The sequence below is a fragment of the Narcine bancroftii genome, chromosome 2 (assembly GCF_036971445.1).
Source record: "Narcine bancroftii isolate sNarBan1 chromosome 2, sNarBan1.hap1, whole genome shotgun sequence".
Classification (NCBI taxonomy): Eukaryota; Metazoa; Chordata; class Chondrichthyes; order Torpediniformes; family Narcinidae; genus Narcine; species Narcine bancroftii.
This window is the reverse complement of record NC_091470.1, coordinates 76,973,783-77,217,575: the sequence shown is the minus strand read 5'-3', so window position 1 is coordinate 77,217,575 and position 243,793 is coordinate 76,973,783. Positions and strand designations below refer to the sequence as shown.

General features: G+C 42.2%; 1 protein-coding gene across 2 annotated transcripts; it reads left to right on the top strand.

Annotated features, from left to right (window-relative positions):
* Nucleotides 1-210: 210 nt before the first annotated feature.
* rpap1 (RNA polymerase II associated protein 1) lies at nt 211-130,290 on the top strand. 2 transcript variants are annotated; one of them, XM_069917153.1, is made up of 25 exons: nt 211-250; nt 7,635-7,844; nt 14,815-14,963; nt 20,226-20,318; nt 25,122-25,302; nt 26,409-26,564; nt 28,738-28,911; nt 40,559-40,674; nt 41,625-41,723; nt 54,521-54,622; nt 67,000-67,167; nt 68,992-69,183; nt 80,863-80,997; nt 82,212-82,391; nt 84,085-84,242; nt 84,455-84,637; nt 90,187-90,385; nt 95,721-95,830; nt 96,965-97,160; nt 103,270-103,416; nt 106,110-106,252; nt 106,418-107,207; nt 111,586-111,762; nt 124,057-124,113; nt 129,690-130,290. In XM_069917153.1, exons 2-25 carry the CDS (start codon nt 7,658-7,660, stop codon nt 129,840-129,842), a joined length of 4,245 nt encoding a protein of 1,414 aa, XP_069773254.1. In that variant the 5' UTR covers nt 211-250; nt 7,635-7,657; the 3' UTR covers nt 129,843-130,290. The 2 variants fall into 2 exon arrangements, with proteins under 2 accessions (XP_069773254.1, XP_069773253.1); XM_069917152.1 differs by lacking the exon at nt 211-250 and adding an exon at nt 307-486.
* Nucleotides 130,291-243,793: the final 113,503 nt, after the last annotated feature.

Sequence of the window (243,793 nt, the reverse complement as noted above, 5' to 3'; positions counted from 1 at the left end):
TACTTCCCTCTGCTTTTTTGTTTGGCCAGACTTGGAAAGAGGATGGGGGGTGGTTCTGGGCGGCAGAGGGGAGGATCGATTTTGCTGCGCCATTTTGGTCACTTGCTTCCGGAAGTTCAGGGGACAAAGTTAGTGACGGACAGCTGAGAATAGGGTGTATGCACAGCGCGTGGACGGACTATTGTTAGTGTGACGCAGAGCGGAAGTGATTGTTGGTGTGCGTTGCAGGTGGTGATCGGACAGAGCCAGAGTAAGTGACGACGGCCGCGAGGGAGGGTTGACGGGGACGCAGAAGGAGGATGGGGAGGGGGCTGGAGACATGGAAGGAGGATAGAGAAAACACCGAAATGCTGGAGGGACTCAGCCGGTCTTTTCAGCATCTATAGGCGACGAAGAAATATTGCTGACAGAAGCAAAAGGCAGAAGCAGGATATATCAGAAGGTCTCATGTCAAACAAGGGAGCAGGAATCCAGGCCATCAAAAAGGTGTTAATTGGATGTGATAAGGGACAAGCTGGAATTTATCATGTCTGTGCAAAAGGAGACAGGGAAAGGAGAGATGGGGGCTGGGCTGGGGTGGGGGGAGCAGGGGTGGGTGAGGTGGGGGCTTTAATGAAAGACAGATCGATATTTATGGGTGCCTAGTCGGAAGATGAGGTGTTGTTCCTCCAATTTACAGGTGGTCTCAGTCTTGTAGCACGAGACCATGGACAGACATGTCGACAAGGGTTGGAGAATTGAAATGGGAGTTCCATACTGTTGCAGCGGACAGAGCTGAGGTGCTCAACAAGGCGATCTCTCAGTCTGCATCCAGTCTCTCTGATGTAGAGACCACAGCGGAAGCACCAGATGCAGTAGATGACCCCCCCCCCACCCCCAGCAGATTCACGGGAAATGTGGCTTCACTTGGAAGGACTGTTTGGGGCCCGGAATGGTGGTGAGGGGAGGGGATAGGGGTGCAAGTAGACCATCTCCTGTGGTTTCTGGAGTAGGTCCCAAGGGGATAGATTGGTGGGGAGTGGGGCATGGTCGAGTCACAGGGGGAGCAGTCCTTGCGGAAGGGAGAAAGGGGAGGAGAGGGAAATGTATTTCTCGTGGTGGGATCACATAGTAGGTAGCAGAAATGGGAGAGGAGGATGTGGAGGCTGGTGGGGTTGTAGGTGAGGACGAGTGGAATCTTGTCCTTGTTGCATATGGGGGCAGAGGGGGCTTGAGCAAGTCATCAGCAGCCTACATGGGTTCTCTTCTAGTCACCAACAGCCCCCCACCTGTGTGTTCCTCAGCATCAGAACCCTTCACTGGTCTGCTGAGGGACACCATCCCATGGGAGTTCTCCTCTGCTTCTTGTTCTCAGATAGGGGGTGCGCTCCCCATTCCTGGGAGTCTGCAACTTCTTGTGGTGGCTGCCAATCATAAGTGCCTCCATCTTGGGCACAGACCCTGTGGGTCACTGGATTTTAAATAAAACCACCGCCTGCTCCTTTAACAGGCCGTTCAAAGTCTGTACGGCGCTGATGGCAGTTGGACTGGGCAGATGGATCCTGCAGAAGCACTATGTCTCCACTCCCTACTTTCCCCAGGTCTGCACCAATGGCAGCTCTGCCGTAAAGCAGTTCCCGCAGCACTGTCACTTTTTTTGGGGTGGGGGGAAATCTTGGGATGAAAGGCAGAGTCAGAGAAATAGAGAAGATTCATGGAAAGAAGCAAGAATGAGGGAATGGGGCCTGATGCATCCTGGGCCTGGGTGAAAAGTGAGGTTCTGTTCCTTTCTAGCTGAAAAATTGACCAAATTTGGACTCTGTTCTCAGTTGTGAGGAACAGACTGCATCCCAATTCAGTAATTTCCAAATGAATTGGTTCCTCAAAGATTGTTTTATTATGAAAAGCTATGTGATAATGGCAAGGTGATTATTGTTGCGTATGGGTACTTGCATGGGGCAACAGGTGTTTCAGGCTGAGCCATTATTGTCAACAAATAGAACAACCTGTCAGCTGTAGCTCAGCAGGTACTGTATAATTTTAATTTGGACTCAAAATGTCACAAATTCAAGTGCTACTCCTAAGACTACTGCACATAATTTGGGCTGATGCTAAAGTGCAGCAGAGGGAGGGCAATCAGAAGAAGACAAGGTCGTTTAGCTTGTTTTGCCTTTCACTGTGTAATGATGCTGATTGGTGACCTGATCCACACTCTTGCATTTTGCTCCTTTTTCTTTTATTCTTCATCATCAACATTCATACCAAGAAAGCTGATGAAAGAAAGGCTGTGGATGTTGTCTGTGTGGACTTTAATAAGGCCTCTGATAACATCCCACATGGGAAGTTAGTCAGGAATGTTCAGATGTTAGGTATTCATGGTGAAGTAGTGAACTGGATTTGATAATGGCTGGACAGGAGAAGCCAGAGAGTAGTGGTGGATGATTGCTTCTCAGACTGGAGGCCTATAACTAGTGGTGTGCCTCAGGGTTCAGTGCTGGGACTGTTGTTGTTTGTCATCTATATCAGTGAATTAGATGATAATGTGGTAAATTGGATCAGCAAGTTTGCAGATGATACTAAAATTGGAGGCATTGTGGACAGCGAAGAAAGTTTTCAAAGCTTGCAGAGGGATTTGGACCAGTTAGAAAAGTGGGCTGAAAAATGGCAGAGAGAATTTAATGCAGACCAGTGTGAGGTGTTGCATTTTGGAAGGACAGACCAAGAAAGGACATGCATGTTAAATGGTAGGACACTGAGGAATGCGAAGGAACAGAGGGATCTGGGAATACAGATACATAATTCCCTGAAAGTGGCATGGGACAGTAAAGAGAGCTTTTGCCATATTGGCCTTCATAAATCAAAGTATTGAATGCAGGAGCTGAGATGTTCTGGTAAAGTTGTATAAAATGTGGTGAGGCCTTAACTACAGGAAAGATATCAATAAGATAGAAAGAGTGCAGAGAAGGTTTATTAGGATGTTACCTGGACTACAGGAACTGAGTTACATGGAAAGGTTAAACAGGTTAGGACTTTATTCCTTGGAGAGTAGAGGAATGAAGGGAGATTTGATCGAGGTATTTAAAATTATGAGGGGGATAGAGTAAATGTAGATAGGCTTCTACTGAGGGGAAGTGAGACACAAACCAGAGGACATGGGTTAAGAGTGAAAGGGGAAAAGTTTAGGGGGAGCATGAGGGGGAACTTCATCACACAGAGTGGTGGAACGAGCTGCCAGCTGAAGCTGAATGTGGGCTCAATTTTAGCATTTAAGAATTTGGACAGGTACATGGATGAGAGAGGTATGGAGGGCTATGGACTAGGTGCATGTCAGTGGTACTAGAAAAAAGGGCCAACACAGACTAGAAGGGGCGAAGAGGCCTGTTTCTGTGCTGTAGTGTTTTATAGCTCTAATGCTGCCTTTAAGAATGACAATTGACCTGGTATCATTGCCACTAATTAAAGTGGTTTTAATCTTTTATTACATTTGCTTGTAAGAGGGGGTTTTCTAACTTCTGAAAGGATGGTTGTAATTTTTGGTTAATGATCCATTGAACAGAAATCTTTTTTTCGTTTTCTAGTCTTTCAACTTAAGGTCTTGAAAACAATATCAAATTAATACTAATGAAGAATTTATTGTCAAAAGAGATGATAAATATAAAAGATAAATAATAATAATTCATAGTTACAATTGGTGCAAGAAAAAGTGGAGCTTCAAAAGTGCAGATAGGACTTTTTGAGATGCAGGGGTAGTTTATGATTTGGGAGAAAAGGGGGGTTCAAAAGCTGTTGGAAAAAAAATCTTGAACTTGGAGGTGCTGGACTCAAATCAACAATGAGCTCCTTGGTCTTGATGATGTTGAGGGATAGGTTGCTGCTCTCGCACCTCCCAACCAGATACGCAGTCTAATCCTGCTTTGTGATTTTGTGATCTGACATATCGGCGAATTGATGGATTGCATTGGAGCCAAACTTGGCATTCAGTCATGAGTGTGCAGGAAATTGAGCAAGGAACTAAACCCTCAGCCTTGAGGTGCCTTAAGTTGATGGTCAGTGAGCAGGAGGTGATGTTGTTGATCTGCACTGTTAGGGTCTGCTGTGATCAATGAACCACAGACTGATATAGGTTGACATGTTGTGACAATAGGTGATTTGAAGTGGGCCCAGGTCCTTTCTGCGATAAGTTAATGCACAAAAGTGCTAGAGAATCTCAGCAGGTCCATAGGAAGTAAAAATGTCGAGCTGTTTCAGGTCCGAGTCCTTCTTCAAGGTATAATGGAATGCAGTGGATTTTTTAAAAACTAAATGATTTGCTTGACATTTTAGGTTTTTGTTCTGCTCTTTAATTTGCACACAAAATGTCTACAATTGCAAATGTGGTGTTTGTGCCTTGGCTCACTGTTTCTGACAATTTCAGTGCTATTTAGCTACTGAGCGAACTTGATTATTTCATTATTGCTGAACTCTAATGAAACCCATAAAAGTAAATGCTTGTCAAACAAGTAACTTTGGAAAATGGGAGGTCACACGACAAAATCTTTGATGAAGGGCTCGGGCCCGAAACATTGGTTACCTTTTGCTTCCCATAGATGCTGTGAGGCCTGCTGAATTTCTCCAGCACTTTTGTGTATTGCACAAGATCTTTGAGGGTATTGTTTTGCAAGCTTGGCAGATATCATTCATTTTAAAATCCAGGTGGTATAGTGGTATGCAAAAGTTTGGGCACCCCTTGTCAAAATTTCTGTTACTGTGAATAGCTAAGCGAGTAAAAGATGACCTGATTTCCAAAAAGCATAAAATTGAAGATGACACATTTCTTTAATATTTCAAGCAAGATTACTTTATTTAATTTCCATCTATTACAATTTCAAAATCACAAGAAAGGAAAAGTTCGTGCACCCTGCATGGTCAGTACTTAGTAACGCCCCCTTTGTCAAGTCGCGCAGCTTGCAAATGCTTTCTGTAGCTAAGAGCCTTTCAATTCTTGTTTGGGGGAATTTGCCCATTCTTCCTTGGGCCATCTTGCATACATTGCTCTTTTAAGGTCTGTCGACAGATTTTTGATGATATTTAGATTGGGGGACAGTGAGAGTCATGGCAAAACCTTCAGCTTGTGCCTCTTGAGGTGGTCCATTGTGGATTTTGAGGTATACTTCGGATCATTATCCTGTTGTAAAAACCATCCTCTTTTCACCTTTTCTACAGATGGTGTGATGCTTGCTTCCAGAATTTGCTGGTATTTAATTAAATTCATTCTTCCCTCTCCCAGTGAAATGTTCCCCATGCCACTGGCTGCAACATAAGCCCAAGGCATGGTCAATCCACCCCTGTGCTTAACAGTTGGAGATGTGTTGTTTTCATTAAATTCTGCACCCTTTTTTCTCTAACCGTACCTTTGCTCATTGCGGCTTAAAAGTTCTATTTTAACTTCATCAGTCCACAGGACTGGTTTCCAAAATGCATCAGACTTGTTTAGATGTACCTTTGCATACTTCTGACGCTCAATTTTGTGATGAGGACGCAGGAAAGGTTTTCTTCTGATGACTTTTCCGTGAAGGTCGTATTTGTGCAGGTGTTGCTACACAGTAGAACAGTGAGTGTGCCACCTCTCCAGAGTCTCCTCAGTCTTCCTGAAGGTCTTTTGCAGTCAAACATGGGTTTTGATTTGCTTTTCTAGCAATCCTACAAGCAGTTCTCTCGGAAAATTTTCCTGGTCTTCCAGACCTCGACCTCCACCGTTCCTGTTAACTGCCATTTCTTAATTACATTACGAGCTGAGGAAAAACCACCTAAAAGCACTTTGCTTTCTCCTGCTTTGTGGGCATAATTTATTTTAATTTTTAGAGTGCAAGGGCAGCTGCTTAAAGGAGCCCATGGCGACTGATTGTTGGGACAAGATTTGAGGAATCAAGGTATTTATTAAGTTTTGAAATTTGCATTACCTGACCTTTCCTAATGATGACTGTGAACAAGCTATAGCTCTAACAAGCTAAGGCCATGGTAAAAGTTATCTGAGAGCTCAACTCAGCTCTGGATCAGCTCGAAAACAGCAATTCATACATATGGCTGCTCTTCATCAACTACAACTCAGCCTCAGTGTTGGTCAAGAAGCAACAAACACTAGGCCTCTGCACCCCATACTGCAACTCGATTCATGACTTTCTCATTGGAAGACCACTGTCAGTAGAAATTGGAAACCACATCGTCTCCTCACAGATTATCAATAGAGGCACTTCAAGGATGTGTGCTTAGCCCACTGCTCTACTCATTATACACCCATGTCTGTGTAGCCAGGCACAGTTCCAATTCCATCGACAAGTTTGTTGATGACACCACAGTTGTTGGCAGAATCACAGACAGCAAAGAGGAAGCGTACAGGAGGGAGATAGATCTTCTTGTTGAATGGTCTGATGACAACAACCTTGCGTTCAAGGTCAGCAAAACCAAGGAGATGATTGTGGACTTCAGAAGGAAGTTAAGGGAATGTGACCCAGTCCTCATTAAGGGCTCAGTAGTGGAGAGGGTCAAGAACTTCAAATTTCTGGGTGTCAACATCTTCAAGGATCTGTCCTGGAGCCTTCACGTTGATGCAATCACAAGGAAGGCTTGCCAGTGGCGATACTTTGTGAGGTGTATGACGAGGTTCAGTATGTCACAGAAGATTCTTGTAAACTTCTACAGGTATACCATGGAGAGCATTTTGGCTGGTTGCATCACTGCCTGGTATGGAGGTGCCAACTCTCAGGACAAAAATAAACTCGGCCTGCAACATCACAGGCACCAGATTTCACTCCATTCAGGACATCTACAAGAGGCAGTGTCTTAAAAAAACAGCCTCTTATCCTCAGATCACCACCACCCAGGCTATGCTCTCTTCACTCTGCTACCATCAGGAAAAAGATGGAAGAGCCTAAAGACGAGCACCCAATGGCACAAGGACCGCTTCTTCCCCGTTGCCATCAGATTCCTGAATAATTAATAAACAAATACACTGCCTTACTTTCCGTGCATTATTTTTTTAATATGGTAATATTGTAAGATGGTTATAATATGAATGTTTACATTATAATGCTGCCGCAAAACACCAAATTTCATGACTTGTTCGTGACAATATATCCTGATTCAGAAATGCCTTGGAGTGCCCAAACTTCTTCATGGTCCTCCTTTTCTTTTTTCATTCTAAAATTGTACAAAACAAAAATAATACACTAATCTTGCTTAAAATGTTGAAAAGAATGTGTCATCTTTAACTTTACGACTTTTGGAGATCAGTTCATCATCTATTCACTTAATTATTCACGGTAACAGAAATTTTGACCGGGGTGCCCAAACTTTTGTATGCCACAATTTATTATGTGTAGTGGTGATAGAGCAGTGGTGTGGGACCAATTGGATAGCACTTTTAAGTGAAGAGACAAAAGTCACAGTTTGAGAATTGGCCCCTTATGATATGTGATTCCAACATGTGATGCCAGCAAGACGGGAAATGAGGGACTATTGATGGTTTTTCTGCTTTGCTTACAACACATGGAAAGGGAAAGAGTTCAGAGGTTTGCAGTTAATTGGATAGCTGGTTACCCATGAGCTAGTGTATGTACAATAAGGCAAGCAGCTTCCTGTGCATCCATAATCTTGGATATTTTCTTTGTCTGTTTCAGAGTCCCATCACAGTCAAAGGAAAATGCTGGGTAGACCAAAACCTGGAGAATCTGAGGATGATCTCCTAAGATTCCAGCAAAACTTCCTAGCCACAGGAATGCTTCCAGCTGCGAAAGTCATAAAGAAGGCAGACAAGAGGAAAGTGGAGCCGAAAAGTCCTGATGGATGTCATTCCTGCGAAGATTTAAAGGATATGGTTACTTTGGAAGGTTTGAATTGGATTTTACCATGAGATGTTGCTGTAAGAATGCATGGTCTTATGTGAGGGATGTAATGTAAATGAGAACGATGTACCCTATTTCTGGACTCTGTGTGGTACTAACTAGGGCATTGTTGAATGCTTTTAGTTTACCATTTCACATAATCTATGGATAAGAACATTAGAAAATATCTCTCATCATCCAATCATATTTCTCCATATCCCTGAATCCTTTTACACTCTGTAAATTTAGCCACTGTCGTCGTTGTGTCATCCTCGAGGTCGTGGATGATGGACTTTGTTCTGTTGATCTATTTATGTGGCTTATGGGTCCAGTCTTGACCAGTAGTTCCAATGGCAGATCGGGCTTTGGTTGTTTCTGCCTCTCTTTCCATTTACTTCTCTTTTCTTCTAGTTCTGCATATCTGTTGGCTTTGAAAGTAGCTGTTCGTACTCAGATGATGGTTTGCCAGAGTTTCCTGTCCTTGGCATTAGCTTCCCAATTATTGATCTCAGTGTTTCTTCATGTTGGATTTTAAGACATCTCTGAATCTCTTCTGTTGTCCACCGCTTTTACATTTGCCTTCTTTAAGGTGGGAGTGGAAGATTTGTTTTGGCAGACATTCGTCTTCCATCTGAACAACATGACTGCCCCATCTCAGTTGGTTCTTAATGAAGGAGGTTTCAATGCTTGTTATTATTTTTGCTTCATTTCGCACAAATTTAGCCATATTCATCCTGAAACCCGTCTGACAAACCATGAGCATTAAGGGGAGAGAAGTTTCTACTGCCTTTCGAAGAAAGATCTTCCTTTTTCTCCTGGAGGCATGTACTGATCCAAGTCCTCCTCATCAGCTTCCTTCCACTTTATTTTCTTCATCTTCATCCAAACTGCTTTTTAAAAAAAAAAAATCATGTAGGTTTGATGTTAATGAAAATAAGGTGCATAAGATAATCTTGTATATGGGAAGGTTCCATTGAGCAATGCCGAATGCCCCCAATTAATAGGGAGCATTGTAAAAACACAGCAATGCTGGAGGAACTCGGCTGGTTTCACAGCATCCACAGGAGGTAAAGATCTGTAATGGACATTTTCTTCAAGGTATAAGTAGAAAGCAGGCAGGTGCCTGAATTAAAAGGTTGAGGAGAAGGAAAGAAAGGGCAGGGGGAGGAATACAGACTAACAGATAAAAGGAGATAATTGGACATGGGCAGGAGGAAAGGAGAGGAAAGGTAAGAAATGAATAGGGAAGGGGTGAAACTGTGAATGCACAGCTGGATGAAAGGAGACAGAAAAGGAAAGTGAGAGAGACAGCTAGAGGAAAGGAGAAATAGAAATAGATGGTGGAGGGGGGGGTACACATTGAGGGCTAATGGGAACTGGAGAAGTTGATGTTAATGCCATCTGATTGGAGGGGGCCCAGACAAAATACGAGGTGTTTCTCCAATTTGCAGTTGGTCTCAGTCTGACAGTGCATGAGACCATGGACAGACATGTTGACAAGGGAAAGGGGCAGGGAATTGAAATTGATTATCACTGGGAGATCCATGCTATTGCGATGGTCAGAGCCAAATTGCTCAATGAAATGATCTCCCAGTCTGCGTCTAGTCTCTCTGATGATAAAGGAGACCACAATGGGATGACTGGGTGCAGAGGATGAGCCCTGCAGATTCAAAAGTGAAGTTCTGCTTCACTTGGAAAGACTGTGGTCTCGAATGGTGAGGGAAGAGATGTGGGTGCAGGGAGTATTGACACATTTCAATTCACCTGGAGTTTAATCATATGCATGGAGTCATATAGCCTGGATAGAGGCCCTTTGGCCCAACTTGCCCGTGCTGACCAACATGTCCCACCCACAATAGTCCAACCTGCTTGTGTTTGGCCCATACACCTTCAAACTTATCCTATTCATGCATCTGTCTAAGGTACTTTCCTCAACCACTCCTTCAGTGGCTTGTTCCATACACCCTCCATCCTCTGTGTAATTAAAAAAAATGTTACCCCTCAAGTTCCTATTAAATTTCTCTCCCCTCATCTTAAACTAATGTCCTCTGGTTCTGAATTCCCCTACTCTGGCCAAAAGCGATCACCTGATCTATTTCTCTCAGATTTAGTACACTTCTATTAGATCACCTCTGTATTCTAAGGAATAAAGTCCTAGCCTGCTCAACCTTTCCCTGTAGCCCAGACCTGCTACTCCTGGCAATGTCCTGTAATTCTTCTCTGTACCCTTTCCAGCTTGACAACATTTTTCCTGTCTCATGGTGACCAAAACCGAGCACTATAGTCCAAATGGTGCCTCACCAATGTCTTATACAGCAATAACATGCTCAATAGACTGACGAAAATGAAGGTCAAAGTGCTGAAAGAATTTTTGACCACCTTATCGTCCAGTGATTGCAATTTCAAGGCACTATGTACCTGAACTCCAAGATCCCTCTGCTCTACAACACTCCTCAGATTCGACCCATTCATTTTGCAGGTCTGACCATTCATTTTGCAGGTCTGACCATTCATTTTGCAGGTCTGACCATTCATTTTGCAGGTCTGACCATTCATTTTGCAGGTCTGACCATTCATTTTGCAGGTCTGACCATTCATTTTGCAGGTCCATCCATTCATTTTGCAGGTTCTACCATTCATTTTGCAGGTCCTACCATATTAGACTTCCCAACATGCAACACTTGACATTTCCCTGTATTAAAGTCCATCAACCATTCATCTGCAAATCTGTCCAGCTGATCAAGATCCTGCTGCAGGTTTTTGGCAACTGTTTTCTCCATCTACAATATCAGACACTTTAGTGTCATCCACAAATTTGCTAATCACGTCAAATATGTTTTCATTAAATAATAGATATAGGAGACAAAAAGCATTGGGCCCAGCAGTAATCACAAGCCTCTATCTGAAAACAATCTTCCATTATTACCTTCAGCTTTCTTCCATTCAGCTATATCACGTTGAATCCCATGTGACCTAACCTTCCAAAGCAGCCTACTGTGTGGGACTTTATCAAATGCCTTGCTGAAATCCATATATACAACATCCACAGCCATGCTTTTATCAACCTTTGTGATTAGATCTTCAAAAAACTCTAACAGATTTGTGCGACGTAACCTCCCACTTAGAAAGCTGTGCTGAATATTCCTAATTAGCTGTTGTCCATCCAAGTGCATGTATACCTTCTCCCTCAGAATACTCTCAAGTAACTTAACAATCATAGAGGTTAGGCTCACTGGCCTGTAGTTCCCTGGCTTTTCCCCTCTTGAACAGAGACACACCATTTGCCACCCTCTGATCTTTTGGCATGTGCACTTGATATCTCAAAAATCTCAGACAGGGGACCTGCAATTTTCTCTCTAGCTTCCCACAGTTGGATATATCTGATCAAGTCCAGGAGATTGGTCCACTTTCATATGCATTATGACCTTCAGCACCTCCTCAACCATAATACTGACTGTTCTCAAGACACTACCATTGACTACTCCAAGTTCCCCAGTCCTCAGTACTCACTGAGGTCCTTGTCCATCTCCTGTGGTTCAAAACAGAGTTGACTTCATCGATACCTGATGGTCCTATTTTTATTCTTTGGCTATCTTTTTTTTCCTCAATGTACTTATAAAACGTTGGGATTATCCTTAATGTTATCTACCACAGCAATCTCATGTCCTCATCAGGCCCGAAATGTCAGTAATCTACTTTTACCTCAGAGTCCACTGTTCCTCCAGCCTTTGTGTGTTTTTGCTACAGTCACAGTGTCCTCATTTCCCCAATTCCCTCCAGCTATATACTTGATTCCAACTGCTTATACCTGTCCCCAAGCCTCCTTCCTAATCGTGACCAATGCCTCATTTTCTCTCATCATTCTTAGCTTGTCTACACTTACATGTTTGACCCTTCACTTGAACAGGAACGTATGTGTCCTGGACTATTATCAACACATTTAAAAAAAATTGTCCTGGGTAAACTTGTACCTCTCACTTTGCTCTTTTTAGATTGGTCACAGTGTTTGAGCTACCGAAAGAAAACAGAGACACACGCCGAGAGCACTTCAGTTTATACAAACCTTTATTACAAAATCTTAAGCTGATTTCAAACTACAATATGCAAGCCCTTCCCAATTATACTTATCAATGCCTGGACTGGTCCCAACTGCTGAAGCGAGGCCACAACTGCACACTTGTAGTAGGTTGTTGGGGCGCCAGTAGCAGCTTCTCCACCTCCCCCGACCGGGACGTTGGTTGGACTCTAGAAGTTCTTCTTGCTGAGAGATGTTTCCACCCCTCAGAGAGTCTGAAACTTCAGCAGCGGGACCATGGCTTATATTACCCAAAAATTGCTTACCCAAGCACCTATTCCCTGCGCAAAACAAAAGATAATCGAGCACGCCCAGGCTTCTATCAAATTCCACAACTTTCTAGCTTATCATTTTGAATACAATGGTTTACTTAGCTTCAAGGTCTCGCCTGACAGTCTGCGACCAACAATCCCATCAATCTCAAAATTCAGCAACCGGCTAACAAGCAGGAAGATTAAACGTTCTTGGCACCAGATGTCTTTTTGTCAGATAACTGCATCTCTGGGCCTCTTGGTGGAATTTAGCTATGTCTGCTAATTCTTACATTATTCTCAAATTAGGTTATTGATACTCAGCCTTGCATAAGCAAAAGCATGGTCTAAATCCTCCATAACAGACCCTTCACTTGAACAGGAATGTATGTGTCCTGGACTATTATCAACACATTTTTAAAAATACCCCATTTTCCTAATGTTTCTCTTTCTTCAAACAGCTTGTTCCAATCAACTTGAATGAGTTCCTTCAAAGTTAGTCTTGCCCCAAATTTCTCTCTCTCTCGAGCGTGTCATGAACCCTCGTCCATTTCCCTTTCCCAATTTCTCAGAACTGGATGAAGCATTGCTCTCTTCCTTGTTGGAGCCTCTACATATTGCCGGGGGAAACTTTCCTAAACAAATTCTACCCTGTCTATAACTTTCACACTGTGACCTTCCTATTCAATATTTGGAAAGTTGAAATCTATTATTATGACAACTTTATTTGACCTACAGCTGGCAGCAAACTCCTGGTATGTTTGCTCCTCTAATTCCTGTTGCCTATTTGGAGACCTGTAGTACACTTTTATAATGTTACCTCTGACCACTGCTGTAACATCCTCCTTAAATAATAATGTGAGATCCTCTCCTTTTTTTCCTCAATATGTCTTTCTTGATGCACCTCTACCCTAGAATATTCAGCTGCCATTTCTGCTCCTTTGTTAATCAGTTTTCTATAATGGCTATCATGTCGCAGTCGCATGTGTTTATTGAGGCCCTAAGTTCTTCAGCTTTCTGTGACAAGCCTCTAGCATTAAAATAGGCACAATTCAAATTACAGACCTTCCTTGCTCTCAGCCTTTCTTCTGCCCAGTAAACTTTCCATCATCACTCTTCATACTAACCTCACTTGCATCTGTCCTGCTTCGGATTCCACCCCATGCCTATCTATTTTTAACTCATCCATGTAGCATGAGTGAACCTGCCTGCCAGGATATCCTCTCTAGTGGAAGAGTAGCCTGTCCCTTTTGCTTCTCCCCAGCAAAGATCCAAAACCTGAATCCAGCTCCTCAGTCAGGAATTCATCTGGCTTATCCTCCTATTTCTGAGCTCACCAGCACATGGCACCGGGAGTAATCTGGAGATTACTGCCTTTGCAGTCCTGCTTCTTAACTAACTGCCTATGCTCATTGTGCAGGACCTCATCCTGTACTGATACCATTTTTTTTTTACCATGTTCAACAACTTGTGGCTGTTCACCCTCCCCCTTGGGAAAGTTCTGCAATGACTCCAAGACATCTTTGACCCTGACAACTGTGGCATCTTTCCTGCGGCTACAAACCTCATGTCTGTCTCCTTCACTATTATCCATCCTCAAAACTGATCCCAATGTGATTGGGTGCCGCTGCTAGCTCTTAGTAGATCATTCCCCCCATCCCCCTGTTGTATCGAAAGTGGTTTATGAGGGGAACGGCCAAAGGAGAACTCTGTCCACCAACACCCCTTGCCTCTCCTGGGGATCACCCATCCATCTGCTGGCTGCTCCATAAGTGTGACCATCTCCATTAAAGTCTCATCAGTGGTGCTCTCGGCATCTCGGATGATCTGAAGGGCATCCCAAAGCAGCTCCTTGATCCTGTTTGCCAGGAGCTACAGCGGGATACACTTCTCACAGATGCAGTCAGCAGTTAGAGCACAGTGATCCTTGACTTCTCACATCCTGCAAGAGAAACATTCCATTGCCCTGACTGCCATCTGCCCACAACGAGTCAAGTCACTAAGGTTTAAGATCCTATGGCCAATCTCCTTGCTGAAGCCTCTTGATCCAAAGCCTCAAAGTCCCACTCTCACATTTGTCAATCTGACAATGGACGCATCACAGTGACAAGTTGTTTTTTTTTTTATTGGCTTTAGGGGCATCTCACCTCCTTTATATCTCTCACCTCCAGTTATGAGTGCTGTCTCCAATTGGCTCACATGAACAACAAGCTCCTGAGGCTTTATTTCTCAGCTTCTATCTTTTCTCCTTCAATCGTCCTTTATGATGCCCCTGAAAACCAATCACTTTTCCAGAGCCGTTGGTCACCTGCACGAGACTCTCCATCTTTGGGTTGGTACAAGTTTGCTTTCGAGTTGCATCTTTCTTTCCTTTTGAACATAAGAAATGTTTTACATGTCACTTATCATCTCATAAATTTGTGGGATAAATTCCTCATCCGGGGACTTGAGAACATGGTACATTGGTACAATACCTTAACATAGTTAAAGCTTGGTTGAATGCTCATGGCACTATTCAAAGAAGAGAAAAGACATCTTTCGAGCCAGGCCCATTATTTGACTTTCAACCAATATCAAGATAAAACTTTTGTTACATTGTCATAGTGGGATCTTGCTGTTAAAAACCACCCATTCATCTCTTGTGTTTTAGCTCTTCCCGACCTTCCTCCATCGTTAATGCCGGTCCAACCCAAGAAGTCCAAGGTTAAATCAGAAAGAGTCAGATTCCAAGAGGGTGATATTGAAGAGCAGATGGATCTACAGGACAGACACATCACAGCTGTCCTTTCGAAGATTATTGTAAGTTGCAGCACATTATACAGAACATCGAACATAACAATACGTTGCAGGCCATTCGGCCCATGATATTGTGCTGACCTATATAAACCTACTCAACAAACAAACCTCTACCTCGTACCCATAACCCTCTATTTTTCCTGCATCCATCTGCCAGTCTAAGAGTCTTTTAAATATCCCTATTGTGCCAGCCTTCACCATCATCCCTGACAATGCATTCCAGGCACCCACTGCACTCTGTCCCTCTGTTCTTCCACACTGTCAAGAATCCTGCCATTACATGGTTAATGACAGAATTATACACAGAAATACTCTGATAATCTGCTGTCCAATATTTAGGAAATCCCAGTCCAACTCACTGGTTGGTGTTTGCTTTGTCCTCTAAAATTAACATTGTAGCACAAAAAACAGGCCGTTTGGCCCTTCTAGTCTGCGCTAAAACATCATTCCACAAGTCCCATTGACCGGCACCGTCCATAACCCTCCAGACCTCTCCCACCCATGTATCTATCCAATTTATTCTTAAAACTTAAGAGTGAGCCGGTTTTTACCCTGTCAGATGGCAGTTCATTCCACACTCCCACCACTCTCTGAGTGAAGAAGTTTCCTCTAACCCGTTTCACCCTAAAGCCATGTCCTCTTATATTTATCCCTCCTAATCTAAGTGGAAAAAGCTTATTCACATTTACTCTGTCTATACCTCTCATAATTTTGTAAACCTCTATCAAATCTCCACTCATTCTTCTGCACTCCAAGGAATAAGGTCCTAACTTGTTTAATATTTCCCTGTAACTCAACTCCAGAAGACCCAACACCATCTTAGTAAATCTTCTCTGCACTCTTTCAATCTTACTGATATCCTTCTGGTAGTTAGGCAACCAGAACTGCACACAGTACTTCAAATTTGGCCTCCCCATTGTCTTATGCAACCTTATCATACCATCTCAACTCCTATACTCAATACTTTGATTTGTGAAGGCCAGGATGCCAAAAGCTTTCTTTACAACCCATCTACCTGTGACACCACTTTCAGGGAATTATGTGTCTGTATTCCCAGATCTCTTTGCTCCTCTGCGCTCCTCCGTGCCCTACCATTTAGTATGTATGTCCTACTTGGGTTGTCCTTCCAAAATCCAATACCTTACACTTGTTGCATTAAATTCCAACTGCCATTTTCTGGCCCATTTTTCCAATTGGTCCAGATCCCTCTGCAAGCTTCGAAAGCCTTCCTTGCTGTCCACAACACCTCTAATATTAGTGTCATCTGCAAACTTGCTGATCCAATTTACCACATTATCATCCAGATCATTGATATAGATGACAAACCACAATGGTCCCACCATTGATCCCTGAGGCACTCCACTAATTACAGGCCTCCAATCTGAGAAGCAATCATTGACTACCACTCTTTGTCTTCTCCCATTCAGCCAATTTTGAATGCAGTTTACAACCTCTCCATCGATACCTAGTGTCTGAACCATCCTGACTAACCTCCCATATGCGACCTTGTCAAAGACCTTTAGTGGATTTTGTCCACATGGACTTTAGTAACATTCACAGCCTTTCCTTCATCTAGTTTCTTGATAAATTCTTCATTAAACATGACCTACCACGCGCAAAGCCATGCTGACTGTCCTTAATCAGCCTTTGATTGTCCCAATACTTGTATATCCGATCTCTCAGAACACCCTCCAGTAATATACCCAACGACTGACTTTAGACTCACCTGCCTCTAATCTCCTGGTTTACTTTTGGACCATTTTTTAAACAACGGAACAACATAAGCTACCCTCCAATCCTCTGGCAGCTCATTCGTGGTTAAGGACTTTTTAAATGTTTCTGCCAGGGCCCCTGCAATTTCTATACTAGTCTCCCTCAAGGTCCGTGGGAATATCATATTAGACCTGGGGGATTTATCTACCTTTATTTGCTGTAAGGCAGTAAGCACCTCTTCTTTAATCTCTATATGTTCCATGACTCTACTGCTGTTTCGTTTCCTTTCCTTCCTTCTACACTATGCCAATTTTCTGAGTAAATACTGTTTAAGATCTCCCCATCTCGTGAGGCTCCATACATATAAGGCCTCTCTGATTTTCTAGGGGACCAATTTTGTCCCTTACTATACTTTTACTCTTAATATACTTGTAGAAACCCTTTGAGTTTACATCACATTATCTGCCAAAGTGACCTTTTTGCCTTCCTGATTTGCTCCTATTTTCTTACATTTTTTTAATACTCTTTTGTTACCTCATTTGCTCCTTGTTGCTTATACCTGCTATACACCTCTCTCTTTTTAACCAGATCACCACAATCTCTTGTAAACCAAGGTTCCCTATACCGGTTATTTTGCCTTTAACCCTGACAGGAGCATGCAAACTCTGCTTTCTCAAAATTTTGCCTTTGAAGGCCTTCCACCCTATTGAACACATCCTTGTCAGAAAACAACTTGTCTCAATCCACTCGTTCTAGATCCTTTCTCATTTCCACAATGTTGGCCTTTCTTCAATTTAGAATCACAACTCTAGGACCAGACGTATTCTTATCCACAAGTAACTTGAACCTAATGACATTATAGTCACTGGACCCAAAATGTTCGCCTTCACATACTTCTGTAGCCTGACCTGTCTGATTCCAAAATAGGAGATCACGTGTTGCATCCTTTCTCATTGGTACTTCTATATATTGATTTAGAAAACTTTCCTGAACGTATTTGACAAGGCATCCAGTCCTTTTACAGTATGGGAGTCCCAGTCAATATGTGGAAAGTTAAAATCTACTATCACAACTTTCTGTTTTTTTTACATTGGTCAGCTATCTCTCTACAGATTTGCTCCTCCAATTCTTCTCTATAATACAATCCTATCAGTGTGATCACACCTTTCTCGTTCCTCAGCTCCACCCATATGGCCTCTGTAGCGAGCCCTCTGGGCTGTCTTGTCTAAGCACAGCTGTGATATTTTCCCTGACTAGCATTGCCACTCCTCCCCTTTTCATCCCTCCCCCCTATCACGTCTGAAACAACAGAACCCCAGAACATTGAGCTGTCAGTTCTTCCCCTCCTGCAACCATGTCTCACTAATAGCAATAATGTCATAATCCCTGTCATAAGCTCTTCTCTCTTTCCAACAATACTCCTTGCATTAAAATAAATAGACCTGGGAACATTTCTGTCACGTACAAACCTTTGATTTCTGTCTATACATCCTCGCATGACCTTTATCCTCCTCCACCTCACTATCTGCTCTAACATTCTGATGCAAACCATCTCATCAGAACAGGTCCCCCTTTCCCTGGAACATAGCCCAATGGTCCATAAACATGAAGCCCCCCCACCCCCCCCCCCCGCACCATCTCTTCAGCCACGTATTGAGCTGCATTAGCTTCCCATTTCTAAATCTTCGCACGTGGCACGGGTAGCATTTCTGAGATTGCAAACCTGGAGGTCCTGTCTTTCAACTTCGCACCTAACCCCCTAAACTCTCTTTGCAGGACCTTCTCATCCTTCCTACCTAAGTCATTGGTCCCTATGTGGACAACGACATCTGGCTGCTCACCGTCCCTCCTGAGAATACCGGGAACTCGATCCGAGATATCACGGATCCTGGCACCAGGGAGGCAACAGACCATCTGGGATTTTTGATCTTTCCAAAAGGACTTTTGATCTGTTCCCCTAACTATCAAATTCCCTATTAAAACTGCTCCCTTTTCTCTCTTTCCTTTCTGAGCTGAGAGTCCAGTCTTGCTGCCAGAGATGTGACCACTTGTCCCTGGTAGATCGTCCCCACCAACATTATCTAAAACGGTATACTTATTGTTTATGGGAACACCCACAGGGGTGCTCTGGTCTTTTTGTCTATTCCCCTTCTCTCTTCTGTCAGTCATCCAGCTACTTTCCCCCTGATATTTGGGGGGTGACTGTCTCCCTGAAGCTCCTCTTTATCACCCTCTCTGCCTCTCAAGTGATCCAGAGTTCATGCAGCTCCAGTTCCTTAACTCGATGTCAGGAGCTGCAGCTGGATGTACCTTTTGCAGATGTAATCATCAGGGATAATTGTGTTGTCCCAGGTTTCCCACATCCCGCAAATGGAACAATGCATTGCCCTTCCTGACTCCATTATTTATTCCCAATTTAATTAAAGGATCTTGCCTGGCCTTAACACACTGGAAGCAAGTTCATCAAAGCCTCTCAAGTCAAAGTCTCAAAGATCCACTTCTCCACTGGCTACTCCTCTTCAGCTTCCCCTCCTTTTATTTGTTCATGCCAATTATTTCAAGTACTCACTCCCACAAATCAACATTCGGTATAACCCTTCAGTTGCCCGCCACGCCCTTTTTAAATCTCACTCACCTTGGCTGGTTCCCTACACTCACTGCTCTCCTGAGTCCTTTGCTCCTCCTCTTTCTGTGACAGTCCCAAGATCGCAATGGCCCAAGCCCCTGCTCCTCGCTCTTTTTTAAAATCTCACTCACCCAGGCTGGTTCCCTACACTTACTGCTCTCCCGAGTCCTTCGCTACTCCTCTTGCTGGGATGGTCCCGAGTTTACCAGAAGACACATTTCAAATGCTGAAAGGCCTGGACAGAGTAGATGTGACAAAATTGTTTCCCATGGGAAAGGCATGAGGCCACAATTTCAGGGTAAAATGCTGTCAATTCAAAACAGAAATGTGGAGAAATTTATTTAATTAGAGAGTTGTGAATCTGTGGAACTTGTTGCCACAAGCAGCAGTGAAAGCGAGATTGTTGGGTATATTTAAGGCAGAGATTGGCAGATATTTGATTAGTCAGGACATCAAGGGTTACAGGGAGAAGGCTGGGGAGTGGGGCAGAGTGATAAGGATCAGCTCAAGATCTAACGGCAGAGCAGGCCTATTTCTGCTCTTATTGCTTGTGATCTCTTCACTACTGATCTATGAATGTGTAGTGGAGGTTTATAGTGGTGCAACATTATCTCTCAAAGTTATCAAAATAATACTCCATCGGAAAATCTGTCAAGATGGCACCATCAAAACCAGATTATTGGAGTTTTATTCTCATTCTCTTTTGCTGCAGTACTTGTATCTCTCATTGTATATCTAATGGTTTTGGGCCGGCTTTGGAACAATAATGCTCATTGTTGGTTTGTAGTCACACCTGGTTTGTAAGTTCTTGGTACCCTGTTAAACATTTGTGCCTATAGGTTGGAGGACCAACTTTTGATCTGTAAGAAAATATAAAGGTTGGATATTAAGGTTTCAACAATTTCTTCCATGTTATTTTCCTACAGGAGAGAGATACATCAGCAAGTCCTATAAGCCTTCCGATATCAACAGGGCTTGCCTTTCCAAAGGTCTTTCACAGGTCGGAGATACAGAATGAGGTAAATGAATGTTGAACTTTATTGTTATGTGGATAAAACCATGTTAGCACAAGGATCTAAGATGGTAAAAAAAATCATAAAATGCTGGAAGTATTCAGGTAGTTTGGTTGCATGTGTATGGAGAGATTCAAAATTAATAGTCTGGGTCAATAGCCTTTGAGTGAATTTAAAATTAAATATTTAACTTATGCAGGTTAAAAGGCACGGAAAGGATTGGGGAGGAATGGAAAAAAAATGGGAAGAGTATAAGTACTGAAAATGCTTAACAGATCAGTAAGCTTTCATTAGAACAAAATTATTGTCAGGATGGAAGGCAGATAAAATTAAGTCATAAAAGAGATGATCGAGTAAGGCAAGGGAATGGTAAATGGCAAGAAGTAAATGATGCAAGATCGGCAGAAAAGGTTCCAGGGTTAACCAGGAAGAACATAAAATCAATCTATTTGCTGATGATGTTCTGATATATCTGACAGACCCAGTGAGTTATTGCAGTCTAAATTGGAATTTTACGGGACCTTCTCAAGCTAGAAAGTTAATTGGGGTAAAAGCGAATTTATACCACTTATGTTTGGTAATTATGATCATGTTAAAGGAGACTCTCAATTTAAGTGGCTGCTTAATAGGATAAAATATTTAGGTGTTAAGATAGACAATAACTTACAGAATTTATATACATTGAATTATCTTCCCTTGCTTTGGAAAATTGATTTAAATAAATGAACAACTCTTCCAATGACTTTGATTAGAAGGGTCAATTGTATAAAAATGAATATATTGCCGAAATTCTGCTGAAATTCTAAGTTGCTGTTTCTCTGGTTGGTGAACAGTCATATGTTGCATCTCAAGAGCATGTTGACAGGGCGCTCAGCCTTTCCCTGTTCCAGTTCTGCCATTAATGCTCTATCCCTCCTTCATTTCGTCTTTGACTCCACTAACATAACATTTGCCTTCATCCTGGTGGAATGTAAATGCTAGCTGAGATGTTCGGTTGATGGGTATGTTTTCTGTGCAGTGCCTTTTTGTGTAATTGTTAATAATTTCATTTGACTCATTAAAAGTAGAATGTAGCAATACTGAAGCTGCAGCTCTAATGGTGCATGGATTGTTTAAAGAATGTATTTCAGCAGTTGCAGGTTCAGTTTGTTGTGCATTTAGGTCCACAATCTTAAAATCATTCCAATTTAGCTGAATAATCTCCACCACTTATTCTATATCCATGCAATTAATTAGAAGATATAATGTTGGAAGCAGAGAAAACTGATCAGAGTGGAGTTGAATGCAAAAATATCAGACAACTGTTGCAGTTGTGGACAGAAGTGTTTCGGAAGCCTGCCACCTCGTTGCAATTCATTATCTACTTATCTGTTTACTTGTCACTTTTCCCTGTGACATCACACCCCAATCCAAATAGTTCAGATGAAGAATCCCAGATCTGAACCAGTGACTGCTTATCTTTCAAAAGAAGCCCCCTGAAACTTTCCAAAGGATCTTGGAGTGTTTCCAGGTGTTTTCTGTCTTCCATTCGAGAGACTTGAATTCTAGATTTGGTACTGTGAGAGAGCTCACTATTGGAGCTGTTGAATTTTGAATAGCATGAACTTATTTCCTTTCTACATTATTGGATGAACGTAAAAAGTTCAAACAGGATTGTTCTTGATGCAAAGGCAAGTACAATGGTTGACATGGACATGGTGTGCAGAATAGCCTGTTTCTGTGCTATATGAGTCCTGGTCAGGTGAGGAATTGTCCCTCAGGTAACACATGAAAAGTATTCTGGAGGTAATTCTGATGAGAGATGGCTATGCACAAATTGACAACCAATATTGAACAGGAGAGCATTGAATGCAGTATGATAGCTGTGGTTCATTCACTGAAAAGTGGCTTGGGGCATTCTGAATCTTCCTTGCAATGTAGTCTAAGGTGCAGCTTGCTCTCCACACTAATGAGCCTTCAATGAGATCAGCTGATTTTCTTTTTTCCGGGCATAAAATCTTTCATCATAGAGTTAAAGTTATTGGAAAGATATTACACAGAAAGGTCCTTCAGCCCCAACCCCAAACATTCATTTTTACACCAATCCTACCATAATCTGTTATTCTCCCCACATTCTCAACTCTATCGAAATTTTACCATCACCTACGCTCTTGGGACAATTTATCAGTTAACCTACTAATTTGTGCATCTTTGGAATGTGGGAGGAAACGGAAACAACCGGAGTAAGCCTATGTTGTCACTTGGAGAATGTGCAAGCTCCACACAGACAACACCAGTGGTTGGCATGGAACCTGGATCATTGGAGCTGTGGGGCAGCAACTTGACCAGCTATGTCATTATTCTGCCACTGTTGACTGAGTTGGCTACACTCTTGCAATAAATATATTCTGACGTGCTTCTAGAATAATTAGGGTGATCAATCAATGGAATGGACTTAGTAATATACTGTCCCATAATGTTTGGGACAAAGACATTTTTTCCTTTATTTGCCCGCATGCTCCACAGTTTTAAATTTGTAATCAAACAATTTATGTGATTAAAGTGCACATTCTAGATTTTATTTAAGGTTATTTGTAGACGTTTTGGTTTGACCATGTAGAAATTACAGCACTTTTCATACATAGTCCGTTCATTTCAGGGCACCATAATGTTTGGGACATTTGGCTTCACAGGAGTTTGTGATGACTCAGTTATGTTTAATTGGTGCAGGAATAAGAGAGCTAGGCTTGCTTCTAAGCTTTTGATCACCTTTGGAGTCTGTAGTTGCTGTTTTTCATCATGAGGACCAGACATGCCAAAGAAAGTCAAAGAAGCCATTATGAGGCTGAAAAGCAAGAATAAAACAGTAAGAGACATCGACCAAACCTTAGGATAACCAAAATCAACACTTTGGAACATCATTAAGAAGAAAGAGTGTACTGGTGAGCTCTGTAATCACAAAGGGAATCATAGGCCAAGGAAGACCCTGCACTACTGATGACAGAAAAATTCTCATCACATTGAATAAAAATCCCCAAATACCCTTCGAACAGATCTGAAACACTCTTCAGGAGGCAGGTGTGGATATGTCAATGACTACTGTCTGTAGTAGACTTCATTAACAGAAATAGTGAGGTTACACTGCAAGATGGAAACCACTAGTTGGCCACAGAAACAGAATGGCCAGATGACAGTTTACCCAGAAGTATTTAAAAGAGACTGCAGAATTTGGAAAAAGGTCTTGTGGACAGGTGAGACCATGATTAATCTGTATCAGAGTGATGGCAAGAACGAAGCATGAAGGTGTAAAGGAACTGCGCAAGATCCAAAGTATACCACCTCATCTGTGAAACATGGTGGTGGGGATGTTATGGCCTGGGCATGTGTGGTTGCCACAGGTACTGACGCACTTATCTTCATTGATGATGGAACTGCTGATGGCAGCAGCAAAATGAATTCTGAGGTGTATAGAAACAACTTATCTGTTCAGGTTTGCGCAAATGCCTCCAAACTCATTGGACGGCAATAATCTCGAACATACTGCGAAAGCAACAAAAGAGTTTTTTCAAAGCTAAAAACTGGAAAATTCTTGAATGACCAAGTCAGTCACCCGATCTAAATCCATTTGAGCATACCTTACATATGCTGAAGAGAAAACGTTTGGGAACAAGCCCCTGAAACAAGCAGGAGCTGAAGATGGCTGCAGAAGAGGCCTGGCAGAGCATCATCTGAGAAGATGCTCAGCACCTGGTGATGTCAATGAATCACAGACTTCAGGCAGTCTGCATTGAATATGCAACAAAGTACTAAACAAGACTACTTTAATCAGCTGCTCCTCCACTGATGATGGGGTTACATTCTGATAAACCCATTGTAAGTGGAAAAATCATTAGTTGAAAAGAATACTGCACCTACTGAACATCATAGCCTAGCCTACCTTAAACATGCTCAGAACACATACTGTAGCCTGCAGTTGGGCAAAATCATTGTGTTCAGTTGTATGGGAACTCACCATTAACATACACAGCTGAAAGCACATGATGGGTTGCGAAAACACAGAATAAAAAACCGCTTTCAACACATATTGGCCCAGCATCGTGAAAGAGTAGAATACCACATATCGCAAGCGCGGGAACCGGTTCAAATTCAAAATTCGAAGAACGGATTCTACCAAATGCATATCACTATCGAACCATCATAACTTAAAAAAATCACAAATTGAACCATCGTAAGTAGAGGAGCATCTGTAAGTACCATTGCTGTGTCTCAAATATTATGCTGCCTTGAAATGAGGTGACTTTGTTTAAAAATGAGGGGACTATAAACACACTAACCATCCAAGACTCTCATATTCATGAAGCAATATTTATTAATTTGTATAGATGAAATATTTGTCCTGTGTATGTATTGTTTGTATGTGTGTTCTGTCTGGTTGTGTGTCTGCATGTTTTTGCACCAAGGACCGGAGAATACTGTTTCATTGGGTTGTACTTGTACCATCAGATGACAATAAATTTGACATGACTTGAAAAAGTGCTATAATTTCTACATGGTTAAACCAAAATGTAGACAAGTAACCGTGAAAAAAATCTGGAATATGCATTTTAGTCACATGTGAATTTTTGATTACAAATTTAAAACTGTGGAGCACAGGGGCAAACAAAGGATGTAAGTGTTTTTGTCCCAAACATTATGGAGGGCACTGTATATTAGTGAGAGCAACTCTGAAATTCTTCAAGAAACAATTACATATATTTTTTTGTCTAAGGAAGTTAGTTTCATTTTTACATTGCCTTTCAACCACGCACTGATGTTTTTTTCTTTTTGCAGTTGGAGCCAATTTCCAGGAAGAAAAGCATCTTTGCCCAGAAACTTGAGGCAAAAAGAGCAGCCGAGGCACGTCAGATGGAGTCTTTGCAGTCTGGAATCTGCCCATTGATCACAAGCTCAGGAGCACAAAGATCAGCTTTATCTCGGACTGTAGAAACATCGGAAAGGATCCACTTGACAGGTGCATTACCGCTTTTGTAACTTGAGGGCTTTGCCTCCCAATGCCTTGGCAAACAGCTATTGTACTAAAGGATGCATCCCATTCTGACCATACCCTCTTCTCCTTCCTCCTATTGAAAGAGTGCAAAATCACACATCACCAGATTCAAGGGCAGTTCTTCCCTGCTGAACTAACCTCACACCAGTAATGTTTCCTTTCCGCCGTTTGAATTGCTCTTATTGTAATCCTATTCTCTGTATTGCTTTGTAGTCTGCTGTACTTGTGTATGGACAGACTTGCTGGATAGAATACAAAACCAATCTCTTCACTGTACCTAGGCAATAAGTGTAGACCTGATCTTGCATTTTTTTCTTCCCTTATCACCATGTTTATCATGTCCTGTTGCTGGATTAACAGGATGGTGAGTGCAGCTTCCGTTGTACTACTGCAGCTGCATGGTAACCTGGCCTCTATAAATCCACATGTCTTCCTCCAGCCTGCTCCTTCCATATGTCTGTTACAGGCATACCTTGAGCGATTATTTAAAAAAAAAATAAAAAAAAAAATTGCTGGAGCTGTAGTAACGGCAGCACTGTCACTGGTGTGGACCTGGGGAGAGCGGGGAGTGGAGACCGACTGCTCCCCACAGGGTCCAACTGCCCAGTCCGACTGCTTTCGGCTCCAGAACTTTTGTTTATTGTCTCTGATTGCTGTTGAGTCAACAATATAATTGGTAATGGGCATAGAAACCGAAAATGCTGGAACACTTAACAAGTTGGGCAGCATCTGTGGTAAAGAATCAATGATTGAATCCTTTGTCAGAGCTGAAATTTTGGTCTTTAATATGAAACCTTAATTCTCTTTCTCTTTCCCCAGATGCTGCCTGACCTGCTGAGTATTTTTAGCACTTTCTGTTAAAATTTCAGATTTCCAACATCAATAATTAAAAAAAATTAAATTAGGGGCAGCTGATCTCGCGAGTAATTCCCCTGTTTAAAAATTGGAATCACTCATTGTCCATGACTAGTGGACTAGAGTCTGCTGTTTCTATTATTCTGCCAAGATTTGTTTGCTAAATTTCATGTCATACACACCCAAAATTTTTATTTCACCTGATTTATACACAGCTAAAGGTGATGGGGAACAGTCTTCAGGAAAAGAACTGGGTAGGGAAGTGGACCCTCAAGAAGCAAAGAGGATTCATGAAGAGAATCTATCCAGACTGCAGGCCATGTCTGAAGAAGAGATTGAGGAAGAGCGCAATAATCTCATGGCCCGATTAGGTGAGTGGATGTATCACTACTGTCTGCATTTAGCAGCTGGTATCTGGCTTTCTTTAACTCCGTTTCCTCCTCCAGCTCTTGCTTTTCCTTCAGAAAGGGTCAATAATGCAGGTTGACGAGTCACACCCTTGAGGATTACAGTGAAACCCAGTCTTGCCTTCACTCTGATATCTGAGCATGGATCACATACAGGTGATCAAAAGCAAGGCTCTCTTCTGGAGCATTGTCCTCTTCCATTCTGCCCTCAGGCAGTTAAGAGAAGGCACCTGCTAACAGTGAACAATGTAAAGTGCATCATGTCAAACCAATATCATGAAATGTAGAAAGTCATTGCCTTTTTGCTGTTTATAAAACCTTGAGCATAATGATTGCTGATCTTTTATTAATATGACAATGCTGTCAAATGCTGGAAATACTCAGCAGTTTTGAGGAATGGTTATTGACAGGCAACATTAATTTAGTTTCCCTCTCCAAGATGTTTCCTGACCTGAATATTTTCATCACTCACTGCTTTCATTTTGGTTCTCAAGCATCAGCAGTTTTTTGGCTTTTCAAGGAATTTATTATCAACAAAGTGCTTTCAGGCATTCCAGAACATGGTGAATTTGTTCACAATGTTCATATGCACCAACATTCTGACTTGATACAGCCACACAGATGTTCCAGATACACCAACAATAGTATAAATGAAATTACCACAAAAGTGATGTTTCAAGAGTGCAGATTATTGATTTTGATAATCCTGAGGTTTGGGTGATGTCCCTTACTGTTTTATTCTTGTTTTTTTGGCCTCATAATGGCTTCTTTGACTTGTTGGCACAACTATGGTCCTAGTGTTGAAAAATGGCAACTGCAGACTCCAAAGGTGATCGAAAGCTTCGAAGCAAGCCAAGCTCTCTTATACCTGTATCAATGAAGCAATTAAACATAACTGAGTAATCACAAACATTATGGTACCCTGAAATGAGGGGACTGTGTATAAAAAGTCCTGTCAATTCTACATGGTCAAACCAAAATGTATACAATTAACCTGGAATAATATCTGGAATATGCACTTTAATTACATGTGAATTGTTTGTGCCCTCCATAATGTTTGGGATCAAAGACATTTTTCCTTTATTTGCCCTTATTTTGATTAAATTTGTAATCAAAACAATTCACATGTAATTAAAGTGCATATTCCAGATTTTATTTCAGGTTATTTGTAAACATTTTGGTTTGACCATGTAGAATTGACAGTACTTTTTATACACAGTCCCCTCATTTCAGGGACCATAATGTTTGTGATTACTCAGTTATGTTTAATTGCTTCAAAAATGTTCCAGAGACAGTGATGACATTGAAATAAGATTTGTTTTTATGCACGCAGGCTCGATTTAGAGGTAAGGCTGCTGCACCAGACAGACACTCAATCTGTTCCTCTTGTAGAAGCTTGCTTATTCAGTGATAGCCTTAGTGATAGCTGATCACATCTGGTTAAATGCCTCTGTCCATTACTTTTGGACCTAACATTTGGAGTTCACCCATGTTATTCTACAAATAAGGGCATCATGTTGGATGTGGTTCAAATATCTTAGAGTTGGAGATTTCAGCTTGAGTTGTTTTGTAAAAGCAGACTGTCGCCTAGAGCCGGAGAAGGAAAAGTTTAGACTGCTCGGGATGAGTTGTCAAATCATGAGACCTCTGTTTTCAGGCATCTATTGACAAAATATCAAACCAGTAGAAGTTAAAATACATTTGTATTAAATTGAGTAATGCTCCTGTTCATTGATGGATTCCAGAATCTTAAAATGGGTGTGCAGCATTGATGCTGTTCGTCATTGGGTTGTGTTATGTTGGTGTGAACAGTTCCAGTGATGGTCAATGCAGGTGGTATGATTCAGTCAGGAATGGGGATTATCATTATTGGTGCATTGTGTTGATTGTTCATTTGATATCAGATGCATTTTGCAGGCTAGTGCATTTTAGCAATACATCTTCTCTGTTGATGAGCTGCTATTGATGAACTTTAGAACAATGTTAAAGACTTCAGAGTGATGTATCAATTTTATATTATATTTTGGTTGATGCATTCATAAAATATAAGAATGATTTGTTTTCCCTCCAAACACATTAACACTTATTCTTTCTGCCAACCTTGCCTCAACCCCTTTCCAATTTCCTATTTAAATAGACACAAGTATGATTGCTTTTATAAAATCAAGAAAATTGGGAAAAGGTTCCATTGAAGTTTCCAGCAATAAATCTAAGGCAACAGGAGCGGACATCAGGGACAAGGATTCTCACTTCGAAACCAAATTGCAGTCCAGTTCATCCAAAGGTGATCCAATGGACCAAGAAACTACAGGTAAAAAGCTCAGTGTGGGAAATTTTAGTCATGATCAAAATTACAAGAGTTCTTTTTTTATAGACTGAAAATGAAGAAATTATGTTCACTGGCGAGTAGCTTCAAGGTGATTGGCGCTGGAGCTGAAATTATAAGAATTCCTTCTGAAGGAAGTTAATTTGATCAATGATGCACTTCCTGAAAGGGTGGAATAAGCAAATTCATTAAAAAAAATCTGGCAATTGCTCTTCTATAAGGAAAGAAATGGTGAATTTGCTCAAACACGCGCTGCCCTGGATTTGAAGGTCTGTTTAGTGTCATTCTGAGTGGAAAGATTTGCAGCAAAAGACAATCCCCTCAAAGAGCCTCTGCTGAACCACCTGTTTAACAACCTAATCACAAAGTTCTCTTGCTTTTTGTCTCTGTCTTGATGAACACTTCTTCATTTTTACCCTTGGAACATAGATCAGTACAGCACAAAAACAGGTCCTTTGGTTCACAATGCCAAATTAAGCTAAATCTCTTCTTCCTGAACTTGATCTCTATCCCTTCATTCCCTTCATATTCTTCTGTCTATTTAAAGGCTCTTTGGTGCTACCGTTATATTTGCTTCCACCACTATTGGATGCAGCATAGCATAGAACTTAGGTTAGATTGATATTCCACCCCCTCCCTTCTCAGTTTGCCACTCAGTTTAATCCTTCTCTGAAATGTATCCGAGTCTCTTTCTACTCATGGCTGTCCCTGGATTGCACCTCAAGTCTCTTTCCTCATTCCCATCTCTTCATAATGGCTTTAATTATTTAAAAATCTGTTCATCTTGCCCTTAAATACAGTCAATCACTGAACTGACAATTCCAAAGATTCTCTGTGCAAAGAATTTTCACCTTCTATCTGAAATCCCTGACTTCTTATCTTGAGAAAATGCTCCCTAGTTCTAAACTCTTTTAATCCCTCTCAAGTTCATGAAAACCTTGTGATACTGCTCCTTATCTCATTTGCTGGTTACACCTTGAAAAAGTATCTATTAGGTTTGTCAATTTTACAGTTAAATTGCAGGATTACAGGGAACTAAAAAGAATAATAGGACCAATGCTGTCAGTATGGATCTGCTGGGCTAAATGGCTTACAAATAAGTAAATAATTTCATGTAAAAATTGGAATTTTTGCAATCTGCTTTTTGTACTTTTTGCCAATTCCTTTTCATAACCCATTTTCTCCATTTTTAATCTCCATTTGTTGCTGTATCCTAACATTCTCCCAATCGACAGAGTTTGCTTTTTTTTGCAAATTATGAACATCGTCTTTTGATGTCAAATTTTCTTTGAAAAACTTAGAAGATGGCGGCGCTGCTGTAATGGTAGTGCACGGACCCATGGAGAGAGAGGGAGTGGACCTAGTTGACTGCACACGGGCTTTGAACGGCCTGCTGAGGGAGCTGAAAGTGGTTTTAGTTGAAATCCCGCGATCATGGGTCTGCACCCAAGATGGTCATGTCTATTAATCGGCAGCAGCCACAAGGGGCTGTAGACTCTGGGGAAGCGGAGGACTGGAGCAGGACACCAGAGGATGGGAAGATCATGCACCGTCTGAGAGGGAGAAGTGAAGGAGATGACACGCTGGGGCAATGACTACGGCAGTGAACCAGTGAGGGGGCTCTGCGGCTGAGGGACCAGTTCATGGAGCAAGCTGCTGGCGACTCAAGGTGAGGAACCCGTGGGCTGCTGGAGACCGCTGTCGGGAGACTCACGCTGGGCTGCAAACAGCTGGAGACTGGCTGGAAAGTTACCAGGTATCGGAACCGGGATGTGAAGAGGTGCTGGGGGCGCTGGAGGGTTCTTGGCCGTGTCGAAGGTTCAGAACTAGAGCTAGGGTTACCAATGATTTGGACTAGAGTCTGAGGCTGCAGAGTACTGGAGACGCATCTACGGACTCTTGGTGTCTATGGGGGACACACTCTCTTTTCCTTCTCTCTGACTGTAAAAGCTTAGGCAATTCCTGCCAGTGGTGAATCTGTCTGCCTTGCAGCAGGCTGAAAGAGATTTCATGTAATATTACACTGTTTTATAAATTAAATCTTGAATCCTAAATCTCTTTCATTAGCCACTGTTAGATCACTTGACATGTGGAATTGTTATTTCTCAATAGAAAACATGATCAAGGTCTGAAACTATTACTTTTTAGTGTGCTACAAAATGTTTTCCTTTGTATATCTCCCTCAAGAGCATGGAATTTAAAGAGTATTTTTTGAAATCCAGTTGTCAAACCTTTTAATATCTTTATCTCGGTCTATACGAGCCTTATTTTTACATGATTTATTTGTTCTATCAGAGTTATCATTTTCCCTTTTGAACTGCATATGAAATTTAACTATATTGTGATTAATATCACCAGAGAATCTTGTTGTAAGGTTTTAGGAAGCCTGTCCCCTTAGTTCCTTGATTTATTGCTTTTGAAAACTATCCTAGGTGCATTCTATGAACCCATCCAGTAAATAACTCCTGGCCTTCATTTCGTGATAATATTTCTATGATCATGTCAATTTTTACTATTAACCTTGCCTTTTCATACAAATGTCTATTCTGAATAGATTAATGTAGTGGTTAACACAAAGCCTTTACAGTGCCAACGATTGGGACCGGATCGGGGTTCGAATCCCGCACTGTTTGTAAAGAGTTTGTACATTCTCCCTGTATCTGCATGGGTTTTACCCAGGGGCCCTGGTTTCCTCCCACTGTTCAAAACATACTGAGGGTGTAGATTAATGGGGTGTAAATTGGGCAGTATAGACTCGTGGGCCAAAATGGCCTATTACCGTGGTGTATGTCTATATGTAAAAATTTTTAAAAAAATACCAATTGAAAGCTGAGAAATGTTTATCCCTTGCTTTTATGAAGAAAATGGGTTCCATCTGACAACCCATTTTATTTATAATTTTGTGGCGGTCCTTCGCAGCTCCCCCATGGGGCCCCACAAAATGAAGGACGAACGCGACGATCCAGCAGGCTAACAAGACCTGCAGCGCTGCCCTCCAATTGGCCACAACCAAAAGAGCTTAACTGGCCTATCAGGGAAAGCGGATCACAAACACACCAATCAGTGCTGAGAGGGTTTTGACCACGCCCCTCAGCTTGAGAATAAAAGCAGGACTGTGAACCCAATAAAGCTCAGTGTTAACTCCACTCAACTGGGGTTTATGTCGTTCTTTCTGGGAACAGAGTGTTCTTTTTGAGCTAACCTGCATGCCGCTAAAACCTCTCCTGCACTATAGGCTCTGCAGAGCCATAGCTTGTAGCAGCTAGCTACAATTTTAAGCTTTTTTTTTTCATGTAGCAAACCAAATAGCTTCTAAGTCGAATCATCATTCAAAACCAAACATTAGAAAGGGTTAATCTCCATAAAAAAATCATCTTAAAATTATAAAAAAATGGGTTATTAGATGAAATCTGATTTTTATAATGATTCAGCTTTGAAGTTATTTGTTGGATGTGTTTTTCTAGGATACAGTTGGGACAGTTTTCAGAGGACAATATTAGTCCTACAGTGATTAGAACAAGGTTGCACAGGGAAGATAAGATTTAAATGAAGAAGAAACTCTTGACCAGTTGGATCATTCTCTTTTTAGTGATACCACCTTCTGCCCTTACTGTGGTCTTGCACGTAATATCCCAAGCCTGCAAGTAATTTTGAAAGCTTTCATGTGAGATGCAAAGAAAACTACTGTGCTTTGCTAGCATTCTGTATAATAATGATAAGGAGTTTATTGTCATATACATTGTACAAGATGCATGTGGCAAGATTCATGCTGCAGTTGAACGGGTGCTTTGTTTAAAAAAAGATGAAAACCCTACAATAATATACTAAATTGAATTAAAAAGAGACAAATTAAAACAAAATAGACAATAAATATTGAGTTATCCTCATGGAAGAAAAAAAAGGTGACAAGGGGAGGATCAAGAGCCTGATAGTCATCAGAATGAAATTTTATGAAGCCAGAGGTGCTGTCCTTCAGGCTTTTGTACCTTCTGCTCGAAGGTAGCCATGAAAAGAGGTTGTGACCAAGATGATGGGAAGTCTTTTATGATTTTTGCTGGCTTTTTGAGGCACTGAAATGTAATGGGTTTATTTGATGCCTTCTGAAGTCTTTTGCGTTCCTAGGCATTTGAATTCCCAAACTAGATTATGATGCAACCAGTCAGTATGCTTTTCGCAGTGTACCTTTTAGAAGTTTAATAGAATATTCAAAGACATGCCAAGTCTCCTCAGACTCTAGAAAGCTGAGATGTTGGTGTGCCTTCTTCACGGTTGCCTTGATGTGCTGAGTCCAATCATATCTGTGAAAAGAAAAACATTTGTATTTGCACAAAAGATCCTTGATGAAAAATGATACTGATTGAAATAACTAATCTTGGAATGTTAATCCATCTTTTCTCATATTTACAAAACCTACTTTATATGTAGTCCCACTCAGATGATTTTGTTGAAGTTCCATTAATTTGTATGAAACTCTGTGTAAAACTCACTGTCATTACACTAATTCCTATCTCATTCATCCATTGTTCAGCAGACCTGTGCATTAACCTTGGATTTAAATTTTTCAACGTTGTGCTCAGATTCTTCCGTGTTTCACCCCTTCAAATCTCCAACTCTTCTTTGGATTTGGGCCTCTTGCACCATCAATTTTAATTGTGCCTCGTGGCTCCCACCTCTGACCTTGCAACTTGCTTCCACTGCCATCTGTGTCTCGTGGCTTCCAGCTCCGATACCAGACTCAATTTTCATTGCTTCTTTGCTGCGATCACATGTCCCACTTCACCCATTTTCAAGTTCGAGTTTATTATCATCTGATTCCAGACAGAACAGCATTTTTCTCAACCCCAGGGTCACACATGCCCTCACAATGTATAGGATGTAATAATCACATACATAAAGATACAATATAAAATAAATATTTTTGAATAATTTGTTCAGTTACAGGACACCGTTCAATCTCACAGCCTGTGGGAAGAAGACTTATCCCTTATCCTTTCTTACCTCCTTATTAACACTTCTACTTTTTTTTAGCTTTTTTAATTTCTCCCTATCTTTCTTCCCTCTCACCCACTCTCCCCTACCCATTTCCATAATGATCTGAGACACTAAGAAGGTTGGAACTGGCATATTTGCCAGAATGAAGGAACGAAAGAACCTGTACTTAAATTGTGGCTTTCAAGTCCTTGAGTGGTTCCAAGGTGCTTTGCAGCCAATGTATTATTTAAAGTGTAATGAATGTTGTAATGTTGGGATGTAGAGAACACAATAGTCAATTTGAATGTTGCAGGTTGCCACGAACGGAACCGAAATTATGACCAGATGATCTGTCTTGGTAACGTTGTTAATAATTTTTGATTAAAGCACCGGGGAATTTTTCCGTGCTGCTCTAAATAGTGAGACAGAACTTTCACATCCATCAGTTTAATATATCTAAAAGATGGGACCTTCAACACTGCACCTCTTCCTCAGTAATACCAAAGATTATAGCAGCAGCGATAGCCATTGGACCATTTACTCAGAGATAACATGGATCATCTTAACCTCAGCATCACCAATTTCTTGATCTCCTGATTCTGCTAATATCTCAACTCCATTATATATTTATTGAGTGCAATGAACCTCCATAGCCCACTGGAGTGGTAGAGAGGCCATAGTATGATTGGAAAAGGAGGATGGGGATTTGGAAATCAAGGTATTATGTTTCTGGGAGCACTAGGGGCCAAGCACAGGTGGAGGGTGAACTAGATGGTGATTGAAGTTATTTGAGTACAGCTTTTGATGAGTTCATGTTGATGGCTCATCTGGAAATGAGAACTTGAGTGTAATTTACCTTTCTGAAGTAGTTCTTTGTTATTGCTGAAAGATTGAATGTGAATAAAACCACTTTAATTCAGGGCTTCTCCATTGCACAATATTTGTTCTTCAGCTGCATGCTGAGAAAATGGTTGGAATCCTATCTGAATCATTGTCCACTGTATTGAGTAGAACCAGCACCAGTATCAGCAAATGACTTGTTTTCCAGCATCTGATTGAGACCATGATGACAGCAGCCCTGATGCTTATGTGTGACATGGGACAGGTAGATGCTCCTGAGAAAATAATATGAGACAGGAAGGTGAAAGAATGTGAGTGTTGAGAGTTCCAATCTTCCACTATCCTTAGGTCATGTGTGCTGGACATGTTGGGGAGTTAGGTCAATAAGTGAACTATCTTGTATCACAGAGTATGAGACATGACAAGATAAGTGGGCTTTGAAGAATCTTGAGCAGAAACAGTGGGCAGAGTGGTTAGCGCAATGCTGTTACAGCCCCAGCAATCGGGACCAGGGTTTGAATTCCACGCTGTCTGTAAGGAGTTTATACATTATCCCCAAGTCTGCGTCAGTTTCTTCTGGGATCTCTGGTTTTCTCCCACCGGGGTTTCAAGTTAGTTGGATGGCATGGGCCCATGGGCCGAATTGGCCTGTTACCGTCCTGTATGTCTGTAAAGAACTGTGAACATGCCCTCCTCACTGTCCTCTGTTTTCACCTCACCTCTGGGCATACAAGAGCTACAAAAATATTGTTATAACATACCGCGCCTCACAACCTTGGGCCACCTCAAAATAGATGGATTTGTTTTTAACCACTTTGGCAATGGAAATAAGAGAGCCATTTTGTGGTCAAGAAGATCTGATGGATTGCTTGATGATTTTGACCAGGCAACTTACTTTAATGAGGCTGGTTAAGAAATTGTATTGGAAAGAGCAGCAGGTGAATTAATCTGTAATAAACAAATTAATGCTTTGCAATCCACCTGCTTGGATGAATGTCTCATCTAACTTCCAGTAGTGCTGCCTAAAGTCTGGGGTTACTCAGGCAAGTGTGCCACCAACAAACTTGCAGGCAATTTCCTGGGACAAGTTCTTGATATGGGCCAGCATGCACAGACACATATGCTCGTAGACAAAGACGCACAATTTTGCCTGCCTCTTTCATCTTCACTGATTGTTCCTTGTATCTGTGCAACTTGACTAAACCATTAAACATAGTCAATAATCTTATTAAAAATAAATTCACGAGAGAAGAGAAGTTGAAAAGATCGGAACCCACACTACATGCTAATGAAGAGCTGGTCACTTCCAGCATGAACACGTTACTTGAAAGGCCCAAGGAAATCTCTAGTTTACACATACTAAAGTATTTCATCTTAAGTCACAGAAATCACACACAGGGGGTTTCTTTGACCTTTAATTGATGGAGGCTGATGTAGGTTCTCACTGGCGTGGCACATATAGTGTTTGTTCAGAAATGCTGGTTTTGGGGCTCTCTGTGGTTTCTTTCCTACATGACTGCAAGCAACTCTTCCTGCACTGGAATGAAATACTGTCCTGAAATGAATCTATCTTTCCTACCTCCTGCCTTGTTTGCTCAGGTCTGTCTGTATTCAGTAAATTTATCAGTGGCCTTCCTTCTATAATTGGGTTGTTTGTGGATGATTGCAGAATGTTCTATTCCATTCACAGCTCCTTAGCAAATGAAGCAGCTTGACATGGAGTAGCTTTGATAAGTTCTCCGCCATCAATATCGATGGGGGGGGGGGGTGGTTGCGGATTCATTGTCAAGTAGGAACTGAACTGGGCACAGTGGGTGAGAGATCAGGTCAGAGGCTGGGTATTTTGAAGTGAGTAATGTCTTTTCTAACATCCCAAGGTTTTTTCTGTCATATGTAAAGTGCATGTCTGGAGAATGTCTGGGATCCTCTCTACTTGCCTGAATCCAACAATCTTAAGAAACTTTACACCTTCTAGAGCAACTTATCAACTGGCTGAACATTTGTTCTCTCCTCCACCGGTGCACAGTGGATGAAGTGTGTACCATCTGCAACTACTCACCCAGGCTATGCTCAACAGAGCCTGTGAATCCTGCAGCCTTTCCCTATCCCACAGTAAGGACAGGTGCATGGGAATACCTTCACCTGAGGGTTCCTTTCTAACTTGTGTGCCACCCTGATTTGGAAATGTATTGCTCATCTTTCATTGCCACTGGGTGTAAACCCTGGAACTTCCTCCCCAACAGCACAGAGGGAGCACTTTCTCCAGTGCCTTCCTGAGAGATAGGTAATAAATGTTGGCTTTGTCTGTGATACCCTGATCCTGAAAACAATGTCTCAGTTTAAACAAACTAACTATTCAAAAGTATCAGTGACATGCAGTATTTTGCAGCAAGATTAATTAGTTTGTAGCTGGAAGACTAAATTGAGGTTAAACTTGGGGGAGAACAGTTTTAATGGTTCAGTTCAGGCTGGACTGTGCTGTGGAAAGTCCGCTGGTGTCTTGTTTGATATTTTTAGTCTTTGGCACTCAAGCCAGTTTCTTTTGCCAATTTTGTCCCAACAATTCCCTTTCTCCTACAGGGGAAGCCTTCTTCATCAGACTCCAGACATAGGCCAGACACTGAAACCAATGAGATTCACTCAATAGTTTCGCCGAATGGCATTGTGGAACAGCACGAGAAAACCTGTCAGTTTCTCTTATGATATTAGATACTCTAAAGGAAAGGTGATACCAGCATTAATTTTGCAATTTCCTGACCACAGAATCCCCCAAAGCATATTGGAACCAATGAAATAGCTCCAAAGGGCACTTGCTGAAGCAATGTGGGAAACAACAATCAGCCACTGTGAAGAGAAATTAAATAAATAGTTTGTTAATGTATGTTGGCAGTCCTGATTGAGGCATGAGTATTGACCAGGAGCCTGGATAAGCTCCTGTCAGTGCCGAGGGTTCTGTTACATGACTGAAAGATGACTCTTCTGACCATTCAATGTTGAAGTCTTTTCAGCATTGAACAGATGCAATCTCCATGAAATAAACAGCAAGCTTATGCAAACAATCTGCATAATTTACTGCAGAGTCCCAGATGTTGTAAAAGGTGACTATACTGACATGCCAGTACAATGCCAGCTCTAATTTACAAGGCAAATCCAGCTTGAACAGTCAGTCAAGTGTTGCCAACGTTTAGAATTAACTTTGGCAACATCTGTGTCAGATGAAAGTTTTGAAATTATCTGATTGTCCAGAAGAACAAGCACGATTGAGCCAGTTGCTACTCAATTGACATTACAAAGGGTAATGGGATTATTCAAAGGGAGTGATGCATGACATGTGTGGTTCCTTCATCATTTTTTTGAGTATTGACCCTCCACTCTAATTTCCATTGGAATGAATACCATTCAAGATGGCACAGTGGTGCAGCAAGTGGAGTTTCTGCATCACAGTTCTGACCTGGTTTCAATACTGACCTCTGGTGTTTATCCAGGTTCTGTATAGTGCGGGCTTCGTCCCAGTTCATAAAAACATTCAGGTTGGACGATAAATTGCCCTTTGCATTCAGGTCAGTGGTAGAACCTGAGGAGAGTTCATGAGAATGTGAGAGGAAAAAGTAAATATATATGAGTGGTTGATAGTCAGCAAGAACTTGGTGGGTCAGTGGGCCTGTTTGTATGATGTTATGACTTTTCAAAAGTCAGGTCAAGTTGGTCCAAGGTAGAGGCACCAATTTCAGTGAAGAAGAGATGATTGAAGCCTCTTTCATTATTGGAAAGCGAGTTGAGTATTGCAATGTAATCCTTCACAGTTCCAAATCTTGTGCTTTGGTCAGGCAGCAGCACATTCTGCTGATGGTATTGATTGATTTGGAGCTGTGCAGTAGTGGCACTGTGCCATCAGCTGTTTGGTACTCCCCAAAGGTTTTGGGATTTACAGTGGCGTCACAGCTGTAACGTTGCTGCAGGCTGGAACAGAAGCTGAACATTCAAATTTTAACAGCAGCTGCTCAGTGTCATGATTCACTCTGTCACAGTATTGCACTGTGACTAGTTCTTGTAATGTAATATCTCAAATCTTTTCCTGTCCTTGAGCAACTTGCTCTGCACCAAAGTCACTCGTCCCTCGCCTTGGACAAAAACAGCATCTTCCAGCCTGGTCTTCTTCCACGGTACGTTAGTGTGGCTCTATGCTAATGCAGCACAGGGTCACTCCAGTGCAATCAGCCCACTCCTCAGCTTAGTTGCTTTCATTGTAATTGAAGGTTATAGAAGGTCTTTGACATTCTCATGTAATCTAAATCATTTGGGACCTGTTAAAATTGCACTTCCAGCAAATGACTTATTAAAAATGAAATGATATTAAACACAGTTAAAAATATTGCAACAAAACACCATCCTTTCCTTTCTAGCAGCAGCTGATGTCTCTCAATCAGTTTAATGTGATCGGTGACCTGGTGCATGCTATGAGGGACAGAATTCTGAGCCACATAACTGGGCAAGCCAGAAAGTTGCAGTCAGCCCAGTTGTGGCTTGTTTGAACATAAGTATGTAAGAAATAGAAGTACATTTTAAATTTAAAATTTTTAATTTATACATACAGCACGGTCACAGGCCATTTTGGCCCATGAGCCTTTGCCGCCCAGTTACACCAAATTGGTGCATTTTTGAATGGTGGGAAGAAATTGGAACATCTGGGGAAAACCCATGCAGACTCAGGGAGAACATACAAACTCCTTACAGACAGCTTGGGATTCAAACCTTGGTTGCTGGCACTGTAACAGCATTGCGCTAACTGCTACACTAACCATGTTGCCCTACTACACTAACTGTGCCACTCAGTATCTCATAGCTATTCCACCATTCAGTGTACTCATTGCTGATCTTTTATCTCAGTGCCACCTTCCTGCACTAACCCCATGTCCCTCGATTCCACAGTATCTAAAATATCTTTCAGTGTCTGCCTGGAACATCATCAGTAACTGAGTCCGCTGTGTACGTGAATTCCAAATATTTGCTGACCACTGCAGAGCTATCTCCCCATCCCAGTCTTGGAGGATTGGGAGACTAGTTGAGAATAGGCAAATAGTTATAGGCTTATCTGCTGGCAGATTCAGCTTGTTTTCTTCTGTTGGGAATATTAGAGTGAAGGAACACTTGCATGATGTGTAATGGAGGATGGTCGTTCCTGGTCCTCCTGATGTCTACAATCATCTCCTTCATCTTGTCTACGGTGAGACTCTGGTTGTTACCCTTGCACCAGATCATGAAATTTTCCACCTCTTCTCTGTCGTGCACTCATCGTTGTTACTGTTGAGGCCGATGACTGTGGTGTCATCTGCAGACTTCATGATACTGTTGGAGCTGGATCTGTTAATGTAGTCATGTGTCAGTAGCATGAACATGGCAGATCAACATTGGTATCAACTCCTCTTTTGTGCCCAGTGCCTCGTGGTTCTCAAATCTTTCAAAAGTTGATCTACTTTCACCCTAAATGTTAGCTATCACAACTCTCCAGGGTAGAGAATTCTAAATATTCACCATCCTTTATATAAAAAAAAATTCTACCGCTCCATTTTAAATGACTGGCCACTTGTAATTCTGTCTCGTCATTCAAGCAAGCATCCACATCTTGTTTGAAATTTACCATTGAACTTGTTTCCAAAAGGTTCAGGCAGATGTATTATAGATGGCAAGAACTCTTGGCTTTTTGAGGAAGAAGTTGCTTGAGTGTTTTTAACATCTATTAAATCTGAACCTTTTGGTTGCCAATCCCACTGCTACTAGGGGACATGTTTATAAAAAAAACCTCTCCTTATAATCTCTACAGAACCTGATATTCCATTGAGACCTGAGAAAGGGTGGGTCCACATGGATGTGCTGGAGTGTGAGAAGCTGGAATGGATGAAAGATCTGCCCAAACCTAGAAGACGGAAAACCAACAAGGTGACCCGTGGTAATGCGTATACTGCAACTGGGCCTTCCTAAAGTTGATACTCTGGGTAGCTTTTGTGGAGCAATGAGAGACTGCAGTTGGGTGGGCCTGTCATGTGGAGTGGTTGGAATCTAAGGGGCTCAAGTGTAGGAATGAATGTTCCTGGCGTGGAGTTGTAGGATTTGAGAGACCGTGTCAGAGCACTGAATATACCTGTAACATAAAAGTCTGTCTGAGGAGCCCTCTACAAAAAAAACACACAGAATCTGGATCAAACAGTCCTGAATGGATGAGGGAGGGAGAGAAGGTATTTGAGCTGTATCAAGGAACAAAGAGTGAGATTGTGGGATTGAGTGGTACTGAGATGGTCTTAAATTTGGGAAGTTTATAAATGAACAAGGAGAGCACAGAACTGAACAAGTTATGGAATGGAAAAGGACTGGAACTGAATGGATGGGTCAGTGGTCATTCTGGAGTAGATGGGTCAAAGGGCCTGGGTATCTCCATGACTCGATGAATGGTCCTGGCATGAAGCAGACAGACCGTGGGGTTGTGTTAGTCCAATTGTGGAGTTATAGAGAGGGAAGAAACTGAGTATTTCTTTCAAAGAGCAGTGAGCAAATTCATGGACAGGGAGAAACTGAGATGAGGTGCCTCTTTCATGATCCAAGGGGACTGAGTGATACATTATGGAATATTGAGGAGTTGGGACTCTCACAGGATAGAGCGAGAGAGAGAGAGACTGTGAGACTGAGTTGACTTGTTCAACTGACAGGTCTTTGTCTTAAAGAGAAAATTGTTGACCTGAAACTGAAGGAGTATTTAGTTGTAATTTTAGCACAATTTTACAAATATTTCTACACAGTAAATCAGGCAGAAGGGGAAACTATTTTGTATGCTGAATGAAAATGTGATCCCTCCCTTTTGCAATGATGTTTCATGCTTTCTTTTACACATTTAGGAGATGCAAGCAAGATTCAGTTTTCATGGTGACTTAATCCCCCCTGGGGCCGATGTTCCAACCCATCTGGGATTGCACCATCATGGAGAGCAGCCAGAGGTTTGACTTATTTACATTTCCTCCAACATCAAAAGACTTTTAAGCTGCTGTTCCACTTTTTTTTAAAGTGGGCTTTAATATAAAGTGATGGAGGTTAAGTTCCAGCTACACAACTTTGGTTAAACCCCATACTGTGCAGATCTGTGCACCTGATCTCAGTCCACTGGATTTAAAGGATGTGCATTATCAGTTTTGGTTAAACTGTTAGAACATAGAAATCGACAGCACAGTCCAAGCTCTTCATCCCAGTGTTGTGCCAACTGAATTAACCTTCCCAATGCCTTTCTTTAAAAGGAAAGATTGAGGAAATAACTTTGATGCTCAATTATCACCCTCCACACACCACCAAATATTTTTTCTGTTTCTTCTTTGTTTTGTTGTTCTCAGTAATTAATGCTTAGAATTTCTCTATTTCATAACCTTCCATTTTTCTCACTTCCATGTAGTCTCTTAAAAGATCCTGTTGTACCTGCATCCACCACTGTTGCTGGAAGCACATTCCATGCACCCACCATTCTCTGTATAAGAAACTTTCCTCTTACATATTATCCCCCCCACCCAGAAAAGAAAACTTACTCCCAAGTATCTTAAAAAAATTCCCCTCATGTTAGACATTTTAGCCCTGGAAAAAAATCCTCTGGCTGTCTGCACTTCTGTCAGGTCACCCCTCATCCTCCATCGCTCGTAGGAGAAAGGGCTGAGTTCACTCAGTCTATTATTGGAAGTCATACCATTCAATCCAGGTCGCGTCCTTATAAATCTCTGCATCCTTTTAAATTTTATTTTTGATTTTACAGTCTCATGCTTTATGAACAATATTGGAGATCAATCTTACCCTTTTTCAGAGCCTTTATATCAAGTCTTCTTTTTCCCCCTCTTCCCTCTTCTACCCCCCCATACTCCATTCTGCTTCCCACCCCAAATTAACAAAAACAAGCATACATTAATTACTGAGAACAAAACAAAGAAGAGACAGAAAAAATATTTGATGGGGTGTGGAGGGTGATAACTGAGCATCAAAGTTATTTCCTCAATCTTTCCTTTTAAAGAAAGGCATTGGGAAGGTTAATTACACCTGTGTTCCAATGTACCGCAAGTATGGTTGCCACACCTCAACAAACGTGACGTACTTCCTCATCAGATAATAGGTGGTTTTCTCCGTGGAATACAGCTCTGCATCTCCGTGTTCCATTGTGCGGTGCACAGCTGGGTGTCAGATTTCCAAGTAACTGCTATACAGTTCCTGGCCACTGCCAAGGCAAATTTTACAAATTGAATTTGGTATTTGGACAATCTCAGATTCACGTTCATAATATCTCCCAACAGGAACAACGCTGTATCCTGTGGATATTCCTCCCCTGTAATTTTCTCCAGAATGTGCCCTAGTTCTACCAAAAGGGTCTCACCTTGGTGCAAAGCCAGGTTGACTGTACAAAGGTTTCTGTTTCCACGCCACATCGAAAGCCATAATTCTGAAAGCTCTGACATTTCCTTGTGCAGTTTTTGTAGCATGAGGTATAGCTGGTGCAGGAAATGAAATTGCACCAGCCTATAATCTGACATTAATGACTGTTGACATGCTGTCCTGACACAAGTCGAACCAGCACCACTGGGTTGCTGTTCCTAAATCTGACTCCCATCTTTACCTTGATTTATGGAGGCCTGGTTTTGGGCCCTTATTTTGAAACAGGAGATGCATAGCAGAAGGGAATCTATGTGTGATCCCCTTTTGAATTCGGGCCTCCATGTCACTACACATCGACAGGTCCAGAGATAGGCCTAAAATGCCTCTCAAAAAAGATCTTAATAGAAGATAGCAAAAGAAGGTCTTTTTGACAGATCAATTTTATTTTTTAATTACTCAATTGACATGAGCTGCCCTCCTCTCATAACAGTTCGTGATACACCTGATCCCTTTCTGGCATGAGGTGTCCAGGGTTTTATTACCCTTGGTCATAGGAATCAATTTATTCTGGGTTAGGACGATTTTGGGGACAACCCTTCTTTTAACCCAATAATCTGGTTTATCTTTTTCCATGTGTGAACTATATACTTTAATGTGATTGTCTATTTTTTCCGTTATGAATTTAGTATCCCATGTATATATAATATCTCCTTCTATCTTCCCTACTGCATGTAGATCAATTTGTGCCAAAGAGAGTATACCACCCTCCTCAAATAATAAGGCAATAAACCTTTATTGGGCTGCCCAATAATATTTTTTGAAGTCTGGGAGTCTCATTCCTCCCACACTATAATCCCAAGTCAATTTCTACATGGAGACTCTAGTCACCTTACCCCTCCAAAGAAACTACCTAACATGTTCGCTGAGTGTCTTAAAGAAACTGGGGCAATGGCATGGATTGAAAAAGATATTGTAGCTTGGCACCATGTTCATTTTAATGCAGTTAACTCTGCCCATCAATGCTATGGGCAGATTTATCCATCTATGCAGGTCCTCCTCAATCTTTCTAAGCAGAGGGAGATAATTCAATTTATATAAATTTATCTCCTTTTGTAGCCACTTCAACTTATTTTCCCAATGAAACTCTTCATAATCCCCTTTTGAAAATTGCATTATTTCACTCTTATCGTAATTGAATTTGTATCTTGAGATTTTACCGTAATCTTCCAGTATAGTCTGTAGCCTGGCCAATGACCCTGCTTTAAAATATATCAACACATCATCCGCAATAAATTGATTTTATTCTTCCTGGCCCACTTTAAATCCTTTAATACCTGGATCTCAGTTAATGGCTTCTGCCAGCGGTTCAATAGCTAATATGAAAAGAGCTGGGGACAGCAGACAATCCTGTCTACTAGATCTGGTCAGTGGGAAAACTGGAGATATTTGCTTGTTAGTAACAACTTTGGCCCTGGGTTATGATATAATCCTTTAACCTAATATATGAGTGATTGTCCCAACCTAAAGTTTTCCAACACTTTGACCAAGAAATCACACTCCAGTCTATCAAAGGCTTTTTACGCGTCTAGGGGTGTGGCTATGCTGGGATTTGCCATTGACTGCGCCAGATGTATTATATTAAGTAGTTTACTTGTATTGTCTGCTGATTGCCTTTTCTGTACGAACCCTACCTTATCTGGGTTTATTAACTTTGGTAAATATCGAAGCAATCTGTTTGCCAGAACTTTGGCTATTATTTTATAGTCCATCTTCAGAAGTGAGATTAGTCTATAAGAAGACAACTTCATTGGATCCTTATCCTTTTTTGGGAATCACTGTAATTATTGCCATCGAGAAGGGCTCTGGGAGTGTATGGGTCTTAGCCATCTGTTCCACCGCATCCATGAACAGTGGCATCAAAAGGTCCTTGAACTCTTTGTAAAATTCAGGAGGGAAACCATCCTCCCCCAGAGATTTTTTAGTTTGTAGTGAGCTCAGTGCTTTTACTATTTCTTCCTCAGAGAAGGGAGTGTCCAATCCTTCCCACTCCTCGGGCTCTAAATTTGATAATTCCAAATTATACAAGAATGCTACCATTTTCTCAAAGTCACCAGTTGACTCAGATTTATACAATTGAATGTAAAAGTGCCTAAATGCTTTGTTTATTTCCTTTGTTTGTATGAAATCCTACCTGTTTCTTTTTGAATTACATTATATGTCCTTGTGGTTTCCTCCACCCTCAACTGCCAAGACAGTACCTTATGGGCTCTTCCCCGCCCCCCCCTCCCCCCCCCAGCTTGTTGTACCTTTGCTTAGATCATAATATCACTTTTTTCCATCTTGTAATTTTACAGTTCCTTTCCAATTGAGTTATCTCTTGTTTCAATTCATTAACCTCCTTCATATTCTTTCTAATGCCTTTAGTATATCCAATTTTCTGACCTCTCAAGTAGGCTTTTAATGTATCCAATTATCAGAAATTTGTTGGCAGTAGAGGTACAGTTTGTCTTGCAAAATATTTCTATTTGAGATCTAATGTAATTACAAAATTCCTGTTTTCTCAATAACAATGGGTTAAGGTGCCACCTGTACGCTGTAGCTTGTCTTGACTGACATGACAATAGTTAAAGTCAAAGGTGAATGATCTGATCATAACCTTTCATTATACTCAGTTTACACAATCCTACCCTCTGGGCTGAGGCCAGAAATAAATCAGTTCTGGTGTAAGAATCATGTTGCTTCAAGTAGAAGGAATAATCCCTCTCTCTTGGGTTCCACTGTCTCCAGGTGTCCACCAGATATGGCTCCTTCATGAGGGCCAGAGTTGTTTTTGCTGCCCTGGCCCTTGTCAATCTTCGCTGACTGTCCAATACCAGATCCAGGCAAAAATTAAAATCTCCTCCAATTAAGACATTTTCCCACTCTTCTGCCAGACACTTTGTATACATTTTTCATCCTAAAATTGAGGGTGTTTATATTCATTAGTGTCCAGGATTCCGAATATATTTGACAGTGTACCATTACAATTCTTCTCGCTGGGTCTATGACCATGTCTTCCACCTTCACTGGAACATTTCTCCCTACTTAAATAGTTACTCTCCAGCCTTGGATTTGGAGGACACTAGATGCTCACAACTTGTAAGATGGGTCTCTTATTTAAAAAAAAATGTCACATCCACCTGGATTTTTTAACATGTGCCAAGATACTCTTCTTCTTCATCATACTGTTTTAAACCATTAACATTTAAAACTTAAAAATTTAATTGTTTCGTCCATCATTCCAGAGCTCTTCTCCCAGGTTCCTTCCCTTTACCTTTCTGCCAAAATGTTTACCATTCACACTGTGTGTATTGCATGACTTTTTAGCTTGGCCGACCATATTCAAAATAAATTCTGGAAAATACAAAAAGTAAAAAAAAACAAATCAAATAACATACTGTAGCAACTGCTACACAGAATGAAACACACCACTAACACGATGGGGGTTTCAAATGAACAGTTTATTCAAACTTTGCGCATTCCCTTTAAGGGCAGCATGAGCTCTGTCCTCGCGTCGGCAGTGATGCCATCACGTTCACCCGAGGCGCGCGCTTTGGCCTAAGTCACGAGGCACGGAGGTCCCCCGACGGCGCCATCTTCTTGTGACTGCCCTGCCAGTGCGACGATGCAAGCAGGGCCGGTTTGTCACAAGTGATGTGCACCACCACACAAACCCACCTCCACCACCAGAACCGGTTTACGCGTCTCGCCACTTAGGTGGCCAACCTTGCCATTTCAGTCGGGCCATCAGTACTGGCTGGCTACGGTCCAGGTGTGTTGACTGTGAATATCTCCTCCCTGCCCCCAATGTCCAAAGTGAATGTCTTGCTTGAGCGCTTCAGGACTTTGTAGGGGCCCTCATAGGGGTGTGGGGTGTGGGCCTTGCTGGATGAAAACAAAGTCAGTCGCGACCAGTTCTTTGGGGATGCAGGACGGGCGGCTGCCGTGGTGGGTTGGTGGTGGGTGCACTAGTGAGGTGAGCTTACCTCGCAAGTCTGCCAGCAAGGTCTGATTCTCGGTCTCAGAACCAATGCTTGGGCCGAAGAACTCCCTGGGTAGCGACAACGGTGTGCCATAGACCAACTCCACGGACTATACCTGTAGGACTTGTTTTAGAGCCGTTCTGATGCCGAGCAGGACCCAGGGCAATTCATCTGTCCATTTGGGGCCGGTGAGGTGAGCCATGAGAGCTTACTTAAGGGGCCAGTGGAAGCGCTCCATTAGACCATTAGCTTGATCCCCAAGAGGTTTGCCAGCTGTGACCAGAGGGCAGATGTGAACTGGGAGCCCTTGTCGCTTGTCATGTGTGCCGGGGCTCCGAACCTGGTGATCTAGTAGGCGAGTAGGTTCCTGGCGCAGGACACAGCGGAAGTGTGTCTCAGTGGGATGGCTTCCGGCCATCTTATCGTGCACTCGACCATCGTCATCAAGTAGCAGGTGTCCCTGGACACTGGTAGGGGGCCCATGATGTCAATGTGTATGTGTTCAAACCTCTTGGCCGGGAGTCAAACTGCTGTACCAGGGCCTTTACATGGTGCTGGACTTTGGAGGCCTGGCACTGCATGTAGTTTCTCGCCATCTGGGCTACCTGTTTCTTCAGGCTGTGTCACACGAAACGTTCTGCCACCATATGAACCGAGGGGTGAGCTAAGACGTGGACCATGCTGAAGGCCTGCGGTCTCCACTGCGGTGGGACTACTGGGCGTGGCGAGCCGGTGGAGATGTCGCAGAGCAGTGTGTTGGGGCTGTCCGGCAGTTTGAGGTCCTCGAGTTGGGAGGTCTGTGATGGTGGTGCAGAAAGCTTGTGTTTCTGCGTCCTCCTTCTGCACCTGTGCTAGTTGGGCGTAGTCCAGGCCGGGGGATAGGCTGTGGATGGTGGGCCTTGAGAGTGTGTCTGCAATGACATTGTCCTTACCTGCTCAGTGTCGGATGTCGGTGTGAACTCCGGTATGTAGGACAGATGTCGCTGCTGGGGTGCCGACCAGGGATCCTTTGACATGATGAGGGCCTGAGCGGTTTGTGGTCAGTGAAAACAGTGAATGTCCTGCCTTCCAGGAAATACCTGAAATGTCTGATGGCCAAATACAGGGCCAGAAGTTCCCTGTCTAAGGCACTGAATTTTAGTTCTGGGGGCAGAGGTGCTTGCTGAAGAATGCAAGTGGGCGCCATTGGCCGTTGACTGATTGCTCCAGGATACCCCCGACGGCCGTGGCTGAAGCGTCCACTGAGAGTGATGTGTGGGCTTCAGGCTGCAGTGGGCCAGTAGGGTGGTGCTCGCCAGGGGGTCCTTCATCATGGTGAAAGCATTCTCGACCTCTTCCATCCATTCTAGGGTCTTGTTCTTGGCGGCGATCAGTGCGAACAATGGCCACGTGATGCGAGCTTCCCCCAGGATGAAGCGGTGGTAAAAGTTGACCATCCCGGTGAATTATTGCAGTCCTTTGAGGGTGTTGGGCTTTGGGAACTGGTGTATGGTTGCGACATTCTCGAGTGCTGGGGCGGTCCCATCCGCGGAGATGATAATGGCCCAGGAACTGCAGGGACTCCTTGCCATACTGGCACTTGGCCACATTGACAGTGAGGCCGAACTCTGCTAGGCAGGCGAATAGTACATGGAGATGGACCTTGTGTTCATCGTGGTTCCGACTGATGATGAGGATGTCATTAAGATAGATAAACACGAAATCCAAGTCTCTGTCCATTGCCTCCATCAGCCGTTGAAATGTCTGGGCCACATTTTTAAGGCCGAGAGGCATCCGCAGAAACTCGAACAGGCCGAACATGGAGACGATGGCGGTCTTGCCAATGTCGTCAGGGTGGTCTGGGATTTGAAGGTAACCCCGTACCAGGTTGACCTTTGAGAAAAAGGTGCGGCCATGTACCAACCGCTCGCTTTTGATGTCCACCAACAGGCGGTGTGCCCAGAGGAAATTGGCTCCAGCAGCGCTGTGCCACTGAGACCAGTACGAACTTCCAGCGAAACCTGTCCTTGCCAATCTGAATCTGTACGCTGCGTGTGCCAAACGTCATGATGGAGGATCCGTTGGCTGCCTGTAGGGTTGGGTCTCATGCATGGGTGCAGGCCTCCAGGGCGGTCGGGGGAAGCACACTCAGTTCTGCTCCAGTATCTACCAGGAACCGCCGGCCACTGGACTTATAAATCACATGTTAGTGTGGCCAGACATCACAGTCATTAATGGTGGCTTGGCGGGTCGTTTCCCTGAAGCAAACAGGGCTGCCTGCACCCGGGCTCGGGCCTCCCAGCGTTGATGGTAGAAACACCAGATGGGGTGGTGTTCTTCCGGTTTGTGCTTGGGGGGCGCCTGAGACCGATTGGGTCCTAGGTGGGTGACCTGGCTGAGGGCGGCCTTGTTTTCTCACTTGGTCTGTCAGAGCATGTCTGCGTGAGCTGTGACTCTTACGTGGGTCTGAGAAATCCTCATTTGCAAGCAGGAGTTGGATGTCCTCCGGCATCTGCTCAAGGAAAGCCTGTTCGAACATCAAGCAGGGTCTGTGGCCCTCTGCCAGTGCCAGCATCTTGTCCATGAGGGCAGATGGGGTTCTGTTGCCCAGACCATCCAGGTGTTGGAGCCTGATGGTGCGCTGCTGACAGGAAAGGCTGAAGGTCCCGAGGAGGAGGCTTCTGAGAGCAAGGTATTCACCTTCCTCTGGTGGGTTGTGGATCAGGTCGTCCACCCTGGCCACTGTTTCTTCATTGAGCGCCCTCTCGATGTGGTAGGACATCGTGGCGACTGAGGTGATGTGTCTGAGGTGAAACTGCGCCTCCCCTTGCCCGAACCAAGTGCGGGGGTCATCTGTTCAGAAGTGGGGAGGAGTTTCACCGCAACTGCATTGATTGCTGTTGCGTCCATATTGGGAGGGCAGAAAACTGTCTGGACTCGCTGGGGTCACCAATGTAGCGACTGCTACACAGAATGAAACACACCACTAACACGATGGAGGTTTCAAATGAACTGTGTATTCAAACTTCACGAGTGCCCTTTAAGGGTGACATGAGCTCCATCCCCGCGTCGGTCGTGACGTTATCACGCTCGCCCGAAGTACGCGCTTTGGCCTTAGCGACGAGGCACGGAGTTCCTCGACGGTGCCATCTTCTCGCGACTGCCCCACCGGTGCGGTGATACAAGTGGGGCCGGTTCACCACGAGTGATGTTCGCCGTCACAATACAACCTTTACGGCTTCTCCCCAGGCACCTATTTCCTCTGCACCCTCTTCATAACATCCACATCCTTCCTGCAGTGTGGTGACCAGAATTGAACACCAAGGTCTTGTATAGCTGCAGCATTTCATCAATTCTCTTGAACTCAATCCCATGGTTAGTGAAGGCTAACACACCATGTGCCTTCTTGCAACACTATCAACCTTATGAACCCCAAGATATCTCAGTTCTTCCACACTGCTCAGAATTTCAAATTTGACCTATCAGTCCAATCTTATATAATCTTGTGTCTTGAGTAGAAAGGTTAAGCGTAGAGTCAGATAACCTGGAAAATGTATTTTCAGTCTGCTGAGTCCATGCCAACAATTAGGCACCCATTTGCTTTTACATTTTATACAGTATATACTGAAGCTAATTTATTCTCCCCACATTCCCATCATCTCCCCCAGATTTGACTATTCATCTGCATCAGTGGCAATTTACAACAGCCTGCACATCTTATGGATGTCGGATGTAGGAAGGAACAGAAGTGGCTGTGGAAAACATGCGAGAACATGTAAGCTCTACAAAGCACAGAAGGTCAGGATTGAATCCAGGTTGCTGGACCTATGAGGCAGCAACTCTGCCACCCGTGTCATTCTGCTGCCCTAGTTTTCCAACTAGGATTTGAAAATGATATGAGTTTTAATGGCATGGGTAAAGCTAACAGATTTTACCTGATGATGGCTTTTAACTTTTAAATAAGAGCCATGCCACCCATCGGTAATGTCGGGAAACACTTCTACATCAAATGTGGTTAAAATTCAAGGCAAATTGCTTCAGTCTATCATCGAACATAATAATTTGGGATTATAAATCAGCTTCCAGATCTTGCAAAACGTTTTACATCTGCAGAAATCCTTCAGAGAAATAGTCAACCTGTGACCATCAACAGGGAGGTTAAGGGTGCTTGGCAGCACATGCACCACCATCTGTGTCTTCTCAATCCCACACCACCTTGATTTTGCCATACTTCATCAATGCTGAGACCAAATCCTGGAACTCCTCAAACTGCACTGTGGGAGTACACAAGAAGAACTGGTTCAAAATGCCACCATCACTCAAGGGCAGCTAGGGAAGGGTAATCAATACTAGTCTTTCCATTGATGCGCGTGTCCTGAAAGTGAATTTAAAAAAAAAAAATTGCCACAGCTAATTTGTACAGCACAAGGTCCCACAAACAGCAGTCAGGTTATATCCTTGCAGTCTGATTTAGTGGTATCAGATTAGAATTTAAGAAAGAAAACTTAGTGAGGTGATGGCAATCCTGTACCTTTTCCACTTTGTATCTGATTGCGAAGTCTTCTGACATCCTCAGTGTTCCATAATTCTGTTAAATCTCCTGAGTTGAATTTATTCAATGACGAAGCATCCACATTCAAACAGGTGGAGAATAATCCTCTGTGTAAAGAAATGACTCTTACCGCAGTCTCTCAGTTTATTCTGAGCGATCTATATAACTCTTGCTGCTCCACATTATGCTGGAAATGACTTTTCTGTGTCCAGAATAATTAATATGTGTATTTTTAATTACTGCAATCATGTCCCTGCTCAGTCTTATTTTTCTGGCAACATGTTCAGGTTTCCCTGGTAGGTTGTAGGTTTTGGTCCCAGAATAAACCTTGTGAAGATGCTCTTCCGTGGTTCTCACATTCTGGTCCATGCTGTGCCAGAATCATGCCCTCCTAGTGCGCTGAATCTCACTAAAACTGGAACTCATTGCGATCTAACCAGATGGTGATGAACAGATTTGTGTTCCTAATTAAAGAACATGTTCAATTTTTTGGCTTTGAATCCAGCTCAGGCTGGCTGGTAGAGATGGGCATTAGCTCTTTCCTGCAGTTGGTTGATTTGTGTCATCTTATGCCAATGTCGGAAATGTCCCTCTAGCCCATCTGTCATTGGATGATCTTTAACAACTCTGACTATCTGCATCCAAGGTAGAGAATTCCAAAGAATGATGATCTTTCCTACTTTTAATTCTAGCCTTAGATAGTGCCTATTCATTTTGTAATTAAAAAAAAATTAAATTGATACCCAGTCTCCAAAGTTTATATGGGAGAGGAACTCTTATTTCCACCACCATTTGATGAAGAAATATTTCTTCACACCTTAAGTGGTCCAAACACTACTGGGTTGGATTATGCCTCTTTGTATGTTCCTCTTCGTGAACTCCAGATTTCTCCATCTTTTCTTCTTGTTCACTTGCCTGTAGATCTGAATGTACAAAGCAAGGTCCAAAGACCACTTCATCCTACATTGTAGCCCGTGATCCTCTCTGAAATACAGAAATGTGTGTAAACTATCAGAATGCAGTTCAGGTTCTCAACCAGCAACTTCATTACAGATTACATAGGACAATGGACAAGTGTTACGCTTGAATCTTATATATTTTATTATATTAAAACAGAAGTTGGTGATAGATTAAAAGTTGACTTAAATTGTAAAACAGTTTCATGGAGTGTCTGATTAGCTGCTTTCAAAAGAAACATTCAGATTGCAATTTTGACAGTTTTTACCCTTCTGTTTTCCAAAGGCATGAAGAGTTTATACAAAAATCCTGAACAGAACCATAATTTGGAAGCACTCAGTGCAAAGGGAGACCATTTGGCCAAATATGGCCATTCAGTCTCCAGTTTTGGTGAGATTCGGTTCACCAGGAGTGCATAGTTCTGGCACAGCATGGACCAGACTGTGAGAACCACAGAAGAGCATCTTTACAAGGTTTATTCTGGGACCAAAAATTATAACCTACCAGGGAAACCTAAATGATGGCCTGATTTAATCTTAAAAAGTGTGGCACAGTGGATCATCTGGTAGAGCTGTTACTCTGCAGGGTCAGAGGCTCAGGTTCTACCCTCTCCTTGGTGATCTCTGTGTAGAGTGTGCATGTTCTTCCTGTGACTGCATAGGTTCCCTTCACACACCTCAAAGATAAGTAAGTTGGGAGGTTAAATGGCCACTGTAAATTGCCCCCAGTGTGTAGGTTAGTGATGGAATCGGAAGAGAATTAATTAGAATGTTGGGAGAATAAAATTGCATTAATGTAGTCTTAGTGTAAATAAGTAGTTGATTGTTGGTGCAGACTCAGTGGTCCAAATGGCCTGTTTTCAGCTGTAACTTTGACTCTTGCAGATTCCCTTTAATCATTGCTCTTTGGTTACTGACTTACCTACCAATGGAAAGGTTCTTGCCATCTATGTGTTGAAATCTCAATTAAAACTCTCTAAGGAAAATAATGCTAAAATTTGGGTTTTCTTGCATTTTGAATTTCAAAGTATTTTGATGTACAAGAACAAAGCTGTTTGCAATCAGGTTGCATAAATTGTTTAATTTGATGACAAATAGTGGCAAGCGAAAGAGATTTTTGAAACACAAATTTTTTAAGGTTTTGAGAAAGGAATGTTGATGTGGCACTGTTGTAGCTCCAAGTTAAAATGTGGGTGGGGGCGCTGGTGGGAGAGGGGTCTCAATTCCACTCCAAACATTTAAATATTGAACCTGGATTGACAACTGGCGCAGTACTGAGGGAGAGCTGCCATGTTGAATTTAATGACTCTTAACTTAAGTTGCAGCCAAATTGGTGTAGCTGAACATAATCTGCTGGTTTAACAGCATCAGAAGGAGGGAAAGAACGGTTGATGTTTCGAGCTGGAGCCTTTCTAGTCTTCTATCTTGTCTTGATGAAAGGCTCCAGCCCGAAATGTTACCCATTCTTTTTCTCCCACTGATGCTACTCGACCTGCCAAGTTCCTCCAGCAAATTCCAGCATCTGCAGCATCCTATATGTGCCCAGTGTGTGTGACAGGTCCATGGTACCATTTAGAGAAGAGCAGGGTCTTTTTCCCTCCCCCCATTGTCCAGTTTATTCCTCAACTGATTTTACTGTTTCAGACTGGTAAACATTTCATTATTGTTTGACAAATTAGCTGCCACCTTTCCTCCACCATAAGAAGATGAAAAATACCATTGTAGTCGTGAAAAGAACTGAAGCTGAGGAAGTTCTTACTCTTCTTTCCATATCATTTTGGTGCAGCAGTGTTGTTGCCCAGTGAGAATCTGGCAGGCTGCCCGAAGTTTCTGCACAACTGTATTCTGTTATCAACTCTAACAACTTGGTTTGTCTCTTTTAGGAAGCCGGTTATTCACTGCAAGAGCTCTTCCATTTATCTCGCAGTCAGATAATTCAGCAACGAACTCTCGCACTTCAGATGTTGGCACGTGTCATTCAAAAGGTGGGCTTGGCACACTTCAGAATTACATTTTGTAAGAAGTTTTTCATAGTAGGTAACCAGATGAAGATATATTTTGGAGGTGCAGTGCTAAGAACGTAGAAATAAGAGCAGCCGTAGATCTGGTCACTTCTTAAGCCTTTCAACTGTTCACTGGCTGAAATTCTACATCAGCTTCACTCTGTTGCCTAGTTCTTCCATATTATTTCCAAAAAGTCTACTGATCGCAACTGAAAAACTGCAGGTGCCAGAAATTTGTACAGAAACTGGCAATGGCAGGGATATTCAACAGGTCAGGCTGCACCTGCGGACACAGAACTGGAGATAATGTTTCAGGAAAAGTCCTTCCGTCAGTACTTCCTAATGGTCATTAAATGACATGCGAGAATGCGCGTTTTGTTTCCTCCTTTGTATTGCTGATTTCCGTGCAGCAGAGCTGAAGGACAGATTTCATGACCAATATCAGATGACAGATCTGAAACATGATCTCCTTTTCTATCTCCATAGATACAGATTTTGCCTGTCTTGCTGGGTATCTCCAGCCTTTTTAAAAAAAATTCTAGATCAGGGGTGACCAACCTTATAATTTTTAATTTAGACATACAGCATGGTAACAGGCCATTTTGGCCCACAAGTGCGTACCGGGGATGTAGGTTAATTGGGCGCCACGAACTTGTGGGCCGAAATGGTCTTATCATGGTTATATCTAAATTGAAAATTAAAAGGTTGGCCATCCTTGTTCTAGATGATGCTAGGACTTGGCACCTGTAGCCTTTTAAGGTAGAACATTTGAAGGATTCACAATCCTGACTGGAAAAAATTCCCTTTCATCTGGGTCTTGACCATTTGATCCCTTCACCTGATATTGTGGCCCTGGTCCTGGACCCTTGATTCAGGTAAAACTGATCTTGGGATTCACTATGTCAAATAAGAATTTTGTATATTTCTGTATGATTACCTGTTATTGTATCCAATCTCTTTGCATCCTTTTCTGAGCTTTCTTATCATAACATCTGGATATATTACTCTTGGTCATCTTCTCTAGTAGGGATTGTTCTGCTTCTTGCTGGTCTCTTGTGGTCATATCCTTCCATTCCAAAAATTGTCTGCATGTTCCTGTTCAGTTTTAAGTTCCCAAGGCATTCAGCTAAATTATCCTAAATTCCCTGAGCTCTGTTCATAGTCTTGCTGGTTCCTTAAGGAGTGCTTTCTGGCAACCCAAAGTCCAGATCATCTACAAGAACAATTTGTAGCCAATTCTGCAAGTTACATAGTCATTAAAATTCAAATTGATTTGTTAAATGTTATTTCTTTTTCATAAGAATGTGTGACCCTGCTCAAACCTTTTGTATTTTTCGTTGACCTATGACCTTGTCCATTGTAATTATCCAACATTTCCATTAATGTCAGGATAATTCATCTCCACATATTCTTCCTGGTGGTCTGTTGTGCATGCTGCTTCCTAATCCATGGGACTGTTCCATCCAGCATTCTGGCAGAACAAGACGAAAACTCTGTTTAAACCCTTCAAGTCTTGGGGTTTTGTTAGCTTTTAACCACATATCTGAATTGTATGAAACAGTAGTGAGAAAAGTGTACAGTTTTGCTCACCATCTACTGACTGAACTGCCTTGTCAATTCAGGGTTATTTAGAATGGGCAAATCCTGCTATTTCCAGAAAGTATAAAATGGTGGTGGTGGGGGGGGGGGGGGGGGGGTAGAAAAAAGATGCAGGAAAGATCTACCAATGTGAGAGAGATTTGTCAGAATGTTGGTAGGACTGGACAACTATAATTATGAGAGGGAACCGATTAGGCTGGAATTAAATTGTTTGCAACAAGGGATACCAATGGGAGGTGTAAATGGAGTGTCTAAAATTATGAGAGATAGAGTCAGAGTGAAGAAAGAATGAGGGGGCATATGCTTAAGTTAATTGGTAGTATCATGACAGGAGATTTGAGAAAAAAAAAATTTTTTTGAAAAGCTTATTTAAAATTTTGCAAAATACAAATATCAAACACAAAATAAACAAAAATTAAATTGGCCCTATAACCCTCCCCACCCCCACCCCCCATCCCACCCCTAATTGCCCTCCCCCTCCCGGAGCTCAAATTACATATATAAAAAGATTTATATAAAATACAAAATCATAGTGAGTTGAATTACAATATACCAATTCCCCACTCAAAACTAGAATAAAAGAAAATTACCGAACCACTAAATTCATACATTCCAAATACGGAGTCCACATTTTCTCAAAAAAAAGAGTAAATATTTTGTTAATTATATATAATTTTCTCTAAATGCAAACTTAATTGAATTTCATTATGTCATCTTTGTATATTTAACTCCACATCATTTTTCCAAGTTACTGCTATACATTTCCTAGTGACTCCCAAACTCAATCGAATAAATGCTATTCAAGGTTTATCTAAATACGCTGTTAATGGATTCATATAACCTAGTAAATACAACTATGGATCCACGTACAATTCTATTTGAAATAAATCTTGCAAAAATGTAATTATCTTTTCCCAAAAAGGTTTAACTTTGACACAATCCCACACTGAGTGAACAAAAGTACCTATCTGATCACCACATCGAAAACACATCTGAATCACTGAAACCGTATCTCTTTAATTTTTCAGGGGTTAACTATAACTGATGTAAAAAGTTATAATTGACTAAACTATAACGCACATTAACTAATTTTCTAACACTCTCCAAACATAAATCTGACCATTCTTCCTCAGAAATAGAAGTAGATGACTCATTTATCTCTACTCTCAATACACCTGTTTTCTTCATTTTTGCCTACAACAACAAATACATTTCCAAAACAAACCCCTTTCCCTTATCCATAAGTAACATCTCAACTTCGATTGACTTGGCAATATTATTTCTCGACCATAAGACTCCCTTAAAAAATCATGTACTTGGTAATAAGCAAATAATGTATTCTGTGATATACCAAACTTCTCTCTAAGTCTATCAATTGAAAGAAATGAGCCTGCTTCAAAACAATCTTCTACAAATACCAAACCCTTAGAATCCCAATCTTTCAAATAAGGGTTATGCATAGAAAAAGGAATTAATTGATTCTGATATAACGGGATTTTAATTGAACATACATCTTTCGAACCTATAGATTGATTCCATTTACTCCATACTTTCAGCAAATGATTCAATACAGGCAACTTGTATGTTTGTAAAAACAAAGAATTCCATTTATATATAAAATGATGCATTGATCTTTCCTGTATCTGATCCATTTCCACATAAACCCACATCGATGGTTGATCAATTTCAAACAATCTATTAATACATTTCAACTGTGCAGCCTGATAATAATTTTGAAAATGTGGCAGTTGAAGGCCTCCCAAATTATACTTCCATGTCAATTTCTCCATCGATACTCGAGCTAATTTACCTTTCCACAAAAAAGAACGTATCACTTTATTTAATTCCTTAAAAAGTCTCCCCAGTATAGGACTAGGAATTGATTGAAACAAATACTGAATACAAGGATATACATTCATTTTAATGCAATTTACTCGACCAATCAATGTTAATGGTAAATCTTACCATCTATTTAAATCAGACTTAATTTTATTTAACAATGGCAAATAATTTAAATCATATAAATTTTGATATTCCTTATCCACAATTACACCCAAATACTTAATCTTATCTGACCAGTTGCCTACAATCTGAATAATCTGATATCGGTAATATCTCATTCTTATCCCAATTCACCTTATAACCTGACATCGATCCATAAAATTTTAATAAATCTTGTAAAGGTTTTAAAGCGATTTTAGGTTGAGACAAATATATCAACTCATCATCAGCAAATAAATTAATTTTGTACTCCCGTTTCCCTACCATAATTCCCATAATATTTACATTTTGTCTAATTGCCTGAGCTAATGGTTCTATAATCAACTCAAATAGGGATGGTGACAATGGGCAGCCCTGTCTAGTTGATCGAAACCTGACCACTTGTCACCACCTGTGCAGAAGGATTAGTATACAATGCCTTAACCCAACCAATAAAGAGTGGGCCAAATTTAAATCTCTCCAGTACTTTAAATAAAAATTTCCACTCAACATGATCAAAGGCCTTTTCAGCGTCCAGCGCAAGTACCATTGGCTGGTTGGGTTGTTGTCTTTGCACATTGATTCTTGTAATCAATTTAGTAATATTATCTGCCAAATATCTATTCTTATTAAACTCTGCTTGATCTATATGTACCAATTTTGGTAAGATATTAGACAATCTATTTGCTAAAAATTTTGCTACAATTTTATAATCCACATTCAATAAAGATATAGGTCTATATGATGCAACTTTTAATGGATCTCTGTCTTTTTTTGGTATAACTGTTATCAATGCTCTTGAAAATGACTCAGGAAATAAACCTGTATCTGTAGCCTGTTTAAGTACATCCGTATACACCTGGAACAACAAGTCATGAAATTCTTTATAAAACTCTGTCATAAACCCATCTTCCCCAGGTGATTTTCCACTTGACATAGATTGTACTGCCTCTTTAAGTTCAAAATCTGTAAATGGATTATCCAATAATTTTATATCATTCTCATCCAATAAATGTAAATTTAACTTTGACAAAAAAGAATCAATCTGTTCAGTTTCTACAGTCCCTTCTGATGCATACAAATCCCGATAAAAGGCTTGAAATTCCTCATTAATCTCTTGTGGTTTATAAGTGAAACCTGAATTTCCTCGTATTGCATTAATTGTTCTAGAAACTTCTTTGGTCTTCCACTGCCATGCCAATACCTTTTGTGCCCTTTCCCCTAACTCATAATAAAGCTGTTTTGATCTCAAAATCAATCTCTATTAATTATAGTTTGCTTTGTATTATAACGAAGTTTCAAATTAGATAACTATCTTATTCTCTTCCGTTGCATTTTTCTGAAACTTTTTCTCCAAAGTTGCAATTTCTTTTCTGACTCCAAAAGTTCTGCTTTATATTCCTTCGTCACTTTAGTTGAATAATTAATAATTTAACCTCTCAAATATGGTTTCAAGGCATCCCACAGCGTAAATTTACTATGTACAGACCCCTCATTCGTCTGTAAGAAAAATTGAATCTGATTTCTCAAATATAAAATAAATTCAGGTCTTTTTAACCACATCTCATTAAACCTCCAACAATAAGATATTTCCACCTTCTCAGCAACCTTGCAAGAAATCAACAACAAAGAATGATCTGACAAAATTCTACTCTTATATTCCGCACTATCAACCTTGCCTTGTAAATAAGCTGACACCAAAAAAAGATCTATTCTAGAAAAGGACTTGTGACGAGCAGAGTAAAAAGAATAATCTTTCTCAGTCGGATGAATTTGTCGCCATATTTCAACTAAATTCAAATCTTCAATTACCCTTTCTCCATCTTAGTTTTCCCAACAATTTTTGGAGATTTATCCAACAATGGATTCAAACAACAATTGAAATCTCCTCCCACCATTACATTTTCATTTGATTGATTCAAATGCAAAAAAGCTTCTGTAACAAATTGTACATCATCTTCATTTGGTGCATACAGATTCATTAAAGTCTGAGCTTCTGAAAACAATTTACAATTAACTTTTAAAACCCTTCCAGCATTCTTGGAAAAAGATTCTAAAACCAAAGGCACTTTTTTATGTATCAAAATTGCCACACCTCTGGCTTAAACATTTAAGGGAGATGCCAAAACATGTCGTTTCAATTTCAAATGTTCCTTTTCTGTCAAATGTGTCTCCTGTAAAAAAGCAATGTCCACCTTCATCTTCTTAATGTAGTCCAACACATGTTTCCTCTTTGTCAGATGATTCATCCCTTTATCATTAAATCATTAAATGTTGCAAAATTCAATTTACTCATTGTATCTTAAAGAAACAAATCCCAACACACAAATTTAAACTCCAAAAAATAATCCCCCCCTCCCTCTCTAACACAAAACTTAAAACCCTCCCTTTTAAACCCTTTATATTAAAAAAAAAGAAAAAAAAACACCTAAGTGGTACCCCCCTTCTATAGACCAGGTGTGGTCCAAACCACTAGTGGCAGATGACTTCAGAAGATGCAGCGTCATCCACCCCCCACCCCAGCTGACATTCACGTATCTCGAAAATCCCCTAAATAACATTGATAATTCAATCTACTACACCCATAACTCCAACCGGTTGGTCCTGAACACCAGCAGCACCAACAGAATCAGAAGACTGATCATCCTCTCCCCTCCGGGTCGAATATTGCTCTTCAACATTCTTCCTGCTATTTCCATTTCCATTCCCGTTTTGCTTCGCAGAGCTTTGCGACTTCGCTGGTCTCTGTAACTCAGAACTATGTGGATTATTCAGCAAAGAATTAGCAAAAGACAAAGCCTCAGTCTCATCATCAAAAAACGGAGCCTGAAAATTTCCATAAAACAACACAGCAGGGTATCTAAAGGCAAACAGGTAATCCTTCCTCCATAACACAGCCTTAGCTGGGTTAAACTCTTTCCGATGTCATATCTCATCTTGACTTAAATCTGCATTAAAAAAAACCCTATTACCTTGAATCATTATAGGGCCCTGATTTTGCCGAGCCTTCTGAACAGCAAGTCGCTAAATTACCTCCCAGTCTTGGTACCTTAAACAACGAATAAGGACCGCTTGTGGAGGTTGATCAGGAAAAAGTTTTCTTCGTATTGCTCTATCCCATTCCAATCCCTCTGGAAAAGTATCCTTTCCCAACACCTCTGGTATCCATTTTCGAAAAATCTTCACTGGATCAGTACCGTCAAAATATTCAGGCAAACCTACTATTTTAACATTATTACGTCTGCTTTGATTTTCCAATGAAGCAATCTGAGCATTCCAATCCGTAAGACAGTGTTCCAAGTAATCTATTCGCTCAGTATACCGATCCACAGTATCCATACAATCATGAAATGCCCGTTTAATATCTTTAAATTCATCCTGAACTACATCTACTGCTCTCAAACATTTAACCACATCCTGCTTAATTGATGCCACCTCTCCTCTCAATTCAGTAAATTAAATCTTATTTTCTTTAAAATCTTGAGAAACTTGAACAGCCATATTATTCATAAGCTGCAAGATGGAGTAGATGTGTAGTTCCACTTCACCCCAGCTGAATAATTAATATCCAAAATTTAAAGATTATTTTAAAATTATTTTAGGCAAGTTTTTAAGGAGTGTAGAAAGTTATAATGAGAGGCAATAAAGCTCCAAGTCAAAAAATGGATTGTTTCAAAGAACAGAAAGTGCAGAAGAATTGAGGCCTATCTCGTCGAAGGATCCACAGAAGTCGATTTTGGAGTAACCGAAGATCCAGAAGATGACTCAGGCGAAGATAATGGTGACCCTGGCGATGCAAGATGGAGCCTCTACATCCAGCTGCCTGATGGAGATGGTGAATTACGCTCCCGATGCAGATCACGCGCTCGGGGACGCAGGAGCCCGCGTGCACGTTGGGCAGGCTACCGACGTGCTGAGCCTGATGGCTGAGGCAAAGGGCCTTTGCGACAGAGCCCTTGCCAAATTGGGCATGCGTGAGGAGTCACGCATTCGCGCGACTCCTGATCGGGCCCAGGCTGACCAGGCTGTCAACTCTCTCCTGGCAGCCCAATCATGGCGGGCCTATGTGGGAGGGAATGTTGATGTGGAGTCGAGGGGCCCAGGTTGAAGCTCTGGTCTGGGAGGTGGAAGAAGAGGAATTAATGGAAAAACATGATGAGGAACCCGAAGCAATTTTAAGAGCAGCTAAAATTCTTCAAGGTAGGCCTCAAAAGTTTCTAGAGTGAAATCTCCTACTTTGCAGACATTCCAAACAGTGCAAGTGGAAGAAGAAAAAACGACTTTATCTGTTTCTGAAAAATATTTTCATTCAGAGAATTGTTGTTGTGGAGGGGCCAAGAGGAAGGTTTGGTACACCCAATCTGAAAAAATTGTGCAAGCTGAAACTGTTAGCATATTTAGCTACATGAATACTTGATTACCCATCTCTTGGAGAGCTGTGGAGAAAGGTGGGAATTGGAATGTCAAAATTCATTTTTGGATATCATGCATGTGAGTACTGTTGATGGTGTGAATTTCTAATTCTGATGCTTGTTTAATCTTGTTGCTGTTCTATCCTAATGTAAGTCTTCCTTTTTATACTTCTGAAGTTTTTAATGATTTCATGTTCTTTACCAGCTTACTTTAATTCTAGTTTTTCTCCAAATATTATTTCTTTGGTTGATTTTTAAAATGAGTGTTGGCAGCATTGTAAACATTGCATCCTTCATTTCTTCTATTCGCTGTGCTGTCCCACTTTGGAGATTGTATTACTCAATCATTCAGAATGTCTTTAATTGTCTGCATTTCGTTAGCCAGTGTCGTTGCCTTTTTTTCCTCATCTCTGCCAGCCAACTCACACATCACCTCAGTGATTTTGTTTCAATATAACACGAAGAGAGGGTTTATCCCTGTTGTTCTCAAACCTGATATGAAATTCTGTCTTATTAGAATGACTTTTCCCTAGCTGATCTTTTACTATTGGATTACTAATTAAACTATCAAATGTCATACGATCTGTCATTTGGTTGGTTTCTCAATATATTTTTCTAAGAAATAATCTTTAACATATTCCAAGAAGATTTCCTTTAATCTACTCTTGCAAGATGGGTTTCCAGTATATCTGAAGAGGAGGAGACTGCCATTGCTGTTGTATTCTCCTCTAATTTCCCAATTTGTGCTCTGTTCAATGTTGGTTTGTTTATTTACTACAATCTTTTCTGGCCTACTTATATTTCCAGCTTTTTTGATTAGGCACATCATTTTTCTAGGCCTCTCTTCTTTCTTTATCTCATCCTAAATTAATGGAATTATGCCAATTTTTTTTCCATTTTGCTTGCCTTCTCTGAGTTAACTACCCTGGAATATTTAGTTCCAAGCATTGGTCTCTGCATTCCTTATTTTCCATAATGGTTGAGATCAAATCATTTGCCTCTATTTATCCTTTTTAGGTATCTTTGTACATAGAGAATAACTGGCAGAAAATTGTGCTTTGTGCTTAAAGCTATTAGTTTTAACATTTTACTTTTCCCTGAAGCAGTTCATGTTAATAACAGCTTTATTACTTTTATTAAACCCTTTGCCATTCCTGCTGCAATCTGCTTGATTTGTATTAATGTCATTGCCTTCATCCATTATCCTGAAAGTTTAGTTGAGATTTAAATTGATCTTGCCTTGTCTCATTTGTCACCTTAATAGTTTACAAACTCCAATAGTTCAGTTCACCAAGACAGAAATTCCTGTCTGGATGAGTCCAGCCCATTGGAGCATCACTTTCCCTCGTGCAGGTGCCTTTGCTCCATTGGTTGAAGCCTCAGGATCTTGCATAATTCTTTAAGTCGCATATTAAAACTGTTTGTCCCTGTGCCAACTCAATAATTTTGTGGTATTTGCGAGATTTTCTCTGAAGGTTGTCACCTGATGTTCAGACTTTCTTGTTTTTTGTACATGCCACTGGCTCCAGAAATAGGAGCAGGAGTAGGTCATCTGACCCATCTGAAATTCAATAAACCAAATAGCTGATCTCAGCTCTACCTAACTTGCTTGTTCCCAGTCATCCCTCTTTCCCTTATACAAAAATCTGTCTATCTGTGCTTTAGGTACATTTAATGAGGCAGCCTCACTATGACATTAGGCAAAGAATTCCATAGATTCACTATTCAAGTCACCTTTATATATTATTCATAACATTAAAATATTAAGACTGATACAGTCTCAGTCCATGGAACCCCATCCGCAAATGTTCTGGGAGTTCAGGAGCCTGATGGTTTGGGGGAAAAAGCTGTTGCCCAATCTGGATGTAAGGCCCCAAGTGCTGTAATACCTCCGACCAGATAGAAGAAGGGAGAACAGTTTACTTGAGGGGTGAGTGGGTCCTTCACAATGTTAATTGTCTTTCGCCTGTATCCTGTTGTAGATGTCCTTTGTGGTAGGAAAAGAGCCCCCAATGATCTTTTCCGCTAACTTCACTATCCTCTGCAGGGTCTTGTGGTTTAAGGAGGTACAACTTCCAAACCAGGTGGTGTTGCAGTTGTATGGGATGCTCTCAATACATCCTTTGTAGAATGTAGTGAAGATGGAAGGTGGGAGGTAAACTTGCCTCAGCTTTCGCAGGAAGTAGAGGCACAGGGAGAAGCAATTTCTCCTCATCTGCCTTAATTGTACTCCCCTGAATCTTGAGGTATGTCCTCTAGTTTTAGTCTCACCACCAGTGGAAACAACCTCTCTGCTTTTATCTTGTGTATTCCTTTAATAATTTTATATCTCTACAAGATTCCCCCCTCATCATACCAAACTCCAATGAGGAGGGTCCCAGGCTGCTCAATCTTTCCTCATATTCAAAAGCCCTCAAAATAAAACTTGCTATGGTCAAATAGGTGCTTCAGTTAAAAATAAACTCCAATAGTATACATTAAATTAACTAAATGCGGAAAGAGATGATAAATATAAAAGATGGATAAGTATTCACAGTTGTGTTTAGTTTAAGAAATAAAAGTGAATTTTCAATAGTGTAGAGAAATCTTTTGGTGGTTGCATAATAGTTCAAGTTTGGGGTTGCACAGGAAAGTTCAAAAATCTGATAGCCATTGAAAAAAAACTGTTCTTGAACATGGGGGTGCTGGACTTGAGGATTTTGTACCTTCTTCCTGAAGGTAGCAGCAAGAAGGGCTTGTGACCAACATCACGAGAGTCAGTTATGATGTTGGATCAGGGATAGATTCAGCCTGGGGGACAAGGTAACCATTGGAGGTGGGATTGAATGACAGCAGTAACATCTGGGTGGAATTTACACTGGTTTAATGTTAACAAACAATAAATAATTATTTGGAAATTTACTATTATAAAGACATTCATAGGAAGGGCCGCTATTTCTGTAACTATAGTGGAGCTTGATTGTCAAAATCTACCAAGATACAGTGAAAAGCTTTGTTTTGAGTTCTATCCAGGCAAGTGAACCCTGACTTAAGTACAGAAGGTAGTGGAATAATAAAATAAAGTTGTAGGATGTGGTGATACAATAGTATGGGTATGGTGTTACAAAGGCAGAGGACACAGAAAAGTATTAAAAACATTGCAAGGGAAAAATCTTTTACCAGTGAGACTTGCACTTAAAAGTCTGATAGCAGTCGAAACAAAATTGTCCTTACATCTGGAGGTTCATGTTTTTAAGCTCCTGAATCATCTTCCTGTTGGAAGGGGGTGGAGTGGGGAGAAGAGAGTGAGACTGGGGTGGAGAGAAGAGAATGTGACTGGGGTGAAGTGGATCCTTTAATATGTTGGCAGCTTTCCTGAGACAGCAGGAAGTTGGTTTGTATGATGGCCTAAGCTGTGTTCATAACTCTACTTTCTTGTGGTCTTGGGCAAATTAGTTCCTGTACCAACCTGTGGTACCTCTGGACTGAATACTTTCCAGGGTGCATCTCTAAAAATTGGTAAGAGAATGAGGGGATGTGTCGAATTTCCTTAAGCTTGTGAGAGGGTTGTTGGCTTGCTTTCTTGGTCAAAATGTTGATTTGGTTGAACCAGCTTATTCATAAAAGTTCAAGCAAGTCTTTTAATGTGATCACCTATGTATGTTGCCTGTGGTGTAGTTGGTGGCTTGTCACAAGATTTGAGCTTTGCTTTTCCTCCCATGTCCTGATCTGTGGCATCAGCTCTCCACAGTAATGTTTCCTTTCACCCCTTTTTGTTCTTTGCTATTTCTTTCACTTTGACAATAACTGCACTTGTTTCCACTTTTTCCCTCTGACCTTTTCATCTTTGGGTCTTTTGCCTTTTTCTCTCCACACCCTATCTTTTCCTGCCCTCTGTTTCTGTTGTCATTCCCCCCGCCCCCACCTCTCTCCCTCACCAGACATTTACATGGACAGGAAAGGTTCAGAGGGATATGGGCTGAAGCCAGGCAAAAGCTACAATCTTACTCTCTGTTCTGCTTATTTAGTTTCTCATTCTCACTGAAGGTGTAGCATGAATTGGAGAGGGTGTCATCAAGAAAGATAAATAGATAACCTCAGAGCATTTTGCAGTAAATCTCTTCAGGATACAGCCATTTTATCATTTTAGGCAATGCCACAGTCAACAAAGCAACTTGAGGAGAATGAAGTTGGACACTGACAAAGTTCTCAAATGTCTCTGGGCAATTATCTTGGACTCCAACAAGACCAATGCCCCAGGGGAGGAGCACAGAGCGAACCAAAAAGGCTGCTTGCACGTGGCTCAGTGGGTTCAGCAGGTCCAATAAGTAGGTTAATTGTGGGATGTGTGGTGCTCATAAATTAAGTTGTTTTCCTCTTCTTTGCCAGGCCAAAGCTGGTGATTTTGCATCCTCCCTCAAGCACAGCATCATGCGAATGCTGTTGGACGCTGGCTGTTTGTTCCTCCTTCGCTTTTCGCTTGATGATGGCATCGAGAATGTGATTGCTGCTTGTATCCAGGCCTTAAAGGCACTCTTGGTTTCTCCCTCTGACGAGGTAAACCACCTGACCTTTAACATTTCTTGTATTTGAGAACTGCTTCCTTTTAGATTGACACGATGCTTGCATTTTCACTGCTTAATACTCAGTGAATGTTTGTCCATTTTCATCATTTAAGGGTATCGGGTTTCAGATCAACTGTAGTCCATTGTGATTCAAAGTGCATTATGGCATTCACAATTCACCATGTATCTGTTGCATTGAGGCCCTCAGTTGTACCTGGCCTTGCACATTGCAAAGCTATTTAAAAGGCATATAGGATGCTTTCATTTGTAAGCTGAGGACATTGGAGCAGAGGGGTTTTGCTGGAATTGTATTCAACAGTTGTTGGAGCGTAGCTTGAGAATTGTGTTGTCCTCCTTTCCTCATAAATCCATGGTGTCGAGGATGACCTCCATTCCGACTCTGTAAGTTGAGAGGAGTAAAACACAAAAGTTTGCCAAAACCATGATTGAAGTAGAAACACAATACTGGAGAAACTCAGCAGGTCAAACAGTGTTCTTTATCTTGCAAAGATAAAAATACGTAACCAACAATTGATGAAGGGCTCAAGCCTGAAAAGTAGGTAATGTATCTCTATCTTTGGCCCCTTCTATTAGTTTTTCTGAGCTTAAAAAGAATGGGGAGCACTCGGTACCATCCCAAATCCTCCTCTACTGTGAACAGCCACGAACCAGGGATTTCCAGGAATCATTGGGCATGTTGCATTTTTCAAGGAGGCTTCATAATATCTTTGAACCTTATCCAGTGTTTGATTGGTCACCCCTGTCCCGAAGATGAAGTTTACTGTGAAGTGTTCTGTCTGGTGGTGGGTTTGAGTCCCACCCAGTGTAGCTGACTGCATCCAGTGAGGGTCTTAATGCTGGGGGAGCTGGTCTGGGATAGAATGTTGACATTGGTCCACTCTGTGAACAGAATCCACTGTGATTCAGCAAACAGCAGTTAAGCGAGGAGTGTGGCAGGCAGACAAGAGATCCTTCTGTAAATATTGCTGCCAGATTTGTCCCTTGTTACAAAGATGATAATTAGCATCTTGGAGGCCCGTGGGCATGGTTTCCTCATCACAGGAGGAGGTTGGGGATTTGTAACTGAAGTTCCTCACTGTCAAGGGTTAGAACTTCAGCAGTAACGCTGTCTACTCTGAGGACCATCTGAATTGGTATGGGATGGCTGAACAAGAATGGATTTATGAACCGTTTGTGGGGGGGTGGGGGGTAGGGGAGGATGGGGAAGAAATTTCCACGGAATATTCTGACACCTGAAATAGGAATTTAATTTCTCTCTACAGATGCCACCAAAGCTGTAGAATTTCTCTAGCACCCTCTATTTCTAACTTCCAGCACCTGCAGTATTTTTTGCTTTTCGTTGAGTCCATTGAGAATTGTGTTGTCCTCCTTTCCGTTGGGGATTATTATGGATCAAAAAGCATGTCATTGTGATTTCTGCAGATCTGAAATGTTAACAGGGAATGGAAACAGATCAGGCATGTCTGTGGAGACTGAAGGAAAAAAATCAATTTCTTAACATTGGGTTTTATCAGTTCGCATGGTTGTATGATGGCGAACTTCCCATTCTGTATCTATGAGGTTTTATACTAAAGGCAGACAGCCTTGTCTCTTTTATGTTTCTTCAGCTCTGACTTGTTTCCCTTATGTTAATCTTTCTGCAATACTTATTCACTCACCTTCCCACACCCCTGCTACCATGGGAAGCTTCCCCCACCTGAAGTTAAATTGTCAATGAGTGCATAGTATACATTCTGTTTCAGGATGTAATATATTGTAGACAGATTGCTGGTTAACCAATGCTTCTTTTGTGCAGGAATATCTTGACAGGACCTTCTCCTGGTACTTGGGGTCATCAACGTTCCCCCTACGGCCTAATGAAACTGAGGAGGATGATGAGGAGGAGGAGAGTGATGAGGAAGAATCAAAAATGAACCAAAACGAGAAAACCAAGTCCAAGGAAGAGAGGAAAGCTGATCCAGACGTTGCCCGCATCGATGCTATCAAGGTAATGTACTTGAAATAAACCTTGGTTTTCAGTAATGTTTGCATTTTAAAAATGATACTGAAATATACCTCCAAGTCCTCCTGCCCAAGACTTTTATGCAGGCTTGCTGCCTTCTTATTTGCATCTCTTCATTCATCCACATTGTGCTGGCTTGTGTATTTAAGCTTTTATGGCACTTTGAGACCTATAACCTGTACCATTTTGGTTTGTAAATCAAAAAAAAAGAATTGAAGGTGCTGGAAATCTGAAATAAAACCAAAAGCACTGGGAACATTCACCAGGTCAGGCAGCATGAGTGGGGGAAAAAAAGCTAGTATATGTTTCAGATCTGTGATCCTTCACCAGAGGGAAAAGTTAGGTTTCAGCCAGAAAAGGTGGAGAAGGGATAGGTAGAGCAAAGGAAATATCTCTGTCAGGGTGAGACCAAATGTGTTAATATAACAGTTAGAGGCTTATTTGTCTGTTCATAATGTGCCTCTAACTGCTACATTAACTCATCCTATCGGAGATGATTCATTTGTTCTAATCACCCTTTCCCTACCTTCTCTGACGCTGAAAGCTGATTTATTTCTCTCTTCCCTAGGTTTGAAGAAGAGTCCTGGTCTTGAAACATTAACTTTTTTCCTAACATCCATGCAGCCTGACCTGCTGAGTGTTTTCAGCATTTTCTGCTTTTATTTCATGTTGGAATGTGCAGGTTGTGTCACTGCCAAGAGTTGGAATGAATGCTGTAGATGAGGGAATGAGACTGGATTGTACTCAGTGAACTATATTCCCTTGAAATGAACAGAATTCTGCAAGAGTTGTGCAGAAGAAAATTTGGATGGTATGAAACTATACCAGATTCCTTCGCACAAGATTGGATGAATTGGATTGAGACTCTTGAAATGTTAGAAAGTTTTGAAGTCAACAGATGTTTTAAACCACACATGTCAAACTCTGGCCCGCGGGCCAAATTTATATTTTTATACTCTAATTATATTTGGCCCGCAAGATCATTTCAAAAATGTATTAGAGGTGGCCAGCCCTGCAGCGAGAGCTGATGCTGTTTTTTGGTAATGTCACCCCCACCATCCTCCCCCTTCATTGCACATCCTTCCCCATTGTAACATGAGAAATTGTAACACGAGAAGTCTGTCGATGTCATCAGCCAGCAAGCCAGTTGGAAGGCTCCCCGCACAACCAGTCACTTCTCCCACCTGTCGAGCGGTGCGGCGGATTGGCGAGCGCCTGTGATTTCCTGTCGGCGCGACGGGCATGGCAGGCTGCGCACGGCTCCCGGGCAGCGCGAGCCCTGCACGACTGGCACCGGATGGCCCTTCCACAGCGCGAGCGCACTTCTCCCATTCGCCACGGCCTTCAGTGCTTGCACCCGCGCGGACCCCAGGGACGGCTGGTTCAGCCCTGCACGTGAAGAGAGAGATGGTGGCTGTCCGCAAAGGCTGATCGGCAGCGCGCTGGGCCTGAGTGGGTGGGTAAGCAGGGGTGGGCAGAGGGTGTAGGTGAGGAGTAATGGGCAGGGGAAGTTATAATGGTGCGAGGGGCAGTTAGAGGGAGGGATGAGTAGAAGGAGGGGTGGATAGGGAAGAGGTAAAAGGGGATGGGCAGGGCGAGTAGGGGAGGAGTGATTAGAGGGTGAGAGATGGGTAGAGGGAGGAACAGGTTGAGGGGAGAGGCAGTAGAGGGGCGTGTATAGGATGGGGTGGGTAGAGGCAGAGCGAGTGGAGTGAGGGATGAGTAGAGGTTGGGTAAAGGACTGGTCAGGTAGAGGGATGGTGGGTCGAGGGTGAATAGAGCCCTAGAGCCTGAAGAGTGAGCAGGAAATGCTGAGTCCTGATGCAGGCCAAAATGGACACAGCCTATGAATGCTGACTACATCTCCACAGGGACCAAATATGTTCCCCTCAGGTCAAGCAAAGGGTGAACTTGAGCTACCTACTCCTGACCTGTAACATTATCCTCCTAAAGTTATATCCTAAAGTTTAACATTACATATGTTGAAAGAAGAGAAAACATGCAGATGTTGTTGAAAATTTTCAATAAATATTTAGTTCGACCCTCGACTTAGTCCAAGTTTTTAATTTGAGTTTGACACCCCTGTTTTAAACCTTCAGACTTTAGAATTGTCACATTTGCTCAGTTACACCATTTGGCTGACACAAGTGAAGGTGGTTGTGGTACTGTCCATTATTTAGTACTGCAAAAACCCAACACCCAACCCCAACCAACCAATTTTCCCTTGCAACCGCTGCAATCGTGTCTGCCTGTCCCGCATCGGACTGGTCAGCCACAAACGAGCCTGCAGCTGACGTGGACTTTTTACCCCCTCCATAAATCTTCGTCCGCGAAGCCAAGCCAAAGAAAGGACTGCAAAATAACCAAGAGCGAGTACCTTGTGGATTTGTAATGGGAAAAACCAGAGTGACTCCATTAAAGCCAGTCACCATACCTCGAATGGAATTGACTGCTGCTACTATGGCGAGCAAAATGAACATTGTGTTAAGAAAAGAATTACAGATGGAGTTAGCAGATTCTATGTTTTGGACTGATTGTACATCAGTGCTTAAATACATAATAAAAAAACCATGAGTTTTCGTACCTTTGTGACAAACAGAATTGAAAAAGTTTTGCATGCTAATGAATGGAGATGTGTTAAAACAGTGGATAATCCAGCTGATATGACTTCATGAGTATCAAAAGTTCAATCTCAATAAGAATGGCCTCAAAACCCAGAATTTTCAATAGAGGATCCAGAAATCCAAAACACTAATGTGAATACCATTCAAATATCTAAAGAGAATGATCCGATCATTCCATTAATTTGCTATTATTCTTCATGGTTTCATTTGAAAAGGGCAGTAGCATGGATTCTTGGATAAAAACCTTTTTTACATCGTATCAAAAAAAGAGAATCTGAAGTCTGGAAAGAGCTGTTACCTAACAGTTAATGAATTGTTGAATGCTGAATTGGAGATAATTCATTTTTGTCAGAAAAAGGCATTTGATAATGAGATATCAAAATTAAAGAAGAATCTGAATGTTACAAAAGCAAGTTGAGTTTACAAGTTGAATCCTATTCTTGTAAATGATGTATTGAGAGTAGGAGGAAGATTGTAAAAAGCAATAACCCTAATGTTATATTATTAGTCATTTACGTCTATTATAATAATTAGGGGCTAGAATGTAAAGGTTAAAATCTTGTGTTTTTACTTATTAGTTAATTTTGTGCCTATTCCTTTAAGAAATTGTAGTTTGTAGTGTTACCATAGTTACTATGACATGACTCAAAGCGTGCAAGAGTACTCTTGACTACTCAGGGTGATTTGGTCATGCTATATCTCTAAATTTCCTTCTTTCTGCCCAGACCGGGGCCACCACCTGCTTCACTCTGCCGAGGCCGGGGCCGCCACCTCCCCCTCGCTTTTGCCCGGATCGGGGCCTCCGCCTGCCTCACTCTACCGAGGCCGGAGCCGCCGCCTCCCCCTCGCTATTGCCTGGATCAGTGCCTCCGCCTGCCTCACTCTACCGAGGCCGGGGCTGCTGCCTCCCCCTCGCTTTTGCCCGTATCGAGGCCGCCGCCGCCTACCTTCTGCTTGGACTGGGGCCGGAGCCGCCGCCGCCTTCCCTGTGTCTGGACCGGGGCCGCCGCCTCCTTCTTTCTTCCTGGACCGGGGCCATCGCCTTCTTCGCTCTACCGAGGCCGGGGCCGCCGCCTCCCCCTCGCTTTTGCCCGGATCGGGGCCTCCGCCGCCTACCTTCTGCTCGGACTGGGGCCGGGGCCGCCGCCGCCTTTCCTGTGCCCGGACCAGGGCCACCGCCTCCTTCTTTCTGCCCGCACCAGGGCCTCCGCCTGCTTCACTCTGCCGAGGCCGATGCCGCCGCCTCCCCCTCGCTTTTTACATTTTACACCCCAGTTACACAGCCATAAGAAAGGGTGTGACTCGGTCATCCCCGTCAGAATCCAACCGGGTTCCTGACCTACCTCAGAGGGAGTTGGAGAACCCAATTAATCTTACCTCGGCCATGTCCACAGATGATTTGCGACCAGATATGGTCCGACCTAGGAGGGGATGCAGGCCCCTCCAGCCCGGGTAAGAAACCTGCATAGGAGAAGGCTACTCCAATATAAAACCTATGACCCGGGGTGTGGTAAGATGGCGTAAGGATCAGACGTGCCTTCCAGTCCTCTCCTGACTCTTATTGTTTTGTCTAGAAATGCCCGTTAAAATTCTTTAAAAGTTTAGATAATTTCAGTGCTGTTAATTTAACTTATGATGGTACAATTGGTGAAAAAGAGCAAAAAAAAAGACAACAGATCATCAAAAAACTACATTTTCCAAAAGTTCAAGTTTTGGAGCCTACCTGCAGGAAAGACACCGGGACTCAGCGTGAAATGGATCCCAGGAGAGAGGTACAGTGTTCGGATGTAGAGCTCTATGTTACATCGGTAAAGCCCCCTAAAGAGGGCGCCAAACAGCCTTTAGAACAAAGAGTTACTCAAAGGCATTTGTCAACTATAGAGGTGGTACTGCAAACTGCACCTCTTGAGATAGAAGAATCTATACAACTTGATGTACTGGGAGAACTTAATACATTATGGACTGGGGAAAACCCCGGCCAGCGTCCTCCAGTCACTGCTGGAGAGGCTGTGGCTGGGGTTTCCACACACAGTCATACTACAAGGAAGGCAACCAGAATGAAGGAAGGAACAGAAGATCCTTTGGTTATGCAGAAGAAGCAGGAATCTGTTGAGCCAAAATCTCTTCCAATTGAAAAGATTTTTGTGAATCTTGAATCTAAATTATCTTATACAATGCAGGGAGTATCCAAGATTACGACTGAACTTGGTACTAGGTTTAATACTCTGGTGAAAATACATTCTCAACAGATGGCTGAGTTTGGAGCTTTTAAGCTTGAAGTGAGAGATAAATTTAATTCATGTGAAGAAGATATAGACGAAATACGGGATCAAGTTTTTGATGTGACCAAAATGGTCGAAGACTTACAAATTCAAAATAAAAATTTGGTGAAAAAGATTGATTATTTGGAAAACCAATCCAGACGGAACAATATAAAGATTATTGGTTTGCCAGAAGGTATGGAGGGACCAGACCCAAGAAAATCTTTTACTGAATGGATTCCGCAGGTGCTGGGTCAAGAATGTTTCCCGGAAGGTATAATACTGGAAAGTGCTCACAGAGCCTTGCGTAGAAGACCTATTTCAGGTCAAAGTCCAAGACCTGTTTTGGTTCGTTGCTTGAATTATTACGACAGAGAAATAATTTTACGAGTGGCTATTAGAAATGCACAACAGAGAAAATCACCCTTGATGATTCAAAATAATCGAGTTTTCTTCTATGCGGATTTGAGTCAAGAAGTTATGTTCCAACGACGGGAATTCAATCCTGCTAAAGAGTTGTTGTGGAAGAAAGGTTACAAGGCAACCTTTAGATATCCAGCTGTTTTGAAGATTTTTCAAGATGGTTACCAACCAAAGTTCTTTGATTCTCCAAAGGAAGCTATAGCATTTGCTCAAGAGCTGCCAATTACTCAGTTTCAACAGAGACATAGTCCGCCGCGATCTCTAAGGAGACAAGAGATGGAAGAATAGAGCCGTGCTCCAAGAAGGAATGGTTGTAATGGTGACTGATTAAAGGAAGAGTTGTCCTTTTTTTTCTAATGTTTTTTTCTAAAAAAAAAGGGATATTAAATAATGATGATGTTAGTTTAAGATGAAGTGAGAGTTGGGGGAGAGAACTGGATAGTCACTATTTCCTGAAAGTCATTTGCTACGTGTGAGTTATCTCACACCCATTTTTTTTGGGAGTTACTGCATTGCGCGGTTTAGACGGGAGGGGGTATTTTTAACCTCCTACCCGTTTTTTTTTCCTTTTTTTGTATTATTAGATTAAAGAGTGAGGGGTTTTTTTTTGTTTAAATATAAAAAAAGCATAAGGAAGTATTTGATTGTTTAAAAAACTAAAAATTGACGTGGTTTTTTTTGTAAAGTTTATTCAGTAGATAAGGAATATCTGAAATTTAAATGTGAATGGGATGGATAAGTTTTTTAAATTTTTTATTTAACTTTAAGGTGAAATGAGTGGTAATTCTGGTGTATATTATTTTGCTATTTTAGTTATAGAACGAATGGAATAATGGTGAAAGTTATAAATTGAATTGTATAATTCTTAATGAGGGTTGAATTTTGTTTGTGGTTTATGGTCCATTTGTTGAAGATATAGATTTTGTTGTTGATGTGTTTTTATTATTTGGATATCTGAATTTTAATGTAATGATTGGGGATATTTAAATGTGGTATTGGAACTTTTATTGGATAACTATTCAAGAGTAAAAGTGAAAAATGGTGGAAGAGTACTAAAATTGAATTGTACAATGCTTAATGAGGTTTGAATTTTGTTTTAAGATGGTGGTTTATGTGACTAATATGATGATAGATGTGAAGTTAGTTGATATTTGGTGAAGGTTTATCTCTATAGAGAAAATTTTTTTTCATCTTTTTTTTATGCTACAATTTTTTTTTAAGAATTGATTATTGTTTAAGAATTTTTGATAATGTTACTAACTTTACTAATTTTTTATATTAAGTTTGAGTTAAATATATGTTTCATCTTAACTCCGTTTGTTAAATATATGCATTTAAGTTTGATTTAAATATGTTTTTTTAAGTCTGATATTTTAGTATTAATTACTTTTCTTTTTGTTAGTATTTTAATTGGTTATGTTTTTGTTTTTTTTTGTAAGTGGGTTTTTTTCTCACATATATTATTAACTTTATTAATTCTTCACTCTTTATTTTGGGGGGGAAAGGGGGGTTGGACTAATTTGAGTTGGGTTATTAATGTGTAATAATTATTGGGGAGGGTATAGTTTATTTAGATTACTGATACTGTATTGTAATTTTATTATTTTATTCTTAATTTTTTTTTAATGTTATCCTATATGTTATTCATGTTATAAAATCTTTAATAAAGTTTAAAAAAAACCTACGACCCAAGGATCTCGCTGCCACATCCCAGCTTGCTTGGCCACGGCACACGAAGCATGGGTGTAAGGGGTGGGGCCAGTACTGCGCACACTGCACTCCACCTAAAAGCTCCTTTGCTCAGGCCCGAGGACAGGCCCACGTCCTCCCCCTCCACGTCCTCCCCTCAAAAGGTGCTCACAAACTCAAGCTAGCATGCTGGAACATCAGAACCATGCTAGACAAGGCTGACAGCCACCGACCTGAACGTCGGTCTGCCCTCATCACACATGAACTCCTCAGACTTGACATCGACATAGCAGCTCTAAGTGAAATCCGCCTTGCAGATGTAGGCATCCTCCAAGAACGTGGCGCGGGCTACACACTCTACTGGTCTGGCAAGCCTATGGATGAATGTCGCCTATCTGGTGTAGGCTTCATGGTCAAGAACTCCATTGCCTCCAAACTCGAAAACCTCCCGACAGGCCACTTGGACCGGATCATGTCCATGCGACTCCCCCTTCAAAACAAGCGTCGCATCACCCTCATCAGTGTCTATGCTCCAACCCTCCAGGCGGAACCAGCTGAAAAGGACAAGTTCTTCACTGATCTGCGCAACCTCATTCAACGCACCCCTACAGCCGACAAGGTTATCATCCTTGGCGACTTCAACGCTCGCGTTGGCAAAGACTCAGAAACCTGGCCAGGAATCCTGGGCAAGCATGGTGCCGGCAATTGCAACGACAACAGGCACCTCCTGTTGGAGCTCTGCGCAGAACAGCGGCTTGTCATTGCAAACACCCTTTTTCAGCAGAGGGACAGCCTGATGACTACCTGGATGCATCCCCGATCCAAACACTGGCATCTCCTGGACTACGTCCTGGTGCGAGAAAGAGACAAACGAGATGTGCTCCACACCAGGGTCATGCCCAGCGCGGAAAATGTCTTAATATCTGGGCGTACGGAGAGCTTACATCTCATTCTTCGAAGAATTATGGAAGAGATGCAAGCTCGAGATACTTTGAATTCAACTTAATTCTTATTAATTCATCTTAATCATCTTAATTTTGGCTTATATCTGTTTAAAGTGGAATATCATTATATTATATAGTATGCTTCGTTTATTCATCATTTTGAAAATTTCAATGTGATGTGAAAAATTTATCTGTTTTATCATTGAATTAAAGTTACTTACAGCTGCAACTACAAAATTTGATATATTGGATTAAAAAGATAGTAATCGGAATATCGTCATTCATGTTTGCTTGAAGATTACACGTTTTGAAATTGGGAAATATTAGAACTTGGAAAGTGCTGTCTGTATTGGCAACCTCCAACCAGACAGTGTTAATACAGACTTATCCAAATTCCATTAACCTCCTACTCTGGTCTCACTTTTCCTCATCTCTCTGTCTCCTTTCTTTTCGCTCCCCATCCCCTGCCCTTCCCTTCTTCTATTAGAGATCTATCCTTCTTTGTCCTCTCCAATGATCACTTCTGAGCTTTTTTTCTCTTCTACTCTCCCATTGCTATGCGCCTATTATCTCTTACATGTTAGCCTGTGCTCCTTCCCCTTCCTCCCTCCTCTCCTCTGACTTCCTCCCTCTCTCCCAACTTCCTCCCTCCTCTCCTCCTCTACCCTTCCCCCATCTCTTTATAGTTTATCATTCCCAAGGTAGGACTCAGACCTGAAACATTGATTGTTTTTTTTTTACTTTCTAAAGATGCTAAATGACCTGTTGTGTAATACAGCAAAGTGAGAATGAACAGATCATTGGTTATAATAATATTTGCTGAGGGATGCATTTTGGCTTTGGACTCTTGAGCATACTTCAGGGTACTCCACATGGTTCTGTGCATGTTAATTCAATCTTTGCCTAATCAGGCTGGGTATGCTTCAGCAGGAAGTGATTGTTTTTCTTCCCTGAAACATATATTGCAAAGTAATTTCAAGATTATATGAATGATGCCAATCCATTTGGAAGTGAACTCTTTAATTTCCTCCAAATCAAGGTCAAGGTTTTGTTGATTTTTGGACTGAGTCAAAGGAGTTCCTGGGTTTATGTTGTTAAACAGGATAGCCTGCAGCTGCTGGGGTGGGGTGCAATTCTCAAATGTGCTGGAGAAACACAGCAGCTCATGCAACATCTTTGGAAGTAAAGACTTTTTTTTTGCTGTATTAGTAGACTTTGTATGTAGGATTAATATGTTAAACAATAAAAATATTTTAAAAAGTAAGTAGAGGGTAATCAATGTTTCAGGCCTAAGCTCTTTGCTGGAATGAGCAAAAAGTAGACAGGCACCTGAATAAAATGGATGGGAGAGAGGAAGGGACATGATCCTGGGCTAACAGGTAAGATGACACAGGTGGGTGCAGGTGGGAGGATGGAAGAGAAGAAAAGATGAGAAGTGTAAGGGAAGATGAAGCTGCTGTAATATATAATTAAAGTCCTGGTGTTAAGTATGTTTGCTTGCCCAGGGTGAAAAGAACGAAGATCTGGAGGCATCGTAAGTTGATGAGTGAAATGAAAAGTCCTCTCTTTTTGCTTCTGCTCGATGGATGATGGGTGTACAAGAGATCAATCATTCAAAATGCTTCCACATTGACAAATTGCTCTCTTACATAGACCATATCATACTGACTAACAACTAAAGCACGAGAAATTAGTGGAACCCACGGTCCATTCTGTCATCAAGTTCTATGGCTTTTGTGTGAAAGGAAAGGGCGAGAAAAATTGGACAAACTTCAGCTGATATCTTTCTTGTGTTAATAAATGTCTGATCTTCCCTTCCAACTCTGGGAGACTGTAAGAAAATCCCAGCTGGGCACTTGATGGAACATGGTTACAGGATTAGAATAACTAGTTTAAGTCTGTTTAGCCATTCAGTAAGATCATCGATGAAATCTGTTTCCAAACTTCATGTTCTCCTCTTGAAAACATTAAGTCAGATTCATTGGACATGCCATCCTACTAACAAAGTTAGATTCTGTATAGTTAATTGACAACTTTAAGATGTTCAGTCTTTTCTATCTTTAGTGATAGAATCCAACAGCTCAATGAATGTCCATTCTCCATGAACTAATTCAGCTCATGAAGACATTGAATGTGACTTGTTCCCTTATTGGCTCCTGATAGAAATTATTGTATCTACATATGAAATGTCTTTGTCTGGTCCCATGTAATACTTTCTCTCTGTCTGTCTCTCTTTTCAGAATTTCACAGTAATGCTTGGTCATGTTTTCCTTTCCATCCATCTTTCTTCCATTTGTTTATTTAAATTTTATGTTCACAATCGTATGTACAACCTTCCCCCAAACACCTTGTCTCTCTAGATTCCTTCTCTATTTATGATTCTATTTTGTTCTGGAGTCAACTTCATAATGCCTGAGTGCAGCCAGAGATGTTCATGCCTCTGGTCATACCAATACACTGCATGTTGTCCCAGAGCTACCTCTTTGCACGAGGCAGTTAACTTTCTGCTTTTCTCCATTTTCATGATGTGGTTTCCTCAGCCCTTATCCTATACAACTTGATGTACTGGGAGAACTTAATACATTATGGACTGGGGAAAACCCCGGCCAGCGTCCTCCAGTCACTGCTGGAGAGGCTGTGGCTGGGGTTTCCACACACAGTCATACTACAAGGAAGGCAACCAGAATGAAGGAAGGAACAGAAGATCCTTTGGTTATGCAGAAGAAGCAGGAATCTGTTGAGCCAAAATCTCTTCCAATTGAAAAGATTTTTGTGAATCTTGAATCTAAATTATCTTATACAATGCAGGGAGTATCCAAGATTATGACTGAACTTGGTACTAGGTTTAATACTCTGGTGAAAATACACACAAATACCACAATAACCACCTGTAATCCTCCAAGGATCTCCTAACCTTTTGATTGTCATTATGACTTTGCCTTCAGATGCAAGAAATCCAAGCCAGTGAGTTCCATTCCTCTCCCATGCCATTTCTCTTCAATGCTCCTTAAAACTAGATCTTCGATCATGTCCAAATAATTTCTCTTTTGACTCAATGAAAAATATTAGCCAGTTGTGCATGGACTGAGGCATTTCAGAAGGGTAAAGTTTGCTATATAAATGAAAGTTGTTAAATCTGGACCTTCCAGAGGTTTCTTTGCCCATTCTATGACTGAAGCCTTACATATTCATTACAGATGCTTTGGTTCCATAACTTGCTTTTAGGAAGAAGACAATCTCCCAGCTGGACAAGCCTGTGATATGTGAGCTAGTCCAGCATGTCTCTCAAGATCAACATTTCAAGCTGGCTGAGACCAAACAATGGAAGCAAAACTACTGAGTTGTAAGATTGTGTCCATTGTCCTATTTGGAATGAAGACTGGAAGAGCATTCGGCTCTTTGAGCTTGATAATCTGTCTCAGCTCCAGTTGTCCAGCCTGGTTCCATCACCTTTAAATCCTTTGTCTAATCAATAAACATCAGTCTCACTGTTAAAGTTCTCATTTAACAGCCAACCTCGAGAGCTGCATAGATGAGAGGGCTCCTAGCCTTTTTGGGAACAAATGGTTCTTGACATCTATGAAAGTGCTGGCTGGAAACTTAAAATGACATTGTCTTGTAGTGGGCTCACCCACAAGGTGAGATAGGATAGAAAGAGGGAAACCGTCAGCTCCTTTGATCGTGCTGTGCTTAATTGCCTGTGGTATGTCCCCATCACTGCAGGGCTTGCTGAAGATGAAAATACTTCACCGTCTCCGTTACATCCTTGAAGTTGTCCGACCTGGTCCCTCTGTTGTCCTTGATATTTTGGAGATCTTAATTCGAATAGCAAGACATTCCTCTGAGGCTTGTAATCAGGTAATTATATTACTGACAGTAGTCATGAGAGTTTATTGTAAGTTTAAAGTACAGATTCACTGAAATTCTTTATATTATCTGATGTTAACAATTGTGCTCACATCTATTAAAGATAACGACGCCATCATATTCTGTGTTTCATACCCTTGGGTTATTCCAGGATTCTCTCCAGTCAGTGAAGTACTAAGTCACCACTGTGATGTAGGAATTGCAACAGCCGCTTGTGTAAGGCTCTGCAAACAGCACCGTAATGCAAAATAATGAGATATCCATTTCAGGGATGTTGGATGCAGGTTAAATATTTCTCAGGATTCTGGGAAAGAACTTTCCTTGCTCTTCAAATAGTAATGTGGGATATTTTGCATCCATCTCTAAGTCCCACCTGGAGCCTCCATTTAAAATTCAGTAAAACAACAGCAATTCTCTGCTGTTTCATCAACAGCAGTGGAGGTTGAAGCTACAATCTTTGGCAGAGAAGAGAGTGCTATGAGATTTGCACTTGAACTAGGAGGAGCTGGCATGCCTTTTGTTTGTGGCAGAGAAAAGGTTTGAAGGATCTCCTGGAAGTTTGTGTGTGCTGGGAGAGAAAATAGTGGCAAAAAAAATGATGTGCATGAGGAGAGACCATTGTGGGTGCAGCCCAAGAATGCTCTTGTTAATTAAAATTGTTTGGGTTGGGGGGGGGCGGGGAGGAACAATAAATAAACTAGCTTGAGGTAGAACATGAAGGGAGAATGGTCTCAAAATTAGTCTCTGACTTCATTTGTGATTGTTGAATAGAATGCTCTTTCTTAACGAACTGAGATTTCTGTGAAATAGTTGATTAGTCAAGTGCCACCAGTGATAGTTACTCAAGCTATGCACATTTTTCCTTTCCAGGTATGTACTTGATTGTTGAATGTCGCAATTGATTTACTTCCAGTAATCTTTTTCAGATTTTCATGATCTATTGAATTAAAAGAATCTAGTCAATAAAGCCCCCTGGTTTTCCCAATGATCTTGAATCTGTATTTACTTGACTAATTTTCTGGGTTTCTTTCTGTTAATCCATGGTCCCAGTTCACAAAGGTTGCTTTGGCAAGATATTTGAATACCCTGGTGACAGCCATATGTACTTAACAGTGCTTTATGTCTTACAGCTTGAGTGAGTGAAACTCTGAATCTGAAAGTAGTATAATAATTGCAGGATAACATCTTCTGTCTCTCTCACTCAGATTCTTGGGTGCCCAAGGCTAATGGAGACAATTGTCTCAGAATTCCTTCCATCCACCTGGAAGATTCAGACTCTGAGAAAGGCTGAACCAATGACCAGTAGCTATGGTGTACCATTGGCTGCTGCCATGAAATTGACTCGTATACTGGCATCTGCCGGAAGGAATATGTCAGCTATTTTGGTAACTATCCTCCAAGCTTGTTCCATTCTTCATTTGACAGACTTTATGACTGTAAATAAGGCAAATGAGTGTACAATGCACTTTAAGAGATGTTTGCTATTATTGTGTTGGGTATGCCTTTGTTAGTCTGTGCTGGTATTTTACTCCAGCTGGTCCAATCTTTTCGGTTCATCTTCTGTTCTCTTTAATATTCATCGATCTCAAGTGACGTGCTTTTTCATGGAGATATAAATAGATGTTGCTTCATCCAGGTGGTAGTGAATTCCACCTTGTTATTACAGTATAAAAATAAATTCTAATCCATTGTGATTGTCTTCAATTTATCCTTTCATAATTTCTACAGCCGACGGTCAATATTTCCTTTACTTATGGGAGAACAAGCAACACCAAAACAGATTGTTAGCCCCTGCTTGTGTATGCACTTCATAAGATCTACTGTCAACCAATCCTAACTTTACTTCCAAACCTTCACTATATACTTGTGTAGCTTCCTCATAATTGCATCTATGAAGGTCACTCACCCTCTCCTGTAATTTTCTGTTCCACTATTCTTGTTTGTAGAAGTGTCTTGTGAATTCTTTACTTGATTTATCAGGGACAATCCTTAGTTCTGGTAAACTCACAAGTGGAAACAGCTCTATGCTTACTGTACAAAATAATCTTTAAGTTCCAGGGGAATATTCAATCTTTCCTAACTGTTATGGGTTTGGTAATTATTCTTCTGAACCTTCGTTAAACCTTCTTTTGTATAAAGGTTTATATTTGGCCAAACACTGGCACTTGGGACCAGCCCAAGTAGACAACATGACCAGCATGCATGAAATGGGCAGAAGTGTCTCTTTGTGTGTAAAGCCATGACTCTCATGCCTCTTCAGCCTTTCCCATTAACTGTGCCCAGTACTCTCTGGCCTAACCAAGCTTCTGTAGAAGTTTGACATGATTGCATTTCTGCTCCTCTAGGAGTGAAATCCCATTGAGGTTTTTGTATCTTTCGTCACTTTTCAAAGAGAAAAGATTTGTAGTCGTCTCTTCGAATTAAATACCCCTTTATTACATTTGCTGAATCTATTTTGTATCTTTTGCCCAGTTTTACATTAAGAGGTGCATGCAATACTCCAGTTTAATTTGCATTCCTGACTTTTGAAGTCAAAAATCAAGGACTCGTTTTGGGTTTTATTTTCTTTTCCACTTAGCTTTACTACACTTATCTGTACATCAATTTTTCTTCTGTCCCTCTGCACCAAATTAGCAAGCACTGTCAAGACCATGCCCCATATGTTTCCAGACCAAGAAGCTTCCTTTTATCCCATTTAATTTTTTTTTGCCCTTTGGCTTTCTTTCCATTGGTGTGGCTTTGTTTCTCTGATATGTATTATCCTTTCAAACTCTTTTTGTGCACAAGTTTTAAAGTGTGTTCTGAATTTGTGCATTATTTTCCCATTGGAATCCCTGCTTAAGAAGACTATTGTGATAGTGTGTCATTCACAACCATGGTTACAAGAAGAAAAAAGTGTGGTCATCTTACTTGTATTACGCAGGAGAGGTAGTTTCACTTTGTCTGTTCCAAGTATGGGATTTGGTCATGAGCAGTTTAAGATGCACCTAACATGTTTTACTGTTGGGTTATGGTAATTCACAAATGATTAGATTCGCAAAATAACATGTCTGGTTTGTGGTTCTTTTTTTTAAACAGTTAAATAAATTCTGTATGAAGGAACGAATTGGGAGGTTCGTGCTACAAGATCCTTGTGACCTGCCTTTGGAGCAACAGGAAGCCTACGTATTAAGCATTGAGGCCTTGCGGTTATGGACTGTTGCAGCCAACTACGGACAGGCATGTGATGTGTACAAGTGAGTGTGCAGTAAAGAGTAGGAGGCAAGATCACACAAGACACATTTATCTGGGATGTTCTGAATATGGGTGTGTAATGGGGAATGAGCAATGGGTATGATTACATGGTAAAGTAGATGAGGAATATTTGAAAAACAATGTAATTCAAAGTTTATGAATTTGCATTCAGTAAGATCCCTTGATTGCTAATTGCTTCTTTTACTGTCTCCAGGGACTTCTATCCTGCACTGATGAATATTCTGCAGACCCTGCCGAATCTAGTGAGCCAGCCAAAAAATGAGGATTCACTGTTTGATTATTCCTTACAAAGAGCCAAGACATTGGTGTGCCTCCTGATCAACGTCACTAACAGTGTAGGGTGTGCTTTTGAACTGCAAGCACAGTTCACCTTCAGGTAACTTTTTGTTTCTCCCTTTTGACCTCGAATGCCAAGATCAAACTCTACACTCTCAACTTAGAGTGTTGTGCATTCACCATTCAGTCATCTCTGATGGTTTTATTTAAATCAACTGTATGTCTGCAATTAATTTGAAAACCCATCCGTGTCTTTAAAGATTCTCAAGGTGAAGTTGCTGAGAAGCCCAGAATCAAATAGAGTAAATTGCAATGTGGGATGCTCCTTCCATGTCTGCTTCCCTAGTTTCTCATCGTTTATCTTCTGGTGGCTGCTTTGTACTATACATGCTTCATTTTTGTATATCATCAGATACTCTCCAAAGCATTATGCATCTTTCATTACTTCAAGAGAAATATACAATACATTTAGCCACAAAGAAAAATGGGTAATGATCAGATTATTTAGTGATATAAATCAAAAAAAAGCTGGAAATACACAGTAGGTAAGGCAGTATCTGTGGAGGGAAAAGCCATATGACATTTTAGGTCCATGATGTTGTATCAGATGAATTGGTTAAAGGATACAATTTGATAAGGCTTCAGGAAATTCCATAGTTCTTTGCATAATGACCTGGGATCTTCCATTCTCCTTGCAGTGGTATCCCAGTCTCAACTATTGTAGCTGCTTCATCAGTGACCTTTCTTCCAGCATAAGGTCTCAAATGAGAAGCCTTGCTGATGCTTGAACAATGTATAATCCTATTTGCACCTCCTCCATCCTTTGTGGAGCAGATAGAAACATTGTTTAATGTATCAGCAGAAAAACAAATCTCTCTGAACCATGAGGGAGACCAGTAACCTAACTGACTTTGGAGCAGAATGAGCAGGCCCTCATCTTTGTAAGAGCACAGTCGCAACAGAAATGGTTGAAGCTCAAGCTCCTACTGAATTGGATCTGATGACCTTCATGCTATTTCATTTCCCCCATCCAGACATATACTTCCGGTAACTATAACCAATTCCCACTGTTTGATCCTACCAATTCTCATTGGACAAAGGAAGAGGAAAACCATGTATCTAAGTTGCCAATGACCCTAATGCCCAGGAAACATGCGAGAGCAAAAAAATTAAGAACGGGAGCTGACATTAGTAGGTAGAATGTGGTGGTTGAAGATTTATATGGGCAAGAAAGAAGCCATTGATTTTAGTTCAAAGAAACTCAAGTCAAACAATGTTGAGAATATAAGAGTTATAGAAGAATTTTGATTTCCATGAATAGCAGTTATTTCAAATGGCAAAGAGGAACAGAAGATTAATTAAAAAGCTGGTGGTAGGCCAGCCTCTCTTTCCAAAGTGTTGGAGATTGCTTTTTGCTTTGCTGAACTCTGGTTGGATGTGAATTCTGTATTCTAATTTGAGCAGCCTTGAGGATGTGTTGCAGGATGTCATTGATGAAAGAGTGAAATTCTGACCACAAGCTTCAATAGATGAGTGTTAAACAGGAAAGTCTGCAGACACTGTGACTGTAGTGAAATTACACTTCGATAGAATAAAGGTTTGATAACACGGAACTTTTTTCTTTGTGGGAATGTTCAGAACAAATGAGAAGTCAAAGTCAGCGTAAGATGAAAATCTAGTTAAGTAGGTCTATAAAGATAGATGGCAGATGGTGTATAACATGGAAATGTGAAATGATCCACTTTGGTGAGGAATTTGAAGATCATATAAATAGTGTCAGATGAATCAATGCTACTGCTGCTCAGCGATAAGTGTATATGCTCCAATTATGTTCTAGAAGATAAGACTCAAAGCATGGAATTCACCCACAAACCCTGAGAGGTTAAGGCTGTTTTAAGGTTTTAACATTTATTGATTGAATGCTCGATACGGTTAAGTAGTGTCGTTGAGAGGGGAACACTTGATAAGAGCACTGAGAGATTAAGGAAGTAAACTTATGATTGATTAAAATTTCTATGGTCAAGGAGGAAGCACAAACTCCTCACAGCCCGAGAGACCTGGATTCAGTCCTGATCTTGAGGGCACCTTGTGAGAGCTTTGCATGTTCTTGTCATTTTCCTCTGGGTGATCTGTTTCCCCCTTGCACCTCAAAGTGTACATTAATTGCCACTGTAAATCGTCCTGAGTGTTTTAGAATTTTGGGTGAGGAGCTGATGGGATTAACTGCAGAAAAATGGGTTAAGGGAGGATTAATGTAAAAATGAATATGTGATGGATGTCTTGGAGGTGATGGGTTGAACAATCTGTTTCCATGTTTTACATCTCTGCCTGAAGCAAGTTCAGACATGCTGTGGTTATCTACCAGCTTTTTATCCAATTTTCTGATGAGCAGTACTGCCTTCGCCTCACTTCCATTGTGCAAGGACTCATGCATGCGCCCATGCATGCCTTTGGCAAGTTTGGCAAATTGGGTTTAATATTGGCTTTTTACAGGAGTCTGAAAGTGACGGTGGATGGCTGTTTTTGTGATTGGAAAATTGGGGCCAGCAGTATACTATGAAGATTGCTGTTGGGGACCCTCTTGTTTAAATACACATTAATGTAGGGGTAATTTGTAAATTTTCAGATGACATAAAAATTGGTGGTGGGGTTGATAGTTGATATTGATCAGTTGGCATGTTGGGCTGGACTAATGGAATTTAATCCCAATTAGTATGGCATTTTGGCCAGCATGCCGTGAATTTTGGGAGCATTGAGGGACAAAGGGGTCCTCGTATGTAAATTCAAAGATCCCTGAACTTGGCAGCATAGATAGTGTTCTGTGAAGAGGTATATGGTGTCCTTACCTTCATTTGGGCATGAGAACATGGGCGATCTTGGTACAACTGGGGGATGCTGGGATATTAAGCAAACAATGAGAAGCTGGCCAGGCTGTATCCATGGAGAGAAATGAATGGTCAATCTTTTGGGTGGGACTCATCTTAAATCTGAAAAGGGTGTCGTAAAAGGCTCCTGATCTGAAACATTGTCCATTGCTCCCCATGAATGCCCCTGACCTGCTGAGTCCCTCCAGATACTCAGTTTGCTCGAGGACTTGGTATGTTCTCATAGAAACACTGATGAGACCACAGCTGTAATGTTGTGTGAAGTTCTGGTCACCACACTATAGTTAGGCTGTGGCTGCACTGGAAAGGATGTGGAGGAGATTTACCAGGATGCTTCAGTTATGGGGGGAGACAAGATAAGATGGGTTTGCTTTCTTTCCTTGGGGCTGTGGGGCACATGATAGAGACATGCAAAGTTATGAGAGAAGGGCAATAGTAAAACCTTCTCTCTATGGTAGACTGCACAGAACCAGAAGGTATAGTTTTAAATGAGGGACCAGCAGTTTGAAGGGAGCTGAGTAAGAGCCTTTGCATGAGGACATCATTACAATCTGGAATGCTTGGAGGCAGGTACTCTGAGAGTTAAGAAGTAATTAGATGAGCATTTGCAAGACTCAGCAACGGACCAGGTGTTGGTAAAGGGGATTTGTGTTGATAAGTACCTGATGGTCAGCATAGTTTCTGTGCTGTATGACTGTTTTGCCTAACGAGTGATAGAATGAAGAATTTGCTGATAGTGGCATTTTAGTGGAAGGTCTTTAAAAATCTGATATAAGTGAGAGGAAGGTCATTTGGAGCCAAGGCACAAATCTGTTGGATAAATACTGTCAATTCTGTTTAATTTCCAAAAGCCTCTCTTTCAGTATGCCTTTTATCGTTCCCTTTACTTCTGCTGCAAGTTGCTGAAATCTTTCTCGACCAATGAAACATCCTGTGACTTTGGTCGTGCCGCACACAGCGTGCTGCGATGGTATCATGATCAGAACTGGTGCCTAATCTTGTATCATTTTCATGCCGCAGTATAATGTAATGCTCCTGGACAGCTTGGGTCCACTGTTTATGATTATGTCAGGTCTCGGACCAACATGAGAATGATTGCAGGCTGATGCTGAGAGACTGGAGTGCAGTGTGGAGGAGGGGCCGCTCATTCAGAATTGGTGTCTGTTGCTAGGAAACTGTTATATACAAAAGCAAAGGCTGATATTTATTTCCCTCAGTAAAACTGTTCTGAATTAATGTTTTGTGGTTTTGATAGCTTTCATTCAAAACTGATGGCCTTTCAGTCGCTGATTGCCATCTTGATGTGCACTCCATTTTATTCCATGGAAATTTAGGAGGCTCAAAGGTACTGATTAAATGTCAGTAATGGGATTGCTATTGTGGCAGAGAACATATTCATCAATCACATGAGATCAGAATTGAATCTCGGCACTGGGCTTTGGTGACTTGCATTGGAGTAATACCCTTGTGCCTTCTCAGCTTGTCACCAGACTGTTGCCATGGTTATCACAGCTGCGTATTCTCATGAGGAGAGACTTCTTGTAATTTAGAATCCACTGGAAGATTCACACTGGCTGCAGTACTTCGTTGCACTCTTGTCTACCACATAGTAGATGACAGGTTCAATCCGAGTCACGAGACTTCAGCAAAAAATTCTCCAGGCTACCAACCCTAGTGCAGGAAATTGAGAGGTTGTTACACTGTTGGAGATGTTGTCTTTTTGGATAATTGAAAACTCTCAGATGAATGTAAAAATTGTCATGTTGGTATTTTGAAGAAATGGAGTGGCATCCTTTGGAGCATCTTGGTCAATGTGTTTTGATTAAAAAGTAGGAAATGCTGAAAATACACAGCATGTTAGACAGCATCCATGGAGAGAGGGCTAAGTGCTAAAGTTAACTTACTCTGCACAGAAACTGCCACAACTGTGAGTATTTCCAGCATTTTCCGATTTTGTCTGATATTTCTAGCCACTTTGTAATTTTGCTTTTGTGTTCTTTGATTGTGGTCGTTATTTTAACAGAGACATACTGTGCACCTTGCAGTTCTTTACTCTGGAGGGTTGTCAAGTCTCAATCATGGCCTATTTAAAGTGATAAGTTTTTGAATAGTCAGGAATTAGGACAGAAGAAGAGATGAGACCTAGAGCAGATCAGCCTGGTGGGGTAGGCTTGATGATCTGAATGGCCCCCTCCTGCTTTCTCACATTTTCTCTGATTGGCTGTTGCATTACCTGCATGTCATCAATAATCATGCTTTCAAAATATTTTGTTCACTACAAGTGCTCTGGTGTGTCTGGAGGTGGAAAGGTGAAAGATTTTGATCAGCTGAATAAGGAGGAATTTTTTTTATTGGTGGATGGAAAGTATCCTTATATAAAACAATTGGTAAGAGAATCAAAACGCCAATGAAGATTTTTTTTTGTCACGAGTTATGCTCCGGGATTCACAGGCTGAAATGAAGCTGGAATCAGTGCAGATGTTGCAATAACATGCAGGAAGGGCCCAAGAGAAGAGTATGATGTTGTTGGGAAAGGACAGGGAGGTGTAGGACTAATTGGATAATTGGTTCAAGGGTATACATTGATACAATGGGCCAAATGGCCACTGACTGTGCTGTGTGATTCCATGTTTCTGTATCTTTTCATCCCAATTGCTGGTGTAATTGGAAAGGGTTTTGAGTTGCAGGTGCAAAATAACATGAACCACATTTTTCTTTTGCTTAATGTACTCGGATGGTTAGTAACTTCTCTCATGTCATTTAGTGCGGAAGACAAAGAGGGACATATTCCTCCTCCTCCATTAGACTGGAGCCACGTGGCAGGTATCAAGCCATTCCTGGAGGGCTGTGTCAGAAGAAACTTGAAGGGAATCAGCTGTCCAGTGACTTGGAGAACCGCAAGACAGCTAACTACAACATACATCGTCTACCTGGCAACCTACTACCGCAAACTTGTTCAACAGGTACAAACTAATGCCTTTTTTTGCACTTCTGCAATTGTTACCTCTTGTTAAATAACTCATCCCCTTCAACCCACTGAATCTAATTGCACTAATCCTGGACTGATCCCATTTCATTCCCATTTAATTCCTCACTGGTTTCTATTAACTCCCCTCAGATTTTACAGTTTGCAGAGGCCAAATGACCTGCCAACTCTCATGTCTTTGGGAAGTGGAACCACATGGTCACATACATTTCTGTCACTGATTTTCACTATTGATTTCATGGAGGATGAAATAATCTGCTTATTGTGTTATTGTTAAATTTTATTAGTCACGTAGTCCATAGGGTTCTTCTGTGAGCAAACTAGCAGGTGCCTTTAATGTTCATACAGCTGGGTGTAAAAAAAAATTAAAAAATACCCACAATTTGGAGTGTGTGGAAATGTAATGAAAAGATAAATAAACACCAAGCTTGATAGCACTGTTATGGGGCTCATTCAGGAGCCTGATGGCTTTGGAGAAAAAACTATTTTAACCCTGTTGGTATGCACATTTTCACATTCTAAAGCTTTCTCCCCCGTGAGAGAAGAGACTGTGTCTGTGGTGTGATGGGTCCTTCAGTATGATGGCTACCTTTCCGAGACGTGGGAGATGTAGATGTAGTCCATGAAGGGGATGGAAGTTTGTATCATGTCTGAGCTGCATTCACTGCCTCCAATCTTGAGCAGAGCAGTTCCTACACCCTGCTGTGATGCATCCAGCAAGTATGCTTCCGATGATGCACCTTTAGGCATTGTTGAGGAATATGCTGAACTTCCTTATTCTTCTTAGAAAATAGAGACATTCTTGACTGTTGGATTAACGTGCCTGTTTCTGGTCAGGTCATTGGAGATATTTATTCATAAGAACTTGAAGCTATCTGCACTTTCCACCTCAGTGCCATTAATGTGGACAGAGATATGGACTCTACTCTCCTAAAGGCCATGGTCATCACCTTCGTCTTATTGACATCAGGAGAGGGATTGTTATCTTGGCTTCATGCCACTTGACTTTCACTCTCTTTCCTGTATTTTCTGATTATCCCATCAGGAATTGTAATTCAGAATTTGTATCGCACCAGGGCCGTTGGAGAATTTGAATCTGTATCTGTGAAAGTGCCCATGTATGGGATTGTTGTAACACCTCACTTGCTTCATGGATGACTGCTGGGTGAGAAAAACTGCTGTCAATAGCCATTCAGAACCTGTTCCATGCTACCCTGGTTTGATTGTTTCCCCTCTCAAGATTGTTAAGAATGGTTTTTATAAAGGAGATCTAATTCCCTGAAGAATATTCATTTGAATCTGGTTTTTCAATAACACTGCATTTGAAATGTCTTCGTTCAGAGTCAATGTGTGTACTTTCAGATCCCACAAAGAGCAATGAGATAAATTACCTATTTGGTCTCGGAATAGTCAGTCACTTGATGAATATAGGCCATGACACTTAAATAAATTTTTAGCACTCTCTTTAATCCTGTCTGCATGGGCATGTCAGTCCTTGGGTTAATGTCATTTGAAAGATGGCACATCTATGTTGTCGAGCTCTCATGATGGATTGGGAATGTCCATTGAAATTAGGTGCTCAAGTTTTGAAAATGGACCTTGATTCTAAATGAGGGAAGAATACTTGTTCAACTAATTTCACTGGACATCAAATTTTATTAAAAGGTTTTCTTCCTGAAAATCATCAGGGATTATGATGGACAATTTCAAGATTAACACAAAGATAATTTCAGATTTTCTGCAACACATACGAAGTTGGAGAAACATTAAATTAACTTCTATTGAATTAAACATGTTTAATTGCAAAATGATGCTGAGCCAAGCTCTCAGGTTGAGTGCATATGTTGCACACTAGGGTTTGTCTTAGTCACCAATTTTACAACAGAAGTAGAGTTCGTAGGCTTTCTTAATAAGTGCAGTCATGCTGCATCTTTCAGCCATAAATGTGTACAAGCCACGAATGTAACAGAACGTATTGCAGCTGTTGCGACATTGACGAGACATTGCTGCTGTATTGAGTTTACCTGAAGACAAGTGCTATTGCTAAGTATACTCTCTATGCTATTGTTTGAAGAGCATATGCATCAACATGGTTTAAAACTGTATCAATGTAAACACAAGTGTAGGGTGTAGTGCCACTTAAGACAAAAGTGCAGGACCTAGTGTAAAAGAGAAATATGTTGCCGGCATCATCTTGTATGAATGAGAGGTCCGTTTGAAAATCTGATAATTGGAGGAGAAAAAATGTCCTTTAATCTGGAGGTGCATTTTCAAACTCTGTGATCTTCTTCCAGAGGGAAGAGGGTGTGACTAAGCTGGAATGTGTCCTTTAAGATATTGGCTATTTTCCCAAGGTAGCGGGAAATAAAGATAGAGTTGGTGGAGAAGAGGCTGATTTGCATGAAGATCTGAGCTGTGTTCACTAATCTGCCATTTCCTGTGCTCTTGGGCAGAGCAGTTCCAAAGCTGTGATACATCTGAATGGGATGCTTTCCTATGGTGTGCATAATTTTAAAGTTGGTGCTTTCCTTACTTTTTAAAAAATATTTATGATTTTCCAAACTTAAAACTCAAAAAGTTCTCAACATTTTCAGTGTCAATGTTAACAGTATCAGTACTGACTACAATTTACAATTATCAGTTTTATACAAAGTTTTCTGCAGACTTCAAGTTCTTTTCATTCCCCCACCACCACATTTAACACTTAACTAACCACAGTTACACACAGCATTCAAAACAGTCACAACAAATTTATGGGTTTGTCACAACACAGCGGCCAGTGTTCAGCTGTTTTCTTCTCTTGACTTTTCCTGGTTGGGATAGGATGGAACCCCACCCCCAATTGAGGGATAGACGGAGAAGGAAGGGTGGCAAGGCACAATGGTCCACATTATAATCGTGCTCCTATGGAATTTAAATATGGTTGCCAAATTTAAAAAAAAAGTTTTATCCTTTTTTCTTAAGTTGTAAGTAATTTTCTCCAGGGGAACACAGCTTTGCATTTCTGTGTTCCAATGAGTAATGCTCAGGCTGGAGTTGGGGGCGGTGTGGGGGGGGGAATCTGCTATGCACTTCCTGGCCACTGCTAATGCGATCATTACAAATTGGTTTTGAAATTTGGACAGATTCATTGTCAGTCTTATATCCATTATGTTTCCCAACAGAATAACTCTGGGTCCTGCAGGAATTCTTTACCTATAATTTTTTTCTCGGACTTAGCCTCGTTTCACCCAGAAAGATATCACCTTGGTACATGTCCAGGTTGCCTGCACAAAAGATTCCTGACTCAATGCCACATCTGAAGCATTGGTCTGACAATCCTGGTTTAGATTTGTTCAATTTTTGCAGCGTCAGGTATAGCTGGTGTAGAAAGTTGTATTGTACCAGCCTGTACTGTGCATTAATGATTGCAGTATTGCTGGTCTGACTCAGGTTGGACCTTCACCTCTCATCAATAATTATTCCTTGGTCCAACTCCCACCTCTGCCTTGATTTGTGAAGGCCTGGTTTAGGTCCTTCTGTTTGGAGCAAGAAATACATTGCCGAGATGAACTTCCATGTGTTCCACCTTCGAATCATGGCCTCTGTGCGCTGGTAGGGCCAGAATTGGACCTAATTTGTCCTAAAGAAAAGACGGTGCTTTCCTTACTGATAATTGAAATTCCACAACCTGTCTCGAATCTGGATGGCCTTTTTCACCGCTTATCTATCTGCGTTGCCAATTTCAGGGATCTTGTACTCTTTGATCCCTCTGTTCACCAGCATTCCCCATGGCCCTACATTCACTTTGCATCACTGGCCTTGTTTCACTTTCAAAAAGGCATCACTTCACACTTGTCTGGAGTTAACTTCCAGAATAAGATTCTGTATACGTTACTATGACTTAGATGGGCCCTGTAGTCTCCAGAGAGATCTACATCAAAATCTTCTAAATAATTTTGTTCAAGATTCCTTTATTTAATCATGTAATAAAGCAGAAAATATAATATTACACAAAATTTCCTTCTGTTGTAAGGCAGATAAAGAGTCCTCATTAGTATTGACTGGTCCTCTTTATGGTAAGAGAAAGGGAAGCAAAAAAAGAGTCCCTTCAAAGTCACTGAGCATCTGTAGATTTGCCTCTCGTGTTCCTGCAGCCTTTGCAGATGCACGGTCTCCTGTTCACTTCATCTGCAATCCTAGCTCCAGATCCAAACCTCCAGTACGATCAGGGAGCCTTCAGGAGCCCTTCTTGCCTTCAGTACCCTCTCGAATTCCGGTTCCACAACCTGGTTTCCATGAACTAATCTCCAACAGCCTGCAGCCATGCAGTCCCCTGACCGCAAGCTGCCATCAGCCCACATTATGTGAAGCTGAGCCCCTCACTGGTCCGTTGCTGTGTAAACTATCCTGTGGACTCATCTCCTCTGCCTCTCCTTCTGAACAGGGGGGTGGGGTGGCATGGGGGGGGGGTGTTTCTCCCCATATCTAGCCATATCTAGTGCCCTGTCCTGGTTGGCTGCTCCCCCGGAATCTGCAACCCCTCGAGGCTGCTGCTGAGCATTGGTACAGCCATCTTGGGAAGAATTCTGCATTTGAAAGATTTTAAATAAAAAACACCTTTGGCTTCTTTAAAGGCTACAGTGTCAGCGATGAGGACTGGGGTTCGAATCCTGTGCTGGCTGTAAGGAGTTAGTATGTTCTCCCCGTGTCTGGGTGGGTTTTCCCTAGGGGCTCTGGTTTCCTCCCACCATTCGAAATGTACTGGGTTGTGTAGGTACAGACTGGGTGGCACAGACTGGCTGAAATGGCATGTTACCCTGCTGTAGTCCAAATTTAAAAAAAAATTAATAAAATTTAGTTTTAAAAAGGTTGTTTAAAGTCTGGCATTGGAACTGGATGGTTGGATGCTGTGGAGGAGTGCTGTGTCTCCACTCTCCTGGGTCCACAACAGCGGTAGCTTTGCTGTTGCAGTAGCTCTGGCAGCATTGCCGTTTTCCTTTCTTAATGTTATTTCTTAGTCGATGCCATCATAAACCTAACACCCAGATGACTTAATTTGCGGTTTATTCCCAAGTTGGTCTCTTTTTTACTTCTCCGCGTGTTCTCTGTGATTTAAAGCTAACTTGTATTCTCTCTATTCTCACTGTGATGAAAGGTCTTTGGCCTGAAATATTAACTTTTCTTTCCCTTTCCATGAACGCTGCCTAACCTGCTGAATCATTCAAGCATTTATCTGATTTTAGTTTGGAATGTCTTCTTGTTTGGGTCTTTGACCTTGTGTTAATCTGACCACTTCTTTCTAAAACGAACTCCCCTTGACTTTATTGCAGCCATCGTACAGACCTGTTGAGTGCCTGGAAGAACTGGAGCAGTTCTGCTCAGAGTCCTTGTTCCCACTACTTGATCAGCCTGTATTAGAGAAGATGTTTGAGGAGCTCAGGTAAGCTGGAACTGTGAGTGGTACAGACAATGTCAGTATGCAATATGAAGCAAGATTTTAAACTCTCTGTAATTTCTCAGGTTCAGTTTGAAATAGGAAAATCTTTGTTTATCCATGGTTTTCCATCATATACCTGTTAGCAAATGCCAGGGATCCCGAAATGTAACCTCTCACTGTATTTCTGCAAGTTATTTTATTCAGTCAAGCAACTATATCCCTCATTGGATTCATGGCTGCCTCCAGGTGTCCCCAACTGTGGTCCAGATATCTTTGGACCATTGTTCTGGATGATCAAACCCATGTATTGACTTCTGAATTTCTTGATCCAAAACTCCATGACAAGAAACCTTCCTTTGGTCTGAGAAGAGGAAAGCCCATTCACCCTTGTTAGCAAAAAGAAGAAAGAGGTCTGCCCATAGAACAGCTCAAGACCACACTAAAGAAAGCTGCTAACTGTGGGCATTGGAGACTTTTTTAAATAAAACCGTTCTCCTGGTTTGCTAGAGCTGGTCCAATACTGGCTGCAAGCTATCTCTGTGCAGCTATTTCAGGTAAGATCCTTGACTCATTTTCTGGTTGAACTTTGTAATCCAAGGGATGTCCAGGATGCTTTGGGGATGAAATCATGAACCTTATGGTTTTATTGAGTAAATTGATCTTGTAACTAATTGATTTGGGGCTGGCACAAAAAAGATGTGATTATATGTTGTTATCTCTCCATGAATTGCAACCTTGACATGGTAGGGAAAGAAGCTTCTGTTCTAGCACAGGGTGCAGAACTGTTCACCCACAGCTGTAAGGTCAAAGTTGAGGGAAATTTGGAAGTCTGCAGACTAGAGGAACTAGCAAATAGTGATCCCATTCCAAGACCTGAGCAGGCAGATGAGAAAGCCTCACTTCTCAGTGGCTGTGGAAGAGGCTGAATATGTCTGTCTTGGTATATCATAGGAACATAGGAAGTAGGAACAGGAGTAGGCCAAAAATGGCCCATCGAGCCTGCTCCGCCATTCAATACGATCATGGCTATCCTTGCCATCAGATTTGGACTCATTGCAGAGTTGCTAGTGTGTGATGGATTCACAAAAGTCACGTGCAAGTTTCTTCCTGTCTTTCCATGCTGTTATCTTTCCCCAGGTCCTACTCAGCCCAATGCAACCCTGAGTCCTGCCGTCCAGGTCCTGAGACAGTCCGCAGTCTAGTGTCACTGGGCTGCGATGGAGAAATGCTTCCCTTCAGACTGACGGGGCCCAAATCTCCTTTTTCATTCCTGACTGCATTACTTTATTTACTGAACACCATCTGTAATATACACAAAGGGTTGGCAGAAAAGGTAAGCTGTTTTAGCATGAGTTTAGTATTGTTGTCTTCAGATCTGGATGAAACAATTTATTTAACTCATTCTTTAAACTTCCAAGTCTCCCCTTGGTTTTAGAGGTTAAACTGCTTCAGAATCTTCACCGAGTCCCTATTGATGATTGAGGAATTTATCGCTTAGAAGCGTTAACCTTGGATGTACTACCCTGGCTGATCTCAGTTGGAAGATGGGAATGGGTCATAATGTCCATAAGCCCATTAACCACCATGTCTGCACTGACCATTAACCCCCCATTTACAGTAAATTTGCACGAATCACATGTTGCTCTCTCTGCATTCCCATAAACTCCCCCCAGACTCTACCACATACCTATGCACTTGGGGCAAGTTGCAGTGAATAATTACCCTACAAATCCAGGTCTTTAGAATGTGGGAGGGAAGCAGAAGCACCTGGAGGAATCCCACATGGTCACACTGAGAACAGAGTGGAGGTTAAGAATGAAACAGGTCTCTGGTTCAGAGATTAAAACAAAAGTGCTGGAAATGCTCAGCTTGTTGGGCAGTGTGAGAGGAATAAAGTTGGCACTTTCGATCCATGGTATTTAATTTAACATTGATTGTTTTTCTCTTTCTCTCTACGATAGCTGTCCGACATGCTGATTATATGTAGCCTTTTGTTTTTGTTGTAAAATTTGCAGCATCTGGAGTTTTTGCTTTTTGTTATGTGGAGACGGTTGTCGGGTTATGATGTATTTAATTTGCCAATGCCTCCAAATGATTCCTTGTGTAATGATCTTTCCAGAAGGCACTAAATTTGGTGCTCAGTAATGAATACTTACTTTTTAAATTCTTAAGCCAGCATTGCAGTATAAATTTTTCTTGTATGAGCCGTCTTAAATCCGATCAGGTGGATAAGACAGTTGAATTATTTGATCCTGAGAGCTCAAGTAGCATTTCTTAATTTATTAAGCATAAGATACATTGAATGGTGAGAGTAGGTCATGATTTGATGGTCTCAGTTCCCAGTTCACTCAAGGAAAGAATGGGCGAAATGATTAAAGACAATCTGATAGAGCTAGAGAGTTCCACTGTACACAAACTGGCTCTTCGGCCAGAATTGTCCCATTTGCTTGTGTTCGGTCCATATCCTTCAAAACCTTTCCCATCTATATAGCTATCTAAATATCTTTTAAATTTACATTTTTCCTTGCTTCTACACTTCTTCTGGTAGCTTGTTCCATAAACCCACCACCCTCCTTGTGAAAAATATGCCCCTCAGGTCCCTTTAAACACTTTCCTATTTCACCTTAAACCTCTACCCCTTCTCATTTTAGATCCATTAATTCCTACTCTGGGAAAAGGTTCCCCCCTCCACCCCCATCACCACACCCTGGTAGCCTCCGGACTCCAGAGAGAAATGTTGCAGCCTCTCCTTGTAATTCAAGCATACTAGTCCCAGCAATATTCTTGTAAAACCTACCGCACTCTTTCCAGCTTAATGATATTTTGCATATAGCTGGCTGACCAAAACTGTGCACAATACCCTAAGTATAGTCTCACCAACATCCTGTGCAGTTGTAATATAACGTTCTTGCTCCTGTGTTCAACACTGACTGTTGAAGGCAAGCATGCCAAATACCTTCCTCGTCACCTTATCCACCTTTGTCACTGCTTTCATTGAGCTTTTTACCTGCATTCCCAAGTTTCTTCGTCTAACATGTTCCCCACCATTCACTGTTCAAGTCATGTTCTGGTTTAATCTATCTTTCACTTGTCCAAGTTGACTTCTATCTGCTATTTGTTGACCCACTCTCCCATTTCATCTAGAAATTGTTGTAATCTTAGATAATATTTTCACTGATAATGACTATGCCACCAATCTTGGTGTCATCTGTAAACTTACTAACCATATATACTGTCATTAATATAGAAGGTAAACAACACTGGACTCAGTACTGATCCTTGCAGCTCAACACTAGCCACAGGTCTCCAATCTGAGTATCAGCACTCTACTTCCACCCTCAGTCGCCCACCATCAAGCCTGGTCTCTAACCAATTGACCAAGCTCAGTGAGATCTCATGCGTTCTGCCTTGTGGTGCTTTGCTGGTGAATGTTTTGTTGGCATTTATAAAAGTTCAAAGTTTCAAAGGTTCCTTTTATTGTCACATAATAATACATTAAAAACAAAGAGTCACCATGGCCATTTCCCAGTGTCCCTAATAATAGGAGAAATAGAAGCAAAAGAGAGACTTTTCAGAGTCGCTGAGTGTCTGTGGATTCACCTCCAGCTGCAGTTTGAACATACTCCAGTTCAAACCATCGGCCACCCAAGCTCCAAATCCAGTCCTCTGATCAGGAAGCCTTCAGCGCCTGATGCCCTTTGGGAACCCTTCTTGGCCTCAGAACCTTCTTGACTTCCAGTTCCGATACAAGGTTCCCATGAGCCATTCTCCAGCAGCCTGCAGCTTTTGTGTCTCCTTCACCTGTGAGTCACCAGTAGCCCGTAGTGTGTGTGAGTCCTTTGAATGCAGGTTGCCAACCACCCGCAGCCTGTGTGGGTTCTTCAGCCACTGAACCCCTCGCTGGACTGCTGCTGCAGTCACCTTTTCTGTAGGGTCGTCTCCTGTGCTTCTCCTTTTCCATGAGTATCTTCTCCCTGTTTCGTGTGCTCTACGCTGGTCTGCTGCTTCCCCTGAGTCTGAAACCCTTTGTGGTATGCTGCCCAGCATAGGCACTGCCATCTTGGGCACAGACTCCGTGGTTGCACGATTTAAACAGGCACCATTGGCTCCTTTAACAGGCCGTTTAAAGCTCAGAGCCATTGGCATTACAGCTGGGCAGTAGTACCCTGTGGAGCTGTGCTGTATCTCCATACCAGAGACAGCAGTGTCATTATAGCTGTTCCTCCATGCTGACATTTTTTAAAATATAAGTTTGCACATTCTCATCTTGACAGTATGAGTCTTCATCTTCCGCTCAAGTACATGTGGGTTGGTAAATTTCACCCTGTGTGGCTGAATGGCAGATGAATCAGGGGTAAGCTGATGGACATGGGGAGAGGGGTCTGATGGGAAAGCCCTGAAATTAGGCATGGACTTATTTGGCTGAGTGGCCTCCTTTTGTTTTGTGAGAAACTACAAGATGAAGGCATTTACTCTTGTCCCACATTGCCTGTTGGAGGTTTGCAACAAGTCCCATTTCCTTTTATCTCTGCTGACCTCTGTTGCCTAGATTTTAAAATTCTCACAGAACTATAGGATTATGTCTCATGGAAGGAAGTAATTTGCTCCTTTGCACCTTTGCCATCTCTTTTGTAGAGCTAACTAATAAGTAATGCTCACTTCTTTTTCCATGGACCTTGATTAAGTCCTTATTTTCAAAACTTCTGTTACCTCGTACTTCCCTGCTCCTATAAATCCCATAGCCTTACAACTGGGTCTCTGCCCTTCTCCATTTTCAACCTCTTGCATATCCCCATGCCATTAGATCACTCTGGCAGTAGTGTTTGCAGCTCCTCCTTGCTAAACTCTGAAATTTTCTCTCAAAACTAATTTGTCTTTCTAGCTTTTCCACCAAGATGAGCTTTAAAATCTTCTCTGGTCAAGCTGTCCGAATATCTCCTTATTGGATTTGATGTCAAATTTTCTTTGATAACCTCTGTTTTCCATGGAACATTCTAGTATCTTGAACATGCTATATTAATGAAAGTTATTAATTTTACAAAGGTCCCAGTTTTGCCCTATCATAATGGCTCTAATAACTGCTGTCAGCACAAGTGCAACAAATATATCCTTTGCTTTTTTAAAATGTTTTAAGACAAATTTAGTGATACAGCATGGTAATGTGCCCTTCCAGACCACGAGCCTGCGTAACCCAATTACACCCACATTACCAATTTACCAACTAAACCCATATATTTTTTGGAACATGGGAGTAAACTGTAGCACCTGGAGATAACCCACACAATCACAGGGAGAACATAGACACTCTTTAGAGACGGTGTTGGATTTGGACCTGGGTCACTGGCGCTGTAATGGCATCGCACTAACGGCTGAGCTAACTCTGCCCCCTGCCATGTAATCCATGCCACCTGTGTACATTATGTGTACATTGGCGAGAGGAAGTGATTGCAATGGACAGTAACATCATCCTTGCTAAACATCATAACACGATGCAATTATTTGAGGCAGCAATATTCTCCAGAAGCAAGAATGATCATATTTGGACCAAGGAACAAGTTGAAAAGCTACTTTCAATTCTCCTTCCGTGCTATTAATTACTCTGCAAGAACATATCTGACAGATCACCCTTGCAGTGATTGCAGACTCCAAGTCAAACCATGAGCGTGCAGATTAATCCACTGAATTTCGCAGTGAAATCAATATGACCTCTGGCGATGTGAGGTGAATGGAATTTTTTTCTTCCGAACAAATATGACTAGTTGTCTGTTCACAATGAACCAAGTACATAGTTTGTTTTAGCAATCACAAATTCTAGGTGCTGAAAATCTGAAACCAGAGCAGCAAATGCAAGAAACAATCAGCAGGTCAGGCAGTAAGAGCATAAGAAATAGGAGCAGGAGTGGGCTATCTGGCCCGGCGAGCCTGCTCCGCCATTCAATGTGATCATGACTGATCTAATGATGGGCATATCTCCACCTCCCTGCCTTTCTCCCATATCCTTTCATTCCCCTACTATGTAAAAATCTATCCAAGCTTGTCTTAAATATATTTACTGCTTCAATGGGCAGCGAATTCCACAGATTCAGCACCCTCTGGGAAAAGCCGTTCCTCCTCATCAGTCCGAAATCTACTACTTTGAATTTTGAGGCTATGTCCCCTAGTTCTGGTTTCCCCCACTAATGTAAACAACTAACCTACCTCTATCAAATCTATTCCTTTCATAATTTTATGTTTCTATAAAATTCCCTCTCATTCTTCTAATTTCCAGTGAGTACAGTCCCAGATGACTCAATCTCTCATAGACTCACCCCCTCCTCTCTGGAATCAACCTGATGAGCTCCTCTGTACCGCCTCCAAAGCCAGTACATCCTTCCTCAGTAAGGAGACCTGAACTGCACACATTACTCTTGATGTGGCCTCATTAGTACTTTGTACTCTAGAGGGAAAATCATAGTTAGCATTACAGTTTTAAGACCTGACTTTGACCTTTAACTTTGCATATTTTTCCACAGATGCAGCTTTGCCTGTTTTCCCACCATTTATTGATTTTATTTTGAGTACTATCCTTTGTGACAAGTTATCAAAATATCAAAAGCAAAAGACTGTTGACTTGTCACTTTCACTCATGACAAACTATGGCTGGAGTCACCTGCCAAGCTAAAGGGTTAATGCATGGGGTTCACAGTGTAAGTGTTGACCAGACCTTGGGTTGTTGCACCACTACACACTCAACTTTCTCATGATTTGTCTTTCATTTTTCTTTGGCTTGGCTTCGCGGACGAAGATTTATGGAGGGGGTAAATAGATTCATTATACTGTATCTATTGAACATTCAGTAAAGTTTGGATTCTATATTCACTGTGCCTCATCAGTAAAATGATTAATTAATAATACAACTAATTGCACTTGGATCAAGAGGTGACACTTGACAGATCTCTCTTCTGTGCAGGGCCATGATCAATACAGTAATTGATACTGGTTTATGGATAACATTCTTTCCCTTGCTCTTCTGAACAAGTTTATTTTACCTTTTTGTTGATCAAAGCTCTGAAGGAATACGGAGAAAAGACGAAGCTAGCCCACTGTTCAGCCGCCATTCCAGTGAATGGCAGAAAAAGAACAGGAAGAAGTGCCTAATCCTATTCCCATGTTCACTTACCCATCCTCAAAAATCAAGCGAGCAAGAAAGAATCCAGAATAAGGTCATAAGATATAGAAGCAGAAATAGGCTATTCAGCCCATTGAGCCTGCCCTGACATTTAATAAGAGGCTAGATTCTTAAAATTTGATTATGGAAACACTTTGGGTAATGAGTTAAGATGCAATTGAAAGATAGAGCTGGCTCAAGAGGATGAACAATATCTTGTCCCTGTGTGGTGGCCTGGTATTTGGTCCTCTCTCAGATTTTCATTTATTGTTTCTTCCACCTGCTTTGTTTGTAGTGCTCTACCATTTTACACAGCAAAGGCCTGAGGGATTACTTGGTCCACTGCTGCAAGGGGAGCCCGTCGATAAACCACAAGTCTGCTTGGGTGTTGCGGCATGAGTTCCACTTCCAGCACCTGGTGCTTAAACTGGCATCCAAGACGGTGAGTGACGTTCTCCAGTGGAAGGTTCATAGCCTCGCTTGCGCATGCGCTACAGTGAGCGGTTCCTTTGTGGCACAAGGCTTCGAGCTCAAATGGAGACCTGAACCAATAAAATAGGCTGTGCTTCAAGTCCATCACTCCAAGCGTGCCAACTTTCCTTTTCACTTTCCGAAGTAGAGACCTGAACCAATGATACAGGCTCCACTTCAAGTCTATTTCTCCGAGCGTGCCACCCCTTCTCCTTGGCTCCCTCCGATTTTTCACCTCTCAGGGGAAAGTGGGCCAAGGAACAGCAAACAGCAATTTACTTGGACAAGTACAAGGTGTTGTACTTTGGCTGGTTAAACAGGGAGGGATTTGCATGGTGAACGATAGGCCCGTAGAGAGTCTTTAAGTACAAGAAGACTCAGGGGCACAGATACTTAGTTCTCTGAAAGTAGTGACACAGGTAGACAGAGAGGTGGAGAAGGCATTTGGCACATTTGTTTCATCCGTCAGGTCATTGAGTACAGGAGCAAGAATGTCATGTGGCAGCTGTACAAAACATTGGTGAGACCACATTTGGAGTATTGTGCACAGTTCCGGTCACTCAGCTGTAGGAAAGGTGTCATTAACCTGAGAAAGGATTCAGAAAAGATGGGACTATTCTGTGGAGAGTTTAATGGTAAAGGGGTGATTAAAATCATGAGGGGCATAGAAAATAGTCATAGTCTTCCTCCCAGAGGAAAGGAGTCTAAAATTAGAGGGAACAGATATAAGGTGAGAGGGGAACAATTTTAAAGGGACATGAGAGGCTCCTTCTTCATACAGAGAGAGTGGTGAATATTTAGAATGAGCTGACTGAGGAAGTAGAAAAGCAGGAACAATTGTAATCTTAAAAAGACATTTAGAGAGAAGTGTGGGGAGGAAAAGTTTAGAGGAATAGGAGCCAAGTGCAGGCAAATAGGAGTAGCTTGGTTGTCATGGACAATTTTTAGGCCAAAGGGCTGGTTTCAATGCTGGAGTTCTCCATGCATATGATAGCACCTAATAGCCTGAGCACGCCTGGCATTGTCTGATCGTGGAAGCTAAGCAGGCACAGAGCTGGTCAGTACATGGAGGGGAGACCACTTAGAAATACCAGGTGTTGTAGGTTTCTGTGAGGGGCGCTGGACAAAGTGACAACTCTGTCTTACAGTGGACAAAAAGTTAAAGAATTTCATCTATGTAACATTTTAAATGTAGTATTACATGACAATAATGGAACTTTTTACCTTTAACTATGACCTCCCTCTTGCAGACTTTATTTCCAATAGATATGGTAGATTTATTCCAAGTTTTATGCCCCTTCTTTTCCCTGGACTGCCCAGTTCTCAAATTCCCTCTCACTTTTTCCCATCCCTTTCCCTCTTTCTATAACAATATGAGAATCCAAGAAGCTTACTTTTGATTGAGGCCAAGGGACTTTGATGGGATAGTGATGGGATAGGAATGGAGAGAATCAGAACCTTCAAGTTCCTGGAGTCCACATCTCAAAAGACCTTTCCTGATGCCAGTATATCAAGGCAACCATGAAGAAGGCACTCCTGTGCTGCTTCTTTCTTGGGAGTCTGTGGAGATTTGGCATGTCATCAGATACTCTATCAAATTTCAGCAGGTGCATGCTAGAAAGTAGACTGACTAGTTGCATCACAGCCAAATTGGCTATAAAACTGCCTAGGAATGCAAAAGGCTGCGGATGGTAGCAAACACAGCCAGGTCCATCTCGGGCTTTGAACTCCCATCCATCTATGTGAAGTGCTGCCTCAAGAAGGTACCCAACATTATAAAGGGCCTTCACCACCCTGATAACAACTCTTCTCACCTCATGCAGTTTTGGTTGCCTTGATGATATCCTTGCCTTGGAGGGAGTGCAGAGAAGGTTCACTAGGCTGATACTGGGGATGGAGGGACTTGCATATGAAGAAAGGTGGATAGACTAGGCTTGTATTCTCTGGAATTTAGAAGATGGGGGGGGGGGATCTTATAGAAACTTTAAAAATTCTTAAGGGTTTAGACAGACTAGACGCAGGAAGGTTGTTTCCAATGCTGGGAGAAACCAGAACCAGGGGTCATAGTTTAAGGATAAGGGGGAATTTTTTTAGGAGTGAGGTGAGGAAAAATAGTGGTAAATGTGTGGAATTCTTTGCCACAGGAAGTAGTTGAGGTCGGTTCCCTGTCAATATTTAAGTGTAGGTTAGATTTGGCCCTTATGGCCAAGGGGATTAGGGGGTATGGGGAGAAGGCAGGAACTGGGTACTGATCAGCCATGATCATAATGAATGGCGGTGTAGACTTGAAGGGCCAAATGGCCTACTCCTACTTCTATGTTACCTTTAGAAGAGTTAGAAACCTGAAAACCAGCACCTCTAAATTCATGAACATTTTCTTTCCAACAGCTATCAGACTCTTGAACCTCCCCTTGCTACACTAATCTTGAACTATCTGAACTATTGCAAGTCACTTTTTTGCAGTTGCACCACCTTGTATATAATCTATCTTGTGTATTTATTGTCTCTTATTTAATTAAATTATTTCACCATTATGTTTTATCTTTACAAGTAAGAATGTCAGATGTGTACATTGTAAAATGTGTATGACAACAAACTCATTCTTATCATTATGAATCCCTCTGGGGGAAGGTAGGGGAAATCTAATGCTATCAATGGTTTCAGGTTGCTCTCAATCCTCAAGTTGCCCAGCAAGCTCCACTTTATCACTACGCTGCACTGAAATTACTAAGTCTGCTGCTACCAGGAAGTGAGTTCTTGGCCCAAGACCTCCTGTCTGGAGTGGCCTTTAACCAGGCTTTGATACCGTAAGTAATTCAATGCACAATATCCCATAGCCTTTTTTTGGTGAATTGCTTCTGAACACGAGTTGCTTATTGCAAAGCCTCTTCTTGAAGGCAGAGGTGGCTGTGAGCATCCTTGGCATTGGCGATTGGGCTTTGTTTTCAGTGGTTGACTTTCTGCGTTCACAGGGAGGGCAAAGCTGGTGGACCCGAAGCAGAAGACCTATTGCACATCCTCCAGCTTGGAGCCAACAGGGGTACAGTGGAGAATGTTTGTGCAAACCCGACCCGAGGGTCGCTGCTGGGTGCAGCCTTCAGCCAGCTTCCCACCATCCGTTCCCGGTACATCGCTCACTTCGCCCACCTCCGTGATTCTGCTGTACGGTCCCAGACTTCCTATGCAGGTCAGAACCACTTGGTCCAATCAGTGCTGCTGCCTGAAATGACTGGTCCTCTTCTGCCAGCTGATTGGGCCTTCCTTCCTCTGATCAACCTGTACAACCAAGTGAACCGGGAAGAAGTGAAGGGCGGTATGGTGGATTCTCTTCCTGAAAGCCTCGTGGAGTTGGTGAGCAGTAGCCTCCGATGGGTGCTTTTGCTGGAGACCTGGCGCAGTGGACACCTACAGGGGCTGCCCCTGGCTGCCAAGCTGGCACGACTCTCCTGTGTGTTCCTCACTGGCAGCAGCTTGTTTCTGGAGCCACCCATCCATGAAAACCTTTCTGCCCTTCTGTCTGTCTACTGCCACTGGAAGAGGATGGAATCCCTGGACCTCATTGTCCCATTGCCAGGCCTGGCCTCCTTCCATGATCTGTATGTGAACCTCCTTGAACAGTTCGAGAGTGTCTCATTTGGTGACCAGCTTTTCGGCTGCTTTCTCCTGCTGCCCCTGCAGAGGAGGTTTGATGGCCGGCTACGCCAGGCAGTCTTTGGGGAGCATGTCAGCGTGTTGCGGGCACTGGGAGTGCCGCTGAAGCAGGTATGTGATCCATTGGTGCTGTTTTAGATACCAAACTGTGGACACCCATATATTGGAGGATCAACTCCTTGTATTCTTTCGACACTCTCTCCAATCAGATGGCATTAATATGGACTTCTCCAATACTCACTCCCCTTATCTCTCTCTTTCTCCGTATCCCTCTGTCTTCTTTCTTCCAGTAACCCACCCCTCCTCTTCTCTCTCCTGATAGAGAGCTTCCCTTCTCCATCACTTCTCAGCCTTTTTCTTTTCTACCTTCCTCCTGGTATTCACCTATGACCTTTCACCTGTTAACGTGTGGTCCTCATCCTTCCTCTTCCTCCCTATCTTGTTTCTCTTTCTCCCCCCTCCGGCCACCTTTTTCTTTAGGCGTCTGCCTGTTTTTGCTTATACCTGACCAACCCAGGCCTGATATGTCAGTTACCCTTATGGATGCACTCAACCCCAGTTTCTGTTTCATCTCACAGGCCAATTTCTTTGGTGAGAGAAAATAAAACAAATTGTAGGTCATCTGCGATAAAAGCAGAAAATACTCAGAAGGTCAGGCAGTATTTGTGAAGAGACTTAATAACCATAACCATATAACCATTTATGGAGCGGAAACAGGCCATGTTGGCCTTTCGAGTCCGCACCAGTTCACTGATTTTGTGCGCCCTCTTCAGGCATTGGTCCCGGTAGATCTTCATTCAATAACGATGGGCAAAATACTTTCAAAATTGATTGACTGTATTATAACATGTTATATATATATATATTGTGTATTATCTCTTTAGTATAATGAGAAAAATAAGAGATGAAAATGGGGAAAAGGGGGATGGAAGTGGCAAAGAGATGGATGCAAGATATAAGATGGCCATGTTCAACTATATGACTAAAAACATTAATCGAATACATAACCAAATTAAAAGGAAGAGGCTACTAAATTTATTGAAGAAGGAAAAAATAGATATAGCATTTGTGCAGGAAACGCATCTAAATGAAGTGGAACATAACAAACTAAAGAGAGACTGGGTAGGACACGTAATGGCAGCATCCTATAACTCAAAAGCTAGAAGTGAGGCCAAACTAGTTAACAAAAATGTACCAATCAAAATAGAGGAGGAAATAATAGATCCAGCAGGGAGGTATGCAATGATAAAGTGTCAGATGTACTCAGAATTTTGGAATTTGCTCAATATATATGCGCCTAATGAGGAAGTGTTAACATTTTGGGTCAAAAAGCCCTGCACCAGAAACGTTAACTGTTTTTCACCCCACTTATGTGGCTGGAGCTGCTGAATGGTTCCAGTGTTTTGTAAACAAGAACATCTGCAGTTGCTGGGGTCTATTTGCATCTGGGGTTCAGATGGTAAGGAAGGTGGACAGTACCACCAGTGAAGACTGGCAACTGAATTCAATCTCGAAAATCAGTCTAGATTGGATTCATTTGCAAGCATAGCTCATTGAATTGGACACGATCCCCCAGAAAGTTGGAGTCCATTGCGGTCTTGAGCAGAGCATGACACCTTATGGCTGTTGGCTGCGAATGTATGTGAAACAATTTTGAAGAACTCGTGGTAAGATGATTCAGCACATAATTTTAATGCTCCTTAGAGTAGTGGTTCTCAACCTTTTTCTTTCCACTCACATACCACTTCAAGTATTCCCTATGCCATAGATGCTCTGTGATTAGTAAGGGATGGCTTAAGGTGGTATGTGGGTGGAAATAAAATATTTGAAAACCATTGTTTTAATTGTACCTAATTGACTCGTTATGTGCACTGTTTCAGAACTCTAAAGGAAATGGGCCAATGGCATTTTTTCTCAAGCAAAATATTTGAGCAGTGATTCTCAACCTTCCCTTCCCACTCACTTCCCACCTTAAGCCATCCCTTACTAATCACAGAGCACCGATAGCACCGGGATTACTTAAAATGGGATGTGAGTGGAAAGAAAAAGGTTGAGAGCCACTGCCTTAGAAGTAACTAAGGCATAGCCAGTTTGGACAAAGTGGAATGATTGTGCATGTGTGTGTCTTGCTTCGCATGCTGATGTCAGGTGCTTTTCTTCAGGAGTGTCACTGTATAAATTACAAAAGGGGTCGTTATCATGTGTGTTCCAAATTGTGATTGTTCACCTCAGAGCAGAAAAGGTCAAAGAAAAATTTAAGAAGGTGTTCAGAATTATGATGGCTCTTCAAAAAATGCATAAGAAATATCTCCACACAGAGTAGAAAGATACAGGCCATGGTTTAAGATGATTTTGCAGAATCATTCGAGAAACAAACACATTTTTTGTGGGGCAGGTTACAATAATTTGGAACATAAACATGAGGAAGAATCAGCAAAAGAGTGTCTCAGCCCTAGTCTCTTGATGAATTGGATCATGCCTTTCCCTCTGCCTCACCTATTTTTCAGCTTGCTTCCTTAATGGTCAAAAATCTATCATTATCAGCTTTGAATACTCTTTATACTTGAAAGCATAACGTTGGGTAACCATTTGACAAAGATTCACCAACTCTCTAAAACCTTACACCCTGGGGTTTATCTCCTACTTGTGGTACACAGCTCAGATTATCACACAAACCCCACCCCCACTCCTCCACTGCCACTGAAAAGTCGCCACGCATTTGACCCCAGCCTTCAAGTACAGCTTCTTTCCCGCTTTTATCAGACTCTGATTGAACCTGACACCAGCCTTTCTTCTGCACTAGCTGATCACACTCTGAAACTCTGCTCTGTGCTCTTACTGCTTTGTTACGTATGAATTGACCAGATGGACTGTTTGCAAAACAACATCTCAGTACACCTGAAAATAAATATGGACTCTTGCAATCAACAAAATAGCCTCTCAATGTTTAATCTGTTCATCCTTCTAAGAACCTCTTGTATCTCAATGACTCACCCTCTCAATTCCTCCAAACTCCAGGAAATATTGGCCCAAATTTCTCTCCTCCAAATCTTTCCTTGAATGTAGACATCAAAATATGCATACAAGGTACATAACATGGTAAAAAGAATACATAATACAGTACATGGTACTTGCAGTTTAAACCCAATGTAGAAGCAGGCAGACCTACCTGAGTTTCCAATCCTTTTGTTCTCAAGGCCTTCGATTCCTTCACTCTGTCCATATCAATGACCGAGATCTCCCAATGGCCAATTATTTAAATTCTTTGCTCCACTCCCGCACTGACATATCTGTCCATGGCCTGATTTAGCTGCACTGTCAAACCAAGACCACCCGCAAATTGGAGGAGCAACACCTAATTTTCTATCTGGGCATTCCAACTGGATGGCATTAACATCGACTTCTTCGTTTCTGCTAGCCTACTCCCTTCTCTTCTTTCCTTCAGCTCTCCACCCCCTTCCCTTTCCATCCCTCCTCCCCCTGTCGGCTGATATGCTCTCCATCCTTTATCCACCTATTACTTCCTTCCCCTACCCCAACCATTCTGTTTGGGTGCTTGCCGACATTTTGCTCATACCTTGATGAAGGGCTCAAGCCTGAAATGTTGATTATATATCTTTATCTTTGCCATGTAATATACACTGTTTGACCTGCTGAGTTTCTCCAGCATTGTGTTTTTACTTCAATCATGGTGTCTGCAGACATTCGTGTTTTAGTATTCTTAATTCTGTTGAACCTGCATGTTAGTTTTGTGCCTCATGCATCAGCTCTTCACAAACTCCCTGCGCTCCACCATTTTCTAGATTTTCACCATTTAAGAAAAGTTGATTCAGGATTTTTACAATCAATAAATAACATGCAATTTTCCAGCAAAACTGCTTCATCTGACAGCTTCTTTCTCACTCACTCAATCTGCTGTACCTTTGTACACTCCGTTGTGTCCTTGGGTCACTTGGATGCACTCCTTTTTCCCCCTTTCATTTATATTGTTAATGCCCTACAATTAACAATTTGTCCACTTAAAATGAATTTCTCTATTATTTTCTCTTCTGTTTGTAACCAATCTTAAGCTAATATATATTGTCCCAACGCCTTTTAGTAATGCTTTTGAAAATCCAGTCACAGTATATACTGCGGCTGCCCCTTTGCTCATTCCTGGTCGTATCCACAAAAACACTTGAAGTCATAGAATTATACAGCATAGCACAAGCCCTTTTCCCTCAACTCATCAAACAATGCAGAAATATGCCAGGTCAGGAAAAATAAAACACTGGAAAAGTGGGGCGTTTTAAGGATTGATGTAGGAGCAGAGAAAGAGAAACCTGGAGCCTGAGTGTGGTTTGATTAATGAGGCAAATGCCAGCAGTAATGCACCAGAGACTAACATTGAAGAGCACAAAGTTTTGACAGGAGTTTGTGTGGAAGGATTGCACTGAGGATGAAGATGTTCTGATGGAGTTGTCATGCTTTGCAATCTCTTTTGGAATAGCTACCAATCCCCTTGGAAAATTACACGCACCCCATGGAGTCTTCATTGGATCTGCTCCGCCAGTATTTCAAGACCTTGGTGACCGGCTCCCTACGCCTCAGCTGGTGTCCTGTGCTCTATGTGGTGGCTGTTGCTCAAGTCAACAGCTTCATCTTCTCCCAGGAGGCAGTTGATGAGGTACAATTTACTGTGGCTAAAAACATGTTGGAATTGATATGGATTAATTTTAGTTTATTTCTGCCCTCCTCAGACCAATGTCCTTGCTCTTGCCTCTGTTGCCGCTGGATACAGCTGTTTCTCTGCTCTCATTTTCTCCACAATCTTCAGCTTGTCCTAAATTCCATAGCTCTTAACTTGAAGCACACAAAGTCCTCACTGACTTCCTGCTTCCACGTTATAATCACCCTTTGTAAACATACCTCGACAAAAGTATTAAGGAATTTGAAACAAAAGCAGGAAATGAGAGAAATAGCTGATCAACTGAATAAAAGGCAAACCAGGGTCTGAAAAGCTTCATCCTTTGAAAACTCTTACACCACAGTGGATTAGAGATATCAACCACTCAGTTATGTCTGTGCAACACTCAGAGTGAAGAAGTTGCAATCTTTTTTTAAATTTTTTTTATTTTTCACACTATAAACCAAATTGACCAAGATACATACAGACATTTTTCTTCATAAATATATAGTGTCGTTTTCTCCCCCTTTTCCCCCCTCCCTTCCCTCCCTCCCTCACTCCCTTCCCCATTTATTTAAAGTTCAATCTATAAGATACATTAAACCCGTTAAACAATGTTGTCACTTAATAAAAATAAACAAGAAATTTTACTGAGTCAGTTCTTTTCATTATCTTCTCCTTCTGTCATTTTAGGTGGTAGAAGTCCATGGTAGGATTTCTCTATTGTGTTTCATGTATGGCTCCTATATTTGTTCGAATATTGTAATGTTATTTCTTAAATTATATGTTACTTTTTCTAATGGAATACATTTATTCATTTCTATATACCATTGTTGTATTCTCAAGTTGTCTTCTAATTTCCAGGTTGACATGATACATTTTTTTGCTACAGCTAGGGCTATCATAACAAATCGAGTCCAAATTCTTTGTTTCTTATATTACTTAGGAGGAAGATCTCTGGGTTTTTTTAGTATATTGCTTTTTGTGATTTTATTTAATATCTGGTTTAGATCTTCCCAAAATTTTTCCACATTCTCACATGTCCAAATTGCATGAATTGTTGTTCCCGTTTCCTTTTTACAGCAAAAACATGTGTCTGATACTGTTGGGCCCCATTTATTTAACTTTTGAGATGTGATGTATAGCCTGTGTATCCAGTTATATTGTATCATGCGTAACCTCGTGTTTATTGTATTTCTCATATTTCCAGAGCATAGCTTTTCCCATGTTTCATTCTTTATCTTTATGTTTAGATCTTGTTCCCATTTTTGTTTAGGTTTACCGTTTGTTTCCTCGTTCTCTTTTTCTTGCTGTTTGATGTACATGTTTGTTACAAACTTTTTAATTATCATTGTGTCTGTAATCACATATTCAAAATTTCTTCCTTCTGGTAACCTCAGACTGTTTCCCAATTTGTCCTTCAAGTAGGTTTTCAGTTGGTAGTATGCAAACATTGTATCATGAGTTATATATATCCTTCATTTGTTCAAAGGATAATAATTTATTTCCCGAAAAACAATTTTCTATTCTTTTGATCCCTTTTCTCTCCCATTCTCTAAAGGAAAGGTTATCTATTGTGAAAGGGATTAACTGATTTTGCGTCAATATTAGTTTTGGTAGTTGGTAATTTGTTTTATTCCTTTCTACATGAATCTTCTTCCAAATGTTGAGCAGATAATGCAATACCGGTGAATTCCTACGTTGCACCAATTTTTCATCCCATTTATATAGTATATGTTCAGGTATCTTCTCCCCTATTTTATCTAGTTCTAATCTGGTCCAATCTGGTTTTTCCCTTGTTTGATAAAAATTTGATAGGTATCTTAATTGTGCGGCTCCATAATAATTCTTAAAGTTTGGTAGTTGTAAGCCTCCTTGTTTGTACCATTCTGTTAATTTATCTAGTGCTATCCTCAGTTTCCCCCCCTTTCCATAAGAATTTCCTTATTATTTTCTTTAACTCCTTGAAGAATTTCTCTGTTAGGTGTATTGGTAATGACTGAAATAGGTATTGTATCCTTGGGAAAATATTCATTTTAATACAGTTTATCCTTCCTATCAGTGTCAGTGGTAAGTCTTTCCAATGCTCTAAGTCGTCTTGTAATTTTTTCATTAATGGATGGTAATTGAGTTTATATAGATGGCCGAGGTTTTTATTTAGTTGTATACCTAGGTATCGCATTGCTTGTGTTTGCCATCTAAATGGCGATTCTTTCTTAAACTTTGTGAAATCCGCATTATTCATTGGCATTGCTTCACTTTTATTTGCGTTGATCTTGTACCCCGATACTTCTCCATATTCCTTCAATTTCCTATGTAATTCTTTTATTGATATTTCTGGTTCTGTTAAGTATATTATAACGTCATCTGCAAATAGACTGATTTTATATTCCTTCTCTTTTATTTTTATCCCTTTTATTTTATTTTCTCTTCTTATCAGTTCTGCTAGTGGTTCTATAGCTAACGCGAACAGTGAGGGAGATAGTGGACATCCCTGCCTTGTTGATCTGCTTAAGTTAAATTGTTTTGATATATATCCATTTACTGTCACTTTCGCTAATGGCCCCTTATATAATGCTTTAATCCAATTAATGGAGCTGCTCAACATCCATTGGAGCGCTTTCATCCCTAACGTCGAAGTACTCGAGATGGCAGAGGTCGACAGCATCGAGTCCACGCTGCTGAAGATCCAGCTGCGCTGGGTGGGTCACGTCTCCAGAATGGAGGATCATCACCTTCCCAAGATCGTGTTATATGGCGAGCTCTCCACTGGCCACCGTGACAGAGGTGCACCAAAGAAAAGGTACAAGGACTGCCTAAAGAAATCTCTTGGTGCCTGCCACATTGACCACCGCCAATGGGCTGATATCGCCTCAAACCGTGCATCTTGGCGCCTCACAGTTTGGCGGGCAGCAACCTCCTTTGAAGAAGACCACAGAGCCCACCTCACTGACAAAAGGCAAAGGAGGAAAAACCCAACACCCAACCCCAACCAACCAATTTTCCCCTGCAGCTGCAACCGTGTCTGCCTGTCCCGCATCGGACTTGTCAGCCACAAACGAGCCTGCAGCTGACGTGGACTTTTTACCCCCTCCATAAATCTTCGTCCGCGAAGCCAAGCCAAAGAAGAATCCAATTAATATATTTCTCTGGTAGGCTGAATTTTTGTAGTACTTTGAATAAATAATTCCATTCTACTCTGTCAAAGGCCTTCTCTGCGTCTAAAGCAACCGCTACTGTTGGAGTTTTATTTCCTTCTACTGCATGAATTAAGTTAATAAATTTACAGATATTGTCTGTTGTTCGTCTTTTTTTAATAAATCCAGTTTGGTCTAGATTTACTATTTTTGGTACATAGTTGGCCAATCTGTTTGCTAATAGTTTAGCTTTTATCTTATAATCTGTGTTAAGTAAAGATATTGGTCTATATGATGCTGGTGCAAGTAGATCTTTCCCTGTCTTTGGTATTACTGTAATTATTGCTGTTTTGCATGAATCTGGTATTCTTTGTGTTTTATGAATCTGGTTGATTACTTCCAGAAGGGGAGGAATTAATAAGTCTTTAAATGTTTTATAGAATTCTATTGGGAATACATCCTCTCCTGGTGTTTTATTGTTCGGTAGTTTTTTTAAATATCTCCTGTAATTCTTCTATTTCAAATGGTTTTATTAATTTATTTTGCTCCTCTGTTTGTAATTTCGGTAGTTCAATTTTAGTTAGAAATTCATCTATTTTGTCTTCTTTCCCTTCGTTTTTAGTTTGATATAATTGCTCGTAGAATTCCCTGAAGTTTTCATTGATCTCCGTTGGATTATATGTAATTTGTTTGTCCTTTTTCCTTAATGCCAATACCATTCTTTTAGTTTGTTCTGCCTTAAGCTGCCATGCTAGAATTTTGTGCGTTTTTTCTCCTAGCTTATAATATTTCTGTTTTGTCTTCATTATATTTTTCTCCACCTTATATGTTTGTAGTGTTTCATATTTTATTTTTTTAACTGCCAATTCTCTTCTTTTAGTTGTATCTTCCTTTATTGCTAATTCTTTTTCTATATTTGTTATTTCCCTTTCCAACTGTTCTGTTTCCCGATTGTAGTCCTTCTTCATCTTAGTTACATAACTTATTATTAGCCTTCTGATAAACGGTTTCATTGCGTCCCATAGTATAAACTTATCTTTCACTGATTCCGTATTTATATCAAAGTACATTTTAATTTGTCGTTCAATTAATTCTCTAAAATCCTGTCTTTTAAGTAGCATGGAGTTTAATCTCCATCTATACATTCTTGGTGGGATGTCCTCTAGCTCTATTGCCAATAACAGGGATGAGTGGTCCGATAATAGTCTAGCTTTATATTCCGTTTTCCTAACTCTCCCTTGAATGTGGGCTGATAACAGGAATAGGTCTATCCTTGAGTATGTTTTATGTCTACCTGAATAGTATGAATATTCCTTTTCCTTTGGGTGTTGTTTCCTCCATATATCCAAAAGTTGCATTTCTTGTATCGATTTAATTATAAATTTGGTTACTTTGTTCTTTCTGTTAGTTTTTTTTCCAGTTTTATCCATGTTTGAGTCCAAATTAAGGTTAAAATCCCCTCCTATTAGTATGTTCCCTTGCGTATCTGCTATCTTCAAAAAGATATCTTGCATAAATTTTTGATCTTCTTCATTAGGTGAATATACATTGAGTAAATTCCAAAATTCTGAATATATCTAACATTTTATCATTACATATCTCCCTGCTGGATCTATTATTTCCTTGTCTATTTTGATTGGTACATTTTTATTGATTAATATAGCTACTCCTCTGGCTTTTGAATTATATGATGCTGCTGTTACATGTCCTATCCAATCTCTCTTTAATTTCTTGTGTTCCACTTCAGTTAGATGTGTTTCTTGTACGAATGCTATATCAATTTTTTCTTTTTTCAGTAAATTTAACAGTTTCTTCCTTTTGATTTGGTTATGTATTCCATTAATATTTAAAGTCATATAGTTCAACATAGCCATTTCATACTTTGTTTATCTTTCCTTTCCGTTTCCTCATCACCACCTTCCCTTCTTATCCATTTCTGCTTTCTTTTTTTGAACACATTATAAGACAACATTTCTAAAACATAAAATATTTCCACTATTCTCATATCTAAAATTCCTTTAACCCCAATAGTCCCTCCCCTTTCTGAGTTGCCCTTTGTCCCTTGTTCGGCAACCACATCTCCCCTTTCCATTTGGATTTGCGAATCCGCTTGCAAGTGTCAACTGATTTCGCAGTGACTGTAATTTTTCCCCACCCAGCCCCCCCCCAGAAAAGATTTTAATCTTCATATATAACAAAGGTCACTTTCTTAATTCCCTCCTTACTTCCTTTCTTCCCTTTCTTTCCCTTCTTAGTTCTTACCTATACTCTATTTTTTATATATACACATATATATATATATATATATATATATATATATTTTCTTTGGCTTGGCTTCGCGGACGAAGATTTATGGAGGGGGTAAAAAGTCCACGTCAGCTGCAGGCTCGTTTGTGGCTGACCAGTCCGATGCGGGACAGGCAGACACGATTGCAGCGGTTGCAAGGGAAAATTGGTTGGTTGGGGTTGGGTGTTGGGTTTTTCCTCCTTTGCCTTTTGTCAGTGAGGTGGGCTCTGCGGTCTTCTTCAAAGGAGGCTGCTGCCCGCCAAACTGTGAGGCGCCAAGATGCACGGTTTGAGGCGTTATCAGCCCACTGGCGGTGGTCAATGTGGCAGGCACCAAGAGATTTCTTTAGGCAGTCCTTGTACCTTTTCTTTGGTGCACCTCTGTCACGGTGGCCAGTGGAGAGCTCGCCATATAATACGATCTTGGGAAGGTATATATATATATATACCTATATATATATATATATATATATATATATATATACCTACATACACACATACATATAGTTTGTTGTCATTTTTGTTCTTGTTGCATCTCTTCATCTCTCTGTCTGTTTTGTAGTTGTTCTGCAAATTTTCGTGCTTCTTCCGGATCCGAGAATAGTTTGTTTTGCTGCCCCGGAATAACTATTTTAACTACCGCTGGGTATTTTAACATAAATTTATAACCCTTTTTCCATAGGGTCGTTTTTGCTGCATTGAACTCCTTCCTCTTCTTCACGAGTTCAAAACTTATATCTGGATAGAAAAAAAATTTTTGACCCTTGTATTCCAGGGTTTTTTTGTCTTCTCTTATTTTTTTCATTGCCTTCTCCAATATATTTTCTCTTGTTGTATATCTTAGGAATTTTACTAGAATGGATCTTGGTTTTTGTTGTGGTTGTGGTTTAGGGGCTAATGTTCTGTGTGCCCTTTCTATTTCCATTTCTTCCTGTAATCCTGGTCTTCCTAGGACCCTGGGGATCCATTCTTTTATAAATTCTTTCATATTTTTGCCTTCTTCATCTTCCTTAAGGCCCACTATCTTTATAGTGTTTCTTCTATTATAATTTTCCATTATATCTATCTTCTGAGCTAACAGCTCCTATGTTTCTTTAACTTTTTTATCAGATTCTTCTAATTTCTTTTTTAAGTCATCTACTTCCATTTCTATGGCTGTTTCTCGTTCTTCCACCTTGACTACTCTTTTTCCTATATCTGTCATGATCATCTCTAATCTATTCACTTTTTCTTCTGTACTTTTTCTTCTTTTTATTTCACTGAATTCTTGTGACTGCCATTCTTTTACTGTTTCCATACATTCTTTAAAAAAATATATATCCATGTACTTGCCCTTCCCTTCATCTTCCATTTCTCTGTGTTCTTCCTCCTCTTCTTCTGAGTCCACTCCAGGATCTGTGTCCTTTGCCTCTGTCTCTTCTGGTTTTCTTGTTGGGTTGTTTGTTTTATTTTGTTGGGTGTTTTTGGTCTTCTTATTTTTATTAGAAGTGTCTTGGTGTTGGTCTTCTTCCTCTGGGTTGGTCATCTGTTGTTTCTTTGATTTCTTATTTTTATTCTCTTCCTTCTTGTTCTCGTTATTTTCTATGTTTTCCTCTTGCTGTTGTGTTGTAGTTGCCTGTTTCAGCTGTGGAGATCGATCGTCAGCCGGTCCCCCCTCCCGTCAGTGTTATTTTTGTCTTGCGCACTTTTGTTTGGCTCCGTGAGCCATTTTTGTAGTCCCGAGTTCGGGGCTTCGACTGACCTCAGGGAGCGGGCTTCTCTCTCCACGGCAGGCCTCCTCGTACAGGTAAGGCGTTCACCTTCTTCTTCCAACATCTTTCCTTCTTCTTTTCTTCCCATTGTTTTTGGTTTTTCTTTCTTCACTGCCATTTTCTCCACACTTTTACTTTCACTTTGTTATGGTTTTTATGTTTGTGCCTTTGTTTTTTCTCTATCTTTTTTTAACTTTTCTGGAGAGGGCTGGAGTTCCCTACCGGCCACTACTCCATCACGTGACTCCTCAAGAAGTTGCAATCTTGATGTACAGTTGCATCATCCCAGGTTGTGTCGGGATTGTGGAATGGGATGACATCAGAGGTGGCACAGATGCCATGATCGTTTGGGGAAGGAAAACATTGGGAGAGTGAAATTACCTTTGATTATGGTGTTCCCACTGTAGAATAGTCAATCGCTTGAGTATGATCATCTTTCGTTCTGTCCCTCCACTCGAGCTGGAGAAAGAAACCACTGGATAAAGTTTGGCCCTGAATAAATGTGGTCATCCCTCCCACAGCTCTTCCTAAAAGGAAAGTCATCATTTCTCCATAGCCCCCCATCTCTCTAATTATCTCCCACCCCCACTTCTTGATTCTGACCAATTTTTAGCACTTAGGCAATATGTTGAAGTTTAGTGTCATGTTGAAAATTCACTGATAGAGGTTGGACTAGCAGACATTGTGCACACACAACACAATAAATAAGTCATGGTACAAAAGTGCAGAGTTACAGAGAGAGATCAGTTGGTTTAGTGTAAAGGCAGCATGATCTTGTTATTTTTGGGCTCGTTAAGGAGTCTGCTAAGGGCAAGAAAAAAAAACTGTTCTTGAATTTGGTGGTGCATGATCTCACACCTGCGTACTTCTTTCTGATAGGAGGAGTGAAGAGACTGTGGCCAGGGTGGGATGAACCTCTTACTATGTTTGCTACTTTCCCAAGGCAGCGGGAGTTAGAGATGGAGCAGAGGGTTGTGTATGATGGCCTGAGCTACATTTACAACCCTCTGCAGCTTCTTGCAGTCTTGGGCAGGACATCCCTGAGGCAAGACATCCCTGAAATAGATTATCCAATCATTCCCATATGGTGACATGTAGCATTATCCTGATGTAAATTGGCTGCAGTATTTCCCACAAGATAATGATTACATTTCAAAACTTAGATTAAATTTGAAAACCTTTGTGATGTCCTGTGGTAAGTGCTTTATAAGTGCAAGTTTGTTGGTCATTTCTCTGTGAGCAACTGTTCTGAGTTTGATTGTGATTGACATTTTCTCATAAGCTTAAAAAACTGATTGCCCGTGCACACTTAAACACCAACCTGATTGTGTTTTTTTTTCTTTATTGTGTCCTGGAATGCATCTCCCGCAGTTATTCGGACGTAGGTGAATGGCAAAGGCAACAGGCCTGTTTGAAACGTGTGTTCAATGTCTTGAAACTGAAGACCCAGGAAGTATGGTGACACTGGTGGCATCCCTCCATTACTGAAGATGTCATTATGACCGTGACCAATTGCTCAGTGGGTTGGGGCCCTTGAGGCAGGAGGCAATACATTCCCATAATCCCAGACAGTTTTCAGAAACACCACATACTATATGGAACTCCATGAGGAACATTGCCTCTATAAGATTGGGTTCTTAAGGAGCATTTAAGTCACTGCCTTACAGGTCCAGCAGTTCAGGTTCAGTGCTGATCTTGAGTACTGTCTGTGTAGAGATTGCAAGTTCTCCCCATGACCTTGTCCCCTTGGACGCTCTACTTTTCCTCACACATTCCAAAGACATGGTTAATCGACCAGCGTAACTTGTTGCCAGTGTGCAGGTGAGTGATAGAATCTGGGAATATGGAGGAAGATTTAATGGGAACATGTCAAGTGTAGTTGGGTGCTTGCTGGCTTCGTGACTCGTGTATGGCTCTCAGACTCTCCCACTGAAAGAAGGGAGGAAATAGAATAGCTTGAGTATGTGATTCAGTTGCTCAAGTGCTAGTTCGTCTAAACGGGGGCAATCAGTCCTTTGGTGTGTGCTTCTGAAAGTAAATCAGGTTGATGGCTCTTGACCAACTCTTGCCTCCAACAGCACTCCATCTGGTCGATAGATACTGAACTATCAGCCTAGATTGTGTCCAAATTTTCGTGGTGATGAATGACCTTTAACCTCCAGAAAAGGTATGAATTTGTGCCTGAGTTCAAATATATCAGCAGTAACAACCCTATGATCTATCATCCACACTCAGTAATAGTACAGTCTTTCTCCCAGCACTCTCTGATTCAAAAGCACATAATCTCACCCCGGTTTAGGAGAAGAAAGTGTGCAGTTCCTCTTCTGTCCAGCTGGATAATCAAAAAAATCCAGGAGATATCCTTGACCCTGAATTACTGACCTTTTGCTTATACGGTGACCTCTGCTAAGTGCACGAAAAAAAAACTGTTCTTGGATTTGGTGGTGCGTGATCTCACACCTGCGTACTTCTTCCTGATTGTCCGGCAATCACAAAGGAATTTAATAATTCACAGCATCCACCGCGCAAGACGTCTGCCAATTCTCATTTTTCAACGGAAACCGAACCAATCTGACTAATATGTGAGCTGCTCCAGCTGCCATCCTCAAATCACAAGTGACCTGCATGGAGCCTATTCTGGATGTTCAGAAGGATATTCTGAAGATGGGAATTTAATTGCGTGGGAGCACAAACCTTCAAGCTTCTCCTCCTATGGCTACCCCTCACCCGTCAATGCTCGCAATTCTGGTATTCCCTTCCTAAACCACTTGGCCCTGATCTAGACTCTCCTTAAGTTTTACCTCGTGAATGAAAAGTGTTTGATCATCTAAACTTCAGTTTACTTTATGTGGCTTGGTGTCAAATTTTGTCTGATGATGTGTCCCGAAAGATTTTAATGGTGGTATATTAATGCAGATAGTTGTTTTTCAACCACTTTCTTGTCAGTCCATCTAGATCTAACACTTCTCGTCTCTTCGTGTGCATGTATTCTGCACAATGCATTTTGTTGCTACTCCGTCTGCTTCAAAAGGTGTAATCTCTCAGTCTCTTGTTCTTCAGAAATGGTCAAGAAAGCTTCAATTATTGGCAGGGTTTGGATAGACTGGGTCTTTATTCCTTAAAGTGAAGAAGGCTAAGGGACCATCATCTAGAGGTATATAAAATCATAAGGGAGTGAATACAGAGAATACTCACTTTTTTTTGGTACCATGATAGAAGATTCTCGAATTTGCAGACATAGGTTCAAGGTGAGAGATGATAGATCTAAGTAGGAGCTGGAGTATTTTTTTTCTCTCAGAGGATGGTCAGCTCTGGAATGAAGTGCCAGAGGAAGCCATAGAAGCAGGTATGATTTTGATGTACGGAAGCCATTTGAGCAAGTGTATGGAAGGAAGGGTTCAGAAAGATAAGAACCAAATGCAGACAAATGGGTCGAGTCCAGAATTCCAACTTCAAGGATTTGGTCACTCGGGACCAAAGGGCTTGTTCCATGTTGTATGTCCCTTCCAAAGGATTGAAGTGCTTCCTATAACAATGATCAGGACTGCACACAGCGCTCCGTGTGGTCTCACCAGTGCTTTTTACAGCTGTAGCACAAGGCACTGGTTTTTGGTCCAATGAAGGCAAGCGTGGCAAACCTAATCTTTACTACCCTGTCAGCTGTGTGGCCACTTACATAGAGCTATGCACCTGTAGCCTTAGGCCTCTTCCACAGCATTCTCCAGGGCCCTGCCATTTACTGTGCAAGTCCTACCCCATTTAACCTAATAAAATTTAAAACCACATACTTGTCAATTAAATTCCTTTTGCCACTCCTTGGCCTACTTTTTCAATTGATCTAGATCCTATTTTTAACTTGGAGATCCTTGAGTTTAGGATCTGAGATGTGTCTCAGATAAGACATGGCTGAGTTTTCCCCCAAGAATCTTTCGGAGCTTGAATGGGTGTTGCAAATTGCATGCCTGAAGCAGAAAACATTCCATTCCCCAGTACAAGCATGTGTTGTATAATAAAGAAGAAATACTGGTAATTAATAGAGCTCTTTAACAATTGAGGGCACTTAATGGAGCTACCACCACATCTTGTGTAAAGAGCTTTTCATGCAGTAAAGTGTAAAAGATGCTTGGTGAAATGGGTTTAGAGCCATATTTTATCTGAAGTGGCAAGGTTTAGGAAAAGAATTACTGAGCTTTAAGATTGCTGCTTTGAGGTTATGACTGAGTGGGGATAATTACAGATCGTTAAAATTCTCAGTACAAGGGAAGGACAGGCATCCTTGTTTGAGAAGATAATAGAAATCAAGCGAAGGATTGACATTATCAGCTCAGAAATTGTGTTTCTGCTTGAGTGAGGGTGGGTGGAGGTATAAGCTTGGTCATCTTAGGGTGATAGAAATCTCTGATAAATTCAGGAAAGAAACTGGAAGAAATGAATGTACATAAAGAACAGTGAGGATATGAAACTTGCAAGAACTGCAAGAATTAGTTGAATTAATGGTGTGGGTTCTTCAGGTAAAAATGCTAAATGCACAAGTGGGAAAAGGAGCAGAATGATATGGTGAATGAGCCGGGTGCCCATTTTTTTGCAATATGTGTTTATGTAAACCTTCACTTTAACTACAAAAAATAGTTAATATAAATTCTAAATAAGGGGCTGAAGGAAAAGTTTGGTTTGTTTGACTTTTAACCATTGGGCTCAGATGAAAAGTGCTTGATTTGCTGCTTTAGTTTATAGGATTGGATAGAAATGGAGTGCTGATCCATTAAGAATTAGAGCATGAGGTAGTAATAAGATACAGTTTAGCTTCAATGTGTGCTCATAATGCAAAAGATCTGCACTGGAATTTTCAATACAGTATTTGAACTGACAAATGTTACCCACATTTCTGGGCTGAACTGTAATCACTGAACAGAAAGTTAGGTTTGCTTAGCCAGTTCACAAGAATGAAAGTTCGAAAGACTAGCAGTTGAACTACAATATGACACACTCTCTGATAAATGCAATGAGAGCAGTTAGCACCATGAAGACTGGAAACTCAATGCTTAATTTCAGATTTTAAAAAATATTGTGCTTCGTAATAATGTAAGTCATCTTTATTTTTGAAATGTTCTGTTTTGTAGGAGTTTGATGCTGTCAGAAAGAGTATGCTGCGGAAATCGTACTTATTAGCAGATGAGGTAGGTATTTGTCAAGTATCTATGTTATACTGAACTGTGATAAACTTCAATGGGTACGCGATGAGGTAAATGACCATTGAAAATCTTGAGGCAAAAAGCATCTGACAAGTGGGGTGAGAAGGCTCTGGGGCTCTGGGGAAGGTGCACATAGATCCATGGGATAATATCAGGATCAAGATGTTATAACTAACAAAAATGCTGACCAGGCTGGAGGTTATTTCATCAAAAAAATGGATAATAAAAAAAGATGAGATCCTCAATGCAGCAACGCTGAACAAAATGAACCTTCCTTCATCTACCCATTGTGATGTATCTATTTATGCTTGCTGTCCCCTCACTTGCCAACATCTCCACTTGCAGATGCTGCTCCTGATTCTGTCTCTCATTCACTACTTTACCTGGCAACCCCTTGATCTCCCCAAAAATAATTAATTTGGGACCACCCAAGTAACATCCATGGCAATATCGTGTCCTTTCCAATCAGCTTTGAGAACAGCGCAGCGAACTGTATCAGTGCAGGAAGACAACCCACCATCCCCACCTTGAGAATATCTCAAGATGGGCAATGGAAGGTCTTCCCTGTGATGCCTACATCCCACAATGAATATTCAGACAGTTTTTCTAACATTTGATGAGTAAACTCTTTTCTTACAATGATCTCCACTATATTTTATCCCCATTTTTCACAGGCTGGTGCTGATATTCCATTTCCACTGTGTGAAGAAGAGCACAGATACTCTAATTAGTTTAGAGCTGTATGATATGGGATAAACTGGCAGGGTTAGGCTATAATTTAGAGGTAAAGAAATCTGTAATGATTGCACTGATTGGCCTGGATCTTTCAATGGCTGTTTGTCTTCAAAGCCTGCAGATTCCTGGAGTGGGGTGCCAGGCATGGACTGCATTAAGCCAAGTACTGTCTGATCTGTGAGATAAAGAGCAGAACATTTCTTCTTGTACTTTGCAAATCATGCTTCAAAGTTCTCATATGCCTTTTACATTCACAAATTAAAAAAATTAAAAACAACAAAATATTATATAACTCCTATACATTTTAAAAGTGGAAAACAAAGAAACACAGTTAAATAAACTGGTGTTCTGCCAAAAAAGAATTGTTTAAAGATAGCTTTGCATTAGATCCCAGTAGATATTTCTTTTCTAGAGAACAGAGAGCTCAGAACCAGTGTACACAGTGTTCACCAATTACCTCCAACCTGTTAGCCTCTGCTCCTCCCCCAGCTCCCCTCTCCTTCCACCCCCAACTCCTTCTGCCTCCCAATTTTTGATTCAGATGTCTAACCTGTTTTTCCTGATTCTGGATAAAGAGCTGAGTCCAAAACGTTTGTTACCATTTACTTCCTTTGGATGTGTGCCCTGAGCTTTACCAGCATTTTTGTGTATTGCTCTGCACGAAGTAACCCCAGCCTCTGCAGACTTTTGTTAAACTTGCGCAGCAAATACTGCTTTGCATTGGTGTGTTCAAACCCTCTCTTTATTCCAGGGCTTCACAAACTTCTTAGCTTGCAGAACCCTTTTGGGGAGCACTTGGAAATCGCAGAACCCCATCGTCAATTGCAGTTTAAAAGACTTTGTGTCAACCAATGTGTTTGGTGTGGCAAACCGGCTCCAATTGTAATGAGCGCGGGGTCAGAGCAGCCTACACCAAGATGGCACCGGGCATCTTCCCCTTACCCTCAAGGAAAGGGCCCACACGTGCGAAGTATGAATAGCTGCCAGTCACGCAACTTCTGGTTCCCAACGGCGGGAACAAGGAGCACTTTTAAAATGCTTAGTGAGCAAACAATAAGGCAGCAAGTTTTGGAATGAACCTGATGACTGCTACTCTCGTTATTCATTCTGTAGCATGGATGCTACATTGGTGACCCTGACAGTCCAAAAGGTATTTTGGACCCAACATCATGGATACAGGAGCAGTGAATGACGCTGCATTAAAACTTCCTATCTTCTGGACTCCGCATTTGGTTCAGTCAAGCAGAGGCACAATTCCAGATCAGACTAATAGCATTGGATTCCACGAAGTGCTTCCACGTAATGAACTCCCTGGACTTCATCCATGCCCCACCAGAGGAAGGCAAATATGCAATGCTGCAAGCGCTGCTGCTCAGAACTTTGGGCTCCCCATACACGAAGGAACAGCCAGGCTGATGCACCTAGGCTGTCTGGGTGACAGGACCCCGTCAGCTTAATGGACAAAATGCTAGCACTGGCAGATGGACAAAAGCTCTGCCTCATGTTTGAACTGGCATTCCTTGAGAAACTTCCCAACGGCATCCAGCTGATGCTGCTAGATGTGGACTTCAGTGACTCCCAGAAGATTGCAGCCAGAGCAGACATCCTCTGGGAAAACCAAGAGGGAGAGTGAAGCTGCCATCAGTCAGTTGTCCAGAACAAGGACCCCGCAGCCAACCAAGCCCAGTGGGACACAGGAGCACCAGCAACTCTGACGGACGACAGAGGGCACATGGGTGCTTCTACCATCAGAGATAGGGTACAGAAGCCTGCCACTGCCGACCGCCCTGCATGTTTCAGGGAAATGCCAGGGCCAGCTACTGCTGATGGTTTCAGTGGTTGGCTACCCAGACAGCCTGCTGCATGTGTGGATACGGGGACAGAAATCAGCGGCATCCTACCCATTGCACTAGAGACAAGGATCAGGCAGCATGGGCCCACCTTGAGAGCCGCAAACAACAGTTCCATATGGACCTACAGCAAACAGAAAGTCCAACTACAACTCGGTGCCAACACATTTAAATGGGACTTTACATTGGCTGTGGAGGACAAACCACTCCTGGGGGCAGGCTTCCTTCGGGGCCCATGGTTTGCTAGTCGACCTGAAGGATTTGAGGCTAGTCCACGCTGAAACCTTTCAAACGTTCCCTCTTGGGGAAGCCAGCCTACCTGCACTGCACCTGGACTCAGTAGCATTGTCTGGTGACGGGTACAGCAGGCTCCTGGCTGAATTCCCATCAATACTCACTCAAACTGCAGTTCACCTCGACCACGCCGAAGCATGGAGTACGGCACCACTCAAGGGCCACCCCTAAAAGCAAGGGCTAAAAGACTACCCCCGAATAAACTCCGCCTGGCCAAAGAGGAGTTCAGGCACATGGAAGAGCTCGGGATCGTCCACAGGTCTGACAGCCCCTGGGTCTCACCGCTACACATGGTGCTGAAGACATTCGGGGGTTGGAGGCTGTGCAGGGACTATCCTACCACACATCCAAGACTGCTGCCAACCTCCATGGAGTCTGATCTTCCCAAACGTCATCCTGGTACATGGCTACCATCAAATCCCAGTGCAGCCAGAGGACATCCAGAAAACTGCTTTGATTACCCCCTTTGGCCTGTTCGAATTTCTGCGGGTGCCTTTCGGGCTAAAAAAAATCGTGGCACAGACTTCTCAGCACTTAATGGATGCAGTGGGCTAGGATTTGGATTTCCTATTCATAAACCTGGATGACATCTTGATTGCTAGCAGAATCCGTTTGGAGCACTTATCCCACCTCTGCCAGCTGTATACCCGACTGAGCAAGTTTGGACTGACCATAAACTCAGCCAAATGCCAGTTTGGGCGGGAGACCATTGATTTCCTGGGCCACAGGATCTCAAAGGACTGTGCGACTCCTCTGCTGAACAAGGTAGAAGCCATCTGACAGTTCAACAGGCCAACCCACAGTCAAAGGGCTGTAGGAATTTGTGGGAATGGAAAATTTCTACCACCACTTCCTCCCATCAGCAGCCAGCATCATGCAACCACAGTTCACCCTGATGTTGGGTAAAAAGAAAGACATCACTTGGAACCCGGAGGCCGAAGCAGCTTTCATCCGAATGTAGGAGGCCCTGGCAAACACTGCCATGCAAATTCACTCCAGGACTGATATTCTGCCAGCCCTCACAGTGGACGCATCAAACACGACATTCGGTGGGGTACTGGAACAACTCATGAATGGACACTGAAAGCCCCTGCTTTTAAGACCATTCATATTGAAATACAGTGCTTTCAACAGAGAGTTGTTACCACTCCACCTGGCGATCCGGCACTTCATATACTTTCTGGAAGGCAGACCATTTATAGCCTTCAGCGACCACAAGCCTTTGCGTTTATTGAGGTATCAGACCCCTGGTCAACCCGGCAGCAGCGGCACCTTTCATATATATCGGAGTTCATGACAATGATCCAGCACGTCTCTGGTAAAGACAACGTCTTTACAGTTGTAATGAAAAAAACAATTTATTAATCCCCCTTCAATGTCCTCAGCTAGATCCCTAATACATCTTGCAACAGTATTATTTGACATTTGCACTGCATCGATTTTTCCTGGCTGAAACGTTCGTTGAACATACACTTCACTGTCCTTTGTACAAAGCTTAATGATAGATTCTCCAAGAGTGTGAACAAGGGCAATTCGATAACTTCTCCTGTAAGAAGCTTCAGTCGCATTCCCATTCTCTGTCTTCGCTTTCTTTACGGTTTCCATCATAAAATCTTTACTGATTCCAAGTGAATCTAGTTTTCTTTTAAAGAAGGACACATCCTTATCTTTGATTTGTTTCCAGATGTCTTTTTAATTTTGTTGGGGCCATAGAACTATTAGACAGAATTTTACCACATAAAGCACATCTGCTGAGGTGAATCCAAGCGACAAATAATTTTTGTCATTACCTTCATTTCTGTACACTTGATTTTTCAGATATAGACATCATGGAAGAATCTTTATGAAAAGACTGTGGCACCTCAGTATTTTCTCCTTGTTTCTATTAAACACGTGGAATATCTTTCAGTTTAAATTTTAAAATATGGCCTGCTTTGTACCCCAAAAAAAATCCCGTTTAGTTGAAAATGATGAACAGACCTGATGTCTGCACTGCTGACGTCAGGCCTCATGATGCCATTTGGTTTTCCTAGAATGGAGTGAACTGTTTGCTGCTATCGCAGAAACAATGATTTAAAGACAGAGTTAAAAAGTAATTTACTACCTGCCATTTCTTCCACGAAACCCCTACGCCTTTCTGCGGAACTCAGTTTGGGAAATGCTACTCTGTTCTCTCACTTATATTCCAGCATTGTGTGGAGTGGGGTCTGTGGATGGAATGCCAGGAAGGCCAGCCTCCAGTGTCCTTAATGGGGCATTGATGAGAGAATATTTCTCTGTGTACTACATAGTAAGTAGCTGGATTCAATAATAGCGCTCTCCTGAATCAGATTATACGTTTAAGACCAGTACCTGATGTCATAATTTATTTGACAATTTAGTACAGTGCTGAGAGAGCTATTGTAAGTTTGTTCATAATCCAAGGCCTTGCCTACTCCTGGTGAACATGAAAGGTTGCTTGCCATTTTTCAAATGAAGGAGAAGGAAGCTATCTCTTGTGATCAAGCCATCTTTTATCTTCAACCTGTATTATTGAGATGATCATTATTGTATTGTTATTTATGCTAGGGTGGTGTGTGTAAGCTGATTTTTGCATTATTAGTATTGGTCTGGTGACCACACTTCAGTGTTAGCTGCAGTCATTTGATGGTAGTTTTTTTTCTCTTTTTCTCTCTTGATCAGGTGCTGCGAAGACATCTCCTTCATTTCAAGCTCCCCAATGTGGAATCGTTCACTGGGTTCGACATGTACGACGAACTGCCCCCTGTGAGGTACAGGTGGCTGCAAAAAGTCCTTGGAGACCTTCTAAATTTGGAGGAGCACAGGTTGCAATAATGAGAGAGATTGGGACTCCTTTCAACTCTTGAACTTGTATGTGGATCCCTGCAGCCTGGGTGGTTCTCCATGGATCATCCGTGGGAACAGGATCACGAGACGATTGGGGAAAAAGCCAAACAGTGATTCCTCCTCTGATTATGAAGAACTGCTGTATAGGCCCAGCCTATCTCAAACTGAAGCTGGCTGTCTGATTCCACTCAATAATGCAGATTTCACTTCCTTGAGACATTTGTGCAGACTGTCCGCTTATCCTGAGCCGGTTCAAGCTTGCACTTGCAAATGTTTCACCAGCACCATGTAATAGGAAAACTGTGTCCATGCTCTCTCAGGTATGCAGTGTCAGCCCAAAGAGTTCATTATCTCTCTTAAAGTGAAGATTTCTAGGAAAGATTAATGAAATTTGTTGCGCTGGTTCTATAGTCATAAAATAAGGATTCTTTGAAAAGACTAGTATATTTTGAATTTTGTAGGAGGCATTTACTGATGTAATTACTTGACATTATCTCAGTACACTTTTGTCATGGTTTTTACATCAACTGTATGGACTTTGGGCCGCAGGATCAAAGTACATTAAATATGAAAGACAAATGTGCATTTACGATTAATGTCTGCATCAGGTCTGGAGGATAGCTAAAATTGTTTCTTCATAGAAGAAGGGCTGCAGGATTAACCCCCATAACTATAGGTGGATGAGTTTACCTCAGCGATGGGGAAATGTTCAAAGGAAATTCTCAGAGATAAGATTTATATAGAAAGGCAGAGTTTGATTAGGGATAGTCAACATAGCTTTGAGCTGGGAAAACATTCACTAATTTGATTGTTTTTTTTTGAGGCGATAATGAATAACATTAATGAAGACAGGGCAATTGATGCTATCTAAATGGACTTTAGTATAGCACTTGGCAAGTTCCTTTATGGCTGGCTGGCCAGGAGGGTTAAGGGATCCAAGGCGAGCAGACTAATTTATGGACTAATGGTTTTTTGATTCAAAATCTGTGACTAGTGGTGTTATGCAGGGATCAGTGCTAGGACCTTTGTTGTTCATGAATACGAATTTTGAAAGTGTGATTAGCAAGTCTGTCACGAATGAAAATTGTCTTGGGCTACATCAAAATATAGATCAGATGGAAATCTATCTCGACAAATGCAAGGTGATGCAAAAGAGAGATGAAGTAGGGGTAGAACATATTCAGTAAATGAATAATGGGGGTCTGAGTAGTGCATTTTATTTTTATATAGATTTCACAGGATTTTACCTTTTTGAAGAGTCTCCAATATCCCGGATACACAGGAACGACCAAAACTGCAAATCTCCATTTCTGTGTGCGATTTTAGACAGCATAACGGCATTCTGCAAACAAAAGGTGCTGGGTGTGTAACTCACAGCGTAGACACCTGCATATAGTGTCCTGTATAACATACCATATTTGATGGCACTTGTTTTTCCCAAAAAAATGACTCAAAAATATTCCTCCAGTTTCATATACTAGGTTGAAATTAGGGTGAAAATGATGAGTGACGCTGACATTAATGCTGTTGGTCTCCGCACTGGTCATTATGTTGAGAAAAAGTGTCAGGACCGTGAAAAATGAGTCTGGACATAAGGGTTTGCAATCAAACATTACTTTTATCAACACAACAATTAATAGAAGAGCATGGGAATAAAGAACATGTGAAAGAGTAATAATATGAAAGAATTATAAAACATACACACTATTTATAAAAGAGGGTGGAGAAAATCTACTGCAAGTATTGATTGAAAGAAATGGATTTCAAACTTTTTTTCTACTCACATATCACCTTGAGTCATCCCTTATTAATGAATGCTACCTATCGTTGGCGGGTTGTCAGTGGGGGAGCGGGGCAGTGGGCTTCAGACTATTCAAAGAGGACAAATCCACCAACCAGCTTGCTCACAATCTGGCAGACTGAGTATCAAATCTAGGGTTAGTTTGCCAATATGAGGGCAGCAGGATAATCGTCCCTCTTGTATTCATTGGTCTCTGAGGTTCTGTGTCACTATAAGCTGCCACTTTTGGTTGGCCCCTGCTTTCATTACCCTATGCCTGTTTCTAGCTCTTTGTCGGATCATTTGTGCACTTTGATATGTCCTGGGGTAAGTTTATTGTCTGCATATTGGGTGACCTTATATTCACACCTTAGGGTTAGGTGTGGGATTTGGGATAGGGTTAGAGTTAGGGCTATGGTTGGGGTTTGGGTTAGGCTTTGCGGTCCACAGCAACAGAGAGCAGGCAGCGGACCACTGGGACAGCGGGCTGCGGAAGAGAGCAGGCAGTGGACCACCGGGTCAGAACAGGCAACAGACCGCAAGATAGCGGGCCGTGTGAGAGAGCAGGCAGCACTAAAAAAATTTACGAATATGCTAAGAAAATTACAGTACACATTCCACTTTGAACCGAGTTGGTCCTGGAATGTCTGCAGTGGAGTTTACACTGCAAGCATTACAGGAAAATGATGAGGGGGCTAAGAAGGAAAAAGTCGGAACTGGAATGATACTCTCATTCCTGTTCTGAATTTTTATATTGCATGTGTTCTGGGAAAATGGGAATAATTTCCTGGAACACTATAAATGAAAACATAAAGAGAGTGATTGAAATCTGGAATGTACAACTGAAAGAGATGGTGGAATTGGATGCAATCCATATCTGGACAATTTCACAAAGGCAGAATGTCAAAGTTCAGTGAAGAGACTAGAGAACTGAGAATGTCCTTGAAGCAAAGCAGGTTTATCGGAGGTAATCAGAAGAAGCTATTTCACAGCAGGATGTTTAAAACCATTATTAAACCAATTTGGCCAATAATTCAAAGGAGATATTTTTGTGACCTGAAAAAAAAAGGATCTGAATGTTTGGAAACATATCTAATAATTTAAATGAAAACCTGGATATCTTGGATGGCATGGTTGGCTAAGCGGTTAGTGCAATGGCTTTACAGCACCAGCGATCAGGGCCAGGGTTCGACTCCTGCACTGTCTGTAAGGAATTTGTATGTTTTCTCTATGTCCGTGTGCGATTTCCCTGGGGACTCCAGTTTCCTCCCAATGTTCGAAATGTACTGGGTGTATAGGTAAATTGGGTGGCATGGACTCATGGGCCGAAATGGCCTGTTACTTTAATTAAATTTAAACTTGGAGAGATAAGTTCTCGCAAAGAAAAGTGGAATAAGTTGTTCAGAACTAACATGATGGGCTGAATAGCCTCTTGTATGTTCTATGAAGAACAATGCAATGGAAGCCCAGCAGAACAGCAAATGGAGGTGCTGTGTTCGTTAAAAATCCACAGCTTGATGTTGAGGATTGGGCACTCTGGGCATCTGAGGACAACCAGAATAATTACCATTGCTTTAAACAAAAGTTGGCCACTGGGTTGTTTTCTCTATGAAGTTACAAAAGCCCCTTTCAAATTGCAGCACCTGGATACCCCTCCTGTGACCCGGATGCGATTATTGGCGCAAATTGCTGCGGGATCTACACATTAAATGGCCAACCCAGTGATTTAAAGGAGATCCCACCCCCTCAGAGATGCATCCAAACACCGGAAGTACTGCTGGATGTTCAGATGCTGGCTGCTCGATCACTCATGCAAGCGCTGATATCACAGGAATAAGCAGGTCAGCCATTTTTGTTTGAAATTGCCTGTACTTAGGCGGCCTGGGGGACAGAATGCCATCCACATTAATGGACGAAATGTTCGCGCTAGCCAAGGGCCATAAGCCCTGCTTTATATTTGAGCAAGCCTTTTTGGAGCAAATGCCGGAGGACATTAGGCTCCTGCTCGCAGACACCAACTTCAATGACCCGCGTAAGGTCACAGCAAAAGCCGACGTCCTCTACTGCACCAAACACGAGAACCCCAAAGCAGTTCACCGAGTGACTAGACCGCAACATGAGTCCGTACGTAAGCCCAGACCCTAACAGAGTGCTGCACCAGCTGACAGATCCAAGTTCCCACGGACCAACGCCTGTGCTAATACCAGCAATGTTGGGGAGCTGAGGGACACAAATGTCGGCTTGCCTACAAAACAGCTTCATGTGTAGGACAGCATCTCGGGCCACAGGTTCTTTGTCGATACACGAGCTGAGATGAGTGTCATTGCATTGACTTCCCTGGAGATGCGCACGAGACTACATGGCCCCACTGAAGTGCATGTCATAAGAATCAAAGACTTGTTGATCCGAACCAAGGCTTTTATTAACAAAAGACTCGAGCATATCACATGTAGGTCGACCAGTCCAGAATGATCTGGGTCTGGCTAGGAGCAACCCTTTAAGACCTGCCAGTAGGTGTGGCTACACTCTCAGCCAATCACAGCCATCCTATACAACAATATGCACATCTATACATCAGTGATGGAATCCGTACTATCATACCCACGCTGTGTGCGGCCAACAACTCCACTATTTTTTTCCAAACTTTATTTATTCGCTCAAGATACAGGTAATAAGTAACATATATAACAATAAACTAGACATGAATATTACATTTTATATTTTATATAAAAGAAAAAATGCACCCCCCCTTCAGCCAACTCTCCTAAGGAGAGCCATGAAAAAAAGAAATAAAGAAAAATGAAGCATACTTATTAAAATCTAATCAATGTAAATCAAAATGTAAATATTCTGAATATAACAACCACTTATGAAGAAAAAAATTATAATTATCACGTGAAACAAGTAATTTTTTTCATTATTAAACAATATTTCATCTCATTGTGCCACCTATTAATATCAATCATATTCATATCATTCCACATACTAGCAATACATTTTTTCACTACAGATAATGCTAAATATACAAAAGCAAGTTGAAATTTATCTAATCCCAGACCTTTCAAAGGCTGCAAACTACCCAATAAAAATACTGTTGGGTCTAAAGGTATTTTAATCTTATACAGGTATTCTAAAAACAATTGAATTTATTTCCAAAAAGATTGTATATTTATACATGACCAAACCACATGAAAAAAAGTTCCGACCATGTTACCATATCTAAAACAAATCTGAGTCATAAAAACCATATTTTTTTTAGTTTTTCAGGTGTTAAGTATAGTTGATGTAAAAAATTATAATTAATCATTGCATAATGTGCATTTATCAGTCTAGTTACAGTATCATAACAAATATCTGACCAATCATCCTCGGAAAAAATAAAACCAATCTCCACTTCCCATTTACCTTTAGATTTATCCCAACCCTTTTTATCCATACCATCCTGTAATATTTGATACATAACTGAAATATATCCCTTCTCTGGTACCTTCATAAGAAAAGTCTCAAATTTAGTCATTTCAGGTAAAATCATATCTCAAACAAAGATCGAATTTGATAATAAAGAAACAAAGAATTCTTAACAATACCATAACTATCCCTCATCTGATCAAAAGATAAAAATTTACCTTCTTTAAAACAATCTCCCAAATTTTCCACACCTTTTAATCTCCAGTGTAATAAACTCCGATTATGTATTGAAAAAGGAATAAGTTGATTATACAATGGAGTCGAAGCCGACAATTCACCACTAGAACCTATCAATTTCTTTTTCTTCATCCATAATTTCATTAAATATTTTAATATAGGCACATTATATTGCTGTAACAAATTTACATTTCATCTAAACAAAAATTGATGTATTTCAAATTCATAAATATTTGCCATCTCAATTTTGGCCCAACTAGGGGGCCGTTCCAAATCCAACAATGAGCTAATAAATTTAAATTGAGCTGCTTCATAATTGAGTGTATGATTAATAGGACTAAACAACGATATTATGAATGGGGAGAGAAAGCACATAAGGTATTGGCATGGCAATTAAAGAAAGAACAGGTTTTGAGGACTATTAATGCTGTTAAACGGAATTCGCTTATTACGTCTAAACCTCGTGAGATTAATGATGAATTTTGTTCATTTTATAAAAAGTTATATACATCTGATGGAAAACAAGAAAATGGATCGATTGATTTTTTAAATCACAGTTGAACTTAGGGGATGTAGATATACAGGAGTTGGAAGCACCATTTATTGACTCAGAACTTAAGATGGCGATGATGGAAATGCCAAACAGTAAATCGCCTGGTGGTGATGGATTTTCGGTCGAATTTTATAAAATTTTTTACGATGACCTCTCTATAGTGTTTGCAGATGTACTACGTTAGGTTGGCGAACATTATGAATTACCTGAGTCTTGTTCTAGTGCTTTAGTTACGGTAATTCCAAAGAAAGATAGAGATCCTTTGAAAGTATGACCGATTTCGTTGTTGAATGTAGATTATAAAATTACAGCCAAAATTTTAGCGAATAGATTGGCTAAGTTTTTACCTAAGTTGATTCATGGATAAAACAGGTTTCATAAAGAATAGATATGCCTCGGATATTATTTTACGTGTGATTAGTTTGATTAATAGATTTCGAAAATCTCCAGACTATCTGATGGTGATATCTTTAGATGCCGAAAAAGTGTTTGATAGAGTTGAGTGGAATTTTTTGTTTTAAAGTTTTGGAGAAATTCAAGTTTGGCCCTTTTTTTATTGGTTGGATTAAGGCTTTATATAGTAAACCGGTAGCTAGAGTACTGATGAATGGTTTGATTTCAGAACCGTTTAAACTGACCCGATCTACTCGTCAAGTTGGTCCTTTAACACCAGCTTTATTTGCGTTAGTGATCGAACCTTTGGCTCAGTTGATAAGACAGAATACACAGATACAGGGTATGAAAGTTTTAGATGAGGAATATAAAACTAATTTATTTGGTGATGATGTTTTGGTGTATTTGACAAATCCAGCTCAATCACTTTTGCATTTGAAGGAGTGTTTGATGCAATATGGACGTCTTTCTGGATATAAAGTTAATTGGGATAAAAGTGAAATATTACCGGTGAGTGAAGGAGATTATTCCGTTTATAAGAATATTCTTAATTTGAAATGGACAGATCGAATTAAGTATTTAGGTATAATTATGGATGTCCATTATCAATCTTTATATAAATTAAATTATGTTCCGTTAATGAAAAAAATTAAGATTGATTTGATTAAATGGAAAGATCTGCCTATTAATTTATTGGGTAGAATAAGTACAATTTCCGCGTATACAATATTTATTTCAATCTGTTCCGTATTTACTTGACAATATTTTTTTTCGAGATTTGAATAAAATAGTTAGGGAGTTTTTATGGAGAGGTAAATTTTCAAGAGAAGCATTGAATAAATTAACTTGGAAATATGACCTAGGGGGATTACGGTTGCCGCATTTTCAAAATTATTATGAAATAACTTCACTATTAGAACTTTTGGCTGCAAATGGATACCCCTGAGTTTCAGGGAGATGGACTTTCAATGACAATTCACATTGGGGGCCGTGGACAAATCCCTGCGAGACACAGATTTCCTTCGGGCACACTCATTTCTGGTGGACCTACATGGCAGGTGCTTGGTCCACACGAGATGTTTCAGACTGTTCCCCTCGATACTTCAAACAAACCAGCCACCCACCTGAAAGCAATGGAGACCGCCAACTGTTACCCCCACCTGCTCACAGACTTCCCCTCCATTCTTCACCCACAGTTCTCAACACAGCCACCACACAGCGTCCAGCACTACATCGTGACCAGTGCCCCCCCCCCCCATTTACTCGTGAGCTTGCAGACTGATGCCGCAGAATCTCAAATTGGCCAAAGAGGTGTTCAATGGCAGTTGCCGACCGTGGCAACCACCGCTGTTTAAATGAGGCTACAGTCCCAGACTGCTACCCAGTGCTTCACATCCAGGATTTCATGGCTTTTCTCCAAGGTCGACCTGATCCAGGAATACCATCAAATACCAGTGCACCTGGATGTCATACAGAAGATGGCCATTATCACTCTGTTCGACCTCTTTGAGTTCCTAAGGATGCTGTTCTGCCTGAAGAATGCCGTGCAGATGTTCCAGTGGCTGATGGACACAGTAGGGCGTGACCTGCCATTCCTCTTCATTTACCTGGATGACATCCTGGTCACAAGCAGCATGCCAGAGGAACACGTGGTCCACCTTCGACTTTTCACTCTCCTGGCGCAGTTTTGGCTCACGATCAACCCCACAAAGTGCGAGTTCGGCTATGAGCAGATTGATTTCCTGGGACACTGAATCACCAAAGACTGAACAGTACCTCTCCCAGACAAGGTGGACGCCATCCGCCAGTTCCCAAAATCGGACAAACTCAAAGGCCTGCTAGAGTTTGTGGGAATGGTCAAGTTTTGCAACAGGTTCATCCTCAATGTCGCTGCCATCGTGTGGCCCCTTTTTGACCTAATGACTGCGTCCACCAAAGATCTCCACTGGATCGACAACTTAATGGCCACTTCCTCTGCTACAAAGGAAGCCCTGGCATGTTCCACCATGCTTTTGCACCCATAGATGAACGCACCCACGGCACTAACAGTCGAAGCATCCAGTACAGCAGTGGGAGTGGACGACAAATGGAAGCTGCTTGCATTTTTTTTAGTCAGCACCTTCGCCCACTGGAACACAAGTACAGTGCCTTCGGCATGGAACTGCTTGCCGTCTGCCATTTTTCTGACTTCCTGGAGGGCAGGATCTTCACCAATCACGTCGTTAACCTTCACCTTCCACAGGTTTTGGATCCCTGATTCTCCTGTCATACATCTCCGAGTTCACTACCTCCATCAGTGACCTCTCTGGCAAATGCAGCATCATTGCAGACACCCTCTGCAGGCCGGCCGTGTGCTCACTACCGCAGGGTGTTGACTTCTACAAACTGGCCCAGGCCCAACAATCAGACCTGGACACGAACTGCTTCCGTACGGCTGTCAAGGTCCTCCAGCTACAAGACCTGCCCTTAGACGATGGCACCTCCACCATCATCTGTGATGTCTCCACAAGTAGTCCCTGGCCACTGGTACCAGTGAAGTGGCAGAAGGCAGTTTTCAACCTCAAACACGATTTGTCGCACCCCTCCATCTGCTCCATGGTCCAGTTGATTTCCACTCATTTCATCTGGCACTGTCTTCGCATAAATGTCACGGAATGATTGCGGGCCTGCCCAGACTGCCAAATGGCGAAGTTGCAGACTCACACATGAGCACCCATTCAGCAGTTCGAACCTGCCTCACGCCATTTCCAGCAGGTCCACGTTGACATTGTAGGGCCCCTACCCGTCTTGAGCTACTTCCTCACCATGCTGGACCAATTCACCCGGTGGCCGGAGGTGTCCCTACTTCCCAACATAGCCGCCGACACTTGTGCAAGAGCTTTCCTGTCCACTTGGGTCTCCCGTTTCAGCATCCCTTCCCACATTACCACTGACTGGGGGGGCGCAGTTCACGTCCACTTTGTGGGCTGCGTTGTCCAAACTAGGAACAGAGCTCCATCGCACAACTGCCTAACACCCGCAGTCCAATGGCCTGGGGGGTGATAGGCAGTCGTGCGATGGAGCTCTGTTCCTAGGGACCTTACAGACTGCTCTGCAGAACAGGTTCCATCTTTGCCTTAGATATCAGGGGCAGGGAGGAACTTTTCACAGTGGACCGCCTGAGGCCAGCTCATTTGGACGAGATCCAGCTGGTCCAAGTAGAGCAACCAGTGCGCAGGCAAGCCTCCAAAGCGCCAGGATTCCACTGGTGCCAATTCTTGGTGCGGGGGTTGGTTATGTGGTGATGCACAAGTATGCCATGATAAACCAGGCCTGCTTGTTACGCGGGATCAGCAGGGCAGTCGTGACAAAGATGGCATTGCACATCCATCTCTTCTGCTCCAGAACGGAAATTGGCATGCGCGCTTGCGTCAGTGTGACACAAGTGGCGGAACATACACACGGCCCGACTGGCGGCCTAATAAATGAGCTTACCAAGTTTGAATAAACATTCTGTTGTGACACTCGAGCAAGAAGTCTCCAGTCTGTACAGCCGCTCTCTCACAACACGCCACACCACCACCCAGCGCTGATTGGTGATTGGTGCTAGGGATGGTCAGGGTGCCGCAACCTGATGTGCTGCTGATTATGGAGGGGCCGAAGGCCATCTCGCGTGTGTCCCACCGCAGAGCTCAGCCTTAGTTTCGGCATTGGTCATGTTTTAAAGTACCTAAAAGCACATTAAATAGCACAAGCAGCAGAAAATTAGATAGATTACAAAAGTGAAATGAATATTAATTTCAAGTAAAATAATTAAAGAACATGCTCATTGTGATTTATAAATGCTGTTATCCAAGAATAAATGGCACACTGGAGAGTTGATCTATTTTTCCTCATATTCGGAATCACTTGTTTCTGAACTGTTTGTCAGTCTTAATTTAACAGGATGTTGCTGTTAAAGCTTCCAGCACCATTTTGTTGTGATTCTGTGTCCTGAGGAGTTTCCAGTTGTTCTTCCCCCAGGGGTATACCTCCAGCTCCCTCCTGCCACCTGGAAATGACCTCTTCCTGTTCCCCCTCTGCCCCTCGCTCCTTCACCAGAGCTACTAAGACCAAGGAGCAGGAGAGCAGCGAGGAGCTGGAGAGAACGGGAATGGATGTGCAAGGTGAGGAGGAGTGGAGGTAGTCTGGCCGAAGAGTGTGGAGGCCCAGTGGGAGCAAAGAGCCCTCTGAGCTATAGGGGTCAGAGGGCGAAGGGATCCAGGTGCTGGATCCGGGAAAAAGGAGGAAAAAAGCAAGCCGGCACCAAGGAGAAGGTGATGGATGGCAGAGAGTGGCCAAGCCTGAGCAGCAGCAAGAGCTGGGCCTGAGGGAGGAGCAGGTGATGGGAAGCCCCCCAGCAGCTGAGCCAGTGTAGAGGAATGAGAAGATGGGAAGCAGCCCACCAGGACCCAGGGACCAGATGATGGGAAGCAGCCCAACGGCAGTTGAGCTGGGCTGGAAGGAGGCAGGCAAGGGTGAGAGAGCCCAGCAGGGTGAGACGGACTGCTGAGGAGGGGACACAGAGAAGCAGAGCTGGGGAGTCCAATGGACGAAAGAGGGGAGCGAAGATCTGGGCTCGACGTGCTGGAGGGGCAGTGCTGGGCAGAAGACCTGGAAAAAGGAGCTTCAGGTTTTCATGCGGGATCAATAGCCGTCTTCGTGACCCCTAATTCCCCACGCAGCTGGAACCAGTCTGCATTTCCATGGTGGTGGCACTGACAGAGTGGTTCCTGCTGCATGGGGGACAGCCATTGCTCCTGGTTTGAGCCACCAGTGCTGGAGAATCCCCGAAGTGGCCCGATGAGGTGCCAGCGTGGTGCTCTGGTGAGCTCTGGCAGCACTGTACCACTGGAAGTGTTAATTTTATCAAGGGTTGGGGGAGGCGCAATTTCAGTGCTTGCCATAGGCTGCTTTCCCTTCCTGATGAGTATGACATCACAGTGACGGGCAGAACTACTGCACCACTTGCCCAACCTCTTTCAGCTCTGGAAACCAGCTCCTGACTCATCTGTTTATAAAGGCATATGGGATTTGCCATATAGGTCGTCACCATAAAAGGTAAAATCGTCCTTTTTATTTACTTGAGCTGGCTACAAGGTGGGGTTTCACCATCTGGTTGAGGTGTTCCTCCAGTTTGTGGGTGGTCTCAGACTGGCTAGTTCATGAGACCTTCAAAAGACGAGTTGGCAAGGGAATGGGATGTGGAATTGAAATGGGTGACCACTCGGAGGTTCAAGCTTTTGCAACAGACAGAGCCAAGATGCTCAATGAAGTGATCTCCCAATCTGTGTCCAGTCTCTGATGTAGAGGAGACTACAATGGCAGCACCAGATGCAGTAGATAACCCCTGCAGATTCACGAGTGAAGCGTTGGTTTTCTTGGAAGGATTGTTTGGGTCCCTGAATAGTGGTGTGAAGGGAGGAAGTGTGGGCACAGGTAGAGCATTTCCTGGAGTCACAGAGGTAGGTGCCAAGGGGACAATTGGTGGAGAGGGGACAAGGCAGCCATGGAGGGAGTTGTCACTGTGGAAGTTGGAGAGGGGAAAATGTGTCTGGTGATGGGATCATGGCAGAGGAGGATATGTTGGACATGAAAGTTGATGGGGAAGTAGATGAGGACAAGGGGGATCCTGTCCTTGTTGTATATGGGGACGGACGGGGACGTAGCAGATGTTCGGGTTATGGAGGATAGGTGGCTGAGGGCCAACTTCATGACGGGGGAGGGGAAGCCATGTTGTTAGAAGAAGGACATCTCTGGAATTCCAGAACTGGTTGAATGGTTGCAGTAACTTATGGAGAGAGAAAAAGAGAATGGGAAGAGGGAGAAGCAGATGGGTAAGTCCATGGGGAAATTGAATTTGTCAGTGCCTTGGAAACATTGATTGGATAGCAGTGCCGTTTGCCTGATTTTGATATCTGCTGTTTGCACAGTAAAATTTCGATTGGGTATTCCTTGGAACTGCTCTACTCATCAGCCTAAGTAAAATGTAATTAACATTTCATGCTGAATATTAAAATGAAGATTTGATCTTATCTATGAGCTTTCAATGGAACAGTGTGACATGATGCACATAACCTGCTCACAAAGAGCCAAGCTAGCTGAGTTCAGCTTGATTTATTATTTCCTATCTGACACTTTACATCTCTTTTTATTTCATTGGTTCCCATTACACTATTTCCATTTCAATTTAATTTATCCAGGGTGAAAGCCATTCTGACTGACACAACAGACTGTGCTAGTGAAGGTAAGATCTGAAGAAATCACCATGCGAGGTGTCACCATCTCAGCAACTGGGCAAATTATAACCTCTAACACATTCTTTCCTGCGTATTTAACATAGAGCATTATACCACAGTTCAGGCAGTGGTGGATTAACCATTAGGCTGAGTAGACTGAAGCCTAGGGGCCCGGAAGGTAAGGGGGCCCATCGCAACCGCTTGTCAATATGGGCTCGCATTAGTCCTGGGTTCACCCGTCAATCAAGGCTTGCGGAAGTACCATGTTCACCTGTCAATCAGCAGCGGGGTCTCGTACCCATCTATCAATTTGGCCTCCGCCAGTCCCAATGCTACCTGTCAATCAAGGCTCGCATATGTAAGTGTGCGTGAGTCTGAGGTCTGTCTCTTGCAGCAGAGCTCGGCTCATGCATCGTCGCTAATGGAGATATACATTTTTTAAAAAAAGACACTCCCTTCTGGGTTATTTTGTGTCAAGACTTTTTTTTAGAATAGACTTTTCTAATTATTCGGGGCTGGCAGACGACTGCTGTAAGGTAAAGTTTTGTTTGATTTTAATGAAGTTTTTCCTCCTGCAATCACCTTCTTGCTGTCCTGATCTCCGGAGCTTCTCTCTCGGCTCTGTCTGTATGAAATGAAGGAGCACAGCCAGGTGATCCGACTTGCCAAAATGCGGTCTCGGGGGAAAAAATGGTAGGCCTTCCTTATCTTGGTGTAGCAGTGATTGAGTATACTGGTGTCTGGTACAGAAGGTTCCATGCTAGTTGTAGTTGGGCAGGGTTTTCGAGAGACAAGCTTGGTTAAAGTCACTGACTAAGATTCATAGTGCACCGGATGGGCAGTCTCTTGTTCACTTATCACATCATGCAGCTCCGCAATTGCCTGCTTATAATCAGTATTGGGAGGGATATAAACTCTGGTGAGAATCACTGATGAGAACTAAGGGTAGATCAAAGGGTGTGTAGCGGCAGCTACACTACTCCTGAAAGAACACACACAACCAGACGGATGAGCTCAGTGAGCAGACTAGTCACCCAGGCATCACGTGGTCCCCCAGCATAGGGCTTCTGAGCCCCGTGCTGGGAGGAAGGAAAACCCCCGACAGCGCCATTTTGGCTGGCTGCCCCGCCACGTGGCTTACAAGCGGGGCCGGTTTGCCTGCCTCATGGTGAGCTGCCACACAGCTCCCCCCCCCCCACCCCAGAACCAGTGCCAATGTCCTTTTTTTGCCGGGTGGCCTCGCTTCTTGGGCTGGGCTATGACCACGGACTCAGTGGGATCGAGGTGCGCTGGTTTCAGCCTGTCTATGGTAAACAGCTCCCACCTGCTGCCAATGTCCAGAGTGAACGTAGTGCCGGAATGCTGTACAACCCTGTTCGGCCCCTCTTACAGTCGCTGCAGAGGTGCCACGGTCAGGCCCCGCCAAACAAAAACGTACTCTGCGGAAAGCAGGTCGACGGGAATGTGAAATGGGCGGGTGCCATGCCTGGGCAGCAGCGGGGGTTTGAACGGGTCCAAGCATGCCCTGAGGTGAGGAAGTAGTTCGTGTGGCGACCGCTGGGGATTGTGAGGTGCGTTAACAAACTCACCAGGTAATGCCAGTGGCGCACCGTAGACCAGCTCAGCTGATGACGCCTGGAGATCTTTCTTGGGAGTGGAGTGGATGCCAAGGAGCACCCAAGGCAGTTCGTCCACCCAGTTGGGACCAGCGAGGCAGGCCATGAGTGCCGACTTAAGGTGGTGGTGCAGACATTTGACCAGTCCATTGGCTGGTGGGTGGTAGGCCAAGGTGTGGTGTAGCTGGATCCCCAATCTATTGGTGAGCTGTGCCCAGAGTGCAGATGTGAATTGGGCACCCCAATCGTTGGTGAGGTTACCCGGGATGCCGAATTGGGCGACAGTGCTCGGGAGCAGGAGTCAGTGGAGGTGTCTGGCATCGGGATCACCTTGGGCCAGCGAGTGGTGTGGTCCACCATTGTAAACAGGTAACGGTTGCCCCGGGAAACGGGTAAGGGCCCGACGATGCCCACGTGAATGTGGCTGAACTGTTCCTAGATGGGCTCGAACTCCTCTATGGGCGCCCTGGTGTGCCTGCGCACCTTGCACATCTGGCAATAGGTGCATGTTTTGGCTCAGCCTGCGATCTGCTTCCGCAGCCCATGCCATATGAACCATTCTGCCACCATCTGGACCTTGGACCTGATGGATGGATGTGAAAGGTCATAGATGTGATGGAAGACCTGTCTGCGCCACTGCTGGGGAACCACTGGTCGCGGGGTGCCCATGGAGCTATCGCACAGGATGGTATCTTCGCCAGTCGGAGTCAGGAGGTCTCGGAACTGCAGGCCCATGATGGCGGTCTTGAAGACCCTTGTCTCCTCATCAGACTTCTGGTCCTGGGCGAGCTGGTCGAAGTTGAGGCTGGGTGTCAGCGCGCAGATGGCCGGTCATGAGAGTGCATCGGCAACCACATTATCCTTTCCCGCCTTGTGCCGAATGTCGGTGATAAACTCCGACACAAAGGAGAGGTGACTCTGCTGGCGGGCCGACCAGGGATCCTTTGCCATCGCGAGCGCCTGGGTGAGGGGTTTGTGGTCGGTGAAGATGGTAAAAGTCCTCCCCTCCAAAAAATTGCAGAAATTCTGCACCGCCAGGTGCATGCCCAATAACTCGCGGTCATTCTGGCGGCTGAAAAATGCCAGCGGCTTCCAATGTCCATTCACCTGCTGTTCCAGTACGGCACCGACAGCTGTGGCAAAGGTATTGACAGAGAGTGCCATATGCTGGTAGGTGTGTGGGTGGGCGAGCATGGTGGCCTTCACGAGTGCATCCTTGGTGGCCTCGAATGCGGTGCAGGCTTCTGGGTTCCAAGCGAGCGTTTTGTGCTTTGCTGCGATGAGGGTGAATAGCGGCTGCATGATGCATCCAGCTCCCGGGATGAAGTGGTTGTAAAAGTTGACCATACCCGCGAACTCCTGCAGCCCCTTGAGGGTGTCCGGGTGTGGGAACTCCCTGATTGTGGCGACCTTCACAGCAGTGGGCGTGGCTCCTTCAGCACAGGAACTGCATGGACTCTTTCCCAAACTGGCACTTGGCCGGGTTGATGGTAAGGCTGAAGTCAGCCAGCCGGGAGAAAAGGACGCGTAGGTGGGCCTTGTGTTGCGCCCGGTCCTTGCTGGCGACGAGGATGTTGTCTAGATAAATAAATATGAGATCCAAGTCCATGAGGCACTGGAAGGTCTTAGCGGTGTTCTTGAGCCTGAATGGCATGCGCAGTAATTCGAACAAGCCAAAGGGGATGATGATGGCTGTCTTGGGTATGTCCTCAGGGTGTACCTGAATCTGGTTATATCTGCGCAGCAGGACAACCTCGGAGTAAACCCTCACACCGTGCAGGTTGGCCGTAAAGTCTTGGATATGAGGGATGGGGTAACGATCAAGAACTGTTACCTCTTTGAGATGCTGATAGTCTCCGCAGGGACGCCAGCCGCCGGAGGCTTTTGGGACCAGGTGGAGCAGTGAGGCCCACGGGCTGTTGCACCGCCGAATGATCCCCAGTTCCAACAAGTGCGAAAACTTCTCCTTCGCCACCTGGAGCTTGTCAGGTGGGAGCCGGCGTGCCATGGCATGAACCGGTGGGCTCTGGATGGGGATGTGGCGTGACAAGGCAGCGGAGAACTGTGGCTTGAGGAGTGTCGGGAGCTCGTCCAGGATTCGCTGGAACTCATCTCTGGGCGTGCTGATCGTGGCCATCTGCGGTCGCTCCGAGCGGGAGGCGTCAAGGCAAATGACCTGGAAGGTATGGGCGTTCACCAAGCACCTACCTCGAATGTCCACCAGAAGCCCATGTGCAAGGAGGAAGTCTGCACCCAGGATGGAGGCTGGGAGGGACGAGACGGTGAACCTCCACGAGAAATTTCGTTGGCTGATCTGGAAGTGGACTGTCTTGTCTCCATACATCCGGATTTCTGTTGCATTGGCCGCATGGAGGGGAGGTCCATGAGGTCGGTCCATGGACTCGACGGCCGTGGCCGGGATGATGCCGATCTGGGCTCCAGGGTCAACAAGGAACCGCCGGCCGCTGACTGAGTTCCGCAAGTAGAGGAGGCTGTGTCGTTGGCCAGCCACCGCAGCCCTCATCAGCAGCCGGCCTGGTCGTTTCCCTGGAACGAACAGGGCTGACGACACTTCCGAGCCTTGGCTCCCCAGTGCTGGTGGTAGAAGCAGAGGCCTGGAGTGGATGCTGTGGCCTTGGTTATGCTCTTGGGCCACTGCAGGAGCCGGATGCTCTACCGCACCGCTAGGGGCGGGCTTGGCGTGGTTGTGCCTGTGCCTCATGACCTGCTGGACTGCTGATTCCTCTGGGAATCATGCGAGCCATAGCTCTTGGGCCTTCTGGGTGACCTTTCTCGGGTCGGTGAAGCTCTCCTGGACCAGCAGTGGCCGGATGTCCCCAGGCATATGGTTGAGGAAAATGCACTCAAAATGCAGTTGGTGTGATCACCCATAAGTGCGAGCATCTCGTCCATCAGGGACCTGTCCTCCAGGGCATCGTGCAGCATCCGTGTGGCACGCTGGTGCCTGGATAGTCTGAGGGATCCGGTAAGCACTCGCTTGATGGTCTTGTATTTGTCTTCGGCGGGTGGGTGCTGAATGAGGTGCAGCACGCGTCTGGCAGTGGCCTGGTCCAGGGCAGCGACCACATGGTAGAATTTGGTCATGCCGGACAAAATCTGGCGGAGGTGAAACTGAGCCTCCGCATGGCCGAACCAGGTCTCCGGCTTCTGAACCCAGAATTCAGGCAGTTTGACGGCTATTGTGCTGATCCCAGGCTCGCTCATGATGGGTTCAAAGATGTTTGAACCAGTCGGGGTCACCAATTGTAGCTGCAGCTACACTGCTCCTGCAATAAGACACACACAACCTGACGGGTTGAGCTCAGTAAGCAGACTAGTTTATTGCAGGCTGCTGGGCTGCACTTATACTCCCAGCCCGGACCTGGCTGAGAACTGCGCTGGAGGGCGCTGACGTCACCCGGCCGTCATGTGGTCCCCCAGCGTGGGCTTCTGAGCCCCGTGCTGGGAGGAAGAGAAAATCCCCGACGGCACCATTTTGGCCGGCTGCTCCGCCGCGTGGCATACAAGCGGGGCCGGTTTGCCTGCCTAATGGTGAGCCGCCACAGGTCTACATTTAATTGAGATTGGTTCTAAGGCGGTGGAGCATGAGGTCAACATGACCCCAATGTCTGGACTAGCCAGTATGAATGAAAATGCACACACCACTCTTTGCCAGAATCCAAGTTTCCATCCAGTGTGTGAATGATATGAAATCCTTTGGTCAGATCACAGTGTCCAGTCACTCACGGGAGTTTTACTTTTTAAAAAAAACTCTCACTTCTGTGTTATTTTGTGTTGAGACATTTTTTACAACAGACTTTTCAAATTATTCCGGTCTCAGTGTAGCAAAGAATTGAATTGAGTGATACCTTGCGCTTTGAGGGGCAGTATTTTCCAGTAGAACCAAGACACAAATGTTTCTTCTTCTTTGGCTTGGCTTCGCGGACGAAGATTTATGGAGGGGGTAAAAGTCCACGTCAGCTGCAGGCTCGTTTGTGGCTGACAAGTCCGATGCGGGACAGGCAGACACGGTTGCAGCGGCTGCAGGGGAAAAATGGTTGGTTGGGGTTGGGTGTTGGGTTTTTCCTCCTTTGCCTTTTGTCAGTGAGGTGGGCTCTGTGGTCTTCTTCAAAGGAGGTTGCTGACCGCCAAACTGTGAGGCGCCAAGATGCACAGTTTGAGGCGATATCAGCCCACTGGCGGTGGTCAATGTGGCAGGCACCAAGAGATTTCTTTAGGCAGTCCTTGTACCTTTTCTTTGGTGCACCTCTGTCACGGTGGCCAGTGGAGAGCTCGCCATATAACACGATCTTGGGAAGGCGATGGTCCTCCATTCTGGAGACGTGACCCACCCAGCGCAGCTGGATCTTCAGCAGCGTGGACTCGATGCTGTCGACCTCTGCCATCTCGAGTACTTCGACGTTAGGGATGAAAGCGCTCCAATGGATGTTGAGGATGGAGCGGAGACAACGCTGGTGGAAGCGTTCTAGGAGCCGTAGGTGATGCCGGTAGAGGACCCATGATTCGGAGCCGAACAGGAGTGTGGGTATGACAACCGCTCTGTATACGCTTATCTTTGTGAGGTTTTTCAGTTGGTTTTTTTTCCAGACTCTTTTGTGTAGTCTTCCAAAGGCGCTATTTGCCTTGGCGAGTCTGTTTTCTATCCAGTAGCACCAAGACACAAATGTTTAGCACGGAAAGAAAAGGTGATGTGCATCATGCATTCTGCAGGTGCATCATCTTCCAGGACTTCCTGCTCTCAAATTTGCATGTAATTGAGCTGGCTGTGCTGTCCTGGAGAAGATTTAAATACTAGTCATTCATCTCCCTGTTTCAACAGCTGTTAGCTGTCACCTGAGGCAGAAAGAGCAAGGTCCAAGAGGTTGAGAGCCCCATTACTGCCACCCCCACTCCACCACCTCCCATTGTAGCTTTTCCAAATCTGCAGCTGGAAACAGAGTGGAGACATCATCGGTGTGGTGCGTGAATGCTGGAGTGCCCTTCATTAACAAAAGTCTGCTGACCTCTGCTGGTATTTGGAGGGATTTCTTTGGCAGGAATAAAATTTTGTTCGGTTAATCTTTATTTTGTTATACCACGTCAGGCAGCACATCCTCAAAGATAAGTTTGAATGTGAAGGTAAATGCAACCCAGTGAGCAAAAATTGCCTCAGTGAGAAAGGTTAGGCATCACGATCCACCTCAGAGATTTGAGCAGGTTTAGTTTTTGTGAAGAATCTAGTGTTAATATGGATAATTTCTCTTAGAAAACCAAAGAGAGACAAAATCTTCTCTGCATCCTCTCAAAGTTAGTGACAAGCTATCTCGGAAAGCTGAGAGAAAAAAAAGTGGAAATGCTCAGCAGGTTATGCCACAACTGTGGGAAGAGGAACAGTGCTGGGGACCTCTGCAGTCATCCAACTTTTCAGCCTTGCCACCACTCAACTCTGGGCGGCTGAACATTCAGCTTAGTTATTCCCTCCCTAACCTCTTTACTTTTCCATTCTCTATTCAAGGTTCAATTTATTATGTAATAAAAAGTGGCCTGGGTACTGGGGATCTTTGGGGATGGAGGTTGCTTTTTAAGATGTCCTCGATGGAGTGAAATCTGGTGCCTGTGATGTTTCAGGCTGAGTTAACAATCTTCTGGAATTTTTCCTTGTCCTGAGAGTTGAAGCCTCCATACCAGACAGTGCTGCAACTAGTCAGAATGCTCTCCATGGTACACCTGTAGAAGTTCTTGAGAGTCTTCAGTGACCTACTGAATCTCCTCAGACAGCTCACAAAGTACAGCCACTGGAGAGCCACCTTTATGATTGCATTAACATGGAGGCTCCAGGACAGGTTCTTGGAGATGTTGATCCCGAGGAATTTGAAGTTCTTGACCCTCTCCACTACTGAGCCCTCGATGAAGGCTCCCTCCGTGATTCCCTCATTCACTCATCTCTCCCCATCTATTGCTGCCCCTCTTCGCTGCCCCCCCCCCCCCCAGCACCTTCTCCTGTGGTCACAGGAGGTCATGTGCCCACACCTCCTCCCTCACCACAATCTGGGGCCCCAAACAGGCCTTTCAAGTGAAGCAACATTTCACTTGTACATCCACAGGAGTGATTTACTGCATCGGGTGCTCCTTTTATGGCCTTCTGTCCATCGGAGAGACTGGTTGCAGATTAGGGGATCCCTTCATTGAGTACCTCCTCTACAACAGAGACCTCTCAGTAGCCAATCACTTCAATTCTATCATACTCCCAGACTCACATGTCTGTCCATGGCCTTGTGTGCTACCCAACCCTGACCTCCCGCAGATTGGAAGAACAACACCTTATTTTCCGTCTGGGCATTCTCTAGCCAGCTGGCATTGCCATCTACTTCTCTACTTTCTCCTAACCTGCTGGCCTTTTTTCCCCTCCCCTTCCCTTTCTAGTTTTTCCAGTTACTCCCCCTCCCTTCCACCTCCAACCACCTAGCCATCCTTCCTCTCCCTAATCGCTGCTGTCCCCTACCTGCCTTCTCCACCCATCATGAACCAAAACTCACTTCATTTTAATTAGATTATTGAGCCCATTCACATTAAAAGTTACATAATTCAGACTTTGTTTTTACATATTGTAATTCTTTTAAAAGATATAGAGTTCTTGTCTCCACTCTGGGATGCCTTAATTCCACAGCCAAACTTTAGAACTTAACATTTCCAAGAAAGAAAGCAAGAAACAACAAATAATTTTTAAAAAAGAGAAGAAAAAACCCTCAAGCGCCAATTAGGTGAGCACTAACTCTCATGTTTAACGAGAAGTGGCCCTTGCCACTATTAGCACGAAGTCTTGGAAGAGGAAAGCGGAAACAAAAAGAAATCAAGTGTGGGTACACTTCTTCAAGGTCTCAATTAGCTTGATCTTTATCAGTTTCAACTTGAACTTCAGTTGGTAGTCTCCCAGATGAAATCTCCTCCCTCATCTTTTCTTGATCCCTTCTTTTAAAAATACAGTTGAAAGACCACCATCTTGATTGATGTTCGGTAGTGAGTTGGCAAACTCCAGAGCTTCAAATTCATTAGAAAAAAAATTGGATTGATATTGTCCGTTTTTTTTTTAAATTAAAGACTGCTGGGTAACAAAATGTGAATTTATAACAAAAGCAACTTTTGGTGGATTAAATTATTTTCTTCTTTTGACAATTTCATTGCTCAAATTGGCGTAGAAAAATACTCTAATATTCTGAATTAACAAAGGGCCTTGTTGTTCCCTTGCCCTTTGGACTTCCATTTTTAAAATCATTTCTGTCTTGATAATGTAAACATTTAATCAAGACAGAGCATGGCAGTTGCCCTGGATACGGTTTTTTCCTTAGAGCTCTGTGTGCCCTGTCAAGCTCCAAACCATTTGGAAAATTCTCTGATCCCAATATTTCAGGTATCCACTTTTGAAAAAAAATCACAGGATTATTGGCTTCAAAATCTTCAGACGACCAACAATTTTCACATTCTCCCTTTTGCTTTGATTCTCCAACGTATCAATTTTTTGCAATAAGCCCTTTTCTCAACTTCTCAGGCTGTAAAAGAATCTTCAATCTTGTAAATCCTTTATTGCTTTTTTCAAAAGATAATCTTTCTTTAAACATATGGTATCACAAGGGAATTTCTAATTTAGGGGATTGTTATGATAATAATAGACTGATGTCTTTTGATCAATTAATGATTAAATATGGTATACCTTACAATACATTATTTTGTTATTTTCATCTGAGGGCTTATTTGAGAGAGAAATTAGGACTGGAAATTATTTTAAAAGATCTTTCAAATTTGGAACAAGTTATGGTTGATAGAATTATTAAAAAGTTTGTTTCAATTGTTTTTAATTGTATATTATTACAAGAACAGATGCCTAAAGTAGGTTTGTTTAACTCAAAAGAAAGATGGGAATGAGATTTGGACACGATAATAGATTAACAAGTCTGGCAAAATTTTTTCACTCTACTTGGTCTTGTTCAAAAGTTAATCCTTTTTGGGTTTCCATTAGTAAATTTTTACAATGGATAACACGAGTGAATTTTCTTTTAAATCCTGAATTACTTTTTTTAGGAAATTTTGAAAATGTTACTTCAAAATTATTGTTGTCAGATTCCCAATTAAAGTTTGTTAAGTTGATTTTAGTAAAACAAGAAAATGTGTCACTGTAACATGGAAATCTGATGTTTCATTAACATTAGATAGAAGGCATGCTGAGATTCAAAGCTGTATTCCTTTAGAAAAAAAATTATATATAATTTAAGAGATAAATATTCTTTATTTTTGCAAATTTAGGGTCCATATGCTAAAGAAATGAAATTAAAATTATAATTTTATTCATTTCTTTCTTGATCAGTGAAGTTTTCCCTAAAAAGTAACAACTTTATAATGTTTTTGGTGTCTTTGAATGTCAACTGATGCAATCTGAATTAATTACTTGTAATTGTTTTATAATGAAATGTATTACATTGTAGTTTTGGGATTAGATTAGTTTGGGGGGAGGGTGGACGAATAGGTTTTTTTTGTAGTTTGTAGTTTTTTTAGTTTTTAGATTTTAGTATTTTAGTTTTTATAAATAAAGTTTCTGCAAATATTTGTTAATATTTTATTATGTACTTAAGTTATAATATTCTTAATTTTTGACATTATATATGTTGAATAAATAAAATATTCAAAAAAATAGCACAAGTGAATTCACCAAATGAAGTGAACATGCATTCTGGAAAGGAAAATTGTATTTAAGAAACTTATTAGAGTTTTATGAGGATGTAATTAGTAGAAAGACCTCAACAATGAAGACGCTGTTTACATCTGGTACCGCACGGATGGCAGTCTCTTCAATCTGAGGCGCCTGCAAACTCACACCAAGACACAAGAGAAACTTGTTCGCGAACTACTCTTTGCAGACGATGCCGCTTTAGTTGCCCATTCAGAGCCAGCTCTTCAGCGCTTGACGTCCTGTTTTGCGGAAACTGCCAAAATGTTTGGCCTGGAAGTCAGCCTGAAGAAAACTGAGGTCCTCCATCAGCCAGCTCCCCACCATGACTACCAGCCCCCCCACATCTCCATCGGGCACACAAAACTCAAAACGGTCAACCAATTTACCTATCTCGGCTGCACCATTTCATCCGATGCAAGGATCGACAACGAGATAGACAACAGACTCGCCAAGGCAAATAGCGCCTTTGGAAGACTACACAAAAGAGTCTGGAAAAACAACCAACTGAAAAACCTCACAAAGATAAGCGTATACAGAGCCGTTGTCATACCCACACTCCTGTTCGGCTCCGAATCATGGGTCCTCTACCGGCATCACCTACGGCTCCTAGAACGCTTCCACCAGCGTTGTCTCCGCTCCATCCTCAACATTCATTGGAGCGCTTTCATCCCTAACGTCGAAGTACTCGAGATGGCAGAAGTCGACAGCATCGAGTCCACGCTGCTGAAGATCCAGCTGCGCTGGGTGGGTCACGTCTCCAGAATGGAGGACCATCGCCTTCCCAAGATCGTGTTATATGGCGAGCTCTCCACTGGCCACCGTGACAGAGGTGCACCAAAGAAAAGGTACAAGGACTGCCTAAAGAAATCTCTTGGTGCCTGCCACATTGACCACCGCCAGTGGGCTGATATCGCCTCAAACTGTGCATCTTGGCGCCTCACAGTTTGGCGGGCAGCAACCTCCTTTGAAGAAGAGCGCAGAGCCCACCTCACTGACAAAAGGCAAAGGAAGAAAAACCCAACACCCAACCCCAACCAACCAATTTTCCCCTGCAACCGCTGCAACCGTGTCTGCCTGTCCCGCATCGGACTTGTCAGCCACCAACGAGCCTGCAGCTGACGTGGACATTTACCCCCTCCATAAATCTTCATCTGCGAAGCCAAGCCAAAGAAAGAAAGAAGAAGAAGAATTAGTAGAATAGATGAGGGAGAAGAAATAGATGCGGTATATTTGGATATTTACAAATCCTTCAGTAAAGTTCCGTGTAAGAGTTTAGTGTGAAAAATTAAATCACATCAAATTTGGGGTTATACACTGACATGCATTTAAGGCTGGTTGAGAGTCTAGAAATAGAAAGGTGAATTGATTGGGATTTTCTTGGGATGGCAGGTTCTAGCTTATGGAATACTGCAGGGATCAGTGCATGGCTCCCAGCAATTCACAATATATCTCAAGTTGGGTGAGGGAAGCATCATGTAATATTTCTAAGTTTGTGGATGACACAAAACTGAGTGGAGCTGTGAGGGGAAATGGACACAAATTGAGTGAGTGCAAATGCATGGCACATGAAATACAGGGTAGATAAGGTTGAAGTGAACGTGGGTGGGAAAAATAGTGTTACACTGGGAAATGTTAATACTGTTTCTTCTTAAAATGTTTTTATTGAGTTTAATATATAATTCCTACATACAAAGTCACCTAACTAGTAACAAACAACAAGTCGTATCATATATATATATATATATATATATGTGTGTGTACACACACATATTATGTAAAACAAAAGCCTTTGCATGATTGTTTTAATACCTATCCATAATGGTATTTAATAGGTTATCCCTTTCTCATAATATATCCCAGTATAATTTTGGATGGAAAATAGATGAGATAAAATTAACTATCCCTTTATATAAACAGAGGGTGAATTCTATCTTAATTAAAGATATGATCAATGATAAACCATAATTAAAATAGTATTTAACTAGTTAATTAAAAAAACAAAAAATCCTCTGACTAATTTAACCCCTCTCTCATCAAGGTTAAGTTGTAAATGTAAAGATATGGATCAAATAGCAACCTTCAGACACTAGACAGAGTCTCTGGAGCATCCAGACGACTTAACTTCTTCCAATTACAATAGTAATCTATGAATAGGCCCCACATTTTGTCAAATTGAAACTTAATATCTTTAATGTTGTGTCTAATTTTCTCCAAGCTAAACAGGACATAATATCATGTAACTGAGTGGGTGGAGAGTCACCTTTTCCTTTTATTATAATTGCTTCTCTGGCTATCAATGAGGTAAAAACTAAAGTACTCTCCTGGATTGAAGTCAGTAATATACTCTTGTCTTGAGAAAAACCAAACAAAGCAATGAGTGGGCATGGTTCTAATTTGATCTTTAAAATTATTGGTAACGTTTGAAATATATCTTTCCCAAAATTTTCTAAATTGGGGCATTCCCAGAACATATGAATCAATGTAGCTTCAAAGATTTTACACTTATTGCCTAGAAGATCGACATCCATTTAAAAGCGAGATAATTTGACTTTGGACATATGTATTCTATGCACCACCCTAAATGGTAACAATCAATGACATGCACGGAATGAGGAGTCATTAATCAAGTTAAGAGTGGAAAACCAGTCTTGGTATGAAAATGATATATTCAAATCATGTTCCCAATAATTCTTAATCACTGCCATTGAGGCTGTTTTTAAATCTAATAGGTTATTATAAATAATTGATATTAATCCACGGTGGGAGAACTGCAAATGAAAAAGTTAATATCCTAAGTACATTGATTATCCCTGTACACCAGTAACAGAAATCAAACATGCAGATGGAGCAAGTAGCCAAAAAACACCAATATTATGTTCCTATTATTGCAAGAGGTTTTGAGAACAGGATCAAAAATGTCTTGCCAAAATGTTATTGGGTCTTGCTGAGATCACACCTGGAGTATTGTGTGGAGCTTTGGTCTCCTGACTGAGGAAAGCACACATTTGTCATGGAGGGAAGTGCAGCAAATTTCACCAGATTTATTCCGATGCAAGATGCACTTTGTAAGCCCCACAGGTATGTAACCTGTTAAATACCATTATGAATAGGTATATTAGTTATTTCTTTCAATGTTCTAACTTGGTAATCTACCATTCACTCATTGACCAGATTTACCTTGTTTACATCTGCCTGATTTTACCTTATCATAGACATTCCCTCACCCACCTTTTCCCACCTTTGCCATAGCTTATCAAGCTTTTTTTTTAATCTCCTCCTCATTTCAGACCTTTGATCTGCAATGTTAGCTCTATTTCTCTACCTGCAGATGCACCTTGATCTTATCAGTATTCCCAGCACTTCTGTTTCTATTTTTGGTCATTTCAACCTGTTGTTTATTAGAAGTTTGAGAAATGAGAGAGGATATAATTGAAAATGACAAAACTGATTCACCTAGACAACCAAGGGATTCGGCCAGAGAGTTTGGAACAAGGGATTACAATCTCAGGTTATGATGGGGGGTGGGGGTGAGATAATTGAGATAAACTTCACTCAGAGGGTAGTGAACCTGTAGAGTTTCTGCCATGTATGTTGGAGTGACTACCATCCATAAAACTCCTTGGAGGCTAAGTAGACTCTTTACTGTGACACGTTAGAACAAATTTATATTGAAGTCCAGGTGAGTTTTAAATGATTTACTAATTAACACAAGAAAACTCATGATGTCTGTGGTAACATTCTTGAACTTGCTGGCATTTCTGATAATATCATGACGTGCTTGCTAACGATAATGGACAATAACGTCTAATGACCATGAATCTGTGGTCACCCACCATCTATCCCGCATACCAGTCAACATGGGCTAACTAACTGCCCCAACTGTGCACATCCCTCAACCCAAATTAATTGTGCATATACACTGGAAGATACCGAACACGCGCAGCCTCTGGACTCCAGGACGGTGCCTACGCCCACAGCCAAACCGACAACGGTAAACAATGAGCCTTTGGCCATTACACTGACCCATAAATATTATGTCTCAAATAATAATTACACAATGATAAATAACAATCAAATACAGTAAATTCCAATATTATGTAGATATTTTTTCTTCATTCTCAATAAGCCAGAAGTTACCAGCACATAGCCTTTACCACCACTCTGCACCAGTAAAGTCTGTGTAGTGGGAAATAAAATGTCCAAAAAAACAAAAAATCCAGGTTGGGATTGTCAAAGTTCCTCTGTCTCCTGTAGAAGGCAGATTTTGTTGATGAGTCTATTCAGAAAGCTGGTTTTAGTCTTGATCCGAACATGATCTACAAGTCCCTTTGGATTTTCTGACCATTGTTATTATGCAATAATGGGTAAACAACAGTTCTGCAGCTGTCCTCACATGTATGAGCAAAATGATGCAGTAGAATAAATGTCATTATTCCAAAGTTTGTGGGTTTGAAGCATATGTCAAATTGAAGTCTTCCAGCTTATAAAGATCCTAAATCCAACATGTCCATTCCTGTTCTCCTTTTTTATTTCTCAAATTGATGTTTCAAATGAATTCATCTCCTTTAAGACTTGCACTTTTTCTTTTGTTACTTTCTCTAGCTCTGCCTTGGCCTCTTCATTCTTTTTGACATAGGTCTTGATCATTTGAAATCTGACTTTAGCATATTCATCATTTTTTTTCCATCTCTGCACTCTGGGCAAGGCCTTCCTCGTGGTTCTGTTTCCATTCCAAAGTTGTACCTTCCTGGACATCAACTTCTTGTTTTACAGCTCACATTACAGCATCCACCTCTTGATTCACAGCTCAAATTGCAGCATCCCTGTCTTTCTGGTTGTATTTTAAAACTTCAACTATAGTACCTTCAGCAGGAATAGTAGATGCAAAACTGACGAATGGAGCAATGAGATTAGATTGTTCATCAGGGATTAAGGAAGCTACATCCACCATTTCATGATTAGGTTGAGGAAGAACAGATCCAGCTTCAAGATCCATAATGCTTCTCGTTAGAACTTCCAGATCAGACTTGTGTCCAAGGGATTAATCAACACCTTCATAGGACTTCCCTTTAAAGGTAGTCCAATGCAATAATGGCCATCGACCAGCTTGGCAGATTTTGAGACTAAGTCCAAGAACTGCTTGTCTTCTCTTGAAGGTTCTTGATCATTACTGAGGCACTCAGGAAAGTCAGTCCTGAACTGCTGTTCCCACAGCTCATCGTTTCACAACTGAAATCCTGTCGACATGTTGCTAATTGCTCATGAGCATTATTTTTTTCTCCTAATGATCTACTAATCACCCAATCAAGCATGGTTTTGACAGTTTAAGGACTGTCTCCCCCATTCCTTATTACATCTAGTGGTTCCAGAGCCTTTGGTACATCTGAACCAAGAAGCAACTCTATCTTAGAGCCAATTTCAGGTAGATGAACATTCCTCAGATGGGACTACCTTTCAATATCATTTTGATGTGGGAGGTTTCCTTTGTGCACAGGCATAGTTTTCTGAATGAATGTGCCTGGGAAATCACTGCTGTCCAGTCCAGCGACCGCCAAGCCTGAAACAAATCTGTTTTAATGACCTTCCTTTGACCCATAGTTCTCAATAGAATCCTTGACCTTCTTCCCTGAAGATTAAGGTTATTCATTAGCACCCTGTGGAAAATGATGCAGTGCTACCTGGGTCAAGAAATGGACAAGGAGGCACTGTTGAATTCCCCTTCATGGCCTTGACTTGTACAGGCACTTTTGAGAGTTTGCAGTTATCCTTACTGGCCCCAGTAAGACCACTTGTCAGAACAGAGGCTACAGCACTGTTGCCAGCTGCTTCCTTTATTTTTATTTGCTCCTTTTCTATTCCCTTCTTTCTTTGGTGGATATGCAGCATTCTGGGATGCTTTAAACCAATATGTTGCAGCTGAGTGGCTTCCTGCAGTTTTTGCTGATGTGTCCTTTACAAAGACAGCCGAAGTATACTCCATTTTCATTTAGGAAAGTGATTTTCTTACAATTTGCCTTCTTTTCAACTGTGGACACATCTCCAAAGCATGTCCACTTCCACAGAACCAACAGCTCTTCACAGCAGGCAAACTCTCCTTTTCCTTAATTCCCTTATAATTTTCCTTATCTATGACTGTCACAGTGGTGGCAAAGATACTTCCTTTTATTCTTGGAAGAGGCTGTGACTAGGACCTCCTTGCATCTTTGCTCAATGTTGGAGTGTCTTTGACATCCCCAAAGACCAAATATGTTGCAATCTTCACACCTTTTGAGGAAATCCACCATATCCTTAAAGGCAGCTCTTTGATTGTGTTTTTCCTGGAAATCATAGAGCAAAGTTCTCCACATATCCCTCAGCCGGTAGAGCAACTTCCTTCTAATGACGAGCATATTAGCAGGCACGTCAAACTCATGTAGTTGACATCTTCAATGGCATTCCATTTTCAGAGAGTGTATATGCTTGTAAAGGCTGTTGTAAATGTTTGAAAATGTAGACATACAGCACTCCAACAGGCCAATTCAGTCCTAGGAGTCTGTGCCACCCAATTTACATCCCATTAACCTACACCCTTTTATTGATGACCATGAAAGAGCCAAATGCTCCTGTAGTAAGGACTTAGCCCCACTGAATTCTATGTCTGAAGCCATATGTAGGCAACTCATTACAAGTTCCCTTGGCGTACTGTTCCAAACAGAGACAATCATTGGGGCTTTTATTCTTTCAATACTGTGTTCAAAGGATTAAATGAATCCTTGGTACTGAAGCAGGTCATCATCAAAAACTTGAATCTCCTTCTTGGCCATGGAAGAGAGACACTGTAGCTGGATTAATAATACAGTGATTTCATTTTGCCTTTCCACAACTGAGAATACATTGCTCTGTTCAATGTTGTTTGAAGCAGGTAATGTAGCTGGAGATGCCACCAGCTTGTCTGGAGTGTTAAGGGAGCTGGAGTGAAAGATTGGATTTGAGCTCCAACTCTGTGTGCGGTTGTTATTATTGGTGTTTGTGGATTGGTAACATGGTTCTCTGGGAGGATATGTACCATGTGTATGGACGTCTTGTAAATGTGGTACAAAGGATCTGCCGAGTACTTTCACTTTGGCCCCGGCAGATCCAGCTGCTCTTTTTTCCTCCTTCGCTGGTAATGGTCAACAGAAAATATCAGAGCCTTACTCACCTACCATCTATCCCGCCGTACCAGTCAACACGGGTTAATCAACTGTCCCAATTGTGTGCAACTCCCGCACATGCACCAACCCAAGTCAATAGCGCACGCAGCCTCCTGACTCTGGGACACCGCCGATGCCCACAGCCAAACAGTCAATGGTAAACAACGAGCCTATGGCTCTTATACATGTTGTGGAGACCAAGTCACTGAATTCACCGGAGAAGGAGGTGATTACATTTATATATGCTAAATACATCAATAGATGTGGGGAGAGAGCAGGAATATCAAGGTCATCCATGATTATATTGAATGGCAGTCCAGGCTGGAAAGTTTAAATGGTCTCCTTTTGCTATATTTTATTTTGCAAGAAGAGTTGGATATGTATCCAGAGTCCTGCCCAGTAATTATTCTTCACTAACCTGTTATGTAATCAGCAGGCTGCAGGGGTTGGAATCTGGAGCAAAAAACAACAACATTGTTGGGGCTGAGCAATATATCCTGTATTGGGAAGAATTGCCAATATTCAGGTCAAAACCTTTCCACACACTAGTCGTGGGAACAAGTGAGAGCTTACTGTGCATACATGATTTCCCATTCAACGACAGCTTCAGTACACCTAAAGTACTCACTGCATTGACCGTAAATTAAAAGAATTTTTTTTCTATTCCTCATTTCACCCCACTCCCCAAATTTCTACAATTTTGCTTTTGTGCTTTCCAATGCTGTTTTCCTCAAATTAAACAGTTGATGGCACTGTTGGACAGATAGTCTGGAAGAGTAAGTACAGAACTGTCAGCTGGAACATGCTGAAGCACCAACCAGTTCTCCCCAGCTGGGAGCTCTCATCTGTTGTGCCTGTGAGATCTGTTATGTGGATGAAAAACAGAAATTGCAAGCAGTGCTCAGCTGGTGGCTGGCATTTGTGAGAAGAGTCTATAAAATTTGGTATATCAGTTCAATGGCCTTTCATTCGAAATAGAAAAAGTTGGAGATGTTACGAACTAACAACGCTTTAAATTTTGTTTGGGACTAAAAGGACTTTATTAGCACTAACAAAGGAACAGCAAAGAAAAATTCACCAGACAATAATTGTTTTTATTAAACTATTCATAACATTTCTTACTTAACTCTAAACTTAACCCCAGGCAAATATATGTGTGTATATTAAAGTCCCACTCTGAAAATTCACTTTTTAAAACTTCATCTTTTAAGTCTTGCTTGAAGGGGTGAAATTTTCAGTTCAGAAATAATTATGAAGTGCTTTTAAACATCATATCTTCTGGCCTCTTTAAACTCACAATTCTTTCAATGAGTTGTCCTTGAGAGATAATCCTCAAGCATAAGTGATCATCTTTTGAATCACCAATTTATCTCCTAAGTCCTGTCTTTCCCAGGCTCAAATCTTCTTTTGAATGAAGACTTTGGAATGTGTTTTCCCAAACAGATGAAACTGCCCTCTTTATCTGAAAGAAACAGTTAGAAGTTGGCTTCTCTTTTGAAATTTACTTTTTGTGTGTTCTCCTTTTGTTAGAAGTAACACATAACAGCACCTATATGTTTACTGTAATTCAACCCTGTTTTTCACATGGTTCCAACTCCTGTGTATGCCACAGAGTTTTAACTTCTGAAAACTGATCTTTGTCTCTCATTTCAATGATATATTTCCAGCAAATCTCAAGTCACATACATGATATATGACATAATTTCTGTATTTGAAATTTGTAAGGTCTTACTTATAGAATCAAAGTAATTTGTTGAATGGTTCTCTTCTGGTTCCGGCCTGTCTGCCCACATGGACACAAAATGGCTGTGGGTTTACACAGGTGCTTCTGAGATCACACCTATTGTTTTCAGTATCTCAAAAACCATCATAAATCCTTTCATCTTCTGGTTCTAACTTCAACCAGCAGCCATTTTCATCTTAAACTGGCTTCCGTCTTTTATCTCAAAAAATCATGTGTGTTTAAAATGCTAATGTGTTTCCTTTGTACCCCTGTGGCCACCCAAACCTAATGAGATAAAATGTAGTTTTATCATTAAATGAAGGATTAATCATAACACATTCTCACAGAGATTTAACAGTTTTCAAGCAAGAGAAAAGCCAGTGAGAAAGGAAGGGGGCAGGTTTTTTTTTATTTTTTTTTAATTTTTTATTTTTCACACCATAAATCACAATAGCCATGATATACACTTTTTCTTTTCCACACATTTACAGTGACTTTTTCTCCCTCCCCCCTCCCTCCTCCCAAGCCACCCCCCCATCCCCCCCCCTCTCATCCATTTTAGTTATACAATCTAGGTTGCATTAATTCAGTTAGACAATGTTGTCATTCAACAAAAATACACCAGAAATTCTACTGAGTCCATTCTTTTCTTTTCTTCTCCTTCCATCAACTTAGGTAATGTTTGTTCCCGGTAGGTTTTCGCTATTGTATTTAATGTAAGGCTCCCATACTTGTTCGAATATTTCAATATTATTTCTTAAACTATATGTTATTTTTTCTAATGGGATACATTTATTCATTTCTATATACCATTGTTGTATTTTCAAATTATCTTCCAATTTCCAGGTTGACATAATACATTTTTTTGCTACAGCTAGGGCTATCTTAACAAATCTTTTTTGTGCATCCTCCAAGTCAATTCCAAATTCTTTATTTTTTATGTTACTTAGGAGAAAGATCTCTGGATTCTTTGGTATATTGTTTTCTGTTATTTTATTTAATATCTGATTGAGATCATCCCAAAATTTTTCTACTCTCTCACATGTCCAGATTGCATGAATTGTTGTTCCCCTTTCTTTTTTACATCGAAAACATCTATCAGATACTGTTGGGTCCCATTTATTTAACTTTTGCGGTGTAATGTATAGTCTGTGTAACCAATTATATTGTATCATACGCAGCCTCGTATTTATTGTATTTCTCATCGTTCCAGAGCATAACTTCTCCCATGTTTCCTTTTTTATCTTTATATTTAAATCTTGTTCCCATTTTTGTTTAGTTTTACCATTTGTTTCCTCATTCTCCTTTTCTTGCAGTTTAATATACATATTTTTTATAAATCTTTTGATTAACATTGTATCTGTAATCACATATTCAAGGTTACTTCCCTCTGGTAAACTCAAGTTGCTTCCTAATTTATCTTTCAAGTAGGATCTCAGTTGGTAATATGCCAGCGCTGTATCTCCCGTTATATTGTACTTATCTCTCATTTGTTCAAAGGATAAGAATCTACTTCCTGAAAAACAATTTTCTATTCTTTTAATCCCTTTTTTTTCCCATTTTCTAAAGGCAAGGTTGTCTATTGTAAAAGGGAGTAGCTTATTTTGCGTCAATATTAGTTTTGGTATTTGGTAATTTATTTTATTTCTTTCTACATGAATCTTCTTCCATATATTGAGGAGATGGTGTAATACTGGAGAAGTTCTATGTTGTACCAATTTTTCGTCCCATTTATATAATATGTGTTCAGGTATCTTTTCCCCTATTTTCTCTAATTCTAGTCTCGTCCAGTCTGGTTTTTCGGAAGGGGGCAGGTTGAGAGAGAGAGGTTAGTGGGGAGACAGATGAGATGCCGTTGAAAGGAATGATCAACATGCTCTGTGACAGAGTGGAAGAATGAGAAAGACGAGCTTTCAAGGAAGAAATTATAAAAATCTGCACTTGTATGGAACTCTTCACACAATAAACTCACTTTTCAGTGTTGCTATCAAAGGTAGAGAGGAGGAAAGGTCAAAAGAATGAATTCTGGGTCTTGGATCCCAAATATCTAAAACCAGCTTCCATTTGTGGAGTTATGAAATCTGAGGATATTCAGGAGGGCCATGCTTTGGGTTGGTGGTTGGATGGATGGAGAGATTTTGGAAGTTTAACTGACTGGTGGGAATTATAGAGAATGGGAGCCTTAGACCATATAGGGACTTGAACCAGGATGGAATTTTTGATGAAGAGGGAACTCTTGCAGGTCAGCAATGGAGAATGAGATTTGAGATGAAATGGGATGCAAGTGGCAATGAATTGACTTATTTTGTGGACAGAATGTGTGTCTTTCCAATGTCTCTCAGAAAAGGAAATCTGATATCTCACCAGTCTGTCCAATCACACAACATTGTGATTGACTCTTTAATCGCCTCTGAAATGGAACACAAGCCAGTTTGTTAAAAGATAATTAGTAATGGCAAGAATTGATGGTTTGCCAGTGATGTCCATGCATCATAAATGAAAAATAAAATTATATACGATGGCCAAAAAGACAGTGCTGGTCATGATCTAGTTATTCGGTCCTAGACTGGTTCTCTTGTGGTGTGATAGAGTGCTGCACTGTTGAAGGTTCTGCTCTTCAGATGAGGCACTAAACAGAGACCGTGTCTGTCTTCTTGCAAGGAAGTGAATGTTGCAACTTAGAAGACCTCAATATTCTCAATATCCTTGGCCAACATTCAGCAGCCAACTGGCATTATCACTGGCCAATTACCTGCTCATTTATCTTAATACCATTGTGGGATCTTTCTGTGCCTGGCTTTAGGGCAGTGAACAAATTTTAGAAGTACTGTACTTCATTAACATTGAAAACCTTTAGGTTAGAGAAGAAATTAAAGATTAGATTAAATGATTCTTGTTGAAAAGCTTGGGATATTTTGTCTGTGAATAAGCAATACAAATTGAAGTGATGAATTTACATTTTTGGTGGAGGTGTGAGCAGATGACCCATTTCAAACATCCAGAAAGTGTTTAAAGGTCAGTCGGAGAGAGCAAACAGGGTATTGGCGGAGATGTGAGCAGATGACCCATTTCAAACATCCAGAAAGTGTTTAAAGGTCAGTCGGAGAGAGCAAACAGGGTATTGGCGGAGATGTGAGCAGGTGACCCATTATTAATGGCCATAAAAGTGAGAATCCATGGAGCAGAATGGTTGTCGAGGGAGCGTTTTTTGTTGGAGTGATCTGAGGCAGATTGGTAAGGGTTTGGCTCAAGCAGCTTCAGGAAGAACAGGCAGAAGGTGAGGGTTATAGTGGGTGAGTATATTGTTTAACACTTATCAGTGTTAATAGATTAGGTATTATGACCGTAGGGTTGGTGCTCTGTGTCTAGTGATAGATGTGGGGTCCCGAGGAGACTCCGAGCCTCCCCGATGTCCACATCTGCGCCAGGTGTGCTGAGGTGCAGCTCTTAAGAGACCATGTTAATGAAGTGGAGCTGCAGTATAATGACCTGCAGCTCATTCAGGAGAGTGAGGAAGTTATAGATTGGAGCCACAGAGAGTATGTGGAGAACATCTCTGTGGCCACCTCCCCCCCGCCCACCTCAGCAAATGGTTTATCATTCTGGTTAATATTGGGGAGGATTACCTGACCAGGATGATCATAGGAACTAGGTATCTAGTATTGAGCATGGTTCTGTAGTGGTGAGGGTGAAGAGACATGCAAAAGTAATAGGAGATTCTGTGAGCCTAATAAAGACACCCACTTGGGATATTGCCTCCCTGTTGCCAGAGTATGAGATGTCTCAGATCTGGTCCAGACCATTCTGAAGGGAGAGAGCAAGCAGCCAGACATCTTGGTACATGTTGGTACCAATCACATAGGTAAGGTGAGTCAGGAGGTCCTGAAGAGGGAAAACAGTAATTAGGAGTGAAGCTGAGAAGGACCTCCAGGCTGGTAATCTCAGGATTACTGCTTGTGCCTCATGCTAGTGAGGGCAAGAATAGCAAGATCAGGCAGATAGAATACTGTGTAGCTGAGAAACTGGTGCAGGGGGCAGGGCTTCAGATTATTGGATCATTGGGATCTCTTTTGGGGATAATATAACCTATATAAAAAGGATGAGTATCACCTGAACCCAAAGAGGACACAATCCTGGTGGGCAGGTTTAACGTTGCAGTTGAGGAGGGTTTAAGCTAATTTGGCAGGGAGATAGGAACCATGCTAGGGCTGAAGAAGGGGGAAACAGCAGTAGAGTGAAGATAGTGTGCAATAAGGACGACAGACAGGTGATGAGACAAAATATTAGTTGGAAGGATGATAGAGACATTGTACATGGAAAAACTGGTTTAAAGGTATTGTACTCAAATGCACACAGCATTTAAAAACAAGGTGGAAGATCATGCCGTATAGCTACAGGTTGGAAGGTGTGATACTGTTGTCATTACTGAGTTATGGCTCAAGGATGGATGTTATTGGGAGCTGAGGATCCATGATGTATTGGAAGAATAGGCAGTGAGGTAGAGGTGGGGACATGGCTCTTCTGAAAGAAGGGACAGAGGATTATAAGATGTAGAGTCCTTATTGAATAAGGTATAGTAAAGGTAAAAGAATACTAATGGCAGTTATTTACAGGCCCCCACACAGCAGCCAGGATGAGGATTACAAAATACAATTGGAAATGGATAAGGCATGTCAGTAGGACCGCATTACAATAATTATGGGGGATTTTAACATTAAAGTAGATTGGGAAAGTCAGGTCGGTTCAGGACCTCAGAGTTTGTGGAATGCCTACGGGATGGTTTTTTGGAGCAGCTTGTTGATGAGCCCACCAGCTGTTCTGGATTGGGCGTTGTGTAATGACCCAAAGGTGATTACAGAGCTTTAAGGCAAATGATCACATATGATTGAGTTCACTTTAAAATTTGAAAAGGAAAGGATAAAGCCTGATGTGTTGGTATTTTAGCGGTGTAAAGGAAACTACAGTTGCACGAGAGAGGATCTGGCCAAAGTCGATTGGAAAAACACACTAATGAAGAAAACAGCAGATCACCAATGGCTGGAGCTTCTGCGAGAAATGAGGAAAGAACAGGGCAGGCACAAACCAAAAATAAATAAAATTGTAAATAGAAAAATGAGACAATTGTAGCTGAATTAAAATCAAAGTTAAAGCAAAAGAGAGGGCAGACAAGGAAGCAAATGGAAGTGGGAAGATGAAGGACTGGGAAACATTTAAAAACTTGGAGAAGGCAACTAAGAAGGTGAATCGGAAGGAAAAGATGAATTATGAAAGGAGGTTAGCAAGTAAAATCAAAGAGGATACTGAATGCTTTTTAAATATCTACAGAGTAAAAGAGTGACCCAAGTAGATATAGGACCAATAGAAAATGATGCTGGAGGGATTGTAATGGCAGACAAGGAGATGGCAGAGGAAATGAATGAATATTTTGGATCACTGTGGAAGACATTAGTAGCAAACTGCACTCTCGTGGCTCTCTGGGAAGAGAAGTGAGAGCAGTCAAGATCATGTGAGAGAAGTACTTGGGAAGTTAAATGGTCTAAGGGCAGAGAAGTCTCTCTGATCAGATGGAATGCACCCTCAGGTTCAGAAGCTGAAGAGATAATGGAGGCACTTGTAATAATCTTCCAGGAATCAATGGATTCTGGCACGGTGGATTAGAGCAAATGTTTAAGAAGGGAGCAAGGCAGCAGAAAAAAAATTATAGACCTATTAGCCTGACGTCGGTGGTTGGGAAGCTGTTGGAGTCAATTTTCAAGGTTGAATTATGGAATACCTGGAGGTACATGAAATGTTAGGCCAAAGTCAGCATGGTTTCCTCAAAGGAAAATCATGCCTGACAAACCTATTGGAAATTTTGAAAAAATCCCAAGTAGCAAAGGCAGGAGATGCAGTGGATGTTATGTATTTGGACTTTCAAAAGGCCTTCAGTGAGGTCCCATACACAAGGCTGCTAAACAGGAGGAGAGTGCATGGAAATACAAGAAGGATATTACATGGCTACTTCTGCTCCTATAACTTGTCATTATTCCCATAGAGCTGCTGTAAATGGGAGATTGATGGTAGGCTCAATGGGCCCAAAGGTCTTTGTACATGAGGTATTGTTCCATGAATCTGTCACTCCATGAACACTAATTTCTTCATTTTTCATTTTGAAAAAAAATATTAAAAGCAGTCAATGCCATTGACCAGGCAGGTATGTCATAATTCCACATTTCCATCTGTTGAATGGGTCCTTGCAATCCCTCCCCACTCTTTCCCACACCACCTCCAGCCTCTGCAAATGCTAAACCTTTGTCATTTGTTGTATGGGTGACACAATTCAACAGCTTGTGGAGCCACCACCTTAGAACACCAGAGACCCAGATTCAACCTGGACCTCTGATGCTGACAACATGGAATTTATGTAGTTTGTTTTAACATTTTATTTAAGAATTTTAAAACAACATCCATGTATACATAATCAATAAAACTAAAAAAGTTCAAAAATACACCAATCTTCCCCTCAAGTATCAAAGAAAAAAAGTTGTGAGAATTCCAAAAAGAAATACAAGTCTCAATTCAAATAATAATGGAACTGAGGATTACCAACAGGATGGGCTTTCAGAGAGTCCTTCAAATTTTCAAACCAACATTGTCAATATGGGCACCATATTTTCAAGAAAAATGATATTTTTACATAAATCACGTGATTTTTTCAAGTGGAATACAGGAACGTAATTCAGCATGCCATCTCCCCATTCCAAAATCTGTATTTGATTTCCAAGTAATGGCTATACACTTCCTAGGAACAGCTAAAGTCAATCATAAAAATTCAATTTGATACATAGTTAATCTTAATATAGGACTAACTACTTTAACATTACCCAACAAGGATAACGTTGGATCCCGTGGGAGTTTTACCCCTAATATTTTCTCCAAAAATATTTTTTTACCTCTGACCAAATGGACCCGAGAAATTTTTTTTTACCTCTGACTCTAGAATACTTTTAAGTAGAATACAGAAATGACCCAACTTCCTGACCACATCTAAAACATAAATCTGATAATACTGGATTCAACTGTTTTAATTTTTGAGGAGTTAAATATAATTGATGTAGAAAATTATATTGAACCAGTCTATACCTAACAATTATAAATTTTGTTATATTTTCTTTACATAATAGCGTTGTCTCCGCTCCATCCTCAACATCCATTGGAGCGCTCACACCCCTAACGTCGAGGTACTCGAGATGGCAGAGGTCGACAGCATCGAGTCCACGCTGCTGAAGATCCAGCTGCGCTGGATGGGTCACGTCTCCAGAATGGAGGACCATCGCCTTCCCAAGATCGTATTATATGGCGAGCTCTCCACTGGCCACCGTGACAGAGGTGCACCAAAGAAAAGGTACAAGGACTGCCTAAAGAAATCTCTTGGTGCCTGCCACATTGACCACCGCCAGTGGGCTGATAACGCCTCAAACCGTGCATCTTGGCGCCTCACAGTTTGGCGGGCAGCAGCCTCCTTTGAAGAAGACCGCAGAGCCCACCTCACTGACAAAAGGCAAAGGAGGAAAAACCCAACACCCAACCCCAACCAACCAATTTTCCCTTGCAACCGCTGCAATCGTGTCTGCCTGTCCCGCATCGGACTGGTCAGCCACAAACGAGCCTGCAGCTGACGTGGACTTTTTACCCCCTCCATAAATCTTCGTCCGCGAAGCCAAGCCAAAGAGAAAAAGAATAGCATCCAATCATTTTCATCTATTTAAATCAACCTCCCATCTTAATCTTTATTTATGAATTCATAACTTAGGTGCTGTTATTTTGAAGTAATTTATACATCACCAAAATAAACTTATTCATTCCACCCTTGCATATCAATAATTCTAATTCATTCTGTCTAGGTAGTATCAAATTATGACCTAACTTATCAACCAAGAAAGCCTTAACCTGATAATAACAAAAAAAGTATTATTTCGACATTAAATTTTTCCTTCATTCATTGAAAAGTAATAAATTTACCCGCTTCAATACAGTCTTCTATTTTCTTAATCCCCATTTGACTCCAAATCCTCAAAAATTGATTATCCATAGAAAAAGGAAGAATTTGATATAAAGGCATTTTTCAAAAAAATCAAACCTTTTCCACCTATTTCATAATCTATTTTATTCCGTGATTCAATCAAATGTTTCAAAATAGGGGTATTTCTAGTTCCAAGCAACAATTTTTGTGTCTGTGTGGGTTTCCTCTGGATGGTCCAATTTCCTCCCAAATTCTTAATGAATTTTTAGTTGTTAAATTAATTGACCACTGTAATTTGCGTCTGGTTTGTTAATGGGAATATGGAGATAATAAAATGGGTTCAGGTAGGATTCATGCAAAATGGGTGGTCAGACTAGATGGGCCGAAGGGCCTGTTTCCTTGCTCAACCTTTCTTGACTCTGTAACTTGTTGAGACTTTGCGAAAATCCTGGAAAATTAGCAAACTTAGACTAGCCAAACAATGACATTTTGCAAGCTCTTGAAAAGCCTGTGAGGCCAAAGAAGTAACTAGAAAGCTTAATATCCATGAAGTGTACTTTATCATTCTCAGAACTGAACCAATGGCTGACTGTTTATCTGCAGCATGGATATGGCGCTGAGAGATTTTAAAGCAATTTGAGTGCTAGTTTTCCTGTCTCACTGTTGCATTGAAAGTTTGCGTTAAATATATGGCAATGCAATTTTATCAAATTGCTGTCTGGAATTGTTGCAGCTGGAAAGAGCTTGGCAAACTGCACATGCTTGAATTCGATTCATTCCATTTACATTCAGGTCTGAATTCAGAGCAGGGATGGAAATGGTGAGATTTTCACAGCTGAGGGTCTGCGCTGGACACATGCAGCGTGTTTGAACATAGAACATCAAATACAGGAATGAATCTACAATTTCCACAGCAAACACAATGCCATTAAACTAAATCTTCTTTGTCAGCATTTGACATATCTCTCAGTTCCCTGTATATTTGTATGTCTAGATCTTTCTTAAAGACTACTGTTGTGTTCAATCGTGAGGACAGGCAGTGTGAGCTGAAGGATGTAATGAATGTGTTCAAGCTCAGGGAACAATAGAGTGGGTAGAGAAGTGTAAGCCCCCGGTGTATGGGGTCCTGACAAGAGTACTGTAAGGACCCATCCTTCTCAGTAGTTTCACTTCCGAGAAAGCTATTGTGATTAATGAAGGTTTAAAAACAAGTGCTGCTGAGATTATTTTTGTTAAAGATACTTGGGCAGGCTGAAGGAATTAATCAATAACTCAATCATATTACATTTCAATGGTGAAACAGTTCCATTGAGATTGACAGTTGTTCCTAGCAGTGAGGTTATTCTGCAGAAATTATTGCTTGGGTTGGGACATTCAAAATTTGCAAATGTGTCTTTTGTGGAATCTGTCATGCAGCCACATTCTGCGTAGCACACAGAAAGATATTTCTTTGTTTCTTTGTGTACTGTTGGGGTCTCTATAGGTTTAGCAGGGAGTGATGAAGTCTCAGTGTCCATCCTTGCTCAGGATTTGCCTGTGGAAATGGGTAGGATTTCTGATTTTTTTTCATGTTCGTCAAGTTTATTATCATCTGATTGTACAAGTACAACCCGTCGAAACAGCGTTCTCCGGTCCTCGGTGCAAAAAATGCAGACACACAACCAGGTAAAACACAAAAACAGTCAAACAATACAAATGGAGGACAAGTATTTTATCTGTTTTGTACTAATGAAAGTCTTGGATGGTTAGCGTAAGCTGTTCCTTTGGTTGTTCCGCATTCTCACTGCCGTGGGAAGAAGCTGTTCCTCAGCCTGGTGGTGCTGGCTCTGTATCTCTTTCCTGGTGGAAGCAGCTGAAAGATGCTGTGTGCAGGGTGGAAGGGATCCTCAATGATTCTGTGTGTTCTCTTCAGACAACGATCCCAGTAGATCACGTTGATGTAGGGTGGGGAGGAGGGAGAGTGCAGCAATCCTCTCTTAAATTCCTGTGAATTGACAACCAATTTCTCTTCAGCAACTGTACCACACTGTAATGCAGCTGCCCAAGATCCTCTGTAGCTGGTAGCCTTGCCTATTTCAGTCTTCTCAGGAAGTGCAGTCACTGTTGAGCCTTCCTGACAAGTGAGGAAATGTTGTGGGTCACTTGCTAAGAGGACGCCAAAGAACTTCACTCTCTCTACTACAGAATTGTTGAAATGTCGTGGAGGGTGGTCATTCCTGGTCCTCCTGAAGTCCACAATTATCTCCTTTGTCAGGTCATCGTTGAGACTCAGGTTGTTCCTCTCGCACCATCTCATGAGATTTTCCACCTCTTCCCTGTAGTGCGACTCATCGTTGATGCTGATCAAGTCAACCTCTGTTATAGTATGCCATCTGCAAACTTGACGCCATTGGAGATGGATCTGGTGATACAATCATGGGTCAGTAGCATTAACAGGAGGCCTTCATGAATCAAAGTACTGAGTACAGGAGTTAGGATATTATGTTGAAGTTGTATAAATCAGAAGTGAGGCCAAATTTGGGGTAAGTGTGCAGTTTTGGTCACCTACTGTAATGATAAAGTGACTGGAGGAGTCGGTAAGTCGTGCAGTATCTGGGGAATTTTGCATCTTGGGAATGCAGTTGCACCCTGGGTAGATTCAAGATGGATGCCGCTACATGATGTCTGGCATGTGTATCTTCTGTCCTTTGTGCTGTTTGCTTCATTAATAAATCTAGTTGTTTTAAAAAAGAACTCAAGTTTCTTTAGTGTAATAGAAGAAATATCACACCTACCTACAGGAAAGATACAAGGTTAAAAGAGTGCAGAGAAAACTTACAAGGATGTTGCCAAGACTTGAGGAGCTGAGTTGTCAGGAAAGGTTGAATTGGTTATGACTTTATTTCTTGGAGTTTTGAAGAATGAGGTGAGATTGATAGAGGTATACAAAATTGAGGGATATAGATAAGGAAAATACAAACAGGGTTTCTCCACTAAGGTAAGGTTAGACAACAATGAGATGACATGGATTAAGGGTGAAAGGTGAAATGTTTAAGGGGAACTTCTTTGGATGGTGAGTGTGGAACAAGCTGTCAGCAGAAATCATGGATGCGTTCAATTTCAACGTTGAAGAGAAATTTGCATAGGTACATGGATGGGAGCTCTACGGTCCCGGTGCAGGTCGATGGGACTAGTCAGGATGATAGTTTGGCTCAAGCAAGATGGGCCAAAAGGCCTGTTTCTGTGCCATAATGCTCTGTGGTTCTCTTTTCTAATCTCTTGAAAAATCCAGCAAGTCAGCTGTTGATGAAGATACAAAAGCCAGACCTCTTCGTGCCATTTAACATCTGGTCACAGTCAGAGTTTGGCCTATTTCGTTTTTATGGATCAGTTTCATTTTCCCACACTTACTCCAAAAGCCTCAGAGCTTTGGTCTTTAAATGTGTACCCATTTCCTATTTCCAATGTGCCATTGAATCTGCTTCCACTGCAACTAGATTGTTTGAATATTTCAATGCCTTCTGAACACATTTAATTTTACTGGTGTTTATATAGTGTCCATACAGCTGCAGGCTTGTCTGTACTATTTCTCCACACTCCTCACCTTTTGTACACTTACTAGTGTTACAATTCATCCTACCTGGGTGCTTAATCCTTCACTTCCACTACCATTACCTGCTCTTTATCTCAAATAATTAATGACAAATGAAAGTCATATCTTTGAATCTGCTTAATTTAATACTCTGGTGTAAAAACTGCCCATAATAGAGGCCACACGCACATGCACTCAATGGGAGTAATGGAGGAGAGAGAATCTGATGATTTAGTGAAGGGGACCTGACATCCTCATTGGGGTGGTCAATGCAGAGCTTCAGCTCTCTTTGGGTATGAGTATCTCCAATTGTTTGGACAATGCAGACAAATTTTAGGTCCAACCCATGCTGATGTTAGTTGTATCATTCCTTTGCACTAACATAGTTCACTGGCCACCGAGACACAGGTGCGCCAAAGAAAAGGTACAAGGACTGCCTAAAGAAATCTCTTGGTGCCTGCCACATTGACCACCGCCAGTGGGCTGATATCGCCTCAAACTGTGCATCTTGGCGCCTCACAGTTCGGCGGGCAGCAACCTCCTTTGAAGAAGACTGCAGAGCCCACCTCACTGACAAAAGGCAAAGGAGGAAAAACCCAACACCCAACCCCAACCAACCATTTTTCCCCTGCAGCCGCTGCAATCGTGTCTGCCTGTCCCGCATCGGACTTGTCAGCCACAAAGGAGCCTGCAGCTGACGTGGACTTTTACCCCCTCCATAAATCTTCGTCCGCGAAGCCAAGCCAAAGAAAGAAATGCAAAGACACTTGGGCTCCTTTTAAACATTAACATTTCCCCATTACTTACCATTTAAAATTGCTCCTTTATTATTACTTCTGCCACATTCTGTCCCCCTGTTTAATGTCTATATCTGTTGAAACCTCTCTACATTATCCCTCCTGCTCTCCTGGCTGGTGGTGCTAGTGTCTTCTTCTGGGGCTTCTTCCTGGAGGACTTCTTCATCTTCGGGCGCAGATTTAGCCCATCTCCCTCTTGACCTGTACATTTGAGGTTTCAGGTGCCTTCTAAATGAAACTTTTTACTCTCCTTGCTGCCCCTGAGTTTTATGCTGGGGTTTATTGTAGGTGGCAGTGAGGGTTCCCAGAGGATGGGGAAGAAGGGAGACATGCTTGGTGGTGGAGGGAAGATAAGGAAATTAAAGAGGAAAGGGAGATAGAAGGAATGGGAGTGGAGAAGGAAGAAAAGCTCAAATTGGAGGGTGCAGTATTATTTGAGAGGGAAGGGCAGCGAGAAGGCAGGAGAAAATAATCCAGTTGGAGGTTGGGAGAGAACACAGGATCTCAAAGTAAGGATAGCAGAAATGCCAAATGAGGGGAGAGAGGACAGAGTTTTGGAGTTGTGGTGGCACACTTCTCATGAGGTTTTATCCTTTGAAAAAGCCAGTTAATTTCTTTTCCATGCTGTATGAGACTCGTTGCTGACAAACCCAGAGAATCTGCTGACGATGAAAGGCCAGGAGCTAATATGGGCCCTGAGAAGAATGCAGAGCAGTTTTGGGGTGTGTGTGTGTGGGGTGATATTGAGGTTGTGAATGGGCAAGGACATTGTTGAAGAGTAGAATGGTTTTAAGTGGTGAGAGATTGAAAGGGATTGATGTTCAAGGTGATCCGATGTCCTTAGACAAAGGAGATCATTGTGAATTTCAACAGGATGAAGGTTGAACACTCTCCACTATATCGTGGAGAGAGTGAGAGGATAAAGTTACTTGGTGTGTATATAATGGACGAACTAACAACACCTCCTCTTTTGTCAAGAAGGCGCAGCAGCACCAAAACTTCCAAATGAGGCTAATGGCCCCCATCTTGACAACATTTTACAGGAGCACATTGGAGTGTCCTGTCTGGCTGCATCACTGTCTGGTATGGATGGTAACTGCAAAGCATCAAACCGGAAGTCAATACAGAGATTTCCCTTTTGTTTGTTAACAGCATTCACAGGCAGCATTGCTTAAATAGGGCTCAAAGAAAGATTGAGGAGCTCTAACATTCATCAAACGGTATCTTTGACCTATTATCATCAGGAGGTACAAGAGGACCAAAATCAGGACTGCCAGGCTGGGAAATAGCTTCATCCTGCTGGTTGTGAGATTGATAAATGGTATCCTGAGCCTTGGATAAATTATACCTATATATTTATATTAAATATTTTTATGTACTTATGTGTTGTGCACCATGATCTGGAGAGGTGCTGTTTGGTCAGGTTGTGGACGTACAGTCAGATAATAATAAACTTGATATTGAAATCTACTTACAATAGAAGACAATGTACCATTTAACTTTTAGTGATTTCAAGTTTATTATCTGACTGTACATCCACAACCTGACCAAACAGCGTTTACCTGTCAATAATTAAATACAATAGTTGAATACGAGAACCGAGGGATCTTGTTGTAATTATATTGACCTCCAGTTAGAGTACCTTTGGAATATTGTATGCAGGCCTTCTACCTAAGAAAGGATACACTTATGCTTGAATGAATGTGGCCAAAGTTCACCAGACTGATGCCAAACACAATTGGCGAGAGAAACCCAGCGAGTCAAGGAGCATCAGTGGGGGAGAAAGGACAGTTGACGTTTCAAGCCAGAGCTCTTCATCAGAACTGAAATGTCGACCATACTTTTTCTCCCACTGATGCTACTTGGCCCAGTGACTCCCTCCAACAGATTGTGTTTGGCATCTTATTCCAGCATACACAGTCTCCTGCTTGTTTAACCAGATTGCTTCCTGGTTTGTTGTATGATTTTACAGACTAACCTGTAGTCTCTTTAGTTTTGAAAAATAAGAGTGGGAACAAAATTCTTATGAGGCATAACATGGGTTGATGGGGAGTTGACATTTTCTCCTGGTGAGGCATCTTGAACCTGGAATCGAAAGTCAAGATTCAGGACTCCTTTAATGTCATGTAATAATACAAAAACATGTAATAGACACGAAGTGCATAAACCTTTGCTTTAAAGGTAAACAAAAGAAGCACCACTTGCATTGCCTGGTGCCCCCAACAATAAGAGAAAGAGAAGCAGAGAGACAAATGTTGCCTCCCAGCACTCTCCCAGCCTCTGCATCTGCGCAGACTCTTACACAATTCATTTGCAGACTGAGCTCCAGGACCAAACCTCCGATACAATCGGGAAGCTTTCAGCGCCTAAGGCCATTCGGGAGCCCCTCTTGCCCTCAGCACCTTATCAAGTCTTGGTTCCGATACGTGGTTCCCATGAGCTAGTCTCCAGCAGCCCACAGCATGGTGTGAGTCCTTTTTAACCGCAAGTTGCCAACAGCCCTCAGCCTGTTTGGGTCCTTCAGCTGCTGAGCCCCTTGCTAGTCCACTGCTGTGGTCACCCTCCTCAAGGATCATTTTCTCCTCAGTGGGGATGTCCTCTTGTTTCTGGTGCCCTGCCCCAGTCTGCTGTACCCCCGGAGTCTGCAAATCTTCGTGGTTTGCTGCCAAGCATTGGCACCGCCATTTTGGCACAGACCTCTGGTTCCAGGATGTTAAAATAAACAATGTCAGCTCCTTGACAAGTATTTAAAGCCTGCATTTGAGCCTTTGGTATCACAACCGAGCAGTAGGACCCTGTGAAGCAGTGCTGTGTCTCTGCTGCCCACTGTCCAGGGTCCACACCAGCACCAGTGCTGCCCTTACAGCAGTTCTGACAGCGATGCCATTTTTCTAAACATAAAATATTATTTAGTGTAAGCCAAGGCTCCATTATTGTCAAGTAATACTACATTTAGAGTGTGTAGAGCTCGTCGAAAGAACCAAAGAGTTGTTGATCCAAACCAAGGCTTTTATTAGCAAAAGACAGGAGCTCTTCACAGGTGGCCGACCAGTCCGGAATGATCCGACCTGGCTAGGGACACAACCCTTTAAGGCCCAGACAGTAGGCGTGGCTAAGCTCTCAGCCAATCGCTGTAAGCACAGTCTAGATACTGTAACTATATACACTATATACATTGGTGATAGATCTGTACTATCACAGAGTGTAACATGCAGGAAATTCTTTCTTTTGTCTACCATAAGGCAGACAGAGTCACCACTTTGTTCAGTGCCCCTCACATAAACCTACAGCACCTGGCGTTCCTAGGCAGTCTCCCCTCCAAGTACTGACCAGGCCTGAGCCTGCTTAGCTTCCGAGATCAGACAGTCCCAGGTGTATTCTGTTTGTTCCTCGAAGAAGAATAACTTTGCGTGGTTTTAATGCTTAAATAATTTTATTTTTCAAGTTGCTTGAGACAATAATGCTGTCGTAGTCTACAGGCCCTTTCATACAGTCAAAAAGCCCAAGTGTAAAGGCGGAGATTCTCTGTCCTTATCTCGATGAACGCGCCATGGCCAGCTCCAAAGCACTGATTGCAATCCCTCTCGGGGGAAGGGTCAGCCACTGCAAGCCATCAGCCTGTGACCCATCTCCTCTCTCTCTCCCACTCACTCATCCCTCTCCCTCCATGATCCCCTCAGGGCAGCGGCGGCCGGAGGGGGCCATCAGGGCAGGGGGGCTGTCAGGGCAGGGGGGCTGTCAGGGCAGGGGGGCTGTCAGGGCAGGGGGGCTGTCAGGGCAGGGGGGCTGTCAGGGCAGGGGGGGCTGTCAGGGCAGGGGGGCTGTCAGGGCAGGGGGGCTGTCAGGGCAGGGGCAGCCAGCTGGGGCCATCAGGGGGCAGCCAGTGTGGGCTGTGACAGCCCCGCCAGCTGCTCCAGCACCTCTCCGGGCTGCCTCATTCTTTGGGGCCACTCATCAGTGCCAGTGACCCAAAACACAGACCGTTTCCAGCTGTGAGGGGGGTTTATGGGTAGGGAAGATGGCCATTGTGACATGGCAACAGTTACCCCTACCTTCAGAGACTCTGGATGATGCACTAGCTGCTCTGCATAAAAGTAATACTGGAGTAGCTTTTTAAGGTTGCTCCACGAACAGACAAGTTTAAAATTTTATCTGTCTCTGCAGCCAGCCTCGAAGTGGAGGACCAGCATAAAAACACCTTACTCTTTGTTCTTGCACCAACCACACACGTTGCCTACTGGGAAATGTCATTCTTTATTATATACATTTATACATCTTTTCCCTTTTTATATATTAAAAAAAAACACAAACATGATACTATGTCTACATAACAAGGGTATCTAAATTTTGTGACCAGGCTGTTCCCTCCGCCATTCCCTCATGCATTCATCCCTCCCCACCCATTGCATCCCCGGCACCTTCCCCTGTGCCCACAGGAGGCGCAACACTTGCACCCACACCTCCTCCCTCACCAGAGTCTGGGGCCCCAAAAAGGTCTTTCATGTGAAGCAACACTTCACTTGTATATCCAGAGGGCTCATCTACTGCATCCGGTGCACCCTTTGTGGCATTCTCTACATCGGAGAGACTGGTCGCAGACTGGGAGATCACTTCACTCAGCACCTCTGCTCCGTTCACAACCACAGTGATCTCCATGTGTCCAACCACTTCAAATCTAGGTCACACTCCCACGCCCACGTCTGTCCGTGGTCTTATGCACTGTCCCACCCTGACCACCCACAGATTGGAGGATCTGTCTGGGCACTCTCCAGCCACATGGCATTTTCATTAAACCTGATTGCCTTTTCTTCCCCCTCTCCCTTTTCCTGTCTTTCCAATTATTTCACCCACCCAGTCCTGTCATCCCCCCTCCCCTTTATTGCTGCTATCTTCTCCCTCCTTTCTTAACCTATCATCTCCTGCTTTGCTACCCCACTACCCAGTCTTTTGTTCGGATGCTTGCCGGCATTTTCTCATACTTTGATGAAGGGCTCCAGCCCGAAATGTTGGTGATGTATCTTCACCTTTGTGACATAAAGACACCGTTTGACCTGCTGAATTTCTCCAGCATTGCTGTGTGTTTTCACTTCTTCAGCATTTTGTGTTTTTGCTACATGCAGTACATTCTGTGGCCAGTCTCTTTCCACTGAGCAGCTTTCAATCAATCTCTGAGGTGGTTTGACAGTCCTTTTTGGTCTATTATTGCTTGCATTTGCTGCATTAGTATTTGTGTCTTTCTGTGAACTCTGAACAACATGTTCTTTTTCTTCCTGTGCTGGCCCCTTTTGTGTACTAACAGCTGATGGGTCACTACCATGGGTTGGAGCTTGTGGTCATAGATCCATATGGTTCCTTCCGAGAGGTTTCCCTCCCTCTGCATCTGGTAGGAATGTGGATCTACTTCCTCTTGCACATATCCTTGCATGGACCATGTGCTAGAATTGTGATCCCGGATTCGCACTTGAACTCCAGGCTTCAGGACTGGTAGGTTTCTCGCAATCTTGTCATGAGATTGTTCCTGTTTTACTTTCTCTTTCACTTTAGCTTGTTTGACCATGTGTGCTCCTTTGGGCGTCAACAGATTTTCATGGAGAAAGGCCATTGTGTAGTGGCGCAATTCTATAAATCATTAGACTTTCTGTGGAAATCCCTATTGTCCATCATATGCTTTCTTCATGAGGCTCTTCATCTTCACATAACTCTCTGCTAGGCCATTATAGTTTAGGTGATGTGGGCTTGAAGTTGTATGTCAAAACCCCCAAGTATTGGCAAAGGACTCAAATTCACTGCTAGAAAATTGTGGACCATTGTCTGATACCACCTCACAAGGAACTCCATGCCTCACAAACACACTTTTCATGAAAGTGATAACTGCTTTGCTGGATGTTGACTGCAGTGTTGTTTCCTCTGGGTAATTGGAAAAATACTCCGTTACTACTATATGACTCTCCCCTTACAGTCAAACAAATCTGCTCCCACTTTGAAGTATGGCCTGTCTGGTACAGGCGGTGGTGTAAGTGGTTCTGCTTGCTGCTGTGGTCTATAGGTAAAGCATATTTCACATGAAGCAGTGGTCTGGCTTATGTCTTGGTTCATTCTTGGTCAGTGCATCACCTCTCGAGCTCTATATTTGCATTTTCCTCTCCAAGATCTCTTTCATGTATCTTCTGGAGCATTTCCTTGCATAGTAACACTGGAATCATAAACCTGTTCCCTTTGAAGATCATATCTTTCAGAACTGACAGTTCATCTCTGCATGCCCAATAATCCTGAATACCCATTGGACAATCATTCTTAGCTGCCGGCCATCCTTCCTGGATTGTATCTTTGAGCACTTTCGTTGTTTCATCTGTCTCTGTTGCTTTCCTGATCTGCTCTGTTCTATCCTGGGATACTGGCAATGAGATGATAATCATGTCAACATTGGCCTGTATCTCTGGATTAACCTCTTGGTTGCTCTTTTTTTTCTTGTCAACTTCATGAGATAATGCATCAGCTCCAAACGTATTTTCTTAGCATGTAGATAATTTTCACATTGAATTTCTGCAGCCTTATCGACGTGCACCAAACTCTCACGGGACAGTCATTCAGTGGCTTGGAGATAATTGAGACGAGTGGTTTATGATCTGTCTCCACTCCAAAAGTCTGCCCATAAATATATTGATGGAACCTTTCACATGCATAAGGGCTGGCAAGAAGCTCTTTCTCTATCTGTGCATAGTTGGCTTCTGCACGTGTTAAAGACCTTGATACATAGGCCAAAGGTTGCCATGTGTCCTCATGCTGCTGCAGTCATTCTGCTCCAAGGCCATGTCGGGATGCAGCAGCTGAGATCCCTGGTGCGCCTATCCAGATCATAACATTTTAATACAGGCTCTTCTGTTAGGACTTTTTTGAGTGCCTGGAAGCACTCTTCTTGCTCGTGCGACCAGATCCACCCATTTTTCTGTTCAAGGAAGGATCTAAGTGGTGCAGACATAGTCGACAGATGAGAGATGAACTTAGCCAGGTAAGTCACCATCCCCAAGAAACATCTCACCTCCTCTTTGTTTCGGGGCCTCACAAAATTCTCAGTGGCTGATGTCTTTCTTGGATCATGTTTTACTCCATGTTCAGATGTGACATCTCCTATGACGGTCGATGTCTTTACGCCCAACTAACATTTCTCTTTATTTAATTTCAAATTGATATTCTGTGTCAGGTCAAGCACTTGCCTTAGTCACGTATCATGTTCATTCTTGGTGGACCTCCACACAATGATGTCATCCATCATGGTCTCAACTCCAGGTATACGTTCTAAGATAATATGGATGGTTTTATGGTAGGTTTCTGGAGCTGACATGATCCCATATGGTAGCCAATGAAAGCGGTATCTTCCTTGTGGAGTATTGAAAGTGCATAGTCTTGAACTTTCCACAGCGAGCTTCATCTGCCCAAAACCCCATGATGCGTCGAGCTTGCTAAACCACTTGGCACCTGCAAACTGTGATATGATTTCCACCTGTGCTGGCAATTTAAAATGCTCTCTCTTAACAGCTTCACTGAGGTCTCTTTGGTCTTTTGCACGATGACCAGTGAGCTGAACCAATCTGTAGATTCTTCAATTTTCTGGATGACTTTCATCCATTCCATGCTTGCTGGTTCTTGTTGAAGTTTGTCTCTAAATGGAAACAACTTTCCTGCATGCATGGACAACAGGAGCCACCATCTATCTGGATCTTGTGTACACCAGGTAAACATCCAAGATCCTCAAAGACATCTGTGTAATCTTCCATGAGTGTTGTGTTCTCTTTCTCGGTCTGTGAAGACAGTATGAAAACTCTTCTCACCTGGTCAAACTCTTCACATGCATTCGGACCTAATATTGACTGTACTCTCTTCCTACAATCAGTAGCTGTGACTTTAGATGCCACCCTTTGTGTTTGAAGGTCACCATACAGCCCCCTTTTACTGATATGTTCTCTTCAGTGTAGCCTGTCACTTCTAATTTCACTGGATAAATCTTGCTCTTTATGGTAAGTGTCTTGGAATTGTCCATAGATAACAAATTCACCTGGGCTCTGGTGTCGAGCTTGATTGGAATTAATGACTCATTCACAGTCACTGGAATGATCCATTTTGCAGTCTGCATTGAATCCACGAAGAATTCCTCCATTTCTTTGTCCACTGTGTGGATCTTTTTCTTGGTAGCCCCTGCTTTGCAGAATGGTTCTTCTTCCCACATCTTTGGAATATGTCTACCTCTGCACCTGCTGCATTTGCTGTTTGGGCTGACCTCCTTGCTTTGCTGTAGCTTTGGGAAACTCCTGGTGCTCTGCTTCTCTGTTTTAACCACATGCACTGTTGTGTCTATCCTGTGCAGCTCCTTAGCTTGTGCTCGTGTGGTCTCTGCTGCCTTATTCATATTCACAGCCTTTTCCAGTGTCGTCTTTTTTGTCGCAACAGTCTTTCTCTAAGCCAATTATCTGGGATTCCACAAACTATTCTATCTCTAATGAGTGAGTTTTTCAAATCTCCAAATTCACAGGACTTACTCAGTGTGTGAAGCTCGGCTAAGTATTGGTCAAAGCTCATACCTTGATTCTGGTCACAGGAGAAAAACTTGAATCTCTCAAATGTGACATTTTTGCTTGGAACAAAATACTCCCCAAATTTTGTCATCAGAGAGACCAATGTGAAAGCTGTCTCATCAGTTTTAAAACTGTTATACATGTCCAAGGCATCTTCACTCATCATGTGTAGAAATATAGACACTTTTCCATCGGTCTCTCCTGCTCCACCAGCCTCTAAATAAATGTTGAATCACTGTTTGAAGCATTTCCAATTATCGGTTAGATTGTGGGCAAACTGCATCAGTGTGGGAGGACTTAACATCCATGATGGGAACTATAGTTTTTTCTTACTCACACACTTCTGACACCATGTTATGTTTGTTCCTCGAAGAAGAGCAACCTTGCATGGTTTTAACACTTAAACAACTTTATTTTTTGAACTGCTTTAACCCACAAATGCGCTTAACTTCTGTCGTAGTCTACTTTTTGTTCCCACGCCAACCGCACACATTGCCTATGGTGAAATGCAGTTCTTTATTATACAAGCATAACACATTATTTCCACTAATAAGTGGTCATGCCATTCAGGACAGAGATAAGAAGAAATTTCTGTGCCTGATGGTTGGTGAACCTTTACAGTGTTCTGCCAAAGAAAGTTGTGGAGGCTTATTCACTGAGCATTTTCAAGAAAAATCATTTTGCTTTTATTTAAGGAAATCGAGGGAGAGAAGGTCAATTCAGGAATTTGGTTCTGAGATATATTTAAAAAAAATCAGGCATGATCATATTGAATGGTGGAGCTGATAAGAGCCAGCTGAATGGCCAAAATTCCTTTCTGTTTCTTAAATGGTTATTTTTTATGAGGTGATGTTCCCAGTGCAAGGTGCACTGTAGCATCAGAAATAGGCAAACTCCAGAATGTGATTGCCTTTGTATTGTAATGTCGGGGGTGCCATGCATTGAATTTAGTATCAAACCCAGGCCTTGTATTCCATCCCAGATAGAAATGTCATGTTCCATGTCGCTGTTTCAATGCCAGACAGGGGAGTCATCCCTGTGTCCTGATCCATAACTCAAATGATCATCTGGTTCTTATCATACTGTTTTGAAAAATCTGCTTTGATTAAAAAGCTGATGAGTGATCCGGATATGTACAACAGACAAAGTGATAGGCTTGACATGCATGCCAATCTTTGCCCCAACCTCTCCAATCCATGGCCAGCACAGACCCTAGCAACCCTTTCCTCTTGCAGAATGAGCTAGAGTGCTGTGAAGTCTCCCTCACTGTTTAGTAACAATGCCTGATGTGTATTAATTTGCTGAAGGGTTATATTTACTCTCGCTCCAGTGTTGCCACCAAAGTTGGCGGAATTTTTGTTTGTAGGATGAATTGTACAATGATGCTCTTCAGGGATCATAAGTCAATGAGTCTGTTCATGAAATACATAGAAATATCTTTTACAGTGTTCCAGAGCCAAAACAGTTCGCATGAAAGATGGAACAGATTAATGAGATCAGCAAAACAGGAGCTGCAACGTAAAAAGATTGTTGAAACAGAACAGCATTCAATCTTCATTAACTGGGCTGTGATTACACTTGAGGCATCAAGATACGATCAAAATATTGTTGAGTTTAATACTGTGAAGTAGCACTCCACGCATTTTAATTCATAATGAAAGTTATAAAACGCTTTGTAGAAGCCCTCGACGAATTTACGCCATAGACAAACATTTGTGACCTGCAGAAAAATAGGTCAAGTACTGTGAGATGGGATTAGATTGGGTGGGTGGGGGAGGCTCTTTTTCAACTAACAGAGAAATGAAAGGCTGAGTGGCCTGCTTCTGCGTTGTAAATTTTCTGTCATACTTCTTGGTTTTACATAATATTGGCAACGTTTTAGTGTAAGGAAAATGTTTTTCTACAACCGCTTGATCTTTCAAAGACCCCGACAACCAATGAGATAATGCTGATATATTGTCACTGATATAACACGAAACAAAATCTAGCGTGCCAAACTCTCATGACAAAATTCCATCATCCCATATATTAATCTGGTGAGCCTTTGCTGCTCCCTCTTTGGCAAATATTCCTGTTCCTTTAGGTGAGGAGAATGATGTCACAAGAGCCCTGCGTCATGAAAGAGCAAAAGATTTCTACCTTTGCAATTGTACGGTTTGTTTTCAAAATTATGAGTCGTACCTGGACTAACTCAGTTTTTCATGTTAAAGGACTTCAGCTTCCTTTCAATACCAATAGCTTTCAATCTCTCACAATTTCAAGTGACCCAATTCTTTTTTTTCTCTCTGGTGAAGTGAATGACCTCACACTTTTCCACATTATATTCCTTCAAGCACTCACTTATCCTCTCTGCAAACTCCTCACTGTCTACGCATGATGTCAACAGCAAACTTGGACTTATTTCACTCGATCACTCATTCAAACCATTGATGCAGATTGTGAACAGCTGGGCCAGAGCATGGATTCTATTCACCCTGCTCTCGTCTCAGCCTTTCAATCTGTAGATGAGCCATTATTCCTACATTCTGTTTTCTGTCCATTAGCTAATCCTCGATCCATTTTCTCCATTAACATATACTATAATTTGTTTAATAACCTCTGATGTAACACCTAAAATGGCCAAATTATTGAAAGTCCAGGAGTAAATCATTTATTTTGCCTATGTTTAATTAGCGAGTTACTGCATCAACGGGTGGCATGATTAACGTGGCAATTAGTGCAACACTTTTGCAGCGCCAACAACCTGGGTTTGAATCTGACACTGTCTGTAAGGAGCTTGCCCGTTCTCCCCGTGCCTGCATGGGTTTTCTCCGAATCCTCCGGTTTCATCCTACCCTCCAAAATGTACCAGGGCTGTGGTTTATTGGGGTATTTGGGAGGCATGGGTTTATGGGCTGGAAGGGCCTGTTCCCGTACTATATCTCTAAACTCCAACAGCTTACTTCCCTTTTGTAGATCCTTGCTTGTCCCAGTCCAATTATTATTTTCTAAATGCCCTATTGTTACTTCCTTAATAATAGATTATAGCATCTTCCCCACTGAGGTCACATAATGAATCTGCAATTCCCCATTTACTTTCTCCCCCTTTTTGTAAATGGAGGATTATATTCGCTTCCTTCCAGTCTGCAGAAAACATTCCAAAATCGGCAAAATTTAGGATGGTGATAGACATTGTATTCACACTCTCATCACCTTCAAAACATTAGTATTCGGTCATGGACATTTACAGGCATATCCTGGATAACAAGGTTTTAAACAGCACGGGTTTTGATGGAAAAGGGTTGGTCCCGTCCTGAGTAGTCGGTCCATGCACTTTCATTCTATCTTTGATCAGATTAAGATATAATTTCTGCCCTTCTTCACCAGGTTGAAGATACAATTAGTGAATAGCCTAATTTTTATTTCTCTTTGCATCTTGTAAAATTAGTGACGTAATTGATCGACCTTGTGCCTATTTTGGTATGATTTTAGGTTCGTTAGCCTTTCTTTCAGTCCCCGTCCTAAGGGAGCAGTCACCATCCCGAGTGGGCAGACACCCACTGAGGATGGTGACTGCCCCCTCGGGACAGTGACTGTCCGGGATGGTGACGGTCGCCGTTCTGAACGGGTAGTCACCCTCCCGAGCCTAAAGCAGGCATCCAACGATCACCTGGCTCTGCATCTCCGCAGCCCTGAGACCATCTTCACCCCCACCCCCCTCCTCACCTGACGGACATTGCAGGCTGAGTTTGCCGGAGACAGGCAGGGGGAACTGGAACTAAAGGAGTGCAAACTACATTAGACAAATATTTTCTTAAATAAACAGTGTTCACTTATTGCCAATAAATAAAGATCTTTGTCAATTTTTAAGTTTATATATCCCTTTTAAATATTTTATATACATGTTTGCATAAGAATAAATAATTATAGATTTGGAACATATTACATTAAAGTGCATTGTAATAATCCTTTGAACAGTGCAGTTTTCCAAAACACTGAACTTGCTTGGAACGTGTTCAACATGTTATACAGGGTAATATTACTTTTTACTCCGTTAATTGCTTCATTTTTAATTCATGCTCATCTCTTTGAACTGCTTAATTGGTCTTTTTCTGCATTTAAAACACAGAATATATATTTTATTTCTGTTATTTACTTGCTCCAATATTTCCACTTCAACTTTGTCTTTGATATTTCCCAGGTTCTGTTTTCTTTGTTTCTCTTCATCCTACCGGGAAATCACAGCGTGGTGGTTAGCGCAACCCTATCTGGAAAAACAACCAACTGAAAAACCTCACAAAGATGAGCGTATACAGAGCCGTTGTCATACCCACACTCCTGTTCGGCTCCGAATCATGGGTCCTCTACCGGCATCACCTACGGCTCCTAGAACGCTTCCACCAGCGTTGTCTCCGCTCCATCCTCAACATTCATTGGAGCGCCTTCATCCCTAACGTCGAAGTACTTGAGATGGCAGAGGCCGACAGCATTGAGTCCACGCTGCTGAAGATCCAGCTGCGCTGGGTGGGTCACGTCTCCAGAATGGAGGACCATCGCCTTCCCAAGATCGTGTTATATGGCGAGCTCTCCACTGGCCACCGTGACAGAGGTGCACCAAAGAAGAGGTACAAGGACTGCCTAAAGAAATCTCTTGGTGCCTGCCACATTGACCACCGCCAGTGGGCTGATAGCGCCTCAAACTGTGCATCTTGGCTCCTCACAGTTCGGCGGGCAGCAACCTCCTTTGAAGAAGACCGCAGAGCCCACCTCACTGACAAAAGACAAAGGAGGAAAAACCTAACACCCAACCCCAACCAACAAATTTTCCCCTGCAACCGCTGCAACCATGTCTGCCTGTCCCGCATCGGACTTGTCAGCCACAAACGAGCCTGCAGCTGACGTGGACATTTACCCCCTCCATAAATCTTCGTCCGCGAAGCCAAGCCAAAGAAAGATTACAGTGCCAGCGACCCAGGTTCCAATCCACCACTGTAAGAAGTTGTGTGTTCTCAGACAAGTTGTGTCTGTGTGGGGCTCCTTCAGGTGCTCTGGTTTCTTACCATGTTCCAAAGGCAAACAGGTTAGTAGATTGGTCACCTGGGTGTATTTGGGACATTGGGGAGAGGGGAGTACTGTGCCTCAAAACTAGATTAAATACTCCAGTATTTACTTTCCTCCTTCATAATACTCCTTTTCTGATTTATTACGTTTTCCCAATCCTCAGACATCGTTTTCCCAATCCTCAGACATCGTTTTCTTTAACATGATTGATAACTTTTGAAGACTCTTCCTTTGATTTAAAATTATCTTTAACTTTTCTGTCAGCCATGGTTTGGTGACTTGTTGAGCCTTGTTAACTGTCATAAATTTAATTACCTTTGTTTAAACTATCATACCTCCCAGTGCAGATCTTGTATATATCGTAGCCAACTCATCCATCAGGTCATGTACTTGGCTTGATCCAGATTTAAGACCCCAGTTTCAGTCAAAACAGAATCATTTTCAAGATATGAAATTCATTGACAAGACACTCAATTAACCATTGATCATCACTCAATACTGGGTGTGAGCTAATGTGTTCTGTCATGGATTCACAACTTATTGATTTTGAACAGCCATTCTCAGTGTTGCCCCAAAGACCCCCTGTGGTCCACAGAAGATTCAAGCCTTGTTTTCATCTCATGTGACATAAATATTTATTGTTTTTTTTAATGTAGCCTGCAGAAGAGAAGTATGGAAGCAACCCAAACTTGACGGCTTCCCAGGTAAGGGGGCCCATAAATTTGTGCAGAGTCATGGGGGTGGGGGCCATAGCCGAAAAAAAGGTTGAGAATGGCTGATCGAGAAAACAATCTATTACCCATTCCATGAATTTGACCTTTACATTATTAGTGTTGTTAGTTTGACTCATCTATGCAGAGACAAACGTCCCCCATGAACCTTTGTCACTTGCATCTTCTATTTTCCAGCCTTGACTTTGCTCTACATTTCTCTTTGAGGTCCTTTGATGTTTTCTACCCCTTGCTGTTTTCTAGCTTCTGGCAAACTGATCCTACTTTCAGATTTCCTAAGACATCATCCTCTCCCCCCATTCCTTATGTTCCATCTGCTATTTACAGACTTAAATAACTCCTGCAGATTTGCCAAAATAATTTATTTTCCCTAAATCCTTGCTAACTCTGCCATTATTTTCATATCACCATTTTCTGAATAATGTAATATAGGACATTTCAGCCCAGGAACACACCCTTCAGCCCACCTTGTCTGCACCAACCATGAGGACAATCTAACTCATTCCATTTGGCTGCACCTGGTCTGTATCCCTCTGTTACCTGCCTGATCATGTTCCGTCTGAATGTCTCTTAAATGTTCCCTTCCAGGCATCTGCCACTCTTCATTTAAAAAAAATCTCTCAAATCTCCTATAAACTTGTTCCTTCGCACCTTAAACTTATGCCCTCTAGTATTTGACATTTCCATCCTGGGAAAAAGAAAACAGACTCTCTACTTTATCTATGACCCTCCAACTCCAGAGAAAACAGTCCGTTTGTTCAACCTCTTCTTGCAGCCAATACTCTCCAATCTAGGCAACATACTGGTGAACCCCCTCTACAAAGCCTCCACATTCTGCCTACAATGCAGTAACCATAACTCCGCACAATACTCCATTTATGGCATAACTAACATTTTAATAAGCTGCAGCATGACTTCTCAACATTTATGTCCTCATCAAAAGAAGGCAAAAGTAACCCTTAGTTTTCACCTTATCCACTTGTGTGCCAGTTTCAGGAATTTATTGGCGTAACCCAAGATCTACCTGAGACTCTTAGATCAATGCATCTCAAGCTCCTGCTACTTACTAAATGCTTCCATCTTGCACTTTACCTCCTGTAATTCAATGCCTTATACTTATCCAGATTAAACTCCATCTCCCATTTTCTGACAAATTTACAACTGGTCTCCATCCTGCCGCATCCTCTGACGACTTTCCTTACAATCCACAATTCCAGTTTTCATGTTGTTTGCATACTTATCAGGCCATTTATATGTTCATCCAGGGCAGTTAATAACAGAGGTCCTAGTGTAATGGCTTTTCTGCCTACGGTCAATAAGGCCAGGTTTACACAGTTTTCTGGGAGCTTCAGCACAGTTTATTCATTGTTTCACGGTCCGCATGTGAAGTTCTGCATCCACCATTACACAGGCATCATATAGGCTGCCAGCCTCACTCTGGTTTTAATGTCCCAACGTTTCAACATAAAAGCCCCCGGGCACACTTCTAGTGGATGCAAAATAAAAGACCTGCTAGTAGCAGCATTAAACATTACATCTCCCTTCAACAACAAAAATGTCATGGTACAATCTACTTGTGCAGAACAAACCCTGTTTTTTCCAATAGGTAAGTGTAAAAAAATCACATAGTATGTGGTATACAAGTCACAATGCAGGTAAATGCAATAGGTCACATAACAGCTTTTTTTCCCAATAGGGCAGCATTCTTCGAACACCCTTTCAGTCTTTTATAAGTCAAGGACTTGGCTTAATGGCACGACCTTACCTTGTGCAGGGATATGGTCCAGAGTGATCTGGTTCGCACACTGAATCAGGGTGAGGTTGCTGTTCCCCTGGTTTGCCTTGTCCAGTGATCACCTGATCCAGTGATCACCTGATCCAGTGATCACCTGATCCAGTGATCACCTGATCCAGTGATCAGGTTGTCATCGCTGATCTCAGGCTGCAGTAGGTCAGCTGTGTCGAGAAGGTGCCGTCGATTGCGCCTGAGGGTCTGTCCATCACTGGTTTCGATGTGGTAGTTTCAGGAGTTTCTGCGGTTTGGATGAACATCTTCCTGCTGGAAGCGGATGTGTGCTCCAGCATGTAGTGTTGACAGCGGCCGAGCAGACTTGTACTGCTCTTTCTGGTGTCGCTGGCAGTTCTCTGTCCTTGCCTGCACTGATCCCTGAGGGGGTACCTGAGGTTGTAACTATAGTGTTGTCGTTGGTAAGATAGAGCGCAGTCTGAAGCTCATTACACTTTGGGCTGGAGATTTGAGGACTTCGACCAGTGTGTTTCAATATTCCAGCAGGCTGAGGTATGGGTCTTTCTTGTCCTCTCTGGCCTTTGTGAGGATCCGCTTTGCAGTTTGGACAATCTTTTCGCAAGCCCGTTGCTCTGGGGATAATGTGGGCTTGAAGTGACATGCTGGAAACCCCATAGCTCTGCAAACTGTTGGAATTCCCATGAGTTGTAACATGGCCCTTTGTCGCTAACGACCTTTTTTGGTATGCCGTGTCTAGCCAACACTGCTTTCATTTTGTGGATTACAATGACTGAGGTGATGCAGAGCAGGAGTTCAATTTCAAAGTATCTGCTGAGGTTGTCACATATGACAATGTAGTTCTCAGAGTTCCAGGCAAATAGATCTGTTGCTACATCCTGCCATGGGTTCTCTGGAATCACCTGTGAGAGCATGGGTTCCTTGGTGTTGGCATTGCAATGTGTTTGGCATATGTCACGCTTCATTACTGTTTTCTCTATCTGTTGATCAGCCACAACATTATGTCCCTAGCCCTGTGTTTGCTTTTCTCCACTCTGAAATGACCCATATGTATCTGCTGTAGCATGTCTGTTCTGAGCTTCCGTGGAATAATGATCTTCTCACCATTTAGAAGGATTCCATTGGTCTCTCCGATCTCGTCGCGGTGGTTCCAGTATTTGCTGATTTGTGGGTGACACCTTTTCCTCATCTCCGGGCAGCCTGACTGAATGACCTGCTTGAGGATGGACAGCTGCTCATCCTGGGCTTTGGCTGCCTTGATGTCACTTAGCTGGTCTGCACTCACAGGAGCTGCACTGATGACAGTGTGTACCTGGGCCTTCATAGCCTCGGATAGTGAACCCTAACCCTTGTCATCCATGGATTTTCTTGACAGTGTGTTGGCTACCGGAATCTCTTTGGCTGGTCTTTTAAAAAATTTTTTTTCAACTTTCATCTTTTTATATAGGCTAAAACATGTTTACGCTTAATCGGGTTATTTAAATCCTGTACATTAAGTGTTGCAAAATTCAAATTAGACGTTGTTATCAAAATAAAATAAAAACCCCCTCCTTCTATTCCTTCTAACCACAAAAAACACCTCTCCTTAATAAGAAAAATTAAAGCTCCCCTTGCTAAATAGCCCCTAAATTAAACAACCATTAAACCCCTCCCTAAACAAAGTAAAACTTACAAAAATAAAAAGTTTTTTAAAAAAGAAGTAGAAACTACAAAAGTAGTAACTCCCCACTTAACTGGATGTGGAAAGAAATAAAATCCTCCCCACAGGTGGCGGACGACTTCTGAAAGCTTCAGCGAGATCCATCGCCCCCTAACCAGACTTAAAAAATTATGTCTAAGTCAGCTCACAACCCCATTGAATTCAATCCCAAAGCTTGTTCTGGATCATCAATATCAATCAAGCTCTTTGACATATTTGTCTTCCCATTCCCATTTCCATTCTTCTTATCAGGTATCTTCCTCTTAGGTGAAGAATGCCTTTCAGTAGCCCTGTCTGGCAAAGAATTGGCAAAAATTAAAGCATCATGATCACTCTCAAAGAACTGATTGGAAATTACCATAACAAATCTTCAAAACTGCAGGGTATCAAAAAGAAAATTTATAACCCTTCCTCCAAAGCACCTCTTTAGCAGAATTGAATTCTTTACGCCTTTTAATAATTTCTTGACTTAAATCCAGGTTGAAGAAAACCTTATTTCCCTATACCATCAACGGAGACTGATATCTATGTGCATTTTGGACTGCTACTCTCAAAATAGTTTCTCTATCTTGATACCGTAAACAACGAATCAGAACATCTCGTGGAGGTTGACCCGGATATGGTTTGCTTCTTAAGGCTCTGTGTGCCCTATCTAATTCCAAACCTTCTGGAAAAAATTCCAATCCCAATGCTTCAGGGATCCATTTAAAAAATGTTTTTATTGGATCCGAACCCTCAATTCCTTCCGGAATTCCCACTATTTTAACATTATTCCAGTGGCTTTGATTTTCCAGAGAATCTATCTTCTTCAATAAGACCTTCTTCTGAATTTCCCATCCAACAAAAGAATCTTCCACTTTTCTATTTTTTCTTTATTACGATCCACTTGTTCTCTACAAACTTGAAAGGCACCTTCCATTTTCTTAAAATTGTCTTGAACTGTATCCACCATATTCAAGCATCTATTAACATCAGCTTTAACAACAGAAATATCTTTCTTAACAGAAGAAACTTCTTCACAAATATTATTTATTTTTTCAGTCATGTTCATAAATCCATGATCAATCTGGGTAGACATTTGTGTTGACATATTACCCATTTGATGAGCTATAGATTCCAAAATTGTAAAAACAGCATCAAAATTAGTGTCACTAGTCTCTCCTTGAGGCCTACCTTCTTTCACTTCAGTAACAGTCAATGATTCTTCTTCCATTTCTTCAGTTAGAAAATAAATTTTCCCTTGTTGTTCTTTTGATTCTACCATCGATTTTATCACCTTTCTTCTGGTCTGCATGCCTACAGACCCTGTCCCGACGTGGTCAGGCCATTGCCGACCAACTTCGCTGACAGCTCAAACCCTATCCAGAAGATCATGGATCTGAGACACACCACGCATGCCCAGCAGTGCCGGGGCCCACGCATGCGCGTCTTCCGACGCACTGCCTTGGGCCTCCGCACCGCCGGGACCCACAGCAGTGTCGTGCACCAGGCCCGACACTGTAGACTCCGGCAACTCTACAGCGCACCTGACATCAAGAGCGCGTTGATCAAGATAAGAGGAAAAAATTGGAAGCCCGGCGCCATCTTGCGAGAGCGCCGGGGTAATACTTAAGTGAGCTGGAGTGCGTTGCTGCTTAGGTGGCTGTCCAATCGATTCTGTGGATTCCACTTGGTAAGTAGGCCTCATTTCTTCTGTACTCTTAAAAGGAGGTTTCTTCTGAATCTGTGCTTTCAATTTCTTTGTATTAGCAGCCATTGTAGTCTTTTAACATTCAGACAACTTCAGAACAAATTTTCAAGACTTTTTAAAGTATTTTAATTCAGGTATTTATTAGACCAACTGGGGGAAGACAGAATGACACTTCTTCTTTCTTCACCATCAGGCCACGCCCCCTCTTTGTCCGGTCTGTGGATGAGTGTTATGCTGTATTTATGCAGCGTGAGATTCATGTGTTGTAGACGTGGTTGTGCAAGGTCTAGTGGCTTGCTGAGTATTGTCTCTAATGGCTTGTGCTCTGATTCCACAGTTACGTGTCGCCTGTAGGTGTATTTGTGGAATCTCTTACACCCATATAGGACTGCATAGAGCTCTTTTTCGATTTGGACGTAGTTTTGCTCCATGTTATTAAGCAGCTTTGATGCATATGCAACCAGTCTGCCTTCCTGCATGATGGTTGCACCCAGGCCATTTTTCGTTGCGTCCACTTGGAGTGTCACTTCCTTTTCAGGATCAGAATAAGCTATGTTCCGCTATGATCGTGTCCTTCATCTGCTGAAACAGTTTCTCATGGGTTGCATCCCATTTGAACTCTGTGTCATGTCTTAGCAGGTGTCTGAGTGGTTCACTCACCTCGGCCAGGTTGGGAACGAGTCTGGCGAGGTAATTCATCACGGCGAGGATTGTCTCCACCTCTGCCTCGTTCTATGGTGGCTGCATGTCCCTGATGGCTTTCACCTTGAAATGGTCTGGTTTCAGGCCATCGGCTGTAAGCCTATGTCTGAAGTAGCTCACTTTGGACACACAGATGCGACATTTGTCCGGTTTTGCCACACCCCTCTCTCTGGTCAAAAGTTATGGTCATGCTCCTCTCTTGTCTTTCCGAACACGATGATGTCGTCCACAATGTCAGCCACTCCATTGAGGCCCTTGTATGTTTCATCTACCCTCCTCTGGAACTCGTCCTGGGCAGATGCAATGCTGAAGGGCGGTCTGACAAAATGATATCTGCCATAGATGGAGCTGAATATAGTAAGCAGGGATGATTCCTCACTGAGTTTGATAGCCCAATAGCCCGATCTTGCATCTAAGATGCTGAAGTATTTTTCCCCAGCCAGTTTGGATGTTACATCCTCAAGTGTGGGTAGGGGATGGCTGTAGTATTGCTTTGTTCAAAGGCCGTGGGTCCAGGCCTACTCGGAGCTTCTGTGTTTTTGGCTTCTCACACGTTACCAGGGCATTAACCCACTGGGTGGGCTCAGTCACTTTACAGATTGTGCCGTCCCTTTCCATATTGTCTAACTCTGTTCTTAAGCATTCTCTTAGGGCAAATGGTACCCTCCGTGGTGGGAAAACCTCTGGTGCTACGCTAGGGTTTATCCTGAAACTACACTCACCCTGGAACTCACAGATGCCTTTGAAAACATCTGCATACTCACTCAGTATGTTGCACTCTTCCTCACTGGTGTCGGTGACCGCATATACCACCTTGATGAGTCCCAGGGCTTTACATACTCTGTAGCCTAGGATGGGCTATGATGTAGAACTTCTGGGTGGTTGACTTATTCTTGAATCTTCCTACCAGGCTGCAGTAGCTGTTCACTTTTAGTGGATGCCCTCCGTAACCAAGTAGCTTACGCATGTCAGTAATGTGTGCTGGGCGTGAGCTTGTAAAAGTCTTTTGCAGGTACCATGCTCGTTTGTGCTCCAGTATCCAATTTGAATGTCATTTTTTTATTCCGTAGTCCCAGATCTGTGCCTGCATACACACTATCCTCATCATCCTTCTCTGATGTACCAGTGTCCACAAACAGCTCTGAGTCAAAATCTTCATTCTCCTTTTTGACAGTGTGTACATCTCTGTGTCCTTTTCTTCTTGGAGTGTGGGACTTTGATTTACGTGCTCTTGCAAAGTGGTTGAGTTTTCAACACTTTAAACACTGTTTCCCCTTTGCTGGGCATTCTGCTAGCTTGTTGTGGTGTCCACCACACACACACGACATGCTTTATTAAACATCTTCGGGCTTTCATTTTGCCTGCTGGGATTTCTTGCAGTGCCTGACTTGCCTGCCTTGTGGTGTATTACGTGCACTTCACTGCTGTCACAAGCCATGGCCTTAAGCTGCACCTGTGCTAGCTCGTAGGAGCAGGCTATATCAATTGCCTTATCTAATGTGAGCTCCGGCCCCTTACTCTAGGTGAGTTGGTGGTGAATACTATACGGTCCCTGACCATTTCTTCACTATTTGCATAGTTGCAGTCTTTAACAAGCATTTTGAGCTCAGTCATGAAATGCTCGAGTGACTCTCCACTCCCCTTTGTATTCTCGTGGAATTTGTACCTGGCGAATATGGGATTAGCCCCTATCCTCAGTCTTCTATGACCAAGACAAATATGTATGTAGCTCACAAACTCGTCATGAATTGCGTGTGACTTAATCTTCCAGATGACCCCATGGAGACTAACCAATAAATTCCATAATTTTCCCGACTGATGTTGGGTTAATTCACCTAAAATTCCCCATTTCGTCTCCTTAACATCAGGACTAACCAGCATCTTTTTCCATTGTGACTTTCTCTCTTAAACATTGTAACTTGGGATATTTAATTCTCAGCTTCAGTCTTGTTGCAACCACTTCTCCACAATAGTGCAACACTGAAAAGTGCTGGAGAAACTCAGCAGGTCACGCAGCATTCATAAGAAATAAAAGGTAATCAGTGTTTCAGGCCTGGGCCCCTTATCAGGCAGACAAACGGCCTAAGCCCGAAACATTAGTTAACCTTTACTTCCTATGGATGATGAGTGACCTGCTAAATTTCTCCAGCACATTTGTGTTTGGTACCTGATCTCAGCATGTGCAGATTATCTTCTTTATCTTGGACTAGTTATTTAATTGTGCCCATTTATTTCTAATTATGCCATCAATTTATTGGATTTGTTATGAATGCTAACTGAATCCACATGAAGAGTCTTTATTTTTATCCTTTTGTAATTTTTTCCTGATGCTAATTTGTACTGTACAAATACCTGCAGGATAACATGGGGCCATAACATTATGTAAAATTTACTGGGCCAGCCATTCGGAAGCCTGATCTGTTGTTGGAAAGGCATGTTTGAATCCCAGCGTGGCAACTGAGGAACTTGTATCAAAATAAGTACTCTGAGACCCTGAATAGCCAAACGATTGTCAGTTTAAAGTCTACTCCACAGATAGGTTGGCAATCCCGATGTAGTGCTGAGGATGTGTTGTATGGTTCAAGGTGGGGTGGGTCAGATGAGATAATGAAGTGAGGCCCCTCCCCTCTCGCAGGTGAATCAAAAAGATCTTGTGGCATATTGCGTTGAAGAACAATTGACTGACTATTATCTAAAAGCAGATTTTCTGCTTTTGTGGGCACTTTCTGCAGCCCAAACAATAAAAGGACTTCAAAAGTATTCTATTTCTTAAAATATCTTGGGATGCCTGTGTCTCTGAAAGCTGCTATGGAAATGCAAGTTTGTTTCATTCCTTTCTGTAATGAATTTACAATTCCAACTTATGGAACACAGAAGCCTCTTTGAAAATTAGGTCATCAGTTCCATTGAATAACCTTCATGGGTCGCACGGCACTTAACTTGGAGAAGTCAGCTGATAATTCTGTTAGACAGGAGGGCTATCGGGTTAATCAAAGCTCACTCTGGGTGTAAGTAATGAAGTTGAATAGGGACCATTAATAAGAGCTGATGTGTCACGGAGCCATCCATAAACCTGAGCTGTCGTGAGCAGGACTTCCTACACCAGTGGCATTGCACAGTTTGACTCATCGTCACTTTGCTACTTCCCTGATTAGAAACCTTAATTGACCCAGATGAGCAAGAGGGGCAAAAGCTGTGGGCTGTCGAGCGGCACTGGGAAGTCAATTAATTGTTAATTGTGAAAACAGAATGGAAATTTACTTTAAAGAAGAAGTGTGCTGTGCTAAAATATCAGACTTTATTAACCACCAGCTGCGATACCTGGTGTTTGGGCATTTCGCTGGCAATTAAAATGTTTGCTTTTATTTCCATGCAGTTGGGTTTCATGAAACAGCATGTAAATGAAATAAAATCTCATTTAAATATATAATTATGCATAAATAATATAATTAGAGAGTTAAATAATGTAATTTAACTAAAGTTACCAATAAAGACAGACACAGTGAAAAGAAAAAATGTAATATGGTTCTCTTTAGTTTGGTATGTACCTCTGGACAATGTGTGAATTTAGATGAATTCACTATGGTCGTGCTTCAGAATACTCTACATTTCTTTCTATTGTACTCACTGGAAAATTGTATTGCTTATTCATATATCAGTTCAAGAGCAACCTACTTGATCAAGCTGAACGAGAAAAGCATTGAATTTTGAGATTAAGACCAACAACATTTCATGACTGTGCTTTCAAAGCAGAACTAAATTGACAAGGCACTTGAATTGAAAAAATAGATCAGATGGGATAAATAGATAAAGGATAAAGAGATTTTCTCCAACTTCATGAGCACTCATTATTGTTGTCTCAATAACACATGGCAGCAAATTTTCAAATGTGCCCGTTGCACAGTATCAATAGATACAGATTCCTGAATAGTGTGATTGGAGCTTCCTTTTTCAGTTCTCAGTAATGTGATGGCACAATGGGTGGAGGCAAAGCATTGAAAAATTCAACAGTTTGGATGTGATGAGGAAGGACAAAATAAATTCTGTCCCTGGTGTAGTGGGGGTGGGTGGTTGGGAAGGTAAGGAGGTGGGAAGTTGAGAGGAAAAACATAACTGGGGATGAAAGGGGGAAAATTAATGAGCAAGTGAAATGCAAAAATCTCCAAATACTGTCACTGCAATAAAAACAGATGTTGGAGGAACTCAGCAGGCCTCGCAGTGTTCGTGGGATGTAAAGATATTTAATCGACATTATGGGCCTAAGCCCCTATTAGAGGAAAAAGGGAGTCCAGCTGTGTTTAATGGAATACACTGAAATGACAAGGATCTGTGTGAATGAAGCAGATGAGTGGAGGGGGCAGAGAGACACATGGAATAGCAATGATTGCATTAAAGGGGCAGGAAAGGATGCTCAACATTGACGGTTACAGGGTTTTCAGATGGCTGGTGATTTTATAAATTTCTAAGCTCACCTCGTTCACTCCAGGGGAAATAGTCCCAGCCTGTCCAGCCTCTCAAGCCCTCCATTTCCTGCAGTATCTTTGTGAATCTTTTCCTCACTTTCAAGCTTCATCGTGTCCTTCTGACACAATGTTTGTGCGAGAACTGCACCAACATACAGAGCTGTAATGTGGTGGTGACAAGATGTGCTCTTTAAACAAAAACACTGGAAGAATTTGGAGTTTGTAGGTAGAGGCATACAATGCAAAAGTATTGAATTATCAGAGGTCAGCTCCCACCTGATATGTCGTGGGAGATCTTCAAGGAAAGATATCGTCACCCAGAAAAGGATGCAGAGCAAATTCACCAGTTTGCCATGAGATATTTTTGAAGCTCAGATTGTTTTATGAGGAGAGAGAGAAGATGGTCAGGAGTTTAAACAATGATTTAAATTTAGAAGGATTCTGATAGAGTAAAACATGAAAGAAAGACGGGTGTGGAGCAGTTCTCCAGAGGTCAGTACAACAACGCCGGACCTGCACTGTGCTGTAATGCTCTCTGTTTTGTTTCTTTGGCAGGAGTTGATGATCAGGATTCCTTTTTAATGATGATAATTGATAACAAAAAGGTGAGGATGGAGCTGATCTTTAATGCCTGGGTTGTTAATATCTTGTATATTTTTTGCCTGAATGTGGGCAAGCAGATTCTATGGCGATTTTCCAGCAAGGGACTGTAAAATAAGAGAAAGGCGACAGAATGTGTAATTATATTTTCAAAGAACCAGCAGAGGCACTTTGGCCTGAATGGCCTCTGTTTTGTTTGTGTAATTTTATCTTCTGTCTTCTTCCATGTTTCCAAAATATTGAGCAGTGTAAGGAAAATCATTAAATTAAGCGCTGCTGTTTCAGATATGCCTCTCACTTCATTCTGTTTCTGCTTGATTAAAGAACTTATAATTAGCATGCTTCTGATCTCAAGTATACCTTGCTTGAGCTTGTCTATGCCTTCAACCCTGCTCCCAGAGACATCTTAAATGGCTGAAAAGGAAAGACACTAATTTTCTGACAAGTACTCTCCGCTGCTTTGTGATTTACTGCTGCCTTAATTAAACAGAGCCAGATGCTCTTTAAAAGCCAACCAATATCACATTATTCAGGATCAATTACAACCAGTGGGGTTAATTGGTTGTTTCCTTGCAGAATTTAATTTAGATTTATTGAGTGCCTTTCCTGGTTCGACCGTTAACCACATTAAATAAATGAGTAACTACTGGGTCATCTTTAACCTTTCAATGTCTTCCTTTGTAATACGGTCATGGTAATGATGCCCAGATGTCATGAAGCTTCCAACGTAAGTCGGTCGGAGGGACTGTAAGTTAGTGCTCCATCTGAAATTTATTCTGGCCTGTCACTAGTGAAGGTGTTGCCTCCTCATTCGACATTTGCCGGCACAGGCAATGAGAAGGTGGCAGAAGTCAGCAGATTAGACATCATCTATGGATAGTTGTGGTCAGCCAGTGTTTCAGGTTGGGATCCTTTTTCAACAACCACAGCTCTTTTCTGTCCCTGTGTATTTGGATTTTTCAGACAAATTTCCATTTTAAAGTTTAGTCTGCAAAATTGAAGTGTACTGGCATGGACTGAGAATTAGTTGATCAACAGGATGTAGCATGAATAAAAGCTCTCACGACTGGAGGGAGAACAAACACTTTTATTAGCTTCTAACTATGGCTAGGGTCTCACAGTCGTCTTCAGGAGGGTTCTGGGTTTAGGCAGGAAACCAGGGTTGTGTGTGAGCAGATGGGGTTGGAATTGGGATGTGGGACAAGCCAACAGCATAACACACTACCAGTGAATCCCAGTCATTGTATTCACTCCCTCCTGTAGAATTTAGGGTCTGTGAATGAAGATGGAGACTTAAGCGGTCTGGGGGTCTGAAGATCCTGGTGGAGCACCTGAGCTGGGGGGCTTAGACTCCTTACGTCTCCTGGTCCCATTGTGAGGGAGGAGAGGCAGAGTGGGTCTCTGGCTCAAAGGTGGAGGGGGATGCACTTTAATCCTGAACCAGATCCCCCTGAGGCCCTGACTGGGGGTGGCGAGAATGAGCTCACTGGCTCGCACGGCACCTGAGGCAATAACCCTCTATTCCGGCAGGTGCCAGGTCTCTGATGGAGACGATATCCTCCCTGCCATCTGGGTACTCCACACAGGCGTACGTGGGATTGGCGTGGAGCAGTTTCGCCCTTTCCACCAGGGGGTCAGTCTTGCTTCTTCTCATGTGTTTCCTGAGAAGGACTGGATGAGGAGTGGTGAGCAAGATTGGGAGTGTAATTCCCAATGCCGACCTTCTTTCCAAAGTGAATAGGACCACATGAGGAGTAGCGTTGGTCACGGTGCATAGTAGCGACTGGATGGAATGGGATGCCATAGGGAGGACTTCCTACTAGCATGAGTCAGGAAGGCCTTTTGACTTCCAGACCATGGTGTTCTCCTTTTCAACCTGCCCATTCCCCCAGGGGTTGTAGCTAGTAGTCCTGCTGGATGCGATGCCCCTTGCCAGCCGGTACTGATGTAGCTTGTCACTTATAAAGGCTGAGCCCTGGTTGCTATGAACATGGCTGGGGTACCCAAATGGGGTGAAAATGGAGTCCAGGACCTTTATGACTGACAAAGTCGACATGTCTGGACATAGAATGGCAAATAAAGAGGAAGAAGGTGTTCCTGTTTGCGGAGGGGAGACGTCCCTTAAGATCAACAATGAGCCATTCAAAGGGTTTGGATGACTTGATCAGGTGCGCCTTTGCAGGGCGATAGAAGTGCAGCTTGCACTCTATGCAGACCTAGCGAGACCTGGTCATTTCCCTGATGCCTTCCATGGAGTAGGGCAGATTGTGCGCCTTAACAAAATGAGCTATGCGGGTAACCCCTGGATGGATGAAGAGCTCATTATCCAGAGACCACAGTTGGGCGATGTGTGCAGAGGCACAGCTTCTTCTGGATAAGGCATCTGGAGGGTTATTAAGAGCTCCTGGCCAATAGGCAATGTCATAATTGTAGGTGGAGAGCTCGATCCTCCACCTAGAAATCTTGCCATTCTTGATTTTGCCCTCCTTGACATTATTAAACATGAATGTGACCGAGTGCTGGTCAGTGAGGAGCATAAATTTCCTACCAGCCAGATAGTGTCTGGAGTGCCTCACGGTTTCTACAGTGGTTTGAGCCTCCTTTTCCACAGATTGGTTCTGGAGCTTGTGGCCTTGTAATGTCCAAGAAAAAAATGCAACTGGCCTGCCCGTCTGGTTGAGGGTAGCGGCCAGGGCTATGTCTGAAATGTCACCTTACACTTGGAAAGGTACATTCTTGTCCACTGTGTGCATGGGAGCTTACACAATGTGGTTCTGGAGGTAGTTAAAAGCCATTTTGACTTCAGCCAAGAGGGGGAAATTAGTGGTTTTTAAGAGGGGGTGAATCTTATCAGTGTATTGAGGGAGCCACTGGACGTAATATGAAAAAAAACCCCAGGCATCTCCTCAAAGCCTTTGTGGTCCTGGGAACGGGGAGCTCTAACTGGGAGTGTATCCTATTGGGATCGAGGCCAATGATGTCATTCTCCACCACGTAGCCAAGGATAGCCAGATGTTTAGTCCTGAACATGCATTGTTAGAATTATAAGTGAGGTTCAGGGCTTTCGCTGTGTACAGACAACTCTAGAGGTTGGTTTCATGGTCCTCCAAGGTGTGACCACAGATGGTGACATTATCAAGGCTGGAGAAGGTAGCCTTCAACCCATACTCATCCACCATTGTGCCAATCTGCATCTGGAAGATAGAAACCCCATTAGTAATTCTGAAAGGGACCATTTGGAATTTATAGATACGACCGTCAGCCTCAAATGCCGTATATGGATGGTCCCCAGAACAGATTGGCAGCTGGTGATAGGCAGCTTTCAGGTCGATGGTCGAATAGACCAGATACTGCGCAATATCATTCACCGTGCCTGAAATTTGAGGGAGGGGGTATGCGTCCAGGAGTGTGTGACGATTAATAGTTTTGCTATAGTCAATTACTAGCCTGGACTTGTTTTCCCCTTTTACCACTACCACTTGTGCACTCCATGGGCTGGTACTAAGTTTGATGATACCTTCCTCGAGCAGATATTGTGTCTTAGACTTTATAAAATCTCGGTCTGCTGTACTGTACCTCCTGTTCTTGGTAGCAATAGATTTGCAGAATGAGGACAGATTCAGGAAGTGGGGGGGGGGGGGGGGGGGGGGGCGGGGTCGATATTCAGTGTGGAGAGGCTGCATGTGGGTTCTGATTTTAGGGGCCCTCCATTCCGAACCATTATGGGGGGGAGGGGAACAGAATACTCCAAGGTCATGCTTTTAAGGTGACACAGGAAATCCAGACCCAACAACACCGGAGCACACAATTAATCAAGTATATACAAGTGAAATTTACAGAATTTCCCCCCTTCAAATGACAGATGTACTATACAATGTTGTTGAACACATGTACAATGCAAATGAGACACGAGAAATGCGCAATAATTGGAAGGACACATCTTTAGGTTGTATTTTTGCACAGTCCATGAGTCTATGAAGCTTTCAGTAGAGCTTGTGTTGGCATGTAGTGGAATGTCCGTTTACCTTCAGTCACTATGGAGTTGCTGAGCTGGTGAGGTCTGTCCTGATTTAGGACTATCGAGGCTAGGTCCCCGGAGACTCCATGCTCCTCACTCGAGTGGCCCCCACTGTCCTGGGTTGCTCTGCATGGGTAAGATGGCACCGACCTCGTGGTGCAGTAGGATGGCTGCCCTCCTTCTTCCTCCGATGATGACGGTGCTGTTTGAATTTGGGTCACGGCAAGATGGCTGTCAAGCCTTTTTGTGCAGTTTTCTCACTGCCATCCTCCATCACCATGTAGCACAGCAAGTGGGTTTGGGTGAATTTGGGGTAGACGGCTTGGGGCTGGAATTGGATCTGGGAGTGATGCAGGCCACAGGCTTCCCCTCGTGTGGCAAACCCCCTTTCTTGCCACAGCTGGAACACACTGAGTCTTTTGCTGGGTAACGAGATCGGGGATGCTGGCTCTTGCCGCAGAAAAAGCCCTCCCTATCATGGGAGGTGGCAGGGGGAGCTGGAGCAGCCGGTCCTTGGAAGGGGTCACCTGGGTGAGCGAGCTTGCTGGCTTTGAGGTCGTCGTTCTTGAGCTTAGCCTTTTCCAACGATTTGGCCAGTTCAACGTGACTAGCCAGGTCCTTCTTATCCGGCTCGAGCAGTCGATGCCTCATGTACCTCGAGCGGACCCCCGCTAGTAGAGTGTCCCAGATCTGTTCTTCCTCATGAATGCGGCCTGTAGCTGCTTCGTACCTGTACTTCTTGGCAAGCATCCACAGATCCAGCAGGTAGTCATCAATGGTCTCCCTCTGGTCGTTGGCAACATACAATGAGTCGGTGCCTCGCTAGGACCTTGTTTTGTGCCTTCAGGTACCTAGCCTTCAACGCCTTGATGGCAGAGTCATACGTGAAGCAGTCCTTGATGACTGCATACCCTTGCATTCCTACCCTCGAAACGAGTGTCGACCTCCTGAGTTCATCGGTGTGGTCTCGTTCAGGTAGGCCTGGAAGTAGTCTTGCCAGTATGTCAACTGCTCAGCCACGTCAGCCACGGGGACAGAGGGTCTATCAGCAACATACCAAGCTTGAGCAGTGCTTCCATAGTTGGGGAATAAGCTAATAAAATTGTAGCATGAATAAAAGCTCTCATAACTGGAGGGAGAACAAACGCTTTTATTAGCTTATAATGATGGGTAGGGTTTCACAGTAGTCTTCAGAAGGGTTCTGGGTTTAGGCAGGAAACCAGGGTTATATGTGAGCAGATGAGGGAGCCAGCCATCAGCACAACACACTACCAGTGAATCCCAGTTCACCGCACAGGAAGCAAAGTACAAATGGTTCTTTTTTTGGGCGGCAGACAAATGCCACAGGTATCACTAGAAATATCAATGATTTCCATGAGGCAACTAAATGCAAGGTCTTCAAGTATGCAGGTGGAAAAAAGACAGGGACTGGAGGTGGAATGTGAGGTGAATGCAAAGAGGATCCAGTGTGATTTGGACAAGTTGGGTGAGTGGGCAAAAGGATAGCAGATGCAGTTTAACGTGGGTAAATGTGAGGTTATTTGCATTCTTTTGAATGTATAATGCCATCCAGCCCTTGACCTTCCAGATAGCACCTATTTTATTTTGGAGCAGTTGGGAAGACAGGGAGAAGGCAAGAAGAGTGTAGAATGGATGATCAGTCATTGTAGATTAGGGAATAGGGAGTTGCAATAAGACCTGGGTGTCCTTGTATTCATGTCCTGAAAAGCAAGTGTTTAGGTGCAGCAAGGAATCTGGAAGGGAAAAGTTTCATTGGCTGTGATACTTTATAAAAAAAAGAAATGGGAGCCCAAGTATAAAATGGCAGTGATGCTGTGGACCTGAGGGAGCAGAGATACAGTACTGCTCTGAAGTTTCAAGCACCCAGTTCTAATGCAAGCAGCACTGTCTGGGCTTTGAATGGCTTGTAAAAGGAGGCAAGGATGTTTGTAAGTAAAATCCTGCAACCGCAAAGTCTATGCCCAAGATGGTAGTGCCTGTGCTCAGGAGGAACCAAGAGGGATTGCAGATACCACGGAGCAGCTGACCTGTGTGGAGCACCAGGAATAGGGAGAACACCCCTCGTTGAGTAGGAGAAGCATTGGAGATGACCCTACAAGACAGGCTCAGCGGCTGAAGAACCCATACGATCTGTAGGCTGTTGGATGATCTGCACAGGCTGTGGGCTGCTGGCCACTTGTGGTGGGGGAACCCATATGGGCTGCTGGACACTGGCTCATGGGAACCAGATAACGAAGGCAAGAAGGTCTCGTGAAGGACCTCAGGTGCTGAAGGCTCCCTGATCGTGTCAGAGATTTGGGTCTGGGGACCGACATAACTTTAACGACATCTGATCTGCGTGTATTAGCTTTTATTTCTCTTATGGCTCGAGGGGCAGTGTTGCTCAGTTCAAGAAGATCAGTTACTTAGTTTCCAATTTGAATGTAAATTTTCAAACACTGTGGGGATCCTTTTTGGATTACTTTTATAATCTCTGATTTGATATGAAGATAGAAATGTTGACTAATGAGGTAATTTATCACTGATCAGAATTCTATCTTCCTTTTTCTTCTTGGCCAAGCAGCTTCCTGGTAATGGGTTTAGATTTTCTTTTTATTTATAATAAAATATTAGTACAATCTGTTTGATTGAGAATGTGCATAACTTGGGTGAAAGGATATGATTTAAGTGTAATGTATCTTTTTGACTTTTAACATATGCACTCTGTATTTTTTAGATGCAAAATTTCAATGTCAATAAAAATAATGAAAAAAATAATTATCTCCATTTGATTTCTATATAATGCAGATGGAGTCTATTTGGTCCATTGAGTCTACAACTGGATCTCAATGCACACTTATCTGCATGCAAACAATTGTTTTGTCAGTTCTCCTTGCTTACACGAGAAACAATTTACAGTAACTATTCATCTTATCTGAAGGACATTGGGACATGGGAGGAAACTGGAGCACCCAAGGGAAACACACGTGGTCACAGGGACAATGTGAAAACTCCACACAAACAGCATTGGAAGTCATGCTCGAACTCTGGTCTTTGTTGGGCAGCATTACTACCTGTGCCCCCAGCACTATTTAGGACCAGAATCTGAATGCTTTTCTTAACCCAGAGGATTATGAATTGTCCACCTTAGAAGGCGATGGAGGCCAAGTCATGAGATACATGAAAAGAAGGAGGCAGATATATTTCTCAATCCCAATGGGATCCCAAGGGAGAGCACAGGAACTGGGTTCTCACTGCATAGACAGCCACAATAATGTTAAAACCTTGGACAATCCTAAAGGGCTGAATGGCACTTTCTTCTTCTTATTTTCTATGAATACCAATGGAATATTTTCAAACTGAGGCATTGCAGTTGAACTGCGTCAGGCTGGATATATTTAATGATTCTTGGATGTGCGGGTCGGGGAGTCACTGGAGCAATCATGAGCAGTAAAGCCTGGCTGCTCTCCGGATTCTTTCTCCTCTCTCACACTCCCTATTGTCAGATCGGTGACCAGTTACCTGGCTGGAAGTGGGCAGCTCAATGCAGATTGGAAATCATCTCCGGGAGCCTGCTTTGATTGCTGTGGAAGAAGTTCTCAGGTGGAAACAATGCATGTGAGAAGTCAGTTAGATGCATGGATGCAGGCCAGTTTGACCATTGGGCATTTTATTGTCTCTTTACTGTCTTCCAGAGCTGCATCTTCACATTTACATCACATTCTTGCTTGAAGCAAGTAAAGGACAAGAGTGACACTGTGGGAGGCAGTGGTGAGGGGAAATTTTCAGGTAAGCAATGGGTTGACATTGGAGTCTGAGTTTTGTGGGGATGGGGAAGGAAAGCCAACATGGATGGTCAGACAGATCTCTTCTGAATCCATGAGGTAACCATAAAGGAAGCAGTTGCTTCTCCACCTTTGAACTCCAATTAGTGGCAGCAGTTCTTGGCACAGCTAATGCTCTTGTAACACAAGAAGATGATCAGCAAAGGCAGGTGGAGAGATTGTAGCCACTGCTCAATCTAACTTTGGTGGGTCCGCTGAAGGATAAGGAAGGCAGCATTTGCCGGGAAGCGGAGGAGGTTGGGGATTCCTAAATGAATGTACTTTGCTTCAATATTCACTGGACAATATGGAGATAAAGGAAGTGTTGGATCTTTATAAAACCATCAAGATTGATAAGTCCCCGGGGCCAGATGTGAAGCATCCCAGGTTGCTGTGGGAAGTGAGGGGAAAAGATAGCTGGAGCAGTAGCTATGATCTTTGAGTCCTCTGGCCACAGGGGAGGTGCCGGAGGATTGGAGAATGGCAAATGTAGTCCCCTTGTTTTAAAAAGGTAATAGGGTGAATCCTGGGAATTATGATTCTTACATCAGTGGTGTGGAAACTATTGGAGAGGATTCTTAAGGATAGAATCTGTGAGCATTTGGAGAAGTACAGTCTACTCAAGGATAGTCGGCATGGCTTTGTTAAGGGAAGGTCGTGTCTCATGAGCATAACTGAGTTTTCTGAGGAGGTGACAAAAGAAATTGATGGGACTAGGGCATTAAATGTGGTCTCCATGGATTTTAGAAAGGGATTTGACAAGGTCTTTCACGAGAGATTCGTTCAGAAAGTCATGAGGCATGGGATCCATGGAACTTTGGCTTTGTGGATTTTAAAAAATTGGCTTGTAGGAAGAAAGCATAGTAGTGGAAGGAAAGTATTCTATCTGGAGGTCGGTGATAAGTGCAGTTCTGAAAGAATCTGTTCTGGGACCCCTGCTTTTTGTGATTATTATAAATGACCTGGGTGAAGAGGGGGAAGGATGGGTCAATAAGTTTGCAGATGATACGAATATTCGTGGAGTTGTGGATGGAGCTGAAGGTTGTCGAAAGTTACAAGAGGATATAGATAGGATGCAAAGTTGGGCGGAGAGTAGCAATTGGATTTCAATCTGGATAAGTGTGAGATGATGCATTTGGAAGGACAATCCAGAAGGCTGAGTAAGGGTTGATGGCCGGTTACTTAAGAGTGTGGATAAACAGAGGGACCTTGGGGTCCAAATCCATGCATCCCTCAAGGTCACTGCACAAGTTGATAGGATAGTTAAGAAGAACTGTGGGATGTTGGGATTCATTAATAGGGGATTGAATTCAAGAGAAGAGAGGTCATGTTGCAACTCTACATATCTCTGGTGAGACTACACTTAGAAAATTGTGTGATCTCTAATAGTTTTCATACCACTGACTAAAGACTCACTGCTCTATAATTCCCAGGATTCTCCCTATTACCTTTTTTTAAACAAGGGGACTATATTTGCCATTCTCCAATCCTCTGGCATCTCCCCTGTGGCCAAAGAGGACTCAAAGATCATAGCTACTGCCCCAGCTATCTCTTCTCTCACTTTCCTCAGCAACCTGGGGTACATCACATCTGGCCCCAGGACATCAGTCTTGATGTTTTTAAGAAGATTCAACGCTTCCTTAATTTCCATATTGTCCAGCATACAAGCCCATTCTATTCTGACCTCATCCTGATCAAGGTCCTTTTCTCTTATAAATACTGAAGCAAAGTATTCATTTAGGAATCCCCAAGATTGTGTGGAGTTCAGTTCTGTTCACCTCCATATAGGAAGGACATGGAAGCTATGGAGAGGGTGCAGAGGAGATTTACCAAGATATTACTTGGTTTGGAAAATAAGTCTTATCAGGCAGGGTGAGCAGAGCTGGGACAGCCAGCGCCTATTTCCCAGGGCAGGAATAGCAAACACCAGAGGACATGTGTACAAAGTGAAGGGAAGGAAGTTTAGGGGAGATATCAGGGGTAAGAGTTCTGGATGCCTGGAATGCATTGCCGGAGATTGTGGTGGAGGCTTTTAAGATACATAGATGGAAGAAAAATAGAGGATTATGGGATAAAGGGAGTTTAGTACTTTTATTTAAGAAATACATGGATTGGCACAACATCGAGGGCCATATGGCCTGCACTATGCTGTGGTGTTGTATATCTTCTCTGTTTGTGCTTGAACATCATGGAAACACTTTTAACTGGTGCATCACTAATTGGGCCTTGAAAATTTTTTTTTGACAGAATCTGACACTGACCCCCAGAGAAAGCACACAGAGAAACTATTTGATTTGTGTGCAAAACTATGAAGTGTTTTAAAGGAGTATTTACAAGAGGGAGGTGACGGTGGAGTTGAGGGAGAGAATCCTGTTGTTTCACCACCTGTCTCACTCTTTCACCTCACTTGTGCCTCTCTCCAATTCTCTCTCCCACTCTACTTTCTGATTTTGCTCGTGGCTCAGTCCTACCCTCCTTACTCTCTCCTGCTTTCATGGCAGGTGTGGTCTATTCTCCTCCTCCCCGCTCACGCATACCCTGACCTCCACACTAAATACAATCAGAGATGTGGAAGTGAATGCAGATCTCCAGGAGTTGCTGAAAATTACAAAGACAACAATGGATTAGAAATGAGAGGAAATATTTATAAAATGTAATTGATCAGCCAAAGTAGGAGGGTTTTTAGTTAAATCATGGTGGGAGGGGAGAAGGTGGGGTGAAGAGCTGGAAATGCCAATAAAGTGTTAGTACCTGAATTTGTTTTTTGAAAAGAAAGTTTTTATCAATTGCTCTTTCACAGACATGACAAAACTGATGATGTGCCCAGCATGTAATACCCAATGGAGCACTTTTGAATCATAGTCTGCACTTTGCTGTCCTAAATTGGATTAGATTTCCGATGTGCCAGGTAAATAGAGGGAGGGTGAAAGCAGTGAGAGGTGATGTGCCTTCATTCACGGTGGCACAAGCAATTCATTTGAGCAAATAATTATTTTCTTTTATGGTTTTTAAAATTGTGTGTAAGAATATTTACTCTGGCATCATATCATATTTGTTTGAATGTGGAAACCATTTTCTCAAGTGGATTATTGATTATCATGGTACACATTAACTTTGTGAAGTGCTGTCAACTCTATAAGGTTCAAATAAAATGGAATCATGGACACAAATGCTCTTTCTTTTGCCGTGCCAGGTTTGTAACTTGTGCCGTGTACATCTGACCAGGGAGTCAGATGGTAATTGCTGTGAACGTGGTGGAGGGGATGGGTACGAGTCTGCCAGGAGCTCAGGGTGCATGTGGGTTAGAGGGTCACATGTGTTTTCCCCATTCCCTTTCTCCACTCTCTCTGTGCTCAGTATTCTCTGCCTGCCACTCCATTCTTTCATGCCTCCCTTCCCATTCTCCTGATCTTCACTCTCTCTCTTTCTTCCCTCCTCCTCTCTTTGCCATTCCATGACTTACTTTCTCTGATATGCATTCAACTGACTCTCTCTGACATCCTCCCTCTCTCTTGCTTTTTCTCTGTCATTCCTTTTCTCTCTATCTCTCTCTCTCATTTCCTTTCTCGTGTTTTCTCTGATCTGCTCTCTCATCTGCCCACTGCTTCCTGTTGTTCTTATCTTTTGTGGTCCTCTTCTCACTCCTCTTTCTCTCTCTTAGAAAACCTCACCAATCTCACTCCTATTTTCTCTCACACCTCTTGTACTCTCTGGATTGATGCCAAGTTCTGAGCTCTTATACATTTTTCTCTCCCCTCTACCCCACTCTTGGGTGTCTTGCCATTCTTGCAATACATCCCTCCTTCCCTCGCTCCTCAGTTACCCTGCTTTTCTCACCCAGTTCCTCCACTTCTTTCTCCTCTAATTTCCTTCCCTATTTTTCAACTTATACTATTTCTCACTGTTCATTTCTTTCTATCTCTCTCCTCTTTTTATGCATCTCTCTAGCTTCTCACCTTCTCCGTCGTGTTGTCCTTCTCGTCTTGCTCATCCTGCAACTCTATATATTGTGTGGTAGGGCCAGCAAAGGTGATAGAGGGGCATGACCACAAAGGGATTGAAATGATAGATAATTCAATCAGAAACCATATAAGGTCAGAACAAGGGCAGTAAAGGAATAGCACAATGCTGGAGCGACAATGCAGGGCTCTGGATGAGCTGCTATGTAGAACACTGCTGTTGGAGTGCAGCAGCAATCACCAGTGACCCACATGCAAGCCACCCCGCACATGCTCTGTTCTCACCCCTGTCATCAGTAAAGAGTCATAAGTGTCACAAGACTCATACCTCCAGATTAAGGAATAACTGCTACCCCTCCACCATCAAACTTCATTCAGACACTCTTTTCAGGACCCTTGCTTTGTTCATTATTTATTACTGAATATATATTTCTGTATTTGAACAATACATTTGTTTACATTTCTTTCTTTCTGAGTACAGTTTACCATTATCAGTAATTAGAAATTCTACCTGGCTCGCAAGAAAGGATTTTCATGGTTGCATGTGACATCATGTATGTGCTCTGACAATAAATTTGAACTTTGATGCTGGAAGTGAGAGTATGAAATGTTCATCCAGGAGTAACAAAAGATGAGTTGAATGAAATGGAATATGACTGCTGTTAGAATATCACCTTGAGTAAAGTCAAAGTTAAGGTCAAGGACACTAAAGGTGGAAAGTAATTTATCTAGCATCATGCCACATCCAAGGAGCTGTTCCTCCTCGCATCCTGTGATTTCATTACCGTCCTTCCCCCCCCACTCCCTTGGCTCCTCTCTCTGATATCACTTCTCTTATTCTTTTTGGTTCAACCTCAGCTGGTTACAAGAGTGACCAGTTGGCTGCAGGAGGTTTTTCATTGTGCATTTGGCAGAAATTTCTGCTCATCCATGAATGAAAGAAAGTTGGGCAAGCTTTCACTCTTTTCTCTCACTCCTGTTCTTGCTTCTCACTTTTATCCCTCTTTCCCCCCCCCAATGTCCTCTCTCAAATCTTCTCAGCCTACTCTCCTAACTCTTCCCTCCCCCCCTCCTGTCTCATCTCTTGCTCCAGCCATCCATCATGTTCTCCTGTATCCCCCTCTCTTGAGTCTCAGTCACTCCCTTCCCTCACCCCTCACTCTTCCCATTCTCATATTTCTTGATCTTCCCTCTCATAGCCCTCTTCCTTATTTGCTCTCCAACTCTTTTTTCCCTCCTCCTCTCTTTGCAATTCCATGACTTACTTTCTCTGATATGCACTCAACTGACTATCTCTGACATCCTCCCTCTCTCTTGCTTTTTCTCTGTCATTCCTTTTCTCTCTATCTCTCTCTCTCATTTCCTTTCTCGTGTTTTCTCTGATCTGCTCTCTCATCTGCCCACTGCTTCCTGTTGTTCTTATCTTTTGTGGTCCTCTTCTCACTCCTCTTTCTCTATCTTGGAAAACCTTTTTCTCCCTTCTTTTCCAATCTCTTTTCTCTCCTATGCTCTCTGTCCATCTTTTGGCACTGTCATTGCAACTCTCATCCCACTTGCAACAAATGTCCTGCTCCTTTTCTCCTAATCCTCAAACACATTGATCCTGATAATTATTTGCTCCTCTTATCCTCACTGAGTTGAAATCAAGGGGTAGGAATTCATCCACTTTAGCTAAGCATTCATTAGGCTTCATGTTATACTCGACTGAGATTCAGTTCCATTGAAGTCTGTGGTGTAAACAAAGAGAGGCTGGATGGATATATTGGTAATGCAATATCCGTGGAGTGAAATGGTCAGCAACACTTTTGGTCACGACCTTTTGACAGCAAGCGATAGAAAGCAGTTCCCCACGAGCAACACTCTCCTCTGTTTGGCAGGTCTTGTTCTTAGAGAACCTCTCTTTCAGATTCCCCAGACTTTTTTTGTGTTTGGCCTCTCCCCTTCCCACGGGTCCTGACCCAAAACTTGGCTGACCATTTCTAACCATAGATGTTGTCTTACCTGCTGGGTCCCTCCAACTTTGTTCACTCAAGATACCATCATTGACACATTTTGTGGGTTTCCCCACGTGTAACACATGACAGCGGTTTCAAGAACAAATTCTTGTGATCAGTTATCAGGCTCTTAAACTTCCTACCCATTTTATGCTAACTTGGAACTGCTCTAACACCACAAAAAGATTGTCTGTGCTGTTACAAAGTCACTTGTTTTTGCATTAGAATAACAGTGAATCTGTCTTTATTGTGCCTTTTTAATACTGTTATTTTGGATGTTTATGATAGTTCCTGTACAGGTGTGAGTAAGCAAGCATATTAGTGCATATGTACATTGTAAAAGGCAATAAAACTCATTGTCGTTCATACAGAGTCACCATTATCATACAGCATATATGGTCTGTTTTTTCTTTGGCTTGGCTTCGCGGACGAAGATTTATGGAGGGGGTAAAAGTCCACGTCAGCTGCAGGCTTGTTTGTGGCTGACAAGTCCGATGCGGGACAGGCAGACACGGTTGCAGCGGCTGCAGGGGAAAATTGGTTGGTTGGGGTTGGGTGTTGGGTTTTTCCTCCTTTGCCTTTTGTCAGTGAGGTGGGCTCTGCAGTCTTCTTCAAAGGAGGTTGCTGCCCGCTGTAAGGTAAAACATCATGAGATGGGAATGTGTAAGGAGTTACCCTGTACAGGGCTGTAACAAGATGTGAATGCATCCTTGTACTTACAAGATAAGAGAGACATTGATGGATTGAGAGGCAGGAAGTTAGCAGGGAAAGGATAGCAACAGTTTTAGTCATTGGACAAGTAATGATATGATGATGTTCTAAGCATGTATCCAAGGGTATAAAAAATCACCATTTTGCTGATAACGGCAGAATGCATTCTCCGACTAACATGGTTAGTTGCAAGTGTTACAATCCGGTAATAAAGAACAAAGAACCCTGATTTCGACTCAGCCTGGTGTTTGTCTCACTCATTCATGAACAAAGCAGACCTAACACCGCCAAACTATGAGGCGCCAAGATGCACGGTTTGAGGCGATATCAGCCCACTGGCGGTGGTCAATGTGGCAGGCACCAAGAGATTTCTTTAGGCAGTCCTTGTACCTCTTCTTTGGTGCACCTCTGTCACGGTGGCCAGTGGAGAGCTCGCCATATAACACGATCTTGGGAAGGCGATGGTCCTCCATTCTGGAGACGTGACCCACCCAGCGCAGCTGGATCTTCAGCATGGTCTGTAGATATCTCATAAAAGGGAAATGGCAGGACCATTTGTGTATACGGAGTATTTATATCCTCAGATCATGCCAAGATACTGACGTTACACGAACATTTAATACAAGTGATCGAGCACATTTCTACTTCTGGATCTCATTTTCTCACCCCCTCACTCTTTCTCGAGGCCAAATAGCCTCTACAACCGATTCTTTAAAACCCATTCCTGGTCTGATTTACACTCCCCATTCCAAGTGATGCCTTTTCAAGGGCAGTCCGACCCTGCCTGCATTTATAGGTTGTTTTTGAATTTTCTCTTTTTCTCTCAGTGCCTCTTTTAAATGAACACTTCTGTCTTTTGATTCTCTATGCTCTGCGGATCCACTCAAGCAGCATTTGTGTTACCATTTGAAAAAACCTGCTGTGAGCAAACTGGCTGCCTCATTTTTGCATTATTTCAGAACAAATTTGTTGGATCTGAAGCACTTTGAGGTGACAGGAGGTGGTGAAAGGCACTATCCAAATGTAAGTTCTTTATGTCTTTCCTCTACAAGGTACTTAAATATTATGCAAATAGTAGTGTATGGCTAATCTGTATACATAGATGCATCATTATATGCTGTTCTGTTGTCATACTGTACATAAAGATGCCCATTGCAAGATATATTTTATTGGGTATAGATGAGATGGACCTGTGTAGTATAACTTGTACTAGCCTGAACGTAGCCCTTGTTGCACAATGAGCTGTGCACAAGCCTTGCCACAAAGAACCTCTGGCAAATAAATGCATCAGATTCTTGTCTGTCATTATAATTGTTTTAATTACTTTTAATGATGGTCATGACTGCCATTAAATTCACATTAGTGGTTGGTTATTTAATGTCTCTGACAGCTTAACATCCCTCAACCCACAAATTAGTTCCCCTAATTCCCTCTCAGCTCAGGCTCTCTGACAGTGCACCACTGCAGATGGATTTCCTTATTGACATGGCCTATATGTCCTTCATCCTTCGCTTTTGCTTCAAATCAACTGTCAATCCCCACTCACGATCCAACCAGCTCTCATCGGTAGGCAGATCCACTGTGCCATTGTCTGGTAAGGGCTACCATTTCCATTGTGCCTTTTTGTACCGCAGAGCTGCAGTCATAATGAAGGAAACATGACAGATGGCTGTGAAAGAAACTGTCCTTGAACCTGCTGATGGGTGATCTCACACTTGTGAAACTTCTTCCTGGGTGGGTGGGGATTGAAGAGAATGTGGCCGACGGTGGAATGAGACCTTTAATATATTGGCTGCTTTTCCAAGGCAACAGGAAGTGTAAATGGAGTCAATGGAGGGGAGTGAATGTGGATGATGGACTGAGCCATGTTCCGTATCTTGCAGTCTTGGACGAAGCATTTCCTGTCCCACCCTATAGAAGTTGTTAGGGGACGCAGGTGAAATGCCAAATTTTCTCAGGCTTATTTACTCAGGAAGTAAAGGTGCTGGTGTGAGTTTTTTGACAGTTGTATCAGCATGAGTGGTGGACCAGGAAGTGTACCCCTGAAAACTGTCTGTGATCTTCACCTCAGCACTGTTGATGTGGACAAGGGAGTGACCTCCAACCCTCCTCTGGAAGTCTGTAACCAGCTGACTGGTCTTGTTGACATTGAGGGAGAGTTTTTTTGTCCTGGCAGCAACCCACATCCCTCTATTTCTCTTCTGTACTCTGCTTCGCTGTTGTCAAAGTTCATTTTTTCCCCAAAACTGTCTGAAGTCTCTTCACATCCTTAGTCATATCCATACATTTCGATCAATGTACATTATTACTTTCATTCTCCATTTAGCACTGTTGCGACCACTGTGGCATCTTGTCATTACTTCCCCCTCTGTTGTTGAGGGCGGTTCCCAGTCTCAGCCACTCAATGTTTGGTAACAGAAGGATTCTAGACTATGGTCCCTCTCCACCAAGCCTCAGTGCACCCTCAGATTGTACTCCTGCAGCCTGGAATATGCCAGTTGGCAGCATTCCCTCATTGATATCTCAGTGTGCTGAAAGACCAGCAGGTTTTGGGCAGACCAAAGTGCATCTATTACTGAGTTGATGGTCTTCCAGCAGCTCTGGATGACTATCTCTGCTTCTGTCCCCAGAAATCAGAGAGTCCTCTGTTATGCTGAGGATATACCATCCTTCTCCACACTGATTAAATTAACAGACTGTAAAGAGGTGGGTGACTGTCTCCACTCCATCACAGTCATCTCAGGGACATCCTAAGTTGTGGTTGATATTTATGTCCTGCAGGAAGGATCTGACCAGGAGGGCTCCTCTCACCACCAGCCAGGCAAAGCCCTGATGCTTGTTAGTGAACAATGACAATAAGGCATTTCACCACAAGTCTAGCTAACTGAGACATTGGGCGGCAACAGGGCCAGGCCAATCCTTCGCAAGACCTGGGACAAGTAGAAACTCAGCATAGAGTGGTCCTTGGCACCACTGTTTTAATCCTACCTAATTGACTTGTTATGTGCACGGTTTCATAACTCCAAAGGAAATGGGCCAATGACAATTTTTCTCAAGCAAACTATTTCAATAACAATTAGGTCTAGAGCAGTGATTCTCAACCTTCCTTTCCCACCCACATCCCACCTTAAGCAATCCCTTACTCATCACAGAGCATCTATGGCATAGGGATGACTTAAGGTGGGATGTGGGTGGAAAGAAATGTTGGAAAACCACTGGTTTAAACTGATGGGCAAAGATGCAGAAGGAAGTCAGATGTAACTATAATGTGACCAGTCCGCTGTACCTGCTGAAGATCCAGCTTTCAAACTCTATAATTGACATATCTAGTAATGAGGCTTTAATCAGAAATGACGGGCCTATGCAGAGAATTGTAATGATCCTTGAAGCAGTGAAGGTCATGGTTTTACAACAGTGTGATTGGATTTTCAATAGAAGATGCCAAAGCCTTTTTCATTTAAGTAACGGTGGAGTTGATTAGATATGTACTTGGTGGTTTTCTTTGAATTTTTTTTGTGGGGTTGTTCCACTTGTCTAAATTCACCAAGGTCATATGTGAAATACAGCCCAGATATTGCTGGCTTATTTTGTACAGTCCTGGCTCTTTGCCATGGATACACTTGGCTGACAAGTGAAAGCAATCTGATTCCCTGGAACAAACATCAGCATCAAGTAGAGTCACCGTTGTGTCTGTGAGCTATTCATTAGCTAAATGGTTAGGGTAATGACTCCAAAAGGCATTTCTATATTGAGTTGTCTTGATTAAAACTAATTGCTCTTAATGGGAGTCACAGAGAAGCAGCAATACCAAGGCAACAATGTGCAAGATGCTGCTGGTATTAGGTAAAACCAGGTGGAATATGAGCAGATGTATTTGAAGTGAATTGTTTGCAGTCACCTGTGCGAAAATTCGGTGAAAAGGTTTGTTTTTGTGTGTTTTCCAGGAAAATCAATCCACACTTAAGAATGACAGGGAGAGCAAAAGTGCAGTCGTGCTACAGTCAGTCTAAGAGTGCAGGGTATAGAGAAAGTACAATTAAAATAGCACAAAGGCATCATCATTTACCTTCGAGAGGTCCATTTAAGAGTCTGATAACTGCAGGAAAGAAACTGTACTAGAATCTGCTTGTGCATTTTTTCATGATTCTGTGTCTTATGCCTGAAGGAAGAGTGGGGGGTGGGGAGAAGAGCTGCATTTGTAGCCTTTGGCAGAGACAATTCCTGGTCAGGGTAGCTATCACAGTGCCAGCGACCTGGGTTTGGATCCCACACTGTCTGTACGTTCTCCTCGTGTCTGCCTGGGTTTCCTCCCACACTTCAAAACGTACAGGGGTTATGGGTTAATTGGGCGACACAGGCTTGTGGGCCAGAAGGACCTGTAACCATGCTTTATGTCTAAACATTAAAAAAAATTGGTAAGAGACTCACCAAACTTCTGAGAAAGTAGTCTTCATTTGATGTGGCATAATGCAGTCACTGGTCATGCCACCATTTCCTCCACACTGGGGAGACCAGAGGAATATTGGGTGAATGTTGCTCAGACAATCTCACTCAATGTAAAAGAAAATCCCTGTTTTAATGCTCTCCCCCACCCAGCTCTGACATTTGTACTTTGTCCCCCTCCCCACTTCCTCTGCAATTTTAAATTTCAATCTAACCTATTGTTTTCCTTGAGCGATCATAGTTTTGAAACTTTTCCTTCTTTCTGATAAAATATTAAATTGAGGGAGCATGGATGTAAAAGATCGAATACGTATCTGCATTATTCCATCAATTGATGTCTTGGACAGGTAACCTGTTTGTGGGATCTTGTAGAATGAAAGTTGACAGTTCCATTTCCTAAATTACACCGAAGGCAGCTGTAATGGTGGAAAATGCGGTGGAACAATGATTTTGCCCATAAATTTGGCAGCTAACATCAAATGGCCCAACTAAACATCTAAAACAGAAGTACTCAATCATGTTGGGTGGGATCTTCTGTTCTTCTAGCCATGCAGGAAACTTTTAATAACCGATTTTAAAACACCTTGATGAGGGGCTCAGGGCTGAAACTTTGGGTTTGTCGCTTTGCTTCCAAGGGACTCTCCAGCATTTCTGTGTGTTGATTGTAATACATCCCTGTGGTTTTTCAAACAGATGTGAAATGCAATTTCTTCCCTTTCTCTGAAAACATGGAAATGCCTTCCTCCCTGTAATATCCTGGAATTAGCCAGATCACTATGAGTTGGACGATCACAGGTCTTTATTTCCTGAAGCACCTGACTTTAATAAAGAAAAGTCCAAATATCCAAAAGTACCTCATTATTTTCTACAACGATAGCATCTCCAAAGGTGTGAAGAACTGCAAACTATCTGGTTAAAGTATCTGGAGGAACTCAGCCGGTCTGGCAGTGTCGCTAGGAGGTTAAAATATATTACTGACATTTTGGGCCTGAGCCCTTCCTCAAGATAGAAGCAAAAAAAAAGGGGAAGTCACGTGATGGAGTAGTGGCTGGTCGGGGAAAACCATCCCTCGACAGAGAAAGTGGAAAAAAAGGTTAAAAAAACCCAAAGAGAAATAAAACACAGAGAAGCTGCAAGATCAAGAGTACAAGAAGATACTGAGGATGGTTCCAAAGAAAGAAAAGACCAAAACGACAGACAAAGAAGAAACAAGAAAATCTCTGGGGAAAAAAGGAGGAAGGCCTTACCTGTGCACAGGAGCAGGGAGCTCTCACAAAAAGGTTGGCCTGACCTATGAAGCCGGTAAACGGGCAGCTGTGTCACAACGTCTCCCAGGACGGACTTCAATGCTGGCTCACAGAGCCCGAAAAAGAAGCGCAGTTCACAGTATAGCGAGGATGCCGACGGGAGTGGAGCCTGGTAGCAGGACGCTGCAGCACCAGCTGGAGAAACTGGAGGAGAGACAATGATGGAAGAAGCTACACGGAGACCAGAAAGGGAGCCAGAGAAAGAAGACAAAGAGAAAGATAAAGACTTACAAGGAAAAATAGAAGGTAAAAAACAAAAGCAGCTGATAGATAAAGAATATTTTGACAACCAAATTGTGTTGCACTGTTAGCCAGAATCAGACACACACAAGGTAAAGACTATACAACAGGCTTTAATCCACAAAGACTTCCACAGAACCAGGCGGGCTGTAGCTGCAGTATCTCTGAGTGAGCTTCGGGAGGCCAGCGCAGGCTTATATCCCGGAGGGTGATTGTCAGCCGGCCAGGTGTTGTCCTGTCCCCTTACACTCCTGCAGGTACAGAGGTTGCCCCCTGCAGTAGGCCAGTGGTGTACCACCACATTAACCCCCTTCTTTAAAATTGTCCCGGTGGTTGGAGGGGGGGCACAGTAGCAAGGAATCGTACCCACTATACACATACAATATTTACAGGTTGAAACGGTCCGGCAGCCGCCGGGGTCTCTGTGACCATTGTAGGACTGGCTCCTGGTCACTGGTCAGAGGGGAAGTGGGGGTGGGGTGGGCTGGCAGCAGGGATCAGTGTGACTGGTGTGGTGCTGCGTGGAGGGGTGGCCGGGGTCGACGTATGAGGGTCATATTGGATGGGTGGGGGGGCAGGTTCGTTTCCCAGGGCTGAAGCAGGCCCCTGGTGGACAAGGAGGTCCTGCATGCCCCATAGCTGCCTGGGGATGTATGCCCAGTCAGTGTCGTCCTGGGCTGGAGGATGGCGTGGTGTGGTGGGTGCTCCTGCTGGTGCCAGGTCCCTGGTTGAGACGGTGTCCTCCCTGCCACTGCCAACCTAACGTAGGCGTAGTTGTGGTTTGCATGTAGGAGGAAACCTGCTCGACCAGGGCTTCGGCCTTGTGTGTCCATACTTGCTTCTGCAGGAGCACCGGTCCCAGGGACATGAGCCATACTTCCAGTCGCCGACTTCCTGGGGAATGAGGACAGACATTTGAGAGGGATCTCGTTGGTAGCCGTGCAGAGCAGCAACCGAATGGCATGGAGCACCTCTGGCAGGGCGACCTGCAAGTACTCAATGGTCCACCCTTTTGACCTGAGAGTCAGGAGGACTGCCTTCCAGACCACCCCATTTTCGCATTCCACTTGCCAATTGCCTCTCAGCTTATAGCTCATTGTGTGACTGGTCGCGATTCCCCTCACCGTCAGGTACTGGCGCAGCTCATCACTCATGAAACTAGACCCCCGGTCGCTGTGGATGAAGGCGGGGTAGCCAAACATGGTGAAGATCTGCCCCAGGGCCCTGATGATGGTGGCCTTTGAGATGTCCGGGTAAGGGATAGCGAAAGGGAAGCATGAGAACTCGTCCACTAAAGTGAGGAAGTAGTTGTTTTGGTTAGTGGAAGGCAGAGACCCTTTGAAGTCTATGCCAAGACGCTCGAAAGCCGAGTAGCCTTTACAACATGGGCCTGGGCAGGCGGAAGAAATGGGGTTTGCACTCCGTGCAGATCCAACAGGCCTCGGTCATGTCCCTGATGGTGTATGGCAGGTTCCGGGACTTAATGAAGTGGTACAACCGTGCTCCATGTTAATAAAACTACTACAATATACGACGAGAGAAAAAATATTGGAGCTGGCAAGGAAAAGAGTGAAGGAAAATAAAGAACAAGTGGAGTAAAATGGGGAATTTTTAAAAATCCGGACATCAGTTTTAAACTTTTAAAGAAACGAAAGGAGTTCAACTTGGCAAAAGTGGTACTATGGAAAAAAGGTTACAACTTTGTGTTGCGACATCCAGCAGTGCTAAAGGCATTCACCCTGGTGAGCAGAATAGCCTGTTTTCAGATCCAGAACATGCTCATTGCTTTGCAGAATGATTGCCAGACAGACAATGGGAAGAAGAGTCGAAGGCGGAAAAAAGAATGCTAAAAAGATTATGTATAGAAATAAGTTGCAAAGTTGATCATTTGAATACAGACGTTTAAGGTTAAAAAGGAAAAATATGAAAGCTTTGTTATATTTTTAGAATAATATATAGCGTTTTTTCTGGGGGAGGGTTGGGGAAGGGGGAAGATCTACCCACTGTGAAATCTGTTGACGGTTGCAGGTAGAAAAGGGAGTTGTGGTTGACTTGCAAGGAGCCAAGGACAATTCATTACAGGGGGAGTTAATGGTTTTTTAATTGTTTTTGTTGGGGTTTTTGTGGTTTGTTTGTTTGTTGTGTTGTCGCGTATAGTAAAGAGTAAGAATAATTTAAAGAGTGATGTTGGAAAAAGGGAGATGGAGGGGTTGAAGAGGCAAGAGAGAGCTGACAACAGATGAGTAAGACGAGTACATTGAACTATATGACTATTAATATTAATGGAATTCAACCAAATTAAGAAGTTATTGACACTACTTAAAAAGGAGAGAATAGACATTTCATTTACACTTAACTGAGATAGAGCATAGTAAATTGAAGAGAGGCTGGGTAGATCGTGTTGTGGCATCATCACATGACTCAAAACCCAAAGGAGTAGCTATACTAGTTAACAAGAATCTACCAATTAAGATAAAGGAAGTAGTAACAGACCCTGCGGGAAGATACGTAATGATGAAGTGCCAGATTTACTCAGAATTTTGGAATTTGCGAAACCTTTATGCACCTAATGAAGAAGATCAGGAATTTATGCAGGACATCTATCTAAAGATAGTGGATACACAGGAGAACATTTAATAGGGGGGGACTTTAATTTTAACCTTGACCCAGTGATGGATAAAGCCGGGAAGACAATAAAAAAAAAGCAACCAAATTTACGCTAAATTCAATGCATAATATGAAAATAATTGCCTTATGGAGAAAACAACATCCAAAAGAAAGAGAGTATTTATATAATTCAAATAGACATAAAACCTATTCTAGGATAGACATGTTCTTGTTGTCAGCTCAGATTCAGGGGAGAGTTTGAAAGACCAAATATAGGGCAAGACTTTTATCTGACCACTCACTCTTGTTACTAACAATCGAGTTAGAGGATATTCCACCAAATACATTTAGATCGAGGCTGTATTGTTAAAAAGGCGAGATTTTCGGGAATACATTGAACAACAAATTAAAACATATTTTGAAATAAATGCAAAGTCAGTAAAAGATAAATTTATATTATGGGATGAAATGAAGGCTTTTATTAGAGGACAAATAATTAGCCACATGACTAAGAATATAACCAGGAAAAAGAACAGTTGGAAAAAGAGATAGTAACTATAGAAAAGGATTTAACGAGAAGGGAAAATACAGAGAAAAAGGGAGAATTGGCAGAGAAAAGGGGAACCAGGGGGACCAGAATCCTGGCAGAGGTATTTGCTAGGGCTACTCAGGATCCTTTAAACTAGAATGGTTGGGGGGAGGGAACAAAATAGTACAGAGCAGTAAGGAGAAGGTTAGAATGCAAACAAAGAAAGTTTGTAGTAAGTATTTGAATATGGATGGGCAGGTGATAGAGAAGGGAAATACTCTGGAAGAAGATGAAGGGCAATTGGCAGGAAAAGTAAATAATGCTGTTATTAAAGATGAGGGAAAACAGGGATTAAAAATTGGGAAATCTCTGAAATTCATATATTTTAATGCCAGGAGTATTGTAAAAAAGGTGGATGAGCTGAAGGTGTGGATTGATACTTGGAAGTATGATGTGGTAGCGATTAGTGAGAGATGGTTGCAGGAGGGATGTGATTGGCAACTGAATATCCCTGGGTTTCGTTGTTTTAGGTGTGATATAGTCGGAGGGGCAAGAGGAGGTGGGGTTGCATTGCTTGTCAGGGAAAATATTACAGCGGTGCCTAGGAAGGATAGATTAGAGGGCACATCCACGGAGGCTATTTGGGTGGAACTGAGGAGTAGGAAAGGAGAGGTTACACTTGTAGGGGTGTATTATAGACCACCCGGAGGGGACCGAGACCTAGAGGAGCAAATCTGTAGGGAGATAGTAGATATTTGTGATAAGCACAGGGTTGTAATTATGGGAGATTTTAATTTTCCACATATAGATTGGGAAACACATTCTGTGAAAGGACTGGATGGGTTAGAGTTTGTGAAATGTGTGCAAGATAGTTTTTTACAATAATATGTAGAGGTGCCGACCAGAGAAGGAGCAGTGTTAGATCTACTGTTGGCAAATGGGATGGGTCAAGTGACGGAGGTTAGTGTTGGCGAGCACTTCAGGTCCAGTGATCATAATGCCATCAGCTTCAATGTCATTATGGAAAGAGAGAAATCAGGGCCAAGGATTGAGGTTTTTGATTGGGGAAAAGCTAGATTTGAGGAGATGTGAAAGGACTTGCAGGGTGTGCATTGGGACAATTTGTTTTATGGGCAGGATGTAGTAGAGAGATGGAAGTCTTTTAAAGATCAGATTTTGAGAGTGCAAAAGCTTTATGTTCCTATTAGGTTAAAAGGAGGGGCAAAAGGTTTGAGAGAGCCGTGGTTTTCAAGGAATATTGGAAACTTGGTTCGAAGAAAAAGGGAGGCGTACATTAGATATAAGAAGCATGGAGTTAAGGAGATGTTTGAAAGATACATTGAATGTAAGAGGAATCTTAAGAGAGGAATTAGGAAAGCTGAAAGAAGGTACGAGAAAACTATGGCAAGCAGGGTGAAAACTAATCCAAAAGAGTTCTACAAATATGTTAATGGTAAGAGGAAAGCTAGAGACAAAATTGGTCCCTTAGAAAATCAGAGCGGAAAACTGTGTGTGGAGCCTAGAGAAATGGGGGAGATATTGAACAGTTTCTTTTCTTCGGTATTCACTAAGGAGAAGGATATTGGGAGATGTGAGATAAAAAAAGCAAATTGGGTAAATATGGGGAATATAGAGATTACAAAAGGTATGGTTTTAAGGCTTTTGAAGAATATAAAGGTGGATAAGTCTCCGGGACCAAACGGGATCTTCCCCAGGACATTGAGAGAAGTGAAGGAGGAAATAGCAGAGGCTCTGGCGGTAATTTTCCAAATGTCATTAGATATGGGGATAGTGCCGGAGGATTGGCGCATTGCGCATGTGGTTCCGTTATTTAAAAAGGGTTCAAGGAGGAAGCCTGGCAACTATCGGCCTGTAAGTTTGACGTCTGTGGTAGGTAAATTAATGGAGAAAATTCTTAGAGATAGTACTTATAAACATCTGGATAGACAGGGTCTGATCAGGAGCACTCAACATGGATTTGTGGGAGGAAGGTCATGTTTGACCAATCTGATTGAATTTTTTGAAGAGGTGACTAGGAATGTGGATGAGGGTAGCGCAGTGGATGTTGTCGATATGGACTTCAGTAAGGCCTTCGATAAGGTACCACATGGAAGGTTAGTTGGGAAGGTGCAGTCTTTAGGTATAAATTTTAAGATAGTCAAGTGGATTGAACATTGGCTGAAAGGGAGAGGCCAGAGAGTGGTAGTGGATAATTGTCTGTCAGGTTGGAGGCCGGTGACCAGTGGTGTGCCTCAAGGATCTGTATTGGGCCCATTGTTGTTCATTATATACATTAATGATCTAGATGATGGGGTGGTGAATTGGATTAGTAAATATGCAGACGATACTAAGATAGGTGGAATAGTGGATAATGAAGAAGGTTTTCAAGGATTGCAGAGGGATTTGGGCTGCTTTGAAAAGTGGGCTGAAAAATGGCAGATGGAATTTAATGCTGATAAGTGTGAGGTGCTTCATTTTGGTAAGAAGAATCAGAATAGGACATACGTGGTAAATGGGAGAGCATTGAGGAATACAGAAGAGCAGAAAGATTTAGGAGTAATGGTACATCGTTCCCTGAAGGTAGAAACTCACGTGTATAGGGTGGTGAAGAAGGCTTTTAGTATGCTGGCCTTTATCAATCATTGCATGGAATATAGGAGTTGGGAGGTGATGTTGAGATTGTATAAGACGTTGGTGTGGCCTAATTTGGAGTTCAGTGTGCAGTTCTGGTCGCCTAATTATAGGAAGGATATAAACAGAGTGGAGAGAGTGCAGAGAAGGTTTACCAGAATGTTACTTGGGTTTAAGCATCTAGAGTATAGGGAGAGATTGGACAGATTAGGTCTTTATTCTTTGGAGCGTAGAAGGTTGAGAGGGGATTTGATAGAAGTATTTAAGATTATGAAAGGGATAGACAGAGTGGATGTGGATAGACTATTTCCGTTAAGAGGAGGAAAGATTAAAACAAGAGGACATGAGTTAAGAATTAAGGGGCAGAGGTTTAGAGGTAACATGAGGGGGAACTTCTTTACTCAGAGAGTGGTAGCCGTGTGGAATGATCTTCCGGGAGAAATAGTGGCGGCGGAGTCAATTTTATTATTTAAGAAAAGGTTGGACAGGTATATGGATGAGAAGAAGATGGAGGGTTATGGGCATTGTGCAGGGAGGTGGGACTAGAAAGGGGTGTTTGGTTCGGTGCGGACTAGAAGGGCCTAATGGCCTGTTTCCGTGCTGTAATTGTTATGTTATGTTAAAATAAATTAAAATATGAAACATTACAAACATACAAAGAGGAGAAAAACATTATGAAAACAAAGCAAAGAATTATAAAATTGATGAGTTTTTATCAAACATTGAATTACCACAACTACAATTGGAGAATCAAAATAAATTGATAAAACTCCTTACAATTGCAGAAATACAGGATACCCTAATGAAACTACCAAATGACAAAACACCAGGCGAAGATGGATTCCCTACTGAATTTTATAAAGCATTTAAAAATCTATTAACTCCACCCCTTCTAGAAGTAATGAAACAGGTGGAAGAGACCCAAAATCTGCCTGACTCATGTAAAATGGCAATAATCACAGTAATTCCAAGAATAGGAAATGACCTGCTGTCACCAGCTTCATATAGACCAATATCCTTACTAAATGCAGATTACAAATTGCAAAACTACTAGCGAATAGATTGACTGACTGTGTACCAAAATTAGTGAAGCTAGATGAGACAGTATTTTTTAAAAATAAAAGCGCAGTAGACAATGTCTGTAAATTTATTAATTTAATCCATACAGCGCAAATGAATAAAGCGTCAACTGTGGCAATTACCCTAGATGCAGAGATAGCTTTTGACAGGGTGGAAAGGAACTATTTATTTAAAGTACTACAGAAATTTAAATTACCGGAAAAAATTATTAATTGGATTGAAGCACTGTATAATGGACCTTTAGCAAAGGTAAATGGGTATGTTTCAGACCACTTTAAATTGAGTAGGTCAACTAGTCAGGGATGCCTATTGTCACCTTCCCTGTTTGCCTTGGCTATAGAACCATTGGTGGAGCTGATAAGGAAGGAACCTATGATAAAAAGACAAAAAATAAAAGAGAAAGAATTTAAAATTTGCCTATTAGTGGACGATATTATAGTATATTTAACGTATCCAGATAAATCAATAAAAGGCTATTTATGAAACTGAAAGAATATGGAAAAATATCAGGATACAAGGTTAATATTGATAAAAGTGAAGTGATGCCAATGAACAAACTTGATTATACAAAATGTAAAAAAGAATCCACTTTTAAATGGCAATCATAGGCTATATGCTACCTTAGTATCAGGATAGATAATAACCTAAACCATTTGTATAAATTAAACTATCAACTGCTAATAAGAAAAATACAGAAAGATTTCAAGACATGGAAAGAGCTGCCTTTAACTTTAATATGAAGAGTAAACTGCATTAAGTTGAATGTATTTCCATGGATACAATATTTGTTCCAAACATTACTAATTCCCTTGACATGGGAATTTTTTTATAAGATTGAATAAATTAATAAGAAAGTTTTTATGGAAGAGTAAAAAAATTAAGAGTAGCATTAGAAAAATTAACATGGAGGTATTAATAATCAAGGAGGGCTGCAGCTACCAAATTTCAAAAATTCCTACAGGGCAGTGCAGTTAAGATATTTATCAGATTTTTACCAAATGGGAGAAAAACCAGACTGGCTTAGGATAGAACTATATAAATTAGGAGAACATGTCCCAGAATATTTACTCTATAAATGGGACGAGAAGCAGGTGTAATACAATAGTTCACCAGTACTACATCATATACAGGTACACAATCCTTTATCCGGACATCTAAAGTCTGGAAAGCTCCGAAAACCGACATTTTTCCTGGTGCTGGTACAGCAGAGGGAGAGGAAGATACAGCAGCATGACCAGGTCGGGTGGGCGCGGGGTGGGGGGTGTAGAGAGGGAAAGCAGCGTGACTCAGGTGGGCGAGGGGGGAGAGAGACGGCAGCACAATTCGGGTGGGCGAGGGGGGTAGAGAGATACCAGCGTGACTGGAAGGGGGTGGATATGACAGCACAATTCGGGTGGGCTTAAATCTGGGGCAGCTGGGTTTTGTTCTGAAATCCAGAAAAATCTGAAATTCAGAACACACTGTCCCCCATGGGTTCCGGATAAAGGATTGTATACCTGTACTAAAAATATGGAAGAGAATACATCTGGAACATAAGATGATAAATTATCAAATACCAAAAATGTTATTGATGCAAAACCCATCAATCTCTTTGACAATAAATAATTTATTTTTTAAGGAATGGGCTAGAAAAGGAATTAAGAGAATAATTTATTAACATTTGAACAATTAAAAGACAAATACGGAATAACACATGGTGGAATATTTGCATACTATCAGCTGAAAACCTACTTAAAAGATAAATTGGGAACTAGGCCTGAAATTACCTGAGAGTAGCAGCTGTGAATACTTAATTACGACACAGCGATAGAAAAAAAATTGCAATACAAGGAAGATGATCAAATAAGGTATAAACCTAAACAAGGTTGGGAAAAAAGGTTGAAATATACAAATAAAGAACAAAACATGGGAGGGGTTATGCACAGGAACCATGAGAATACAATAAATACTAGATTACGTATGATACAATACAACTGACTACATAGACTATATGTTACACCTCAGAAGTTAAAAGAATGGAATCCAACAATATTGGATGGATGCTTCTGATGTAAACAAGAGACTGGAATAACATTACACGCAATTTGGACATGTACAAAAGTGAAAACTTTATGGGAGGATTTAAACTTAATATTAAACAGAATCACAAAAAAATAACATACCAAAAGATCCAGAAATCTTTCTGTTAAATAACATAAAAGACAAAAAATTAGACCTAAAATTAGACAGAGCCCAAAAAGATTTATTATGATAGCTCTAGCAGCAGCCAAAAAGTATATAGAAATGAACAAGTCTATTCCATTAGAAAAAATTACTTATAATCTAAAAGATAGACATATTTTATTTGAACAAATTTGGGAACCATACATAGAATATGCTAGAAACTGCCGATTTCAGACCGCCATTTCTTAAAGTGATATGGTACAAGTATGGTAAGACTTAAATATTGAAATATGGAGGACATGATTTTTTTAAATCTTTTCTTTTTTTTGTGTGCTTTTATTGTTTTTGTTTTTGATTCTTATTTAAGTTATGGGGTGGGTGGGAGGAAGAGGGAGGAAAAGGAAATGTCATTGTGTATATTTTAATGATGAACACGTATATATTTCGTTATTGATGTGGTTCATGGTGCAATAAACAAAAAATTACAAAAAAAAGATAGAAGCAAAAAACAGACAGGCACCTCATTGAAGACTGAAAGAGAAAAGGGGAAGAATGGGAGGGGCAAGAGTCCAGACCAACAAACAGAAAGGTGTTAACTGGATTTGATGAAAGGAAAGGTGAGAATTGATTTTGGCTGTATGAAAGGGGACAGAGAAGAGAGAGAAAAAACTAGAGGAAAGGAGACAGAGGATGAAGATGGTGGGGGGTTTAATGGAAACAGGAGAAGTCAATGTTAATGAAATTTGGATGAAGGATGCCCAGAGAAAGATGAGGTGTTGTTCCCCTAATTTGTGGGTGGTCTCAGTCTTGCAGTGCATGAGACCACGGACATGCATGTCAGCAAGTGAAAGGGATGTAGAAATGAAATGGGTGGCCACTGGGAGATCCACACTATTGTGGCGAATAGAGCTGAGGTCCTCAACAAAGCGATCTTCCAATCTGCACTCAGTCTCTCCGATGTAGATGAGACCACAACAGGAGAATCAGATGCAGTAGATGACCCCTGCGATTCACAAGTGAAGTGTGGCTTCACTTGAAAGGTCTGTTTGGGGCCCCAAATAGTGATGAGGGAGGAGGTATGGGCACAGGTGAAGCATTTCCTGTGGTCACAGGGTTGGGTACCAAGGGAGGAGTGGACGAGGAGTCACAAAAGGCGGAGAGAGGAGGGGAAGTGTGTCTGCTGGTGGGATCATATAGGAGGTTGCGGAAAAGGATAAGTTGGACTTGGAGGCTGATGGGGTGGTAGGTGAAGACAAGGGGAATCCTGTTCTTGTTGCGCGTGAAGGCTGAGTGGTCAAAACAGATGTATGGGTAATGGAGGATACGTGAGTGAGGGCCGAGTTGATGGTGGTGGAGAGAAAGCCATGTTGTTTGAAGGAGGACATCTCTAATGATCTGGCATGGAAGACCTTGCCCTGGGAACAGATGCAATGGAGATGGAGGAATTGAGAGAAAGAAATGGAATCTTGACAGGGGACATGGTATGAAGATGTGTAGTCAAGGTAGCTGTGTGAGTTGGTACCAGCAAACAAAAGGTACTAATGTTTTTACTATAATCACAGCATCCACAGTCTTTCATTTTTTACTCTAAGGTATCTGGTTAACTCATCAAGGCATGGTAACAGGCCCTTTTGGATCACGGACCCCTGGTGCCCGCGTCTGAATGGGTTTCCTCCCATGGTTCAAGGTGTACAAAGGGTGAAGGTTAATGGGGTGTAAATTGAGTGACACGGACTCGTGGACCAAAGTGGCCTGTAACTGTGCTGTATGTTTAAATCTAAATTAAAAAAATTAAATTTAAAACATTTAAATTCACCTGTAAATTTAACATCGACTGGTCCATCATAGGACCTGCAATAATTAGGAATTTCAAAATAAGTTAGAAAATGAGTAAAATGCGTAGCAACATGTGTTTATAGAAGGTAGCATTTACAATTGCAGCTTCCTTCAGCTGTTTTTGCATGTGTTGCCAGCCATTCTTTTTGTGTACAAGGAAATACTTCCAATTGTGGTTGAATTTCTCAGCCAACCTCACAACCCTTTGTTTCCCAGGTCTGTGGTAATACATACACTTTGGAGTCAGGAGGTCATGACCTGCTCTGCAAAAGACTACAGATCTTGGCTGACTCCCTGTCAAAGGGGTGATGCAGACAATATGAACCTTTAGGCTAAAGGTTTGACATCCTTGGGTGGAAATAGAAATCCCCATGGTGCTAATATGACCAATAGTTACCTCGGAATAAACAGAAATTCAGGCAATCTGGTTCATCCTATTGCAGTCAATAGAAACTGGCAAACCTATCATTTTTATCATGGTGACTCCATGTCAGAAGTATTTAACAAGCTGTAGAGTGGATATTCTGAGATTGTGGAAAGCTTGTTAAATATTAAAAAGAACTGGAAATGAGAAATAAAAGCAAACTTGGATATGTGCAGCAAGTAAGGTCACATCTGTGGAGAGAGAAACAGTTCATGTTTCAATTGATGGAAGGACATTTGAGCTGAAATATTTCCCTCTCTACAGTTGCCGCCTGATCTGCTTAGTATTCCCAGCACTTTCTATTTTTCTTTCAAATTCTAAATAAATCAAACCCTTATGCTTCAGTCAGCTTTTGCTGGCTTTGCCAGAAACGTTTGCCCAATGTTTACGTTAGCTTGCAGTTGTTTGCCAAGCACTTGCCAATCAAACAGAGAACATCTTGCAGATGGGTAAAGATGTGGATTACTGTGCTGAGGAGAAAGCTGCCGGCTGGTTAAATGAGGATGGTTCACCTTTTGTGCACTGGAAAGGTCAAGACGTAATTGGAATAACACCACATGATCACCCAGCCTCACACTCCTGCATCTGGATGCCAGGTACATCTAAACTCAATGCCTTGCATCAGGGGGAAACAACTCATCTCTTCATTACTCAACAGTGCTTACCAAGCAACCCTTTCTTCCTGCACAGAAACATTCAAGGAATTTTATTTTAAAAGGCAATTTGATATTTTTTTGCCGAACCTACTAAGGTTTTAATTTTGTTTCCCATGGTTTTGCTCATGGCAAGAGATTTCTGGAGACCGTAGGTAAATTCCTGCTTCATTAACATCTTTGATGTTGGATCAGAGTTCTGTTACATAACCACCACTTATAAAAAAAATAGATGCCACTTCGGAGCATGAAGTATCTGGAATTTTGTAAAAGAAATAAAGCCTTGCTTTAATAATGTGGCTTCCTTACCCTCAGGACATCCTAAAGCACTTTGCAGCCAATTTATGAAATCTCCTGCAATAAAAGAATCCTTTGTGTTGAGAACAATTTTTTTTGGTGGGGGGGGGCAGGGGTGGAACACAACACAAAAGTGTACCTGCCTCAGTGGAGCCAGAATAAAAGCTAACATAGAATTCACCTTGTGACCCTCATGCTCAGTATAATGATTAACAGAGCCCCATAGTAATATGATTCAGAGCAGTGGTTCGCAACCTTTTTCTTTCCACCCACATACCACCTTGAGCAATCCCTTAGTAATCGCAGAGCATCTATGGCACAGGGAATACTTAAAGTGGTATGTGAGTGGAAAGAAAAAAAGCTGAGAACCACTGATTTCGAGAGACTCCAATGTGCTAATAATCTCTGTCCTTCAATCAGCATTAAAAATGATGATCTGCTTCATTTCTTTTTGCTGTTTAACCGATCTTGGCATTAGAAATTGATTGCCAGGTTAAATCACAATAGTGCCCACATTTTAGAAGCACTTTGCCATGAAGTGTTTCCGACGCCTGGAGGTTGTGAGGGATTTTACATTAAAGCAAACAAGTTCTTCTGATAAAATGAGAAGGGGTGAGTGAAATAGTCGGCAATTCAATTGTTCTCTCTGGAGAGATGTTTAACTAACTTGCCATCAAAGCAGATTTATGTTTTATTTACAGCTCTTGTACAATCAATGACATTTTGCTTCAATCTCTGTAACATCTTCCAGCTTGATAAACTTTGAGAACCCTGTACCTTTCCAGCCTCTTGAGTGCTTGTCACTCCCTTTGCTCTGCCACTGATCAGATTGTATTCAGCCCCAGGCTTGGTTTGCCTCCTGAAGCTTTTCATCCTCTCTCATCTGCTTTAAGATGCTTCTGAGAATCAAACACGCAAGCAAGTTTCTGGTTTCCTGACCTGAAGTCTCCTCTGTGTCTCAGTGTGTTATTGTCCACCTGGGCTCCAGCAAGATGGATTGAGCCAATTTACTTCGTTAAGGCACTTCGGAGGAGTTAGTGGAGTTGTTCAAGTGAACCGGTATGGACTTGAAGGGCCGACATGGCCTGTTTCCGTGCTGTAAACGGTTATAAGGTTATATGGTTTTGAAAAGAATGCCTTGAAATAATTATTTTCTCGAGGAAATTATCATGACTTGGATTCTGCCTCATTAACTGAAGTGGGCATCAAATCCCAGCCTAATTGGGCTTCGCAGATGAACAGCACAGGTTCTTTAGGCTAACTCCAATGCTTCCCCACCAGTGCAGGTGGGCTGATTTAGTGCTTAAAGATTCACAGCTCCATTGAAGCTGTGGACAGCACAGTAACAGGAAAGGATTCAGAAGCATTCGGGGCGTGTTCAGTCTTAGAAAACCAAAGGGACGGACACTCAAAATACTGACCATGGTTAGAAGTAATGAAAGAAAATATATGAATGTCACCAAGTAGAATCAAGTTGGCAGATCTGTTGGTTACTTTAAATTTTTCACAGGTCTCATCATTCATTCCTGTTTTGTTAATCCATTGGAACATGAACGTTTTATCGGGATGTCAAGGATCCCTGATGGTCCCAGATAATTAGTCCTGGCAGTAAACAAGTGCACAAATTGCTTCCCACATTGTATAAGTGTTTTCACTACACTTCCATTAACCTCCTATTGGGCCTTCAATCAAAATCACTCAATGCAAATGACTGAATGATACAACACTTACAAAGAATTACGTTGCCACTTGGTTGTTTTATTTCTGTTCCTTAATTTGCTTATGTTCTGAGCCTTACAATCCCACTGTGCTCTTCCTGCATGCAAATGAATGGTTAATTAATTTATTCTGGTCTTTGATTTCCGGAGTTCAAAGTTCCGATCAAGTGAACTGCTTTAATTGTTCAAATTCAGGGTCTTCCCAAAAGGTAAATGTTACAGGAAGCCTGCAGGAAATAACATCGATTGATCCAGATGATTCAGCCTGGCTAGATTTTTAGCAACAGAATTAATGATCAGATCAAAGTCAAAGATTAAGCAATATTCCAGGTTCCTTTACTGTTTAGTACATTATACACAATTTTTGTTCACTTTTGTTTGCTGTAAAGGCACACATTGAAGCATCCCCACCAATAAAAGGAAGAGAAGCAAAAGAGAGTCCCTTCAGAGACCCCAAGTGTTCGTGGATTCGTCTCCTGCGTTCTTCATTCGCATGGCCTCCTATTCGTTCCATCAATGAACTCGACCTCCTTGTCCAAAACCCCTGATGCGATCAGGAAGCTGTCAGCGTCCGAGGCTCATCAGACCCTCACGAATCCCGGACCTGATGCCTGGTTCTCACGGGCCATTCCAGCACCCTGCAGCCTGTGTGGGTCCTTCGGCCGCTGAGCCCCTCGCTAACCTGGTCACTTACCTGCAGGGTCCTCTCCTAGGTTTCTCTTCAGGTGGGGAGGGGAAGGGGTGGTCTCCTGCTCTGGTGCCCAGCGTGTCTGCTGATGTCCAGGAGCTTCCACCCCTCATGGTTATCTTGGGACATCAGTTTGCTAATGTCTTTTACAAAAGCACTGCTAGCCCCATTCTACAGGCATAATTACCAAGCAGTTGGAACCCACGGAGCAGTACTCCGTCTCCGCTCTCCTGGGTCTGCGGCAGTGCTGCCTTAACAGCAGGCAATGAGAACCATACAGCTGGACTTCAGAGACAGGTTAAGTGATGGAGAAAAGATGTCAGATGAAACATAATGTTAAAAAAATATTTTTTAAAGTTCCTTTTGCCCCAGCCATGAATAATTTCAGCAGTACTCCTCATCCCTTGCCTTTCATACAGCCAGATTTTCTGTCATTTGCAAACTTCTTTATCATGCCCTTTACATTTCGATCTTAATCATTAAACTACATCAAAAACAGTGAAGGATGTAAGTACAGAGAGCATTGTACTTACGTCCTTCATTCCAGTCCATAATCATAATGTTGATGAGGGGAAATTTCTCAGCATTTATCATTGTCTCATATATCCAATTCAAATATTTGCCCACATCCCCCATCAGAAATGTGATCTCTAGTAATCTCCTATCCTTTGCAGTTCATCCACCAGGCTGTGCAAGTCACATTGAAAGATTTCCGGTGCTCACTTGCTCCTGCTTCTGAATAACACTGACTTTCAACCATATCAACCAATGTCTGGAATATGGGAATAATCTGCTTATTTGTCAAAACTCATTGTGGACATTGTGAAATGTCTAAACCAGTGATTCTCAACCTTTTTCTTTCCACTCACATCCCACTTTAAGTATTCTCTATGCCATCAGTACTCTGTGATTAGTAAGGGATTGCTTAAGGTGGTACGTGGGTGGGAAGGGAAGGTTGAGAACCACTGCTCTGGACCCAATTGTTACAGAAATATTTTGCTTGAGAAAAATTGTCATCGGCCCATTTCCTTTGGAGTTATGAATCTGTGCACATAATGAGTCAATGATTAAAATAGTGGTCTTCAAACTTTTTCTTTCCCCCCACATACCACCTTAAGCAATCACTCACTAATCACAAAGCACCTATGGGATAGGGAACACTTAAAGTGGGATGTGAGTGGAAAGAAAAAGGTTGAGAATTACTGCCTTAACATCTGGCTGGGAAGTCAGTGCTGGCTCCAAATCTTCAGCATCAGCTGCAGCTGGAGTTGGCAGGAGCGGGGATCTTGGCCTACTGGATGGGAGTGGCGTAGGCCCACAGAGCAGGAGTGACTACATTGTTCTCCCAGCAGGAGCCTTGGCATGAGGACCAGGAGCAGCAACATTGTTCTCTCGGTGGGAGCGGAACCTTGGCCCATGGAGCAGGAGCGACGTCACATTCTCCTAGTGGGAGCAGGAATCTCGGCCATCTGAGCAGGAGCACCGTTCTGTTGGTGGGAGGAGGAACCTCGGCCTACCTCGGCCTACCAGGAATGGCAACAGACATCTCAGGTTCCCAGGTAGGAGTAGCGACCTCAAGCTCTACAATTGTAGAATGTCTGTGTGGCTACAGCATTGCCCAGTGGTGGGGAAGTGTCTGGGAGCGGCAGTGCTGGCTTACATCAACATTCTGTCGGAAATCTTTCTATGTCATTTTTAAACATCTCCCACCCCCAGCAGCTGCTTACTATCTACTTTCAATAAGACCTATCTTATCCAGTTGAAGTCTGTCCTCTACTGATTTAAGTCCTGAACTCAAAGCTCACCGTATCATTTTCCATCATGACCTAATGCTTGCGGAATTATGGTCAATGATCGCCAAGTGTTTCTCCACAGACCATTTCATTTCTTGAAGATCTTCATTCCTGAAAATAAGATCGGGTGTAGCTCTGTCCCTTGTATGCCTCTCTACATACTGCTTTAAAAACTCTTCCTAAATGCATTTAACAAATTCTACCTTTTCTAACCCTGATACTCTGAGGCAGTGATTCTCAACCTTTTTCTTTCTTCTCACATACCGCCTTAAGTAATCTCTTACCAACCACAGAGCATCTATGGCAAAGGTGCTCTGTGGTTGGTAAGGGATTACTTAAGGTGCTGTGCGAGTGGAAAGAAAAAGGCTGAGAACCAATGCTCTAAGGAAATCCCAGCCAATGTTGGGAAAGTTAAAATCACCCACTGATACCATCCTATTGCATTAATACCCTCTTGCTTTGGTCTTCATGTGTGTTCTTCCAAATCTCACTGACTATTTGGAGGCCTTTTCCCATCAAAGTGATTGCCCCATCTTATTTTTATGTATTATCCATGTAGCTTCATATGTTGGTCTGTCCAGGATATCCTTTACTCAGGATCATTGAGTTGTCCTTTTCTCTGTCACATTCCTGCGATTGCCACAATATCATCATTCTAAGTGCTGATCCATGTTCTCAGCTTATCCTGCAAGGCTCCTTGCAATAAAGTCGTTTCAGCCAATGAATCCATTACCCTTGCAACCATCTAAAATTGGATCAGACTGTACTCAATTTTGCTCATATCTAATCCACAAATGAGATTTAGACCACATACCAGTATATGAAACATCACTTAGTTTATCTGTATTCATCTCCATAATATCACCCAACTCCTCCTGTTTTAACTTACTTGCCACTGAAATGATGCCCTTTTATTGCCAAAGGGCATAACGATTGCAATGCCATCCTGGTGGAACTCTCTCATCCAGCCCATAATAACCAAGGCTATTCAACCCATCATGCCTCTGCATGATCTCTAGGAGGTAGTCCCATTCTCCTTCTCTTCCCAAGCCCTGTTTAAATCCTCTGTCTTCCTTTTAAAAGTCTGTTATAATTATGCCTTTTGACAATAAATTCCTACTTACGCACCACATTTCTTTCAGTCAAATGTTTATGTCAAAAGAGGGAAAGGGCTGGGTAAAATTGAAGCAGTTGCAATGGTAAATCTAGACTTAAATTTCTCAGTGGAATTAAATCTTATGGTGTCGTTACTTCTTGTTCAATGAGGGCTGGCAAGTGGAAGGACAGCAAGCACCTTGTGTCCTTGTTTGGACACTGTGTCTGAAAGATGTTGCATTTTTTAACAGGACTCTTGAGTAATATTCAGGGAATTGGACTGGATAGATGTGGTGTGCTCGTCAGTTATTCTTCTCCCTGTGCAGCTTTCATCAGTCTTGAAGGTTCTGACTAATGGCTTTACCCTCTTATGCCTCCTTAGCACAAGCAAGTCCTGTCGGAACTCCTTCGTTCAGCTAATTTGGAGTTATTTTAAGAAATGGTTTGATAGAAACCTCTTTAAAATTTACCCTTAAGGAAGTTTAACTTGCAAAAAATTTTTTAAAGTTCATCGACATGACACCTGAAGATGCCCCCGTATACCACAGATCAAAGTGCTTTTGAAGCAAGAGTCTTGTTCTTGCACAGACAGTCATGCTGGCAATATTGTAGCATTAATTGATCCAGTAAATGGCAAATAAACAGTCCATCTGATGGTTGATGTGAGTATTGCTCAGAACTTTGGCAAAACTCCCTGATTTCCTTCAAAATACTGCCCTGGATGTTCTGTGCCAAAGTGAGTGCTCAAGCCATGTTCTGATTTAACCTCCCTTTTGATAGCCCTCTCCAGTACAACAGTGTTAGTCTGAGAACTGGTCCTCCAATATCACATACACATTCATCCCTCGAGTTCATACTGTTACGAGCCCAGAGGACCCTAAAACCCAGCAGCAATAGAGACTCACCAAGACAAATGGTTACTTCAACAAAAGTTGCTTTTAATTATCTTTAAACATGAAAACAGAATCAAACTTTAACTTATCACTATTAACTTACTTAACCCCCATTTAATTCTAAATGCACATGTATGTAATGTGTTTGTAAGTTCAGAAAAGTTCTATGGTTTACAGTCCAATCTCACTTCTCACTCCTCCAAGTTCACTGGTTGCAGGCAATTCTTTACTGTGTACAGAATTTAACATTTATAAAGTTCACCAGGCTTTGATGCTTGAAAGGTAAATGGTTACCACTCAGGAAGGCTCTTGTAGGTTTTCAGAGAGAGATTTGCTATTCCAGGACATCTACAACTGATGTATTTCCATCATTCATTTCAGTGTCTTGCTGACGAAACTTGCCCCTTCAGGATTCTCCAGATAATAACCTCTTTCTTTCAGGTCACCACAGAGTCCCTTTTAGTTTCTCGTATTCCAAGTGAAACATTAGACAGCCAGTGATCTCCTCTTGCATGAACCACAAGGGCTTTGACCAGGCTGTCTTCCAAATGTTGGGCTTTCCATAAGCTTGCCAGTTTGTCCTGTTCTAGTCCCAGCTACTTCTGCTGGCTGTAACACTGTACAAGTGATCTCTGTGTGTCTCACTCACTCACTCACTCACTCACTCACACACACACACACACACACACACACACACACACACACACACACACACACACATACACAAAAAGAAAAGCCTGTTTGATTCTCTCTGCTTGCAGAACCACATGTCCCTCCTAGAACAACAAGTTCCCTTCCAGACAATCTGTGGCTCCAGCAAGATCTTTCATCTGTTGCCTTTTGTAAACAACAATACATTAGTGAAGTCTCTTGAGCACTCTTCAAAGCTCTTGAAAAAGCTCTGAGGGTCCCGATATGTCTAGCATGAGGCAGAGCTCCAGTATTTTAAATAAGATCTGTTTTAAAGTGTTTGTATGTACCTACTCTAACACACCTTTCCCAATTTATCTCCCAAAAACATATCTATATACTCTGTCACAATACAGATAAAGAATCATTGTAATGACTTCAGAGGGTATGTTTCAACAACTCTCTGTTTGCAACCAAATTTCAATCCTGTCTCAGATCCAACAGCAGCATCTGCCAACAATCAATTTCTTCCCAACTTCTCACCTCTTTACTTATTCACAACAAAGCTTGAAAAACACAGGACCTTCATGATGCCACCATCATCACCCTGTACAAAAACAAAGACGAGAAATCAGACTGCTCAAACTACAGGGGAATCACGCTGCTCTCCATTGCAGGCAAAATCTTTGCTAGGATTCTCCTAAATAGAATAATACCTAGTGTCGCCGAGAATATTCTCCCAGAATCACAGTGTGGCTTTCGCGCAAACAGAGGAACTACTGACATGGTCTTTGCCCTCAGACAACTCCAAGAAAAGTGCAGAGAACAAAACAAAGGACTCTACATCACCTTTGTTGACCTCACCAAAGCCTTCGACACCGTGAGCAGGAAAGGGCTTTGGCAAATACTAGAGCGCATCGGATGTCCCCCAAAGTTCCTCAACATGATTATCCAACTGCACGAAAACCAACAAGGTCGGGTCAGATACAGCAATGAGCTCTCTGAACCCTTCTCCATTAACAATGGCGTGAAGCAAGGCTGTGTTCTCGCACCAACCCTCTTTTCAATCTTCTTCAGCATGATGCTGAACCAAGCCATGAAAGACCTCAACAATGAAGACGCTGTTTACATCGGTACCGCACGGATGGCAGTCTCTTCAATCTGAGGCGCCTGCAAGCTCACACCAAGACACAAGAGAAACTTGTCCGCGAACTACTCTTTGCAGACGATGCCGCTTTAGTTGCCCATTCAGAGCCAGCTCTTCAGCGCTTGACGTCCTGTTTTGCGGATATTGCCAAAATGTTTGGCCTGGAAGTCAGCCTGAAGAAAACTGAGGTCCTCCATTAGCCAGCTCCCCACCATGACTACCAGCCCCCCCACAACTCCATCGGGCACACAAAACTCAAAACGGTCAACCAGTTTACCTATCTCGGCTGCACCATTTCATCAGATGCAAGGATCGACAATGAGATAGACAACAGACTCGCCAAGGCAAATAGCGCCTTTGGAAGACTACACAAAAGAGTCTGGAAAAACAACCAACTGAAAAACCTCACAAAGATAAGCGTATACAGTGCCGTTGTCATACCCACACTCCTGTTCGGCTCCGAATCATGGGCCCTCTACCGGCATCACCTACGGCTCCATAAATCTTCGTCCACGAAGCCAAGCCAAAGAAGACTTATTCACAGTTCCTTTGGTTCTTTTTTTAATTTGCAAGCTAATCGCTTGAGCCTTTGGAAGGTCTAAAAAAAGAGGTGAATATCCTTTGCATTTCATGAAAAAAGTGGAAGTGTTGGCCCTTATTGACTTCCAAATGTGGCACAGATCTTAAGTTGCTCATTTTGCGAACAACCTCCAAAGGAGGAGTCCGCAGGCAGAGATCAGGATGTCACCTCGACTACCCGAGATGGGGCCAACACCTGAGATATGAGGAGGCAGGTCACTGAGCAGATTCCTATTAAAGACATGCCTCTTTCTCAATCTCAGAGAATCTCATTGAACTTGAACAATAACTGTCCTCCAAATACCGTTGCACTACATGGGAATGGAACCACCTCCACTCTGTGAAAACAGGTAGGATAATTTTGCTTACTGAACAGTGAGAATTGGTCAATATCCCAGCGAAAGGTCTTTATCAAAACTGAGCATGCAGACAGGGCCCTTTGATTAAAATCACACTCGTAGCACTGCCTCCTGCTAATAATCCTGCACCAGCGTGGGCTTGAATGTTCTGACTAAAAGCCCTCTGCATCATGTCCATCTCATTGTGTTGGGAATGAATGACGTGCTTTGAGTAGGAGGCAAGCAATTCTATTTTAACAGTCAATGGAGTAGGTTGGAGACCATTATACTTGCTGAAGTTCATTTACTCTGTTAACAGAGATTGTTTTCCCCTTGATCGTTAAAGAAAACCCTCATAATCACTTTGAAATAGATTCCAACAGGAAATTATCAACTCTGACATTTCACTGAAGTGGAGATGAATGCCCCTTGACCAGCAGAGGGAGAGGCTCTTTGTTTTATTACTCCATTTGTACTCTTTTGCTTAGTAATTTGGTGAGATTTCAGGTTAAATCCACAATCTTGCTAAAATATTATATTACATGCAACTTTGCAAACAGCAACTTACAGTTTGATTTATTGTGCACTTGTGTTTTCTGCTGTTTCCTCCAAATTATCATGAATCAGATGAGACGGTTGGTTGGCATAGCAGTTAGTGCAACACAATTACAGCAATTGGGACTGGGGCTCAAATCTCGCGCTGTCTGTAAGGAGTTTATATGTTCTCTCTGTGTCTGCATGGGTTTTTCCTGGGGGCTCCAGTTTCCTCCCACTATTCAAAATGCACCAGGGGCTGTAGGTTAATTGGGTGTAAATTGGGTGACGTGAGCTGAAATGGCCTATTATCGTGCTGTATGTCTAAATGTAAGATTTAAATTTTAAAAAAAAATCATTGGGTTTATCCATTGCATTAAGTTAATTCTGTTCTCTTCCCTCACTTACCATCACAGACTAACACTAGGGTTCTCCCCCAACCCCTTTCCTAATCTCCAATCAGCAAGTCCCCAGTATTTGTTTCTTAAGATCAGAGATTCAGTGAGTTGAGGTAGAAACCCAGTTGTACTAACTTGCAGAGCAACATATAATTATATAATTTTTTAGTACTTCTTTTCATTTTACTGCCTTGGGAAATTTCATTTTTAGAACAACCAGATGTTCCTTTTTGTGAGGGTATCATCATAAATTTAAATTGCCCTGTTTGATTGAGCGGAGTTGAAAAGGAATGATTTACTCATAGCCACATTTTTGCTTTTTTGAAATACACCCAGTCTTCCATATCTGCTGCTTTACTATCCACCTACTTGCCTGGTCGGCACCAGGTCCCATCTCAATTGTTTTTTTCTCTACCTCGTGTATCTATTTAAACATAGTCCTTGAGGAACCAATCATTGTACCAAGATGGTGATTAATTTTCAGGCCACTTGTGTCAAGTGGTTCCTACCTTGGTGCTGTTCTCATAGAGATCAACTTTGTTTACACAGCTGCACAAATCACTGCTTGCCAGTTTAAGATATTTAAATATTTAAATGTGTTTAATATAGTGGGCTAATACTCTCACAATGCTGTTTGGCATATGTCTTTATTTGGGGTGTGGGTGTAGAAAGTACAAAGCGTAGACCATCAAGGGATTTATTATCTGTGGGAATTCAGAGCCCCATACCTCACGGGCCACAAGAATGCAGTGTAATGTGCACAGTTCCAATCTGGGCCTCAGAGTAATTGTTAGAAGATTGGAAGTTTACAAGTTTATTCTTTGGGCTGGGGATGGCAAAAGAATCCAGAATAATCACTATGCAAGATTCCTTAATGGAAAATACATTGGTGGGACTTATGCTTGAGGTGAGTAATATTTTGGTCTGACCCCATCCAGAGGACTGCAGTCAATTCTATTAGTCTTGGAAGGAGAACAGTGGAAAGTAATGGAAAATCAAAGAGGTTCATTGTATGGACTTGTATTATCTCAAGTGTATAAAGCTTCAAATGGATGGTCCAACTGAGATTTTAAAATAATTAACGAAATTGATTGGAAACTTTTTTTTGGGTAGGGAATTCCAAAGCAAAAGGGTATAACTATTCACATGAAGGTGATTCGAAATTACATGGTTCCAGATGCTGATTGTTTATGTGACTGAATGGAATAAGCAATTGTAAAGCCCAACTGGTCCATACAGAACTTCTTGCTTTACCTGACCTCCACCTACTCTTCTTCATCTAACAATGTTCCATTCTCTTCCTTGTACATTTATCTGTCTTTCCAACAAGATCACCTATTGTTTTAGTTTTTTTTTTGTTTAAGCTTATTTGTTACACATTGGGGGGTACTTTCTGCAATCTTCTGTGCTCACGGGCACTTAAATTACCAAGCCAGGCTGAGATGCAATCAGACTTTCCACAGTGTAACTGAAAATCTCCTCAGACTTCCAAGAAAGAGGAGGAATTGGTCTGCTTTCTTCACAGTTATCTCGATGTTCTGGATCTAGGAAAGGCCTCATGAAATATGGATTCTCAAGAATTTCAAGGTTCAGACCCGCTCCTCCTCCTTCCCATCTTTGCAGACAGATGCGTGGACTCTCAGCCTCTCCTTCCTGAAATCAACAATAGGTTAGCCCATGCAGGCTGTTGGAGATTGGCTCATGGGAACCAGGTATTGGAACTGGGATTCAAGAGGGGGCTGAGGGTGAAAAGGTCCCGAGGGGCCTTGGGCGTTGAAGACTTCCCGATCGTGTCAGAGGTTTGGGCTTCGTGCTTAGGTTGCCAATAATTTGAACAGGAGTTATACAGCTGCAGATGCTGCAAGAGGGTTGGAGACTGAGTATCTCTGAAGGAACTCTTTTTCAGTATTAGAGCCACC

What these genes read in the sequence shown, in the direction of transcription:
- rpap1 (XM_069917153.1), top strand. Translation starts at nt 7,658, where the DNA reads ATGCTGGGTAGACCAAAACCTGGAGAATCTGAGGATGATCTCCTAAGA. An exon ending in CAAGCACAGTTCACCTTCAG is followed by an intron (nt 84,638 to 90,186) that starts GTAACTTTTTGT and finishes CATGTCATTTAG; the next exon opens with TGCGGAAGACAAAGAGGGAC. An exon ending in AAGATGTTTGAGGAGCTCAG is followed by an intron (nt 95,831 to 96,964) that starts GTAAGCTGGAAC and finishes ATCTTTCCCCAG; the next exon opens with GTCCTACTCAGCCCAATGCA.